Here is a 221,264-nt window from a genome sequence, read left to right on the forward strand (position 1 = left end):
CTTCTGTGTGTCTTGGTGTGTCACTGCAGATCTGTCTCCATTTTTGCTTCTGTCTCTCTTGGTGTGTCACTGCAGATCTGTCTCCCTTTCTGCTTCTGTATGTCTTGGTGTGTCACTGCAGCTCTGTCTGCCTTTCTGCTTCTGTGTGTCTTGGTGTGTCACTACAGGTCTGTCTCCCTTTCTGCTTCTAGGTGTCTTGGTGTATCACTGCAGGTCGGCCTGTCTCCCTTTCTGCTTCTGTGTGGCTTGGTGTGTCACTGCAGGCCTGTCTGCCGTTCTGCTTCTGTGTGTCTTAGTGTGCCACTGCAGATCTGTCTCCCTTTCTGCTTCTGTGTGTCTTGGTGTGTCACTGCAGGTCTGTCTCCCCTTCTGCTTCTGTTTCTTGGTGTGTCACTGCATGCCTGTCTCCCTTTCTGCTTCTGTGTGTCTTGGTGTGTCACTGCAGGCCTGTCTCCCTTTCTGCTTCTGTGTGTCTTGGTGTGTCACTGCAGACCTGTCTCCCTTTCTGCTTCTGTGTGTCTTGGTGTGTCACTGCAGGCCTGTCTCCCTTTCTGCTTCTGTGTGTCTTGGTGTGTCACTGCAGATCTGTCTCCCTTTTTGCTTCTGTGTCTCTTGGTGTGTCACTGCAGGCCTGTCTCCCTTTCTGCTTCTGTGTGTCTTGGTGTGTCACTGCAGGCCTGTCTCCACTTCTGCTTCTGTGTGTCTTGGTGTGTCACTGCAGATCTGTCTCCATTTTTGCTTCTGTGTCTCTTGGTGTGTCACTGCAGATCTGTCTCCCTTTCTGCTTCTGTCTGTCTTGGTGTTTCACTGCAGGCCTGTCTCCCCTTCTGATTCTGTGTGTCTTGATGTGTCACGACAGGACTGTCTCCCCTTCTGCTTCTGTGTGTCTTGGTGTGTCACTGCAGGCCTGTCTGTCTCCCTTTCTGCTTCTGCGTGTCTTGGTGTGTCACTGCAGGTCTGTCTCCCTCTCTGCTTCTCTGTGTCTTGGTGTGTCACTGCAAATCTGTCTCCCTTTCTGCTTCTATGTGTCTTGGTGTGTCACTGTAGATCTGTCTTCCTTTCTGCTTCTTTGTGTCTTTGTGTGTCACTGCAGGGCTGTCTTCCTTTCTGCTTCTGTGTGTCTTGGTGTGCCACTGCAGGTCTGTCTGACTTTCTGCTTCTGTGTGTCTTGGTGTGTCACTGCAGGTCTGCCTGTCTCCGATTCTGCTTCTGTGTGTTTTGGTGTGTCACTGCACGCATGTCTCCTCTTCTGCTTCTGTGTGTCTTGGTGTGTTAATGCAGGCCTGCCCGTCTCCCTTTCTGCTTCTGTGTGTCTTGGTGTGTCACTGCAGCTCTGTCTGACTTTCTGCTTCTCTGTGTCTTGGTGTGTCACTACAGGTCTGTCTCCTTTTCTGCTTCTAGGTGTCTTGGTGTGTCACTGCAGGTCGGCCTGTCTCCCTTTCTGCTTCTGTGTGTCTTGGTGTGTCACTGCAGGCCTGTCTCCCTTTCTGCTTCTGTGTGTCTTGGTGTGTCACTGCAGGCCTGTCTCCCATTCTGCTTCTGTGTGTCTTGGTGTGTCACTGCAGATCTGTCTCCCTTTTTGCTTCTGTGTCTCTAGGTGTGTCACTGCAGGCCTGTCTCCTTTTCTGTTTCTGTGTGTCTTGGTGTGTCACTGCAGGCTTGTCTCCACTTCTGCTTCTGTGTGTCTTGGTGTGTCACTGCAGATCTGTCTCCATTTTTGCTTCTGTGTCTCTTGGTGTGTCACTGCAGGCCTGTCTTCCTTTCTGCTTCTGTGTGTCTTGGTGTGTCACTGCAGATTTGTCTCCCTTTCTGCTTCTGTGTGTCTTGGTGTGTCACTGCAGATCTGTCTCCCTTTCTGCTTCTGTGTGTCTTGGTGTGTCACAGCAGGACTGTCTCCACTTCTGCTTCTGTGTGTCTTGGTGTGTCACTGCAGGCCTGTCTGTCTCCCTTTCTGCTTCTGCGTGTCTTGGTGTGTCACTGCAAGTCTGTCTCCCTTTCTGCTTCTGTGTGTCTTGATGTGTCACTGCAGGCCTGTCTGCCTTTCTGCTTCTGTGTGTCTTGGTGTGTCACTTCAGGCCTGTCCCCCTTTCTCTTTCTGTGTGTCTTGGTGTGTCATGGGAGGTCTGTCTCCCTTTCTGCTTCTGTCTGTCTTAGTGTGTCATTGCAGGCCTGTCTCCCTTTCTGCTTCCGTGTGTCTTGGTGTGTCACTGCAGGCATGTCTGACTTTCTGCTTCTGTGTGTCTTGGTGTGTCACTGCAGGCCTGTCTCCCTTTCTGCTTCTGTGTGTCTTGGTGTGTCACTGCAGGCCTGTCTCCACTTCTGCTTCTGTGTGTCTTGGTGTGTCACTGCAGATCTGTCTCCATTTTTGCTTCTGTCTCTCTTGGTGTGTCACTGCAGATCTGTCTCCCTTTCTGCTTCTGTATGTCTTGGTGTGTCACTGCAGCTCTGTCTGCCTTTCTGCTTCTGTGTGTCTTGGTGTGTCACTACAGGTCTGTCTCCCTTTCTGCTTCTAGGTGTCTTGGTGTATCACTGCAGGTCGGCCTGTCTCCCTTTCTGCTTCTGTGTGGCTTGGTGTGTCACTGCAGGCCTGTCTGCCGTTCTGCTTCTGTGTGTCTTAGTGTGCCACTGCAGATCTGTCTCCCTTTCTGCTTCTGTGTGTCTTGGTGTGTCACTGCAGGTCTGTCTCCCCTTCTGCTTCTGTTTCTTGGTGTGTCACTGCATGCCTGTCTCCCTTTCTGCTTCTGTGTGTCTTGGTGTGTCACTGCAGGCCTGTCTCCCTTTCTGCTTCTGTGTGTCTTGGTGTGTCACTGCAGACCTGTCTCCCTTTCTGCTTCTGTGTGTCTTGGTGTGTCACTGCAGGCCTGTCTCCCTTTCTGCTTCTGTGTGTCTTGGTGTGTCACTGCAGATCTGTCTCCCTTTTTGCTTCTGTGTCTCTTGGTGTGTCACTGCAGGCCTGTCTCCCTTTCTGCTTCTGTGTGTCTTGGTGTGTCACTGCAGGCCTGTCTCCACTTCTGCTTCTGTGTGTCTTGGTGTGTCACTGCAGATCTGTCTCCATTTTTGCTTCTGTGTCTCTTGGTGTGTCACTGCAGATCTGTCTCCCTTTCTGCTTCTGTCTGTCTTGGTGTTTCACTGCAGGCCTGTCTCCCCTTCTGATTCTGTGTGTCTTGATGTGTCACGACAGGACTGTCTCCCCTTCTGCTTCTGTGTGTCTTGGTGTGTCACTGCAGGCCTGTCTGTCTCCCTTTCTGCTTCTGCGTGTCTTGGTGTGTCACTGCAGGTCTGTCTCCCTCTCTGCTTCTCTGTGTCTTGGTGTGTCACTGCAAATCTGTCTCCCTTTCTGCTTCTATGTGTCTTGGTGTGTCACTGTAGATCTGTCTTCCTTTCTGCTTCTTTGTGTCTTTGTGTGTCACTGCAGGGCTGTCTTCCTTTCTGCTTCTGTGTGTCTTGGTGTGCCACTGCAGGTCTGTCTGACTTTCTGCTTCTGTGTGTCTTGGTGTGTCACTGCAGGTCTGCCTGTCTCCGATTCTGCTTCTGTGTGTTTTGGTGTGTCACTGCACGCATGTCTCCTCTTCTGCTTCTGTGTGTCTTGGTGTGTTAATGCAGGCCTGCCCGTCTCCCTTTCTGCTTCTGTGTGTCTTGGTGTGTCACTGCAGCTCTGTCTGACTTTCTGCTTCTCTGTGTCTTGGTGTGTCACTACAGGTCTGTCTCCTTTTCTGCTTCTAGGTGTCTTGGTGTGTCACTGCAGGTCGGCCTGTCTCCCTTTCTGCTTCTGTGTGTCTTGGTGTGTCACTGCAGGCCTGTCTCCCTTTCTGCTTCTGTGTGTCTTGGTGTGTCACTGCAGGCCTGTCTCCCATTCTGCTTCTGTGTGTCTTGGTGTGTCACTGCAGATCTGTCTCCCTTTTTGCTTCTGTGTCTCTAGGTGTGTCACTGCAGGCCTGTCTCCTTTTCTGTTTCTGTGTGTCTTGGTGTGTCACTGCAGGCTTGTCTCCACTTCTGCTTCTGTGTGTCTTGGTGTGTCACTGCAGATCTGTCTCCATTTTTGCTTCTGTGTCTCTTGGTGTGTCACTGCAGGCCTGTCTTCCTTTCTGCTTCTGTGTGTCTTGGTGTGTCACTGCAGATTTGTCTCCCTTTCTGCTTCTGTGTGTCTTGGTGTGTCACTGCAGATCTGTCTCCCTTTCTGCTTCTGTCTGTCTTGGTGTTTCACTGTAGGCCTGTCTCCCCTTCTAATTCTGTGTGTCTTGATGTGTCATGGCAGGACTGTCTCCCCTTCTACTTCTGTGTGTCTTGGTGTGTCACTGCAGGCCTGTCTGTCTCCCTTTCTGCTTCTGAGTGTCTTGGTGTGTCACTGCAGGTCTGTCTCCCGCTCTGCTTCTTTGTGTCTTGGTGTGTCACTGCAGATCTGTCTCCCTTTCTGCTTCTATGTTTTCTTGGTGTGTCACTGTAGATCTGTCTTCCTTTCTGCTTCTGTGTGTCTTTGTGTGTCACTGCAGGGCTGTCTGCCTTTCTGCTTCTGTGTGTCTTGGTGTGCCACTGCAGGTCTGTCTGACTTTCTGCTTCTGTGTGTCTTGGTGTGTCACTGCAGGTCTGCCTGTCTCCCATTCTGCTTCTGTGTGTCTTGGTGTGTCACTGCACGCATGTCTCCTCTTCTGCTTCTGTGTGTCTTGGTGTGTTAATGCAGGCCTGCCCGTCTCCCTTTCTGCTTCTGTGTGTCTTGGTGTGTCACTGCAGCTCTGTCTGACTTTCTGCTTCTGTGTGTCTTGGTGTGTCACTACAGGTCTGTCTCCTTTTCTGCTTCTAGGTGTCTTGGTGTGTCACTGCAGGTCGGCCTGTTACCCTTTCTGCTTCTGTGTGTCTTGGTGTGTCACTGCAGGCCTGTCTGCCTTTCTGCTTCTGTGTGTCTTGGTGTGTCACTGCAGATCTGTCTCCCTTTCTGCTTCTGTGTGTCTTGGTGTGTCACTGCAGGTCTGTCTCCCCTTCTGCTTCTGAGTGTCTTGGTGTGTCACTGCAGGCCTGTCTCCCTTTCTGCTTCTCTGTCTCTTGGTGTGTCACTGCATATCTGCCTGTCTCCCTTTCTGCTTCTGTGTGTCTGGATGTGTCACTGCAGGCCTGTCTGCCTTTCTGCTTCTGTGTGTCTTGGTGTGTCACTGCAGATCTGGCTCCCTTTTTCCTTCTGTGTCTCTTGGTGTGTCACTGCAGGCCTGTTTCCCTTTCTGCTTCTGTGTGTCTTGGTGTGTCACTGCAGCTCTGTCTCCCCTTCTGCTTCAGCGTGTCTTGGTGTGTCACTGCAGGCCTGTCTCCCTTTCTCCTTCTGTGTGTCTTGGTGTGTCACTGCAGATCTGTCTCCTTTTCTGCTTCTGTGTGTCTTGGTGTGTCATTGCAGGCCTGTCTCCCCTTCTGATTCTGTGTGTCTTGATGTGTCACTGCAGGCCTGTCTCCCCTTCTGCTTCTGTGTGGCTTGGTGTGTCACTGCAGGCCTGTCTCCCTTTCTGCTTCTGCGTGTCTTGGTGTTTCACTGCAGGCCTGTCTGTCTCCCTTTCTGCTTCTGCGTGTCTTGGTGTGTCTCTGAAGGTCTGTCTCCCTCTCTGCTTCTGTGTGTCTTGGTGTGTCACTGCAGATCTGTCTCCCTTTCTGCTTCTTTGTGTCTTGGTGTGTCACTGTAGATGTGTCTTCCTTTCTGCTTCTGTGTGTCTTTGTGTGTCACTGCAGGCCTGTCTGCCTTTCTGCTTCTGTGCGCCTTGGTGTGTCACTGCAGGCCTGTCCCCCTTTCTGCTTCTGTGTGTCTTGGTGTGTCACTGCAGGCCTGTCTCCGTTTCTGCTTCTGTGTGTCTTGGTGTGTCACTGCAGATCTGTCTCCCTTTCTGCTTCTATGTTTTCTTGGTGTGTCACTGTAGATCTGTCTTCCTTTCTGCTTCTGTGTGTCTTTGTGTGTCACTGCAGGGCTGTCTGCCTTTCTGCTTCTGTGTGTCTTGGTGTGCCACTGCAGGTCTGTCTGACTTTCTGCTTCTGTGTGTCTTGGTGTGTCACTGCAGGTCTGCCTGTCTCCCATTCTGCTTCTGTGTGTCTTGGTGTGTCACTGCACGCATGTCTCCTCTTCTGCTTCTGTGTGTCTTGGTGTGTTAATGGAGGCCTGCCCGTCTCCCTTTCTGCTTCTGTGTGTCTTGGTGTGTCACTGCAGCTCTGTCTGACTTTCTGCTTCTGTGTGTCTTGGTGTGTCACTACAGGTCTGTCTCCTTTTCTGCTTCTAGGTGTCTTGGTGTGTCACTGCAGGTCGGCCTGTTACCCTTTCTGCTTCTGTGTGTCTTGGTGTGTCACTGCAGGCCTGTCTGCCTTTCTGCTTCTGTGTGTCTTGGTGTGTCACTGCAGATCTGTCTCCCTTTCTGCTTCTGTGTGTCTTGGTGTGTCACTGCAGGTCTGTCTCCCCTTCTGCTTCTGAGTGTCTTGCTGTGTCACTGCAGGCCTGTCTCCCTTTCTGCTTCTCTGTCTCTTGGTGTGTCACTGCATATCTGCCTGTCTCCCTTTCTGCTTCTGTGTGTCTGGGTGTGTCACTGCAGGCCTGTCTGCCTTTCTGCTTCTGTGTGTCTTGGTGTGTCACTGCAGATCTGTCTCCCTTTTTCCTTCTGTGTCTCTTGGTATGTCACTGCAGGCCTGTTTCCCTTTCTGCTTCTGTGTGTCTTGGTGTGTCACTGCAGCTCTGTCTCCCCTTCTGCTTCAGCGTGTCTTGGTGTGTCACTGCAGGCCTGTCTCCCTTTCTCCTTCTGTGTGTCTTGGTGTGTCACTGCAGATCTGTCTCCCTTTCTGCTTCTGTGTGTCTTGGTGTGTCATTGCAGGCCTGTCTCCCCTTCTGATTCTGTGTGTCTTGATGGTTCACTGCAGGCCTGTCTCCCCTTCTGCTTCTGTGTTGCTTGGTGTGTCACTGCAGGCCTGTCTCCCTTTCTGCTTCTACGTGTCTTGGTGTTTCACTGCAGGCCTGTCTGTCTCCCTTTCTGCTTCTGCGTGTCTTGGTGTGTCTCTGCAGGTCTGTCTCCCTCTCTGCTTCTGTGTGTCTTGGTGTGTCACTGCAGATCTGTCTCCCTTTCTGCTTCTTTGTGTCTTGGTGTGTCACTGTAGATCTGTCTTCCTTTCTGCTTCTGTGTGTCTTTGTGTGTCACTGCAGGCCTGTCTGCCTTTCTGCTTCTGTGCGCCTTGGTGTGTCACTGCAGGCCTGTCCCCCTTTCTGCTTCTGTGTGTCTTGGTGTGTCACTGCACGCCTGTCTCCGTTTCTGCTTCTGTGTGTCTTGGTGTGTCAATGCAGGTCTGTTTGTCTTTCTGCTTCTGTGTGTCTTGGTGCGTCACTGCAGGTCTGCCTGTCTCCCCTTCTGCTTCTGTGTGTCTTGGTGTGTCACTGCACGCATGTCTCCTCTTCTGCTTCTGTGTGTCTTGATGTGTTACTGCAGGCCTGCCTGTCTCCCTTTCTGCTTCTGTGTGTCTTGGTGTGTCACTGCAGCTCTGTTTGCCTTTCTGCTTCTGTGTGTCTTGGTGTGTCACTACAGGTCTGTCTCCCTTTCTGCTTTTAGGTGTCTTGGTGTGTCACTGCAGGTCGGCCTGTCTCCCTTTCTGCTTCTGTGTGTCTTGGTGTGTCACTGCAGATCTGTCTCTCTTTCTGCTTCTGTGTGTCTTGGTGTGTCATTGCAGGCCTGTCTCCTCTTCTGCTTCTAGGTGTCTTGGTGTATCACTGCAGGTCGGCCTGTCTCCCTTTCTGCTTCTGTGTGGTTTGGTGTGTCACTGCAGGCCTGTCTGCCGTTCTGCTTCTGTGTGTCTTAGTGTGCCACTGCAGATCTGTCTCCCTTTCTGCTTCTGTGTGTCTTGGTGTGTCACTGCAGGTCTGTCTCCCCTTCTGCTTCTGTTTCTTGGTGTGTCACTGCATGCCTGTCTCCCTTTCTGCTTCTGTGTGTCTTGGTGTGTCACTGCAGGCCTGTCTCCCTTTCTGCTTCTGTGTGTCTTGTTGTGTCACTGCAGACCTGTCTCCCTTTCTGCTTCTGTGTGTCTTGGTGTGTCACTGCAGGCCTGTCTCCCTTTCTGCTTCTGTGTGCCTTGGTGTGTCACTGCAGATCTGTCTCCCTTTTTGCTTCTGTGTCTCTTGGTGTGTCACTGCAGGCCTGTCTCCCTTTCTGCTTCTGTGTGTCTTGGTGTGTCACTGCAGGCCTGTCTCCACTTATGCTTCTGTGTGTCTTGGTGTGTCACTGCAGATCTGTCTCTATTTTTGCTTCTGTGTCTCTTGGTGTGTCACTGCAGATCTGTCTCCCTTTCTGCTTCTGTCTGTCTTGGTGTTTCACTGCAGGCCTGTCTCCCCTTCTGATTCTGTGTGTCTTGATGTGTCACGGCAGGACTGTCTCCCCTTCTGCTTCTGTGTGTCTTGGTGTGTCACTGCAGGCCTGTCTGTCTCCCTTTCTGCTTCTGCGTGTCTTGGTGTGTCACTGCAGGTCTGTCTCCCTCTCTGCTTCTGTGTGTCTTGGTGTGTCACTGCAGATCTGTCTCCCTTTCTGCTTCTATGTGTCTTGGTGTGTCACTGTAGATCTGTCTTCCTTTCTGCTTCTGTGTGTCTTTGTGTGTCACTGCAGGGCTGTCTTCCTTTCTGCTTCTGTGTGTCTTGGTGTGCCACTGCAGGTCTGTCTGACTTTCTGCTTCTGTGTGTCTTGGTGTGTCACTGCAGGTCTGCCTGTCTCCCATTCTGCTTCTGTGTGTCTTGGTGTGTCACTGCACGCATGTCTCCTCTTCTGCTTCTGTGTGTCTTGGTGTGTTAATGCAGGCCTGCCCGTCTCCCTTTCTGCTTCTGTGTGTCTTGGTGTGTCACTGCAGCTCTGTCTGACTTTCTGCTTCTCTGTGTCTTGGTGTGTCACTGCAGGTCGGCCTGTCTCCCTTTCTGCTTCTGTGTGTCTTGGTGTGTCACTGCAGGCCTGTCTCCCTTTCTGCTTCTGTGTGTCTTGGTGTGTCACTGCAGGCCTGTCTCCCTTTCTGCTTCTGTGTGTCTTGGTGTGTCACTGCAGATCTGTCTCCCTTTTTGCTTCTGTGTCTCTTGGTGTGTCACTGCAGGCCTGTCTCCCTTTCTGCTTCTGTGTGTCTTGGTGTGTCACTGCAGGCTTGTCTCCACTTCTGCTTCTGTGTGTCTTGGTGTGTCACTGCAGATCTGTCTCCATTTTTGCTTCTGTGTCTCTTGGTGTGTCACTGCAGGCCTGTCTTCCTTTCTGCTTCTGTGTGTCTTGGTGTGTCACTGCAGATTTGTCTCTCTTTCTGCTTCTGTGTGTCTTGGTGTGTCACTGCAGATCTGTCTCCCTTTCTGCTTCTGTCTGTCTTGGTGTTTCACTGTAGGCCTGTCTCCCCTTCTGATTCTGTGTGTCTTGATGTGTCATGGCAGGACTGTCTCCCCTTCTACTTCTGTGTGTCTTGGTGTGTCACTGCAGGCCTGTCTGTCTCCCTTTCTGCTTCTGCGTGTCTTGGTGTGTCACTGCAGGTCTGTCTCCCTCTCTGCTTCTCTGTGTCTTGGTGTGTCACTGCAGATCTGTCTCCCTTTCTGCTTCTATGTTTTCTTGGTGTTTCACTGTAGATCTGTCTTCCTTTCTGCTTCTGTGTGTCTTTGTGTGTCTCTGCAGGGCTGTCTGCCTTTCTGCTTCTGTGTGTCTTGGTGTGCCACTGCAGGTCTGTCTGACTTTCTGCTTCTGTGTGTCTTGGTGTGTCACTGCAGGTCTGCCTGTCTCCCATTCTGCTTCTGTGTGTCTTAGTGTGTCACTGCACGCATGTCTCCTCTTCTGCTTCTGTGTGTCTTGGTGTGTTAATGCAGGCCTGCCCGTCTCCCTTTCTGCTTCTGTGTGTCTTGGTGTGTCACTGCAGCTCTGTCTGACTTTCTGCTTCTGTGTGTCTTGGTGTGTCACTACAGGTCTGTCTCCTTTTCTGCTTCTAGGTGTCTTGGTGTGTCACTGCAGGTCGGCCTGTTATCCTTTCTGCTTCTGTGTGTCTTGGTGTGTCACTGCAGGCCTGTCTGCCTTTCTGCTTCTGTGTGTCTTGGTGTGTCACTGCAGATCTGTCTCCCTTTCTGCTTCTGTGTGTCTTGGTGTGTCACTGCAGGTCTGTCTCCCTTTCTGCTTCTCTGTCTCTTGGTGTGTCACTGCACGTCTGCCTGTCTCCCTTTCTGCTTCTGTGTGTCTTGCTGTGTCACTGCAGGCCTGTCTCCTTTTCTGCTTCTGTGTGTCTTGGTGTGTCACTGCAGATCTGTCTCCCTTTTTGCTTGTGTCTCTTGGTGTGTCACTGCAGGCCTGTCTCCCTTTCTGCTTCTGTGCGTCTTGATGTGTCCCTGCAGATTTGTCTCCCTTTCTGCTTCTGTGTGTCTTGGTGTGTCACAGCAGGCCTGTCTCCCCTTCTGCTTCTGTGTGCCTTGATGTGTCACTGCAGGCCTGTATCCCTTTCTGCTTCTGTGTGCCTTGGTGTGTCACTGCAGCTTTGTCTCCCTTTCTGCCTCTGTGTGTCTTGGTGTGTTACTGCAGGCCTGTCTCCCCTTCTGCTTCTGTGTGTCTTGATGTGTCACTGCAGGCCTGTCTCCACTTCTGCTTCTGTGTGTCTTGGTGTGTCACTGCAGGCGTGTCTCCCTTTCTGCTTCTGTGTGTCTTGGTGTGTCACTGCAGGCCTGTGTGTCTCCCTTTCTGCTTCTGTGTGTCTTGGCGTGTCACTGTAGGTCTGTCTCCCTTTCTGCTTCTGTGTGTCTTGGTGTGTCACTGTAGGTCTGTCTCCCCTTCTGCTTCTGTGTGTCTTGGTGTGTCACTGCAGGCCTGTCTCCCTTTCTGCTTCTGTGTGTCTTTGCGTGTCACTATAGGTCTGTCTCCCTTTCTGCTTCTGTGTGTCTTGGTGTGTCACTGCAGACTGTCTCCTTTTCTGCTTCTGTGTGTCTTGGCGTGTCACTGTAGGTCTGTCTCCCTTTTTGCTTCTGTGTCTTGGCCTGTCACTGCAGGTCTGTCTCCCTTTCTGCTTCTGTGTGTCTTGGCGTGTCACTGCAGATCTGTCTCCCCTTCTGCTTCTGTGTGTCTTGGTGTGTCACTGCAGGCCTGTCTCCCTTTCTGCTTCTGTGTGTCTTTGCGTGTCACTATAGGTCTGTCTCCCTTTCTGCTTCTGTGTGTCTTGGTGTGTCACTGCAGGCCTGTCTCCCTTTCTGCTTCTGTGTGTCGTGGTGTGTCACTGCAGGCCTGTCTTTCTGCTTCTGTGTGTCTTGGTGTGTCACTGCAGATCTGTCTCCCCTTCTGCTTCTGTGTGTCTTGGTGTGTCACTGCATGTCTGTCTCCCTTTCCGCCTCCGCTCTGTTTATCTTCACATCCACACAGCATATGTGACGTGACCCACGTACACCAGGCAGTGCACACACTGGGATATGTAAGGACCTTAGGCTGGAGACTGAAAAGGCTTCATCATTAGGCCTTGTGGACAAACCTCGCTCACAGCATCCTAAATTGTGCCAGGGAACCGGGATCCTTCTGCCCAGTGGACTATATTCATGAGGCCACGAGAAGCTGCTACACGTATTTTCGGTGATTTCTTCCTGTATCTAAGTTCTAGACTCTGCTAGTCTGCGAGTCTGGCAGAGCAGACATTCACCACTAGGGGGCAGTCGCCTCTGGTCCCTCATGAGACCCATGTGCAGTGATAGTTACTGGTGGCTGTTAACTGAATGCAGCACTCTATAGGCCCTTGCGGTCAATGCTGATCATTCTCTCATATCAGGGACGCTTGTCTTACTTCTGACCTGAGGGGGAGTTAGAAGGTGGGTTGCAGTTATTTTGCAGTAAGACCAGACCTGGTGACCTTTTATAACTACAGAGTGACTGTGGTCCAAACTAGAGGTCCCTTTGAAGTAAGCAAGGTCCATTCCAACGTACCTTTCCTCTGGCTATAATGCCCCTTCCACTCACACCCTGTCATTCTCTATCTTGCATTTGCCTCCTAATGCCTATATACCAATGACTGCCCCTCAAGACTAAGGCAGAGAGAGCCAAGCATTGAGATGATGCTGTTGCCACTTGCAGCGGATGAGATCAGACCCAGAGAAATCTACCCAGAAGCAGGAACCATATTGGGTTTGTGGACCGAATTCAATAGCACACCATGTGGTGGTCCCCGATCTTCCACCTTCTTGTTTCCTGTGGGGAAAGCTTCAGAGAGTACCCTTTGGTTGGAGCAGGCATTCCCCTGAACTTCAACAGTAGCGGTCTCTGGTCCTGAGCACCAGTTTTGCCTCCAGTACCCATAACTTTGGATAAACACTGGCACCGCAGAGTGTGTGTTTTTAATGTCTTTTGATTCCGGAAGATGCTCTCTACATTTGCATTGAGAAAGTTGTGAAAAAGTTGCAAGGCCGTGTTTTGCTGTGGCCCTCAGTACCAGTACTGGGTGCACAACTGTAGCGGTAACAAGGTTACTCTGCCCTGCAAGAAAGAAAAGGAAGTCCACATCCCCGAGCAGCGAGGACACATGCCTCCCTCTGTGGGCCAGACCTGTGGCCACAGTGGATAGAAAGCTGTGAGGTTGTGCTTGAGAAGAAGGCCCCTGCCCAAGATCAGAAGAGTGTCTGTTCAGTGTGACTCAAATGGAGTAACAGTGGCCTATGCAAGAGTCTCCAATGACTGATTCCCCCTTGCTGAGCTAGCTCCCTCTTTTGTCCACTTGTCCACCCATTACTTGCAGTCTGTCATTGGGCAACCTGAGCTCATGTCTCAGTTGTGTTAAGATGTGATTGGGTGATACGGGGTTACCTCCTGAGCCTCCACCCGGTCTCCCCTACTGGAGAAGGAACACAGGCATCCATGGGTCCTCAAGCTTCTTGTTCATCTGCCCATAGGACTCGGAAGCCGCCAGTGGGCCCTTACCCCCAACACCAGTCATACACCAACCGACAAGACAATTTAGTTTGATGGAAGAAGTATTTATTTTTATATATATATATATTAACAGGCCCGTCCGTTCGGGCCGCCGCGCCAGGAAGAAGAAGGCCGAGCCTTCTGGGGGGGCACTTTTATGCCCCCCCCCACTGGCTCGCGGCAGCCCAAACCGGTCCGGCACTGCTGCCGACCCACAACGTTCCTAGCGCGCATTACAGCCGCAGGCCAGCCCACGCACAACTAGTGCGAGGGCCGGGCCCCGGCGTCCCCGACCCCTAAGGGGCCGCGCTCCCCCCATGTTGGGGGGGGGGCGCTTTTCCAAGAGGGGCGCTCGGGTAACCCCCTTTCACTCAAACCTCTCCAAGAGTGAGGCACATCTTAAGATACTGGCCCCAGAAGTTATTGAACATTGGCAAAAGCTATGTTTTGTTCTAACCTGTGAGTTGTAATTTTTTTCCCTTCAATCCTACTAGCGCCTTAGTAATCATGAACAAGGTGAGCCTTGAGGTTTCTTTGGGCAGTGGTTCACTTCTGTGATTTGTGCAAACAACACACTCTGCGGCACTGACCCTGTGTGCTGAGTCACTTTGTAATAATCAGGTCGGGAACTCGAAGTAACAATGCAGTTACAAATCTTCTTTGTAGTTATAGTTGGTAATAAAACTGATCTCCCTGTTACAAGGGATCACTAACAGAAATCAGAAACAAAAATATTATGTCGATGGAACATCGTGTCAAAAATACTGAGGACCCAAATATCGAGAAGGTACGTGCAAATAGGTAAGTAACTCTTTAAGTATTTAAGTAGTTCTTAACTCCGCATCTACGTACCTTAAAGGCACATATATATCGTCAAGGTACATATGTCTGGTGCTATATATAGTAAAACTTTGTTTACCTATAGAAACTTACTTACACAATATTTTTGTCCTCGATGTTCTTGACACGATAGTTTGTTCCACAATATATTTGTTTTCTATATTCTGTCTAAACACCTTTACAAAAGACTTGCACCTATTTGGGAGACTTCCTTTTGTCCATGGCGGAATTTGCTTTAGGCAGTGTTTCTCTAAACCTGAGTCCAGTTATGTACCCCTGGAGCACTACCATGAGAACACAGGCCCTTATGCATGTGCACATTCTGCCACAGACAGAGTGAGTAAGAACCTTTGATACTCATGGTTTCCTTCGTCTATCGCCCTTCTGCTGTTCTAGGAATCTCAGTGCTTAATTTGGAAAAAAATAAAATAAAAATAAGAGCCAGGGCCCTCGTCAGGAGGCCTCTGTAAATTGCATCACGCGTTGCCCCGCCAGACCTGCCAATGACTGCACCAACAGAACGACTGATTATCACACTCTTAAAAGTATGACAATTCCAGGCCACCAAAGCTATGAAAACGGGCTGGGTGGTAGGTATTAGAAGTTTTGCGCTCATCTCTGAATTCGACTGACAGCGCTAACATGTGGCAGTCCATCATAAGCGCCGGTGTTGATAATTAAGTGCCGGTGACGAGCACCGGAAACCACTGGCTCAAATTAAGCACTGAGTAATCTACAATGTGATTAAAGATCTGTGCTTTCTAACTATAGCTTTGTCTGGATGCTGACCGTCAAATTTTGAATGTGTCATACATTATCCGAGCTCCCCGTCTCTCTACCTCTCTCTGTTGGCCTTGCTTTGTCTGTCTACCTCTCTCTGTTGGCCTTGCTCTGTCTGTCTACCTCTCTCTGTTGGCCTTGCTCTGTCTGTCTACCTCTCTCTGTCTACCTCTCTCTGTTGGCCTTGCTCTGTCTGTCTACCTCTCTCTGTTGGGCTTAGTCTGTCTGTCTAACTGTCCCTGTTGGCCTTGCTCTGTCTGTCCACCTCTCTCTGTTGGCCTTGCTCTGTCTGTCCACCTCTCTCTGTTGGCCTTGCTCTGTCTGTCCACCTATCTCTGTTGGCCTTTCTCTGTCTGTCCACCTATCTCTGTTCGCCTTGCTCTGTCTGTCCACCTATCTCTGTTCGCCTTGCTCTGTCTGTCCACCTATCTCTGTTGGCCTTTCTCTGTCTGTCTACGTCTCTCTGTTGGGCTTGCTCTGTCTGTCTAACTGTCCCTGTTGGCCGTGCTCTATCTACCTCTCTTTTTGACTGTGTCCCCCTGCCTGGGAGTCTGTTTCTCTATCTCCGTCTGATGGCCATGAACTTTCTGTCTGTTACCCATGACAGTTTCTTGGTTTCTGTAACTTTTTCTGTCTCCCCACCTTGGTACTTGTCGGTCTGCTTATCTTTATTTGAATATCCTTCCCTACTAAGGATGTCAGTCTATCAGTCAGTCAATCAGTCTTAACTGTTTTCCCTGTGCCTTTATCCATCAGTCAGCCTGCCTCGCCTACCTGTCTGGCTCACTGCCTGTCTGTTTCTATCAGTCTCTTCTTGACTGCTCATTTCTTGCCTTTCTTACCCTGTCTGCCTCTGGGCTTCTCTGTCAAACTCAGTCTCTGCCTTTTTTTTATATACCCATGTCGTTATCTGTTTTTTTTCCGTCCGGGTTGCTATGACTGTCTCCGTTTGCCTATCCGTGTTTGTCAACGTGTTTGTGTGTGGCTGGTTCTGCATTTCGCCGACTGCATGCCTCATTCTCGCTATCTCTGGAACGGATTCTCGTTCCCTGTGTATCTTCCATTCTACAAGTGACTTTCTGCCTGTTTCGAGCTTTCCCTGTTTCACTAACTCCCTTTTCTGAGTGTCTGTCTATCCACCTGGGTCTGACGCTAGTTACCTCCTCTTTCTGTCTCGGTTTTCTCTCTATCTGCCTGACCCTCCGCGCCGTCTTTGTCTCCACCCTCCAGACTCCTTGGGATGCTTTTGCATTTCTCCCTCTGTCTGTCTATATCTAGTCTGCCTCAGCTCTCTGCAGCTCTCTGCTCGCCTGTCTCCCGGATGTAGTTCTTTATCCGTCTCTCTCCCTGGTTTGCCTTATCTCTCTCCGACCCTCTCTGCCTACAGCCCCCTGTCCCTCTCCCTCTCTCTGGGGTGCCTCCGAGCCTGCTCGCTTCACCTTTCTTTGTGCTGTTGCCTAGCAACGCGTGCATAAGAGAGAGGAGGGATGAGGGGAGGAGGGAGCAACTGGAGTGTGGCCTGAGCCATCCCTCAGGCAGACAGGGGAGGAAGGCGAAGGCGAGGAAGAGGAGGAGGGGGAAGGAAGGACGGGAGGGAGAGACTCAAGAGCAGGCACGGAGCGCAGGCAGGAGATGGAGGGGGGCTGGAGGGAATAGGGAGATGCGACTGCTCAGGAGAGGGGCTCGGTTTCAGCCCGCACCGCTCACTTTACTCACGTATAGTAAAAAAAAAAAAACATTGGCAAAGCCAATAGGTTTCACCTTTGTCTTTTTTTTCTATGTAATTGGCTTACAAATATTAGAGAAATGTTATAATAATGTTTGTTTTAGTAAATAAAAACAAACATTATTATAACATTTTTCTAATATTTGTAAGCCAGTTACACAGAAAAAAGAAGGGCGAAAAGTATTGGCATGCGTGTTACAAGTAAGAAGACAGAAGAAGACTGAAGGCGGAAGAAGACAGAAGACGTGAGAAGAGACAGACGTGAGAAGACAGAAGAAGGCATGTGGTAAAGAAGACAGTGAAGACAGAAGACTGAATGCAGAAACAAACAAGCATTAGCAATGCAATGGGTCTCACATTTCTCCGAGTTAGAGCTATTAGCAGTTGTAAACTCCCAACCGGACTTTTCTTGCCACATTAAATGAAAAAAAAATTGCGCTATTGCGCTGCTACAGTTCACTCGTAGTGAAACCTATCGGCAAAAGTGCAACTATCTACGTAACCGGCAAGAGTGCAATTAACTATGTAATAGGGTCGATGTCATGCGAAGCACTCGACTTCTGCCAAGCAAGATCACGCTGCGAAAAAAGATAAAAAGTAGTCCACAAACATGACCCGAAACAGCGAGCCTCACATGTTTTCAGTACTTGGTCGCTGCGATCGAGGAGGGCTAACCACCGGAAAAGGCCTGACGTATGCACGCCTTCCACTAATGAAAGCAAGCAGATTTTAAAAGGCAAGCCCACGAACCAATGAAAGACACTGACGTGACATGGGCGGGGCTCCAAGCCCTTTTCTAACTACTACAGAGTCTCGCAAGCAATACGTATGCTAGCGTAGGCTTGACCCTAAAAAGACGAGCGGCATAGAAGAAAGAAGATGTAAGCAAAGTAAGAAGACAGCATGCTGGAATTAAAAAGAAGACAGCAACAAAGAAAGAAGACAGAGAATACAGCAGCGAAGAAAGAAGACGTCAGCGAAGACAGAAGACAGTATGCAAGAAGGAAAAAGAAGTACCTTCAGCGTCGCAGCCAGAGGAAGTACACTGGCAAGTGTCCAATAGGAAGTGTCCCGAGGGAGTACTTGGTCCACAGGCAACTCAACAGGAAGATCGTCGAAGAAGAAGACGACGACGAAGTGACATGAAGACAACATGCTGTCCAATCCGAAGCAGGTAAACCAGGGATATATTGGAGTACGCCAATGGTAAGTTCAGGTAAGTAAGGGGCTGGTTTCAAGCCTCTTCTAAGTTTTTTTTGCTAAAAAAAGATTTCGCAAGCATGCGCCAAAGCGTACGTGCAGGCAAAACCTGAAAAATGCCGAATTTAATGAGGCGAAGGTATAAAAATATGAATTTCTCTCAATAAATCCCAAATGAGTACATTTTGAACTATGGTTACCTAGCCACAGCTCTCGCATTATAACTTTGACAGATTTGTAACTACGGGAGGAGAACAGAAAAGGAGGCAGACTAAAGAGAAGGCATGGAGGAGGCAAAGGCTGTGCTTGGGGGCTCGCGGGAGACATGTGAGAAAAGAGCAGAGAAGCTGGCAGCACCCTGAGGAAGAAGAGATGGAGAAGAAGGCAGGAGAGTGAAGCAGGGGAAGAGAAGATGGGGCATGGGAAAGGAAAATAAACACTAGGGATGCCACCAAGCAGGGTATCCCAAGCAGTGTTTCTTGTTTTCAGTCACAACCCTTTATTATTAGGTGTGCAACTCTAATTAGTTAAACTAAGACTGAAAAAAACAGAATTTGTTAGGTTGCCTGTTGCCATAAGCTCTACCTTCAAACTAGTGTGCATCATACACAAAACAATAAATGGAAACAAGCATTGGCATAGCCAATAGGTCTTGCCTTTGGGACCTTATAAGTGTTGAACCATGCAGCACAGTAACAATCCCTACCCCTAAGGCTCTTTAATTTCATCTTCAAAGTTTTTCTGGTGAAGCCACAGTGGTGCAGGCGCTCGTCAGTTGCACTGGAGCACAAAAACGTTGACGATTAAATTAAAAAGCCTTAGGTTTAGGGATCAGCACCCTCGTGTTACTGTGCTGCCCAGAGTCTCACACATTTGGCAATAAAATATCACTTATGCACAAACTGAAGCCATGGAAATGTCACTCATAAGCAATATGAAAACTTGGCACCTATGTAAGGTGCGCATGTGTTCTCCATAGCGCAAAGCTTAAAAGCTCACTGGCATCTTCACATGTAAAATCCAACACTATACCAAACCACTTAATAAAAGGCATGTACATCTTATTAGATAGCGGCAAGTTTAATTTATGTATATAAACACTTTAGACAATGCCGCAAACTACTTTGAATAAAACTCATCTTGCCTGTTCCTTAAGAAATTAAGTTCCAGAAAAGCAGGCGATCCATACTACTACATCTAACTGGCACACAGTATAATCCACAGCCCCACTCCCAAACAAGACACTGGAAAAGAGGCCCCCTGGCCTTGACGTCACTCACTGACCACTAGCCAACCAAGATGGCCACCAAATCTCCCCGAGCGGCATCAGGCACTTTGCATCCTTCCAAGATGGCCGTTCCTCTCCAAATCAATGTCTCCATTTTGTGGCTCTTGGCACTCCACAGAGAGAATGCCTCAAAAATGAAAAATTTCCTAGCTAACGCGAAGGAAACTTTTAGTTCTATTAAGGACATGGAGGCGAGGATTATGCACTTCTTTCTTCACTTTTATTACCAACAGCAAGTTCAAAGTTCAAACAAGATCGAGAACAAAATAAAACTTCAAGCCCCATGATGCCCACAAGTAACCATAGCAACCCATAACCAATCCAATGTCCATATAAGTATATAAGTAACTGACGGGCACAGTCCTTCCTCTTCTTCACTGAAGGAAGTTAAGGAACTCGCGACCTCATTCACCTTTGGAATCACCTCCTACAAAAATAGGGAAGAGATCAGACACAGGAATAGATTCACATCCTAAGCAACACTCCCACAAGAATACCCTATCATGTTGATAAACAGGGAGAAAAACATTAAGAAAACATAATGCATAACAAGGTCATCACAAAGTGAATCACCAATAGCATACATATAATCAACAAAACCTCCACAGATAAAAAAAAAAATACCACTGACCTGTAAAGAAGGATCTCTTATAAGCAACAGGCTAGGTAAATCAACATCGGGTGGGTAATACTGTCACAGTATGAGGGAGGGATAATCCTCGCCTCCGTGTCCTTAATAGAATTGAAAGTTTCCTTCACGTTAGCTATGAAAGTTTTCATTCTATATCAGGACCGGAGGCGAGGATTATGCAAGTTCAAAGCTTACTCAGTACCAAAGATGCTGCTTCATGGATCAGTTTAAAATAAAATCTCTTGAAAACCGACTCCGAGGACCAATCCGCTGCATCCATGATGTCCTCCAATCTACCACCAACTTGAATAGCTTTAGAAGACATCGCCCCTCCAGTGGAATGATCCCCAAAACGCCTAATATCAATCCCAGCTTCAGACATGGTCCAGCGAACCCACCTAGCTATAGTAGGGGAAGCCACGGCCTTAAACGGTTTCTTGATAGTAATCAAGAGTTGCCTTTCTCCTGGAGGTCTATCCTCCTCCGTGACAGTTTCATAGGTCTGTAAACATCTAACCATGCATAACTTAGGGTGAGAATCAAAACTGGGATAAGAAACCAACCTGGTACCCGTTTTAGTCCGTCTAGAAATGGTAAAAGTAACCCCTTCGGGGGTGAAAACCCGGGCTGAAACATCCAAAGTGCGCTCATCTGAGACTCGCTTACAAGAAATGAGACACAAAAGCATCACCAGTTTAGCGGAAATCTGTTTCCTGGATAAATATCGATTCTCCAGCCAGGAAGAAAAGAAATTAAGAACCTTGTTAACATCCCATAAACCAGAATACCTAGGTTCAGGGGGCCGAGATAAACAAACCCCTTTCAACAGCTTACTTACCCAGGGGTGTTCCCCAACCAGAAGATTATTGATCGTATTGTGTCCTGCCGAGATAGCAGAACGCAAAGAGTTAATGGTACAATACGCCAAACCTGAGGTAAAAAGTTCAGCCAGAAAATTGACTATAAACTCAAAAGGGGTCCCCACGGGATCCACTTCCCTCTCCAGACACCAACGAGCCCATCTGTTCCAAGCCGATCTATATCGTTTGATGGTACCTGGAGCCCAGGACTATCTGATAAGGGCTGTAGCGTCCTGTGAAAGGCAGATGTTCTCCCAACGTCCCCTGAAATCCTCCAAGCCATGAGTTTGAGGTGTCCTTGGAGTACCAATGGATGAGGGCGACACAACGGGTCCCAAAGGATTCCCAAGGAACACAGTAGTCTGAGAGGAGCCATCCACGACATCTCCAGAAGAGTGGGGAACCACGCATGTGCTTTCCAAATCGGAGATATCAGAATCAGGGACGCCCACTGACGTCGGACCTGCACCGCCATTATGGGAATCAGTAGAAACGGAGGGAAAGCATAACTCTGGTCGTTTGACCAATTCTGCAAGAATGTATCCACTGCGCTCGCTCCCGGATCGGGCTTCCAACTGAAGTAAGTTTGGAGTTGAGCATTCCAACGGGAGGTAAATAGATCCACCGAGCAAGGACCCCAATAATCCATCAGAGACCGAAAGATCTCTGGATCCAATCGCCAATCGCTGGTATCCCTGAGATAACGGGAATTCCAATCTGCCATCTGGTTCTGAATTCCCAGAAGATATTCCGCTGTAACAGAAATCCGTCTCTGGAGGCAATAATGCCAGAAATCCTTCATCAGGTCCATCAGGACTCTGGACCGAGTGCTCCCCAGTTTGTTTATGTACTGGACAGCCGAAATGTTGTCCATACGAAGAAGGACACAACAGGATACCTTGTCGCGAGTCAGGGACTGAATCGCAAACGAGCCCGCTAAGACCTCGAGGCAATTGATGTGAAGGTTCAACTCTTCCGAAGTACACTGACCCCCCATGGAAATCTGACCACACCTGGCCCCCCAACCCAGTCTGCTGGCATCCGATTCTATCACTAGGTTGGGGAGAGAGCCAAAGATGGCTTTCCCATTCCATGCATCCATATGGCTCAGCCACCACTGCATCTCCGAACGAGCCTCCAAAGAGAGCTCCACCAGAGTTGAATATGTATGCCCCTTCCGGAGATGCGACGCCTTCAAATGTTGCAGGGCCCTGTAATGCAAGGGGCCAGGTAAGATCGCCTGGATAGAGGACGACAGAAGACCCACAATCCTGGCAATCTGCCGTAGGGAGGTCCTGTCCCTGCAGAGTATCTTGGAAATCTCCTTCTTGATCTTGCAGCCCTTGTGCTCCGGGAGCTTCAACGTCGCCGACGTATTGTCCACCACAAACCCCAGGAACGTCGTGGACTGAGATGGGCGAAGAGAGGACTTCTCTACATTGATCACAAAACCCAGGTCCTGCAACAGAGCAATAGTCATGTTCACGTAACACAACAGTTGCGACCAGGACTGATCCATCAAAAGGATGTCGTCCAGATAAGTAATCAGTCTGACACCCTGAGTCCTCAGAAACTCGACCACCGGTTTCAGCAACTTCATGAAGCACCAAGGTGCTGAAGAAAGCCCGAAGGAAAGACACCTGAACTCGTAAATCTGGTTCCACCATTGAAACTGCAGAAAACGTCATTGAGGAGAGTAAATGGGGACCGTAAGGTAAGCGTCCTTGAGATCCAAGCAGATCATCCAGTCTCCTTGACACAGAAGATCCCGGAGAAGATGGATGCCCTCCATCTTGAAATGACAATAAACCACCCATTCGTTGAACACCTTGAGGTTTATCACCAGACGAAAACCCTTGTCCTTCTTTTCGACTAAGAAGATATTGCTCAAGAACCCCCTCGGATGAAGAGGTGCCGGGACAACAGCCCCTTTGCCAAGAAGAAGCTGATCCTCCGCATCTATTAACTGGGAATCTTGAACCCTGAACCGAATGGGATGAGGTCAGACTGGCTGAACTGGGGTCCCGTAGAACTCTATGTGGAAACCCAACACAGTCTCCAAGACCCAAGGGTCGGAAGTAAGTTGCGCCCAATTCTCTACGAAGAGAGCAATTCTGCCTCCTAGTTAGTGAGGGGAAAAAACGGGGGTGCTCACCTGTGCTTCCTCCCTGAGAATTGGAACCTCCTCTGTGGAAGCTGGAGGAACGTCCTGTACCAGAGCCTCTGTTGGGAAAGAAGGCCCCTTGACGGCCATCACTCCAGCCATTGTTGTGTCGCCCTTGAGCTCTGGAGGGGCCTGTCTGCAGAAAGCGGCCTGAAGATCGACCCCTTCCTCGTCCGGCCCCAGCGAAAACCTTTCCAGGAAAGATCTTGCACATGGAATACTGTGCTTTGTCCAAAGCGGGGAAGGTGAAAACTAATCTCCCTAGCTCCTTCACGAAGGGGTCACCAAAGAGATTGCCTTGGGCTACCGAACCTCCCTCAGACACTGCCAATTCCCCTAATTTGGGGTCAAACTTGATGAAGAGAGAGAGACGCCTCTCTGTAAATATAGCACAATTGGCATTGCCCAACAAACAAACCACCCTTTGAGCCCATCCAGCGACCAGATCCGGCTGTAACGGCTCCCCTGAGGTCTTGGCCGAATCAGCCAACTCGATGATCTTGGTCAAGGGCCCCAGAGCATCTAAAAGTTTATCCTGACATGACCGCCAGGAACGATCAATCCCCTTCTTAAGGATCGCGCCTGTACTTGGAGAAAAAAGTACATAATTTTGGGTCCAATGAAGGCGTCCCAAACGCAGGCTTGGGGCATTCCGCCCGCGGACGGGCCTGAACTTCCTTCTCCAAAGGATGGCGGATAGCCTGATGGCGGATAGCCTTAGCAACATAAGCCGCCACTTTGAGACTGGGGATCCATTTGGAGGACCGGGGATGGTAGATGTCCCCCGGGATCGAACATATCAGAGTCCCAACCTTCTTCCTCAACACTAGAGGTGTTCTCAGATGGCACCAAGGTCTACCCATAATACAACCCTCGTCCGATGAGCCCTCATCATTGGAGTCACCCCCCACCGAATGGGGTGATCCCACGAAGGGATCCAGTGCAAGGGCAGCAGAGCTGCCATGCTCTCCAGGCAAAACATCCTCCCAGCAGGGTACAGGATCAAGCATTTGCGCACTCTTGCAAAAGGCTTCTCTCAACCTGGCGAAGCCTTCCAGGTGCCCCACGTCACGCTTCCGGGAGGAAGAAGGTGTCTTTGAGGTACCAGCCCGTGGGTCCAAATCTCCCAAAACACCTGAGGAATTGGACACCTTGTCCATAAGCTTATCTACCCTATCCTGCAGGGGTGCAAGGGCTTTCGCCACCGCCTGCAAAAGTAATCTGTCCATGCCTTTAGAAAGATGGCATTGGGGAGGCCAGACTTCCTCCATCCCCAAAGAGGGAGCATAGGCATGGTCCAGAAAAGAGTCCATGGAAGGAGTGGAGGAGGACATCCTAGACTAAGGAAAAATATCACAATACACCAGAAAACACTACAACACAAATAAAGGGAGTAAGGTCCGAGGGCCAGACGAGTCAAATATGCCACTTACCCCCAGGAGGGGTGTCAATGAGCAAAGGGGTGAGAGCACAATAAAATCGCCCAACCTAAATCAACAGGACAGCCCCCTCGCCGTGCTCAAAGAGTTGAAAAAATTCCCAGCAAGCACAGACCATAAAGGTTCCCCTAAGGGAGAGTAGAATACAGGGATGGACCTGCTCGTACCACCATGCGGTGTTGGTGAGGGTTGGGAGCCACAAAATCAGGAATCCCTGACGGCGGGCTCCTGAAAGGCTCTAACGCGATTGTAAAAGACAGCGCGTGAAATGCTGAATCCAACGATCGCAGAGGAACACGTACACGCGCCCCTAGCTGTGACAATGTGTCACCGCACCACACGCTCGGGTAAAAGCCTACCGCGCAATGAAAAGAATGTCTGGTATGCGAGGAATGCCCCTTGCGGACCGACAACAAACAGGCAATAAAGAACTAAGGCAACAAGGCAAGCGCTCCCAGCAAAGGGAAATCCCCGAACCCCGTAGTAAAAAACGAGAATGAGCGAGGACTTAACTGACGGGCAGCAATGAAGAAAGAGGAAGGACTGTGCCTGTCAGTTACTTATATACTTCTCGTTATGGACATTGGATTGGTTATGGGTCGCAATTGGTAAATATGTATTTCTATATAATGTGCTATGCTGTAGATTTTACCAGTTGTATGAACTACAAATAATCAAAGAATTCAGACAACACTGTTTGGATTTGAGTCCGTATTAAAAAAAAGGAACACATAAACTCTTTGCCCCCATGTGAATGTAAAGTAGCCAACGTAACAGTTGCTGACAATTCACTTGTGGCTTTGTGCCTGACAGGCCAACATGTTTTTAAATTAGCTCTTAGAATGCAAGATACGGTAATGTACAGAGAAATATTACATTTCTATTACAAATTACCACTTCGCAAGATGCAATCCTGTGTACTGAGTGCAGGGGGCTAGCATACTGTGTAATGACAATGGGGGTCATTCTGACCCCGGCGGTCTAAGACCGCCGGGGCCAGGGTCGGCGGGAGCACCGCCGACAGGCCAGCGGTGCCCCGCAGGGCATTCTGACCGCGGCGGTTCGGCCGCGGTCAGAAGAGCCAAACCGGCGGTCTCCCGCCGGTTTACCGCTGCCCTTAGAATCCCCCATGGCGGCGCAGCTTGCTGCGCCGCCATGGGGGATTCTGACACCCCCTACCGCCATCCTGTTCCTGGCGGTTCGCCCGCCAGGAACAGGATGGCGGTAGGGGGTGCTGCGGGGCCCCGCAAAGTATTTCAGTGTCTGCTAAGCAGACACTGAAATATGCGACGGGTGCAACTGCACCCGTCGCACCCCTGCAACCCCGCCGGCTCAATTCTGAGCCGGCGTCCTCGTTGCAGGGGCATTTCCTCTGGGCCGGCGGGCGCTCTTTTGGAGAGCGCCCGCCGGCCCAGAGGAAATGTCTAAATGGCCGCCGCGGTCTTTTGACCGCGGTGCGGTCATTCAGCGGCGGTACCTTGGCGGACGGCCTCCACCGTCCGCCAGGGTCATAATCAGGCCCAATATGTATTAAGCTAGCTTGTTACCAATGCATTGCACTGAATTGTCTTAGACAGGATGTGGCATACCATTTAGAGCTTCAAACTTTGGAACTGGGTAGCCGGGATCAAGTCTCAGCATTGGCAGTTCAAACAAAACAATAACAGTTTCAATTCAAGGAGCGGGTAATTGATAAAAAACTTGAATAATATGTAACATAAAGCATGGTGCCGAGCTGCGTGCAGAAATGATTGTGGCTGGGATTAAAAGCAAAACCGAAACCAGATGGGAGGAGGGGCCATCATTCTCTGTAACAGCAGGAAGTGTGAACGTAATGTGATGTCCAACAATAATGTTCCCTTAGTGAAATCGCCTGGTAGGGAACTAAGTACACAGAGAGAGAGACATTTTGAACAATGCACCAATAAAAAGGAAGCATTTAAGATAAGCACAACAAAGAACAAATGACGTTAGTGGGCGTGGTTAAAAGCCCATAGATAGAATGCAGCATGTCTTGCAGGTTAAAGATGAAACTCAAGAGGTACCCTCTAAAAGGGATGCTATGCTCCGGAATTACCCCACAAATTGTTTGGCTATACAACAAGAAAAGTGCCTGTGGTACTTCCTTCGCCGTCCAAGTTGCCAAACTATGGAATTTGCCCCCAGCAAATATACGAGCTAACATAAATGAGCTGGAGTTATAAGGATGCTGAAGATGTGGCTGTTCCCCACTTGACCCTTGGAGTATAAAACAGAGTAGGGATATTGCGATCATTAGAAACGGGGCATTACAATGCCCCCAAACCAACAAAGGTAACAGATCATGGATGGTAGAACACCAGGTTACATCTTAAGCAAAGGATGATGTCCGGCTTATAATATGTTAATCTATAGAGACCAAAACAGCAGCAATGAAATTGCATCAAATGTTTATAATCACAGATTCCAAAATATACAACTTTTCCATCAAATTTCTATTCTCACAGATTCTGAAATATACAACTCTATTTTAAAAGGCAAACTCAATAAAAATGTCCACTTGTAATTGTGCCCCATTCCATGACACCACATGTGAGCCATTACCAAAGCGCGCATGGCTGGCATAACAGACTTCTTTCATACCTCTAGTACAGTGGTTCCCAACCTGTGGTCCGGGGATCCCTGGGGGTCCGCGAAGCCTCCTCTGGGGGTCCGCGAAGGCTTAGAAAATTAAACAATATTAACAGATTAGGTCCCCAGTTTATAGTAATGGCTTAGTGGGGGGTCCCTGGACTCCAATAATGAGACAGTGGGTTGTCCACAGAAATCAAAAGGTTGGGAACCACTGCTCTAGTAGATGAATCTATGTCAGTTCATGTCTTCTCCTGTCCTACACTGTTTGATCTTACAAACTAAAATCTACTGAGCTGTTACTACCAGACTATCTGACCCACCCTGTGTTAGCATGATCCAAAATTCTCTAGCAAAACTATTGCCATCCAATAACATAATGTACTAGGACAACCAAACAACAGAATAATAGATATTCACACCAGTCCCTTTAATCACAGAGGTATAATTAGGAATACAAATTGATACATAACTACAGCGCCTTGATCAATAACAACCATTAATGACAAACTTCACTCTAGGGCATGCAACTAATTGGAATACCAACTTTAATAAAGTTGCTTCACCTACAACTTCAACACTTATAAATAACACTACAAATTAACTATGGTTATCCATAAGGTGCTATAATGCCCTGTCAGGTTTAGTAAGTATCAGCACAAAACAAAAGTCCAGGGCTGGTGTACCAGGAGAAACACCACATATCAGTGGTTCCTCTGCATCCTCTACTTGTGAAGCAGCCAACAGGTTTATCACAGAAACACCTCCTCTGGCCACCCACCTGTCACAGAGATGTGGGTTTCAGAGCACTGGAAGGCCTTCCTTATACACAGTTGACCCTATAATGCTTTTTTCTTTTCTGTGACTGCATTGACAGGCACAGTTCTTAAAATAGAGCCAAAACAAAAGTCTCTGCGTGGAAGGTACATTGGTTATTGTGGTAGAAGGATAGTGGTTGTCTAGGCCCGACTGTGATAACTCACGCTATGAGGATTGATACACAAACACACACACGCACATACACAAACACACACACAGTTTAGCATGTGTAGATGCAATGCAAGTTCCCTCACATAAGGGTAACATACAAACTTGGGTGTGGAGTAGCAGTGTGCAGGAGCAGCACTGATGAGTAACAAGTGGGCTGCAAGAGCTTTTCTGTTCATCAGCCAAACCACAATGGAGGAACAGCAGATTTAAGAGAAGTGAATGTGATTCCACCATACGGAAAGAGTCACTGTTTGATTCCTTTCACAAGGGACTTGCATCCTTGGCATTGATGCCGGGTCAAATGGCGAAAGTTTGAAAGGGATGCTGCACAGAGCCCTAAGCTTATCCCAAAAATGGCTGCCACTTAAAGAGTTCTCATGAGTTAGCCTGTGCGCTGTCTCTGATATGACACCCGATTGTTAGAGCATGAGACGACTTTGATGATGAATGGTTTCAGGATAGGCATAAAACACGGTCTCCAATATGTAGCTTCTCAGCTTCCAGTAGGTAGCTCTTAGACATGGATCCCAGTCTAATACATATCTCAGAGCACCTGAAACAGCCATGCTGCTTCCTGCAGTATCTTACCTTTATTACACAGTAATTACTATACCACACATTTACCATGCAGTACAAATATGTAATAAACTTTTTTTTAACAAAAAATAATTTATTACTTTTAAAGATATGTTTTGCTGTATTAATTTTATTATTTTTATGTAGTACTGCAAAATTTGAAAAACAATAATGGTGTATATTTGACAATGTTTCAAAAAACTTATATTTAAAAAAAAAAGTGTAAATACTTTTTTAGGTGTTGGATGTAAGGGGTTCAGGAGCCCAAGGTAGAGAGTAATTTTCTTTTTGGTCGAAATTAAATTTGTAATACATGTTTTTTAAAAAAAATTTATTACATTTCTTTAAATATAGATTTTATATATATATATATATATATATATATATATATATATATATATACACACACACACACACGTATATATATTAAACAGAATGTTCCCGAAATATCGAGGCTCTGTGTGGCGGTCTTGGCACGGGATCGGGAATCCCATTAATTTGCATCCAATGATTCCTTATTCATTTAAAGGAAAGAAACCAAGACACCTTCGGTAGTTGTAAAAAATCTTTTCACAGAAGCACAGAAAGACTTCCTCCCAATGCGTTTCAGTCTTGTTCATGGTTAATAAACGGTTTCAATTTTTACATTATTTCAAATATAAATTAATAAAATAGTTTTAAGAATATATGATTAGTCCAGTCATTTACAAAAATATATTTGTGTTTTATTAAGTTGTATTTATACTTAAAAGTAACTTAATATGCCTTACATTTTGAAATTAAGTTATACCAGCTTAAAATCAAAATTGCAACACATGCAGGCATTTATAATAATAATTGAACAAATATGAAAAAGTAATAATTTATTTATTCAATAAATCATTTTAATCTATGTAGATATTAGTTTCATATTTCTAAATATCCTTACTATAGTAAAACATTTTTACTTGTATAAAAACTTTTAAAAACTGTTTTGAAAACATTTTCCAACACTTTCCCATTTGTTTCTATAGTAAAATTAGTACTTTTTCTATTTTTTTCACCTAATCATTGTGTCTTTGTTTATTTTCTTAGTTGGTGGAGTGTTGTGCTCAAGGTCAGACTGGGTGGTGCTGCTATACATTTTCAAATTTTATCAGTGCATCTAGTTAATGAAAACCATTGCACGTATGCACAATAAAAACAAATACAATCAAACCATTACTCTTATAAGAAACAGACTCATAATATAAGACCATTACACTTGTATCTAGTTCAATAGACAAGTGTCATTTGATACTGGAAGGTTATTGTTTTTGCTCCCTGGCAAAGGGCTTGTTACAGAGTCTTGTTGTCAGCTGAGATTGCATCATCCAGGGCGTTCTCCATACCCTCCAGATATCTCACCGTATAGGTGATCAGAATTTGGTTGGCAGAATCTAGACAGATTACTGTGGCGTGTCTGCATATACGGACCCCCAGGTGAACCCACAGTAGTCTCAGAAGTCTACGGCGCTCCTTCAGGGTCCTGGGGCACAGGCAGAACATGTGGGGCACCATTTTGAGTGTTGACCCGCAGAGCCGGCAACGTCCGTCTTTTGAGGGCCGTCGACATGGACTCTCATGTATTCTTACTGGAGGATCCCCAAGCGATAGAGCAAGTACTTCCTCTTGATACTGTAGGTTAAAATTTCACCCAGATATGGCCAGGGAGCTAGGGTCTTATAACTGTTAAAAACTAGCCAGGAATGGTGCTTTTCTCGAAGGCTGTCTTATCTTCAGTGAGGGACAAAAACGAGAGACTGTTTGAGTAAACCACACTCCAGCCTTATCTGCGCTGGTGATGTATGCCCTGGGAGCTTGAAAATTTGCCTGTAGATACTGGCTACTGTAACGTCCAAGACCTTTGAGTCTGTACCGCGAAGTGCGATGCTGCCGTAGGCTAACGTGGGAACCACCTTAGCTCTTGCTACTTCTAGCAATGGGCTGAGCATATGCTTGTTAAGTTTTGTTGACAATGCCCGTAACCCAATGGAGAGTGCAATCCCCTTCTGTCTTATTTCTTCTTTATGTTTGAGAAAGGAACCATGATAGTCAAACAGGAGGCATAGATATTTGTAAGTTGCTGTTTCTTCAAGCGTGCTCCCACTTAGCCCCCAGGTTGTAACCCCTTTCAGGGATCTCTTGCCTATTATCATGATTTTTGTTTTTTTATGGTTGGCAGTGCAGGGGCCCCCCTGGCCAGCACCCTTGTGATGTGCAGAGAGTGAACATCGCGAGGGTGCTGGTCACCCCGCATCCTACAGCATTGCCGCCGGCTCAATTACAAGCCGGAGACAATGCTGTAGGCTGTTTCCTGCTAGGCCAGTGGACGGAAACTCAGATTTCCACCCGCTGACCTAGCGGGAAACTCTTAATGGGCCCGGCTGGGAGGTAGCCACTATGGCGGCAACCTCCCTGTCGGAAGTTCAGTGGACGGCCTAAACTGTCTGCAGAATTCGTGATGATGCCCTATATGTTTTGCTGAGTGTTTCAGGAATGTCAAAATCACTAATTTATTTGGCTGGGAGATAAACTTTACTTGACTGTCTTTTTCTACTAATTAAAAGTTTTAAATTTGGAATGGCAGGTATATCTCCACCAACACGAATAGGGATGTTTTTAGACTTCTCTCTTAGTACTACACCACAGGGCTCATGGGATGTGCTTTCTAGATTTTTTTCATTTATTAAAGATTTTCCCTAATCTCTAATTCTGTTGCAAAATCCAAGAGGTAATGCTCAGAAGTATGTTCAGAATATACCTCCAAAGTAACTACTCCACATCTGCTACGAGTAGAGAAATAATTTATAGATTTCTTATGAGCCCTGGATTAATTATGCCTGTCCTTACAGTATAGGTAACTGTTAAACCTGGCATTCTTGGCGTGGTTTTCCTCCTAACTTTTTGCCTTCAACGCTTCTGTTTGCTGACTTTGGGCCTGATTACGATGCTGGAGATCTGAAGACCGCCAGCCTTGCAGTGACTGTAGGACCGCTGCGGCTGTGGCAGACCAACCACCACATAACGAGGTTGGCGGGCAGACCCACCAACCTACCCTCGCCCCCACCAGGATCTCAGATCCCCACCGGCTGACGACAGTGCAGGTTGTTCTCCGCCAGCCTTTTCCTGGCAGTTCAACCGCCATGAAATGGCCGGCAGAGAACAACTGCAGGGGTCCCCCTGACCAGCACCCTCGAAATGTGCACTGTCTGCAGTGTGCATTTTGAGGGTGCTGGTACCCCCTGCGTTTGGCAGCATTGCCGCCGGCTCTATTATGAGCCAGCCACAATGCTGCTGCACCTTTTCTACCGGGCTGACCGGCAGAAACCTTGATTTCAGCCAGTGAGCCCAGTGGGAAAGCTGTAATGGGGCCAGCGGGGAGGTCACTAGCACGGCGGCGAACACCCAGTCTGAAGTTCGGCAGACGGGTGTTTCCGTCTGCCAAACTCCTCATCAGCCCCTTCGTTTTTTCTGGCTTCAGGACTCTGCGACTTTACCACTGTTAACCTAAAGTTCTTCTGCTCACTCTTTAAAACATGGTAGAATTGGCTTATACCCAACTGCCATATTTAATTTACTTATAAGTCTCTAGTAAAGCGGCACTACCTGTGCCTTTGGCCTGTAAATGAAATGCTACTAGTGGGCCTGCAGCAATGATTGTGCCACCCTCTTAAGTAGCCCTTTAAAGATGTCTCATGTCTGCCCTTGCAGCCAGTGTATGAAGTTGTAAGCTGCCATGTTGACCTTGCAAATAAATCTTCTGACAGGCCCAAACCTTCCTTTTTAATACATGTAGGCCATCCCAGGGTAGGCCCTTGACAAACCAGAGGTGAGGGTTCCGTGTATTTAAAATGTTGGACATACACTTTTTAGTTTTACATGTCCTAGCAGTGAAAAACTCTTTAATTCGTTTTACACTACTGCAAGGCCTAGCTCTTCCATAGGCTAACATTGGAATTACCTTATTACCTATGATAAGTGATAATTTCCAAATGGGAACAGACCACCTGTTAATGTTTGGTATCTTTGGAACTGTAATGAAAAATCCTCTCTCTCATGGTGAAATCGTTTTTTAAAATTACAATTTAGCCAGCACCTGGCCTATGCCATCTGTGACTCCTACCCTGCTAAATGGTGACACCTAGTACTGGACCCTTAGAAGCTGGCCTGAAGGTGTTCTGCCAGCCCATCTGTGGACTCAGCAGAACCAACATATCTCCTCTGTGGCGGGGCACAATCTCAAGCGGAACGGACGCGTCACCTCTGCTGCTAAGGTTCTGCCGACGAAAGGACTCTGTATCGACCCGGCAGCCTGCCTCGCAACCTCTGCCCATGCAAAGCTTTCCCAATGCAAGCCCTCGCATTGCCAATCCCTCATTGATGGCTGCCTTGATGACGACAAAGGTTTTCTCATTATAGCCTTATAGCTCTTTGGAACTGACGCATCGCCTCGACTGCGTGACACATCCTTGACATCTGACTTCACATCACAAGTCCTTGTCAATGGGATCCTTGACCACAATGCAGGACTTTGCATCACAGCTTCACCAACCCTCTGAACTGATCCATCACCTCTGCTGTGTGATGCATCCTAAGTACAGGACCTCACAATGCTCCATAAGCCAGGATTTAAGGAACTCTTGTACATAGGGCCTAACTGGGGTCCTGTAGCTGGTCCATGCTCCATCATGGTGGGCCTGACCAGTGACTTTGACCTAATCCGGCGCGACCAGATGTCCACAGTTGACGCTTTGTGATTTTTTGGAGCTATATTTACTAAAATCTTTAATATTACATACTCTTGTTTTGTTCATTACAATTTACTCTATCTTTCTAAATTGGAGTGGGATTTTTCTTGTGTTGTGTTTTATAACTTTTTGGAATGCTGTGTAAATACTTAATAAACCTCTAAGTTAAGCCTGACTGCTCTGTTCCAAGCTACCAGAGGGTTGAGCACAGGTTAAGTTGGGATTTACTTCTAACTCACCCTGACAAGGATTGTAGTTGCTGCTTGAGTAGGGTGTCAACTCCCCCCAAACCAGTGACCCAATTTCTTACAGTAACCCTTGCATGTTAATCACTGGTTCCCAATTTTTGAAAGTACAAAAATTCTCCATTTTAGAAAATATTTACAATATATAGAGGAAGCAAAACATTGTTGACAATTTTATTTCAAATGTATTCTTTGAAATTTTTATTTGCATTTTATTTTTTTACCTTACTGCATACTGCTGTGTTTTCTTCAATCTGTTAAGGATTTTAATAGTGTTTCTTGTGATAAAAAAACAGTATTGGGTATTTCTTGTTTAGATGGGGTCCTTCAATACCTGCAAAGTAAAACTTATGTTAGATACCTGTGGAGTTTACAGGAAAACATCATTTTGTAAGTTAGCTGTTATGTTAGTGTTAATATTTAAAGCATTAGAAAATGAATGGCTTTGTAATTTGTTGGTGATTTTTTAGATTCCTCCTGGTTGCTATTTTTGAAAAACGTGTTCGGAAACCTGTTGGTTTATGTTTAATGATCTGTAATGTGAAGAATTATTTGATATATACTAAAAATATGAATGAACTCTTTTTTTCTTCAATATTCTAAAAAGGGAAATATTTAGTTAGTTTTCCCTTCCTGTTTGTATTACATTAAAAAACAATAATGTAATATAGCGACTTGTTTACCTAGTTTAAACAATTTACCTCTTAATGTTTTGGCTGATTGTTTACTGGAAATAATTATATAGAAATTATTTATAAAATGAGTCTTTGAATGATAATCATTAAAAAATGTCATAATCTGTTTATCATTTAATATTAGCATTGGGTGTTTACATTTACCCGACTTTAGAGGTAGATGGAGCTGTTGTGAGCTCCTGCTTCATCGCTGGACATCCTCTCTCCAGGATGGTCACCAGAAGAGTGGTGACAGAGTGGTGTTCAGTCGCTTTATATGTGGTTTGACATTTTGGTGAACTTAATTGAAAAAATATGTCTGGGGATGTATATTTTATTTATGATTTAACTATGGATGAAACCTATAGTTGTTGGGGATGTATTTTTTGGTATACATTTCATTTTTCAAATCAATCACAAAATGTGGGCCATCTTGTTTGGGTTTGAACATGCATTTATCTTTTCTTTAAAATGTTTTACTATTTTTAACAATACCTAGCTATTAAAATGTTTTTGTTTAAACATGTGGTTAGAAAAACATGTTGTAAATTACAGCATAGTAAAAGTAAGTTACATATATTTACATTGAAATGCATGGTAACGCAGGGGCGGCCCCTCCACGTGTGTGCAGGAGCGTTGTCCCGCCCAAAAAATGCCCCCTAAACTGAAAAATAAAATGGTAATAGACTCTGTATATTACAATTTTATTTTTCAGCACCCCGTCCTGACCGAGTGTCAGGACGGGGTGGGACAATTGCTGCCAAGTGGCAGCAGAGAGCTGTGCACTTGTTTAAAGTCCGCATTTCCTTTTGGTCGGCCATCTTGCGACGGCCAGCTTGACATCCGCACGTTAAACTTCTCTAACCCAGCTGTCCAAGACAGCTGAGTGTGAGAAATCACAGGCCTTAAGAGGCCGCTCCCACCAATACTGAAGCTGTTTTCATGCTGATTCCCAGCATGAAACCAGCATCAGGATTGGCTTATGCAGTTTCCTGGATCCCGAGTCCGCCATGCGTTGGAGCTGGGAGAGACGGCGAGAGAAAAGAAGATCCTCACCAGGTAAGTGCCTTTTTTAAAAATGTTATTCTTATTGGATCCCTCCCCTGCTCTCCATTGTAAATACGAGCGAGCCAGCCGCCACTGTGGTAACAACTATTTGGTTAAAAACAGCATTGTAAACTACCACGTTGTACTTGTTTGTGTGGTAATGAGTATTTCTCACTTTCTGCATTGTGCAGGAGTCAGCCTCACTAAGTCATGGACCGTAAAAGTGGCAGAAAGCATTCTCATTTCCAAAGTCCCATGCACAAACAATGTGATTGACAGGCGCTGTGAGTCACATGCAGTGTAAGCTCTGCTCTTGGAGGAAGGATTTGAAGTTGGAATGTGCCAACTTAAAAATAATATCTGATGACCATGTCTGATTTGGTAACTACTGTAACAACGAGTACATTAGTAGCTCAAGATTATTTCTATTGATCAAAATTAGCTCGCATTATAGAAGAGGTTGAGACTTCTGACCTTAAAGGATACCAGGCTGACAAATTTCAATTAAGTGGTTAAGTCCATGGAGATAATAGGAGCTACATGAATAACCCATAAAACCATGTGGGACTAGGGTACACTTTATATCAAATAACAGTTTCCCAGTGGGATACTGTTTTTTATATATTGTAATGCATTTATATAGCGCTTACTACCTCTGATGAGACATCAAAGCACTTTTTGGCGAGTAGCACACTATTCTGGAACCCAAAAAGGATTAGTGCAGGGAACTATGAGTTAATTTCAGCGGTGGACACGCATGTCTGTTAGTTGGATTGAGCAGGATAATGGAAGGATACAAGAGTGAAGAGTCTAGAAAGTGTTACATGGGAGATCATATCTATAGTTCACAGGTGCCCAATCTCTGCACTGCGGCACCCCAGTGCCCTGTCAAAACTAGCCAGGGGCGCCACACACCAAGCACAGTTTGGGGGCCACTGCAGGGATAGTTATAAAGGTATCTCTGCTCTCGCTTCCTGCCCCTGGAATGCCCTGCAGTACCTCCCTCTGGCTAACTGCAGCCTTAATGGGTGATACAGAACCATTAGATGTCAACTCCCAGGTTATGTAACAGGTGCTTATCCGAAGCTAAACCGTTCAGAAGTGCTGCTCAAGTGAATTTCAGAAATCCCTTCATGCAATTTAACGTAAAACATTTTGTGCAATATAATTAGAATATGCATGTCAATTCTTATATCATAGGTAAAAAAGCAGGGAAAACTGAGTTATAAAGGCTATTAAGAGTTAATAACATAAATTTTATACACATTCACAAAAAATCAAAACTTAACGGTAAAGACACATGTAGTATAGCGTTGTAAAGGGAATTTGTCCTGCTCAGCAAAAAAAGCACACTCAGGCCTTCATGGAAGACCTCCCGTCACGGACACCTAATTCTGCCCCTCAATGGAGAACATAAACCCTTCACTCGGAATAAGTAACCCTAAGACAAACAGAGTTTAAAAAGGTGTCCAGTAAAGATGGATTGTTTGTACATAAATAATTTTGTCTTGGGCTCTTTGTTTCTCTTGTTAACAGGACCCTGCAGATATGAAGTTTATTACACAGCTAACACCTGTCTATACGAGGAACACCATAGGATACCAAGGCTAGTGACTGCGGTCAGATCTTGGCTGGATGGTGGCTAATGCACCACAGCCCACCCTCCACTGCAAACTTCTACCACACATGATACGTTACAGAGACAGGTGTATCGGTAAACTATTGTACAGATAGAGATTGTACCTAAGCGAGCCAGTGAAACAGCAATAACTTTTATAAATGCCACGTAATGCATGTCTGCAGTGTCTGGTCACCATAAAAACATGTAAATATTACCAATTTCAGCTGCGTACATGTGATCTTCAACCAACTGAAGCATGTTACCAGAGTGCTTAATCGAAGGCCCTTACATTTCAGTGTGATCTGTGCATGAAACAGGAAGCACCTCAGGCTTTATTAACACGGATTCTTTCTTAGAAGTCAATGAAATGATTTGCTTCCTTATCATCATCTTTCTTCCATTTATTATTTAATTATTTAATTCTTACTTTCCTCACTTAATTCTACTAGAAACAAAGCTTCTGCTTACTCCTAATGATACTCCTTCTTGCGCTTGCTTCTGCTACATACTCCCACTCTTAATTCTACATTCTCCTCCTTACTCTTAATACTCCTATTCTTACTCCTAGTGAATCCTTCCCACCTGCAATCGGTTCCTGCTCTGACCTGCATTTCAGCAAAGACAGAGATGGGAGCCTCAACTGCTGCAGCTTTGCATGTGCAACAAATGCAGGAATGGGAGCGGGCGCAGGGATCAGATAGCCATCCTGAAAGGTGCTCAGAGGCTCTTGCTGCCCTTCTTCTCCTTTAAGGAAAACAGTGACCTGCCTGCTGCTGGAGGAGGGGTGGCTTCCTCAGAGTCAGGTGTGTCCTAGGGAATATCATCTCCTTAGTGTCCTGGCGCTGAGACAGACAGATCGAATAAGAAGTTAATCCCACTGCAGCTTGGCTATATGTAGCACTCGGATGGCACCTGGGACGGACTTTTCCACTAAAGGCTCTCCTGCAAATGTAGCCAACACCACCCTTTCCAGATTGTTGAAGTTAATGCTAGAATTCCCCAGGAAATAAATATTTAAATTGGATACACACACTCACTGGGTGTGTCATATTTGTTGCTAAGGATTGGCAGGGATTTGCATTTGATTTCATTCCGTGTTATGCAGAGTATGATGCAAACTGCTGTCACTGAAAAAGATGCTTTCATGGTGGAAACGCGTGGGTTAAGGCTTTAAGGCCTGGAGTAAAAAGTAGAGGAGGTAAAGTGAGTATTTGTTGCTGATAAAGGAAGTGCTTGGGTACGCCACCAATAATGAGATACGATAGTTTAAATCTATGATTATAATACCTTCATTGCAATTATTTGGGGGGATTAAAAATTGAAGTACTCCCGAGGCTGGGCTGACATCCTCCCACCCACCCAAAAAAAGTAACAAAATGGAGAGCCGCGGCAAACGGCCAATAGGTTAACGGAGCCGAGGGTCGAAAAAGTTTTGAAACCACTTATATAGTTCCATGGAGAAACAGTACATCAATGGGAGACTGCATATGTGAATATCCTTGCTGGAGAGGCCTGCAGAGATGCATTATAGATGGTTAAACAATAGGAGTGTTCTTTTGTTTGAAGATCAGAAATGGTATTAAAGTATACAGTGATGCATCTTGTCACTTCTGTGCTTCCCGTACCCTCTTCATACAGCACTGTGAAAAGCCCAAACATCCAGGGACTGCACCCCTCAACACTAAAAAATAAAAATGAAAAGAGAAGACAACCGGAGTGGGATATGAGTGTACACAGTGCCAGGACAAATTTAGGAAGAGTGAACAGACCAGGCATGTACGAAATAAGAGGAACTCTCGTCCTTTTGCTCCTCAGGCTCCATACCTGTTCCCCTCTGCCTCTTTTTGCCCTATCTTCAATTTTGCCCTCTAGTCTCCAAGAGGAGATTATAGAAGACAAAAATGATTACACATGGTTCTAAAGAAAAGACGAGGCAGAGGGGAATAGGCACTGAGCTTACAGAAAAAAGAAGCAGTGAAAAGAAGAGCAAGTATGTAATCTAAAGAGACAGACAGAAGGACTAAAAGCGGATAATGGCATTTGAAAAGATAAGTGAAAGGGAAGAGGAAGGTGAAGTAGCAATATTATTGGTGGAGAAGAAAAGAGTGCAAAGGAGCCTGGAAAGGCAATGCTAGAAGGTTTGTAGTTGTGCTTATATCCTTGTAAGACCCACAAATGTCATCAGCATACAAATGTTCTAGGATAACAGAATCAGAAGTTGTTGAAAATGTCACACATAGCATGGCGACACCTTCACATCTATGTCTATTCCTATAGTTGGAGTAAAGCCACTTCTCCACAGTCTGGGTGACTGAAGAACACTTAGGGCCTCATTATGAGGACTGCCATGGTAGAGATGGCGGTCCGACTGCCACAACTTTGGCGGTCGGACCGCCGGATTACGAGTTTGGCGGTCGGACAGCCAGAAGACATAGATAGGGATGCATGGCTGCCAGCAGCTCCATTATGTTGCCCCCGCCAGTCTGGCCAGCCCCGTGGGGAACTCATGACTCAGCAGTCTTGGGATCGTTGGCCTGGCGCCTTTCGGAAGACTGCCACCATGGAGGCCCGGCGGTCTGACCGACAAACTCATAATGAGTCCCTTAGGCAATCTTCGTGGCACGTATTACTGATAAACCTGTAAACACATGAATTAGATATTACTGCAAGCAATACCATGTACTTCTCTTTTGGCTTTGACATACAGATGGTAGTAAAAGTGAATAGTTAAGTCTGTCTCTCGGACAGTGGTGTGTGTAGAATATCTAGTTCTGTGAGCACATTTTTCACTCACAATAAATATAACGTCCAAGCAGTCTTACATTTTTAGAAAAAAATATATAACTTTTGTTATTATTATAAAGCTTGGTAACTTTAACAAGCTTAGAGTTGATCATGTAAGTTCCAGGGAAGGCAAAATCTTCTCTGTACATATGGCCCCAAGTCTCCAAGACTGCAAGAACCAAAGTGTTTTTTTTTGGTCAGAAACTGACAGATTTCTAAAGGTACAAAAGCACAAACTGCGATTCGATAACACGTTACCGAATCACAGTTTGAGATGGCGATTCGGTATTTGGAAGGAGTGTGTTTAGGACATCTCTTTCAAATACCGAATTGCAGGTCACAAAACATTCATTTTTTACCGACACCTCAAAGAAGGTGGTCATCATTTGCAAATGGGAGGGGTCCCCATTATGAGTGTAAAAAAATATTTTTTAAGAGCAAGCAGTGAGTCCACTGCCCAATCTTAAAAATTGAAAATTCAAAGTTTTCTTTTTTCTTTTTTAAATGTATTCTGTTTTCCTTTAGGGAAAATGGTCTACATTTTCAAAGACAAGGTTTGGTTTACTAAAAAGCAAACACAGACACGGTGGGCTGCTGACCTCAGGAGGCCACAATCACTGTGACGGCTGTAATTCCTAATGGGTCCGAAATTGAGACCTACCTAATTAATACTGATGAGGTAGAACAATTTGCGATCCACTAGGAATCACTATTTAAAAGATGTACCTGTAAATTCCTAATTTTGATTTGTAAGAATCTCAATTCTAGATTTTTGTACACCTGACCCTTGGTCCTCACGGTGTATGATGAACTTGCCAGATCAGATCAGGAGTGTGAAGTAGGTGCAGGGGCTCACAGCTAAGTTCAAGAGTCAAGCTTGCAGAACATCTAGTTGAGAGAGCATATAATATCACTTACAGTAAATATAGGGCCTGATTACGACCTTGGGGGATGGGATATCCCGCCCGTAGTTTTACAATTTCCATACAATATAATGTAACTTATAACAGAGCGGACGGAATATCCATCATGTTTCTGACTGAGTACCCCATCCGCCAAGGTCATAATCAGACCCATAATGTTCATGCAATTGTACTATTCTATGGAAAATAGATAGAACTTTCTTTTAAGTCAGACAACATTCAAAGAACTTTTAAAAGTCTGAATGTGTATCTTACTATTTTATTTGTGCTTGTCAAGAGTTACATACGATAGTCAAATCAAAGTTACTAGATGTATGTGACCATAGCCAGTTGCAGCACCAGATTTTTACAGGTACTCTTGTTGCACAGTTCAATGACCGAGTCACTCTTTGTCAACTACAAAGCGTCTACAGATGATGCACTGAGCTACTCAGCACTACTCTGGTAGGGCAACAAGTGCACGGTCTTTCAGCCGGTGACAGCACAGTTTGGGGGATTCAAGTGTGAGCAGCAGTGGCAAAGGTACAGAGATCTACATTAACTGGCAGCCTCCTGACATCGGGAAACTTCACAGCAGTAATACTAGATGTGTGGGGCTATAATCTCAGATTGACATCAAATGTCGCTTAGGGAAAAGGATATGTACTGCAATGCATGGGTGTAGGGACATGACCCTCATCCATCCTTTGGTATGGCTGAAAAAGTGCATGGCAATGCATAGGTGAAGGCACAGAGAGTTCACATAAACATCAAATTGGCAAAAGACAGGGTACAGTGCAATGCAGTGGTGCACATACATGGATATCACTGAAGATGAAGACATTACCCAGTCAGTCCAGTAGGACAAGAGAAAGGCTGCAGGTGATGGCCAAGTGACCTTTATCATACTTGTGTCCGAATGAATTGTTCATGTGTGGCTGTTATTAGGCCGTAGCCTGCTGTGACTGGCTTGATGTCCATGGAAGGTCCTCCCTAATCCGATCAACTGTATGTGACCTCAATCCAGAGGCATGCACTTGACTTTACAAAAGTTGTTCAGGGCAAATTTATGGAATCAATAAAGCTTTAAGGTGGAGTGGGGACATGCAGTGAGGAAGGGAGACAGCAGCACTGGACCTCTAAATCCTTTCAAGCATCCTGCAACCATAGGGGATATGTATATCCAGAAGGGACCCACTGCCCCGGTGCATATCAACTTGCCTATGTGCTAAATCGAGTGTGTGCACACATGAAATTTTGAACAAATTAACCAGGGAGCCATTAGACAGTCTCACAGTTGGACTGAAGGGACAAAGGCCACTTCTACAATCATCTACCACCAATCATGAGTATTTTCAAGGTCGGAAAATTGAAGAAGTAGCTATCCAGGTTAAATGGAGTACCACCCTGGATGGACACCTACTATCAAAAGAGTCTAGCATTGTGCTGATGAGCAATATACAAACATCATGTAGAGTATGCATGCCTTCAGCTAAAGAAAACATACCTAGTCTACTGGCAGGATAGATGGAATAACAGGTTGTCATATGGGTTTCAGTTATAAATATATGCAAATCAGTTAGCTATGTCGTGAAAGGGGCAATCTAGTCCAAACTGCTAATCGCCTCTGAATTAATGCAAAAGCAGCCATTATTTTGCCTGTGGGCCTCATTCTAGCTTTTGTTAGTATAGATGTGGTTTGTGTACTGATTTACCTTTTGCGACAAACAATTACTATTCTAGATTACCTTCTGTATCTGGTGGCTCGGTCTAGCCTCTTTTCAGCTCAAAAGGGCCTTATTTCAGTAGGTCTCCTCCTGTGGGTCTGTCTTCACAAGTATCTAAGTTGCCTAATGTCCAGTGTGCATAGGTATAATTCGTTTTTTTCTATGCATTCTAGCTTGTGTATGTTAGCATTTACAATTAAATTACATGACTCCAAGTAGCACGAAGCAACGGGTGGTACAAAGCCAGAGAAATATTAAATGTTTGCTTTCTCAGGAAACTTGGAGTTGAAAACTGCTAACAACTGCAACAGCCATGACTCCAACTAGACTTCTTTCTCTGTGACATAATTCCAGGCTTTTTTCTCAGTGAACGAGGGGGACGAAGTTTTAGAAGAAACCCTTCTTCTGTGGTTCAAGTCTATTCTGTTTTCTCTTTCTGAGGACCCCACTCAATTCTGTTTTCCATCATGATTGACTCCCATTTCAGACTGTCTCATTAGGTCTTCATCCCCTTTTCTAGTATGTGTCTTAACTTCTTTCTCTGTACATCCTAAAGGAAATCTGCCTTTTATATGTGTTCACTCAGTATTTTTTGCCTGTTGCTGGGCACTATATTTTTCGTGTTGTTAGAACTCTGCACACTTTAACCTGGCTAACGAGTGGTAAAGTGCCTGCGCTTCCCCTTTAAACATGGTTGAAATGGCATATTCCTAATTGGTATATTTACCTTACCTATAAGTCTCTAGTACATGTTATAAAATGTACCAATTTCCTGGAAGTTAAATACCATTGGTTGACTGCAGCACAGATAGTGCCATCCACTACAGTGACAGTGCAAATCATGGCATCAGGCCTAGCACTGTAGCCTGGCTGTGGCAGTTCACACACTCTAAATTCGATTTGTCAGAATAAACCCTTTTGACATGTCAAAATCTCTCTTTTAAATATTAATGTCATCCTTATATAGGCCTTGAAGTCCACGAGGCAGGGTGCATGGTATTTAAAAGCCGGCATTTAGAAATTTAATATTAACATGTCCTTACAGTGACAAGCTCTCCAAAGTTAATTTTCAGTCTGGCAGGTTTAGCTGCCCTATGTAGAAAACCAGAGTACAGATGAAAATCCTGCATCTCGGTAATGGGACTAGCTAGAAAAAAACTGAACAACTATTTTTATTACCTGTCGAAATTCTAAATACATATTAGGGAAAAGTAACTTAGTTCCTGGAGTGTAAATCTGCATTTGCTCTCCCACTTTTGCAAGTCAGTGATTAGCATTTGACTAGATGTTAAAATGTGTGAAATGCTTTCTAGGAGCAAAACACAGGCACACATGAATAGGCAGAGGTAACTCTTCAGAACTTCACCAAATATGCAGGGTGGAGGCTATGAGCGTTCTTTTTGACATTACAGTGTCAAATCCTGCTGGAATGTCAGATCCTACATAACAGGTCTGCTGGGATTACATACAACACTTTGGGCACATTTGAAAGGCAGAGCACAGGATGGCAAGACAATTCTGGTGTATCCACTGTCTGATTGCTGGTGAGCCCTGCTTGTGCTACTGGACTTCTGTTTCTGGGTTTTATATATATCATGGGCACAGTTTAAAAGAAGGGAAACAGAATGCTAAAACGTTTTTTCTGTATCCACTGTCTGGTTGCTGGAAAACCCTCCTTTTGTTCTACCCCACTTCTGTCTCTTGGTTTACTGTGGGAACCGTGGGTACCCAAACTGTAATTTAGTGTTAGATGTGAGAGGACAATAAGACTACCATAATACATTCCCCATACCCATCTCCAGCCCTCAAAGCCTAAATTTAATGTGGGTTAAGACTTTTGCCATTTTGAAAATGCCAAAGTGTATAGGGCTGGCCGCAGAAACTTTTACTACATTGGGTATGGCATTACCAAGAAGCATTCACACCCACTGGCCCATGTCAACAATAAATGTGGCATCTCAGGCACCCACTTAAGAACACTCTGGGATCTGAGGAAGATCAGAAGAGGACCGAACCTGACGTCTACGACCTGAGAAGAGACCTAATGGACTCAACTTGCTCTCTCTTATGCCCGGACAAAGAAGTGGATTCCAAGAGTCATAAGGTTAACCTTTTGTTCAAGCCACAGGGATAGCACAAGCTATGAGAGGCCTTTCTTGCAAGTGGCCGGATGATCAGCAACAACTGGCCTTGACTAGGCCATGCTGTTGGCATCTCCCTGACTCCCAGTGAGTCTCTAAATGCTCCCCCCAGAGTTTCTGGGGGGCTTTAGAAGAGACTTCCTGTGCTGGAATAGGACTTGAAGGACTAAAGTCAGAAGGTAAAATCTTTGACCTGGATGAACCTGGTTAGTGTATCCAACCTGCCCCCAATCATGTTCAGTGTCAAATTGAGCCTAGGTCTCGGTCTATCACAACGACTGACTGCCATTGGCCCTTTATACTTCTTGCCACTATTCCTACTTAAAAAAAAAAAAAATCATATATTTGGTTCTGCTGATTGCCATTTGGTGTCAGTTTGTTTATTAATTACAGTGTTTACAGTTCACATTTGTGTTTTTGTTTCTTTGCTTGGACTTTCCAGTTTCAGTTTGTCTTCATTCCTTTGGCTGTGATCTCCTACTCTAGGCTATCTTCAATGCCTCCTGATTTGAGTTTATTTTTACAAAGGGAATATAGGGAACTGATTGTGGAGGGACAGTGCTTATTCAATTTGGGGAGATAAGGTGTGCTGTCTTTAAAATAAGGTGTGCTACCTTTAAAATCTAAGATCCATACAGGGAGCTCCAGACACTTCCTCCTACAAATTTCCAGGCTGGAATGCATAGGGAATGCCTCAAATGATCAAAAAATGTGGACTGTAACAGAGACAATCCAAACTTCTTGAGCGAGGTTCCTCTCACCTTTCCAGTAGCTCCCAGTGCAGGACAATATGGTGGAAGAAAATCTATGCACACACCAATAAAGTTTCTATTACCAAAAGACAATATATATGTGATTCGGTATAGGTAGATACAGTGCTGCACTGAACTGTAAAAATAGGTGTGCAGTGAAAAGTAAGACAAGTGAAAATAATATATATATATATATATATATATATATATATATATATATATATATATATATATATATATATATGTATGTCTGTGTGTAAGAAACATACTGTCAATTAGGTGTGTGTGTGTGTGTGTATATATATATATATATATATATATATATATATATATATATATATTATATTATATATATAGAATAAACATACTGTCAATGCGGTCCATATGACCTGCTTAAAACAAAGGAGCATTGCAAGAAGAAGACATCTTGTGATCATGGCAATGGAAAAGGGATGCCAGTCTTCGACTGTAACAAAAACATTACTTTCTAGCTGAGTAAATAATACGTCTCTTTGCTTGAAAGTCAAGATGTGAAAGTGAGACTGTGTTTCTTCATAAATGAAGCCATTAGTAAGCAGCTATGGAAAGACAACAGCCTTTTTGATCACTATTTGGACTCGGGCAAGGTCTATTGCCTGAATGTATATTACAGCCAGAAAACTACTCTGGAATTGCTGAAATGAAGGCCCGGGCGTTTGCTCTTAATAAAAAGAATCCAGCATGACTGGGCTACGGGGATCCACCAATTCTGTACACATGTTCTCGCAAATAACGCCATTTAAAATGCAGAAGGGCTCTGTGTAGGCACACATGTAAGCACAATAACACAGTAAACATTCAGGGGAGAAAGGAAGTATCATAGTCATGGGAGACCTTAAAAGTGTTCTCCGAGAGAGTCGGAAGACCATACTGCCACAGTTACAGTAAAAAGACTATGCCCTAAATACCTGCCACCAATAGTCAGCATCCCCATAAGCGGCTGAAAGGCCAGTAGTTACTGTCGGTAATTAGGGGGGTACACTTTAGGTGTACAACCACCGCAGCTTACTCTAGAACTCTGCTAGGGTTACCACAAAAACAGATGTGGAGCATTCCCAATTGCTTTTAGATGTGAGGCTTCAAGGAGCAGCAATCTCGCAATCCATATCCAACAGGACTGATGTCTGCTTTCAGACTTCTTCAAACCCACTGCCAACCTTACGCTGACAATACACTGGCCAGCAGGACACCGGGGTAAAAGGGAATGTAACAAGAGAAACAGGGTCAACTGATATTATCACTCTGTGGGAAACACAGCTGGGCTTTATCTGCACTTCAGGACTGCTAATATCTAAAAACGAGGTGAGACTTTTCTCTAACTGTCCCTATCACCTAACAGACCCTGTTAGTATCTAAATTTCAAACTATTTGTAAATGAATAATATAGTGTCTTCCTAGACGAGAAACACACTTATTATTTATCTAACATATGCAAATAATACTTTGAGCTATGTAAAGTTACTTGCAAACAATAACATAAAAGTTATACACTAATGTGCTTTGGTTTACATTCCTGTTGGATTATCTAGGCTGTTGCTCACTGCAAGTGCTATGGAAGTGCTTCGGATTGTCATTCAGCTCATGTTTACATAAATGAACTGTCTCTATCTGCCATCCCTGAAATGTGCAGCAGCTGCCGGCAGCACCTAAAAATGAAGAGGATAACCTTTACCTCAATAGGATGTATGAACTATATGATGAAAGGCAGAATCAAGTATCTGTTGAGAAAAGCCATCCTTTTGAAAAGAGGTTTTCCTGGGCCTCACAAATTTAACTGGGATTATGTGTTCAGTCATTATCTAGAACCACGCCGAGGAAATCTGACGAGGGGGGCGACCAAGGACCACAGGGCTCAAATATAAAATTGGCACGTCCTCTTGTTCTTGCAGTACGAACGGGTGTACAATGAAGCCTGGGAATAAACTGTCAACTCACTTTCATGTTTTCAAAAATGTGCACCTTACGAAAAGGAGCTAGCTGCCTCTTTAGACTTCCATAATATCACCAGCTGTGCAAACTTGCAACACCTTCAAAAAAAATTTCCCCCCTCACTTTAACTGAGATGGTTTATTTAAAACAACTGGCTTCACTCGCCTTAAAGATACAAGCAATTGACAGATGAAGGGAAACATCATGTCATCAAGAACTACTGGTTGTTTAGCTGGCCGTAAAATTTAAAACAGGTAAAGCGTTATGTCCAATTGCTTTTACTATTTGTTGTTCGATGCCCTGCAGAAAAAGCACAACAAAAAAAAAACTGTAGCATCCCCTAGCTCCGTTGGGGCGTGTGGCATCAGTTTCTTGGAGGGGTCTTATTTATGTTGTTGCTATTGTTAAAATACAAAGCCTGCCTCCATGCTGCTTAGGGCCCGAGGGAACACGATTCAAAAGTGTTTCTTTTCCCCTGACTGAAGATCGCAGTTGGCATGTTCTATCTGGCTTTAAGATTTGATCTAACAGCGGTGTTTTGGAAACCAAGGCTTGAGCCTCATCATTCAGTGTTTACTTTGAATTGCTTAATTGGTTACTTTGTTTTCCTGCTGGTCTGTGACACACTGTGCGGGTGAACTGGTTCACGGGGTCACCGCTCGGGTCTGTCTTCTGTTTCTATTGAGCCCTTTCTAGTCTGTCTTCATGTTCTATGCGCATGCGCTGTGATTCGTCTTCTATTTCTACGCCTGGGCTCGCACTGTAGTCTGTCGTCTGTTTCCGTGACCCGTTGTGCCTGTCCTCAGCTCCCGTGATTTTAGGCCCTCGCCGGAGCCTGCCTTCCGTTTCTTGTTCGGTGACAACGGAAAAGCTAAAGTACAAGCCATAAACGTTTAAAGCTCGGTTAGCGAAAAACAAAGGGGAGAAATGGGAATTATTGAGCGGAGACACCCGACTGCGGCTACCGAATGCAGGAACGCAGGATTGGGTGTGTAGGAGCGGAAGCTGGGAAAGTGGGAGCGGATGTGACGTAGGGCCAGAGCTGCGATTTTGGAATGGGAGAACCAGGTTTAATCTCGGCGTCGGCTCGACATCTTGTGATTGTGGGCAAATCACTTACTCTCCCGCCTGCCTACAAAAAATGAAAGTGCCCTTGTGTGACGTAGCTGGTGCTCGTGTAAAGCGCTCCAATAAGTTCGGGTGTACGCTATATAAACGCGCAAAAAACAAAACAAAAAGTAATCTGTGGGGGAGGCACCTGGTAGAGTGGGTTTGTAACAAAGAGAGATTGGGTAAGAAAGTGAGGGAGCTGCAGGAAACAGTCAAGAAGCAGCGGTGGACGTGTCCGGCGGGGTTGGGGTATGATACCGTGAAAGGGAAAGACGAGTGGCGAAAAAAAAAAACACCAGAGGGAAAGACTTGGCAAGGAGCCGAGGGATATGGAGGAGAGAGATGGAGGTAGGAGTAAATAGAGGAGGGTGGGTGCTGAGGCCAAGGCGAGTCAGGGAAGAGCGCCTGGGAGAAGTGGGGAAATAACATCAAAGGTAATAATAAAAACACTAGGTTACTGGTCCGGAAAGTGAACAGGGAAGATAAGCCGAAAACTATTAAAAGAAGGGAACTGAGCAGGCCACGGTGTACCGATGGAAACTATCAGAAGGGAGAAAATGCAAGCGAAAAAAACAAAATGAGATTTTTGGGGGCGAAAAAACGACTTTCAGACGTGGGAGAAAAGAATCCCGATAATGGCTTTCATTACAGCGCCCACAAGCGAGATGGAGTGCTGTTTAAGATAGGCAACAGCTAATATTAAAGTGGCGCCTCAGAAGTCCCATAACAAAACCTTATACAATAAATCACACAATATCCTATCAAAACAAGGCTGCTGAACATTCAAATAATTTCAAAACACCACAAATTAATATCACAATGTAACCTCCCTCCTACAATATACTCTCATATTAGCCCCTCCCCCCGCCACACCGTTTTCAATTGGAATACCTCTCTTCCAACTGAAACCCTCTTCGAGTACCTCAGCGTGAGAACACACGGGTCCTTCAAGCAAGGACCCAGCCGAGGCATAACTGCGCCCTTCTAAATGACTACCCTCCGAATTATCAACAGGTAGATCTACTTCCTTGCATGAGCCATGTCATCTGCTACAGAAGACTCATCGACCTCCCCACCCCAATAGAATTATATCAGCCCCCTGGGGCTCCTCTTGGAAGAACTTAAAAGCACCCCTGCCTTCACCCACTCAAGATAATAGCCCATAAACGGATGAGAAAGGGACGCGGAGACGTGCACTGCAATGCGTTCGTTTTCTCGTAAGGAACATTATTTAAGGGAAAGACAGAAAATATCGCTCCAAGCTAACTACCCCCACTAGTGTGATTGAATCTTTATATGTTTATGTAAATATTTAGCATACAAGTATATATATCCGCCACTTCAGTAAGTTCCCAATACTCCCACCTCCGGATCCTCACAGAAATCCACGCCTGATTTTTCCTGCCGCAGTCTGTGCTCTCTGGCCTGCCAGCCACAGTCCTCCCTCCCTCTCGCACCCCCTCCTTTTCCCCTTTTGTGCTTGGATATTACAGGAACTAGTAGGGAGAGAGAGAAATAACATTGACAGAGGGGGAGACCATAAAAACCAAGCTAATCCAACAGTGGAGGGGGATGCTGGGAAAAAAAAGCTCTTACATTTCCCTGAAACAGTACCCAGAACCCTCACTTTAGGGCGGGGGCCGCCTAAAAGGAGGGGTATTTCAGACGTAGTGGAGCGAACAAACATTTTCTTGGATTTGTTTTAAAGGGGGAATGTGAGCACGTCCCTCCTCCCCTCTCCAAGGACCCTCCCCTGCACCCTTTGGGCCCCCTCCCTGACCAGGATAAGGGGGCAGGGAAAAGAAACGAAGGTGGAGGATGTAGGGGGAGAGAATTTGGAGCCAGGACAAATGAAAAGTCTTTCTCCCCCCTCCCCTGATGCATCAACGCACATACATACACATCTGTACATACATGTATGTTTTACAGAGTTGCAGCTACGTGCATCCTGCAAATATTGATTTTGTCGCTCCGGACATGAATGCAAGGATGAAGAGGAAAATGTGATTTTGGGGAGCCCTAGAGTCCCATCTCTGATGCCACTCCACCTTTATTCTGTGAGTAAACTAGGCGATCACAGACCTCCCTCCCCCAAAAGACAGAAGACCCACAAACTGAGGCTGACTTAAAGGTGCATCAGTCTTTTACCACGTGCCCCCCATCACTCACCCCTCTCCGACATTTTACCAGACCCTTTCTTGATGGAGGACCCAGCCCACTGGCGTTGCCCGTATCCTCGAATTGTGGGTGTTGGGGGGGCACGGTGCCATTTTTGGAGGGCGTGTTAAAGGGGCACCTTCCTTTCTTTTGATTCTTTGGCACCTCCCGGGCGCCGGCCATTTCTGGATCCTTCTCCAAGCGGCGACGGGAGGGGGAGTTTTGGAAGGGATCAGGCGTCATTTGGCGACTAGGATTGCGCCGCCACCCCCCTGTGAATATCCTGCCCCCACCCGGAAGGGAGAGGAAGGCCCCAGGATTATAGAATTCATTTTAAGTGACTTGCATCGAGCTCGATAGGAAGTCTGCCGCCGCCCCGTGAGATTCCAAATCCCCCAGGCCGCCGGTGGCGGATTGCAACGGTGGGGGCCACCCGGCCCCCATGGAGAGCCAATAAGCCCCCCTCCCTTGAGGAGCGCAAAGTGCCGCAGTACCTCCTCCCCCACCCGGAGTAAGGGAGAGGATGTCGGCGCAGGAGGTGTAGGACCAACCCCGGGGGCGGTGTTTTGCACCCCTACCCCCACACAATCTTCAGGTAAGTGATGGGGTATTTTAGACACGTTGGTCTGGAGGGTTGGCTGGGTCTAGGTACTTTATGTCACTGCCGTGGGTTGTTTTGGGGCAGTTTGTGTATGCATGACTGCGTTCGTGCACGTTGGTGTGTGCCAGGGAGTGGATGTATGCCACAGTACCAGTATTTTGCTGTGTGCATGCACACCACTGAATGTTGGCAAATTCAGTGATGCCAGAAATGTGTGCCATTGGGTGTGTGGCCCTCTGAAAAGGTGTGCACGACAGCTTGCTTTTAGTTTGAATCGCTGGTGCCTGTGGGTGTGTTAGTTTGCCTAGCAGTGTCTGTATGTTTGCATGGCATTGGGTTTGTTGGTCCCGAAAACCACTTTGCCTATTTGCATTTCACTTTCAACATGTGGGTGTACGTGTCTCTGAAGTGTGTGTTTGTGCAGTGTTGTCTGATCAGACACAAACCGTGCAGTGATTTACCACATGTTCTATGCATACATTGTTTTTCACCATTCTTGGAGTGCGTGCGTTCACTTTATGCAATGTATGTGTGCATACATATGAATGTGTGCCTCTGGTTGCGCGCACCCCCGGCCTTCCCTTCCCATGACACACACGTGCAATGTGTCTGTGCACGCGACAGTAGTGTGCCCTGCAAGAATAATGTTAACTGCTTGTTTGAGTGGCTGGTGAATGCACAGCTGTATCGAGTGTTATGCATGGATACATACGTGCACCCCTGACGTGTTGACACAGCACGGAGGAGTGTACACTGCTCTAGAGCTGTCTATAGCACGAATGCGTTTTACGACATCCCATGACGTTGTGTAGTTCACCTGTTTTGTGTGTGCACGTACGTCCTTATCTGAAGCAACGGACACTGTTGCAGACAGTGCCTGTACATCAGTGGCACTTCTATCTCGAGTGTACACTTGTGCACATTATGACTGGGTGTGCGTGGCATGGGTGACATCACTCCCGAGTGTGCATCGAATGCAGGGGTGCACATTGTTAGCACGGCGAACTGCTTGTTTAAGCCTGTACACCACTGGAATGCATACACTGCATGTAGAAGTTTGAACAACACCAGGGCACACGCAGACGTATGCAGTGTGGCGTGTACATCACTGCTGTATGTGTGCACTGTTCAGTAACATTAAAACAGATATGTTCATCATTGTGTGCATATTGTCTGGACCCTCCTTCGTGAGTGCATATGTGCAACTAATGGGTAACTATGCACTGCATAATAGCCAGACGCTTTTCATGCTTGTCATATCTACACATAAGTGACCACAATTGTCAACTTCACTTTATTGGTCAGAGTGCAGCCCAAAGAAAGTGCTTTAGATAGAAAAGTATGTAAATTATTGGTTAGTTTGCAGCATCATTAGCTTCTTACCACAGAATGCACGAGTACAGATTTTTAGTTAATGCCCAGTGTCCCAAAGATTGCATAATAGTGTCTTCAGGTCTGAAGGTTTGTTTATGAAGACACCCCTTGGTGTCACCCATTGCGACATACAGATAGTCTCTTCATCTTTGGAGAATGCTTGTTTACGTAATAGTAGGCTCCTTCCCTTTAGTGGCCTCCACTGTGACTAACTGCATCTTGAATCCTGGAAAAGGCTTCCTTATGGAGGATGGTTCTTTTCCCACTTGGTGTCACCCATGTGGATTTATCTATAATCTGTTCATCTTTGCAGAAGGCTTGTTTTTGTGTTGTTAAGCTTCTTCACTTTACTGGCCTCCATTGTGACCTATATATAGTCTGTTCATCTATGGAGAAGGCTTGTTCATGTAATGCTCGGCTCCTTCCAATTAGTGTCCTCTATTGTGACCTACAGCTTCCTGAAGCCTGGAGAAGGCTTGTTTATGGAAGAGGGTTCTCATGCCACTTGGTGTCACCCATTGTGACTTCGATATAGTCTGTTCATGCCTGGAGAAGGCTCGTTCATGCAGGTGTAAGCTCTTTCTCTTTATTGGCATCCATATTGACAATCCGAATCATGAAGTCTGGAGAAGGCTTGTTTCTGAAGAGGGTTCTCATACCACCTGGCGTCACCCATTGTGATCTATATATAGTCGGTTCATGCCTGGAGAAGGCTCGTTTATGATGTGGTAAGCTCCTTCCCTTTATTGGCAGCCAGTGTGACAGTCCGCATCTTGAAGTCTGGAGAAGGCTTGTTTCTGAAGAGGGTTCTCATGCCACCTGGTGTCACCCATTGTGATCTATATATAGTCTGTTCATGCCTAGAGAAGGCTTGTTTATGTAATGGTAGGCCCCTTCCCTTTAGTGACACGCATTGTGACCTTCAGTATCTTGGAAGTCTAGAGAAGACTGCTTTATGGAAGAAGTTGCACTGCCATTTAGTGTTACCCATTGTGACCTATAGACAGTCTGTCCATCTTTGGAGAAGGCTGGTTTATGTATAAATCTGCTGTCCCTTAATGTCCCTGTTGTGACCTGTTGCATGTTGAAGTCTGGAGAAGCTTTGTTTTGGTAAGGGGGATTCTGCCCCTTAGTGAGCCCATTGCTGCATATGTCTTTACTACTAAAGAGAACAATGGTTCCTTTTTTGGGTTGGGGTATCCTTACCTATAGCACACGGTAGCTGACCAATCATGTAATGGTTTCATGCAGTGCTGTGATTTCTATTGGCATATAGTGCAATATACACTTCAGGTGAGACACCACAATATGTTTGAATGCAGGTATATTCTCATAGTTTCAACCATACAAAGCACATTTTTTTGCACAGACAATTTACACATGGTGATTGGGGTATACATAGAACCTTGTGCTTTTCACTGTCACCAAATAATACAATAGCTACGTTTGTCTTCTTGGGTGAAGGGGGAACTGGGTTCAACCACCCCCACCTTGAAGGAGGCATACCACTATCCCCTTATACACTTAAAAGGTAACGCTCAGCACTCCAATACTCGTATCTAATCAAACATAAGTCTCCAAATATCAAGAATGATATATATTCACCAAATTGAATCCATTCAGGTAAACCATGAAATGGTCCATAGTTCCAACTCTAGGAAAACATCTTCTTTATTATTCTCAAATATTTTTGTAAATTGATTGTAGCTTGTAATGCACAATAAACTAGCAGCCATCACGTTTGATTCTCTTGGATTTTCTTCCTGACTGAGTTTAAAAATCAATGGTGTGGAATAACACAATTACTGGGGTGCAACATGGCTCTTTGTCTTACAATTAAGTTAAAACGACCAGTACAAGGTTTTGCAAATCAGTGAATACACTTGAAATGGCCTTAGATTTCTGCAGTAATACATACAGGGTACTATCCTGGAGATTTCAAATCCTGTGATGACTCTTTCCATGATTACAAAGTGATTTATTTTTTGATCTTGAGTCCTGAAGAAGTTCAGAGAGAACGAAACGCGTTGACTGCCAGTTGGTTTTGTAGTACAAGCTACAATCATTTGGTGAAAATGATTTGAGAATAAAAAAAGAAGATGGTTTTCTAAAGTTGGAACTGTGGATAGCCATGATTTGCCAGAATGGATTCAATTTGCTGATTATATTTTAATCTTGATTCTGATTACTTATGTTAGATTAGATATCAGTATTTGGGCACAGAGCATTATCTTTAGAGAATACACATATTTTAATCCAACATAACTAATAAGCCAAGGTGCTACAATGATTAACAAAGTTATCATCACAATGCTTAGTGTAGTGAGTAGTGTATAAAAATAGATAAACACGAGTAGAAAAAGGATGTCAAACACACAGAAGCAAGCATATATATTTTATACAACACTGTTGTGTACTAGATATGTCAGTAGAGAGGGGACAGTTCCATTTATTAAAACAATGATGCCAAAGTTTTAACCCTCGTGGCAGATTATGCCGGAGTCATCCTTAGGACAGTGTCAAAGACAATTGTAAAGTAGCAACTTCAGGTAAATGATGGAGAAATATATTTTATTTTTAGTGATAGAAACATTGGCATTCAATAGATTTGGATAAAGTGTAATTTAAATAAAAAACTGCTTAACTATTTTATTGGTGCAATGTTCATCATAACCACGTAAATTATCATGGCGTGAAGAGTCTTTTACACTTCTAAGACGAAGACCGAATGGCATGTGAGTTTAGAGGATCATTTCAGTTGATAAAGCTAAGCTCTTTGTTGCCAAAGAGTTGCAATTTATAATGGTATGTGGGTGGAATAAAGACCAGTTACCAAGGAAGCAAAGTAATTCAAGTCTTTGAGAGGCATAGTTTTAAACACATGCAAGAAATGACCTTATTTTGAGCATTATCAATAATGTTGTAAGAATTTGGATTATTGTTTGTGTATAAATGCCCCCTTCAAGGAATAATCACATCCCTGGTCAGGTTGAACCCTTTTTACTCTGTAAAATAACTTGAGCTCAACCTTCTAGTGGGTATGACAAGGCAGACAGGCTTAATGGAGGGCAATGTGTAAAGTATTTCTGAAGTATCAAAACAGTAATAAAGACGAATTGCAGAACAATACATATCCCAAAATGAATTAAAATGGAGTAAAATTTAATAAACAAAATTATATCAAAATGACAAAATCCAATAAGAGGAACAGGAGATATGGATTTTTAAAGTTTTAAGTAGAACTAATGCCAAAAAGCACAAAACATCAATGATACATGATACACTGGGACATAGGCATAATTTGAGGCTGAGGAAAAGGTTTCCTGCAGCTTGTTGTCTCCCTTTAGCCACAATTGAGGTAATCCAACTGACACCTGCCACCCTCTTCTTTGTCGTGGGCATAAGAGGGAGCTGGTTGAGTCCTTTAGGGCTCCTCTCAGGTACACAGAGGTCCAGTCCTCTTCTAATCTTCCAGAAAGTGTGCTAAACTGAGTGCCTGGAGGTGCCATATTTACGCCTGACACCAGCAAGTGGGTGGCAATGACTTCTGGGCACACCTTTACCAGTGAGGTAAAACATTCCATGGTGAACTCAAGCCCCTTTTGCAGCAGTTTCTCTTTGCCTTATTGCAAACATATCTCCCAACATTTTCTAGACGACAAAAGTCTTCAGCCACACTGAACATGGTATCTGAGGACTAGGGGTGTGTGTGGGGCATGGGTTGCCAACCTTTTCTGCAAATGGGGCTACTTATGTTCAATGAAAATCATCCCAAGTGTCTTAAAAGCGACCACATCAGAGAAGATTATATTAGTGGCCACGATTTGCAAGATTACCAGTAGTGATCACCTTTGTATAGGGTTGCCAGCAGTAATGTGAAAAAGAATGTCAGTTTGAAATTACTCTATGTAGAGAACACATAACAGCCATAACTGCAACACCAAAGGTACCACGGCAATGAAAAGGCTAATAAGTCTTCCCAAATGTTGCATGCTCTATTACTTTAAATATAATTTGTAAATTCAACCACTTTTCTACAAACATCATTTCATGAGTTTAGAAAATATACACATTTTTGTTTCAAATCCACTCTTTTCAATTGTGACATACCTATATTAATTCAAAAAGCAAAACTTTCTTATTTAGCAGCTCAGACTGCACTGAGGAGAAGTACTTAAAAGTAGCTGGGGAGCTTCTAGAAGCTCTCTGAATTTACTTGTTGGAGAAGGCTTGTGTAGGTAGTGTACTGTTGTAATCCTAGTGTCCTCACACATCTAAAACTAAATCCATTGTGGAGCAGATACTGTACCCGCGTCAAATCCAGAATCAGACTTCTTGTAGGACATAATCTCAGTCATTCAGAAACTAGACAGGGGATGCCCAAGGATTATCTTGCCATCCTGTCCATCTCCCTTTCAAGTGCTTCCCAAGTATTATATGTAAACCCAGAGATAGAAGCCTGGTAGGGGGAAAGTAGGGCCCTTTGGCAGCCAGACAGGGATCCACGAGAGATGACTTGGCAGCCTATTATTTCCCTTTCACTGCACCACAATTGTTACATGTGGCTCACCGGACCTGTCAAGAGAAAATTGACACGGTGCTGTCAAAATGAGGTACACAGACGGCACCCTGCATATGCTCCTGAGCTCAGAAAAGTCATCTCTACCCAATCAGGTCAGCCTGGCATTTCACACATTTTTCACATCTATTCAAAGCTAGTCATTTGGTGGGAAAAGCTGGAGAGCCAATGCAAATTAGCCTCCAGGAACGTCCGCAGGGAAAAGGTAGCTTTCTAAAAGTTACTTTCCTTCATATTTATAAAAAGTCCAACATCACTATTGAATTGGCTTTTTATTTACTTTTGAAAATAGTTGTTTTAATTATGTTTCTAGCTGATCCCATTCCCAACACATATGATTAGAATTTTGATATGCACTGTGGTCTTCTTCATGGTTTTGCTAGGACTGGCAAAGTGAAAATAGCTCCTAGGGCCTTGTCTCCGTAGGGGAACTGTAACATTACATTAATTTTCTACACATCCCACTTTTAAGGACTATGCACTCTACTTTGTGGGTTGCAAGGTGTTAGACCTGGCATCTTTTGGTGTGTTTCCCCAGTCTTTTTGCCTTCTGTCCTCCTGTTTTTAATGCATGCAGGACTTTGTTTTTGCTGGTTTATTGTCTCTGCGCACTGTGCCACTACTGATCAGTGCTAAAGTGCAAATGCTCTCTATGTAAATTGTACTGGTGATTGGTTTATCCATGATTGGCATATTTGATTTACTGGTAAGTACCTACTGTGTGTGCCCAGGGTCTGTAAATCAAATACTACTAGTGGGCCTGCATCACTGGTTGTGCCACTCACATGAGTAGCCCTGTAAACATGTCTCAGGCTGTAGTGTCTGTGTGTGCAGTCTTGCACTGCCAATTCGACCTGGCAAGGGTACCCGCTTGCCACACCCAAACCTTCCCTTTTAGTACATGTAAGGCACCCCTAAGGTAGGCCATAGGTAGTCCCAAGGGCAGGGTGCAGTGTATTTTAAAGGTGGGATATGAACTAATGTGGTTTACATGTCCTAACAGTGAAATACTGGCAAATTCATTTTTCACATTTGCAATGCCTATCTCTCTCATAGGTTAACATGGGGGCTGCCTTCAATTCCCTCAAAGTACAGTTTCCCTTTGAGAGCAGGTCGAGATAAAGAGTTTGGGGTCTCTGAACTCACAGTTTAAAAATACATCTTTTGGTAAAGTTGGTTTTTAGATTGTCAGTTTGAAAATGCCACTTTTAGAAAGTGGGCATTTTCTTGCTTTAAGGTTCTGTGTCTTTGCCTGCTTCTGTATGCCATTTCTGGGTCAGACTGACAGTTGGCCTGTTTGTGAATTCCCTCCAGACAGTGACACAAAGGGAGCTGGGGTGTAGCCTGCATATCCTGATGGGCCATCTGGGCTAGAGTGCAGGGAAACGTGGTCACTTACACCTGAAAGGGCTGTGCTTGCCCTCACACAATGCAGTCTCCAACCCCCTAGTGTGTGTCTGGGGCCAGGCCTGGGCAAGGCAGGATCTTGTCAACAACAGAACTTTCTTTTGAAGTTTGGCTGCTTCAAAGGCAGAACTGGGTATAAGTGGACCCAAAACACCAGATTTTTAGAACACTTCTGGATCAAGAAGAACCTCTGCCAAGGAGAAGAGCTGAAGGAGGAGTACTGCCCCTTTTCTGGGTGAGCTCTTCTGGGTTGGCCTGCATTTGCTGCTTCTCCCTTAAAGAGAGCAAAGACTGAACTTTGCTGTGTATCCTGCTTATGAAGTTTCTCCAAGAGCTTGCCTCCTGTTGGAAGTCTCAGGGATATCAAAGACTTCAGCTTCATCTGTCTACAGCACTGTGAACTGTGTGTTTTGTGATGCAACAGAAGAAAACCCCTGCCACGTCGTTAACAACCCCACTGCCTGCACCGTGACCCGACGCCGCCAGATTGAGCCGTGCCTCTCGTCGCGCCAGGTAACCCTGGTCTCACCACCGCCGCCACCTGATGCTGTCACTGAGCCGCTGCTTGCACTGTGACTTGTGGGCCCCACAGTCCGCATCACCTTGCTCGCACCGCAGCCTTGACATCCCTGATGCTGCTGCTCCACGCTGACACCTGTGCCGCAGCCTGCTCCGTGGCCTGTGGACACCGCTCGTGAGGTACACAATGCATTGTCCCGTCCTGCACTGCAGCCCTGGTCAACCGACGCCAGTGCCATCAAGTCCAGTGTCGTCAACAGATGCCCCTGTCTGCACCGCAACCCACTTTGGGCCTGCAGATGACAACGCTGCCTGCACCGTGACCTGGAGACAATGCACTTTGCACCCCTGCGCTTCACACCGCAGCCCTGGTCTCACTGACACTGCAGGACGCCGTCACCGAGCCACTGTCTGCACCATGACCTGTGGGCACCGCATATGGCATTGTCCCGCTTCGCACCTGACACCATCCACACCAGCGCTCCTGACTTCGTCATCATCTCGGAGTTCATTCTGCAATGTGTGTGACTTCAAGGGCCCGATGACCCCTGCACCGACCCTCAGAACCGACACCAGTGATGCCGCACTTCGGATCTCATCGCGAGGATCACGACACCCTGCATTTCCAAGTTACTGTTTGGAGGTCTTCCTGACACCATAGCGGTCCCGCGACGCCACGGACGGCCTGAACTGTTGGATTTGTTGGTCACGGTGTCGTGATAGGCCCAGATGGAGCTATCAACTTCAAGGATTTGTATTTTTAAGTAATTCTTGCAAAATTCATATCTTTATTACTATATGTTGAATTTTTCTCGTTTTGGTCTTGTATTACATAGATAAATATTGGCAATTTTGTTTTTATAAAATTGGTGTTGTGTCCTTTTGTAGTGTTTTCACTGTATTACTGTGTGTTATGTGCAAATGCTTTGCACATTGCTTCTGAGATAAGCCTGACTGCTGGGCCAAGCTACCAAGGGGGTGAGTCGGGGTTATCTGAGCGGGTATCTCCTTTATCCTGACTAGAGTGAGGGTTCCTACTTGGACAGGGTGCAAACCGACTGCCAACTAGAGACCCTATTTCTAACACAAGGCTTAAAAAAAGGGTGACTTAATATTTAAAAGTGAGATTTTACCTGCCAAACGGGATTATATTGACAGTTGGTGGTGTATGTATTGCACTGTTACAGTTAAGCTGCAGTGACAGGCCAGAAGCCATATTTGCACTACCACTGTAGTAAGTGGCACTATAGGTCATGCAGTCCACTAGTGGCATTTAACTTGAAGGTCACAGGTAGATATTGTAACATATGCTAGAGACTAATAAGCACGTTAACTATACCAGTTAGAAGCATGCCAATTCAGCCATGTTAAAAGGGAGCACAGACACTTTACAACTGGATAGAAAGGGTAAAGCGCAGAGTTCTACCACCAGTAAAAAACATAAAAGGTCGAGCAAAAGATGTAAATTCTGGGGTGACCACGCAGAAAGGGAGGATGTCCTACAATTATGACTTGTGTAATTGACTTACGTATGGTGTGTAATAGAACAAGGGACACAAGTAAGAATCCGGATGACCTCACTGGTCACGAAACGGCACATGAATTCGGACAGAGCAATATGGTAAAGCATTACTTATTGTGTGGCGCTAAAGCACAACAACTAACAGTTAGTTCCCACCTAACCTGTGTTTCTTCACACCCTGAATCAATCAAAAGATAATTATTGACCCAACATTATCCTAATCTATTTATTCAGTTTTCATATTTTTTTAAATATCTTTTTATAAAATTTCAGTCTAAAGTATAACGTGCATCATTACATAATACTACACAATCATTTCATTTTATACTCCTACCACAATCACAAACGGATCAAACCATTACTAAAGCATTACAAACCCCACTCACCTCATGCATTTCACGTACGTACCATTCGTTCAAACTCAAACACACTTAGCCACACGGTCCCCAAATAAAGTCCTTAATGCTCCAACACAGAGACAAGTACTTCTTTGTCTACAGCTGTTCCCTCACAGCTGGGAGACTCCGCAAACCACTCTGAGTCAATTTGAGTTTGAATAAATGATACTTAGTGTGTGAGGTGAGTGGGATTTGAAATGATCTAGCAATGTTTTTATCTTTTTTTTTTTTAATAAGATGAATGTTATATCATGTAATGATGCACTTTATACTGAAAGTTAATACAAAGTTATACAAATTATGCAGATTCAATAAATGTATTAAGAATAATGTTGGGGCAGTAATTTTCTCTTGACTAATTCAGGGTGTGAAAAAATACAGGTTCAACAAGAAATACTCTTTGTTAATTGTTATGCTATTTCCCCCATTTCCCAAACCTAAAAAATAATACGGGTGGCAGGGCTTTCTTCTTCATGTGGGTGATTTAACCACCATCTTGGAGAGGAGCTTTACAACACAGTCAGTCAGGTTGAGATTTAAAAGTGTCTGCATAACAGCAGCACAGCTTAGTTTCTCCAAGGTGAAGGTTAAACTAATCAGGAGGGAGAGAGAAGCTGGGAGCTTAATCAGCACAGGTAGGTCATAAGTTTGTTCCACCATCTGTCGATAGACAGGTTCATAAAGAACGCCTGATTACTACCAAAAACAAGACCAATTTGTTTCCAGACTACTGTAAAAACAGCTGCCGATACCCTGTATCTTAAAGCACAAAACTGAGTGACTTGCCATTGACAAATCCAAAAGGGAATTTGGTTGAGTTGTAAATTATTCAGGCCCTTTTGATAGAAACTACTGACTGTGTGCATCATACGCATAACGTAATCAAGTAGTGATGTGTCTGATAAATGCGTATCTGAGCAATAGCAGGGCTTGCATCTTAAGGTAGGTTACAGTCTCTAAAAACTATAATTCAGTACCATTTAATAGTTGTAATCACAACAGTGAGACAGTTGTGCACAGTCTAGCTTTTTGATCCAAAATAGAGAAAAATTATACACAAACATAAGGACCAAGTGCAAGGGAAAGTAGAGTAAAGGTTTGTAACATGATATTTTGTGCAAAATAATGCACCTCGTTGAGGCCTGATAGGCAGAGTCCAATTGGTCAATCCACTGACACTCACTAAACATTAAGGATTTTTGAGTTGCCTTTATGTGGGTTCAGGTATTTTTTTTTATTTTTTAGATAACTTGTCATTTTAAAGCTTACTTTGTGTGTTGATGCAGTTGGAAGTGGTGGACAAGGGGAGCATTTGGTGCTGTACATCTTATACTGCATTTATGCTGTGCAATCCGAACTCAGACTCGTTGTTTTGTTTTCCAACATATATATTGAGCTCGCACCAAACTACATATATGATATTCGCAGAATTCTAGTTCAAATGTGTCCGTAATAAAACATACATCCACGTGTGCCAAGACTTTGTGTTTAATGTGGTGTTGCAGGAAGAAACATGCCACATTTGTAGTGGCCACTTATTTTTGGTAGACCCCACAATTCAGTAATGGTTGTAGATGGTACATTTTTTACTTAGGATTTTTACAAATAAACTAGTTATGTTTTTGCCTCTTTTCATAACAAACATCTGGAGTTCTAATGATTTATCTAGCTATTTCACCCTTGGTCTGTGTTCGTTGACTATATTTTAAGTTCATTACTTGCTGGTTTGAATGTGATAACAAAAGTGAAACTGTTAGTATTGTCAGACTTTTTCTGGCCTCTAGCTAGATTACCTTGGGAAAGAACCACCCTTGATTTTGTGTTCTATGTAGGTGGTGTTTGGGGTAATCTCATGTGTGTAAGCGATGGGTCAGTTTGCCATATTCAGTAAAATAGACTTTTGTTCTGGTATAATGGCGATATACCCTTTAAAACAGATCAAAAAGAAGATAGTCACGGAGGGTAGAGGGATGAAAACCTGTATGTCAGTGTAGGGTTCCTTTTGGTTGATTTTCTGTGCAATATTGTACTCCGTTGCCCTTCAGATTGTAGTATTTGAAAATCTCGACGATTAGTGAATTTGATGTCAATTGACTTAGTGAATTGAATTAAGTTGCATTAAGTTGATAAAGCCAGTCATAAAAGGTATTCAATTCAGAGCGATGACCATTCCAAAACATTGTCCATATAGCGACCCAGAGGATTATGTTTTGCTTGAGGGGATTATTATGATTGAAAAGATTTTATTTCTTTAAATGGTTCATATAGAGCTTGGCTAAATTCGGACAAAACGTTGCACCTATTGCCACCCTTTTTATCTGGATCTAAAATTCATCTAGAAGTTTGAAAAAAAAGTTGTTGCAATTTCATGAAGATTTTTAATGAAGTTTGTAGTTACCTCAGCAGGGGTGGGTCTGGTATTAATGATTGTATATATGACTCATATAGCATCTGCTTGAGGTATATTGTGCCTGGATTTCAAGGGTCGGCAGGATTTGAGATTGGTCTTTAAATGGCAGGTCTTCAGTATATATGACAAAATAAGTGCAGTCCCTGAAATATGTCAGGATTTGAGATAGAAGTGGGTCGATGAGGGACAATGGTTCCAAGACACACGTTCCAGAACTCACATCCTGGTATGATCGGGCAACTTGATGTATTAGTATGGTCCTTATGAATCTTTGGAAGTGTGTGTGTATATGTATATATATATATATCAGATGTGCATGCAAAGGGTCAATTTAAAAATCAAACTCCTTGTCACAAAAGAAACCCATTTCTTTTGGATTGATTGTCAATGTGATGATCTCCAATCTTATCTTTGGACAGGGATATCCATTTACGTGGCGGTTATGGTCAGACCTAGATGGCTGTCTCAGTACGTCCTTACTGTAGATGCATGATTCTAAAATCACAATCACACCTCCATATCTGCAGATTTGTTGGTAATGTCAACGTACTTGCTCAGTATTTCTGGTGGAGTGAATACCATGGGGTTGTAGGTGGGTGTAAAACGTGGATGGTCTAAAAAAGAAGTGCAGTATGATTTTGCCAAAGAAGTTGTGTAGTTCTAGTGTCATATTAATAAACAATCAGATCTGTTAGTTAATATGGACTTTCAATTGCTATTTGTGTGGTGGTGAGATGAAATTTAGAAAGATTGAAGATAGATACTATGTTAGGGTGTATACTCTGGGAGAATTTGCACCTGATTCGGCTTTTCCCTGATCGGAACTGCCCCTTGCCTAAAAAGAGTTTATGGTGGCATAGTGTGTCCTAGTGAGGGGAATGTTGGTTTGGTGTTAGTGCTTGGTCCTGCATGTTGTTCAATCTCTAGATCTGAATGACTGCTAACTGAGGATTTAGAAAAGGTGACAAATCTAGATTATTGGAGTTTATTCTCATGAGAGGGCACACCTCGTGTCGAGGTGTGGTAGAAGTAAATTGCTAAGTACAGAAAGGTAATGTTTTTGTTGTAATTTGGAATGCTTTTATTCAATTTGGTGGTCTTGCTCCATAAATTGATGGCTTTGAACTCTGTTTGATTTTTCTAATTTGTTTAACGATTCTTGAGCATGAGATAACATTTCACCTCCAGTATCTTTGTCAAAGTCTGCAATTACCTTTGAAAGGCATTATACTTGCCTAAGTATGCTATCTGTGCCTAAAACCGTCCAGTGTCTTAAACATCTAGCTGTGGTCACTTTGTTAACTTTGTTAGCTAAGGTCATCTGTGGCCTCCTACAGGAGAAAATAGTATGTGGTTGTCTGAACAGATCCCTGCACAGAAATGCAACACACCTGCCCCATAATGAAAACTTAAGTCATGTTCATGTCGGCTGGAACAAGTGCCCCAAAAGTACCTTCACTGAGTTCAGATTATAGAAATCGAGATTCCAATACATTTATTGTGTAGGGATCATCAATATGTTTTTCTCTGATGAAACCTATGTTTAGTGAGATGTATACCCCTTTTTGGTCATTGACAAATATGTAGTCCAAGCTGGAGAAAGGTAAATTGTCAGGTCAAGCCTACTTCATTTGGGTCACCTTTGTGTTGAGTTCTAACAAAATCTGTGTTCAATTAAGAAAGGGAACTTTGTCAGAATGTTGTAAATGTTATGTAGTGGGTTCACCATTCATGGTGGTAACAGCTGCCACATGCAGAACTATGTTCCTCTAGGTTTGGGGAAAGTGTGGCTAAATCACAAAACATACAATCCTCTAAGGAGACCCATATTGTTTTCAGTTCTGGAAGAGTTCAGTTCAGAGAGAGTGAACACATTCCGAGAGGTTTTCACTGGCTTAGGAGGGGTTATAGGCCTTGCCTGCCTTAAATGACCAGGTTTTGTTCAAGAGTGGCGAAAGCTATTTTCATACCTTGGGAACGCATATGACAAAGCTCCATATATTGTTTTCGGATTCAAAGAAAGCTGTGTGGAGTGTGTGGAAGTACTTGTTGTTTTCAGTTCTGGTTAAATCTTTGTTCTGTGAAAGGGAACACCTACCCATTAGAGGTGTACCCTACACTGTGTGGAGAACGATTTGGAGGCAATCCAGAGACCTATTCTTAATGGAGAACTGGAGAAGGCTGTGTTTAAGAAAAAGGGACATGAAATACCAAGCTGTGAAACCCATAACATAAAAGGTCTTGCAAAAGCTGTGTTTAGTACAGTAGGGGTTTCTGACCTGCAGTAGGAGGGAACATCTGTCCATATAAAGGTAATAGGTTTCCAGATCTGTTGAATTCCTTGTAAAACAGTGGAAGTTGCTGGCTACAGGTCCCTTTGATGAAATACACTTACGCTGTGTTCTGAGTTCAGTATAATGTAGTTTATATGTATAGTAAATTAAAAACAGAACAGGCTTATTTTGTAGTTTTTGCAGGTTATTCCACAGACATAAATATTTTCAGTAGTCATATTTTGAAAATAAAGGTTCTAGCTCACACGTATTTCACCCTGGGTTGTACATCATGCTTAGGCCTTTCGCAAAGCCAAATAATAACAGAAGAAAACAAAAGATGCTATAAGATAAGAAATATAAATATGTGTAGCATGCTTGGAAGCACCGCAGACATGGAAACAATACTAGCCTGTATGCGTCTGTCACAATCATGCATGCTCTATTGTTATACTAAGAAGACTGAAGACTATGGAGTTCTTTTATTGATGTACACTCTATCATATGGTTAAATTGAAGGGCTTGAAAAAACTTTATTTAAATTTTGAATGTGGTCCTATAATAAACAAATGCTCTCTAACATGTAAAGTATATACCAGGTTTCTATATTCATTGACTTTGGAAGTGATACCTGTTATCACATGAATTGTTTAAGATTCAGAGTTGTGTGTTTTGTCCTTGCTATGAGGTGAAAGAGCCAGAGAGTTAGGATTAGGACAGAAGTTACAAGCCCCAATAGGTAACATGTCCTTCCAAATCTTTAGCTTATGTAGTTCTCCTAAGGTCGGTCATTAGATGGTAGATTTAAAGTTGGAACGGGATGGGGGGTGGGAGGACTGAAATTGATATGTATATCACTTCAGCATTAACCTAAATTGCACACTGTTTTAAAACACAGATTGAACACCGATATATTCTACACACTTCTGACCACTGAGTTGACCATCATAGATTTGGAAGTTTTCTACACCCTAACCTTCTGACTGACATTGCTTCTGTCAAATGTACTGCATTCAAACTCTAGAATTACCCTTCTCATTCAGATGAAACTAGTCCTCCCATCAGGCACTATTTACCAATTTAGCAGAGCAAATATAAAGGAAGAAATATCAAGGATGTGTACATAAACAAAGATTCTTACCAACAAGCATCACCATAAAAAAACATAGTGCTCAAAATCTGAAACAGAACTCTGCGATTAGTGTAGTCCACCTGCACACATCTTTCAGAAATTGTAATGACCTTAAAGTTGTTCAGTAATCCTGATCTAGAATATCAGCACACAACATACCAACCAATAAAGTGGTGATAGAGATATAGCCTCACTAACAATAACAACAGTAACAAAAACAAGACGTGGCCATGAGCCCTTGATATGACCCTCTGCACGTAAATGTGTTTATATTTGAAAATAGTACTATGACTTGACTTTTTCAAGCTACTCATCCTATCAAATTTAATGGAGGGTGCTGTATAGATGCCATTTTGATTTGGTACGGGACTACAACTCTCCTCAAAGAATAAATCAGTAAAAGACCAAGAGTGACTCTAATGTCCAACCTGTAGACCACAGACAGATTTATAGATCTGGAAATTAACATGAAAAGCAGTCCTTTCCTGTATGGGACAGAAAATCAGCAAAGCCCATAAATTCTGTTGTCCATCTAGAAATTTGCCATGCTAAATGCCAAATCGTAAAAATACCAAAAGATGGCTTTCTATGTGCCAAATTGACTGTTTCTGAAGAAAAAGTATCTGTTTCAATCAATAAGTTTCAAAAAGAGGAATACTCTACAATACACTGAGGACGTGTAATCCAAGGTTATATCACAGACCGAAAACTGTTTTGTAACAAAAACCTAATTCCTAAAGAAAACAGTGTCATCAGTCAGGTTCATTACCATGGTCTGCAAAGGATGCAATAACATTTGCAAATCAGCCTAGAAAAATTACCACTTCATTTAAGATAGTCTCAACCTGTCCGAGCTCCTACTAATCATTGCATTGTCACAACCAAATGAGATCTGAATATAAAGGATATCTTGTGACTTTATAAACCCCTGGACTAAACCAAAGCTGCACTTCACCAAACTATGAGGATTTTACGTGTGTCACAACTGCTTACTATGGAGGTTAGGTTTAAATAGATCATGAAATTCCCTTAGAGAGAGAGTGTTTTCCCATAAATAAATGTATTAATTGGTAGTAAATATGTGGTGTACATGGTTTTGCCCCTGCCGTCTAAATGTAAAGATGCAAGAAAACAGTGGTAACATTTACAAATGTGGCAGCACATTTTCTCTTGAGAAATAATAATTTGTAAATTACAATCTGCATAAAAAGCACTTCACCATCATTGTGGTAGAAAAATAGTCACAAAAACAGAGGTGAGGCCCACCAGCTTCAGCTGAGCAATTCAGTAATTCTGTTGCCAAAGGTACTACGTGGTTTGCACAAGGATGCAGAAATGCACTATTGGTTGCTTCAAGATCAGTATTGCGTCCAGCACATTTAATCAGGCGTTTTTTCCTATGGTTCCATCCTAAGAACCTTATCATATTCCTGTCCTCGTCATGCAGTTGCATATATGAGATTGTTTTTCTATTTGAGGCACCCGCCCACCACCACCACCCCAGTCCCTTCTCTGCCACTCCTGCGCCCCAGTTCCTGTTCTTTCTTCATATATCTGTTCTTGCAGTTTAATTTATAGACCCTAGCTGTTAACGCAGTGATCACCTGCTGTGCATACCCAATGCACAGCCACGAAGATCCACAATCGTATTCACTGCAACTATAACATATCTCCTAGACATGACCCAGGGTTCTTACTCTATGTTCCAGTCCGTGACTCTGCTCATCCTCAAACCTTTTTAACGTTTTGTGACAGTTGAATACACTCCGACTGAAGAGCCCACAGTAACCCCATGAGCCTTGAGCCTGTAGTCAGCCTAACTTCTCTGTGCTTTACCACCATGACTACTTCATTTTCTTCCTTTACCTAGGCCAGCTTTAACTTTCTGAAAGTTAACCTGAGCGGTCTCGATGATGGACAAATGCTGCATTTCATTTCCTGAAAGCGAACCATTCTCACACTGATACAATATCTTGACATTCATTTACTGAAGTATCTGCCTATTTATGGACTTGTTTTCACAAAGCATTCAACTTCCTGTTTGTTTGTTCCAGAGTCTGTGGAACCTTATTTAAACCTACTGTCCATCCCCTGTCCCCAAGAAAGCAGCCTTACTTTTCCGCCCCAACAGTAGTACTTATTTTTACATGCATACGATGTCTCCTGCTTGCACTTGAGCAACCAGACTAATTCCCCAATGAATACACTGCCCACAGCAGGACTACATCTTCTGACTAGTGCCCTTCTCAATTTTACCATTTTCAGTTCAGGTGAAGCTAGATATTACCTATGAAAATCCTAATATATTGTACCCTATCACCACAGAATTGACAAAGAGCAATTCTGAATATCAAGCGCTACCTCTAACAAAGACAATTCTGTACCATCAACTGACCTAGTTTTAAGTGTTGTTGTTTACTATAAGACTATGTCAAAAGTTTTAATAACCTTTTCTAAGTTTGTGGGAACTTTTTCAGGAGTCCCTAGCCAGTCATGGGTTACTGGCCTTAGATGGATAGATTTAGGGCTGGTTGCCCCTTCTGGGGTTAACATTACTATTGTTTCCATACTGAAGCCCTGTGGTGCCTCACTCTCTGTGGAGCCGCTGTGAGCAATCTATTGTTTACTCAGGAAGGTGGTGTGAGATTAGAGACTCAGAACACACCAAACAGCAATTAACAGTCAATAATTCTTTGGTCAGCCAGTACTTTGATTTACCAGAAGAAAAGTACTTAATTGCACTATCCGCACAACTATAATAACTACACAGAGTCATTATTTCCTTCCAAGCACCACTGGATCATTTGGGTCAGGTTGGTGCCTGCTGTATTGATGCTTGTTTGAGTGAATCTCATCAGGGTGGAACCTCACTGCATGGCCTGCCCTGCAGTGAGGCTCTGGCTCAGCTGCTGAAACCCGCGAGCAGTGCTGGTGCCCTCAGAATTCCAGTGACAATCAGCAGCGCACACACCAGCCTGTTCAGTGTGTGGTGGAGTTTGTGGTTAACGGGATTTTGATACTTGAGTTTTCCACAGGCCCATTTGCAAAAATCCCTTCACCCAAACAGGTTCCCACCTCTGGTCACTGCAGTGGCCTCCTCTGGCTGTTGTTTAGAGTTCATTCTGCCCTTCAGTTGCTTGTACCAGAGTTTACCATTGTTTTTGGGGACTGCCTTTCATTTTAGTTCCAAAACGTACATTCAGTCTTGTTTGTCACACTGGTACGTATTGTCCACTATGACTGTAATCAATCAGTCAGTGATTTGTAAAGCGTGACTAATCACCCGTAGGATCTCAAGGCGCTGTTAGTAGGCATGCTGCTCAGTTGAAGAGACAGGTCTTGAGGTCCTTCCAGAACTGTTTCGGTGATGTGGTCTACCTGAGCTTGAGAGGTAGCGTGTTCCAGGTCCAGGCAGCTAGGTAGGAGAAGGATCTTCCTCCTGCTGTGCTTTTCTAAACCTTGGTAACGGCTGCAAAGGCGAGCTGGGAGGAACGGAGATGTCTGTTGGGTACATACAGGGAGTGCAGAATTATTAGGCAAATTAGTATTTTGACCACATCATCCTCTTTATGCATGTTGTCTGACTCCAAGCTGTATAGGCTCGAAAGCCTACTACCAATTAAGCATATTAGGTGATGTGCATCTCTGTAATGAGAAGGGGTGTGGTCTAATGACATCAACACCCTATATCAGGTGTGCATAATTATTAGGCAACTTCCTTTCCTTTGGCAAAATGGGTCAAAAGAAGGACTTGACAGGCTCAGAAAAGTCAAAAATAGTGCAAGAGGGATGCAGCACTCTTAAAATTGCAAAGCTTCTGAAGCGTGATCATCGAACAATCAAGCGTTTCATTCAAAATAGTCAACAGGGTCGCAAGAAGCGTGTGGAAAAACCAAGGCGCAAAATAACTGCCCATGAACTGAGAAAAGTCAAGCGTGCAGCTGCCACGATGCCACTTGCCACCAGTTTGGCCATATTTCAGAGCTGCAACATCACTGGAGTGCCCAAAAGCACAAGGTGTGCAATACTCCGAGACATGGCCAAGGTAAGAAAGGCTGAAAGACGACCACCACTGAACAAGACACACAAGCTGAAATGTCAAGACTGGGCCAAGAAATATCTCAAGACTGATTTTTCTAAGGTTTTATGGACTGATGAAATGAGAGTGAGTCTTGATGGGCCAGATGGATGGGCCCGTGGCTGGATTGGTAAAGGGTAGAGAGCTCCAGTCCGACTCAGACGCCAGCAAGGTGGAGGTGGAGTACTGGTTTGGGCTGGTATCATCAAAGATGAGCTTGTGGGGCCTTTTCGGGTTGAGGATGGAGTCAAGCTCAACTCCCAGTCCTACTGCCAGTTCCTGGAAGACACCTTCTTCAAGCAGTGGTACAGGAAGAAGTCTGCATCCTTCAAGAAAAACATGATTTTCATGCAGGACAATGCTCCATCACACGCGTCCAAGTACTCCACAGCGTGGCTGGCAAGAAAGGGTATAAAAGAAGGAAATCTAATGACATGGCCTCCTTGTTCACCTGATCTGAACCCCATTGAGAACCTGTGGTCCATCATCAAATGTGAGATTTACAAGGAGGGAAAACAGTACACCTCTCTGAACAGTGTCTGGGAGGCTGTGGTTGCTGCTGCACGCAATGTTGATGGTGAACAGATCAAAACACTGACAGAATCCATGGATGGCAGGCTTTTGAGTGTCCTTGCAAAGAAAGGTGGCTATATTGGTCACTGATTTCTTTTTGTTTTGTTTTTGAATGTCAGAAATGTATATTTGTGAATGTTGAGATGTTATATTGGTTTCACTGGTAATAATAAATAATTGAAATGGGTATATATTTTTTTTTGTTAAGTTGCCTAATAATTATGCACAGTAATAGTCACCTGCTCACACAGATATCCCCCTAACATAGCTAAAACTAAAAACAAACTAAAAACTACTTCCAAAAATATTCAGCTTTGATATTAATGAGTTTTTTGGGTTCATTGAGAACATGGTTGTTGTTCAATAATAAAATTAATCCTCAAAAATACAACTTGCCTAATAATTCTGCACTCCCTGTAGTAGGCGAGGTGACGGTTGAGGTATGTCAGTCCTATGTTGTGCAGTGCCTTGTAGGTGTGGTTCAGGAGTTTGTATGTGATGCGCTTGTTGACTGGAAGCCAGTGTAGGTCTCTGAGGTGGTAGGAAATGTGGCTGTGTTAGAGAATGTCCAGGATGAGTCTGGCTGTTGTATTTTGGATTCTTTTTGTCTTGATCTTAGTTTCTTCGTGATGCCGGCATAGAGTGCATTGCTGTAGTCCAGTTTGCTAGTGATGAGTGCATGGGTGACTGTCTTCCTAGTGTTGGAGGGTATCCACTTGTAAATCTTTCGGAGGGTGAGGAAGCATGATGATGAAACGGCGTTGACTTGGCGAGGTCATAGATAGAGAGGGGTCCAGGATGATGCCCAGATTGTGTGTGTGTGGTCCGTGTGGGTGGGGGCATTGGCCACTGCTGTGGGCTACCAGGAGTCGTTCTAGGTGGAAGGGGTGGAGCCAATTACGAGGATCTCTGTCTTGTCTGAGTTTAGTTTGAGGCAGCAGGCTTCCATTTAGGTGGCGACTGCTCTCATACCTTTGTGGAAATTTCTCTTGCCCTTGGCACAGTCCTCGGACAGGGAGAGCAGCAGTTAAGTAATGTTGGCATAGGAGACTATGTTTAGCCCGTGTTTGAAGATCTTGGCAAGCGGGGCCATCTAGATGTTGAAAAGTGTAAGGCTGAGTGAAGTTCCTTGGGGCACTCTGCAGCATGTGTCTTTGGGTTCTGATGTGAACAGCAGTAGTCTGACGCTCTGTGTTCTTCTGTTGAGACAGGACCTGATCTAATCCAGTGCTATATTTCAGATGCCGGCGTTGTGTAGTCTAGCGCAGAGGGTGGAGTGGGAGACGGTGTCAAACGCAGCGGAGAGGTCAAGGAGGATGAGTGCGGCAGTGGCTCTGGTCTTGAAGCGTATGTCATCGATGGCTGCTAGGAGTGCTGTTTCAGTGCTATGGTTGCCTCTGAACCTGGATGTAATGGGGCGCATGAGAAAACAAGCAAACATTGTTAGGCACTGCTATCTCCCTAAAAGTGTATGTGTATATCACATGACAGGCTTTGACATTAGCCCTTCAGTACTAAAAAAAAAAAATCAATTTAGATAAACCCAGCTGGTATTATTTTGTTTTCACTATTTATCAATTCCAAAAAAATCAAAGGAATCAAAGAACTTGAACAACCAGTGGGCCTACAGTAAAAATTTTCTATCACATCATCTCAGGCAAGATTTTCAATCACAGGGTCTCAGGAAACTTTTTCGTTATGTGGTCGAAGGCACAATTTGCAACCAGAGGGTAACAGACAACTTAAGCAGCCACTGGATCTTGGGAAGTTTATTAATTCACAGGGTCTCAGGCTCGTTTGGCAATCAGATGTTCTCAGGCGAGTTCAGCAGCTATTCAGTATCTGGATAAAAGTGCTGGTCCCAGGGAAGTTAAAATATAACATGCTTGTTCTTTTTGATGTAGCAATTGAATTCGTTTTTTATTTTTACTCTAAAAACATAAGATCTTGAATCGTTGTATTATATTATTGCGGAGAAAGGGACAGCAAATTAGGACATGAAGGCAGTGGCAGTACTCTAGAAGTCAAACCTCATTCGAGATACTTGTATTACTCAGTAATCATGTCACGAGGAAACTCACTTCAATGGAGGGGGTTATACCCCAGAGTTTATCACTTCAAGATAGAAGAACTAACCATGTTGTAAACTAGCTAGTGGTTGTGTAGTAGAAGTAAAACTTTATCCGCTTTCCTTGTTTAACACTGTAGTTGAGAGACAAGGAAACTGACTGTAATGGGTGTTCCACCTTAGAGCTGCAGTGTCACCATTAGACACAAACCAACCATCTCATAATCTAGACGTCTAGCCACGTAGCCTCTACAGTGCAAGTGAAAACCTTGTTTGCGACCCTCTTTTCGCACAGTAACTTTGCAGCAAGGAAGGTAAGGTTAATTAGGATTCTACCTTAAAGTTTAAGCTTTATCTCAAGATGCAAAGCAACCCAGAAAGCCAACTGTATAGTAATAAACACCAATAAATGAGAATGCAGACTCAGAAGCTGAGGCAAGGGCATGAACTATGATATCCCAAGCAAACAAAACTCTCACAAGCTGTTTGGCTGGGGCCCAAGATAGTCCCAGAAGCAGTCACAGGTGTTGCCGCTAATCCGCAGGGTAAGATCACAGCACTGTAGGCGTAAGGGTAGAAGACCACCATGGATGTGATCCCTCATAAGCCAAGATTCACAATGTGCACTAGAGGGTCCAAGGATATTCCTTTAACTGTAAATCTAACCCTTACTCTATGGATAACAATGGATTACGTGCACTGCCAGTTAAAGGCAGCTGCTGCAAAACTAGAAAATGTGAACATGGAAAGGGACTTAATCTAAGGTGGGCAAAGCGGCCAAACATTATGCTGTCTTCAAAACTGTTAAAAAAAAATTCAGACTGACTTGTTTTTAGAAAATTTTAAAAATATGGGTTAAAATCATTCTAAACGTTATTTTTGTGGGAATAAACCCTGTCCACTGGTATCGTTTTGTGAAGTCCACAATACTGTCACAATTTTAATGTTTCACAGCTTTATTTGTGGTGCCTACAAAAGGCAAGTGAGAATTGCCATGCTTTGAGGGACTGTAGTAGGTTAGTATGATATGCTTCTAATGCCAGAACCTAGATGTGGCAATAACAGCATTAATGGTCAATATTTGTAATGACTATTAATTTATTGTCGATTTAAATAGGTTTTATAAGCTGCATTAAGGTTCAATGGCCCACTGTTTCTAAAGATCTGGTATCAACACTTTCATCAATCTCGATTTCCATTGATTTGAGGTGGAAACAAACATAGTCACACTGGGTGAGTTGAAACACAGCGGCAGGCAAGCATAGCAAAACTAAACAAAATAATGCTGCATGAAAGTAAGCTTACAGGCAAACTTGTAAACCTGGTTTCCAATATTGCGATACACTGAATGTATCCACAGAGGGAAGTAAGCACATGGGGGCTTTAAACAAGACCACACCTTGTCAATCTTAATAAAAAGAGCATTGAGGATGTCTGGTTGTAAACAAAAGCACATATTGTATAAATCTTAACTCCAAAGCATATTCATAAACAGAGATTTCAGAATGAAAATAAAGGCAGACTTCCTTAGACGCAGTGCCACTTGATTTTGGAAACATTATTTTGCGATTTAGGGTTCTCCTCGGCCTGTTGATGCTGTTGGTGGTATGCTAGTGCAGACTGTATCATGTGGGCTTTCTCATTCAAGGGGTATCCAAAATGGTTCAACGGGGAGCAGGATCTGAAAGCAGACTGACAAGTTTAAGTATAGCCGGTGTCATGCAACTGAGAACATTCTCTATTTTCATGAATCAAGGCAGACATGTAAACAAGAACTAAGGAATGCAAGTAAGGACACAAAGTGTGCCAATGTAAGAACAAACTGAGATTGAACTCACAAACATTGGTATGCCTATAAAACTAGAGACATGATTGTGTACACAGGAATATAAACAGGAGGATATACAAACAATGAGGCAAGGGATTAAATCAGTCTAGTCGTAAATGGATGAGATCAAACCTCCCCAACAAAATCTGGCAACGCTTTCTGGGTCCGGAGCAGTGTGCTTCTCTGAAGGCTTAAACTTGAGTGTGGTGGTTTTCTTTGCGGACAGCTCTATACTGGTTCCGCTCCACCCCATAAGCAGAACTTCATACACTTGCAGACTTGGTCATAGTTTTTTTTAATAGATCAAAGGCAAGGTCAACTCTTATTTTTTTATTCTCTTGTATATGTCTTGGTTCATTAGCATGATATTTGGAGTTCTTGATTATTACATTACAAAGTACAAGCAGTTATTCAAACGTCTACAAAAACATTGTCACTGGAAGCTGACTTCTCAGGACCTAGGTGTCAAAGAACCTTTTTTAATTTGGTGTTGTATATTTCAAATCATCTTCTCAGAATCAACGAGCAAGTTAAAGATTTCAAGCAAATATGAATATGTTTGTAAACTGGACTTGGTGATGTTCTGTTTTAAGTAGTATTGGTAAATGACAAATCTTTCCATGCAATACTTCTTTAAGCGTCAGTTTTGTGGTCTTTGCTGTACATCATTTTTTGTTGTGTGGATTACTACAGAAATCTTACATGGTAACAAACTGTGAATCTACCAATTTAACTGACGTTCTTAATTCCATTCCTGACACCAATACATATATATCTTCACTACTCCTCTCTTGAATTCAAGAAAGGACTCTGATACATTTATTTAATGAGTTGTATCTTATATGTAAATAACTACAGCAAAAATAAATGTGCACACTTAAAATCGCTATGCCAGACTTCACAAAAGTAACTTGTAGCTTTATTGAATGTTTGTTTTTCCAGATTTGAATAATAGTGCTTACGTGTTATATAAATGTTATAGGTGTAGTGTATGGATTTTTAAATTATTTTTTTTAACTAAAACATCTATTCAGTGAATGTGAAAACTAGTGCCTTATACTCCTCCCCCAAATTCAATAACTTGTGGCTCATATAAGCAGCCAATCCACAACAGTTTGACCATGAGTGCTCTGAATGATTGGTTTCCTGCTCTATATGCAGCCACCTATGTCAACTGCAAATTTCGCAAGAAACGTAAGCCACAGTTATCCTGTTGCCTGCTATAAATTTGGACCAAAAATTATTTGTCACTTTTCTCCCATTGGGTGGCTATTAAAAAATAGTTATATTAAGCAACAAGAAATAATTACATTTGGAATCCCCAGCATATATTGACATATCACCTACAGCAATGGTTTAGAGATTCAACTAATAACTGTACATAAGGCAATATTTTCTGTGACATGGTATCTTGCCTTCCATAAAACACAGCTTTTGGGCACAAACTATAAATATACAGCTATCAAACTGGGCAGAGGAAATCTGAATGCCACTTCATGCCACTGGCTATCAATATGATTTTCTGTTTTCAAAGGTGTATTATCAGCTTTTCTTACACATTTCCTGATCCTCCAGTCATTTCTGTGTATTATGAGTCCCTTGCAGCGCTAGATATGGTGTGTTAACGATCCTTCTCTGACATTGTCTTTCTGCCAACCTCATTTTCTCAAAATGTAGACCACAAAATAAAAAGTGTACTAGGGTACCAATGAGTAGATTTCTGTACCTTGCAAAAGGGGCTTTGGTGCCACAATAATAAAAAAACACTTTAGGTTGTACCTAAGGTTCTGTCTCAGTTAGTAATGTTCTTGATATCTTAATATAATGCCGTCAGCTCTTTTTCATACCTCTTGACCATATGGTTGAGGATCTTGTAGCCTAAGCCAGCTGTGACCGTGCCAATCCTGGCCTCATCTAGCACTACAGGGAGTGCAGAATTATTAGGCAAGTTGTATTTTTGAGGATTAATTTTATTATTGAACAACAACCATGTTCTCAATGAACCCAAAAAACTCATTAATATCAAAGCTGAATATTTTTGGAAGTAGTTTTTAGTTTGTTTTTAGTTTTAGCTATGTTAGGGGGATATCTGTGTGTGCAGGTGACTATTACTGTGCATAATTATTAGGCAACTTAACAAAAAAAAATATATACCCATTTCAATTATTTATTATTACCAGTGAAACCAATATAACATCTCAAAATTCACAAATATACATTTCTGACATTCAAAAACAAAACAAAAACAAATCAGTGACCAATATAGCCACCTTTCTTTGCAAGGACACTCAAAAGCCTGCCATCCATGGATTCTGTCAGTGTTTTGATCTGTTCACCATCAACATTGCGTGCAGCAGCAACCACAGCCTCCCAGACACTGTTCAGAGAGGTGTACTGTTTTCCCTCCTTGTAAATCTCACAATTGATGATGGACCACAGGTTCTCAATGGGGTTCAGATCAGGTGAACAAGGAGGCCATGTCATTAGATTTCCTTCTTTTATACCCTTTCTTGCCAGCCACGCTGTGGAGTACTTGGACGCGTGTGATGGAGCATTGTCTTGCATGAAAACCATGTTTTTCTTGAAGGATGCAGACTTCTTCCTGTACCACTGCTTGAAGAAGGTGTCTTCCAGGAACTGGCAGTAGGACTGGGAGTTGAGCTTGACTCCATCCTCAACCCGAAAAGGCCCCACAAGCTCATCTTTGATGATACCAGCCCAAACCAGTACTCCACCTCCACCTTGCTGGCATCTGAGTCGGACTGGAGCTCTCTGCCCTTTTCCAATCCAGCCACGGGCCCATCCATCTGGCCCATCAAGACTCACTCTCATTTCATCAGTCCATAAAACCTTAGAAAAATCAGTCTTGAGATATTTCTTGGCCCAGTCTTGACGTTTCAGCTTGTGTGTCTTGTTCAGTGGTGGTCGTCTTTCAGCCTTTCTTACCTTGGCCATGTCTCTGAGTATTGCACACCTTGTGCTTTTGGGCACTCCAGTGATGTTGCAGCTCTGAAATATGGCCAAACTGGTGGCAAGTGGCATCGTGGCAGCTGCACGCTTGACTTTTCTCAGTTCATGGGCAGTTATTTTGCGCCTTGGTTTTTCCACGCGCTTCTTGCGACCCTGTTGACTATTTTGAATGAAACGCTTGATTGTTTGATGATCACGCTTCAGAAGCTTTGCAATTTTAAGAGCGCTGCATCCCTCTGCAAGATATCTCACTATTTTTGACTTTTCTGAGCCTGTCAAGTCCTTCTTTTGACCCATTTTGCCAAAGGAAAGGAAGTTGCCTAATAATTATGCACACCTGATATAGGGTGTTGATGTCATTAGACCACACCCCTTCTCATTACAGAGATGCACATCACCTAATATGCTTAATTGGTAGTAGGCTTTCGAGCCTATACAGCTTGGAGTAAGACAACATGCATAAAGAGGATGATGTGGTCAAAATACTCATTTGCCTAATAATTCTGCACTCCCTGTAAGATTCCCTTTACATTTTCATGCAGCGTTGATGCTATAAGCTTCAGCCACTACTCAAGCAATATAATTTAATTTTTAAGGCAGCGATTCGGTGTGGCTGTTAATGCCCAATTTACATTTTAGTAAAATGATGGGAATGTGAACATCTACGCAGAACAGGAGCTTTAGGAATCTATTTTCTGGTTGAGCAAAATATCCAGTTGGCCAATCCCATAACTGCATCCTATATTGCTGTAATAGCGGCACTGTTCAAGTGTGCTTCAAGAGTTGCTGCCAACTTCTAGCGAATCTTCTGATGTTCTTTTTCTCCCCCTCCGTGACTAGTGTCATAGCCAGCTTATTCTTTTAAACTGAGCCCTTCTCATTACCATTATAGCATCACTATTTCTTACTATCACAGAACTGGGCAAATCTTGAAAGAGTTTGTGTAGGTAATGGTTAACAGGGACTTAGGCGTCAATCTGTGAAGAGCAGAATAGAAACTGGAACCACCCACCCCAGGGACCCAATATTGCATTTAAATATGCAGCAGCTAAGGTAAACAATACCAGTACACACACTTGGAGCACATCTTGTAAGTGGATTCTCTCGCCATTGCATATTTGATTACTGCAAAGTTACCTTACCTAAGGAGTGGACTTATTCTATTATAGCTGGACTCATCACTTGTTGTGTTACGGGCTTTCATAGGATGTTGAATCTTGGAACCAACCAGTGCCAGTGCCAGTTGCAGGGCTTGTTTCATGCCTGTGTCCTATTTAGTCTAAATATTATCTTTTGATGTTCACCCTTCCTCTGAAGAGCAAATATTGGACTGTGGAAATAATGTTTTTTTTAATCTGTTATACAATTCTGTGTTTGAGCCAGCAGGGTTTGCCAAATACACTCATTGTGGTATCACTAGGTAAACTGGAGCGTTGTGTATCAGTCACTTCTTAATTTCTCAAGAAAAGTAAGTTGCAGCGCCCTCTTCAGGGGGCCACTGCACCTCGCCCCGCCAGCTTTGCAAATGGTAATATCAACACAACTACTATCACACTCCTACAAGTGCTTTAATTCAGACTATTCCTTGACCCCAAAGTTATAAAAATGGCCTGTGCAGCAGGTATAATTATTTTGTAATGTTTATTGAATTAATAAACAGCCATTGTTGTGCTCATCTATAAATTGGACAAAGCTGCACCATGTCGCAGACTTTCATAAGTGCCGGTACTGACAAGTGCCAGTGCTAAGCACTGGAAAGCACCGGCACAAATAAAGCACTGGTATCAGGTAAGGCCTATCACCCTGTTCAGTAAAGGAAATACTTTATCACCAGTTCATAATGAAAGGTCAAAGTCAACAAAGCTAGCATAATAAAAACTGAGAGTGGATAAGGACCCAATAGTGAGTCAGAATTACAGACACAAAGAAGCACATGGTGTAGGCCATTGGCCTTAATTGTGGAATATTTAGGGCTCCTTCAATTTCCTACATATATGTATGTCAAACACATCAGGAAGAGCAATATCAACCTATAGAGCGAAGCACAGATTTTATGCTCTCAGGAAGGAATGTAAGTGGAGAAAGAGGAATGTAAACCCTGAGGGAGCACTGTCAACAGAGATACAGTGATAATAGTCACAGTAGGTGCAACACCGGCTTTGGAATGGAAGCACAAGAACAACCATGAAAGATGTAAACCCAGTACAAATATATGAACACAAGCACACATTGGATTGCACTATAGATTTATTTGGTGCTTACTACATCTGAAAAATCATTCAGTCGCTTTGCGGACACCCAGAGTTGTTTTGTAATGTTAGTTGTAAATGTTGTCATTAGTTGTGTATTAGGCACTTTTATTAGAGTTTGCATTCCAATCAGTTGCATGTACATTTATAGTCTAAAGGACAGTTAGTTGTTAATTGACCTTGACACAGACACTTTCGCTATATACAAATGTGTATTCTTAATTGTGTCTCTCATTAAAGGCACAGGAGGGAATGTGTATTATTCTGTTGTTTGTTGTCCTAGTACACTCTGATACTGGATGGCATTTATGTTGTTGGAGACTAGAGTTGCACATATTTGGGGTCGTGCTCAGAGTTTATTTTGAGCCAGTGATTGCAGGTGGGGCTCACTGGCACGCATTTCTGGGAACTGACACTCATTTTTCATCAACAAATTTTGATCCTGAGAAAGGGAGAGATGTAGAAATATGGAAAGAAGGGGGGAATAGAATGACAGTGGCAAAGAGAGAAAGCAGGGGTGAAAAGGGACCAGCAAGAGTGAGATAAAAGGGAGAGAGTGTCTGATGGTGAATTAAAGAGACATGAGGTGGAGTCAAAAGTGTGCAGCATTGGTAATTGGCACCCCGACCTCAAGAGTTCCTGCTGCGGGTTTCTAAACAAAATCTGGGCCCCATTACTTATTATTTCATAAATTTTGCTCTGGGCATGCACATGCAGCCCTGTTTTAGTGAGTCTGGTGTGAAGAGCTCAGTATGATTTTATTTTGGAAGTTCACATAGTAGGGATAGAAGATGTGGCCCGACATGGATTCAGTAACAAGTGATATGTGCTTACATTGATAGGGTATCTTTTGTACCCCCTCTGGAGGAACCCCCAATAACCTACAGCCTCTTTGTTGTACATAATGACAATGATTTTTATGTTGTGTGCTCACATGGCTTATATTCAGCCATTTCCAGGTAGAGAAATTTACATACTGTGTATGTATCTGTGGAGAAAGTAAAAATCATCATAGGTCAAGGGAGTCTGCTATGTAACTTTACATGAGTTTTGATAGTTGTTTCAAATTCTCCTTTCACTTTTACTTATGGCTACATTTTCATCACCACACCTAATTTTATCCTTTATTTTGTGCATTAGTGTGTGAAGCTGTGTGATATTACCATCCATATCTGTATTAGTCTTTTTGTTTCATTTAGTTCCTAATTTATAATTTCTTACTGCTTGCTCATCATTCCAGTTATCATGAATACTTCTTACACTTACAAAAAACGTAGCCAACTCTTTGTATTTCTCTCTCGATTCTTTTCTATTAGTTGATGGACTTTAATTTTAAAAGGCCTAGACCATACACCCCATTCATGTTTGCCATTTTTACATCTTAGTTGTGATGAGGTTTTCTCTAACAATGTTTTCAAACTCATTTGGTAAAACAAAGCGAAGAAACAAATAGTCAGTAGAAGTGTGCATTTGCTATAACCGGTAAAAGTTTCAACGGGTCCTACCTTAACCACAGATTAAAATATTTTATGGAAGATGTACAATTCTTTGAATTTTTTTTTTTTTTTACTATTTTGGGAAACAAAGAAAAAAAACTTGTTTTCGGAATTTCATCTTAATATCTGGTTTCTGGGATGACAAATAGGTAATATCGGAAATTCCAAGCTTCATTTTCTGTTGAAAGATACAAGAAAGGAGGCCACTGTTGTAGTTGTCTTAGAATCTGCACAGCGGCAGGCAGGGTAGGGGTGACGTTTTATTAAAGTGCAGTGTGAACAGAACTTCAGTAATAGGAAATGGTTCTGGGAGCGTCAGTGTGACGTATAGTAATTTAGCAAGAATATTGTATTGGGAAGATTGAGACTGACTGGGATACAAGTTATGCATCCTTGTTGCTCTTCAGCTTTTACTCCTTCCTGCATTCCTTAGTGGTACCAATGGCTCTACATACAGGGGCATGGAGAAACAATTATTGAACTCATACAGCTGTGTGTCTTTAGACAGAAAGAATTTGGGTTCACAGATCCTCAGTATTGGGTGATTCAATTTGGGGGCCGCATACACTATCTGATTAATACTATGAACCTCCCAGCAGTGTTGTGTCTCTGCCCCTCTCTTAATATCTCCCAGAATGTAATCAAGTGCTCCTCATCGGGCAGGGTGTATCACTGCTAGCAGGGCCCTCAGGTGATACAGGATTCAGAATTGTATTAGATCCAAATTAGGAAGGTGTTGTATTTTGCCGGTTCTATATATTAGGGATTGTGCTTCTAGTTATAAGCCATATTTCCAGTCCTTTGGGTACTTGTCTGGCACAACTATAGATGGAGACAGGATTTTTTTTACTGTGTCATTCTTACAAGTTTTAAGATTTACGCAGTGGTTCCATCATTCTTCACTGTTGGCTTTGGTTTGTATTCTTTGTTTTGTTTTGTATTGTTTGTTTTGTATTCTTTGTTGTGCATTCTTTGTTTTGTTTCCTATTCTTTCTTTTGTATTCTTAGTTTTGTTTCGTATTCTTTCTTTTGTGTTCCTTGTTTTATTTTGTATACTTTGTTTTGTATTCTTTGTTTTTCTACGGTGCTTATCTGCGTATTGCATGCACTTCACTGTCCACATTAAGGCTGTTTTCTTCCGTACATAGTTTGGTGATCCAGTAGCACCTCCAGATCCCTTAATGCTTTTGTGCGATCACCTCCTCTTCTGTTCTGCAGCACGTGATTTAGCCCAAACAGCTCCAGATTGTTTGTGTGTATTTACGGCATCCCATATATTATTTCAATAATGAACATTTTGTATCCTAATTGTCAGTTTTCTTCTTGAATGTGATTCTTCAGTGTCCGTGTTATGCTGCCACTGTAGATCATGGGCGCTGTAATATATTTACAGTCGGATTTGCATTTTTTGTTTTTTCATGATTGCTGTCAAATCAAAGTATTCCTTTTTGTTGACTCCACGTTTGCCGACCAAGCAATAAGCACAATACATTTTTCTTAACTTTATATGGAAAGGAAACCAATTTTTGTTGTATTACTGCTTTTTGCAATAACGTGGCTGAGCACAATATATTTCTAAAATTTCAGAATTTTCTCCCCATACTAGTCTAATAATAGTGTAGTTTATTAGTTGGGACCATATCTTATGCAACATTTTCCAGTTACTTTAACTTCTGGATTTGTAGTCTGTGATTAGGCTTACTGATTACTGTTGTGGTTAATTGTATTTGTAGCATTCGTTCTAGTGAATTTTAGTAGCAGCAAACTTCACCTTTCCACCGTATGTCATTGTTAAAATCCTTTCATCAGTACTCCATGGTTTATAGTCTCTTTCTTGGAATCTGTCTTCACAGTGGTTTGTTGTTCATTTTTGGTGGATGCCCTGCAATTTATTTTTGTCCTTAAGTGTTCCCTCACAGGAATCTTGTAAATTTTTGAATGTGGATGTAAAGTACAAGCTTTAATGCACACATTAACATTATTTTCTTGTCTGTTTGATATATAATTGTAATTGTTGCCATTTCTTGGTGAAGTCGAATGCTATGTCAGCAATTTGCTTTATTCGTTGCTTGGTGTCCATGTTTGAATATTTTTTTAATTTGCAAAAGTTGAAACAACATTGAGTATGCCCCTAGGACATTCCACATCATCAAATACCATAAGTTAAACACCATCTAAGTATGTCATTTATGAATGAGTGATCTGTGTCTGCCAGTGCCCATTCCCTCACTAATAAGCCTTTTAGGAGGTTGTTGTAAGAAGAAACCTTTGTTTCTCCCATGACCATGCTCAGTTCCTGTAGGTATGTAGAGGTGAACTCAAGCATCTGTTGCATCCTGTTGCTATGCTGCGTGAACCTGTATTTATTTCATTCTAGTTTTAGATCAAGGACCCAGCTTGTGAAACCGTTCCCCCACCTGGAGGGAGGGGGGGAGGTTCCCAGTTTGTGGACATTAGGCAAGGTGGAGTGGAGGGGGTTTACTTTTTGAGTTAAGAACTATGGTCAGGTAGTATCCAGTGGTATGTTATGATGTAACCAAATCATTCATCGCGGATCCTTCAGTTCTCCAAGAGGTCAGCATGTGCAGAATTTTACAGTTCTCCTATTTCAGTTGACAGGCTATATCTTAAAGATTCCCAACTCCTCCTTTTTTGGATGATATACAGGTTATAGTGCTGATGGTTTTCTTTTCCTTTGTCAGTGGTTCTTAATCTTTTTATTTCTGTGGCCCCCCACTTAATCGTTTCTGAAACCCGTGAACTGCCACTGGATCTTTGTTGGAATCCGGGGACCCACAGTGAGTTATTGCTAGAAGCCAGGGACCCCATCCTAAGCATATTCGAAGGTTTGTACCACAAACGAATGCACTACAAATACAGAAACAAGCATTCATCAAACAAATACACAAACATGCTGAAACATTATATTTAATTTACAAACAAATATAAAATAAATTACATGTTCATTTTGACTGGAAGGGTGGAGCTTTTGTAAAAATCAATTGAGGCCACTCATCAACCATACCGGGTGCAATGCAAGGGAGACTTGATCCAGATTCGAGTCCCACCCTTTATGCAATTCCTCGACTGTGAACTCCAATGAAGAGTTGATTGAAATCGACACAGATACATGAATGTAAACATAAAAGAAGTACTTTAAGAACAGGTGAATGTATGTACACTAGACTGAGAAAACGTACGAAGGGCCTGGACTGTAAACACGAAGTCTGAACGAAATCATTGTGGCTGGAAACTGGAGGGAACGTTAATGGAAACCTTGAGGAAGGGACAAACTGGCAACAAGTTTGTGTCTTTGTAACAAAACATAGCTGAAACCATGTAACCGAGATAGAATAAAGAATGCCCAGTTGGAGGAATATGAACCAAAGCATTGAGCTAGAAATGCAGATGACTCATGAATGTTTGGAAGGAATGGAAACACAGTGAAAGAAATGTAAACATGTATATGCAAATAAGGCCCAAGTGTAAATGCACTGCAGTTGTGCGCATACTGCTGAATACTATCAGAGACAAGAGATGGTTTGAAGCCTGTGGAATGTTAACAGGCAGGGATTGTACGCACTGAAGAAGAAATGTATAGATGTATGTGTAAACAAGGGCACGTGAATACACTACAGTCGTTCACACACTGCTGAACAGTGTGCTTGAGGTTGCTGGAAAGGTGACAGGCAGGGATTATATACAGTGATGACGGAATGTAAACATGGATATGTAAACAAAGTTTTCAGGTGTAAATACAATACAGTCGTACACAGACTGCTAAACACAACCAGGCACAGGAGTATGCAAGAAATCACTTGCTCCAGATGGTACACACTGATGGAGAAATGTAAACATGCATATGTAAACAAAGGTACGAGTGTAAATACAGTACAGTTGTACACAGAACCAGGCACAGGAGTATGCAAGAGATCACTGGCACAGGACTGTACACAGTGATGGACGAATGTAAACATGCATATGTAAATAAAGGTACACAGACTGCTAAACACAACCAGGCACAGGAGTTTGCAAGAAATCACTAGCTCTGGATGGTACACACTGATGGAGAAATGTAAACATGGATATGTAAACAAAGGTACGAGTGTAAATACAGTACAGTCGTACACGGACTGCTAAATACAACCAGGCACAGGAATGTGCACACTGATGGAGAAATGTAAACATGCATATGTAAATACAGTACAGTCGTACACGGACTGCTAAATACAACCAGGCACAGGAGTGTGCGAGAGAACACTGGCACATGACTGTAAACACTGATGGAGAAATGTAAACATGTATATGTAAACAGTGGTACGAGTGTAAATACAGTACAGTCGTACGCGGACTGCTAAACACCACCAGGCACTGGAGTGTGCAAGAGAACACTGGCTCTGGGTGGTACACACTGATGGAGAAATGTAAACATGCATATGTAAATACAGTACAGTCGTACACAGACTGCTAAATACAACCAGGCACAGGAGTGTGCGAGAGAACACTGGCACATGACTGTAAACACTGATGGAGAAATGTAAACATGTATATGTAAACAGTGGTACGAGTGTAAATACAGTACAGTCGTACGCGGACTGCTAAACACCACCAGGCACTGGAGTGTGCAAGAGAACACTGGCTCTGGGTGGTACACACTGATGGAGAAATGTAAACATGGATATGTAAACAAAGGTTCAAGTGTAAATGCACTACAGTTGTACGCAGACTGCTAAATACTACCAGGCACAGGAGTGTGTGAGAGATCACTGGCACAGGACTGGACTGACTGTACACACTGATGGAGAAATGTAAACATGCATATGTAAACAAAGGTACAAGTGTAAAAACAGTACAGTCGTACACAGACTGCTAAGGACAAACAGGAGTGTGCAGATGTCACTGGCACAGGATTGTACAGTTTGTAGGCACTGAACGGAGTGCAAACACAAAATGAAGAAAACAGCGGGAGTGTTATAAGTATGTCTTGGAAATGTTGCTACCTGTGACCTCAGATGAACTTACTCCAGCCTTGTATCTGCCAACCTTCTGTGTACCACCTGACCCTTTGCAGTTCCTGCTAGCCCAACCACTGGCCACGCCACACCAGATTCAGTAAACGTTCAACTCTCCTCCTTTACTGCATCCCTTCCTTCCGACTCCCCTTCTGCAATATCTCCCTTATCCCCTTCTCATGAATCACGGCCATTCACTGGCCCTGCAACCCAAGTCTGCTGGCCCCCTGTCTCCCTGCTGACTTTCCTCTCCAATCTTTGGCTGCCCCAACCTTTAAATGGACATCTCTCTGCCTAACTAACCCCCTCGGATCCTCTTTGCTCCTCTAAGGTGATGCAAACTCCTGACATCATCTTCATTACCTCTGCCGTCCTAAGTCTACTACTCTGTGAGCTACCATCTCCTCTTGAAGAATTGTGGGATTGAAACTTGACTGCTTTGTAGCATTTCCATCCTAGTGCAGCTTCGCTGTAATCGTACTCGTCCCACGTCCGCTCTTCCTTCAAGATGTCCCCCAAGACTTTGTCCTGGATCCCCTTGTCATCCCTCATAGCACCTCTTTGAATGGCAGTGGTACCCAGATCCCTCTAATTTCCTTTGTGGGTTGGCAACATATTTTTAGCACACACAAAACTCAGAAAGAGGAGGTAAAATTTGAAACCAAATCCACTCCCTCTGTTGGAAGACCCTTAAGTTTGTTTAAAATGTTACCTCTTCTTTCCTTTTTTGTATGTTAGGATCTTTGGGAGGACGAGGGAGGAGGGATACTGCTCCCCCTTTTCTTGTGTGAGTGCAGCCAACATATTTCAGCCCTGTCCTTCACTCTCACCCTAATTTGCTGCCTCATCCCTACTACTACAAACCTTGTAGTATCTATGGATAATAAGATGAAGCCGGTGTCCAGGAGCCATCTCCTCACTTCCAGCTTCGAGAGGCCTCAGAGCAGACCTCCTCCTCCTTCTGGATGTGTCATGACAATTAGCCTGGCCCAATTACTCCTCTTTGAGAACTTATATGTACTGCCTTTTTTAAATTCACGCCTGCCCTTGTTCGTTACTCACCAGCTACGCCCTCGATTCCTCCTCATACAAGCAATGACCGCACCTGTTGAGTACTTATTGTTAATCACCATGTACAGTTTTTGTTGTCTGGACATTGTGTGCAGTCTGACAGAGACGAGTGGTGAACGCAAGTGTGGAATGTACATACTAGGCACAGGGAGGTGTTTTAACCTGGAGGGTGATTCACACAAGGGGTGTGGAATGTACGCACCGAGAGAGGACGTAGAACTATGTGTGCTATGGACACAGACGTAGGAGCTGAGTTAGAGTTTGGTGCACGTGGTTACTCCGTCACAAACGGGACAGATATCCCATCCGTCGTATTACGATCCCATTATAGTCTACGGAACTTGTATGGAGGTGGACCGAATATCCATCACATATGTGACAGTGGAACTCCTCCACCAAACACTGAATCAGTCCCTAAATGATGCACACTTAGAGGCACGAGCATGCACAGTGAAATATCTGATGGGACATGAAGCTGAGAATGTAAACACACGTTGTTGTAAATACAGATCTTAGTGCAGAACTCCCAGACGGAGGCTGGTGGACAGAAACTGAAAGAAAGCAGTGGGACCAGTAGAAGGTACATGAACTGAGGGACCGGATTCCAAACACAGACAGTAACGTAGGCACAGGAGTGTAAACACAGTGCAAGAAATGTGAACAGAACCAATGAATGCAAACTGGCGCTACATCCATATATTTGAGTTAATGAGAGCTCAAATACATGTAAACAAAACTACAGATACAAACACACTTAAAATATACCTATAAACACAAGCACACGAATGTAAACATAGATACTCAAATGCAACACGAGCATGGGATGGAAGCAGAGTCACAGGACTGTGATCACAGACTCCAGGTCCAGGGTGAGCACAGTGTTGGTATTCAAATACAGGGAAAGGAGCATAGGTGAAGTCATGTAAGCATAAATGCAGAAGAGAAAACTCTACAAAGGAAAGATAATATACACAGAAAAGGTCATAGACGAGGAATAATAGGGATTGTGCCGCAAGAGATATAGAAAACCACATGCCCTGTCCCTATCTCCAGTTTCTCACTCTCCTCCACACTCCCAAGGTATCCTTAGTTTGTTCCCCCAACGTAAACCATATTCCTATCACCCCCTCTCTTACACTGTGCTGCTGCTCTGTCTCTCCCTCCCGTATCCCACTTCTCTTACTCTCCTGCCGCACTCCACTGAGAATATTCCAGGACAATAATGAAGCCAATAACGACGAGTGGCCTTCTTGTAACATTATTTTGTATATTTCCATGATGGCAGTCCAGCTGCATGGAGCCGCAAAGCAATGGCCATCTTGGAATTATACCTTTTAATAATCCAAGGCAGCTTTCATGTTATACCTAGGTGCATAACAATAGTATTTTGTTATACCATTCCAAGATGGCTGTCACATTGCATGCAAATGTGAAGGCTGTCTTGGACTTCAACCAAGTTCAACCAAGCTACGCTCCAAAATAGTTCCCCACCAAAAGTAGTTTTGGCAGTTCGTTGGTCGCAATTCTAGAGACGTTGTCAAAGCAAGAATGATTCACTGTGCCAGTGATTGTTTTTGTTGTAGGAGAATTGCTTAGTGTGTCAGCCCTGCAGTTGATCAAGGAATGGCTGGACAAAAACGGATTTAAAGCCTGAAAACACAGAGATACTTATCGTGAGTGAAAGCGGGGACCTTTGTCGAGGTGGGTAGTGGTTCCTGGAGATAGGTTCGGGTCCTTCTATCGGAAGTGCTTGAGTCTATTTTATTTATTTATTTAGGATTTATTCACAGCACAACTATCACTCCTCAATGGAGTCTCTTGGCTCTGGCACTTGAAAATAAGAGAGTTTTTAATATTGCTACCATAGTTATTGCTGGAACAGCCAGGTTTTAATGGCTTTTCTGAATTTTAGGACGTGAGGCTGAGTGTGAATTTCAATAGGGATTTTGTTCCATACAATGGCACCCTGGACCTTGCAAACTCTGCCACCCTATTGCTTCAATCTGGTTTTAGAATAGAGAAAGAGGCGCTGGAGTGCAGTGTTCTTGTATATTGTATCTGTTCTTTAATTTATTTGTTTAAGATGAGAGAGTTTACCATAGTATATTATGTGCATAATGCAACAACACTTGAATTCAGTGTGCTTCTGTACGAGGAGCTGGAGTTGTTTAAGCAATGATGCAATTAAGTCAAATCTTTTTAAACTGATAATAGTTAAAACAAGAGTATTTTTATTTTTTTGTAGACAACCAATGTCTTTTATTTAGGAAGACCCAGATAAACGGAGTATCCAAAGACCAGCCTCAACACAAGAAAAGCATGTGCTGCTATGATCTTCATGGAGAAAGGCAGGCAGAAAAAGCATGATTCATCTACGAGTTCTGATCTGATAGTGGCAAGATTGGATAATATTGGCAGGTTGGGTGTTCAGACTTAAATTTGAGTCAACACTGTTGAGACTTGCTTCGGGCACTCTGAGGGAGGGTAGCAAGGGTGAGTTCTCCCAGCCATTGATTTTATGGGAGACCTGGAGGATTTCTGATTTAGGCCAATTGAGTGATTAAATTGGATTTCATCCACTGTGTAATTGCATTCACAATTGCCTGAACTATGGTAGTTACGTTGTGAGGGCCTTTACTCAGGTTGATCTCCAATTGTGTATCATTGTCCTAAATATAGGCAAAGGGGCCCATGTCAAGTAGTAGTTCTCCCAAAGGTTAGACATATACGTTTAACTGAAGAGGAGACGGTGATAGTGAAACGTTGGGGGACTCTACATTGAACAGGGATTAAGCCAGATAAAAATGTGCCTATTTGGACTGCCCGACATCTCCCCAAGATAAAGGACTTGAGACATTCAAATGCCTTTCCTATGATCTTGAATTGATTCAGGCAGTACTGGAGAATAGAATGATGGATGGTGTCGGAGAGGGCAAAAGATTTAGAAGGGTAATCACACCAGACCTCCCACATCCATGATCATCCTGAAGTTATCTGCTGCAGTTGTGATGTTTGTTTCGGCAGAATGGCATGGATCGACGCCTGTTTAAGATGAAACCTGAATGTTATGGCAGCCAAAGAAAGGGGATAGTTGTTAAATTACATTTTTTTTTCTGTGAGCTTCGCCAGAAGGGCTAAGGGGGAACTGAGCCTGACGTTGAAAGGTTCTGAAGACTTGTGATTGGTCTTTTTCTGTATGGGACAAATAGTGACTCTCCTGAAGTCCCACAAGAATGTTCCAGTGGTGACGGAAGTGTTAATGACGACGGTGATGTAAGGAGCAAAAACACAAATTGAGCTTTTGTAACATGAGCAGGGCAGATATGGCAGTGGGCCTGAAGGCTTACTTGTACTTTATGTAAACCGCCTTCCTGTGTGAGGTGTGTAGCTAAGGTGGCATTTGAGAAGATTTGCATCAGTGACTTGTGTTACTAATTTGTGCTAATGGTTGTAAATGGTCGTAATGGTCGTAAAAAGACTCTAGGATGATCCTGATTCCATCACAGAAATATAAGGAGATAGAATTGTGTAGTTCTTGTGATGATTCAGATGGTTTGTGGTTTTTAAACTGGTGAAGAAGAGGTTCATTTGCTTAACCAGGATGCCTGGTTTGTTCCGTGGAGCCCTTGTTTGAACAGTGTTGTCTTTTGGCTTTTCTCGTCATAATGGTATATTTTCACATTTGCCTTAAATACTTATTTTTGACCTACTGATTGTTGAGCCTTCTCCATAGTATTTCTAGATTTTTCAGAAGTTTTTGGTTATGAGCTTTTCTTAACCCTTGGGTTTTTAGGGTTTTGTGGTTGATGTTATTAGTTTTCCCAGCAGAGATAGTGCTGAGCCTAACTTTCTCCAGGAAAGTCTTGTTGAATGCATCACCAAAATGTTTTTCTAATTACATATTGATATGTCTATAGGGTAGCTAGAAGTTTAAAACGTTGAATGAAGAAGAGTATTACATGATGGGCAGACAAAACTTGGGGATAAGGAGTCTACAAAGGAGATATCAGTGACTGAAGACCAGACCATATCAAGAGTATAGCCTTGTTTGAGGTTAGCTCCTTAAACTACAAATTAAAGTTCTAAGGTTCTGAAGCCCTCACAAGCTGTTCTTTCAGGGCCAGGGTGGTGAGAAATGTTTTCGCCCCATACATTGAAGTCGCATAAGCTGAGAATTTGCAGATAAATGGTACATGCATTAATGCTGAGCTCTTGTAGCCAACTGAAGTACTCTGTTGGGACATTAGATGGATAATAGCACAACTCGTAGCCTACACTTACTCAAGGACCCTATCTAACTCCAATAATAGTCTTTCGGTGCAGTGGAACTGCTTATACTGACAAGTTTTAATTTTAAGGTTATCTTATAATATCACACACCTCTCCCTCTCGAGTCCTTCCTCTAGGCTCTCTTTAGGTCGTAGGTTATCATTGACTGGAAAGGGGTCTTCTAGTATGGGGATACAGTTTGTACTTAGCCAGGTTTCTATAAGAACCATCACGTCTAAGTTATCGTCTCTTATCATTGCGTTGATAAAGACTATTTTGTACTGCAAAATGTACATTATGAATGGCCACTTTCAGCTGGGAAATCTGTTCTGTATTAGGGAAATTGGGTAGTGGAGTAGGTTCTTTATTTTCACAGAATATTCCTTCTTTGACTCATTTATTTTTGACATCTTCACTCAAGATATTCTTCAGCAAGATCATCTTGAGAATGTCCTTAGCTTTAGTTGGGAGACCGGACTCGAGTAGAATTTGCTGGGCGGTGCAAGTGGTTTCCATGTGGAACTGATGGAGCAGATTCAGCAGCTTGTAGCTGCGAAGACCTTTATTTTTGGATCATTTAAACTACAGCACCATTTAATATGAACATGACTCCCTTCTGATTTCGGAAAACAAAGCATATTGGAGGTACATAATAAATTGCCCCAGAGTAAGAGCAGTAACATAATGAGTAGATGCAAGAGCTTTATGTATTTTTAAAATATTTGGGTCGTGCCACCGCTTCTCTAGTATGGGTTGCTTAGAACATGTCTGTCCAAAGCATTTTCAGTGCAGGTTAGGTGGTACTGTTAACATTTATCAAAGATTGTAGAAGAGTATTACTTGCATACATGAGGGCATGGATGACAGGGCAGGAGGCACTAGACACCCATACTATTCCATCCGTTTAAAGGTTCATAAGATAGCAAGGTCATGGGGTAATTAATGTAAGTATGTAATATCATGTAGTATCATCAGCTGTGTAGTTGATCCAGCCGTATGTGATGTTACTGATCGAAGGTGCAATTGATTATAGCCTATGTGAGGCATACTTTATATCTGTGATCCTGTTTTGTGCGATGGTGTTGTGTTGGTGTTGAAGTTGGGGCATACGTTACACCATCTGCTCACTAACATTTTGTCTCATACTGCTGTAGCTCTCAATGTGGCTTTAGTGCCAGGGACAGAAGGCTTGCACAGACTAGCAATAGTAGGATCCTATCCGTTGATGATGTATGGCGCCATTGAGTGAACGTCATGGATGTTTGCCTTGTCCCACTTGGGGGTAAGGTTTCTGGCATAAAGATTGAGGTTCCTGCTCTCTTTTGATTAAGATCAACTATTTTCTTGTTCCAGAAGGAGTTGCAACAGACAGCTATATTCCAGTGCAGAGCAAGGGCTCGCACCCGCCCCTGCTGAAGAACACCCCCTTAGACTTGGACAGCCTCCAAGGCTGAGGGGTTGCTGGGTACTTTATGTTTTCGTCCATCCGGGCTGAGAATGGGGGCTTGGAACCCGGGAATATGAAAACGCGTCAAAACAAGGACTCAGTAAGTAAAATAGCATGAGTGCATTCAGTGTTTTGTGTCCATAAAGTGTGGTATGGGTATGTTTCTTTATTCAATATTAATTTTTATGTTTTTTTAAGTATGTGTGTTTGCTTTAATTTTTTTTGTGTTTCTCCCTGCATGCACATATATATTTTTTTTAATCTGTGTTGTGTTTTCTTATGTTGTTGTTTGAAAAGTGGGATGAGCAACTTGATATTTAATAATCCAGTTTAAACAGAACCAAAAGTGAAAAAAATAGACAAACCTATGAAGATGGGAATATGTTTTTGCTGAGTGTTGTAAGGTGTTTAGCTGTTTTTTTTTACTGCTTTGTGTTGGAGAGGGCCAATGCTTGAAGTCTTTACTTTGCTGAATCTGTGTGCAGTGCATTTTGTTTACGTGGGTGTCTTCTACTCTGTGTGTGTGCGTGGTGTGGTCCTGCTTCTGTGATGTCAAGTGTGTGTTTTTCTGTTTAGGGTGTGTGTTACGGAATTCTAGTTAGGTTTTTTTGTGTGTGGTACTGTGCCTCTGTTAGCAAGTCTGTATTTTTGTGAGTTTGTTTTGTGTGCCTATACTTTGTGTATCTGCGGTCTGTGTTTGTTTTGTTTATACTGTATGTATGCAAAAGAAATGAGTGTTAAGTAGATCATTGATCTTGCTATATGTTTCTTGTCTTTACTACATATACTCTTGTGGCTCGGTTTCTGGTCTGTTGTATAGCTCTGGTTTTAACTCCTGTTCAATCATCATTGTAAAAACTCAAATCTACAAAGAACAGAGACCAGCTTAAGAAAAAAAGAATTGTAAACAAACGGATATGAATGCATGCAGAGAAGCAAAAAGATGGATAAAGTATTAGAAAAATAAACTGTCAGAAAACAAATAAAAATACCTGGGAGATCCTAGGGGCGAGGGATTAGATGAGGCTGATACTATATAGATGGGGAGGAGCAGTTGAAACATCATTATTTCCAATCCATCAGTATATGTATTTATTACGTAGTGCTTGACATGTAGGAGTTAGGGACTGACAGTCTCATAACTTCGGGAGAGGAGGCCGGAGCGCTTAATCCAAATGTTAAAAAATGTAAATCTGCAGAGTTTCCACACCTATTGTTTGTTATGTTATTTAACAGAGTGTGTCTCTGCATTGCCGCTAGTATGTCCTAAAAGTGCTGTCAAGGCTTTCTACTCACCCACCCTGTCCTCAAGGATTCTGGCATGGACTGGAGCCTGTTTCCTGATGATTTACGTAACATCATCTTTCATATATATGTTAAGATGTAAACCTTTTGTAGTTGTTGGGGTTGTTTGGTGTGTTTGCTCACATACTAAATGGGAAAGCGGGTATGTGCATTGTTGTCTAGTATGTATTTTCAGGATTTGATAATATGGTGTGCAAGTGAAAGCCTAGGGTAGCCTACAAAAGGTTATAAACAATAACTATTACAGAAAACAAATCTCTAATGGAAAACAAAGACAAACTCAGTTTTCCTTCTCTACTCCCTCCAGTCCGTTTCCTCGTCCTCACATTTGCTCAGCTGTATATATAAGCATCTGAAAACAGCAGCTGAACTTCTTAAAGTATCTCCTCATGACAATCCTCTGGTCCGAATGCTCTGCACCCTCAAGTGTAAGCACATCTTTAAGATAACTGACCCCGCTATTTAGTATTCTAATAATCGCAGTGGACTTAGTGTGACTTTTAAGTATTTATCAGGGGGTTTCCACTACTACCAAAAGCATTTTTCTTCATGCTTTAGTACCAAACTAAAATGTTCCTGAGCTAGTATTTACCGCAGTCTGTAGAACCACTGAGTAAGGTTTTGGAGGTTCTGTCTTCTTCTAGTGTGTAGGTAATTTTGCCTTGGCTGCATCTGTGGATTGTCCCAGGAGAGCGCTGTTAATGATGTGCACTACGTCTGAGTTTTCATCGACAAAACCTAAAAGGATTAGCCCTTCATCTTCCGGCACTTGTTTCTCCAAGATCTCTTTAATGCAACCAAGTAACTTTTTCAAAAATATCTTTGGCTTGGCAGCTTCACCAGATGGGTATCATTGTACCTTTTAATGTCCCATATCTTCCACAATTAAAGTTTGCTTCTGGGTGTGTGTGTATACTGTGTAGCCTTTCTAGGATCATATACCATTGATAAAGGACCTCACAGGGTATTTCTCTGGAGAAAATATTTCTAAGGAGCTTCTGAATATCGTTCTAGACTTCTTCAACTCTTTTAGGGATTTCTGTGTTTAGGACTACATTCCTTTGTTTGTTCTTCTCCCAATATTTTGTACAATCCTGACACCATTCCTTTAGACCCGTAATGTGTCCTTACATTTTTTTCAAGTGAAGTCAACTCTGTTGTGGCCATTGTCTTGTTCATGAGGTGTAAGGCTCAGAGTTGCAGGTATTTCTGCCTTGCTGCCTCTATGAGGGCAAAGTTAATTTTAGATTGCTCAGATTAGAATGTTTAATTTGTCCCCGACTAAAACGGTCAGAAATTACTCTACATACGTCATCTTGCCATCTCTTAACGCTCTCTGCCAGGACCTGCATTGTGAACGCTGTTATTTATGGTTTCTTTCTAATAGTTTCTGCGAACGCTTCTGTGGTCAAAGCAAAGAGGAAGGGTGCCAGGGGCCATCTTTGTCCGATCCCTATGTGTAAGTTGACTTCTGCTGCCCATTAACTCTTAATTCTTTCTTGGGGTGCTCTATAGAGCAGTAGTTTTCATGTTAGGAGAAATTCGCAAATGCATAGGCCAGGCCCTAGGTAATCCAGACAATCCATAGAATGCTTTCCGCATTCAGACTCTAAGCGATGGGTATGCTTTCTTTGAGGCCTTTTCCACCAGGTGAGCAATTTGCAAGATATTGTCTAGCCCTTACAACCCTGAACAAATCCTACTTTTTTTCTGCATCTATTAGATATGTCTGTTTGTTAGTATTTTGTTGTAGATCTTAACATATAGACTTAGAGCTACTGGTCTGTATGAGGCACATTCTGCCTGGTCCTTTCCTGGTTTAAGGATGACTGTTACATCTGCCTCTCTCATTAACTGAGTTACTCCGCCCCCTTTTTCAAAACGATTAATTATATGTGTCAATAATTTTTCATCTGTTGGAGGAAGGTTATGTAAAATTGTTTGGAGATGCCATCTGGGCCCTAGGCTTGCATCTTTCATCGGAGTCCGAGCTTTTGAGATTTCTTTTGGGCTCCTAACTCATCAACTTCAATTTGCAGGATGCCCTGTAGATGACACCGCTTGAGGTATTCAGCTATTTTTACTTTACTTTTTTCCCTGCCAACAGAGGTGTTGGTAATAATCTCTTAAGGTAGCCCTATATCCAGCAGTGGTGGTCACCAAAGTATTTTATTTATTATTATAATATCATTCGCCTGCCTTCGCTTTCTGAAATCACAATCTTTTAGCTGGAAGAGCACCTACTTTGTTTCCCCTTTAATTAACAAGCTGCCATAATTTTAATAGTTTGAGCGACATCTTAATACATCTTTTCGGTTAATTTGTCCTTTTATCTCTGTAATCTTAATCTTGCCTGTTCTGAGAATTTTATCTTGAGCTTCCAATTTCTTCAGCTCATTTTATTTCCTTTTTTTTTTTTTTAAAGTCTAGCCTCTCTTTTGAGGGTCTAGCAGTCATTGAGATTGCTCTCACGCCTCTTTCCTCATGGAATCTGTTTGTCTCTGGAAGGGTGCCCTGATCTGATGTTTATATAAAATAGCCCCTCAATTGCTTTTGAGATCTTTGCTCTTTTAGCAGAATCTGGGCTCAAAGCAGGACCTGTTGTCCAGGGATGTCTTCTTTCTGCCTTCACACTAGTGGCAGCTGAAGTGTAACATGAGCATGTTCGGAGACTGAAATCTTCACAATCTTGACTGAGGGAAGGGAAGGTAGCAGTCCTTTAGAAATGAAAAGAAAATTAGTCCGGAAATAAATCCTATGTATGTTGGAATAGAACATGGAGGTGATATTGTCTGTGCCATGCATCCACTAGCAGCCACTCCCTGACCTTATTGTTCTGAGCTACTGAGACAGATCAAGCTACTCTTTCAGAACTACATATCTCTCTATATGTGAAGCCAACGCCAAATTGAATTCTCCACCCTGTATCTCTTGGTCTTCAACCACCTTGATAGTGTTTACTAATACAATTTCTAAGGAACCTATCTTGCCCTATATTTGAGGCATAGATGTGGATGAATGTTTTATTTTTAGATCCTGTTACCATTTGTACTCTAAGGAAGTGGCTTTCACCATCTTTAAGGATACTAGTGACATTTCTTGACAGTGAACTCTTAAGCAGTATCTAAACGCCTGTGTTCGTAGTAATGGCCTCAGCCCAGAAATGTACTGAGTATATCTTATGTCATCATCTAAATTTGATAGGAATCTGTCAAGACGTTACTATCAAGGCATTTCATGCTACTGCTGCTCTGAGTGTCCGAAGTGAGCATGCTATTTGGAGCCCTCTCCAAAACCTACCCTCTAGCATCATTAAACTTAGCCAAAATGGCCATTGGTCTAAAAAACTTTTCTTATGTGTTGGTCTCATCTCAGTGTAAGTTACCACACAACCTCCTGTTGTCATTTCAGTTACTTTAATCAGTTGATCGATCTTTGTGTCTGTACTATGGCATCACCAAGGCTGCATGGAAGGGCCAAAGGGAGGATGTTAGTCCCAAATCAACTTCTCCCTTTATCAGTGACTTCTTTCTTGAGGGCCCTCCCCCATGTTATTTTCTCCAGTGCTCCTCTGCTCTACCAGTGTGACTGGTTGTGCCTTGTGTTCCACACTTCATGCAGGGGTTTCAAATCCTCAGACCTTCTTCTAATTCACTGACTATTCTCTTTCCCGTTTCAGCACTTGCGTCAGAGTCTCTTCTTTGTAGTAACCTGGTTTCTGAAATATCATTGAATAATGGTGCCTTACTTTCTATAAATAAAACCTGTTCAGATTACTGCATCCTCACAAGATTGTTTCCTTCTGCCTAAAAACTCTCATTGTTTGCTACATTATCTCATGGTCTGGCACCATGCTTTTTTGATTGTTTTCCTATGTTCTGTCCTCTCACACTGCCTACACAACCTTCTGTGGAGGGATTTAAGAGTTTCTTAAACAGATCTGAAAGGCAAGCATATATGAAAAACCCCCTCCATAGGTTTAAGATTTCTGTTACTAATGTTATCCACCCGGATCTGTTTTTAAAGTCTTCACATTTTCTTGTATGTATTGCATTTTCAGTTCTAGAGTTGAGACAAAGGTATGAATGAGCTGTTTGACTGCTCTCTGGAGTCCGTGATTTCTCTAGGATTTCCAACCTTTGTTTAATTGACACACTGTCACTTTTTAACTCTGCAATATCTTTTTTAATTTTACTTTTTCGATTGGATATGCCTTCTGCCAATGACTTCTCCTGGCTTCCTCTCAGGGCTGTTTGGTAGTCCTTTAAATCATCTTTTTTGAGTCGGGCGGCCATGGTTCCTCACGTGTTGTTGAAGAATTGGTCTGGGGAGCCCTTCCCTATAGTTTTGTAGAATTTGGGCATTCAGATTTCAATGTTGACAGTCCACATATTTCTTGCTGTATCCCAGCTACTTTTGTCACGAGTGACTCTGGCAAACGTTGTACTTTAAGTCAGCATATTAATCTCAGTTTAAGGGATGTATTCATGCCACTATTTCTAACTGTGTGCTGGTACAACAATATCATGCTCAAGATCCAACTGTGTCCAGGATGAGATGTTTGTATGTGTCCTCTGCTCATACCTATATTGCAGGGGTCACCCAATGCCCGTTGTGTTCTCTGACAGAGCATCATATCAGTAATCCTGTTATGTTGTTGAAGTTCAATAAATGAGTGTGGGACCTCCCTCCACTTAGGAGATGACCTAATCATGGCTGTGTTGTGATTCAAACCATTGATGGAGGGATCAATTTTAGACACTTATATTGATTCCTGGTGTGATAGATGCATGTTAATGTTGCCCTGTAGGTGACTGCCCTGCACTTTACGTTTGGAGTCTCCGCCATGATTCTGCTTCTAGTAGCTACCCCCAGGATGGTGCAGAAGGCTCTGCAGCCACTTGGCCAAGAGTCAGCAACCCTGACCACCAATGACTAGACTCCCGTGCTTCAGTCCATCTTCAGTGGCCCATCCTGAGGTTCAGAGTAGACACACCATCTAGGTTCGTCCGCTGCCCTGTCTTTTTGGTTGGCCACTGGGCCCCAAACCCCACTCCCTAAGAATACTCCCACACCCCTTCAGCGCTCGCTAACCCTCCAAGAGGGCAGGTGAAGACTTGCCTCTCACCTGCAGCAAGGCCGATGTCTGGTCTTGTGAATAGATCCCTACTCAGCACAGCTCTTTACTGCCTAACCATTCGGGTGGCTGGGAAACCAAGGATACCTCCAACATCACTTGTGCCTTCCTCTTCGGCACTGAGGCACAGCTGTCACACTAGAAACGCTATCTTGATTGGACTCAGCCACCGATGGAGACTCTTTGGTGCCTGGATTTCTGCACCCAATCAATCATTCAAACATTTATAAAGAGAACCACACCTATATGAAAACAAGTTTTCTGAAGAATAGCCCCCTAAGATCTTTACTTTGGAATTCAAGTGAAGGCTTTAATTAAGCAAGGAAGGAAGGGAACATGTTTGATGGAATTCAGCAAAGCTTTGCACGGAGCGCAAATGAAAACTTCAGTTTTCTCATTATTAATTTGTAACCATTTCTTTCTTGGCCCAGGCCTCAATAATAATCCACCATCTTGGAAACAGACCATAGTCCTTCTCTGGATGGCCACATGTTTGCAGTATTTGTTTACCATTAACCTATTTTTGAAATTGTACTTTATAATATCTGACGGTGCCAGGCAAGGGTTTATTGTATATGCTGAAGAGGCAGTGATAAGAAGGTGAACTGAGGAAACATCCACTCCACCAAAGTGGATTTGGAACACAAGTCTGCCATTTAAAGATCATTTGCTTTACTAAGTGTGAAGTCTTAGCTTTGTGGGAATACCAGTTCACTTTTGTGTGGTGGTTTCTTAGGGTTATGTAGACTTTTTGACCGATTCCCACCCACCTGACTAAACGCCCTGGAGGCTTCTCCCACTACTTTTGAATGAGATTTTGCCTTTGGTCCTCATTTTCCGAAAATTATGAAAACTCAAGCATGAAGTTTATTTCTCTCTAATAGAAGACACGTTTGTAATGTCCTCTCTTTGTGCTTATTTCTCATTGCAATGGAGATCTTAGTTGAATGTTTCTCTTTATCGACTTCTTTTTATTTATCGCCTTAGAACCACTTTCTCAAACAAATCACATATTCACTGAAAACGGATGTAAATCCTCTTGTCAGTATGTGCATCTGGCTCTACCTCCAGACCCCAGCAATAGCCTTATCGCCAATACTAAAAAAAAGTATAATTAACTCCTCATTAATTTATGCTCACAGTTTGAATAAAAGAAAAAAAAACATTTTCCTCTGGATATCCAGTGCTTATCCAGTGTGCCAGCCAAGTGCAAACAAGAGCTAAATTAGACCTGGTTAATATTTTGGAAGTATTAACATGCCTCCTTGAAAAGTGTGAACTCTGCTTCTTGTGATAGAAAGAAGGCAATCCATCAAAATGATTGATCATTCATAAAATTCCTTGGGGAAGGACAATCTTGCAAGAGTGATATGAATGAGACTGGCAATAAACCAAAATCAGGGGCAGTTTTAACCTTCCTGATTCTGAATGTTACCACCAGGCTTCCTTCATTTAGTGAGTGACATGCTGATGTCCACACGAGACTTAGATGTTTGATCTACCATGTTTTACAATGGAAATGAGCCTTTTCTAAACCCATGCCACTGATCGCACGCCCAGTGATTAACCATGAAAAAATTGTGGCTCTCAGATTTGCCATAGGGTAAAAACCCTATTCTTAAATGCATTGGCCTGTATTAAAATCAGAAACTCCTGTTTCAAGCGCATGGCACTACTAAGTTCCTAATTCTGAGGTGAAATGTATGCTGAAAAAAATGTTCTTCCCTTCCAAAGTGCTGAACTTGGTAAAGGGACATCATGCACAGAACATCAATCACATTCACTCAAAAATAATCCTGAAAATCCCTAAATTTATGTCATCTGTAATGTATGGTGTAGTAGCTAGGCAGCTGTGGGGGAAGAGATGTATTAAATCTAATTAGGGAAATGTGAGAAATCTGCGATAAATGGGGAAAGATTTGTGAGACAACTTTGGATTGATATGTGGGGTAAATAACAACTGTTTGACATGAATGTAGTAAGCAATGACAGATGTTTTGACAAGCGTGTACCCAAGGATGGAATTCTGAGGGATGTGATTTAAGGAAAGAAAGTTAACAGCAGAAGCGTATGAAAGTAGGACTGCTAATTATGAATGAGCAGCGTGAGGTAAAAGGATAGGAAATCACTATTGTAATTTGGTTAATACGATCCTTATACATTAAGCATATTTTGATGTCGCTAAAATTGTATTTTAGTATCTTTTGTATCACAATGGAGATTATGAAAACACCAAAATTGAATACATGTTTGTTAAATTTATGAGCTAATTGAAATAACAAAAGAAGTTATGATCAAAGTGATCCAGTTGACAGTGTAAGTGTGAGGGAATTGAGATCTAGGGACAGACATCAAGAACATGTGGTAACTGGCATAATCTCTATGAGTAATTTTAATGAAAGGAGTGAGAAAGGCGAGTAGCTTTTATAACCCAATGTGAGGAAAACGAGTTAACCAATGATACAAATTGTGAGAAAAGAGGTAAGTGGTTGAGAAGGGGGTGAACAAAGGCAGGTGGCTAGTATGACTGGTATGAGGAAAGGGAGGTACCTATTGAGAAGTGTGAGGAAAGGGAGGTGACTGATGAGGATGAGCATAAAAGGAACCAAAGACCCAAGTATGAAAAGAGGGGGGTCACTAACAAACCATGCGTGGGGAATTGAGGGGAACTGGCGACACATATGTGAGAAAAGGGAGGTACTTAATTACACAAGAAGGTGAAAAAGTAAAGTAATGAGAAGTGTGAAAAAATGAGGGTAACTAATAAGACAGGAATGAATAGAGATAACTGATGAGACGAGGATGATCAAAGACAATAACTAATGAGACAAGTGTAAGAAAAAGGTGATAACTAGCAACAAATACCCAATGTCACAAGTGGACAAAAGATGGGAAGCCAGTTATGTAGGGAGGTGTCTAATAATTCAAACAGTGAGGAATGTTGTTTAATATCAAATTTCTTCCAATGTGAGATGTCGATGAGGAGCGGGAGGAAGAAGGAAAGCCCTGGACCGAGAGAGGAGCGGCGCTCAAGGGGGCGGGCCTCACCTGGAGCCATCAGCACTTCGAGCAGCGACAGCAAAGCCGAGAAGAACAGACAGAGCAACAAGGTACAGCTGCCGTAGGGAAGGGCTTAAGGACATTCTTACCTGCACTGTATAGGTCATATCAACCTTCACTTATACTGTTTTGATAAATATGTTATTCACAATTACACTATTTTGGTGAAACAAACATTTCCTTTCCAGTCTCTGGATTAAGTTATTGTTTACAGAGCAATGTATGCATCAAATGAGTGATTACTTTGGCAAAGTTTGGATAAAGTGACATTACCCTCTAGAGCCTGGTAATTACTAAAGATTTTCACAGCGTCTTTGGTGTGCTCAAGTGCTACATTGATTTCAGAATGGTGTGGGTCATGGGGTGATGTGGTCTCAGTAGCAGAGAAGCGTGCCCATGGTGTGGTCAGTGAGTCATGGAGTTATTTGAGGGTTTCATTCCATATGTTCCTTCCCTAAATGATGGCTCCAGTATCTGGAATAGAGAAATAGATTTGACAATACTCTGTTGTGGTGTATCAGAGTTCCTCCTCTACCAGCCCCTGGAGCCTTCGCTGCGTGCTCTCCCTACCTTTTGTGACTTAAGTGTACAAAGGACATAACTTGAATTGATTGAAACAGTAGTAACTGTCTTATCTGTAAACGTTAGCAGTGCTTAGAAACCGGTTCAGTTACGGAAGTGAGTAGCAATATATTAACAAAGTGCCCTAACAAGGACACCCAACAAGGTGGGCAGACGCAAACACCCAACCTCCGCCGCGAGATGTAGTCCAGTGGAACGCTTAACCATAGAATTAGGGGACTTCAGGTTGAATCCTTGCTTTGCCTCTTTACCGAAGTATGCTGGTTGTGCACTGTGTATTAAACAGCTGGGTGGATTCCCCATCATAGTGGCATTTCTTAGGTGAGAGTACTGCCTGTGTCTCAGCATCGGGGGGAAAAACCCCTCAAACTTCAGTTGCTCTGTAGTGAGCAAGACTGAAATTATTGAAGCAGAAGCCTTGGGGCCAGATTTACAGTTTGGCGGATGGGGTTGCTCCTTCACAAATGTGACGGATATCGCGTCCGCCGTGTTACGGTTCCATTATATCCTATGGGAATCAGGTCCCTGGTTTTTAATCCCAGCCTTCCCTTGAAACAACACCCAGTCTCCTACTCCACTCACTAAAATTCAGGGTACTGGGAAAATGATAGACCGTAATCCTGCTTTGCAGTCTTTGTACTCCTGCTCAATAAAATTACTTGGGCAGATCATGTTCTTCATATTCTCCTTCCCTTAATCTGCCATTGTCTGAGAACTTCTAAACAGGCACAAAGCAGGAAGTGAACACTTTGGTCAAAATAATACAAAAACATTCTTTGGAGAGCACTTGATAGTGTGCATTTATATATGACTGCGTTTAAAACACAGTTAATTAAGGCCTCCTATCCTTGAATATTTAAATGTCTTGACAACCCAATTAGTTCTAAACTCTGTCTTTTAAGAAAGGATGTTTTTATATTAGAATGATTAGCAAACCTCGCACATTTCTTTCTTGTGGACAAGGCTCTAGCAGTTACAAAATTGTATTTTCCATTTTTTCAATAAGTTCAGTGGCTTAAGTTATTTGTGTAACAAGCCCCTAACCCCCAGTTGACTCAGTTTGCCTAATTTTTAGGTTTTATGGTATCCCGCCTGTTGGAGTAGGGCACCTGCTGGTTCAGGTCACTTCCCTATAGGCGCTCAATGTGTACTTTCTTAGGGTGTCCAAACATGAACATGCTCCCTAAGGTGACTAGTGCAGGGCACATTCAGTGGTTCCTTTCCTTTTACTGCAGTTAAAGTGTAAGTAAGTGATAGACATTTGTTTGACCTCCTTTCTGTTCATGCTCAGTCCAGTAAACAGCAGTTCAGTGTTTGCTGTGCAACAGAGAGCCACAGATAAAGGTAAGCTGACTGCAGGCAGCCAGGGGGTCGTCCATTGAGCAATCCTGATCTAGTATGTGTTGATGAAAGCCAATATTTAGTTCTGAACTGTCTCACTTAAATTATCATTTAAATGCATTTTAACATTTATTTTGCATCAGGTTGTTAAAATTGAAAGTTACCTTAATGTAGAGCTCGAATCAGCAATTTCCTCAACAGAGCGGAAAACAAAATACAGTGTACTAGCACTGCTTTTAGATAAACTCAGAATTTACTTCTATTTGTAGGTTTAAAAATATGTAAGTGAGAATAATGGTTTCTTGGTGTAATTCTACAGTGCAGTTCAGTTTGCGACCACCTGCCAGTTGTTTTTTTCAACTGTGATTGTGGCCAGAATGTCTGTTTACCTCTTGCATACCTCCTGACCCAAAACTCCTTTTCTCTCTTCTACCTGTTTCTCCTTCCTGTTGTCTTTGGGTCCACTAACATGCTTTTCCTCTCACATCCTCCCCCCTTCTGCCCTTGCCCCCCACTTCTTCCTGTCCTTTTTCAATCTCTTTCAGAAAGGGAGACCCGAGGACCCCTCTGTCTGCAAGAACAACAAGCGTGACCGTCAGAAGGACACCTCAGAGAGCGAAGGGGAGGGGTCTAAACCCCCCAAGAAGAACAAGGCAGAGGTGGGTTTATAATGACTTTTACCATCTGTGCTTTTAATGCAGAAGCTGCCTCCCCCTGTCCCACGGCCACTCATTTGAGGCAGGACAAGCAAAAACAGCAGAAAAGGCAAGATGGTAGACAGCATCCAAAAATGTCTCAATCTCTCTCAGAGAGAGAGAGAGGAATCAGTTTATCTTCATGCTTAGATAGGCTAGACTGGTGGAAAGCACGAGTGTGCTCAAGTATTGAACATCTGCTTCTACGTAGGCAGGCCTAGCTAAAGTGTTGTTTTCTGTCCTCTAGTTTGTATCGAGTGGAAGCAACCGATCAGTGAGTTATCATTCTAATGGTCATTCAGAGTTTAATGGAGAGGGTATTCTGCCACTTTTCTGTCTGCCAAAGTGACTGTCTGCCCACTGTATGTAGAGTATGGCTTTGCAGCATAAACTCTCTTCTAAATTCACATGCTTTACATAATTCTGCCTTCTTTTGTTTTGCTCCGGAAGTGCCTTTGCTTTCCTAGACTTTGTTAGCTTTTGAGTGAGAGATCATATAGGTGGAACCCTTGTGCGTCTTCGTCCATAATCTCACAAAGCCCTTGTGCGTGCCACCATCTTAGATTATTGGGGCCCAAGTGACATCAGGGCTTCGGCCCAAGTACCGCACATGGACCACGATATTTGGGGTGTATGTTCTGATGTGCTTTTTGTCCTGTTCACAACCACCAAGATTCTCATAATGTCTTGAGCAGAAAAATAAGTGACTTGCGCAATGGGGGAGAACTAAGGTGTCAGTAATATTAGGTTTTTTTATTTGTTTTTAAAAAACAAACCCCAGCTTTGTTTTTTAGATTGGTAAAACCAAAAAGTATTGCTGAGTAGCCACCTGAAATATGAGGGCCTTTCAGTAAACTTAAAGTGCCCCCTGCGGAGCTACTTTTTAAAACACCTTTTGCTTGATCCCCTAGCTGGTCCGCTAGGTTGATGCTAAACAGCCCCTAACACCTTTTGTTCTTTTACAGCAGTAACTCTTTGCGTTCTGTGCAACAGGGCAGGTTTTTATGAGCCTATTTCTTTTGCAGACTTATACTACTTTTTGCACAGCCTTTCATTGAGTAACAAACAGTCGCGGCTCGCTTCAATCAAAAGGAGCTGGCGGGTGCGGCACGCAGGAGGGAAAAGTGGGGGTCTAAAATGTATTAAAATTAAATAATAAAAAACATAAACACTTACCTCTGCCACGTTGGTCCACGCTGTGCTCCTTTTCCCTGCTGGCTGCAAGCAGGCACAGGCTCCTAGCCTGCCCTGCGGCCCATCCTGACGCTGCTCAATGCTCAAAGCAGCATCAGGATTGGCAGGGCGCTCCCAGGCCGACTGGGGGTCTGTGGAGGCTCTCTCCAGCCCGGCAACTGTGTTGCTGGGCTGGAGAGACCCATTAGCACGTGTGTTTGGCCAGCCAAACATACATGTGCAGTAAGGAGGAGTGCTGAGCACTTCCCCCACCCCCTCCCCATTGCTTCTCACCCCTGTGGCCCCACCCCTTTGACAGCGAGGGGATGCAGCTTCTGCTGCTAACGGGGGGCGGCACTCCTCCGCCCTAAAGGAGGAGCTGCCCCTGGTAACAAAATCTTTACGTTTTCCTATTACTTCTGTTTTTTGCTTTACTGTCAATATACTAACTGTGTACTGACGAAAAGAAGACCAGTTACACCCCTTGTGACAGTATTACAAACTGCCTTGAAATGAATCTGGAACTGCATCTGCTTTTGCATTTGGAAGCGATAATCCAGTCTGCTGTCATGTAAGAGGGAGTCTGATTGGTCGCAAAATGTAACAACAGTTGCTTCTGCTTGGCGAATGATCAGGCTCTGCCTCCTAGTGGCAGGATTTTGAAGTACCCCTTGAGAAACCTGCCCTACTTTGGTTTGTGTAAACACAGAAGAGAGAACAAACTGAACTCTCTAATGGCAGAGACTGAAGTCACTATTTCTTCTTGCTCGTGCAAACAAAAGTAACAAGATCCTGCTTTCTAATGGCATAAAGTGAGTAAAACTGCTGTACGAACAAAGATATTTTTTTACTTGTCCACGCATATATGGGTCGGAGCGGGGAGTTGTCAAATTCTGGCCTAGAGTGGAACAAAAGATGTAGATGGAACTAGAAACAATTTTTGCTTGTCCATTTCCAGTATCTCCAGAGTATTGAGCCATCAAGACTCCCTTGCATGCAGGCTTCATCACCTAACATGTTTGTGACATCATTGAGGGCTTATGGGTTCTGCACATGCCCTGTGACTTGACCATTGTGGTATATGGCAAAGATGATGAGGATCATGGCAAGGTTTTGATTACAGTTTTAGCACATGTATCTGATAGTGAGATCCTTTTTGGGGTTGGCAGAATTTGATTGTAGGTTTGTCAATAATTTTTCCAGCTTTGTGTTACCTTTATGATATGTACCAAAGAGGAGCACCAAGTTTGTTTGGTCACTAGATTGTGAAACCACATTTAATATCGTCAAAAGATTGAAAAAATGCCTACTCTTGTTCACTTTAGTGTGCGGAGGAATATAATCTTAACCATGAATGTGCATTTAAGAGGCAACTCTAACAGGCATGGTTGAGTGGCACCCAGCAGTGTGAAACTCTAGATGTGAGGGTACTTGCACCAAAACGACTTGCATAGCAGCAGATGTTCGAGCTTAGATTGGATGAGGAATAGAGTGTGTGGAAATGTATTTGGAAGGTCTGTGATGTGGTGCGGGCTAAGAGGCCTGGGCATGTGTAAAAGAGAAGACCCAGGTCCATTGGTCCTTTTACTACTATTAAAGCTCAAAAAACTTCATTGTGGTGGACGTTGGTTCAACTTGGAGCATATCAAGATTTGTAAAAGTTCCAAAGCCATATACTCCAGTTGCTGAATTTAATCATTTTCCTGCCGCCTCTGCGGATGTTATTTATCCTCACACATTCCAAACCCATTCCAGGAGTAAAATGAAGTCGGTGTGTTGGAGGGGATATGGAGATGTGTTGTGACTTACCTTTCTAAACTACCCGACTAAAGTGACGTAATTGGAACCCGGTGAGGTCATGTGGAATAGGGAGAGCTGCGGATTCCAGATATGGCAGTTGGAGGGAACAATCTGTGCCTACAGGGGTTGGTGATGCTGACACCTGCATTATTGTGATTATTAAACTTCAGAATAATTCCCCAAGAGTTTTGCCTCTTCTGTGGGGCAGCATCACAACACTTTGTTTGTCTTGTGTCATTCTATTGTGGTTTGTTTGTGGCGGACCAGGGAATTGTTGGTTGCGGATGACCCATTTTGTGAGAAATGAAATAGTAAAATGCATGATTGATTCATGAGCAGAAGTGCTGTTCATGAGTACAATTCAGACTTCAGTATCAACTGTTGATGGACAAGAAAATGTCAGATTTTCTTCAATAAAAAGAAAAAAAGGCCCGAAAATGAACTCATGATATCTTACAGATAAATGGTGCACAAACCATTAACAAGTGTAAGTAAAAACAGGACAAGAAGTGCAGGGCAATTAGAACTGACCTTTTGAGGGCGCATTGTCCGAATGCTGTGGCAAATCAAATCAAATCAAATCATTAACATTTATAAAGCGCGCTACTCACCCGTGCGGGTCTCAAGGCGCTAAGTTGGCAGAGTTGGTGCTGCAATTTGTTGTGGCAAACAGTCGGGTTACTTGGGTGTGGGGGTACCATTCTGTGCTGTGACAGGACTCTGAAAACAGTCATGGTCCCACCAGGGTGTGGTCTATCTCACTGTGAAACAAGATGCCCAGGAACTCGTGATTCCTTGTTCTAAGATTTCTAATGGGGCCTTCTCGTATAGCCAGAAAACACTTTTTCTTTCTCCGGTCATGCATCTCTAGCATTATTAAACAATGTGCGTCCTGGAATGTTCTTTGATAATGGTTAGGTTTTTAGATATATTGTCATAATTTTTAGAATGTGGGAGAAGCATTGAGATAGTGACGTAGATGACTCCTCATTGCCCTCTGGTGGGAGCAGGCGGTACTGCATCAGAAGCTAACAGTTTGCAGTCCTGTCCTGCAGCAGAGCTCTTTCATAGCCTTCTCTCTGCTCTGCAACTTGGATAGATTTATTATGCATTCCACTTGCCATTCTCTGTCTACGAGGGCCTAACTTCTTTACCAATCCTTTTCTCTGTCATCTCTCCAGCAACAGCCACCAGAACTTCCTCGGCCCCCACCGCCATGCTCCCCCTCTGACGTTGACAGTCTGGATGGGCACAGCGTGAACGACGATGCCAGCAGTGACCCTCGGGACATTGACCAGGACAACCGCAGCACCTCGCCCAGCGTCCACAGCCCAGGCAGCGTCGAGAGTGACTCCGACTCCTCTGTGATCTCCCAGGGACCCTGCAAAGCCTACCCCCCCCTTTTCTCCCCTCCGAGCCCTCCAACAGCCTCATCCATTCCTTCTGTGTCATCATCGTCTTCTGCATCCTGTCCTACCCAGCACCTAGGTGCATCACCCTTGGCAGACCATGGCACCGTCCCAGGCTCTAAGCGGCAGGAGGGTGGGATCTTTGCATCTCTGGGGGAGCCTACGTTGCCTCAGGGTCAAATGGAGCCCCTGGCCCCTCGAATCTTTCAGACCCAGCCCTCACCTCTGCCTGCTTCCCACATCACTCCCACGGTGTCACTGCCCCAGTCACTCCCCCATTCGCAGATGTATGGGGCCAGTGTCCTTCCTGGAGGCCATACGAATGGCAAGACTATGTCCCAGGGGCGAGACCAGCATCCCCCTGTCAAGTATCCACCACCCACTACCCCCATCTCGCTGTCTAACACTTTGAATTCCCAGAAGCCCCATGGAAGCTCCCCTGTCCCTTACCCCCATGTAGCACCTAACCTTCCACCTCCCCCAGCCCTCCGTCCTCTCAATACGTCCCCAGGACTAAGCCAGCCCATTCCCTCCGTGCACCTTCCTCCCTCGCAGGCTGCTGGAGGGCCTTCACAGGGTCAAGGTGGGGCATCTTCAATGCCCAGCATGCCTGCTCTCCCCTCTTCTGCTGCAGGGCCAGAGAAGGGCATCCCAGTGGGGAACCAGGCACACCACCACCCACAGTCTACACCTGGAGTGGTAGCTGGTCCTTTGAGATATTCTTATCCTCCGAGTGGCTCTTCATCTCAGTACCCACCCGTTCAGGCCCCTCCAGGTCACACAGCGCCCTATGGTCATGCCTACCCTCCTTCCAACCTCTCAGTTTCCAACCAGCCACCAAAGTACACTCAGCCTTCAATCCCATCACATCCTGTCTGGAGCCAAGGCCCATCCTACAACAGACCACTACCCCCTAATGGCCACCCCAACTTCCCTTCTGTTTCACACGCCCAAGGCCCCCCACCCTCAGGTGGGCAGCCACCAACGCAGCAGCAGCCTCAGCAGCACCCACAGCCTCAGCAGCACCCACAGCCTCAGCAGCACCCTCAGCCACAGCAGCACCCTCAGCCACAGCAGCACCCTCAGCCACAGCAGCACCCTCAGCCACAGCAGCACCCTCAGCCACAGCAGCACCCTCAGCCGCACCCTCAGCACCCACAGCCTCAGCAGCAGCTTCAACAGGGCCCATCCCAGCCACACCACCCACACCATGCCTTCCCCACTGGACCTTCTCAGACCTCTGTGGGCTACTCCCATGCCATGGAAGGGCAGCATGGACATAGCAGCCAACAGCATTCTCATGCCATGTACAACAGCCAACCCCACCACAATCTGATGACCGCCTCTCCAAGCCCCTCCACCTACACTCTCTCACCATCACTGTCCTCCTTGCGGCCCTATCCCCCCCAATGTGGCAACCACAATCAGGCCTCCTATAGTCAAGCCACCCCACCCACTAATCAGACCATACCCAGCCAAGGCCACTACCCTGGCCCATCCCACTCCGGTGGGGTCCAGAATGGCACCTATCCTTTCGTCAACCAGCCTCCACCACCGCAGCCACATCCTCCATTGCCGCACTCTCATGCCACGGGGGGTTCTCTGGGCAACACCCATATCCCAGCCCCAGTAACAACAGCCCCTGCCACTCTTCCCTCAGTGATTGCCACTGCAACGTCTGCAGCGCCTATACCACCAGTAGCCTTCAAAACAGCATCCCCTCCTGTGGCTGTTATCTCTGGACCAAGCACCTTCAAGAGAGCGCTGTCCCCTAGCCCCACCCAGCAGGCTCTGCCAGCTTATAAGGTAGGCGCTCCTAACAACACCCTCGGGACTGTGGCAGGCGCTTCTGGATACCAAGGCATTAACCAGTCTGGTTTCAAGCCCACCACCCCACCATCAGCAATGCCTCCTTTCAGGGCAGTTACACCACCAACATATAATGGAGCCTCCCCACCCATGCTTCCCCTCGCGCCGCCTTATAAGCCTGTCACGCCGCCTTACAAGCCAACCACTCCCCCTTACAAGCCAACCACTCCCCCGTACAAGCCAACCACTCCCCCGTACAAGCCGGTCACGCCACCACACAAGCCGGCCTCGCCAGCAGCAGTCCACAGTGGGAATGCCCCACTAATTGCCCACAATGGAAGTGGACCTGCCCCTTCCCAGCGGCCCATCAGTCCTGTGGATGTACCTCCACCACTGCCCATGATGCCTGCAGCACAGATAAAGCAGGAGCCTGTGGAAGAGTATGAGCCAGTGGAGAGCCCAATGCCTCCTCACCGCAGCCCCTCCCCGCCACCAAAGGTGGTGGATATGGCCAGTCATGCGAGTCAATCGGCCAGGTAAGGAGACCTATACTTCTCTCTGTCGTATGGTGCCTGGTTATTTTAAGAATGGACCCAAGATGCACTCTCAACATCCACACACTACACTGACATTTGTTTAACTTACCTTTTTTTCTGCTTCCTTTTTTCTTTCTCCTTTGCTTCACTGTTTACTATAGTATTTGTTCTTTATTTTCTTCTGTCCTCCTCGCACTGTGTATTCTTTGCACATTTACCCTTTCTGTTTAGGCTCTGTCTTTTTACTCTTTACTTTTCTTTTCCCTATTTTTCTGCCTTTTCCCTCTTAATGATTCTTATACGTGTCTTTCACTTAGTTCGCAGCTCTGTCTTGCTGCAGTCCCGCATCTTTCACTTTCTGACTTTCCTCCGATCTTTCTTAGTCATCTTGAATTTGCTATTTCTATGTGCTTCTGTGTTACTCTATATTGTACCGTTCCATTGACATCTCTTTACTTGCTCATGTCTGTTTGTTGTTTTAAGGTTCAACAAGCACCTGGACCGAGGGTTCAACTCCTGCTCTCGGACCGATCTGTATTTTGTCCCTCTGGAAGGTTCAAAGCTGGCTAAAAAAAGGGCCGACCTGGTAGAGAAGGTACGGAGGGAGGCAGAGCAGAAGGTGCGGGAGGAGAAAGAACGTGAAAGAGAGCGCGAGCGGGAGAAGGAGCGAGAGCGCGAGAAGGAGCGCGAGCTGGAGAGGACGACGGTACAGTACACTCAGAACCATACAGTTGCAACAACTCTGTATAACTCACCCAACAATATAAAGTACTTTAAACTGTGAACAGGGGCAGGCATAGAGATGAACTAGGTTGTGAAATTTGCTTCTCCTAAGTTTCTTTAACAAGAAGTTAGGTGTCTTCATTTTGAGAAATAAAGATCTTGATAAAGTGTGCACACTTAGCTGGTGCATTTTCTATCTTTACATTTTGGGTCTTTTCTTGGGTGATCAAAGTACAAGTATCCTGCACGAAGCAACACTCCACAGTCAGCACAGGTGTATAAGTAGGATTAGGTCCAAATTCCTTCTGCTTTCTACACATAGCTAAAGCCAGCATAATGCAATGAAACTAACAAAGATGCTAGAAAAAAAGTAAAAATAACATATATGATGTAAGATGTGAGAGTTGGCAGCCACGTGAAGCATAGGGGAATAGTCTGTTATTGGGCAAAGTAGAGTTAAGCATCACCCAGTGTGATATACAGTGTTCATAGATTTTCCCTGTGCCATCTATCCAGAGGTGGTTCATTAGGAAAGTAGAGAATTCTTCAGCACCCACAAGCAATTTACTTTCGACATTGATAGAAATATAACTTAATTCAGTGGTGAACTATTAAAGACATATCAGATTGATTAGGGTCTGAGGGCTAAGAAAATGGAAACACAGAAGAACTGAGGAGCAAAACAAGTAGGCACAGAGGAAACCTGCTTCTCTGGCAACGAGAAAAGGGTAGAAACAGAGTAAGAGAGAGAGGGCCACAGAGCTAGAGAGTGCAAAAGGGAAGTAAGGACAGAGAAAGCAAGGACTAACCTGGTATGCTGGGTATAGTAGGCCAGAAGCCCACAGCCATCAAGGCCTATGGTGGTAATGGCTTACTCTGTTGATAGCCCAGCAGAAAAGAACACTGCATCACCATATCAGTGTGGTGGCAAGGAAAGTCGTTTGGAGGCTCATGGGTAAACACACTCATGTAGTTCTGGGATTGGCCAGACCCGTGCTGCCTATAGAAGAGATGGGCAGGTCACAGCTGCAGGCAGCTGCCTTGGGTGGAGGAAGTCAAGCAGCATGCCAGGAGGAGAAAAAGAGGGATTGCGTGATAAAAAGAAGAATAAGAATCAGGATAAGGAAGAGAAGGCAACATGCACTTAGGTCTTCATGAAAACAAGAAAGAGGGACATAGAGAAAAATAAATGGGTGAGAGGAAGCCACATGCAGTCCTGGCAAAGGAGAATGAAGAGAAAAGAGATTCCGAGATTCCGAGCGAGAGAAAAGAGTGAGAGGACACATTACCTACTATGTCAAGTGTAGGGAAGTTTCTCTTTTTGACACCCCCAGACACACACACACTTTTTGCCTGGTACATGATCTGATTTTGATTGAAATTGCTAACTAGCTCCCCAGTCCAGAGCTCTTTTCCAAAAATGTACAGTTGTTTCCCCAATTGTCAAAACCTTTAGCACCCTCTGTAAGTCCCTAGTAAATGGTACCACTGGTACCTAGGGCTCAGGGTACTAAAGGATGCCTTTAAGGACTGCAGCACAAACTGTGCCACCCTCAGGGACCCCCCTCACCACGCACATGATAGGCTGCCATTGCAGGCTGCATGTCTTGGTGCCGACAAAAATGAAAACACAACATGGCAAGCAGTCTGTGTGCCTTCTCCCCTAACACTGCATGCAACATATGTAAGTCTCCCCTCTAGCAGGCCTTACAACCCTAATGCAGGGTGCATTATATTACATGTGATATCTGCTCTGTCTTTGTCAGTTCTCGGATACATAGTAACTAGGGCAGGGTGCATTATATTACATGTAATATCTGCTCTGTCTTTGTCAGTTCTCGGATACATAGTAAGTAACTAGGGAACCCATTTTAAATGCATGTGCTGGGCACTGGTCAATACGAGTTGAAACCTTACCAGCCTCTGGTGTGCTCATGGACTGGTTTCTACGAGCCTGCCACCTGAGTCACCATTCTGGACTCCTAGAGAGAGAGCCTTCTGCTCTCAAGAGGCCCAGAACAAAAGCCCCTCCGGGAAGAGGGTGTAACATCCCCTCCCACAGGATGACCTGCTGATTAGCCTTCCTAAGGCGGAAAGCCTCAAAGGGCTGCCACCATTTGAAATGCGAACCTGTCTCCCGTCACTGGAGAGGAAGACACCCCTAAGTTGGGCAAGTGCATGGTGGACATGCTTTTTCAGAGAATTCTAGGACAGGGTTATACCCACTTCCCACTGGAAGCTGTCATGTAGGGGACATAGTGGTCCAAGGGTCAGTAGCCCATTGGCTGCTACCCTACACATCCCAAACACGCCTAAATTCAGTGTTCGATGGCATATGTTGCTGCAGATACACATGTTTAGCACAGTCCGCTGCCTGGTGTTGGGCTCGGAGTATTACAAGTTGTTTTTCTTCGAAGAAGTCTTTTTTGGTCACGGGACCGAAGGACTCCTCCCTCTTCGGCTCCATTGCGCATGGGCGTCGACTCCATCTTAGATTGTTTTTTTCCGCTGTCGGGTTCGGACGTATTCCTTTTCGCTCCGTGTTTCGGTTCGGAAAGTTAGTCAGAATCTCGGAAGAAAGCGTCGGTATTGTTCCGTTCGGTATCGGGATAGTTAGGTACATCGACACCGATCATCGGAAGACTTTGGGGTAGCTTCGATCCCCCATCGGGGCCTGGTCGGCCCGACCGCGTGCGACATCGAAGCCGATGGAACGGACCCCGTTCCGTTTCTGCCCAAAATGTCACAGTAAGTATCCTTATACAGATCAGCACTTGGTCTGTAACTTGTGCTTGTCCCCCGAGCACAAGGAGGATACCTGTGAGGCCTGTCGAGCCTTCCGGTCCAGAAAAACACTCCAGGACCGAAGAGCCAGGCATCTACAAATGGCGTCCACGCCGACAAAACAACGTTTCGACGACGAAGAGGAAACATTCTCGGTTCCGGAATCAGAATCCGGAGACTCCGACGTCGAACAACAACAACAAAGAGTGAGTAAGACGTCGAAAATAAAAAGCATCGAGAAGACAAAAGCCCAGGGGACGCCACTGCCAACAGGCCATGGCTCGACCCATAAAACCGGCGAGCCGTCGAAGGCACCGAAAAAGGGCACGCCCATAGCGAAGACACCCGACTCCGGTCGAGGGACCGCCATGGAGCAACCTCGGAGCCGAGATAGCGGCTCCGAGAGGCAAAAACAAGATGCCGGCACCGAAAAACATCTGTCGGTGCCGAAGCCGAAAAAAGATTCTCTCTTGGCGCCGAAAAGTTCCACACCTCCATCCTACACAGAGGAACAAGGAATAAGTGGCCAGATGCACAGATTTGGACAAGAGCTCCAAAGTGTAGAATCAGACTACACACAAAAGAGACTGTACATCCAGCAAGACACAGGGAAGATATCAACCCTTCCCCCAATAATGAGAAAAAGAAGGATCGGATTTCTCAAGGATGACGCACAACCACAAGCCAAAGTGGTTAAAAAAGTCACGCCTCCGCCCTCTCCACCACAACAGGCATCACCGGCACAAACACCGCCACAAATGCACTCACCAGCGCAAACTACCATAAGTCAAGATAATCAGGATCAAGACGCTTGGGACCTATATGACACCCCAGTGCCGGACAATGATCCCGATTCATACCCCACAAAGCCGTCACCGCCAGAGGACAGTACCTCATACTCGCAACTGGTGGCTAGGGCAGCAGAATTCCACAATGTCCAACTGCATTCCGATCCTATAGAGGATGATTTTTTATTTAACACCCTCTCGGCTACACATAGCCAATATCAATGTCTCCCAATGCTACCAGGGATGTTACGGCACGCAAAACAAATTTTTGAAGAGCCCGTAAAATCAAGAGCCATCACCCCAAGGGTGGATAAGAAATACAAACCACCACCCACAGACCCAATGTTTATTACTTCGCAGTTACCACCTGACTCCGTAGTAGTAGGGGCAGCTCGCAAAAGAGCAAATTCCCATATATCTGGCGACGCCCCACCTCCGGACAAAGAAAGCCGAAAATTTGATGCGGCAGGAAAAAGAGTAGCATCACAGGCAGCCAACCAGTGGCACATCGCAAATTCTCAAGCGCTGCTGGCCCGATATGACCGCGCACACTGGGATGAGATGCAACTTCTCATAGACCATCTTCCCCAGGAATACCAAAAAAGGGCGCAGCAAATAGTTGAAGAGGGACAAACGATCTCAAACAATCAAATCCGCTCTTCAATGGACGCAGCCGATACTGCAGCGAGAACAGTCAACACTGCTGTCACCATAAGGAGACACGCTTGGCTCCGCACTTCAGGCTTCAAACCTGAAATCCAGCAGGCTGTTCTTAATATGCCCTTCAACGAGAAACAACTTTTTGGCCCTGAAGTGGACACAGCCATTGAAAAACTTAAAAAGGACACAGACACGGCCAAAGCCATGGGCGCACTCTACTCCCCGCAGAGCAGAGGCTCTTTTAGAAAAACTCCATTTAGAGGGGGGTTTCGTGGCCAACCCACAGACACCACCAGCCAACAAACAAGAACCACACCATATCAGGGTTCATTCCAAAGGGGAGGTTTCAGGGGATATAGAGGGGGTCAATTCCCAAGGAGTAGGGGAAGATTCCAGACTCCAAAAACACCTCCACCTAAACAGTGACTTTCAAGTCACACAACCCCTTCACTCAACACCAGTGGGGGGAAGACTAAGCCAATTCTACCAATCTTGGCAGCAGATTACAACAGACAATTGGGTATTAGCAATAATCCAACATGGCTATTGCATAGAATTCCACAAATTCCCACCAAACATCCCTCCAAAAACACGCAAAATGTCACCACATCATTTAGAACTTTTAGGACTAGAAGTTCAAGCACTACTGCAAAAGGATGCAATAGAGTTAGTACCAGTACAACAAAAAAACACAGGAGTTTACTCCCTGTACTTTCTAATTCCAAAAAAAGACAAAACATTAAGACCAATATTAGATCTCAGGACACTAAATACCTACATCATATCGGACCACTTTCACATGGTCACACTACAAGACATCATTCCACTGCTCAAACAGCAAGATTACATGACCACATTAGACCAAAAAGATGCGTACTTTCATATACCGATACACCCTTCTCACAGAAAGTACCTAAGGTTCGTATTCAAAGGAATACATTACCAATTTAAGGTGTTGCCATTCGGAATAACAACTGCACCAAGAGTATTCACAAAATGTCTAGCAGTAGTAGCAGCACATATCAGGAGACAACAGATACATGTGTTTCCTTACCTAGACGATTGGCTAATCAAGACCAACACAGTAAAAAAGTGCACAAACGACACCACATATGTCATACAAACCCTTCACAAACTGGGTTTCTCCATCAACTATACAAAGTCACACCTCGAACCGTGTCAGACACAACAATATCTAGGGGCAACCATCAACACATCAAAAGGAATTGCCACTCCAAGTCCACAAAGAGTGCAAGCATTCCACAAGGTAATAAGTGCTATGTTTCCAAACCAAAAGATACAAGCAAAATTTGTGCTAAAACTTCTAGGCATGATGTCATCATGCATAGCCATTGTCCCAAACGCAAGACTACACATGCGACCCTTACAACAGTGCCTAGCATCACAATGGTCACAGGCACAGGGTCAACTTCAAGATCTGGTGTTGGTAGACCGCCAAACATACCTCTCGCTTCTATGGTGGAACAGCAACAATTTAAACAAAGGGCGGACATTTCAGGACCCAGTGCCTCAATACGTTATAACAACAGATGCTTCCATGACAGGGTGGGGAGCACACCTCAATCACCACAGCATTCAAGGACAATGGGATGTACACCAAACAAAATTTCATATAAATTACCTAGAACTGTTAGCAGTATTTCTAGCGTTAAAAGCCTTTCAACCCATAATAACACACAAATACATTCTTGTCAAAACAGACAACATGACAACAATGTATTATTTAAACAAACAAGGAGGAACACACTCAACACAATTGTGTCTCCTAACACAAAAAATATGGCAGTGGGCGATTCACAACCACATTCGCCTAATAGCACAATTTATTCCAGGGATCCAAAACCAACTAGCAGACAACCTTTCGCGAGACCACCAACAAGTCCACGAATGGGAAATTCACCCCCAAGTTCTGAACAAGTACTTTCAAATTTGGGGAACACCCCAGATAGATTTGTTCGCAACAAAAGAAAACGCAAAATGCCAAAACTTCGCATCCAGGTACCCACACCGCGAATCACAAGGCAATGCTCTATGGATGAGTTGGTCAGGGATATTTGCATACGCTTTTCCCCCTCTCCCTCTCCTTCCATATCTAGTAAACAAATTGAGTCAAAACCAACTCAAACTCATACTGATAGCACCCACATGGGCAAGACAACCTTGGTATACAACTCTACTAGACCTTTCACTAGTACCGCATGTCAAACTACCCAACAGACCAGATCTGTTAACACAACACAAACAACAGATCAGGCATCCAAACCCAGCATCATTGAATCTAGCAATTTGGCTCCTGAAATCCTAGAATTCGGACACTTAGACCTCACACAAGAATGTATGGAGGTCATAAAACAAGCTAGAAAAGCTTCCACTAGACACTGCTATGCATCTAAGTGGAAAAGATTTGTTTGCTACTGCCATACCAATCAAATCCAACCATTGCATGCCTCTACGAAGGACATAGTGGGATACTTACTACATTTGCAAAAAGCGAATCTCGCTTTTTCATCTATAAAAATACACCTCGCAGCAATATCTGCTTACCTACAAACTACTCATTCATCGTCTCTATTTAGAATACCAGTTATTAAAGCATTCATGGAAGGGCTAAAAAGAATTATACCACCAAGAACACCACCAGTTCCTTCATGGAACCTTAACATCGTCTTAACAAGACTCATGGGTCCACCTTTCGAACCCATGCATTCCTGTGAAATGCAATATCTAACGTGGAAAGTCGCATTTCTCATTGCAATCACATCCCTCAGAAGAGTAAGTGAAATACAGGCATTTACCATACAAGAACCATTTATTCAAATACACAAAAATAAAATAGTTCTAAGAACAAATCCAAAATTTCTACCAAAAGTAATCTCACCATTCCATTTAAATCAAACAGTAGAATTGCCAGTGTTCTTCCCACAACCAGATTCCGTGGCTGAAAGGGCACTACATACATTAGACATCAAAAGAGCACTAATGTACTACATTGACAGAACAAAGCTAATCAGGAAAACAAAACAACTGTTCATAGCTTTTCAAAAACCACACATAGGAAATCCAATCTCTAAACAAGGCATTGCTAGATGGATAGTCAGATGTATTCAAACATGCTATCTTAAAGCCAAGAGAGAATTGCCTATTACACCAAAGGCACACTCAACCAGAAAGAAAGGTGCTACAATGGCCTTTCTAGGAAACATTCCTATGAGCGAAATATGTAAGGCTGCAACCTGGTCTACGCCTCATACATTTACTAAACACTACTGTGTAGACGTACTAAATGCACAACAAGCTACAGTGGGCCAAGCTGTACTAAGAACATTATTCCAAACTACTTCAACTCCTACAGGCTAAACCACCGCTTTTAGGGGAGGTAACTGCTTTATAGTCTATGCTAAACATGTGTATCTGCAGCAACATATGCCATCGAACTGAAAATGTCACTTACCCAGTGTACATCTGTTCGTGGCATTAGTCGCTGCAGATTCACATGTGCCCTCCCGCCTCCCCGGGAAACGTGTAGCCGTTTAGAAGTAGATCTTAAATCTTAAACATTTGGACATTTGTAAATAATTATTTTAAACTTTTTATGTACATACGTATTCACTCCATTGCATGGGCACTATTTATAGCAAACAACTCCATCCTCACCCTCTGCGGGGAAAACAATCTAAGATGGAGTCGACGCCCATGCGCAATGGAGCCGAAGAGGGAGGAGTCCTTCGGTCCCGTGACCAAAAAAGACTTCTTCGAAGAAAAACAACTTGTAATACTCCGAGCCCAACACCAGGCAGCGGACTGTGCTAAACATGTGAATCTGCAGCGACTAATGCCACGAACAGATGTACACTGGGTAAGTGACATTTTCAATTTAGGGGTGCTCCTGGCACCAGAGAAGCAGATCCTGATGACCTGCGAAGACCAAGGACACAGAAGAGCCACACAAAGAGGAGAAAAGAAGCAGCCCACCTGGTACCAACCCCGCTGGCCTGTCTTCATCCCTCATCAAAAATCTGCACTAAAGTCCACTTGTTCTGGAACTGTGACTTCAGAAGCCTGGGAGGACTGCCTGCCTTCGAAAAAGCCTCAAGACCTCCCATGAACAGCGGACCTGTTCCCCAGCAAACTTCAAAAGAAGGGACTCTGAAGCCTCTAGAACCACCTAAACCCTGCACCTGAAGTCACCACTACACTGCCTGTGACCCAAGATGAAGTGTTCCACTGGTGCCAACAAGGTTTCCCAGTCCTCCAGAGTCTGAGTCCATTGTGGTTTCAGCCCTCATGGACTCCCCGACAATGCCTGCAGCCTCTGCACGCAGCCTCATTCTACCACAGCCGCTCAGGTTAGAAAAACCCGACACCTACGGACATCTCTCCACCTGTTGTCCCGGAGCTGCAAAGAAGAGGACCATAGGTGCCTACCTATGCCAGAGCATCATGAGGCCGAAGCCCCGCTGTTGGTTCAGCCCGACTGGCATCCTGGCCAAAGCCTGCAGCCTCTTTTCACAGTGACCGATCCCTATAGGAAGGTATTGGCCATCCAATGCTGTTTTGCACTCTGCACCCGGCCGCCCCCGTGCCGCTGAAGGTGTACTGTGGGTGCTAAATTGGACCTTGCCCACTACTCACCTTAACTCCTGGAGATTGATCCTGCAATTCGCTGTACTCTACCTGTTTGCAGAATTTGTATTTCCCCCCCTTAGGGTAACATTGAAAAAATCAAAAACTGTACTGTGTCCACTTTTTAAAGTGAAAAGAATTCCTATTTAAAAACGTACTTACTGGAACTATTTTTCTCTGATGCCTAAACATATAACGATACTCGCTATTTTTATAAATTGGTGTGGATCTCCTTTTTGAGTTGTGTCTCATTTATTGGCTATTGTGTGTATTTGTAAATGTCTTGCTCTTCTCTGTGTTAAGCCTAATACTGCTCGACCACACTACCCCTAAATAGGGCACTTTGGGATTGCATTGGAAGCCCTGTCCACTCACTGGGGGAACCCCTGGGTCCTTTACACAATATTCACATAACACATAAATAGCCAGCTTCCATCATCAAGCCTATAGATGGCAGGGCCGCAGAAACCATAGCAGGCAGGGGTGCAAGAGGGAGAGGGTTTAATTTAAAGTAAGGCATTAAAGTTCCTGGAGGATCGGGCATAGGGGCAAAATTTGTCCTGGATGGGGAAAGAAATGTCATTTAGCATCACTCCCGGGGTCACAACCATGTGGCCCTGGAAGCTAATTTAATACTCTGCATAGGCCATAGCTGCAGCACATCAAATACTTGCCTTTTTAGGAGCTTCACCCTCTTTGGGAAGTTCTGTGCCTTTGGCCAGCAGCAGTCACATTTGAGATAAAGCCACTTAAAAAATGTCTTTGAGACTGGGATTATTTTATGAGTTTTTTTATTTTATTTTTTTACTCACTTTAGGTTCCTAACAAGATTACTGCTGATTATTTGTATTGTCTCACACACACACACAGTTCCACACATTATATTGGGATTTTTTTCTAAAAGCAGAGATAATGTAGCAGAGAAGGTACCCAAAACCTGGGGGGTACTTGTACAGTGCATGGTGCTCGCAAAGTTGTGGCCGGCGAAGAGAACAGGAACCCCTTCACAGTGAACACAACTGAGAGCCCCTGTGCTAATCTGTGTCTGATGTTCCTCCTACAATGTAGAATGGAGGTTCACTGGGATTGACAAAGCATTGAATGTTCGGTGGTCCCACCTGCTGATCCCCAGATGTTACTAGTGTTCTACCATCTAATATTCTTGCTTATTTTAATATATCTTTTATTTTCTTCTTTCTTAATACTGCAGAAGATGTGCCAGGAGAGCAGGGTGGCAGAGTGCCAGCAGCTCAGCGTTGTATCGCATAGACCCACCTTTGAACAGGGCAGTGCTGTTGCTACAGTACCCCCTTATCTTGGACCGGACACTCCTGCACTTCGTACTCTCAGCGAGTATGCCCGTCCCCATGTCATGTCGCCCACCAACCGCAACCATCCCTTCTATGTACCACTGGGTGCTGTGGACCCCCTACTGGCCTACAACATGCCAGCCATCTACGGCAGCGACCCAGCTGCCCGGGAGCGTGAGCTGAGGGAACGGGAGGCTCGGGAGAGGGAACTGCGGGACCGGGACCTGCGGGAACGGTTGAAGCCTGGCTTTGAGGTCAAGCCTGGTGACCTGGACCAGATGCACCCTGTGCCCAGCAGCATTGAGCACTTCCAGCGCCACGGCACCCTTTCACTTCCTTCTGGACCTGGCTTGCATCCGTTTCCTTTCCACCCTGGGCTAGGGCCCCTGGAGCGCGAGAGGCTGGCGCTGGCAGCCGGGCCAGCTCTGCGGCCGGACATGTCTTATGGAGAGAGGCTAGCAGCAGAGCGGCAGCATGCCGAGAGGGTGGCGGCACTCAGCAATGACCCACTGGCGCGGCTCCAGATGCTTAATGTAACGCCTCATCACCACCAGCATTCGCATATCCACTCACACCTACATCTGCACCAGCAGGATGCGATCCACGCAGGTGAGATGTACTGCTGTGCTTGGCCACCATGCAGAGGGCTCACTGTTATGACCATTGTCCACAGCATCTCTTTTTTTTCAGTCTGCTTCTGTTTCCATCCATTTGAGTTTCTGTCTCCTTGCCCTGGTTGACTGCTCCGCATTCTTTTTTTGACCCTTGCCTGATGAACCGTAATTCTTTTTCCTTTTCTCTTTTCCTTCTGTCTTCATAACTGTTTAGGGTTTCTCCTAGTTTGTCTTTTTCAGGCAAATGGCTGGGGGTGGGAGTGTGGGTAGAGAGGTTACCCCTCTCTTGCCAGAGACTTTATCTGCTTACCATATCCTTTCAAGGGTTGGTTTTGGAATGCCTTTTGCTGCGGACAGAGGGCTGTTGTTAGGATAGCAGAACAGTTCTCTGTTCGGGTATCGTTGATAGCCACAGTCGTGGCAGAACATTTACCATGTTTGTGGAGATCTTGGGCACTGTAGCAAAATAATTTTTAAGAGGACTTAGTGCCACTAGGGGTAGCCTTATGGGATAGCATGACACCACTTCCTGCCATCACATAACTTGCCTCTGAAAATAAGTTGTTTTGCTATCCAGATCTCTTTATTAATAAACAAAGGTTCGATGGCATCTGTCGCTGTAGATACGCATGTTCTGCAATAGCTCGCCATCTGGTGTTGGGCCGGAGTGTTACAAGTTGTTTTTCTTCGAAGAAGTCTTTCGAGTCACGGGACCGAGTGACTCCTCCTTTTGTCTCCATTGCGCATGGGCGTCGACTCCATCTTCGATTGTTTTTTTTCCGCCATCAGGTTTGGACGTGTTCCTGTCGCTCCGAGTTTCGGAACGGAAAATTGGCTAATTTCGGAAGATTTTCGTCGGTATTGTTGCGTTCGGGATCGGCGTACTTTGATTCCACACCGCATCGAAGATCGAAGAGCTCCGGTGCCCTTCGGGGTAGTTTTTCGATCCTCCGTCGGGGCCTGGTCGGCCCGACCGCGTGCTGAAGAACGCCGATGGAACGGACCCCGTTCCGTTTCTGCCCCAAATGCCACAATAAGTACCCTTACACAGACCAACACTTGGTCTGCAACCTGTGCCTGTCACCTGAGCACAGCGAAGACACCTGCGAGGCCTGTCGTGCGTTCCGGTCCCGAAAAACACTCCGAGACCGTCGAGCCAGAAGACTTCAGATGGCGTCCGCACCGACAGCCCAACGGGAGTTCGAGGAACAGGAAGAAGAAGGTACCTTCTCGATCCAAGACTCAGACTCCGAAGGATTCGACGATACACAAACCGTGAGTAAGACGTCGAAATCCACTCAGAAGAACATTTACAAGGCCCAGGGGACGCCACTGCCACCAGGCCATGGCTCCACCCATAAATTCGGTGACCGCCCGTCGGCACCGAAAAAGGCCCAAACAGTGCCGAGATCGTCCGACTCCGGTCGAGACACCGGCACGCAGCCATCTCGGGACCGAGAAAGTGCTGGAGACAAGCCTCGACACCGAGATGCCGGTGCCGACACGGCTCGACGCCGAGACAGCGGCACCGAAACAGATCGACGCCGAGAGGTTTCGGCCCCGAAAAAGAAAAGAGTCACCTCGGAGCCGAAAAAACACGCAGACAGGGTTTCGATGCCGAAACAAACTGCAAGCGACCCAGCTTCAGGCTCTTATACAGAAGAGCACTCGATAACCTCCCAAATGCAGAAGCATAGGTTTGAGGAAGAGCTGCAAGCAACTGATGTGGACCATACGCAAAAGCGTATCTTCATACAGCAGGGGACAGGAAAAATAAGCACCCTTCCCCCCATTAGGAGAAAGAGAAGGTTGGAGTTCCAGACGGAACAGACACCACAACCAAAAGTGGTGAAAAGAGTTACCCCACCACCCTCTCCTCCGCCTGTGATTAACGTCTCACCAGCACAAACTCCATCACACTCCCCAGCTCACACCACCATGAGCCAGGGTGACCAAGATCAGGACGCATGGGACCTATACGACGCCCCAGTGTCAGATAACAGTCCGGAGGCATACCCTACAAAGCCATCTCCACCAGAAGACAGCACCGCGTATTCTCAAGTGGTGGCTAGAGCAGCACAATTTCACAACGTAAGCCTCCACTCAGAACAGGTCGAGGATGATTTCTTATTCAACACCCTCTCCTCCACCCACAGCTCCTACCAAAGCCTGCCTATGCTCCCTGGTATGCTCCGGCACGCAAAAGACATCTTTAAGGAGCCGGTCAAAAGTAGGGCAATCACACCAAGGGTGGAAAAAAAGTATAAGGCGCCTCCTACAGACCCGGCTTTCATCACTACACAGCTGCCACCAGACTCTGTCGTTGTAGGAGCAGCTAGGAAAAGGGCCAACTCTCACACATCTGGAGATGCACCACCCCCAGATAAAGAAAGCCGCAAGTTCGATGCAGCTGGTAAAAGAGTCGCAGCACAAGCTGCAAACCAGTGGCGCATCGCGAACTCCCAGGCACTACTTGCGCGCTATGACAGAGCCCACTGGGACGAGATGCAACATCTCATTGAACATCTGCCCAAGGACTTACAAAATAGGGCAAAACAAGTGGTTGAGGAGGGACAGACCATTTCCAACAACCAGATCCGCTCCTCCATGGACGCTGCAGATACAGCTGCACGGACAATTAATACATCTGTAACTATCAGAAGGCATGCATGGCTCCGAACGTCTGGATTTAAACCAGAGATTCAACAAGCAGTTCTCAATATGCCTTTTAATGAAAAAGAACTGTTCGGTCCAGAAGTGGACACAGCGATTGAGAAACTCAAAAAAGATACGGACACTGCCAAAGCCATGGGCGCACTCTACTCCCCGCAGAGCAGAGGGAATTACAGCACATTCCGTAAAACGCCCTTTCGAGGGGGGTTTCGAGGTCAAAGCACACAAGCCAGCACCTCACAAGCCACACCGTCCAGTTACCAGGGACAGTATAGAGGAGGTTTTCGGGGACAATATAGAGGAGGGCAATTCCCTAGAAATAGAGGAAGATTTCAAAGCCCCAAAGCCCCTACTACTAAACAGTGACTCACAGGTCACTCACCCCCTCCACACAACACCAGTGGGGGGAAGAATAGGCCATTATTACAAAGCATGGGAGGAAATCACTACAGACACTTGGGTTCTAGCACTTATCCAACATGGTTATTGCATAGAATTTCTACAATTCCCTCCAAACATACCACCAAAAGCACAGAATTTAACAACACACCATTCCAATCTCCTGGAGATAGAAGTGCAGGCACTATTGCAAAAGAATGCAATCGAATTAGTGCCAAACACACAAATAAACACAGGAGTTTACTCACTGTACTTTCTGATACCAAAGAAGGACAAAACACTGAGACCAATCCTAGACCTCAGAGTAGTGAACACTTTCATCAAATCAGACCACTTCCACATGGTCACACTACAAGAAGTATTGCCATTGCTAAAACTACACGACTACATGGCAACTTTAGACCTCAAGGATGCTTATTTCCATATACCAATACACCCATCGCACAGGAAATACCTAAGGTTTGTATTCAAAGGAATACATTACCAATTCAAGGTACTGCCTTTCGGATTAACAACCGCACCAAGAGTCTTTACCAAATGTCTAGCGGTAGTCGCTGCACACATAAGAAGGCAGCAAATACATGTGTTCCCATATTTGGACGACTGGCTAATCAAGGCCCATTCGTTCAAACAGTGCTCAAATCACACAAATCAGATCATACAAACCCTCTTCAAACTAGGGTTCACCGTCAATTTCACAAAATCCAAAATTCTGCCACGCAAGGTACAACAATACCTGGGAGCCATAATAAACACATCAAAAGGAGTAGCCACTCCAAGTCCACAAAGAATTCAAAATTTCAACACCATCATACAACGCATGTATCCAACACAAAAGATACAGGCAAAGATGGTATTACAACTCCTAGGCATGATGTCATCATGCATAGCCATTGTCCCAAACGCAAGACTGCACACGAGGCCCTTACAACAATGCCTAGCATCACAGTGGTCTCAAGCACAGGGTCACCTTTTAGATCTGGTGTTAATAGACCGCCAAACTTAACTCTCGCTTCTGTGGTGGAACAACATAAATTTAAACAAGGGGCGGCCTTTCCAAGACCCAGTGCCACAATACGTAATAACAACAGATGCTTCCATGACAGGGTGGGGAGCACACCTCGATCAACACAGCATACAAGGACAATGGAACGTACATCAAACAAAACTGCATATCAATCACCTAGAACTTCTAGCAGTTTTTCAAGCACTAAAGGCTTTCCAACCAATAATAGTTCACAAATACATTCTCGTCAAAACAGACAACATGACAACAATGTATTATCTAAACAAGCAGGGGGGGACGCACTCCACGCAGTTAAGCCTGCTAGCACAAAAAATTTGGCATTGGGCAATTCACAACCAAATTCGCCTAATTGCACAGTTTATACCAGGGATACAAAATCAACTCGCAGACAATCTCTCTCGAGATCACCAACAGGTCCACGAATGGGAAATTCACCCCCAAATTCTGAACACTTATTTCAAACTCTGGGGAACACCTCAGATAGACTTGTTTGCGACAAGGGAGAACGCAAAATGCCAAAACTTCGCATCCAGATACCCACACAAACAATCCCAAGGCAATGCCCTATGGATGAACTGGTCAGGGATATTTGCTTACGCTTTTCCTCCTCTCCCTCTCCTTCCTTACCTGGTAAACAAACTCAGTCAAAGCAAACTCAAACTCATATTGATAGCACCAACTTGGGCAAGGCAACCCTGGTACACAACGCTACTAGACCTATCAGTGGTACCCTGCATCAAATTGCCCAACAGGCCAGATCTGTTGACACAGCACAACCAAAAGATCAGACACCCAGATCCAGCATCGCTGAATCTAGCAATCTGGCTCCTGAAATCCTAGAATTCGGGCACTTACAACTTACCCAAGAATGTATGGAAGTCATAAAACAAGCAAGAAGGCCATCCACCAGGCACTGCTATGCAAGTAAATGGAAGAGGTTTGTTTGCTACTGCCATATTAATCAAATACAACCATTACACACAACTCCAGAACATGTAGTGGGTTACTTGCTTCACTTACAAAAATCTAACCTAGCTTTCTCTTCCATTAAGATTCACCTTGCAGCAATATCTGCATACCTGCAGACTACCTATTCAACTTCCCTATATAAAATACCAGTCATTAAAGCATTCATGGAGGGCCTTAGGAGAATTATACCACCAAGAACACTACCTGTTCCTTCATGGAACCTAAATGTTGTCCTAACTAGACTTATGGGTCCACCTTTTGAACCCATGCACTCCTGCGACATACAGTTCCTAACCTGGAAGGTGGCATTTCTCATCGCCATTACTTCCCTGAGAAGAGTAAGCGAGATTCAGGCGTTTACTATACAGGAACCTTTTATACAACTACACAAAAATAAAGTCGTCCTAAGGACCAATCCTAAATTTTTGCCAAAGGTTATTTCACCGTTCCATCTAAATCAAACAGTGGAACTTCCAGTGTTCTTTCCACAGCCAGATACCGTAGCTGAAAGGGCACTACATACATTAGATGTCAAAAGAGCATTGATGTATTACATTGACAGAACAAAAAACATCAGAAAGACTAAACAACTCTTTATTGCATTTCAAAAACCTCATGCAGGAAACCCAATTTCAAAACAAGGTATAGCCAGATGGATAGTTAAATGCATCCAAATCTGCTACCTTAAAGCTAAACGACAGCTGCCCATTACACCAAGGGCACACTCAACCAGAAAGAAAGGTGCTACCATGGCCTTTCTAGGAAACATCCCAATGCAAGAAATATGTAAGGCAGCCACATGGTCTACGCCTCACACATTCACCAAGCACTACTGTGTAGACGTGTTATCCGCACAACAAGCCACAGTAGGTCAAGCCGTATTAAGGACATTATTTCAGACTACTTCCACTCCTACAGGCTGATCCACCGCTTTTGGGGAAATAACTGCTTACTAGTCTATGCAGAACATGCGTATCTACAGCGACAGATGCCATCGAACTGAAAATGTCACTTACCCAGTGTACATCTGTTCGTGGCATCAGTCGCAGTAGATTCGCATGTGCCCACCCGCCTCCCCGGAAGCCTGTAGCAGTTTGGAAGTTACCTTCAATTATTTATATATGTATCATCTCAACCTTAAATAGGTGCATACTTAGTCACTCCATTGCATGGGCACTATTACTACAATTCAACTCCTACCTCACCCTCTGCGGGGAAAAACAATCGAAGATGGAGTCGACGCCCATGCGCAATGGAGACAAAAGGAGGAGTCACTCGGTCCCGTGACTCGAAAGACTTCTTCGAAGAAAAACAACTTGTAACACTCCGGCCCAACACCAGATGGCGAGCTATTGCAGAACATGCGAATCTACTGCGACTGATGCCACGAACAGATGTACACTGGGTAAGTGACATTTTCATTACTTGGCAACTTTCTAGACTGTATTGTCACAATGTTTTACCTCAACTACTGGTCCTGAATAAAGTTTCCATATTGTGCTCCATTTTAAACAGTGAACAAATATAGAAGCAAAACTGTGGCCCAGTGAAAGGTATCAAATGTAGTGAACCAGTGTTACAGGTTAATAACTTTTTCTGCACTGGAAAAAGATGACTGTCAATGCATCTACCCTGTCTGCTTCTCTGCACTCTCAACACTAAAGATCTTTGGTCTCAGATGTACCCTTTGTTTCATGTGTGTGTGACTTCTTCTTCTCCTTGTATGTTAGTGAAGAATAAAGGAGATTATCTGGAGGAGTTTAGCTACACTGTATTGTGGCAAAGTGCTTCATGTCCCTGAGAGGTAGCAAAACTAACCAATTTGTTTCGGGATCCTGAGGTCCCTTATTGGATTGCATGGTTGAAACAGGGTGCTAGTTGTAGAGTGATGTGTGGGAGACATTCTCTAAACATAATGTGGCATTGTCGCAGTGCCTAAGCGTGAAGTTGTGTGGAAAAGTGTGATACTACATGCTTTACTCATTTAGATAACTACACCTTTTTGTGTTAAGATGTGGGAGAAGCCTTGTTTTAAGTGGATTGTGAGCTGTTTGCAGGTGTGCAAAAAGGTTTTATCTTGTTATTTTTCTTGCCAGCGTCCGCTGCAGTGCACCCTTTGATTGACCCGCTGACTCCAGGATCCCACTTAAACCGCATTCCTTACCCTACTGGGACCATGCCGAACCCTCTTCTGCCTCACCAGTTACATGAGAATGAGGTGCTTCGCCACCAGCTTTTCGGTAAGGTGTTCTTGAGGTAAACTATGTTTTGAAGAGTAAGGTTTTGCAGCACAAATCTTTCCTAGATTTGCATTCTGTTCATTATTCCGCCATCTGTTTGTTTTTCTTCTTCTTCTTTTGGGGCGTCAACCACTAGGTGGGAATACCCCCCCCCCCCCAATTCTTGTCAGTCATACACCCACAGTGCCCTAGTGCGTAATTGCCGTCATCGGATTCTTTTTTCCACTGGAGATCTCCAAGGAAAGTGGAATGGTGCTGAAGAGCATTGAGGAAAATCATGAAGAGCAACAGCAGACATCGCGGAGAACCAAAAACACAGATAAAACAAGAAATCTCAGGTTTTTCTTTTGGGCTTTGGCCATGTTGGTCAGAGAATCTATGGCTCTGGGTAGGAGTCTTTGTGAGAAATGGAAAAAAAACACTTTAGGTTCCTGCCCAGCGTGCCACTACAAGCAAAAGGACAAACACAAGGTTGTAACCTCTGCCTACCCAAGGACCATAAGCATGAAGGGTATAAGACGTGAGGAAGTTAACCCCAGGACTCAACGTGAAGAAGAAACAGAGGTAGGCACAATAAGTTGTGATGCAGTCACATGCTAACTAACCCCCTCTGAAGATTTGGGACTGTTGAATGACAAGAAAGGGACAGAAGTGTCATAGGTTGAACTGTTGAACTTTGGAAAAAAAAATCCCACCAAGACACCTAAAGACCTCGAAAATAAAAAATGCATGTCCACAATTCTTAATCTTCTCAGAACGAGTAAGCCAATAGCTTTGGATTCTAAGCTCTGGAAAGCACCCTAGCGACTGAAAACCTTCGTTAGTCGAATGGAAACTGGCTCAGTCCCAAAAGAATATCGAAACCAGGTGAAGAAAAAGGCTTTGAAGAGGAAGGAGATTAGGATCCCGAAGAGGAAGTAACTCACCGCCGAACACCGGGCGCTTGTAGTAGAGAGAAAAAAGCACCAACTTGAGCCTCAAATGACAGTGATTATTCAAAAGACAAAGCAATTTGATGATGTTCGCAATTGGTTTACAACTCCAGCAAGAATAGGGGAGACTAGAGCAGGGTGTGTTTTAGGCTTCAGAGTCAACAGAGAGGCCTGGCAGGATCTTGCCACAAAATCACAAAGAAGGCATAGACTAATTTCCCTCAACACCATCATCTCTAGATGACATTTCTATCCATAAATGTAATTAAGAGAGCAACAGACACATATAGGTTAGTATTAAAAGAAGAAAAAACAGAGGCATGTTTCCTGCTAGAAATCTTACTGCCTTCACACAAAAAAGAACCGCTATCTGCCTATGTGGCCAAGCTTGCTGGACAAGGGAATGGACTGTCTTCCAAGGCCTTCATGCCATGGGTGGAGAAGAAATACAGGTACCCCAGAACAATGCTACTGCAGAATCCTACATAGCTTCTACAGCCAAAAAGAGAGCCAATGCCTCAACATATACCGGCCCACCGCCAGACGGTGAAAGTAAAAGAATAGACATGGTGGTGAGGAAAACTGAGATAGGAGTCGTTACGCAAAGGGGAATAGCTAACTTCGGAGGCCTGTTCAACCAGCATAGATTTCAGCAGTGGGAAGAGATAGAAGATCTAATGAACACCTTCTAGATCAATTGAAGAAAATAACAAAGGCTGGTATCCAACAGGGAAAGTCAGTTGTGGGTACATGCCTTTAATTCTGATGAATACTTCTTACAGCAGATTACCCACCATGTGAATACTCCCAGGTGCCATACTGATCCGAAGATTTTTCTCATTATTGCTTCCACACTTTGGTAGGTGGTGACAAGCAGTGATGTTGGAGCCACATATAGGCACCATCCACTTGCATTGACGTCAGTTCTTCTTTTCTGTTCGCCTTGAGAACGACTTTCTTCTCTACAGTGTGTAAGGACCATGTGCCCCCTGAAGACCGCTGGTTTTAATCCTTGCAGGGACTATCGCAAACGGATGTCTGAGACAGACCCCCACCAGATTTATCTCTGGTGCCTAGCATCTTTACATGACTCCAATGTTTTTTAAGACTGCACCCGGATGAAACGCAAAGGGATCCAGTACTCAAAGCCAAGCTCTGTGTAGCCAAATCCTGTCAGCTGGCACATAAGGGCTGGTTCTGATCAAAGTCCAGGATACAGACCTGTTCCCATTCTCAGGGTCCTTCCAGTGAAAGGTCCTCTTGCCATTCCAAGTCGTCAGGCAAGTCCAGATTGAAAGACAAGTCTTAGAAGTCGAAGCATGACTCTCACTCTGTTACTTTCATCAGGAGAAGCCACCTGGATGTCAAGGTGCCTCGCAGTCTTGGTCCTTGATTCCACAGCTTATACCGATTAAACCAGGGTTCCTGGGTATGTTGGCGACCTCGCAACAAGTTGAAGCCTTCAGGAAGGGCATGTTGCCAATTTTTGGCATCCTTCGAGCAGAGGAGGAGTAGGTGGATTCATCCTCAACTCAGTCTCTGCCATCTCACCACACTGGGAGGTCCACCCTGATTCTGGGGCCAACACCCAACCTCGAACCCAGCTCCACAATCTTAGCTGATTTCATGCACGTTTATGCCCACATAGATGTCACTGGAAGAACCATTACTTTATCGACCTTGTGAGCGAATTTGACACAGTCTTGACCAAAGTCACACCCACCACAACCTCAGATGCAGTTTGTTCATCCTCTGTTTCAGATGAACTCTGCCTTTGCCTAGAGCACTACACATTCCTTTTGTTTCTGATTCTGAGTACGGAGATGAAGCATCTCACTGTTACGATGAAGAAAATCTGTTCATGGGCCTTTATGATGCCAGTGGGTTGAACTTCCCCCTGGCATCTCCCCAGAGGAATTAGCTTTGTTTGCTGTTGCATTAAGGAGGGCTGCTGAAGTTTTAGACTCCGAACTTCCATATGTCTAAGTAAAGCCTAATGTCCTATTGAAAGTCCTGCAACCTGGACAAACTTTCACAGAACCACTTCTTCCTTTTAATAAATACCTGATGGTCACACTAATGGGCACTTGGGCCACTCCTGGCTCTTGCCCAGGAGCAAACAGACAGGTTGTCGGATGACCCAAACATGCTCATGGGACTCTCCCTCCCTTCTGCAACATCCTATGCCTGAAGGCCTGGTGGTCCGGGCGTCAACAAGCAGACTCAATCTTTCAACACTAACTCATTCCCTACTACGCCTCCTGATAGGGAATCCAAATGTGTAGTGATATTTGGAAAGAGAATGTTCTCTTCATCTAGCCTCTTCCTCCACTTAGTGAGGGCTAGTTTCCTCCTGGGGGGTTAGTCACATGAGTTGTGGAATATGGTCGGTGCGATCTTGCCAACGGACCCCAAAGAACTCTGTGCCAACCTTGAGCAGCAAATACAAGATGGACAAGTCACAGCGAAATATATCATCCACTCTGGGCTAGACAGCACTGGCGTCTTGGGAAGAGTAGTTGATACCAGCTTGGTGCTTTGGCACCACACGTGGATCCACATGCTTTTCATGTGATCTTCAAGTGTCATTGATGGACATGCCATTTTATGGCACCTGTATCTTCGGAGACAAGGTAGACTGAGCCCAGGAGCACTTCAGAGAAAGTAGGGCCACAGCACACTACATTGGCCTTTCCACGCTAGTGCCCCTGTCTTTCAAGCTGTTTTCAAACTGGAGAGGCTTTGGAAGAGGCTTAGCAGAAAGACAATGTGAAGATCCACCTCCAAAACAGGAGAGACTGCTAGCAAAGTCCAGCCCCCTTCCCTCTTGTCACGCCACCAAAATACTTTAGCTTGCCCTCGTTCGCTTATGGTCATTCTGTTGGGGCAGGATAAGTAATTAACTCCACTGGAGGCCGAGCATTACATCCAACAGATGGTACTTCAGATAGCCCAGCAAGGATATGTCCTACCATATATTTCCACCCGCCACATATTCCTCCTACACCAGAACGGCTCAGATGCACATTCCGGCTTTGCAGTGCCATTTCACATCTCAGTGGGCTCATCACCAAGTGCAGGTTCCATTCAGGTTCAGGGGGAGACTGTAAAAGGCCTGCAGTGGTGGCTGCACGACTGCAATTGGACCAGTGGCAGACCCTTCTCCTTACTCAACCAAGATGGTAAACCGCCTGGCAAAATCTTTAAACCCCAGGGCAGACAAACTCAGGTTTTTGAGGCATTGCAGGTCACAAATCGCAACAACTTGCAGAGGTGAGGCAGGGCATCTTCCTGCAATGAAGAGTGCCCAAGCTAGATTTCTTTGCCACCGCAGAGAACGTGCTGTGTCAACACATTTGCCCATTGGAGTTCCCAAGAAGTCTCTCTCTTGGAGACTCATTCCTCTAAGAGTGGAGCACTGAGATCCTGTATCCCTTCCTGCTGCTGCCACCTCTCCTGCCCAAGTTCTGAAGAAGATGAGGAACAACAGAGCCCATGACTTCCTAGTGACTACGGATTAGGTCACGTGAGTATGGTACCCTGAACTTCTGGGTCTGAGTGTAAGAAATTAGGGTGTTAATTGAGGGAATACCTACCTCAAGTAATAACCACAACCCTTCTCAGGGTGAACCCTTTAGGTCAGTGGTTCCTAACCTTTTGACTTCTGTGGACCCCCACTTTATCATTACTGGAGCCCGGGGACCCCCGCTGTATCTTTTTTGGAATCTGGATACCCCCCCACCACTGAGTCATTCTGAAAGGTGGGGACCTAATCTGTTAATATTATTTAATTTTCTAAGCAGTCGCGGACCCCCTGAGGAGGCTTCTCGGACACTCAGGCGTCCCGGGACCACAGGTTGGGAACCACTGCTTTAGGTCACTAAACTAACCAGAGCTCAGCCCTCTGGTAGCTATGGATAGAATAGCCAGTCTTAAATAAGAGGCAATTTTTAAAGTATTTAGGCAGTGCAAAAACAGAAATAAAGTTGCAATGCAAACCAATAAAGACCCTAAAACGTATTAGAAAAATAAGGGATGAAATTTAATAAACAAAATGACACCAAAATGACAAAAATCAAAAAAGGGTAAGTGGTGTATGAATTTTTAATTTGTTTTGTCGAAATAGCACTAGTCAGCACTAAGTATCAATGATAGTCAACTATAGCAGTAGAACAGGACCTAGCCACAATTTGATGCCGACTGTAATAGAGCACAGGCCAGACACACCAACTAGGTCCGTCCTGGGGAAAAGATGTTACATTCTGACATAGGGGGTGATTCTAACCCCGGCGGCAGGGTCGGCGGGAGCACTGCCGACAGACCGGCGGTGCCCCGCAGGGCATTCTGACCGTGGCGCTTTGGCCGCGGTCAGTGCAGGAAAACCGGCGGTCTCCCGCCGGTTTTCCGCTGCCCGTTGGAATCCTCCAAGGCGAGGGGATTCCGACCCCCCCTACCGCCATCCAGTTCCCGGCGGTCCGCCCGCCGGGAACCGGATGGCGGTAGGGGGGGTCGCGGGGCCCCTGCAGTGCCCATGCCACTGGCATGGGCACTGCAGGGGCCCCCGTAAGAGGGCCCCTAAATGTATTTCACTGTCTGCTGCGCAGACAGTGAAATACGCGACGGGTGCAACTGCACCCGTCGCACAGCTTCCACTCCGCCGGCTCGATTCCGAGCCGGCTTCATCGTGGAAGCCTCTTTCCCGCTGGGCTGGCGGGCGGCCTGAAGGCGGCCGCCCGCCAGCCCAGCGGGAATGTCAGAATTACCGCCGCGGTCTTTCGACCGCGGAACGGTAACCTGACGGCGGGACTTTGGCGGGCGGCCTCCGCCGCCCGCCAAGGTCAGGATGAGGGCCATAGTCCTTTAAGTCCTTATCAACCACAGAAGTACACTTCTGAACCCCCCGCCCTCCACACAGGATCTCAGGGGAGACATTTTGAACCAAGACTGTACTACTGCTATGAGGCTTATCATGGCCATCTGTTAATAAATCATACTCATTATTGCGAAGACATATAGAATTAGTCATCATTGTTTACTCTGTCAGTTCTTACAGGCACTTGCCCTGGTATTTGCTTGACCCGACTACTTCCATTCTCCATTGTTACATCATTCATATTAGCCTTGAGAAAGTCCAGAGGACAAAACACATGTCGGCTGCTGTTCTGTTGAAGATGGTGTCAAACTTTCATCTGAACAATAAATCAGCACTTCGATCAACCAGGAACAATTAACCGTTGGGCTTGTCTTAACACTTACTCAGTGTGTTCTGGTATGCGTGAACGTAGGCATTTAGAGGCTCCCAGGGTGGCAAGTAGAGGTCATCTGGAGAGTTCAGTTCAGGTCCAGTTGTCACTAACCAGTTGCAGGAAATTGTCTTTGTAGCTTGTTTTGTCCCTTTAGCTTTAACAGGAGGTCAGTCGTATAATCATTGGGAGTCCAAGGTTCTATAGGGAGAGTAGGTCTTCTGCGCTGTTCTCAGGTCTCAGACAAGTTCTGATTTTCCATAGGTCTGGGAGTGGTCTAAAATGAGAGCCTGGAGATGATATATCTATTCTTGGCATTAGCTAGTGGGTAGGAATGCCCGATGCGGATGCCATAACCAATGGGTTTGTGGTTCCATGCGCTAACCCTATATAATTTGGCCATGTTTAAGATAGCAAATGTCTTTAGCCTCACTAAAACTAGACTTGGAGGCCTGGGGATGTATATTAGGAGTGTACAATGGTAATTCTAGTACCCTCCGACATCTAAGACAAAACTCCATTTTGAGTTAGGATCCGTACCCACAATAACCTCAGGGACTGGAGTCTGGTAGAGCAAAAGTTGAGTTTTCAGCAACCGGACAGCAACCGGACAGTGCATACACGAGAATTGTTTTGTCATCCTGCTCTTGCCCATTGAAATGCACCCCATTTATGATTTGTAAAACCCCAGCAGATCTTTCAAGCAATGTTTGCCACTCCAGCAGGATGCTACACTATGATGTCAAGAAGAGGTCCACTGTGATTGGGGCCTGAGTCTGGCTGAGGTTGGAGGGGGGGGGGGGGAGACAAAAGAAGGGTGCAGGCCTGGGTGTTGGCTACATCTGCTTGGGACAGGGTAGGTAATTTTGAAGTTAATGAAGTTCCTTCACCTAGCCCTCATGCCATCCCATCAAGGGCACAACACCTCCTCCCCACACCCAATGCCTGTGTCCCTGTCCTGAGAGAAAGGTCACACCTCAGTCTCACTTATTCAATTGCTACTTGCTGGCTGGTAGAGCAAAATGCAGATTAACTTCTAGGGACTTCAGGTTGGGAAAATGTAACGTTCTAAAAGTGCCTATTCTTTAACAGATATGGGAAAATTGATTTTACCATTAAATTGGATTTTGAATACCTATTAAAAAGTATTGCTGAATTATTTTTATAGTTGCTTCCAAACTGAAATGATCATTAGATGTGGTAATGTAGCCCAGTGTTTTCCTATGGAACATTTAGCCTTGCTACTGTGAAAATAGCTTTTGGGCCATTCTCACTGTAAGGACATGTAAACAGTAAATCATAAACATTTACATGTATTACTTTAAAAAACAATACACCCTGTCTTACGAGCAAAAGGCCTACTTAGGGGGTGACTTTATTAATATTTTCTAAAGGGTTTATTCTGAAAGTTGAATTGGTAGTGCAAAACTGCACAGCTGGGCCACAATAGTAGGTCTGGACACAGGTTTGATGGGTCACTTCAGCCCACTAGTGACATTGAACTTACGGGCCATGGGTACACCCTGCTCCACATACTCGGGACTTGTAGGTAATTAAAGTATGCACCAGTACTTCTGGTTAGCAGGAGTAAAGTGTGCTGAGATCTGTGGACAACAAAACTAGTGTTCAGCAAAAAGGCAAAAATTCTAGAGTGACCCGGAGGAAAAGGCAAATTTCCAGCAATGAGCATCCCTCCTCCAATCAGGCTGCCGCTTCGGGAGGATCTTGTATCACAGCAGCAGGGTCTTTGCACAGAAATTGTGCGGCAACAGTTTGACTGCCTTAAGTCCCCCCTCCTAAATTACGGATGTTATTCTGGTGGTTAGACATCCAGCTACAAAATCTGTTTACACTTGATGCTGGGACAAGTTGGTGGCCCGGTCCAATTCCTGCCATACAGACCCATCATAGGGAAAGTTGGTATATGTTTTGCTTTTTGTGCTGTCAGTAACCCAGCAAAGACTTGCCATGGCACAGTTAAAGGTTACTTGACACTTTTGGCTTTTTCACATTTTCTGATCCAGCCACCCTTGTTTAAATCACCTGTTTTGCATTTCCTTTAAAGCTTGGTGTAAGGAAATGCCTCCTTGGCATGGTTGCCCCCTGACTTTTTGCCTTTGCTGATGCTATGTTTACAATTGAAAGTGTGCTGAGGCCTGCTAACCAGGCCCCAGCACCAGTGTTCTTTCCCTAACCTGTACTTTTGTATCCACAATTGGCAGACCCTGGCATCCAGATAAGTCCCTTGTAACTGGTACTTCTAGTACCAAGGGCCCTGATACCAAGGAAGGTCTCTAAGGGCTGCAGCATGTCTTATGCCACCCTGGAGACCTCTCACTCAGCACAGACACACTGCTTGCCAGCTTGTGTGTGCTAGTGAGGACAAAACGAGTAAGTCGACATGGCACTCCCCTCAGGGTGCCATGCCAGCCTCTCACTGCCTATGCAGTATAGGTAAGACACCCCTCTAGCAGGCCTTACAGCCCTAAGGCAGGGTGCACTATACCATAGGTGAGGGTACCAGTGCATGAGCATGGTACCCCTACAGTGTCTAAACAAAACCTTAGACATTGTAAGTGCAGGGTAGCCATAAGAGTATATGGTCTGGGAGTCTGTCAAACACGAACTCCACAGCACCATAATGGCTACACTGAAAACTGGGAAGTTTGGTATCAAACTTCTCAGCACAATAAATGCACACTGATGCCAGTGTACATTTTATTGTAAAATACACCACAGAGGGCACCTTAGAGGTGCCCCCTGAAACTTAACCGACTATCTGTGTAGGCTGACTAGTTTTAGCAGCCTGCCACAAACCGAGACATGTTGCTGGCCCCATGGGGAGAGTGCCTTTGTCACTCTGAGGCCAGTAACAAAGCCTGCACTGGGTGGAGATGCTAACACCTCCCCCAGGCAGGAATTGTCACACCTGGCGGTGAGCCTCAAAGGCTCACCTCCTTTGTGCCAACCCAGCAGGACACTCCAGCTAGTGGAGTTGCCCGCCCCCTCCGGCCAGGCCCCACTTTTGGCGGCAAGGCCGGAGAAAATAATGAGAAAAACAAGGAGGAGTCACTGGCCAGTCAGGACAGCCCCTAAGGTGTCCTGAGCTGAAGTGACTCTAACTTTTAGAAATCCTCCATCTTGCAGATGGAGGATTCCCCCAATAGGGTTAGGATTGTGACCCCCTCCCCTTGGGAGGAGGCACAAAGAGGGTGTACCCACCCTCAGGGCTAGTAGCCATTGGCTACTAACCCCCCAGACCTAAACACGCCCTTAAATTTAGTATTTAAGGGCTACCCTGAACCCTAGAAAATTAGATTCCTGCAACTACAAGAAGAAGGACTGCCCAGCTGAAAACCCCTGCAGCGGAAGACCAGAAGACGACAACTGCCTTGGCTCCAGAAACTCACCGGCCTGTCTCCTGCCTTCCAAAGATCCTGCTCCAGCGACGCCTTCCAAAGGGACCAGCGACCTCGACATCCTCTGAGGACTGCCCCTGCTTCGAAAAGACAAGAAACTCCCGAGGACAGTGGACCTGCTCCAAGAAAAGCTGCAACTTTGTTTCCAGCAACTTTAAAGAACCCTGCAAGCTCCCCGCAAGAAGCGTGAGACTTGCAACACTGCACCCGGCGACCCCGACTCGGCTGGTGGCGATCCAACACCTCAGGAGGGACCCCAGGACTACTCTGATACTGTGAGTACCAAAACCTGTCCCCCCTGAGCCCCCACAGCGCCGCCTGCAGAGGGAATCCCGAGGCTTCCCCTGACCGCGACTCTTTGAACCTAAAGTCCCGACGCCTGGGAGAGACCCTGCACCCGCAGCCCCCAGGACCTGAAGGACCGGACTTTCACTGGAGAAGTGACCCCCAGGAGTCCCTCTCCCTTGCCCAAGTGGAGGTTTCCCAGAGGAATCCCCCCCTTGCCTGCCTGCAGCGCTGAAGAGATCCCGAGATCTCTCATAGACTAACATTGCGAACCCGACGCTTGTTTCTACACTGCACCCGGCCGCCCCCGCGCTGCTGAGGGTGAAATTTCTGTGTGGACTTGTGTCCCCCCCGGTGCCCTACAAAACCCCCCTGGTCTGCCCTCCGAAGACGCGGGTACTTACCTGCAAGCAGACCGGAACCGGGGCACCCCCTTCTCTCCATTCTAGCCTATGTGTTTTGGGCACCACTTTGAACTCTGCACCTGACCGGCCCTGAGCTGCTGGTGTGGTGACTTTGGGGTTGCTCTGAACCCCCAACGGTGGGCTACCTTGGACCAAGAACTAAGCCCTGTAAGTGTCTTACTTACCTGGTTAACCTAACAAATACTTACCTCCCCTAGGAACTGTGAAAATTGCACTAAGTGTCCACTTTTAAAACAGCTATTTGTGAATAACTTGAAAAGTATACATGCAATTTTGATGATTTGAAGTTCCTAAAGTACTTACCTGCAATACCTTTCGAATGAGATATTACATGTAGAATTTGAACCTGTGGTTCTTAAAATAAACTAAGAAAAGATATTTTTCTATATAAAAACCTATTGGCTGGATTTGTCTCTGAGTGTGTGTACCTCATTTATTGTCTATGTGTATGTACAACAAATGCTTAACACTACTCCTTGGATAAGCCTACTGCTCGACCACACTACCACAAAATAGAGCATTAGTATTATCTATTTTTACCACTACTTTACCTCTAAGGGGAACCCTTGGACTCTGTGCATGCTATTCCTTACTTTGAAATAGCACATACAGAGCCAACTTCCTACATTGGTGGATCAGCGGTGGGGTACAAGACTTTGCATTTGCTGGACTACTCAGCCAATACCTGATCACACGACAAATTCCAAAATTGTCATTAGAAATTGATTTTTGCAATTTGAAAAGTTTTCTAAATTCTTAAAAGTCCTGCTAGGGCCTTGTGTGATAAGTCCCTGTTTAGCATTTCTTTTAGAGTTTAAAAGTTTGTAAAAGTTTGAATTAGATTCTAGAACCAGTTGTAGATTCTTAAAAAGTATTCCAACTTTTAGAAGCAAAATGTCTAGCACAGATGTGACTGTGGTGGAACTCGACACCACACCTTACCTCCATCTTAAAATGAGGGAGCTAAGGTCACTCTGTAAAATAAAGAAAATAACAATGGGCCCCAAACCTACCAAAATACAGCTCCAGGAGCTTTTGGCAGAGTTTGAAAAGGCCAACCCCTCTGAGGGTGGCAACTCAGAGGAAGAGGATAGTGACTTGGAGGAAAATTCCCCCCTACCAGTCCTATCTAGGGAGAACAGGGTCCCTCAAACCCTGACTCCTAAAATAATAGTCAGAGATGCTGGTTCCCTCACAGGAGAGACCAACACCTCTGAAATCACTGAGGATAGCCCCAGTGAAGAGGACATCCAGTTAGCCAGGATGGCCAAAAGATTGGCTTTGGAAAGACAGATCCTAGCCATAGAGAGGGAAAGACAAGAGATGGGCCTAGGACCCATCAATGGTGGCAGCAACATAAATAGGGTCAGAGATTCTCCTGACATGTTGAAAATCCCTAAAGGGATTGTAACTAAATATGAAGATGGTGATGACATCACCAAATGGTTCACAGCTTTTGAGAGGGCTTGTGTAACCAGAAAAGTGAACAGATCTCACTGGGGTGCTCTCCTTTGGGAAATGTTCACAGGAAAGTGTAGGGATAGACTCCTCACACTCTCTGGACAAGATGCAGAATCTTATGACCTCATGAAGGGTACCCTGATTGAGGGCTTTGGATTCTCCACTGAGGAGTACAGGATTAGGTTCAGGGGGGCTCAAAAATCCTCGAGCCAGACCTGGGTTGACTTTGTTGACTACTCAGTGAAAACACTAGATGGTTGGATTCAAGGCAGTGGTGTAAGTAATTATGATGGGCTGTACAATTTATTTGTGAAAGAACACCTGTTAAGTAATTGTTTCAATGATAAACTGCATCAGCATCTGGTAGACCTAGGACCAATTTCTCCCCAAGAATTGGGAAAGAAGGCGGACCATTGGGTCAAGACAAGGGTGTCCAAGACTTCAACAGGGGGTGACCAAAAGAAAGGGGTCACAAAGACTCCCCAGGGGAAGGGTGATGAGACAACCAAAACTAAAAATAGTAAAGAGTCTTCTACAGGCCCCCAAAAACCTGCACAGGAGGGTGGGCCCAGAGCCTCTTCACAAAACAATGGGTACAAGGGTAAAAACTTTGATCCCAAAAAGGCCTGGTGTCATAGCTGTAAACAGCATGGACACCAAACTGGAGACAAGGCCTGTCCCAAGAAAGGTTCCACTCCAAACTCCCATCCAGGTAACACTGGTATGGCTAGTCTCCAAGTGGGATCAACAGTGTGCCCAGAGCAAATCAGGGTCCACACTGAAGCTACTCTAGTTTCTGAGGGTGGGGTGGATTTAGCCACACTAGCTGTCTGGCCGCCTAACATGCAAAAATACAGACAGCAACTCTTAATTAATGGGACTAGAATAGAGGGCCTGAGGGATACAGGTGCCAGTGTCACCATGGTGACAGAGAAACTGGTTTCCCCTGGCCAATACCTGACTGGAAAAACTTACACAGTCACCAACGCTGACAATCAGAGAAAAGTACATCCCATGGCAATGGTTACTTTAGAATGGGGAGGGGTCAATGGCCTGAAACAGGTGGTGGTCTCCTCAAATATCCCAGTGGACTGTCTGCTTGGAAATGACCTGGAGTCCTCAGCATGGGCTGAGGTAGAACTAAAAACCCATGCAGCAATGCTGGGTATCCCTGAACTGGTGTGTGTGAAAACAAGAGCACAATGCAAGGCACAGGGTGAACAAGTAGAGCTGGAGTCTGGAAGAATGGCCCAGCCTACCAAGAGAACAGGAAAGTCAGTTGGGAAACCAACTGCAACACAGCAAAAGAAAAGGAACCTCTCTTCTCAGGAAGAAGTTCTGCCCTCTGAGGGAACTGAGCCTTTGGAGCTTGAACCTTATCAGGTTGAGCTCTTAGGCCCAGGGGGACCCTCAAGGGAGGAGCTGTGTAAGGGACAAGAAACCTGTCCCTCTCTTGAAGGCCTTAGGCAGCAAGCTGCTGAAGAGTCCAAGGGCAAGAAAAATGGAACACATAGGGTCTATTGGGAAGATGGACTCCTGTACACTGAGGCCAGAGACCCTAAACCTGGTGCCACTAGGAGAGTGGTAGTGCCTCAGCTGTTCAGAGAGTTCATCCTAACATTGGCCCATGACATTCCCCTTGCTGGACATTTGGGACAAACCAAGACGTGGGAGAGGTTAGTCAACCACTTCTACTGGCCCAATATGTCCAACATGGTTAAGGAGTTTTGCCTCTCCTGCCCCACCTGTCAAGCCAGTGGTAAGACAGGTGGGCACCCAAAGGCCCCCCTCATTCCACTTCCAGTGGTGGGGGTCCCCTTTGAAAGAGTGGGTGTGGACATAGTTGGTCCACTAGAACCTCCCACAGCCTCAGGAAATATGTATATCCTGGTAGTAGTGGATCATGCTACCAGGTATCCTGAAGCTATTCCCCTTAGGTCGACTACTGCCCCTGCAGTAGCCAAGGCCCTCATTGGTATCTTTACCAGAGTGGGTTTCCCTAAGGAGGTGGTGTCTGACAGAGGTACCAACTTCATGTCAGCATACCTGAAACATATGTGGAATGAGTGTGGAGTGACTTATAAATTCACTACACCTTACCATCCACAAACTAATGGCTTGGTTGAGAGATTCAACAAGACATTAAAGGGCATGATCATGGGGCTCCCAGAAAAACTCAAAAGGAGATGGGATGTCCTCCTGCCATGTCTGCTTTTCGCTTACAGGGAGGTGCCACAGAAGGGAGTAGGATTCTCACCCTTTGAACTTCTGTTTGGTCATCCTGTAAGGGGACCACTTGCCCTTGTTAAAGAAGGCTGGGAGAGACCTCTCCATGAGCCTAAACAGGACATAGTGGACTATGTACTGGGCCTTCGCTCTAGAATGGCAGAGTACATGGAAAAGGCAACCAAAAACCTTGAGGCCAGCCAACAGCTCCAGAAGTTTTGGTATGACCAAAAGGCTGCACTGGTTGAGTTCCAACCAGGGCAGAAAGTCTGGGTTCTGGAGCCTGTGGCTCCCAGGGCACTCCAGGACAAATGGAGTGGCCCTTACCCAGTACTAGAGAGGAAGAGTCAGGTCACCTACTTGGTGGACCTGGGCACAAGCAGGAGCCCCAAGAGGGTGATCCATGTAAACCGCCTTAAGCTCTTCCACGACAGGGCTGATGTCAATCTGTTGATGGTAACAGATGAGGATCAGGAGGCAGAGAGTGAACCTCTCCCTGATCTTCTGTCATCAGACCCAAAAGATGGTACAGTAGATGGAGTGATCTACTCAGACACCCTCTCTGGCCAACAGCAAGCTGATTGTAGGAGAGTCCTACAACAGTTTCCTGAACTCTTCTCCTTAACCCCTGGTCAGACACACCTGTGTACCCATGATGTGGACACAGGAGACAGCATGCCTGTCAAGAACAAAATCTTTAGACAATCTGACCATGTTAAAGAAAGCATCAAGGTGGAAGTCCACAAGATGCTGGAATTGGGAGTAATTGAGCGCTCTGACAGCCCCTGGGCTAGCCCAGTGGTCTTAGTCCCCAAACCTCACACCAAAGATGGAAAGAAAGAGATGAGGTTTTGTGTGGACTACAGAGGGCTCAATTCTGTCACCAAGACAGATGCTCATCCAATTCCAAGAGCTGATGAGCTCATTGATAAATTAGGTGCTGCCAAATTTCTAAGTACCTTTGACTTGACAGCAGGGTACTGGCAAATAAAAATGGCACCTGGAGCAAAAGAAAAGACAGCATTCTCCACACCTGATGGGCATTATCAGTTTACTGTTATGCCCTTTGGTTTAAAGAATGCCCCTGCCACCTTCCAAAGGTTGGTGAATCAAGTCCTTGCTGGCTTGGAGTCCTTTAGCACAGCTTATCTTGATGATATTGCTGTCTTTAGCTCCACCTGGCAGGATCACCTGGTCCACCTGAGGAAGGTTTTGAAGGCTCTGCAATCTGCAGGCCTCTCTATCAAGGCATCCAAATGCCAGATAGGGCAGGGAACTGTGGTTTACTTGGGACACCTTGTAGGTGGAGGCCAAGTTCAGCCACTCCAACCCAAGATCCAGACTATTCTGGACTGGGTAGCTCCAAAAACCCAGACTCAAGTCAGGGCATTCCTTGGCTTGACTGGGTATTACAGGAGGTTTGTGAAGGGATATGGATCCATTGTGACAGCCCTCACTGAACTCACCTCCAAGAAAATGCCCAAGAAAGTAAACTGGACTGTGGAATGCCAACAGGCCTTTGACACCCTGAAACAGGCAATGTGCTCAGCACCAGTTCTAAAAGCTCCAGATTATTCTAAGCAGTTCATTGTGCAGACTGATGCCTCTGAACATGGGATAGGGGCAGTTTTGTCGCAAACAAATGATGATGGCCTTGACCAGCCTGTTGCTTTCATTAGCAGGAGGTTACTCCCCAGGGAGCAGCGTTGGAGTGCCATTGAGAGGGAGGCCTTTGCTGTGGTTTGGTCCCTGAAGAAGCTGAGACCATACCTCTTTGGGACTCACTTCCTAGTTCAAACTGACCACAGACCTCTCAAATGGCTGATGCAAATGAAAGGTGAAAATCCTAAACTGTTGAGGTGGTCCATCTCCCTACAGGGAATGGACTTTATAGTGGAACACAGACCTGGGACTGCCCATGCCAATGCAGATGGCCTTTCCAGGTTCTTCCACTTAGAAAATGAAGACTCTCTTGGGAAAGGTTAGTCTCATCCTCTTTCGTTTGGGGGGGGGGTTGTGTAAGGAAATGCCTCCTTGGCATGGTTGCCCCCTGACTTTTTGCCTTTGCTGATGCTATGTTTACAATTGAAAGTGTGCTGAGGCCTGCTAACCAGGCCCCAGCACCAGTGTTCTTTCCCTAACCTGTACTTTTGTATCCACAATTGGCAGACCCTGGCATCCAGATAAGTCCCTTGTAACTGGTACTTCTAGTACCAAGGGCCCTGATACCAAGGAAGGTCTCTAAGGGCTGCAGCATGTCTTATGCCACCCTGGAGACCTCTCACTCAGCACAGACACACTGCTTGCCAGCTTGTGTGTGCTAGTGAGGACAAAACGAGTAAGTCGACATGGCACTCCCCTCAGGGTGCCATGCCAGCCTCTCACTGCCTATGCAGTATAGGTAAGACACCCCTCTAGCAGGCCTTACAGCCCTAAGGCAGGGTGCACTATACCATAGGTGAGGGTACCAGTGCATGAGCATGGTACCCCTACAGTGTCTAAACAAAACCTTAGACATTGTAAGTGCAGGGTAGCCATAAGAGTATATGGTCTGGGAGTCTGTCAAACACGAACTCCACAGCACCATAATGGCTACACTGAAAACTGGGAAGTTTGGTATCAAACTTCTCAGCACAATAAATGCACACTGATGCCAGTGTACATTTTATTGTAAAATACACCACAGAGGGCACCTTAGAGGTGCCCCCTGAAACTTAACCGACTATCTGTGTAGGCTGACTAGTTTTAGCAGCCTGCCACAAACCGAGACATGTTGCTGGCCCCATGGGGAGAGTGCCTTTGTCACTCTGAGGCCAGTAACAAAGCCTGCACTGGGTGGAGATGCTAACACCTCCCCCAGGCAGGAATTGTCACACCTGGCGGTGAGCCTCAAAGGCTCACCTCCTTTGTGCCAACCCAGCAGGACACTCCAGCTAGTGGAGTTGCCCGCCCCCTCCGGCCAGGCCCCACTTTTGGCGGCAAGGCCGGAGAAAATAATGAGAAAAACAAGGAGGAGTCACTGGCCAGTCAGGACAGCCCCTAAGGTGTCCTGAGCTGAAGTGACTCTAACTTTTAGAAATCCTCCATCTTGCAGATGGAGGATTCCCCCAATAGGGTTAGGATTGTGACCCCCTCCCCTTGGGAGGAGGCACAAAGAGGGTGTACCCACCCTCAGGGCTAGTAGCCATTGGCTACTAACCCCCCAGACCTAAACACGCCCTTAAATTTAGTATTTAAGGGCTACCCTGAACCCTAGAAAATTAGATTCCTGCAACTACAAGAAGAAGGACTGCCCAGCTGAAAACCCCTGCAGCGGAAGACCAGAAGACGACAACTGCCTTGGCTCCAGAAACTCACCGGCCTGTCTCCTGCCTTCCAAAGATCCTGCTCCAGCGACGCCTTCCAAAGGGACCAGCGACCTCGACATCCTCTGAGGACTGCCCCTGCTTCGAAAAGACAAGAAACTCCCGAGGACAGCGGACCTGCTCCAAGAAAAGCTGCAACTTTGTTTCCAGCAACTTTAAAGAACCCTGCAAGCTCCCCGCAAGAAGCGTGAGACTTGCAACACTGCACCCGGCGACCCCGACTCGGCTGGTGGCGATCCAACACCTCAGGAGGGACCCCAGGACTACTCTGATACTGTGAGTACCAAAACCTGTCCCCCCTGAGCCCCCACAGCGCCGCCTGCAGAGGGAATCCCGAGGCTTCCCCTGACCGCGACTCTTTGAACCTAAAGTCCCGACGCCTGGGAGAGACCCTGCACCCGCAGCCCCCAGGACCTGAAGGACCGGACTTTCACTGGAGAAGTGACCCCCAGGAGTCCCTCTCCCTTGCCCAAGTGGAGGTTTCCCCGAGGAATCCCCCCCTTGCCTGCCTGCAGCGCTGAAGAGATCCCGAGATCTCTCATAGACTAACATTGCGAACCCGACGCTTGTTTCTACACTGCACCCGGCCGCCCCCGCGCTGCTGAGGGTGAAATTTCTGTGTGGACTTGTGTCCCTCCCGGTGCCCTACAAAACCCCCCTGGTCTGCCCTCCGAAGACGCGGGTACTTACCTGCAAGCAGACCGGAACCGGGGCACCCCCTTCTCTCCATTCTAGCCTATGTGTTTTGGGCACCACTTTGAACTCTGCACCTGACCGGCCCTGAGCTGCTGGTGTGGTGACTTTGGGGTTGCTCTGAACCCCCAACGGTGGGCTACCTTGGACCAAGAACTAAGCCCTGTAAGTGTCTTACTTACCTGGTTAACCTAACAAATACTTACCTCCCCTAGGAACTGTGAAAATTGCACTAAGTGTCCACTTTTAAAACAGCTATTTGTGAATAACTTGAAAAGTATACATGCAATTTTGATGATTTGAAGTTCCTAAAGTACTTACCTGCAATACCTTTCGAATGAGATATTACATGTAGAATTTGAACCTGTGGTTCTTAAAATAAACTAAGAAAAGATATTTTTCTATATAAAAACCTATTGGCTGGATTTGTCTCTGAGTGTGTGTACCTCATTTATTGTCTATGTGTATGTACAACAAATGCTTAACACTACTCCTTGGATAAGCCTACTGCTCGACCACACTACCACAAAATAGAGCATTAGTATTATCTATTTTTACCACTACTTTACCTCTAAGGGGAACCCTTGGACTCTGTGCATGCTATTCCTTACTTTGAAATAGCACATACAGAGCCAACTTCCTACACTTGGTCCATGCCTTTCTCTCTAAGTCTTTTGTAATGCTGCAGTTGGAGCATAATTTGATCCTCATGTTCCTGATGTGTACTCTGTTTGAGCCGATGCACAGTTGTCCTTTACGTCTTCTGACTCTCAAAACAGTCTTCCTCATAGCGATAACCTCAGCTTGTTGCATGAGTGAGCTACAGGCACTGTTTATCCACCATGCACCACCTTTTTCTGGACAAACTGATGTTGCAGACTAGAGCTGCGTTTTTGTCAAACCTTGTGACCCCTGTTCTTGTCTGACAATACATGATTCTTCCGGCATTCTTTGCTACGCCTCACCTCTTAAAAGAAGAGGAAAGACTCCACCGCTTGAATCCGAAAAAAGCTTTGAACGTTTACATTGATTGTACCAAAGACCATCGGATGGACCATCAGCTGTTTGTGGGGTTCACTGGAGTAAAAAAGCATGAGAGTGAAGAAAATAGATATATCAAGATTGGATAGTCCTCTGTTTGTAGATCTGCTACTCAATGGCCAAGAAGCAGCCTCCAGAAAGTCTGAGAGCTCATTCGGCTAGAGCCAAGGCTGCAACCATTATGCCTGCATGCAGGGTACCTCTTCTGGACATCTTCTAGGCTGCGAATTGGGCATTGTTGCACATGTTCCCAAAACACTACAGCCTTGACAGCAAAGTCTTGCAGGAAGAACATTTTGCCCGTTAGGTCCTGCAAGATTATTTTTGTTCCAGTTTGAGTGGGGATTTTTTTAAATTTATTTTATTTTTTGCAGGTTCACCCCCACGTTTTGCCCCCACTTTTCGATGATTTTTAGATGCTGGTGTAATGGATCTGCACACTTGGGTGCCCAGTGTATGTGCTATGAACCCTAAATCTGTTTACCAGTGGGTACCAATTGGCTTATCTCTGAATGATAAAGGTTACTTACATGTAGATCCCTAGTAAAGGTACTCTGTGTAAGTAGGCCTGTAGCTTAAGGTGTATTTAGTAAACTGCAGCACTAATTTTGCCTCCACTAAAATGTCAAGTAAAGATTTGCTTCTAGGCCTGTTCTGCATCCTAGATGCCAAGTAAAAACCTATCCCAATTGAAAATCCTAATTTGATTTCTTTGTTCCTAGTATATGATACTCGGCGTACATAGGGCCTGTAAGCTATGGTGCCTTTAGTGGATTGCAGCACTGTTTTTGCCACCACTAAAATGGCAAGCAAAATTTGAAGCACTGTCAAGTGAAATCATTTTCACAAGCTCAAGCCTCCCTATTACCTTTAAGTTACTCCTAAAGTCTACCACAAGTGCCCAGAGAGCATAGGGTGCATGGATCTAAATAGCAGGCCATGTATATTCTTGTGTTTTACATGCCCTGGGAGTGTAAAATCTCCAAAGTTGATATTCCCTATTGAAAAGCTGGTAGCCTCATCCGGTATCAATGGCTGACGTTTATTAAAAGTGTAACTTCCCAATGGGAGTGGCCAGAAGGAGGTTTCAAATAAATAGTTACATTAAATCTACATTATTTCAAAAGTCGGACGTCACTGGTAGCCTTCTGTGACTGGCCCAGCAGCTTGTAGCTGCCAAGCCTGCTCTGTGATTAGGTGTCATGTGTTCTCAGGAACTAAGAACAAAGGAGCCATCTGCTTGGTGGAGTTTTCCTCTCTTGTAGCATAATGGCTGCGGAATGCCTAGTGGGCTAATTACACTTCAAATACAATTTGCCCCTGGAAGAGCAGATGTCACCCAGCCAGTGCCTGTCCAGTTTCTTTTGCAGGCCAGAGAGCCTGGTTGCAGGTTAAGTAAATTAGGTGTTATCCTGAAAAGGAGGTGAAGTCCCCAGGTAGCCACCCCTCTGGGGTGGGCTAGGGAACTCCACATGGGGAAGGAAGGATCGATCTGGCCATGTAGGTAGTGGGCAGAATAGTGCATTCTAAGATAGTTTCACCCCTTTTTTTTTTTTAAATGAACCCTGCTGGTGCATCCTGTGGGAGTGATTCCTGACTCCTAAGTGGTGTCCCTGATGTCCTGGATCCCTAGAGGCAAGTCAGAGTCGACTCCTCCCTCCGCCTAACCCTTAAAGCTGGGTCTTAGAAAATTGTTCAAGGATTTTAGCTGGGCGAACTGAGAAAAGACCAGGACCAACCTGAAACCCGCCTAAGGTGCATCGCTAGTCAGATTCAACTATCCAGTTTGCCCCGCTGGGAGCAGTTCGACAACCAGAAAAATTTCGAAGTCCCCTCGTAGAGGATTTCAGCAGGACCCACGCTGGGTAGCAAACAACTGACGACAAGCCTTGCTTCGGATCCTGCAAGCCAGCCTATCTATTGACGAGAAAAATCCTACAATACAAAGACAAAATCTGGAACCATCAAGAAGTGAAACACATAAATGTGCTAGACCTCAAGACACTCTTTCTGTGGCATTGAACACCTTCCACATGCATATTGGTGTGATGACAGTTTAGATCAAAACAAACAACACAATAGTGATGTTCTCCCTACAAATAAGCAAAGGGGGACAAGGTTGCCTGACCTGTCCAAACTTGCACAGGAAATATGGAAATGTTTAATGCAAAGCTACATGACATTAGTAGCCATACACTTGCCAGGCCTAGAAAACGTAGAAGCCAACAAGTAGGTACCTCACATGAGTGGGAACTCAAACAGGAGGTAGTGCAAGAAATATTCATGAGAAAGGGAATATACTTGTTTCCAAAATATACAAGAGCAGGATGCCAAAATCTAGGATCCGGATATCTGCACCATGTATCCTAAGAGAGTGACCTATTGATACACTGTTTAGGGAATTTGCATACACTTTCCTACGATTCCAAAGATAGCGTTAGTCATAAGTGCAAACAGAGAACCATGACACAGATAACCCCACTGTGGTCCAGACAAACATAGTTTCCATACCTAGCAGAGATAGCACTTGGCAGAATAATAAAGTTAGCTGCCCTGAGGAACTTGCAAACGATACAGTAAAGACAGGTAAGTCATCTGGAGCCAGACAGCCTCAGCCTAGCAGTACGGCTTCCGAGGACTTGGAATTTAGACACCCAGGACTTTCCCAAGGATGCAGTGAAGTTCTGAGAAAGGCTAGGAGACAAATAACATATGTAATACAGACAAATGTAATAGATTCATCCACTGATACACGAAACAGAGAGATGGACTCATAACCTACTCAGGGATACTACAATAATTAGGTACCTAATGCACCTTTTAATGAAACACTTTCATATAGTCCATAAAGTTACATCTGTCAGCTGTAGTAGCGCGCACCAGAGGCATTATAGGAAAGAGTTTCTTTACCACACCACCTTTAAACGTTTCCTAAAATGGTGGCAAAGTCAAGCTCAACACCCACACCCAAGACGCAACAACACAGCTAATGAAAGCACCATTTCACGTCTTGCACAAAGCAGGACTCAAATTTCTGATACTGAAGGCAGCATTCCTGATTGCCTTCACATTGTTACACGGAGTCAGTGAGTTACAAGCACTCACAATAGAAGTATCATACTTAAAAATACACAAGTGTAGGAAAGTACCATCTTTCTAGCACAACTACCCCCACTTTTTGCCTGATGTCATTATGTTTAGACTGCAATTCACTGGGATCCTGCTAACCAGGACCCAGTGGCTATGCTGTCTCCTCTAATTTGGTTGCTTGGTAACTTTCTTGCCCCACAATTGGCATACTGGTGCACCCATGTAGGTCCCTCGTATATGGTACTTAGGCACCCGGGGCATTGGTACTTCAGGGGTCTCCAATGGGCTGCAGCATGTATTGTGCCACCCATAGGAGCCCAGGCAAACTGTATCTGCAGGCCTGCCTTTGCAGCCTGTGTTAAATGGTGAATACACCCGTGCACCCCGATGTAAGGCTTGCCTTACATCGCGGTCGCTGCACTTATGCACTGTAAGTCACTCCTCTGGTAGGCCCTTCAGCCCAAGAGCATGGTGCATGTTCCTAAGTGTGAAGGTACTCCTGCATAAGCAGAGTACCCCTACAAACACCAGACTCCATTCTCTGGGCTTTGTAAGTGTGGGTAAGCCATTTTAAGACATGTAGTGGACACTGGTCAGTATGAGTAGTACAGCTACATAACGGTTTCTCAGAACCTAGGCATGTTTGGTATCAAACGAGTTTGAATCATGCAACAACACCAATTCCAGTGTTATTTGCGTGATACCATTTACTCTGCAGGTTCCTTAGAGGATCCCCCAGATCTGCCTGTACAGCGTTCCAGGGTCTGTCTGGAAGCCCACACTGCTGAAGACACTGTTCTGCCCTCCTGCTGCTCATCCAGCTTGAGCAGGGGGAAGGCAGAACAAAGGGTTACCTGTAGGAAGGAGGTGTGACCTCTTCTCCTTTAGAACTAGGTGTTTCTGGTCTGGGGTTGCCTGGCCTCTGAGCGCCTCTAGATGGCTTTAAAGGGCATATTTGGTGCCCTCCTTGCATAACCCGGCTTGCACCAGTTCAAGAGCCCCCGGTTCCACTCTGGCACGAAACCACACAAAGGACAGTGAGTGACCTTCCCCATCCACCTACTCCCATAAGGAGTTGCACAGAGCTCTGCTAGGTGGCCAGGGGGGTTCTGCCATCTTGGAAACAAGGTAGGCAGAGGCCCCTGAGAGCATCTGACTGATTAGGCCAGATAGATGATGTCCCTGACTCCCTCTGATAAGTGGGTAACTTCAAAAGAGTGACCAACCCCCTTTTAGGGATACTTAAGGGCTCCCAGAAGGTGGGTCCTCAGTTTTGTCGAGCAAGACCCTACAAGGAACTCTATGCAAGACATCTGCTCCTGGCCTCTGGAATTGCTGCTGGTCTGCGTTGGAGCGAAACAAGTCTGCTTCTGGTGGGAAGGCTCCCATTGCAACATTGTTTCTCCAGATCTTTCAAGAATTCTGCAATATCCAAGGCTGTGCATCCTCCAGGGTCACAAGTACTTTGTTTCCAACTGGAAGCACTGCAAGTAGACCTCCCCCATATGTAGTAGTGGTGTAACCAACTGAACTTCTTGTAAGTGTCAGATTGTAGAAAGAACAATTCATAGATTTAGTGCTGTTTGGAAAAATGTGCTCTACTATCTCAGGGCAACAAAACGTGTGCTACTCAAAGGAGCACATACATCTAAGGCACAAACCAGAAGAGTCCACAACACTCAATGATTCGATATAAGTCCAAAGAAGAAACAATCATGTAGATCTCAGTCCTTATGTTGACTTTATTTCCCGATGAATAAGTGAATCTTCTTTACCAAATCCTTCAGTCAGTCATTACAGTAGATAGATCAATCCTTGCTTGTCAGATTGTACAAAAACCAATCAAATCATCAATGAACAGGCAACACATGTTTCGTCACACCATGTGACTTTTTCAAGACTGTAAAGTATAAGATATATGTACAAATAAATTACATTAGTATCTTGTAAAAACATGACATACTTTTAGGACAGCCATATTCCAACACCGCAAAAGATAGTGTGCCAGAGGATACGAATGGGTTTAATTATCACGAAGATCACCATCCACAGTGCACCACAAAATGTGTAAAAGAACCCAATCAGAAAGTCTTAAATGTGTTTTCAAAGAAAAGAGGAAACCTAGAAGCACAAAGGAATCTTTCTTGGAGTGAATGAGTTACTCCCCTGCATCTGCAGGCACCTCAAGACAACGTCAACTGGCTGGTAAGGTCTGCTGTCCCACGGACATCGAAAGGCTCTGCATAACAGGTGGTAGTTCTGTGGCCTCCTCTGGGTCTTGCCTACCTTCTGACCAACTTAGGAGACGGTGGACCCCTGCTTCTGTCACTTGACTGGAACCCTTGTGCACTGCGACTGTTGTTCTTGCCAAGGCTTGTTAGCTCTTCCTCCTAGAGATCTTCGAGCACTGAGAAGCCCCAGCCTTCAGCACTGTGCAGTCTGAAGATCAGCCTCCGTTTTGCAACTCCTGCAACATGGGATTTTGTTTTGTTGTGCTGCTGTGGCCTCCTTCTGACTCCTTGCGTTGAACACCTGTGGGTCACTCTTGGGGCACCGTCGACGTCTGCAGACCTCCCTGTGTACTGAGGGCCAGCCCTGACTCCCCCTCAAGGGTAGAGTCTCCTGGACCTTGCTGGTCCCCAAAACTTGCAAATCCATCTTCAGCACCTGCTTGCATTTGCCTGTGCTTGTTGGTGGCCTTGCTGGTCACTGACCCTCCTGCAATCCAGTGACCGACGTGGGACAACTCGTAGGCAACTTTAGGATCTTCTGCAGCTCCTGGACACTGCAGCTGGACTTCTTCCTTCACCAACCTGCAGGAACTTCACCTCTAGAAGGGTGGGCATTGCCACTTGCTGCACCTGGGCACCTCCAAGGGTGCTGGACTCTGTCTCCTTCTTTTTCAGGTCTTCTACTTCCAGAATCTGTCATTGGGTTCCACCGGCCTGGTCCACGGGTCGCGACAGCAGCTAGACAACCGAGGCCTCCAATGACTTTAGCAAGGTTTTCCAACGTCCTTTCACCTCTATGCATCCGGGTCCCCTGGTGTAGGTACTCCTGTCTTCTGAATTTCCTTGGGTGGAGACACTCTCCAACCTTCCTCCTGTCTTGGGGATTCCTTGGGGTCCACTGGGAAGGGTCGTGAAACTCACTAATTCTAACTGCAACTTCCTTGTGTTAGTCTATGGTACGACCGGGTAGATAACCACTCTGCACCCGGTCGCTGGGGACACTTGCTGTACTTCCCTTTGTTTTTTTGTTCTTCCCCAGCCTCTAGCTAACCACAACACTTACCTTGGTTGGGTTCACTATTTCACATTCCACATACTTAGTATATGGTTTTGCCACCCCATATGGCCCTGTACATTTTATGTTATTTTGTCTTGCTAATTGGTGTATATATTGTGTGAGGATGTCTCCACAAGGGGATATACCAATTCTAATTTAGTAGTTAGTGCTGTAGTAAAGGATCCTTTACTTTTGCAACCCTTGTGTGGGAGTTACTGTCTGACTACTGTGGTATTGCAGGTGCTATCTGGACACCTAACACTATCACTAAGGGTTGCCTGGACTCAGTATAGGGGGCCACACCATAGGTGTACACCATATACTGAGCCAGCCTCCTACAACAAGAACAAGGGTAATCATGAGGACAAACCAATGGTTCCTGCCTAATATCCCTTTTCCACATTAAGCAGTGCAGTTATCAGCATGTTTTCAAAAACTGAAAACACTGGCAGAAAAATCCCTTCAAACACTAAATGTCAGGAGAAAATAATGTATTACCTGTAAGAAGCAGCCCGGTGCAAGGAACGAGAATCAAATCTTTGTCTCACTTGCACCAGCAAAGTAGGGTTTCCCAGTCATAAAAGGAACCATCACCAAATGGATAGTGCACATCATACCAATATGCTACGAGGTAGAAGAGCTAGGGCTGCAGTATACATACATGTCAAAAAGGGTTTTGCAAGTTAAAGAATGTTCTGGATTCACACATGATCCTCCAATTTCCAGATGTGAGAGTTTGAGCAAGAGGTGAGATGTCAGTACATAAGAATATAATAAAATGAGAAACCAAGAACAGCACAAGTCATGAAAAAAGATTCTGGAGATGACATGCACTGAGGATTAGTGGTCTTGCGTCTGACATTACAGAATGGCTACACCCAGCTACAGGTCAGCCCCCCAAAAACGAAATAGGGACAATTCCGGACACAACCACTAGATGGTAGAATAATGCTAATCATGTGAATTCATGAAGTTCTTCAAGCTGCAAACTTAAAACATTTCTATTATCATTTTCATCTACAATCTACCTCTCCATCGGTTTAGTGATCCATGGAGAACAGTGTCTACTGAATTTTGGAGAGAGCTCAGTTACTATGTTCATTCATTCCTTAGCATGATATAAGTGATTCTGCTTTTGTGTTAAACAATTGTTAAATGTTTTTTTTAATGTATATTTCTATCCTTACCCATTTTTCTTTCTTGTTTGTATCTTCTGTTTCTTTCTCTCTTTGCCCCGTTAGTGTCTGTCCCTATCCATGTGATTCCTTTCCTCTTCTTTTTTCTTCTGTTCTTTTTTCTCCATCTTCTTTTTTTTCACTACCTCTGTCTCTCTGTACTTCGTCCTTCCTCAAATCTGTCTCTCATCTTGTCCCTTTCACTAATACATTCCATCTCTGTATCTTTCTCCTTCATCTTGCGTCTCTCTGAAGACTGACTCCTTCCACCTTACACACCTCATCGAACTAGACTTCCTTCACTTTTTTCATTATTCTCTTCTTTCCCTTTCAATCCTGTTTTCAACCCTCCCCATATTTTTTTAATTCCCTCCATTCTGTGCCTCGATTGCTTATTGTCCCATTAGTACCACTGCTCATGTTGCCTCCTCTGACTCTGTTTAATTCTTTCTCCTGCAGCAACTCCATATCGTGATCTCCCGGGCTCGCTCGCAGCCCCAATGTCGGCAGCACACCAGCTGCAGGCCATGCACGCGCAGTCGGCTGAGCTCCAGCGCCTTGCTCTGGAGCAGCAGCAGCAGTGGTTGCATGCCCACCACCCTCTGCATGGTGTGCCTCTCTCTGGGCAGGAGGACTACTACAGGTAACACCGCTTCTCCCAAATCTTTGTGTGCACCTTCTACCATCTATCTTTGTCTCATCCACCTGAGTATGTAGCTCCTACTGCCATGGTGATCCCTCCTCCTTCCTACTCCTCGGCATGGTGATTGGGTGAAATTGAGGCAGAGTGTCTGATGGAATTAGGAATTCTGATATGATACAGCATGCCACACCAATAGACTGCCTAACACTGTGGACATTGCCCACCCCAAACCCCCGACCAACACGGTCTTTGCATCCTTCCTCCAAAGAGCCATACTTCCCATCGCTATATTCTTCCCAACCATCCTCCAAGCCTCTTGGTCCCTCTTCTCAGCCTTCTTCTTTCTGTGTCCCTCTTTACACACTTCCCAGTCCAGCCCTTTTTGTCTTACTCCAACCCCACTTCCATTCCCTCTTTCTGTGTGTCTTTCCTTCACTTTGCTCTGTGCTAATTTCTTCTCTTTCTGCCTTGAGGGAACACGTGGAAGTGGGTAAAGAAAGAGATCAGGACGATAAACATGCATGGATGTGGTGCTGGCACTTTGGTGGCACCCAGTAGGTGGAGGATGTCCAGTAGCAGAAGGGCTGTTTTACAGCATGAGATCTCTTCAAGATTGACATGCTGTGCATAATTTTGCCATCTAGCGGTTGGATCTGGAAGTATTCTAGTATAAAACCTATTTCTGTGTATGATGGGTGTCGACATAGGCGTGAGTATGACATTTGTCAGATTCCCCCACTCCCCTCCCCACCAAAACAAGGTAATTCCCTGCAGTCTCCCTCACGGTGGAACATGTCTCTGCCAAGGCTTGACCACCATCCGTGTCCTGAGTCTCCTGACTGTGAGTGTACTAAACACATATGGGTTTTCTATGGGTCTGTGCTCTCCACAATTGATGAACTAGATGCAGTGCATTTTAAAATGTGCAGTCCAGCTGAAAGTGAAAAGGTGGTTTAGGGTACTTTTCTTTTGGACGCAAGAAACTCTGTAAACTGCAAAGATAAAGATTTGTAAGTTCTAGGACCCTTCGCAGTGGACCCCGATGAAACCCCAAGACAGGAGGAAGTTTGGATAACACAACCATATGTTTTCCACATATCCCCAGGTTCCTATTACTCTGTGCCAAAAGTGGCTGTCCCTGTTCATTTGGCTGGTAGAACACACTGAAATACTATTGTCGGATTTTTTAAAGTTGTTTTTAAACATTCCCTATAGACTCTCCCGCTCAAGAACACATCACTCCAGAGGCTTTACCCCAATCTATGTTACTCTGTGTCACCGGAGCACTTAAAGTACCAACCATGTTTGGACTTTTATTGAGTTTACAGTGTCCACTGTCGATGAACTGCGTGCAATCAATTTGGGAAATAGGGAAAGCAACTGGAATTTAAATGCCCACTTAAGGTATCTGCCATTTGGTTGGAAGTATCACCAATGGGGCTGTATGGAAACTTGTCACAATTGTAGAATTTGAAGTTCTACACATCCTAAGATTTAAATTGCGGTGTGTTAGTGATCCCTTGCCCTTAATGACTGAACAGCAGGACACAGAATTGATTTTTGTCAGTAAATATGGAAATCCATTTCAGTGTTCCTCAGGCCAAGAAATATACCCATTCAGGATTTAACTTACTTCTGTATTCTCCTGGGTCTCTGAAGTTTTGGGGGTACCATACATGCGTTGGGTTTCAGTTAGTTTGAGTAGGGTCAGTCAGTCCTGGAGAGCCGTGTCCATGCCAGATTTGTAGCATATCCACATTTCGAAAAGAGATGTTTCAGAAATCTACATTTTTCTAAATGTGGATATGCTAAAAATCTGGTATGGACCCGGCTTTCCAGGGCTGACTTTGCAGAACCCTGCCCTAGACACAAGGCAGTGTTTTTGAGGAGGGATCTTCTGTAGATGATGGCTGCACTATGTGTGCCTGGGTCGGACCCAGGAAACCCTACCAATGCCAGAGTTGTCTGAAAAGTAGAGGCATATGGAGAATTGAGGTGATGAAGCTTGAATGTATTGCAGCACATTCAATTACCCGGATTGCCCACAAATGTCAAAATATTGGTAAAGAACATCACAGTTTCTTCCTTGTTCTGTGACGGAAAACTCCTAAATGTCCAGCGAATGGCAAAAGTCCCACCATCCCACATTCCCACACATCTATTGCTAAAACCAGTACCCCACATCTGTTGGTGGACCTATTCCACAAGGTAGGAATGACCCAAAAATATGAGTGTATAAAGACCATTTTAATACTACCCTGGCTTCATAGGGTCAGTCTTGTCCTAATCATCTCCGTTATGATACACCCGCACACGAGAAATACTACTTTTGTGAGACCCTTGGAAATGTAACTTATTCTATTACCTACAAATTCAGAGCTTTAAGCCAAAGTAAGGTGCTTGTGGGCATTCTAGATAGGAAACAATGATGGCGTCCATCCAGGTCTTGCTACCCAGGACTCCCCCAGATGTGTAGTTATCAAAAACGTCTTGGTTTGGTAGGTTTCCCCAGGTTCTGGCTGTCGCCTGCCCACATACTGCCATTGCCCACATACTGCCATTGCCCACATTCCAAAAAGCAACTAATTTAAAGCTCCTTTCTAGCACTTTCCATGGTCTCCTTTGTGGGGCATTTCTTTCCCCAGAAAGTAGGCCTACTCGAGACATGTGATCCATCGTTTTAATCAGAAATTTTGGAACTCATGGTGTTTAGATGCTTGTTAATATTTATTGAGTTTCCCTCTAGTTTTAGCATCCTTTCATAAATCAATGTCACAAAAACCATATTGTAAAAAACGTATCACCTAAATCGATCGCTGATTGAATACTGGGTGATTGACTGTTTATTCACATTGTCACTTCACATACCTTGGGAGCAGACCTACTATTCAGACCTGTTACGAGAGAGATGTATTTCCCTGGGCTTTTCAGGCAAGTTAGCCCAGAGCTAGGTGATAACCATTCCAAAGTTGTTAATTTTGGCCTCTGAAATAAATTAAGGAAAAAAAGACAACCTATGTTTGTCTCTAACCTGGGACATAGAGCTGCGTGTCTGTGCCTCAGAAAGAAAAGGAGCCTGGTTGAAGATTTTGTTGTCCTTGTCAAGGGCTGGAAGCAAAGGATGTCTTTTAAGGCCTCTTTTTGATTGTCCGAGGAAATGCCGACGCCTCCCAGTAGGCATGTCGCTCCTCTGTGCAGGACAGTGAACATGAAAGTTGTCATGTGTCTTCCTCAGATTATCTCATTTGAGAGGGGGAAAAACATAAGGGTTAAAAAATAACCTCCTAAAGACAATCTTATAGCTCTTGATTGTAAATGAAGCTTAATACTGAAGAGGCTAGCCGGGATTCAAGTTCCATTGCATCAGGGAAGAGAAAAGAGTCACCCGGCACACCAAGAACTAAAATCCAATTGAAGTTCCAACTGCTAGAGGCAAAGGTCTGGGACAAAAATACTGGCAAGCTGTAAAAAAATGCAACAGAGGATGAGGGAACAATTGTTTTGCGACCGATCAATCGTTTCAAACCGATATCATACAAAAATACTCTGTTTCACCTTGGATTGGGAACCACATACAATATCCCATGAACAGAACACCATTTTGGATAGGGCAGATTATCACACTCGTACACCTTCCTTTTCCCAATCTTTTGGTGTTTGTTTGGCAGCACTGACTTCTGCAGGCCCACCACCACCCTGTGTGGCTGAAGCTCCTGGCTGTTTGTGGTGAACCCCTCAGGGTGACTGAGCACAGAGACGCAAGAACAGACAAGGCAGCGAGGATGCCCACCCATGCACTGAGCATGGCTTTCACCAATGCTTTTGTCCCACAGACTGTCAAGCACTTCTTCCTCTCCTAAATAACTGCAGTTTCTGGTATAATGTTAGTGCTCTGCACAGATGTAAACCTCTTTCTTGGTGCTGAAGTTTGTGTGCCTGTACCCCAACAAACAACGCCATGACTCCTGCCATTTTTCTTAGCCTTTGGAAATATCGAAACAGGTTCAAACTCCTTGCTGTGGTACAGACCGACTTCTCCTTTCTCTCACAATACGTCTCTCTCAGTGGGACGCATTGTGGGAGAAGGAGGTTTGTGTTTGTACCTCAGCAAGGAGCCAGGCGATGTTTGGGTTTTTTCTTCAGGCAAGAAAATAATCAGTGTCTGACTCCTTGCTGGGTATCAGAACTGTGAACCCTGCCAGCCTCCTGCCTTTCAGTGTAAAAATATTTAGAAAGCAGTCTGTATTAAAGAGGAACTGACCATCAAGAGCAGATAAATACAGGACTACTACTCTCAGAAATCCTGCACACCTGACCCTCTCAGAAATCCTGCACACCTGACCCTCTCAGAAATCCTGCACACCTGACCCTCTCAGAAATCCTGCACACCTGACCCTCTCAGAAATCCTGCACACCTGACCCCCTCAGAAATCCTGCACACCTGACCCCTCAGAAATCCTGCACACCTGACCCTCTCAAACATCCTACACACCTCCATCCAGTTTATGTTCTTCTGACCAGCTTCATGTTCATACTTGGTTCCCAGTTTCAGTGCCCCATCAACATGCATTTTACAACTCATTCCTCCTTAGTCAATTAGTCAAGGCATAAAAGACCCATCATTAATATATGTCACATCACATTCCACCTCATTGATCTCTTCCACACCACTGAGTCCTGGTGCTGGTACCAAAACATGCAATCAGCATGAACATTGATTTTCCCCGGTACTTTTTACATTTTGTAATCAAATGACTAGTTTTTCAACCAGTCTGTCTAGCCTTGCAGTCAGCACTCTCCCCAGGACACAACATATCAAAGTTCTGTAGTCCATTAATGTGATCCTTGTTCCCACAAAAATGTCCATTGATGCTCAGCTGCCTAACCCACAAATGTGCAAGAACTTCCTTTTACATCACTGAATAATTTCTTTCAGTTTTCTGCTGCGTCTTTGGTCCATGGGACACTGCCCATGCTGTACTTGTATCACGCTGAAGTACAGCACCCGCACCACAGTCAGTGGCATCTACCACAGCTGTAAACCCCATCCCACTTCAAATTATTTCAAACCTGGCACTTGTGTAGTATTATGTTTGAGAGATACAAATGTCTCCCTCCATCTGGGCAGGAGTCCATTCAGTTTTTTAATTCTTTTTTTAAATTATTCTCAAATGGGCCCCTGGCTAGCATAATTTGCTAAGAATTTGGTGTAAAATTCTTGAGACCAAGGAATGACACAAGTTGATCTTTAGACGAAGGCACAGGAGCATCCAAAATGTTTTTGTATCTGATCCCACTTTTTGAGATACAGCCGAATTTACATATCCTAAATTACATACTAAGTGCTTTTTCCTCTAACAACTTCAAAACAGTCCTCAAGTTTACATCATATTCCTTTTGAGGCCTTCCTTTAACCTGATTGCAACCTTGGAATGTGAGGGCCCCAGACACTTCTTCCAGTGTATCCCTCATGAGGCTTTGAAAAACGAAGGCAGTGGTAATCAGCCCACATGACATTCTTCCGAACTGAAGTAGATATGCCCTCTCTTGTGATAAAAGGCATTGAGGGCTTAGAGATTTCCTTGAGAATCACTTGGTGATAATTCTGTGCCATGTTGATCCACCATGGACAAAAACCATGATGATGGTTCCACTGACTCAATAATAAGTTTGTTACACAATTATTTCAAGATATCCTTCAAATTCCCCCCAATATGTCAGATGAACCTTTCTCATTGTGTCATAGTTTGGACTCTTGCTCTAGGCAAGACTGCTGGTTCGAGGATGACAGTACTTATGTTTGTAGGTTACTATGCCTATCCTACAACAAGTTGCAACTGTAGTCCCACCCTTCCGGGTCACTAGCAGTACCTCACCAATAACCCAAACAGTTAAAGGTGATTTGTGGCAGCCTTTACGCATGGACTCGGCAGTATGATATCTCAGTGAGTGTCGTGGTTATGCGGAGATTACCCCTTTCTCACAGATATCTCATGTCTCAACCATACGCAGGCAATGACGAAGACTCAATAATGTTTCAATAGTTTTTATTTGATACAATGCGGTAAATCGCATTGGCTGCAATGATTAAGACAATGAACAGTGCCTGAAATAGAATTGTAAAGACAAGAGTCATAATTATGAAGACTCCCACCATCTTACGTTAGCATAAGTATGGAGTATGTCCTAGTACCCTATCATGATAGGTCTAACCTTCTACCTAGAGGAGAGCTGGGTGTGTTAAACCTAATCTGCCAACGCCGTATCCCTGGAAGGAGCCCCCAACCCTGGTTACCTTGAATGAGGTCTCGTGCTCAGACTTCGGAAGAACACGAAGTCCGGGTCAGCGTCAAGGCGACGTGCAGCATCGATAGCAGCGATGGTATCCGGTCGGAATCCCTCTCACTATCTCTCTAAAGTGTGATGTTTTTATACAGATCTACTTGGACCCCTGACGTAGGTTGTTCCAAAACAATAGATAACACCGCATGCTTGGGATGGTAATTTCTAATGTGAGCACCTACAGTTTGTTTGTGTTAGTTGCATGAGTGGACTCCTTAGTGCGGTGACACTGATAACATAACTCTAAACAAAAAGGCCTAACGATAAACAAGGCAGCCATCTTAGAAGAGTTAATTAAATAAATGGTCTAAGATAGAGCAAGCTAAGTAGGCTGAAAGTCACTAGGTGATGGGGGCACGAGTCTGCAAGCCAAAGGCTAAGCTAACTCCTGTACTACAATCGGTTGCCTAAACGGAATGCATCATCGTTCTGTATAATACAATGGATGATCCTTTCATGATTACCAAAGCTACTACTGAACACAGTACTAAACTCCTTCCTCTCTGACACAACCTCACAGCATCATCCGTGTAATAAACCACCTTCGCATCGATTCATTACCAGCACCATGCAGCTGATCAGTCCTCAACGAACCACACACCACAGTGATTTTGGATGCCTTTCCAGACTCGAAATGGATTAATGATCCTGGTTCTCTATGAACATTTGGATGTTATATCACACACTTTGAACTATTACGGACAGTGAATACAAGCCTTCAGAAAGCCCCAGCCTTACAGGCACTGTAACGAGGCGAAATACGTGTTGGCCGTATCAACCTGATGTGAATGGAATATAGGATAATGCATACTAATTATGAGAAACACAATAATAAAGTACATTTGAACATACAAACATCTACATTGCCAACTGCTTAATCTTCTAAGATATAACATATTTCTGACAATCTCACTTACCCAGTGTAGAATTTACATATGATTTAAAAGACCAGACAGTCAGCTGAAAAAGTAAAGCCCTTCTTGAATCACCACATAACCCGGAGTATTCACTCTGGGATCTAACCTAATACCCAACCACCCTTTGTGAAGCCAACCCAAAATGGAGTCCCCTTTCTCTGGAACACCTTCTCTCTCATGCTTTTCCCTTGAAAATCCCAAAATATCATAGAATGTTTATCTTATCTCCTGTTCCTACTCGGTCTTGTGCTACTGCTCGAATGATTTATTTTCCCTCTATAGTTAGCGTACCACATTTTTGCTCAAAATGGTGTGATGCACGCATGAGTCCACCATTACTGCAATGTCAAGCATATCCATGTAAATATTACACTGAAGTAGGCCCTTGCACCTACCTCCTTAAATCGTCAGACAGACGTACTTCAGCACTGAAAACACAGGCCGCCCGATACGTTTCATCCATTACTGCATTTTCCTTTCTTCCTGTAACACACTGGCACACTCTGGCATAATGTCACCTTTTGGTACACTTGTTGCCAAGTTTAGCAACAATAACACACAACTTTGAGTTACCCAAAGTCCCTGAATTGCCACACCTATAACTAATAAATTTGGTTGTTTTTCTTTTTTAAATTAACTTTTTTCGTAGCATGTGTTGTTGTAAATACACATGCTCTTATTAGACGACATGCGTAGCCACATATCTCTGGCTTCAAGCCAGAAGCTCAACAAAATCTGCTTAACTTGCCATTTGATGGCAAACATCACTTCGGAACCTCAAGTTGACCAAAGGTTGGAGAAGTTAAAAAGATACAGACACAGCAAAAGCCATGGGTACGCTTCAAATAGCAACCCCAAGGGACACCTTTCAGAGACTTCAGTATTGAGGAAGTGTTGAACCACCCCTACGGGTACCCCTTCATCCTACCACAAGCAGCAACAAAGCCAAACCAATTCCATCAAAGGCATGTTCCAGAGGGGGGCATAAAGAAACACCACAGCAGGGGCAGAAGTAAATGAGGCACTGAGAAAGGAGCCTCTGCTAACAAACAGTGGCTCCCCCTCTCCCTCCCCAGACCATCTAACACCTGTCAGTGGCAGGCTTCAAGATTTCCAACCTGGTGGCAGGAAATCACAACAGATAGTCGAGTACTAGGCATGCTTCAACACGGATATTTCTTAGAACTCATTTCAGAACCGCCAAATATATATACGCCAATGCAAACATAAACTAAGCAGTGAGCACCAACATCTGCTACAGGAAGAGGTTCAAGCACGACTTTAAAAGGGCACTGCCGAGCTGGTACCCCAGAATCAGCAGGCTTCTTACTACACTTCCTCATACCAAAAAAGGACACTTCGCTCAGAGTCGTCCTGGACCTCAGGCCACTCAACTGATACATCCTGTCAGAACACTTTCACATGTTAACACCACAGGATGTTATACCTCTACTTCAAAAAGGCGAATACATGGCTGTGTTAGATCTCAGAGACGCCAACCTCCACATTCCTTTTCAGCCCGTCCACCAATATTACCTGGGTTCGTGGTAAACATTGCCAGTTCAAGGTATTTCTATGTAGTGTCACCACTGCCCCAAGGGTATTCACCAACTGTCTGACCATGGTCGTGGTACAGGGAATTTATACATTTCCCCGTCTGCAAGACTGTATGATCAAGAGCCTCCAACAATTCCTAAACCACACAGCCGGCCATTTCATTTCTCCACCATGTGGGCTTTACCATAAATGCGGTCAACCACCCCAGATACATCCCTTTCCTGGAGCATTCCTAACTCAGTCCGAGGCAGAGCTTGCCCAAGCCCACAAAGAATTAGAGCCTTTGGAGAGCTTGTACTTCTCTTTTAGGCACAAGGTCACCTCACTGTCAAGACAATAATGCACCTACTGGGAATGATTGCTTCTGGTATAGCAGTTGCTCCTCAAGCTCTGTTCACTTGCATCCCCTACAATAGTGCCTAGCAGCATAATGGTCACAAGCGGAGGGTCAGATGCAAGATCTGGTGTTGCTAATGGCCAGCACCTATCACCCTCTGCATTGGTGGAACAGTAACAATCTAGTTCGATGGCATCTGTCGCTGTAGATACGCATGTTTTGCATAGCTCGCCATCTGGTGTTGGGCCGGAGTGTTACAAGTTGTTTTTCTTCGAAGAAGTCTTTCGAGTCACGGGACCGAGTGACTCCTCCTTTTGTCTCCCATTGCGCATGGGCGTCGACTTCATCTTCGATTGTTTTTTTTCCGCCATCGGGTTCGGACGTGTTCCTGTCGCTCCGAGTTTCGGAACGGAAAGATAGCTAATTTCGGAAGATTTTCGTCGGTATTGTTGTATGTTCGGGATCGGCGTAGTTAGATTCAACACCGCGTCTAAGATCGAAGAGCTCCGGTGCCCTTCGGGGTAATTTTTTCGATCCCCCGTCGGGGCCTGGTCGGCCCGACCGCGTGCAGAAGAACGCCGATGGAACGGACCCCGTTCCGTTTCTGTCCCAAATGCCACAATAAATACCCCTATACAGACCAACACTTGGTCTGCAACCTGTGCCTGTCACCTGAGCACAGTGAAGACACCTGCGAGGCCTGTCGTGCGTTCCGGTCCCGAAAAACACTCCGAGACCGTCGAGCCAGAAGACTTCAGATGGCGTCCGCGCCGACAGCCCACCGGGAGTTCGAGGAACAAGAAGAGGAGGGAACCTTTTCGATCCAAGAATCGGACTCCGAAGGATTCGACGATACACAAACCGTGAGTAAGACGTCGAAAACCACTCAGAAGAAGATTTACAAGGCCCAGGGGACGCCACTGCCACCAGGCCATGGCTCGACCCATAAATTCGGTGACCGACCGTCGGCACCGAAAAAGGCCCAAACAGTGCCGAGATCGTCCGACTCCGGTCGAGACACCGGCACGCAGCCTTCTCGGGACCGAGAAAGTGCTGGAGACAAGCATCGACACCGATATACCGGTGTAGACACGGCTCGACGCCGAGACAGCGGCACCGAAGAAGATCGACGCCGAGAGGTTTCGGCCCCGAAAAACAAAAAAGGCACCTCGGAGCCGAAAAGAGATGCAGACAGGGTTTTGGTGCCAAAACAAACTGCAACCGACCCAGTTTCAGGCTCTTATACAGAAGAGCACTCGCTAACCTCCCAAATGCAAAAGCATAGGTTTGAGGAAGAGCTACACTCAACTGATGTAGACCATACGCAAAAGCGTATTTTCATACAGCAGGGGACAGGAAAAATAAGCACCCTTCCCCCTATTAGAAGAAAGAGAAGATTGGAGTTCCAAACTGAACAAACACCACAAACAAAAGTGGTGAAAAAAGTTACCCCACCACCCTCTCCTCCACCTGTGATTAACGTCTCACCAGCACAAACTCCATCACATTCCCCAGCTCACACCACCATGAGCCAGGGTGACCAAGATCAAGACGCATGGGACTTATACGACGCCCCAGTGTCAGATAACAGTCCGGAGGCATACCCTACGAAGCCATCTCCACCAGAGGACAGCACTGCGTATTCTCAAGTGGTGGCTAGAGCAGCACAATTTCACAATGTAAGCCTCCACTCAGAACAGGTCGAGGATGACTTTTTATTCAACACACTCTCCTCCACCCACAGCTCCTACCAAAGCCTGCCTATGCTCCCTGGTATGCTCCGGCACGCAAAAGAAATCTTTAAGGAGCCGGTCAAAAGTAGGGCAATCACACCAAGGGTGGAAAAAAAGTATAAGGCGCCTCCTACAGACCCGGCTTTCATCACTACACAGCTGCCACCAGACTCTGTCGTTGTAGGAGCAGCTAGGAAAAGGGCCAACTCCCACACATCTGGAGATGCACCACCCCCAGATAAAAAAAGCCGCAAGTTCGATGCAGCTGGTTAGAGAGTTGCAGCACAAGCTGCAAACCAGTGGCGCATCGCTAACTCCCAGGCACTACTTGTGCGCTATGACAGAGCCCATTGGGATGAGATGCAACATCTCATTGACCATCTGCCCAAGGACCTACAAAATAGGGCAAAACAAGTGGTTGAGGAGGGACAGACCATTTCCAACAACCAAATCCGCTCCTCCATGGACGCTGCAGATACAGCTGCACGGACAATTAATACATCTGTAACTATCAGAAGGCATGCATGGCTCCGAACGTCTGGATTTAAACCGGAGATTCAGCAAGCAGTTCTCAATATGCCTTTTAACGAAAAAGAACTGTTCGGTCCAGAAGTGGACACAGCGATTGAGAAACTCAAAAAAGACACGGACACTGCTAAAGCCATGGGCGCACTCTACTCCCCGCAGAGCAGAGGGAATTACAGCACATTCCGTAAAACACCCTTTAGAGGGGGGTTTCGGGGTCAGAGCACACAAGCCAGCACCTCACAGGCAACACCGTCCAGTTACCAGGGACAGTACAGAGGAGGTTTTCGGGGACAATATAGAGGAGGGCAATTCCCTAGGAATAGAGGAAAATTTCAAAGCCCCAAAACCCCTACTACTAAGCAGTGACTCACATGTCACTCATCCCCTCCACACAACACCAGTGGGGGGAAGACTAAGTCATTATTGCAAAGCATGGGAGGAAATCACTACAGACACTTGGGTTCTAGCAATTATCCAACATGGTTATTGCATAGAATTTCTACAATTCCCTCCAAACATACCACCAAAAGCACAAAATTTGACAAAACATCATTCCAGTCTCCTGGAGATAGAAGTGCAGGCACTATTGCAAAAGAATGCAATTGAATTAGTGCCAAACACACAAATAAACACAGGAGTTTACTCACTGTACTTTCTGATACCAAAGAAGGACAAAACGCTGAGACCAATCCTAGACCTCAGAATAGTGAACACATTCATCAAATCAGACCATTTTCACATGGTCACACTACAAGAAGTATTACCATTGCTAAAACTACACGACTACATGTCAACTTTAGACCTCAAGGACGCGGATTTCCATATACCAATACACCCATCGCACAGGAAATACCTAAGGTTTGTATTCAAAGGAATACATTACCAATTCAAGGTACTGCCTTTCGGATTAACAACCGCACCAAGAGTCTTTACCAAATGTCTAGCGGTAGTCGCTGCACACATCAGAAGGCAGCAAATACATGTGTTCCCATATCTAGACAACTGGCTAATCAAGGCCCATTCGTTAATAGAGTGCTCAAATCACACAAATCAGATCATACAAACCCTCTTCAAACTAGGGTTCACCGTCAACTTCACAAAATCCAACATTCTGCCGTGCAAGGTACAACAATACCTAGGAGCCATAATAGACACAACAAAAGGAGTAGCCACTCCAAGTCCCCAAAGAATTCAAAATTTCAACACCATCATACAACGCGTGTATCCAACACAAAAGATACAAGCAAAGATGGTATTACAACTCCTAGGCATGATGTCTTCATGCATAGCCATTGTCCCAAACGCAAGACTGCACATGAGGCCCTTACAACAGTGCCTAGCATCACAGTGGTCTCAAGCACAGGGTCATCTTCTAGATCTGTTGTTAATAGACCGCCAAACTTACCTCTCGCTTCTGTGGTGGAACAACATAAATTTAAACAAAGGGCGGCCTTTCCAAGACCCAGTGCCACAATACGTAATAACAACAGATGCTTCCATGACAGGGTGGGGAGCACACCTCGATCAACACAGCATACAAGGACAATGGAACGTACATCAAACAAAACTGCATATAAATCACCTAGAACTTCTAGCAGTTTTTCAAGCACTAAAAGCTTTCCAACCAATAATAGTTCACAAATACATTCTCGTCAAGACAGACAACATGACAACAATGTATTATCTAAACAAGCAAGGGGGGACGCACTCCACGCAGTTAAGCCTGCTAGCACAAAAAATTTGGCGTTGGGCAATTCACAACCAAATTCGCCTAATAGCACAATTTATACCAGGGATCCAAAATCAACTCGCAGACAATCTCTCTCGAGATCACCAACAGGTCCACGAATGGGAAATTCACCCCCAAATTCTGAACACCTATTTCAAACTCTGGGGAACACCTCAGATAGACTTGTTTGCGACGAAGGAGAACGCAAAATGCCAAAACTTCGCATCCAGATACCCACACAAACAGTCCCAAGGCAATGCCCTATGGATGAACTGGTCAGGGATATTTGCTTACGCTTTTCCTCCTCTCCCTCTCCTTCCTTACCTGGTAAACAAACTCAGTCAAAACAAACTCAAACTCATATTAATAGCACCAACTTGGGCGAGGCAACCCTGGTACACAACGCTGCTAGACCTATCAGTTGTACCCTGCATCAAATTGCCCAACAGGCCAGATCTGTTGACACAACACAACCAAAAGATCAGACACCCAGATCCAGCATCGCTGAATCTAGCAATCTGGCTCCTGAAATCCTAGAATTCGGGCACTTACAACTTACCCAAGAATGTATGGAAGTCATAAAGCAAGCCAGAAGGCCATCCACCAGGCACTGCTATGCAAGTAAATGGAAGAGGTTTGTTTGCTACTGCCATATTAATCAAATACAACCATTACACACAACTCCAGAACATGTAGTGGGTTACTTGCTTCACTTACAAAAATCTAACCTGGCTTTCTCTTCCATTAAAATACACCTTGCAGCAATATCTGCATACCTGCAGACTACCTATTCAACTTCCCTATATAAGATACCAGTCATTAAAGCATTCATGGAGGGCCTTAGGAGAATTATACCACCAAGAACACCACCTGTTCCTTCATGGAACCTAAATGTTGTCCTAACTAGACTTATGGGTCCACCTTTTGAACCCATGCACTCCTGCGAAATACAGTTCCTAACCTGGAAGGTTGCATTTCTCATCGCCATTACTTCCCTAAGAAGAGTAAGCGAGATTCAGGCGTTTACAATACAAGAACCTTTTATACAACTACACAAGAATAAGGTCGTCCTAAGGACTAATCCTAAATTTTTGCCAAAGGTTATTTCACCGTTCCATCTAAATCAAACAGTGGAACTTCCAGTGTTCTTTCCACAGCCAGATACCGTAGCTGAAAGGGCACTACATACATTAGATGTCAAAAGAGCATTAATGTATTACATTGACAGAACAAAGAACATCAGAAAGACTAAACAACTATTTATTGCATTTCAAAAACCTCATGCAGGAAACCCAATATCAAAACAAGGTATAGCCAGATGGATAGTTAAATGCATTCAAATCTGCTACCTTAAAGCTAAACGACAGCTGCCCATTACACCAAGGGCACACTCAACCAGAAAGAAAAGTGCTACCATGGCCTTTCTAGGAAACATCCCAATGCAAGAAATATGTAAGGCAGCCACATGGTCTACGCCTCACACATTCACCAAGCACTACTGTGTAGACGTGTTATCCGCACAACAAGCCACAGTAGGTCAAGCCGTATTAAGAACATTATTTCAAACTACTTCAACTCCTACAGGCTGAGCCACCGCTTTTGGGGAGATAACTGCTTACTAGTCTATGCAAAACATGCGTATCTACAGCGACAGATGCCATCGAACTGAAAATGTCACTTACCCAGTGTACATCTGTTCGTGGCATCAGTCGCTGTAGATTCGCATGTGCCCACCCGCCTCCCCGGGAGCCTGTAGCAGTTTGGAAGTTACCTTCAACTATTTGTATATGTATCATCTCAACCTTAAATAGGTACATACTTAGTCACTCCATTGCATGGGCACTATTACTACAATTCAACTCCTACCTCACCCTCTGCGGGGAAAAACAATCGAAGATGGAGTCGACGCCCATGCGCAATGGAGACAAAAGGAGGAGTCACTCGGTCCCGTGACTCGAAAGACTTCTTCGAAGAAAAACAACTTGTAACACTCCGGCCCAACACCAGATGGCGAGCTATGCAAAACATGCGAATCTACAGCGACTGATGCCACGAACAGATGTACACTGGGTAAGTGACATTTTCATTGCATAGCAGGGCTTTTCAAGTTTTCTACAAATACCTGACAGGCCAGGTGGAGAGTTCACCTCAGTCACAACACAGTTCAGGGTTTATGTACTTTAACCCAGCAAGCTTACTACATCAACTATTTGGAGCTTTTGGTGGTCCACCATGCTCTTAAAGCATTCCTGATGCTTATTGTCAACAAAGTGGTCCTCATCGGGCCCGAGAACATGGCTGCCATGCACTACCTACAAAACACGAGGTTACACAATCCGTCTCTGTCTCCTAACACTGTCAATTTTGCATTGGTCCATTCACCACCATATTTACCTGATGGAAAAATACTTAGGGTCCACAATGACTTTGCGGACCTGTTCAGCAGGACGCAATAACAAGTCCACGACTGGAATGGCACCCACATATCTTACTAGTGTATTTGAACTGTGGGGAACAACCAACATGGATCTGTTTGCCCCCATTGAGAACGCAAAATGTTCAAACTTTTCCTTCAAGTACTCGCAGCCATGTTCCCTGGGCAATGCTCTACAGATCAATTGGTCAGGGACATTTGCTTATGCTTTTCCACCTCTCCCTCTCCTTCCAAAGGCGATATAGAAGATGCAGCAAACTTCACAAACCTCATACAGTGCCCCCCATCTGGGCAAGACAGCCATGATACTCTGCCCTATTAGAAATGTCCTACATAGGAAGCTCCGCAACCTTTTTACCCGAGCCCAAGAACCAAACAGACACCCAGATCCTGAACAACTGAATCTTGCAATTTGGCACCTGATATCTTATAATTTGGCTACTTAGTCTTTCCTCAATAATGTATGGACATCCTGAAGGAGCATCGTAGACCCACTGCATATGCTTGTTATCCTGCCACATTTGTCCACTACTGCACTGCATATAAGAGATCCTCTTACGTCTGCTGTTCTGGACATCATTACCCACTTACCTCATTTACAGAAGGCAGAAATATTGCATTCAGCAGCTAAAGTGGCATACATGCAGGACAGGCAACATTCCTCCCTTTTCCACATACTAGTTGTTAAATCTTTCATAAAGGGCCTTAAAAAGTTCCCCTCCAAGAGTACCAAGAGCTATGCTATAGAATCTTAATGTTGTACTCAACCAGACTCATGGTTCCCCTATTTGATCCAATACATTCCTGTGACCTACACTTTCTTTCCTGTAAGGTAATTTGTTTGAAGACCATAACTTCTTTACGGAACCTTTCATACAGGTTCATAAAGACCATTAGTTCCTCAGGACAAACACCAAATTCCTTCCCAAGATAGTTTCCCAGTTCCACATCAGTCAGACCATAGAACACTCAGTTTATTTTAAACACCCAGACTCTGTAGCAGAGAGGGCCCTGCATACTCTGGATGTAAAACATGCTCTCATGCTGCACTGATAGAACAAACCTTTTTTTTTAAAGTATAAGCTATTTTAAGCTCTTGTAAAACCTCACAAGGGACAAGGTGGATAGGTAAATGTATCCAGACTTGCTATCCCAAGGAAACACAAATCTCCCTGTAACACATAGAGCCCATTCTGCCAGAAAGAAAGCACTGTCTGTGGCCTTCTTAGTAAAATGTCATTAGCCAACATTTGTAAAGCAGCTACTTGGTCAACTCTCAAACATTTACTAAACATTATTGTGTGGCTGAACTTGCTAGACAACAAGTAACGGTAGTCCAAACGGTACAGAGGACATAACTCCAGACATCTACATCTTCCACATGCAAGCCACCACTTATGAGGAGGTACTGTTTTGCAGTCTATGCAGAGATAAAAGAAACTTGGGTCCACCAGGCCTCATTCCACTTGGAAAAAAGGAGCCACTATGACTTTCCTTTGAAATATATCCATAGTTGACATTTGAAAGGCAGCTACCTGGTCCACTTCACACATGTTCACAAAGCCCTACTGCATGAATGTCTTCGCTCGCCAAAAAGTTGGCCAAGCTGTTCTAAGACCTCTGTTTCAGAGTTCTGCAACATCCACTGACCAATCATCACTTAGAGTACTGCTTTACAGTCCATGCAGATACACAAGCACACATAATTTAAACTCCTTATCCACACCAACAAAGCTTTCTGCAACACTGGCCATTCCTACCTGAAAAGCTGCATTCTCTTTCACCAGCCTTCTAGACTCCTCCATTCTATTGTTCTCTCATTTGCACACACCCCACGCACACACGAAAGCAGTGCAGGCATCCTCACCTTCTAATACCTGGCACCTAAAGCCTGGAATGACCTCCTGCATCACATTAGAGCCCTCACTCTTCTTGACTTTCACAAGAACCTGAAGACCTGGCTTTTTGAGTAAGCCTCCAGTGCTGGCATCATGCACCCACTTCAGAGTGCCTGAATACCCTCACTGGTGATTAGTGCACTAAAAAAATGCAGATAACATAATGTAACATAACTCTTCCAGTTCTAGTGCTGCAATTGATAATTGTGTTACCAAGCAACCAGTTGTGTGTAAATGTGCTGCAGCAGGATGGCCATCCCTCAGGGACATGCTTGATGGTGCACAGTGCTCTTGACATTGATGTTTAAACCATGCATAAACTTGGTGTGCCAGTTTACATAGGCACGAGGTAAATCATGTTGCACCACGGTTGCATGCTGAACTCGTACAAGCATTTTGTTCATACCAGTAACTGCTATCTATCTGGCTTGCTAGACAAAAGGATGACCACAAAGCCCCTTGAATATTGCTTGTTATACTTGGTCAGACAAACTGCGTGCTCCTGTTCCAATAGACTCCTCAAATCTCGGAAAAATGCTTTCTCCTTCCCCTTTCCTTCGTTCCCATTGCCCACTTGTCACCAGTATAGCAAACAGGGACACAGTATACGATGCTTGAAAGAAGTAAGTTTATTCAACAAAGAGAAAATAGTCTGAACAGGAACAGGAGGTGTGGCACCACTAAATCACAAAACTCTCTTCTGATTCACTTCCATGCACTGCACATTCCGCCTACACTAACTGCACGTTTGTCAGCCCACACATGCCAATGTCCCACTGCATCTACACATACTCAACTCCAACAAATGTCATCGTTCACTGTGCCGCAAACAGTGCAGACTTTGGTCCTCTCACATAAGCAGATGGAAGGCCCTGCTCAGCCACCTCCGTGGCACCACCCTCACTGGTAAGATAGACAGTCTTCACAGTGTGGCATGTATCATCAGAGGCTTGAAGAAGTTGAATCACATCACTCCCCACACTGAAGAAACTATATTGCTTCCCCACCCAAGCTTGTATCCTCTCTGTATCATACAAAATATAATTTTACTCTAGATGCTATTTACAAAGCCTTACGCTCATTATGGAAACTATTTGAAGATCAGCCCCATTGCTCCAGTACGAGCTATAAATATGTCTAGTGAGGATCCTCCTTGAGGTTAATAGTTGACTCCCTTGATCTGGTATGTGTTGCAGCACAGAAAAGAGGGTGCTGTGCAAGCAGTTCTACTTAATAGATAGGTGTATATAGTGCTATACACTAATTGATTTTGGATCTGTAAAATGTATCTGCTTGTGAGAGGAAGCCACTTGCACATATATATTTGGGTAAGGTGGCAAACATTTTACCTTTCGGTCCAACATAGTGTGATTGCGAAATAGCTAAAAAGAAATGCGAGGAAATACTTACAGTTCAAGTAGTACCAAGAATAAATTCTTAAGCATGTTAATCAAATCAAAATGTAGGTAATTTTGTAATTCATGTTAGAATAGGTTGTTAACAGATTCTACCAATAGAAGGAGTGGATTGGTAGCTAAGGTGACCAAACATAGGTGTCATGTGTAAAAATGATCTGTAGTGTGTGTGTGTGTGTGTGTGTGTGTGTGTGTGTGTGTGTATATATATATATATATATATATATGCTCAATGGCATGTGTAGCTGCAGATACACATGCTGTGCACTGTTCCTGCCATCTAGTGTTGGGCTCGGAGTGTTACAAGTTGTTTTTCTTTGAAGAAGTCTTTTCGAGTCACGGGACCGAGTGACTCCTCCCTTTCGGCTCCATTGCGCATGGGCGTCGACTCCATCTTCGATTGTTTTCTTTCCGCCATTGGGTTCGGACGTGTTCCTCTTCGCTCCGTAATTCGAATCGGGAAAACTCAGAAAATCATCAAAATCCGTCGGTATTGTTTGCGTTCGGGACGGGGTTATTACAAACACATCGGCACTGACAACAAGACCGCTTACAAATAGAGGTCCAAGCATTACTAGCAAAACAAGCCATAGAACTAGTGCCTTATCACCAGAAAGGAACAGGGGTTTACTCCCTATATTTCATTATTCCAAAAAAAGACAAAACGTTAAGGCCTATCCTAGATCTCAGAACGTTAAATCTCTTCATCAAATCAGATCATTTCCACATGGTAACACTACAGGACGTCGTTCCCTTACTAAAACAAGGGGAATACATGGCAACACTGGATCTAAAAGATGCGTATTTTCACATACCCATTCATCCATTTCACAGGAAATACCTCAGGTTTGTAATACAAGGCAAACATTACCAATTCAAAGTGTTGCCCTTCGGGATAACAACAGCACCCAGGGTATTTACAAAATGCCTAGCCGTAGTAGCAGCTCATATAAGGAGACATCACATGCACGTATTTCCGTATCTAGACGATTGGCTAATAAAAGCCAACACTCAACACCAATTTCAAATTCACACGCAATATGTAATACATACTCTACACAAACTAGGGTTTTCTATAAATTACCAAAAATCTCATTTACAACCATCCCAAATACAGCAATTCTTGGGAGCCACACTCAACACACAAAAAGCAATTGCCACTCCAAGTCCACAGAGAGTTCAATCGTTTCAAAATATAAGATCAAGCATACAGCCAAAACAACACACGGTCAGGTTTGTGATGAAACTACTAGTCATGATGTCCTCATGCATAGCTATTGTCCCAAACGCAAGATTACACATGCGGCCCTTACAACAGTGCCTAGCAAGACAATGGACGCAGGCACAGGGTCATCTCCAAGATGTAGTGTTGATAGACCGCCAAACACACTTTTCGCTTCAATGGTGGAACCCTGTAAATTTAAACAAAGGGCAGCCTTTTCAAGACCCAGTGCCTCATGCCATTATCACAACAGACGCCTCCATGATTGGGTGGGGAGCACACCTCAACAATCACAGCATACAAGGTCAGTGGGACAGTCAACAAAAACAACTTCACATAAATCTCTTAGAACTGCTAGCAGTCTTTCTAGCACTAAAAGCTTTTCAACCCCTTCTAGTCCACAAACACATTCTTGTGAAAACAGACAATATGACAACAATGTACTATCTAAACAAACGGGGGGACACACTCGTCACAACTGTGCCTCCTGGCACAAAAATTTTGGCATTGGGCAATTCACAACAACATTTGCCTCATACTGCAATATATACCAGGCATTCACAATCAGCTAGCCGACAATCTCAGTCGAGATCACCATCAAGCTCATGAGTGGGAAATAAAATCCCAGATACTACAAAAATACTTTCACCACTGGGGGACACCAGACATAGATCTATTCGCAATAAAATGCCAAATGCCAAAACTTTGCATCCAGATACCCACACCCTCAGTCCAAGGGCAATGCTCTGTGGATCGATTGGTCAGGGATATTTGCTTACTCTTTTCCTCCTCTCCCACTCATTCCTTTTCTAGTCAAGAAACTGAGTCAAAACAAACTCAAACTAATACTTATAGCACCAACGTGGGCTCGCCAACCGTGGTACACCACACTGTTGGACCTCTCACTAGTACCTCACATCAAACTCCCAAACAGACCAGATCTGTTAACACAACACAAACAACAGATCAGACACCCCAATCCAGCATTGCTCGACCTAGCATTCTGGCTCCTGAATTCTTAGAATTTGGCTATCTAAACCTTTCAAATGAGTGTATGGAAGTCATTAAACAGGCAAGGAAACCAACAACAAGGCATTATTATGCTAATAAATGGAAAAGGTTTGTTTTCTACTGCCAAGCAAACCAAATCACACCGTTAGATGCCTCCATACAAAACATTGTGAGTTATTTACTACACCTACAAAAAGCAAATCTCGCTTTTTCCTCCATCAAAATTCATCTCACTGCAGTCTCTGCTTACCTGCAGATTAAACATACAAAGTCACTTTTTAGAATACCAGTTATTAAAGCCTTTATGGAAGGACTGAAAAGGATCATAGCTCCAAGAACCCCACCAGTGCCCTCGCGGAATCTTAATATTAATATACTTACACGACTCTTGGGCCCATCTCTTGAACCCATGCATTCTTGCCAAATCCAATTCTTAACCTGGAAGGTAGCATTTCTAATAGCCATCACTTCACTACGAAGAGTTAGTGAAATACAGGCGTTCACTATCGAAGAACCATTTATACAAGTACACAAACATAAAGTGGTTCTCCGCACTAATCCAAAATTTCTACCAAAAGTAATTTCACTGTTTCATTTAAACCAAACCGTGGAACTCCCAGTCTTCTTCCCACAGCCAGACTGAGTAGCAGAAAGAGCACTGCATACATTAGATATAAAAAGAGCACTAATGTACTATATAGACAGAACAAAACCATTTCGTAAAACTAAGCAATTGTTCGTTGCTTTCCAAAAACCCCATGCTGGTAACCCCATATCCAAACAGGGCATAGCCAGATGGATAGTCAAATGCATACAAACCTGTTACCTGAAAGCTAAAGGAGAGTTACTCATTACACCAAAAGGCACACTCCACTAGAAAGAAAGGAGCAACAATGGCCTTTCTAGGTAACATACCAATTACAGAGATTTGTAAGGCAGCCACTCGGTCTACACCTCATACGTTTACCAAACACTACTGTGTAGATGTGTTAGCAACATAACAAGCCACAATAGGACAGGCTGTACTAAGAACATTATTTCAAACAACTTCAACTACTACAGGCTGACCACCGCTTTGGGGAGGGTTACTGCTTTGTAGTCTTTGCACAGCATGTGTATCTGCAGCTACACATGCCATCGTACGGAAAATGTCACTTACCCAGTGTACATCTGTTCGTGGCATGTACCGTTGCAGATTCACATGTGCCCTCCCACCTCACCGGGATCCTGTAGCCGTTTAAGTCGCAATTGTAGATTGTATATATGTAAATAAAGATTCCTTTTGCACAAACTATGTACATACATATCTATTCTATTGCATGGACATCTTTAGTATTCTTATTCTACCACTCCTACCTCACCCTATGCGGAAAAACAATCTAAGATGGAGTCGATGCCCATGTGCAATGGAGCCGAAAGGGAGGAGTCACTCGGTCCCGTGACTCGAAAATACTTCTTTGAAGAAAAACAAATTGTAACACTCCGAGCCTAACACTAGATGGCAGGAACAGTGCACAACATGTGAATCTGCAGCGGTACATGCCACAAACAGATGTACACTGGGCAAGTGACATTTTCCATATATATATATACTGCATTGATAAAGTATGGGCAAAGGTATTTGCAACCACTGTTTCTAAATCATTTGAATGTAGTGTCTGTTTAAATATGTATGTTCTCTGATTGCTCAATAGCAAATACATTTTTCACAGACATTATTATTTCATCTGTGTTTTGGTGATTGATGCTTTGTAATCATGTTTTTCTCAGGATGCATTAAATGTATAGTCATACTGCCGAAAGGTGCTAGAATTGTTTAATGAAAGTAACTGGAGCTATGATTTGAAGTACAGTCGTTGACCTATTCAGATTATAGCAGCCCAGTTTAGGGTGTCTTCTTTTAAACTGCATCATCCCTACTGAGAAGTATGAGTACTGGTCTGTTGCTTGCTGCTTCTCACTCTCTCATTGCATTATACATCTTCAAGTAGGAAGTTCAGACTCAACTGCAGTTCAGTCATTTCCCACCTACAAATGCCACTATTGTCTATGTATGTGAGCACATGCTTTTGAAACTCTTTCATTCACACACGCGCACACACACATTCATTCTCCCACAGGCAGTAAACAGTATACAAAATTAATCTTCATAATCACCTTTCAATTATTTTACCATTTCTGATCCATTTGCTTTGTTAGTGCTTGTTTAGTGTGCAATCTTTTTTTCTGTGTTCCTACTTCTGGTTTATGGACTTTGTTCTCCTTTCCCACTTCTCCTTTGTCTCACCCACTCCCCATTTGTAGAGAATCACAGGCTCTCTAGGTGGCCTCTTTGAATTCTCTCTCTTTGTTCCTTCTCTTCTTGCTCAAATTCTCGTTTTCTTTTCTTTTTCAGTCACCTGAAGAAAGAGAGTGATAAACCATTGTAAGAAGAACACCAATCATAGAGGAAAATGAGCTCACTGGGTCCAGCATCTCACTGAGGGCAGGGAAAGAAAGGACACCGACTGAGTGGATGAACATACCTGCACTCACGTTGAGGGGCAGCAGGCAGATCAGCGCAAGTGGATGGATGTTCAGATGTGGGTGCAGAATCACCCCATCCATGCAGAATTCAGGGAAGAGGAAAGGAAAACAGTGACATGGGGGAGAGTTTCTGAGTCTTTGGGTCCTTCTCTTCCGATCGTAGTGCCCGTTCCACTGTGGATTGTATCTTTCTCCTGTCCAATTCCTAAATGTTGCAGTTAGTTGTGTGATGATATAACCGTGCTTCATGAAGATTTGCAGCCTCCACACAAAACCTGCCCCTCCCCATATCTGCATATGTCCTTTAAAAGCAAAAGAACACTAAATATGAAGGTGCAACTTTTATTATTACTCGTTCTATATAAATATAAATATGAGATGGTAAGGCAGTGCTTCTCAGTGGCACATCAGTATTTCTGTCAAGCAGTTGAAAAAGGGTGAAGATGTGTGGAGGAGGCCCTGTGTTACTTCCTGATGATTCCTGGAGTATGTCTTGGAGAGTGGAGGGAGAAAGGAAGAAAGACAGGGTTAGCACTTAACTTCCATTAAATGTGGAAGTCTAAAAAACATTGGAAAAATAAGCTTGATGGTGGGACACAGCTGTAGAGCAGATGTCTTCTCCTGGCCAAATGGACATTTACTAAACAGACTTGCCACCCTTGAAGGCTTGCAGTAAACTTGTGTAACCTAAGTTATTAGCAGACTCTGTGCTGTGATCTGAATTTCCTGGCACAAATAAGGAAGGTTACTGTTGGCATAGTTCGATAGTGGTATGTCTACAGTTTGGGCATTCATCCTCTCATTGCCCTTTGGTTGATAGTGATGAAGGAAGGACAGGTGCATCTGTATCTTGACTGTTACCTGACAATCTGTTTCTTCTGGTATTGCTTTTGCCGACCTGAAAGAGCAACTACCCGTGCTGCCAACCAAGGAATGTACTGGCACAAGCTCCTATACTGTGCTGAAGAAGCTGTTACTCCTGTGGTGTTAGAAGAAACATCATAACGCAAGCTTCTTTCTCCAAACTGAGATTGTTGCTGCTGAACTGAAAGACCATCCACTCATGCTGTGTTTGGAGAATTCCATTACAAAACAAGAACACTTGCAGTCACCTGCAATAGAATAATCTCCGTACTGCTACCCATAAATTCTGTGACTCTGCTGAAAAAGCAGCACCTCACACTACATTAGGTGGAGAGTTCTGCTGCATTCTTTAGACTGACAAGCGTTGCTGTGGGAATGAAGCAGCTCACTGCCTCTGGTTCCAGGTGGAGATTCGTAATCCATTTCTCAGACTACTAGCCAAGAAGTCGATCGCTGAGCTGGAAGAGCAGCATGATGTTCTGTGCGAAGAGGACAGTCTTGCTACATTCTTCAAACCACTGCCCAAGCACTAGACCTCTTAGGTGAATGTGGTAGCTACCTTGCGAGGAGAGAGTCCTGTTTACCTCCATGGTGTCAGAAAAGACTATCACAGAGCATAGGTACCTCCCCCTGGACTTTGGTGGCAGAATCCTTAGCCTCTGGCCTGGGAAGTCCTGCCCTGTCTTCTCCTTGCTGTTCCCCGGTAGCACTTGCAAGTTGTTTTTTGTTTCTTCCCTGTGCACAGCCTCCCCTATAATCCTCCCCCCTCCTGCCCCCGTTCTTCATCTCCACGCTGTTAAAATAAATAAACTGGCCATTCTGACTGTTTTGACATCAGCCAGGTACTTGGGGCAGGGAAGTTGTAAATGGGAATCTAATGGAACCTTGATGTGAGTGCTTTACCAGTGCCTATACAGTCATGTGGGGTATGGCATGGGTGGGTGTGATGGCAGGAATAGCAGTGCATCACAGAGGTATAGTCCAGATCCCACAAATGTAGAAGCAGCTGCTGATACAAGGTAAGACCTGTCTTACAAACACTAACTTCTGCTCTTTTGAAGGATTTTCTGCTCTGACAGGTAGAAGAACTGTAAGTGCACAACAAGCCACTGTGGTCATGTTACTTCTTCTCTACACTTGGGTTTTGGCCGTGTTCCCCTAAAAAAGGAATTCTTGCTGGGGTCCTTAACTTGTACCTGTGCATATGCCTTCAGTGTCAAAGAGGTGGTCCTCAGCATCAAAATGTCATCATGGTTGATTAGAGCTTTTACAACCCCAAAGCTTCTACCTGCTTTAACTCTCAATGTTCCCCATTGGAAGTGAGAACCTCCATAACAAAACAATCCAACCCCTGTCACTCCTTGTAAAATGAAAGCCTATGAAGAAAGAATATTTTTGTTGTCTCACATATTTTGCACCACACTGAAATCTCCCTTTTGAGTACAGAATCAACCTCTTGATGTTTCCCCAAAGAACAGCCATTTGGGTATCAATTTGGGGTCCTTTCTGTGATCCCATCCCCTTCTGCAGTTGATGGTGACTTCACAATGCTTCTCTGCTCGACCTTCAGATTTCTTTTTTCTGTCTATTCTTTTGGTTAAGGAATCAAGAAAGTCCAAGAATTGAAAATAAAGAACTATGGATTGTCCTGTGTGCCAAAGATGACAGTGGTCTCAAACAGTCCTCATGATCGATGACAAGTCGTATTGGGAAAAGTGCCTGGTTTTGTTTGTTTTATAATTACCCTGCCACACAGAGAAATTGAGTGGTTTACATCACTATTTCGAAATGCCTGGTTTCTGTTGAAAGTAGTTTCTTTTGTGCTGGTTGGTTGCTTGGAATGATGAGCACAAGCCGATCAACAATTCCTGCAGATAACAATGACCGAATGCACCAAGTGTGGAAGAGGGTTCTTCTGAATACTTTCCAAGTCCAGAAACCTTTGGGAAGAAGGGCTATACTTGGAGAAGTTTCAACATCAGTTTAGTCAGGATAATGACATGCAGTGGGGGAGTATTTTGAGGTCGTAATAACAGTTTGGAGTGTACTTATTCTCTGGGTATCGCGCATTTATAGCTCTGAGAAGTGTGACAAGGTGAATGGTCCAAAAACACTATATACCAGACTTACAGTGAAATTAATCATCCCTCCAAAACACATTAAACCTCAGAAACTGACAAAAAACTGTAGTACAGCATCTGCCACGAAAGCAGCTAATAGATCAACTAAGAAAACTTGAGGTTCGAGGCAAAGGAGCAATATATAGTACACTCAGAAAAGGATGCTTTGGGGACCAGTGTTTTTCTGTCAGAAATCCCAGAGCTAGGAGAAACCAAGAAGATAGCTGTTTGTGAAGACACAGTGATGTGCCCCGTTCCCCCCAAAACCATTTCCTATACACGCCACTTTATCCAACGCACTGCAATGAAATTATTGCTAATGTGTATGCCGCTACTTGTAATACGGCACATTTAGGCGCTACCATCAGCATGGTCAGGGATACAGAATTACTTTAATTTATTTAGGATGGGGTCAGCATTAGACTTGTTAAACCTACTTTTTAAACTTAAGTTGCTATTAGCATAGGTTTAGTTTAAAATAATTTATGAAATTTCATATAACTAAGAGCTGGAGTTAGGATTACGGTTACATTAAGTTTGCTTAATTTAATAGAATTTGTTTGTTATAATTTAAGTAATTTAAAGTTGAGTTGAGTTAAGATATGAGTTAGTTTGCAAAAGGTTTTTAGATCAAAATTACTATGTTATTCCAGTTTATTTACCTCTAGGGTTAACAGTAGGGTAAACGTATTGTTTTATTTAATTTGTAATAGTAAATATATTTAAACGTAATTAAATTGAAGGTTAGCTTTGGAATTAAGATTACCTTTTTAATAACATTTGATTTAGAGTCATGGGCAGTATTAGGATGCGTACTTGTAGATCAGGTGGGGGACTTTCAGGTCATACCATAGAACCATCGCCACAGTAGTTGAGAAGAGGGTCTCTCCGTGGAAATAATTCTAGTGCATTTTTGGGACAAAAGGACACGCAGTATGATCCTCTGATTCTTCGCAAGCGCAAGAAGAGATACTGAAAGTAAAATGAATTTTGACAATAAGATGTATGAGTGTTTCTTTTGCTTTACTGCTCATATTTTTACTTCTTCTGGTGCAAGTAAAAAAACAAAAATAAAACCAACATGCTTTGAAGTATGCAATGCAATTGGCAGAAGATACAAAGCAAGATTCCGTCCCTTTCATCTCAGAAGGAGAGCTTGCCTGATGGGAATACATTTTTGGCATTAATTAAAAATTTAATGTAGCTCGTGGGCTTTCCAACTACAATGAAAAGGTTCAAAGGAAATAGAGTAGCTAGGACTGTTACCTGTCAATAATGTTGATCATAATAACTTTACCTGAGAGCAAATGTGCCAAAATCATGGTATTAAATGTGGTGGGTACACCTAGGGTGGCTTCAGACTAGCCAAGTTGCAGTGCTGACGAGACGTGGAGCTAGAGTTGGCAACAGACATGGAAGTAAAGCTGCTTACGAACCAGAAGATGTATGTCTTCAGCAGTAAGCAGAGCAGACAAAACTGAAAATATTTGGCTGATGTAGGCCTTTGAAACAATTAAAATTGTTGATAGGATGGCGAATTTGATGCTTTCTGTTTTGTGTGATAAGTGACATTTAAAGATCAATTAACTGCTGGAAAGCAATTCTAGACAACCAAAAAACACCTAGATCACAGTCATGGCTGGCAACTTTGCAAAGTGGCGGGATGGGGGCGGGGGAAACCAAAATAAAATATATATATATTTTTTTTTTACTTTCCTTCGCCGCACTTCCGCTCTCGGCCACGCTGCAGGCACATGCTCTTAGCCTGCCCTGTGGCCAATCATGACGCCTAGGCCAGGTGCTCCAACGTAAACTGGAAGGCTGGGCTTGCTCTCTCCAACCCTGCAACACAGTGCCGGGCTGTATAGAACACAGTGCGCATGTGTGTTTCGACAGCCCAAGACAGCCGGTCAAACATACATGCGCACTAAGGGAAGTGCTCTGTGCACTCCCCTCAGTGCTCGTCACCCCCATGATCCCACCCCATTAAAAAGAAAACTATAAACATAGTTTATTGTCGTTTTATTTTTAAAAGTTTGGAGCTGCTGCTGCTGGCGGGGGTGACGCTCCTGCTAGATTAATGAACATAGACCAGCGGGACATTAAGGAACTACACAGGCTCATAAGTAAAGGTAAAGCAGATTTTATGGCAATCAGGAGCCAAAAAATAAAAAGATCAGGAGAGTATGAAGATAAGACTTGTTGTCCAAAAAGTCCAAATTAATTTGAAAAGCTTAAGTACTATCTCTGTTTTTCCTACTGGGGCACATTAAAGCTCATTTAATAAGAAATCAAACCTGATTTAAAAAAAAAAAACATTTATGACAACCGTGTTTCTGGCCTCCTAAAGGTTATATACAAAGCTGTGAATTCACAAGAGGCACTCAGACTGTTATATTAGGGCTTTATTGTGCCATCATAGATCTGTTGCTTCAGTGAAGGGTGTTTAATTTTTAATAGTCTTCTGATAAGTCATTTTATGTACATAGTTTATACAGTGGCAGTCGCCACGGTTTAGTTAAAGTTAGGTCAGAGTTTCCTTTGAAAGAGCTTTTTTGGTTTTCTTAATAAATTTGGTGCCGTTTGTTGAATTTTTCACAAAAATTTCACCTACCTTAGCTCCTTCCAGTAAAGTATCAGGCTCATCTGCCAAGCACGGACTGTGGAAAAGAGATGCTTGGGGAGGGAGAATGGGGAGGGGTCTCATTTTGATTCCTGCAAGAAATTTTGGGAAGCGATACAGAAAAAACGACTGAACAGAATTACACCAAATTTGACAGACCGTTAGAACTTTACTCAAAAGTGTGCTTTTATTTATTTGTGTAAATCTGTTCAACTGTTTTCAAGAATTTTGTGTTTAAATTATAGTGATAGACATTTGTGTGGCAGTAAGAAAAAAAAGACTTGCCCAGACAGCATTGTACATGATTTTTAAAATCTATTTTTTTGTCTAACAAATGAGACCCAATGTTAAAAAAAAAAAAAAAAAACTCATTTTGCCCTTATAATTAAGACTGGTGAAACACCTACATAATAGAGAATCACACATATACTGCTTTTGACAACTGATGTAAAACAGAATGAAAATTCTAATGTCTATACCCTTCTAAACTTTGCTAAATGACTGTAGGAGACAATACTTTTTACGCTGAAGGTATCGCATTAACTATCTCGAGCAGCAAGGCTTCACTCTGAAACGTGTGTGCAATGCATGCGTGACAGTTGACTGAAACAGCAATGCAGTTCACAAAATAGAGTATCAGAAATGGACTCTAGTTTAAAGCAAAAGGTAGTCTGTGGAAGTAAAAATTAAAATGTGTGCTGAATGTGGTTGTCAAAAACTACAGCTCGGGCAGAATGGAATTACACCAAATTTAGAATTGTAAGAAATTTTCCTATGCAGTATTATGTTTAGATCTTTTTCAAAAACTTTTGCAGGAGTCCAACAGTACTGAAAATTTTAAACAAAACATTGACAAAGCCAACGTGCCTTGCCTAAGCAAGAGCTGTTGGCTTTGCCAATGTCTATTAGCCATGATGTACAGCAGCAGGGCTACTGTGCAACATGGCTAAAAGATGAAAAAAAAAAAAGCGCTGTTGCATGACTCTGCTTTGTTTGTCATATCGCTTTTTTTTTTTTCCTAGCTGCCTGTACCGGGGCAAGCAACAATGCCTTCGGGTGTGCGGGTTATGCCGGGCAAGCAACAATACAGGAGAGGGAAAGGCAGAGGGGTAGGCAAACAGCGCTGGAGGGACTGGAGGTCGGGGGCAAGCAACACAGGATAGGCAGGGCAAATTACAACACAGGAGGGACAGGGCAAGCAGCAGTACAGGAGGGGGCGGGAGTGGCGTGGCAAGCAACAATGTTCAAGGGATTTGGCAAGCAACAACCCAGCAGGGATAAGGCAAGCAACAACGCAGGGGGGAAGCAAAGATGGAGCAGGCAGTGACGGTAGGGCAAGCATCAATGCAGATGGGGTAGAAGGAGACACTTGGTAAGCAACAGCGCAGGAGAGAAGGAGCAAGCGACAACACAGGAGGGATGGGTGCAAGCAACAATCTGGGAAGGGTCAAGCAGCAATGCAGAGTGAGTGTGGTGGTAGATGGCCTGTGAACACATGCACTCTTATGGAGTGATGCAACCAAACAAAAAAAAGTAGCTCTGAAAGTGTGACCGTGCAAGGACACTGAGCAAGGAAGGAGTACTTGAGCCATGCTCCAGTGGTGGGACAAACGTACAAAGAGGAAGTGAAGCCAGCATGCATTGAATAAAGAGAAACAAGAAAATAAGTGACAATGAAGCCAATGTATGGTAAGCACTGAGTGGGTTAGCCTTTTTCTAAGTATACAGAAATACTTGCAAATTACAGTGCATGAGCTTTCTAAGGCGAGACCTAACAGTAGCTATTTCAGAACCATGGGACTGGTTCTAGTATGATGGTACTGAGCTATCTGATTGACTACCTACAGCTCTAGAAAATGTCATCACCTCCATTAAGGGACTCAGTCCCTATATCTTCAGTTTGTTTCTAAAAAGTAATATAAAGGGGCAGGGTAGGGTTACTCTGTCGCCTGGTGCTTATAGGTAGGGGGACCACCCTCACCATGGGCCCAAAAAATAAAAAAAATTGTTCCGTAGTTCATCACTGATACCCAGCTCAGCCCTCCTGTACTAGGAACCACAGCTCAAGCTTTACTCCATGATATTGCAGAACTGTGCAAGCTTCTCTGGGGGAAGCTTGCACAATACCATAAAAGTGAATTTTAAGCCTCAGTACTAGGGCGGTACGGTGCTATTCGTAAACAATTAAAATAAATTTTATTTGGGAATCTGCAGTGGGATGGGCCCATGCGGAGGAAGGGATGCAGGGCCTAGCGGTGGCCCATGACCTGTGCATGTGCAGGGAGTGGCTGCTCAAAGCAGGGCCATAGGGTTGGCTACCGATGGCGGGTTGGGCACATGGCCTGACCGGAGGTCTTAATTGGTCTTGTATCTGTTAAGGTCCTATATCTTAATAGGCTCTCTCATAATGGTAGCCTCCTGTCATTCCGACTCTGTTGCGGTGTTTAAATTTATAACCTGGAGGGCTAGCTAAATATATATCGGAATGAGAACAGTCCGTTAACCAAGTTTCGCAGAGAAATACATTTTTTTAGTTAGTTATGTTGTAGAAGGGTCATACTGTCCCACCTGTAAGTCAGGGGTGACCAGGCATACATTAAGGCTGCTTTTTTCTTGAGTCTTTAATATTTGTATTCCCACATCTCTGAAGACTTTAACTCTGTAAATGCAGAGTAATAAAGCCTTCCCTTTTTATTTATCCAAAGGAGGTTTTCTTTAGATTACTGTAAGCGGACAGCATCTCCTGGCAGCCGCGCGGCCATAGTGCAGACGGGCACTGATGCTAGTATCTTAAGTATACCTTCAGGGTGCCAGCGGCATACCTGCTGCTTGCAGCGTCGTCCATCATGTAGAGGCTAAAAGCTTAACACATGCTGAGAATCCTTTGCAAAAGTGATTAGACCACTGAACCCAATATTGCCTATGTGTACGGGCCCTTGTAGGAAGAGAACGTCCACTAATGACTGGTTTGGTAATTAACAATCCTATTAGGGAAAGCTGCAGAAGCCAAGGATCAGCCCTCAAACCCTCTATAAAACACCAGCTGACTTAATGTGCATAGTCCAGGGGTTGCAGTGGACTCAACACCACTCCTATCAACTTCTAACTTTTATTGCACTTATAGCCTTTTGGAATATCTTAAAAAATACGTTTGCCCTATTCTACCTGAAGAGGTGTTTGGCCAATTGGTTGCAGCATGGCTAGTAAAACCCTTGGGGAAGTTGAAGTGCCCTCAAAAATATGGCAGTTAGAATCTTTACCAGACTGAGCAAAATGTGATCACATCTCAGCTGCCATAAACAGATAAGGACACTTGGCTGTAAACTTGAGAATACGCTTCCAAGAAGCCTGTTTGGTCCATAGAGCATGTTGTAAACCTGGACCTTTGTTTACAAGAGAGTTGACAAGTCCCTCTTGTTCTGCACCTCTCACTGGCTGAAAGTACCTCTCAGTAGTTAACTGGTTTCTGCGTCATATGTCCTAGAATCTTAAATGAACTTTTACTGAATTCCGAACCATCTACAGGTTTGTGACTTTTAAGAACTCTATGAGCTTGTTACTTCAGCTCCGGAACTAGTCATATCTTCCTGCTTGGACAATCCTATGTATTGTCTGTCTTGCAGATTTTCTTCTTCACATATTTACACTTTTTGTGTGCTTTTTGTATTGCTTCTTAGCGCCAAGATTCATCTTTGGATGTGTGCTCAATAAATATAATTTAGAAACCGTGTCATACAGACGATCATTGCCACATGTTCTTTTGATAGACCAGTCATGAATTACTGCTGGCACCTTTACATTTTTACAATCATACCCCTTGGGGTATTCTCTACATAGGTGATGCAGGGAGTGCACAGGCCCTCTTTGCTTCCCTGTAGTTAAGTTGTTCCTCACAGTTGATTCTGGTGCTGGGAAGCCCAAGTACAGAGGGCACAACAGCTGCTTGTGTATCCTCAGAACCAGATTCCAATTACTAATACCAACAAGAAACATTCTTACTGACCTATTTTAACATCACAACCATTTCCCACCTTGTAGGACAAAGGTGACCATCAAAAGTTTCCTTTTAAAATGTCCGTTGACTATATATTTGGGGTGCACCAAATAAAAAGAGAAGATATGGCGCAGTGTAGGTGAATTTTGACAAATCTGATACTAATCAGTGAAGTGTCAACTCGAGTTCATAAACACTTAGCTGCTTTGAGTATTAGTAGAGATAATGGTGTGGATCCTAATTGGTCGTCAGTGTATACAAATCAAATGTTTATTGTCCAAATTTCATAATTCGTCGAGCTTTCAAAACAAAAGCAGGTTATATTTTTATCTGGGTCTTCATCAGGACAGAAAGCAATGGATGCACGCTCCAGCATGTGAAAATGGATGCCGGTTTGACTAGAAAAAGAGAAAATAGCCATCACCAGTGTGCTATGTGCGTGCAGGCTGTATGTATAGGAGCCGCCATGACCATGAGTTGTTTACCAAAGGATTAACAGGTGCAGTTCCAGACAAGTTAAGAACCTGGCAGGATGAAGGTATTTGTGTAGGGATTCTACTACTGGATCTCTCTCAGACACAGTTGTACCTTGTTAATCAAACGGGCGGCGTCTCCTGGCAACTCTATGTAATAATTCAACTCAGATTGTAGAAATTAAGTCAGGGGACAAAGAAGCCCCAAAACGACTGCAGTTTTTTTTTTTTTATGTATGTCCATTGGCTAAAACAAATAGGCATATTTCTAAAAAGTAAATATGATTCGAATATGTTGCTTGGTTGTAAATTTGCAATAAGGGTGACCATGTTTTATCTGAAATAATGAGAATGTATAGAAGCCCTCTATTGGCAAAAATGCAAGCATAACTATTAAACATATTAATGCGCATACATACTCACTACACAATAGAAAGCGGTAAAGCGATTCCCAAAGAAAGAATATGGAATAAATCAAATGAATAGCAAATCGGACCAAAAATGGTCTGAAAAAGGCCATCCAAAGGACGGATAATGAACCTACTTCGTGCCCGAGCTAACGTGATATGGAGCGAGCTGCACAAAGCGTGTGCAGTTCATTTATACAGACTGAGGCAGGTGAGCGCGTCGGTATGCACACTCACTCACTGTACCTATGCCAAAAAGAGAAAAAGAAAATGTTGAAAAAGAAAATAGAAAGAAATGGGGCAGGCCTCTCTGATGTCTGTGTTAAATTCAATACAAATTGTAGATATGAAACTTAAGATATATGTGATTTACCTAAAAGAAAATAGATATGGCTAAAATACTTCCCCAAGGTTGGGAAGAAATTGATTAAATGCTGACTATACAACATATATAACGTTTGAATAAACTACTGCAAAAGATACAGAATATTTGTCTGTAGAGGCACAGCAATTTGATCATGGTACAGAAAACAGATCCACAAGGAGTGATGGGCATTAGAACGCCTTACTATCATATTAAATCATTTTTTTATGTAGTCCATTAGATTGCGGAGATATTACTACTGAATGGATTGTATTTGTCTTTGTCAATGACAAGCCACATCAAGTTCTCTGGTACACAATTTGACTTGAAGTGGTCCACAAGATTTGACTTGAAGTGTCCCACAAGCGTATTCCAATCATTTCGCATTTAATGCTGCTCTACAAGGCTGCAGTATTTTTGCCATCACTTATGTTTGGTTTGACATATATAAACAAGTCGGCAAGAGTAAATGATGAGATACACAGCACTCATGCTGTTACAATTAATTTGATCTTTTAGCTCACATTTCTTGTCTCTATATTGAAAGCATTTTGATTGAATGCATACATCTCATGACTTACAGTTACCACAGTCATAGTGTCCTCTTTAGCAGGAAGATTCCACATAGTGAATCAAGGGTTGTTCATGTATAGGTGACGTGAATCTGACCACGCAATCCCTGGTGCTTCTGCCTCCTTAACGCAAAAAGGGGTTTGTTATAACTTTAAGTTTACCCTGTACTAAATTCAAGTGACTATTGGTTACTTTTTTTATTGAAGTACTCTTGGTACAAAATGTGGTTACAAATACTACCTGGTTATCATTTCCTTTATGTTCTCTGAGGTACAACTATAGCTCCCTTTGGCAGTATCAAATCATCTTCTTTGCTATTCTGAGCAAGCTCATAGAGTAGCCGCATTCAAACAATCTTGAAATCCAAAAGTTCAGGATTCCCTTAAATTATCTGTTTTATATGCATAGATTGACCCAACTCTTAAAAAACTGCCCAGATGGTAAGTTATCTCAATAACTGCAGGGATAATGGCTTGAGTAATGTAACAGGGTATTACGCTCTGTAGGCTTGGGGTAAATGATGTTGTGCTGTTTATCCTTATCTACCTGTATAGTTCCATCCAAAAAATAATTTCCAAATTGCTCTGTGATATGTTCAGCGGTCTCCATACAGTTATGCAATGATGTTGTAACATTCCCTGTCAGGTGAATAAGAGGGTGTGAGGAAAGATTGAAGAATAACAGGGAAATCAAGGATCACTCCAGTACTCTATAGAAAAAAGGGTTTACTTAAGAAGTAAACAATCCCAGTTGGACTGCTTGGGTTCTGGCATCTAAAAAGAAGTTAGCAAATCCAAAGCAATTCCACTTGTGTTGGACTTTAAATTAGTACTGCATGGGTGACTGTGTGGAATACTGAAGGAGAAATCTAACAGAATCACTGCATCAGCGCTAACACCATCCACAATTGTTCAGAGATCATCAATTACTTGAAATGACTACAGATTCAGTACCCACCCCATGTCTAAATCCTACTTGTCAATAATCTAAGAGTTGTTATTTTCAACACAATGTTGAAGGTGGGATTTGACAGCCTCCTGCAACAGATTGGTGAAATAGGGAATGAGGAAGATGGGTCTGAAATTCATCTGACCGTCTAATTTGAATCTTTGTTTAAAGACGTGGTCAAATCATGGCAGTTTTCAGCTCAGTTATATCAATGTGTGAACTCGGACACCATCCTAAATATTATGTCTGTATTGGATGGGGCAAAGTCATTTTTTTTAAAGATATTAGAATTGTTCTTGGACAAATATCTAGTCTAGAATGTTACCGTTTGATTCTGTAAGTAAATTAAATACTGTAAGCGCCCCCTATAGATATGGTAGAAAGTTTCCGTTTTTGGCACTGATTGTTTTTTCATTATTTGAATTTGGGTGAGGAAACATTTGTTTCCTACACGTCTGCAGCTGGGCAAACACGGTTACCACTTAGTGGGTGATGAAAAGTTTTTATAAGGAATGAAAAGAAGCATTAAGGTGCTCAGGACATATTTTCTTATTGATACAGTTTTCACTTGAATGCAAGACAAGATGCCCATGTGGGACAGGCAAACGATAGGATGTCTACTACTTCTAACTGCCTGTAAACTCCATCCTTAAAATGGAACAACTACTGACTTTGTACAAAGTAAGAGGTATATATTATACAAGCATGCAGCCCTGAGGTAATCTACGATAGTTCAACAGCACATCCTGGTTCGTCAAAATTAGGCACTCTTGTTTTTGGTTTAAACTTAAACTAACGGATAAAAGCACAGCGAAAGGGAAATAGCTCCTATCAGTGTAAACACATAAACCCTGATAAACATGTGACGTCTGCAAACTGTCTATGTGGGAAATTAAGAATCTGTGTTTGCTGAGGCTAGAAATAATGAATTTATTTGCACTGTGGAATCACCAAAGGATTTTTCTGGAAAACGCCTAAAAGCTAACGCTATATCCTCAAGTACTCAGCAGAACAGCTGTACAAGCAGCTGAGTAGCATTGCTCAAAGCCCTTCTGTATGAAACATGGTATGATACTTATAGGGAGATTTAACATGCAGTATATGAGGATTTGTTAGTATTGGAAGTGTTGTCAGGGAGGGGTCGTATGCTAACTGAACATCCATACTTCCCAGTGTTGTGTCCTATTGCATCCATTTAACATGCGAGCATCTAGTCTTGTGTGCACTGGTTTTGGTGGATACTTCTGGGATTGGGTTTGGTGATGGTAAAACAATATTTTCTGATAGAGACTTAACTACAGATTCCTCACCGGTGTCAGATTGGACCCACAAACCTTTCAGCGTTACTGCTGCGTGCCGGTAGCTGTGCGGCTCCGTACTGTCGCTGTTCCACTCTGGAAATGATGTGCCAAACTGAAATCAGCACTCCACGTTCTTTCATTCCATTCTACCAGATGGGGATCCAAGGCTACTTTGTGTTTCTTTAAGACCCTTTACCTCATCGAATTTAACAGTCTGCATGAAAAAGGTCACCTCCCAAGACTATAGGTTTTAGCTCTCTAAGGACTGTTGCAAGCAAATGTCTCTGAAAAGATTTTCATCAGGTTTGCCTGTGGTGCCTAGGGTCAAGTCGGAACTCCAGGGCCTGCAGTGACAGCGCATCAATAAAAATGAAGGCCATACATGATCGTGAGGGGAAACCCATGCCAAGCACTGGTAGACTTTTTGCTGTGACTGCTCCCTCGATCCCGAAGTCACAGGAGTTGCATTGGGGCCGATTGTTTTTGCGCTCCAAATCTCCTAGGAAGTCAAAGAACTAAACAAAAATATCCAATAGGGACTCTGCCGCTTTCTGCCACTCTCCCACTCCTGAGAAGGCACAATGGCTTTGCAATGTCTCCACATCTCACTCCTAAAGCTGCTTGACCTGGGAGCGCCCCCGCAACTTGTCCTGGCACAACCTGATGTCCCAGGGCCATCGTTGACACTGAAGCAGATCCAAGAGTGATGCTAAGCTCGGTCTCTTCGGATACCTTCCAACTCCCTTTGGTGTGCCTTTGGTCCTCAGGCAGCCTAGACATCCTCCACCTGGGATACCACTGGCTGGTTCACCCTCTTTGCTAGTTAGACCCTCTGAGCCGCACGAGATTGCTTCGGCTCCATGATCCACGCCAGTTCCCAGAGCAACAACACCAATGCAGACTTCACCGAAGCAAGAGGAAGAAAGCACCCATTGTGCTTTCAGACTTTAAGTCGGAGCCATCCTGACCTTGACTGATGAGGCCGCTGTTGGTTTCTGTTGACCCACAGCCTTTCACTTTTCACCTACTTGTTGTTCCACCTCCAGCGGGCAGAACTTACATGCTCCATTCATTGCTCTGAAGGATTCTGACAATGACTGATGCAGAGGATAAAATTGTGCAACCTTACCATGAAGACAACTGGTATGATGATCTCAGATATGGTAGTGGGTAAGACTCAGGCCTGGTTTAACTCCCCTGGTCCTGCCACTAAAGAGAGTACATCTTTTTTCTGTGGTCAAGTGGAGGGCAGCCAAAGTTCTCGACCTCCAGCTCCCCACCTGAGAGATCTAAGCCAATGTCCTTACTGAAGTGCTCCAGCTGGAGCAAACCAGTAATGAGCCCATACTACCTTATACTGAGACACTCACTGATACCCGCCTAGAGGCCTCGGCCAAATCTTGCTCTAACTCCCAGTGAGTCCCAAGATTGTGAGGCATCACTGACCTGCCCCTGGCTATTCCGTCATCTTATCTCAGCACCCTTCTCCATAAAAGCCTAGTGGTGCGCGCTTCCCCTATTAGGATGCCTTTTTCTGACTACCCCTCAGACAGGGAATCCATGAAAGTGGAGACTTCTTGGAAGAGGGTATTCTCTTCATCCAGCTTAGCCCTCAGGTCAGTCTCACGCAGGCCAATCAGGATGGCAGCGACACTGCCGAGTTCATTATCCCTCGTAGCCTGTACACCACAGACTTCAATGTGAGAGCCATCAGCACTAGTATTGCCATCTGCCGCCATGCTTGGCTTTGGTTTACAAGCTTTTATGACATCCGCTTTGACAGAAGTTGTCTTTTTGGGGCCCAGGCAGACTACACCCTGAAGTGCTTTAAAGAAAGCAGGGCCACAGCTTATCTGTCCCTTCTCGCCAGCCGCACCAATCCTACTGCTTCTTTTTGCAGTTTCGGCAGGGGCACTCCATGTCGACAGCCATTTCAGCTTTAGCAAGGGTCCCAACAGTTTCAAAGCAGAGGCCGTGGCAAACACTGACTCCACGGTAAAGGACAGCGTTCAAGACAGCCGAGTACCACCCCAACTCCTGCCGAACCTCTTTAGCGTGCCTCTAGTGGGCACAGCCGCTCTGTTGGAGGCATGAGCCAACAATACTTACCGGGTTGGCAAGCCATAACATCAAACAGGTGAGTCTTGCAGATCATTTAGAATGGATATACCTTGCCCTTCATTTCCATACCATGACATCATCCACCATCCCAAGAACGATTGACGTATGCCCCTCTGTCTGGTTTACGGTAAGAAGTGCAAGCCCTTTTGACCAAAGGGGCTATGGGGAGAGTCTCTGCACCAGAAGTGTGTCGCTGTTGTTATTACTGCTACTTTCTCGTGCCAAAGCAGGATGGAGGCCTGCATCCTATTTTAGTTGTGCCCTCTCAAAGCCTTCCTCCAAAAGGACATATTCAAAACACGTATCAAGGTTTTGTCTGCTTGTGACCCGGTAGACTGGATGGTGATGTTACACCTGTAGGACACCTATTTCCATGTACATGTCCTCTGGGGACATCAGTGGTTTGTGGTTGGACAGGAGCATTTTCAGTTCGCTGTGTTCCACTTTGGTCTCACCAGTGCCCCTCAGGAGTTCTCAAAAGTGATGGCAGTGATAGCAGCACATCTTCGGTGATGAGGGGTGCCAGTTTCCCATTACCTCAGCAACTGCCTGTTGGAAGCGGGTTCATCCTAGGCAGCTATCAACCACCTCCAGATCATGGTGAACCTCCTGTCGTCTTTGGGTTTCACTATCAAGTGCCATAATCCTACATGACTCCTTGTCAGATGCTCCCCTTCATCAGAGCCATTTTGGACACAATTCTGTTTCATGTCTTCCCTGGGAAAGGACAGTGCAGGACATTCAGGCTATGGTCCTGATTTAGCCTCTGTCCTGAATTTCAGTGAGGTCGAGTCTGAGGTGGCTGGTACTGATGGCCTGCTACATCCTGCTGTACAAAAATGCGAAGTGGCATTTGCAGGCTCTGCAATTGAGATCCGAAGACTGAGGAGGCCCAACATCAACAGGACCTCTCTGACTATTTCCGGATTTCGAGGGAGTCTGCAAAAGGTTTGCAGTGGTGGTTGCTGGAGTGTGAGTGGGTCAGCATCAGACCCCTCTTCCTACTTCACCTATAGCTGACTGGTGACTGATAGGTCACTTCTGGGTTGGGGCGACCATCTGGGTGAGGTGGAGATCAGAGGTCCGGCTTCATATCATCCTTCTGGAGCTGAGGGCCATCCTTACTTCCGCTCATCAAAGAGAGGCTGGTGTAAATGCTTATGAACCACACCACCTCCATGTGGTATTGAAACAAACAGGCTGGGGGTCATAGACCCTGTGCTCTGGAAATGGCTGGACCATCAAGGAATGTTTCTATTGGTGAACCACCTGGCAGGAACTTTCAATGCCAGGGAAGAACAACTCAATTGTTGTCCCCTAGTGGATAAAGAGTGGCAGTTGTACCCGGAGGTGGTGTAAACTGTCCCCCGCAAATGTGGAGAAACTTGGCCTGATCTATTTGCCACTGCCGAGAACGAGCAATGTCAACAGTTCTTCACTTTGGAAGTTTCCCAGATGTATTTTGCCAGCCGTGCCACAGTGGGACCTTAACGTGGTCCTCACATATTTGATGTTGCTTCTTTTGAGTTGCTTCACTACTGATCCTTGAGACTCCTCATATTCATGATGGTGTTCCTCATCGTCATCCATGTTGAAAGAATCATAGACCTACGCCCCACGGTTACAGAGCGAACAGCATTATTTTCACCAGATTTACAAGCTGTTCGGTTTTGTGACTCAATAGCAATAATTTGTAAGAAAAAAATTGCCATATCAATTGTGCTTTTATACTTTTTGCACATGACTTGTGTGCTTAAATGTATACTGATCTCAGTTGACAGCTTTACTGTCTGTCAAATAATTATTGTCTACATTACAGTATACAGAGTGGCTTTGTGTCCGCCCCTTTCTCTTGATTGGATAGCTTCTTATCCTTTACAGTTCCCGACTTCTTATTTAGTGTCTTTCCTTGCCTAGCCCCTAGAAAATGTCTCCTTTACATTGCTTCTAACTGGTAGACTTGTATCCAAGTAGTGAGTGGATTAATTTTCACCTCTTAGTTGCTTTTCTTGATGAGAGTGCATCGCTTTCCTTCTCCTTTCCTGTGGTTGCTTGACCTCCCGTCTCTGCCCAGGGCCTGCTTCATTATTCCCCTTCTATTTATTTTTTCCTTTGTTGCGTGTGTGAGGGCCTGGCAGCTGCACACTGCTGCTGGGCCCCTCGCTTCTCCATACCTGGCTTCCCGCCGCTTGCATTTTTAAATTAGTTTATTATCCTGCAACAACCTGGCAGCTGCCCACTGCTGCCAGGTTGCTGTCTCCCCGTCCATTGCTATTAATCCCTCCCCGTCTAGCAGTTTTATTTTTTAATTATTTTTCTGCAAGGGCCTGACACCGTTAATTTTTTATGCTCCTGGAGTATGTATCATTTATTTATAATTTACCCTTCTTACTTTCAGAACATCCATGTTGGAACAATAAATTAAAAATGCCAAAACTTCTCTTTCTATGTCACGATGCATCTACAGACATCAAAGCTATTGTGGAATGTTTTTTCTTTATTCGAAAACCCAACCCAGTACGTTGATTCTTGAATGCGCCTCATCAACATGCATTATAATCAGTATTAACAAGTACCTTATGAAAAAAATGGTCAAAAAATGTATATTAATATTGATTCCAGTTAATCAATTGTAGGTAGGACTATTGGAATTAAGCAGCAATGGAGTATGAAATTATGGAGCAATGTGAACTAAATCATGCTTGGAAAGACAAACTATGAATTTAAAGAATGCAAAATATACCACACGTTCTGCATCGTTGGATCCTCACCGATAGTCATAAATGTAGAATGTTCCAGTGCATTTGCAAGCATCACACTGTTGCGTAGGCTCTCAATATTCTAATGAGACTACTCGATTTGAGCGGCAGAATCACCTGCGCTGTGGGGGACTGAGTCTGAACCCACTACAGGTGACACCTGTTGTCCTAATCCGGGTTTTGCTCTGGCTAACTAGCAGTGCCTCATCTCCACCCAAGAGCAGGGATGATTAGGCAGTCAAGCGCATGACACAGTTGACTCCTCAGGGAAATCGTGGTCACTCAGATTGCATCCGTTTCTCTCAGTTACATTAGTCTCACATATATGAAGGCAATCAGGGGCAGTATATGTTTTAATACGGTTTTAATGAAGTAACTGCATCTTAGATAATAAAGCATGTACTGCAATAACCAGGACGATGAAGCATGACACGATTAAAATTGTGACAAGGAGAGTAAAGCACAAAAATAACACTACCATGTTGTCACTAGAGTCACTAAAATAATTCCTACCTAGGCTATATTAGAGCACAGCATGTTAAGCTCTAGTTCTGCCCTTCAGGTGCCCTCTGGGAAGACATCATCCCTCAGACCTGAGCAAGAGGCTATAGTCTACAGAAGCAGCTGCAGTGAAGCAATCAGCATACGGTCGTGGTCATCTGGCTGGAACCTCCCTCTAACGTGTATGGGACAGGGAAGTGTTTTTATAATAAACCAGCTGATGTTCTGAGAATATCTCCCTACGTAAGGACGTGTATGTTTCAATGAACACCAGACACAGCGTTGCCACGTTTACCGGCAACCTATATTACTGCAGCCTTGAGAGAAGCGCAGAGTGAACGAAATGTCTTGTTTAAGAACAGAGTGCTGGCCTAGGCAAAGAACAGCTAGACCGAGAGAAATACAACAGGACCACAAATGCAGCTATTGTTAGAATAATAAACAAAGCCGAATAAAATATATCTAGGGTAAAGTGCACAATGGCAGGCCTAGTGTGCTAAAATAACATATATGGAGCTATAACTAAAATAGCTACACCCTTTGGCTTCAAACATTCAAAGTCAATCTACATACAATGAGAGAAGGGAGGTAAAGAAGGCTCTTAGGCCCAGCCTGCAGATGCTGAAAAGAAATACACTGGTACTTTAAGAAGCCTGCAGCTTCCCTTCCCAGTGTATTAGCAGTGTGCCGCTAAGCCTCGGTTCTTTTTTTCCAGCTGATCCTGATAGGATTTCAGAGAGCTCTCTGGACTTCCTTACTCAATCTCCTTTTAGCTTTTACCACAAAAGTTCGTATTTTTTTTTTTGTACTTCACTCAACATCTTTGAAGACTATTTTCTTCACTTACTTTTACCACCAAATAGGTTATTTCTTGCCTCGAAAATGCCTTCACTATTTGTGAAATGCCCTTCAAATGGGTAAAAAAGAAGAAATCATCAGACCCACATTCTGTGTGTGTTGTATTCCTTCTTCCCTCACACACGGTTAAAGCATACACATTTTTTCAAAAGATGCCAGAAAGGGCCCTAAAGGACAGTGGGGGCATTCGCCTCAATGGAAAACTTGAAAACCTGGGTCAGGAAGAAAAGAGGAAGAAGCAGAGAAAAACTGACAAAGGCTGGTCCCACTTCTTAAACCAGAATTCCTCCTGAAAAAGTCTCCTGCGGAGGGAGATCTGAAAGAGAAGGTGGAAAAAACATTGCCACTATCATTCTCGTCATTCACAATTCCCAGAAACACCGGCCAGTGTATGGGCAGGTATTGGCCATGACATGCTTGTTAAGGAGTACTAAAACAGCACCACCGACGTTGATCACAGCACTGCAGGTGCTGTTGAACCCTACGTCTTCCCATTGACTTCAATAGCAGTTCCAATTCGGCAGCCGCCTGAGGCGAGAACCTTGGCGTCGGAACATTCAACACCATAACACCATTGGTCCATTTCGAGAAGATTGGCTTCAATACTGTGGCTTTCAACATGGCAGTCAAGACATTCTATGCCAAAGAATTTGACATTGATGCATCCAGAAGGCTATTTTTGCAGATTCTTCCAATTGTCAAAATGCATACCAGGAAAAAAACGCTTCTCTACCTCAACCAAGGCTAATAATACCAGAAGACGACCTAGTTTAGGAACCTCTTTCACCTCTAGATTTATGTCCTAGGCCTAGTTCACCAGTAAGTTTTTCTATAACGCTGGCTTGTACAGAACCACTTGTGCCACGATTAAGACCAAGAGCTACAGTTTCACCAGAAACTGACAGACCACCATAGTCCACTTCTCCAAGAAGTTCTACACTGAGAAAACTTAAAAGAAGATCTCCTCTATCTTCTTAACCAACTAGATCTTATACCTCTGACTCCTAGTCCACATATATTTCTACCTGTCCAGTTGTGTCACCTCATAGATCATCTCCTGTTGATGACATTCTTACGTTTCAGGATGTAGTAGTCAGAGGAGAGACTAAATTTAACGTACAGATACAGAGACCATGGGCAGCAGTTTTGGTAATAATGCGACTTTTCAATCAAGGGCCTCTCCAAGACCTACCGTCCTTTACATTTGGTGCCTGGGTTTGTGGAACCTGCAGAGAAGAAGTAACTTAACCAATCAAATGTTCAAGCTGCAGTCCTCGGCTTCTTAAAAATAATAGTCCCTGCTGTAAGAAAAAGACATGCTTCGGTTCGAGAGACCTCAGTCCCTCCTGAAAAAGAAAGTAAAAGACGCAGTAGGAAGAAATGTCTGCAGCTGTGTCCTTTAAGAACTGTTGTGCCTCCATCCAAGTTATGATAGAGGATTATGGGAATCTCTCTGCATTTGCAGATGACCTTCCAAAAGATAGATGGCAATGGGAAATGGTGCAATAAGATCAAACTGTCTTTAATAAGTCAATTAGTGCTGCTATTGATGCTGAGGATCTTGCTATAACACAGTTTGGCAATGGTATCTCACTTCGAAGGTTATCCTTCCTTAGGTTAACTTCTCTAAAACTAGATGCTCAGTTAAATCGTGCTTTCACTGGGACAGTTTTATTTGGGTCTCACACCGGCAAAGAAATGAAGCAGATGAATTAGGAGGAATAACCCCTGAAAGCGGTAGAGATAGAAGTTCTACTGCTCTCAGTACTGTCGCAGGGACTATAGATATCAGTCCAGCCAGACCGTTCTGTTCCCTCAATGGTCCCCCTGCCCTCAATAGGATATGATACAGCAGGTATCGAGGGCTAGTAAGTTAAATGTCACTAGTGGACTGCAGCACTTAGTTGTGCCACCACTTCAGTGGCAAAGTAAAAACGTGACTCCAGGCCTGCCACTGCACCCGAGTCGGGCAGCTTTTCAACTTGAGACAGCAAAATAAACCCTCTTGCTAGATCAAAACTTTACTTTTTAGTATTAGTAAGCCACCTCTAGGGAAGGTTTCTTAGCCCCCCAGCAGGCAGGGTGCCTAATATTAAATAGAAAGACATGTTCCCGTTTGTGTTCAACATGCCCCAGAAATGAAAACACAAAATTGCAGTTTTCTCCGTAGCAAGGCTGGTGGTTCCATTGGCTGGTGGTTCCATTGGTGGTTACATGAAGTTTCACTAGCTGCTGCACTAAGTGCAAACTTCATTTGGGACCACCAAAGATATTATTCCAGGGTACTAAATACATTGTTACGTTAAACCCGACTCATTAATGAGATTGAATTTAAGGTACCCTTTAATAAGAAGATGACTTGTGAAAGTTACCACTTTGTTGCCCAAACCTTTGGTAGCCTTTCCTGTCTGTCAGTAGCAGAAGTCACTGAAAGCAGCATGCTGTCCCCCTGCTAGGAAGTGTGAAGCTGTCCCAGAAATAGGAACAAAAAGAAATGCTGAAGGGAGGAGGTGTGACTTTTTCCAAAAGGATGACTATCGGGCGGTGGCCACCCGTGGCCCGGTTTCAGAGGCTACTGCCTCAGTGAAGCAAGTGGTGATTACACCTTCACCTGCCCACTCCTCTGTGTAGGGAGACAGGCTTGAATTTCCTCCACAAGTGGAAAACCTGTTGTAGAACTTTTTCCAGGAGCAGTGTTACTTGCTCGGCACAGTCCAGGGGTGTGCCCAGGGCTCTTTAAAAAAAGGGAACAAGGTTTGCACCATCTTAGTTTAGGTTAGAGAGGGGCATCCTGGGATTGGGTGAGGCCACACCCCCAGGAAGTGATGTAAAGTGGGAAGGGTAGCCTTGTGAAGACTATTGCCCTCACTGGTTAGTGAGTCCTCCCCCCTCGCAAACAAGGAAATGGCAAATATGTGGCAAAAAAGGAGCGCTCACCTACAAGTAACCACTGAAGACTGCTGGAACCGGCAGACCAGTTGACCAGTGGCTCTTTATTAAAGAATCCTTACTGGGCCTGATAAAGATGATGACTTTGTTACATGCTGAGGTCTCACAACCACACCATGTACTAATCCGCTGCCCTACAATAGGCAATCATTAATGACAAACTAAACAATTCAGTCAATTCATTGTTATTAAACATTTTCCAAGACAGGGTTTTTCGGACATTGATTTATGTGCCACAGGAGAAAACACAAAATGCCCAAACTTCGCATCAACAATGTGTGAAATAACACTTGTTGGCAATGCCCTTTTGAGAGACTGGTTAAATGGATTTCTCTATTTGTTTGCACTGATCCCAATTGATTGTGACAGTACTAAAACTCAAGGCATCGAATGCATTAATGATTCTAATAGCACCAGAGTGGCACAGACAATAGTGGTAATCAGAGCTACTTCACCTTTCCGGGAGAACCCACAAGACGTTGGTGTGCTAATACAACCTTCCATCGAGAATGCAAAGCAACATTTATCTCCTCAACGTACAATTCTTGAGTTTGGGGGCATGGATTCTGAAGTCATTCAATACCCACGGTTAAATCTTCCTCCAGACTGTATGACTGTTCTGAAGAAATCTAAAAACCTTACCACAAGAGCTTCTTATGCATTCAAGGGGAAAAGACTTATCATCTGGTCCCTTAAAAACAATAACAATACAATAAATTGTGAAGAGGATGTAGTTTTTCCTTATCTACTTCATGCGCCACAATAATATAATAAAATCTACGAACTTTATTAAACTTTATTAAAGCTCATCTAGCTTCCTTAACAGCATTTAGAAAAGGACAACACAAAGATCATTCTTCACTATGCCAGTTATAAAGGTTTCTTGGAAGGATTGAAAAAGACTTTTCATCCTATTAGAGAAACCTCCTCCATGTGAATTAAATCTAGCTTCATCTAAATTCATGGCTCACTCTTTCGAGCCCACAGAAGACCTCAATGCAGCAGCTTTCTTGCACCTTAGCTTTTTTTTTGTAGCAATTACATCAGCAAGATGAGTCTGTGAACTCCAAGCTCTCTCCTCAGTAGAACCATACACAGTATTTCAAAGGAGTGTTAAGAACACATTATTGTTTTTTTTTAGTTTTCTATATTAGTCTTTGGTATCAATTGGCTAACAAGGCCCTTCCTGAGAAACCTGGAGCTCACTCTACGCGCAGTAAAGCAGCACCTGTTGCAGAGATAAACATTTTTGCAATAATGGAAGCACATAAAGCAGCTGCATGGAAATCTGTTCCTACTTCTTCCAAGCCCCATTGCTTGGACGAGGATTCAGGAGCTGAGGTTATTAGGTCAGGCAACATTAAAGAACCTGTTTAACTAGGAAGAGGATTACTTGGCTTACTTCTTTTTGAAATAACTCTGTAATTCTTCTTAACCTATAGTTTGTATTGACGCCCGCGAGTTAGGGATATGTTGATATTCTTTACGTGCCCAAGACTATCCGTGAGGATCCTGCGGTGCAGAAGGACATTTTACCTATTTGTAATCCTTGTTCTTCATCGTAGGTGTCTTCTGTAATGCCACAGACAACCCCGCCTCCTACCCGGCTGCCAATACAATTGCTCTCTTTCATCTCATATCACCATTCAAAAAGACAGAGGCTGTGAGACAAACTGCCAGTGCAATGCATGCTGGGATAGGAAACCTCTGGCTCCTTAAAGGAACAGTGTATTTTTCTTTGCAGCATTGGCCCTCCTGACCTGGCAGGCTCATGTCTCTCACTGTATCTAGGTAGCGGGTTATTTAGGATTGAATACAACTTTGCCTTCAGCCAGGTGCTGAAGCGTGATCGTATTCTATTAAAGAATGGAAAGCCATTTTATGTTTCAGGAAAATTTGGTAACAGCAGGCCTTGTTTGTTATTAAAAGAGGTCCCACCAATTTTACAGACATTGTTGTGCCTACCGCAGTCTAAATATTCAGTTTGAATGTTTGAAGAGAAAGTGTTCTGTGTCCCTGCAAATGCATGGGGATATTCTGTTGGTGACTTCAGTGAGGATACCTCTGATGCTGAAATAGTGACATTTCATTCTGTGAAATCGTTTTAAGAAAGGGTTTCAGGCTAAAGCAACATGAACCTTTGCATTCTTTTTTTTACCTGTGCAAAGCGTGATGCTGCAAAATAAAAATAATTCTGCAGCAGTGACAACCATTCCTGCTATGGTGATGTTCGGTGGGTGACACCTGCTGGGGGCTGTGGACTACAGCAGAGACACTGCCTGAAATATGTTTCCTAATCAGGTTCTGAGTCCAGTGCTGTGCACCTTCTCCACTGTCTGTTACTACCGAGCGGAGTCACTTGATGCGACCCCACCATAGACATTGCTCCCAGAGTCACCCCCGTGTCCACCCTTTAACTGCAAACTCTCCTGCCGTGGAAAGCCAAAGGCTGGATATCCTGTTGCTGCAAACAGTCCAATGTACAAACTTCAGGTGGCTAAAACGTTGCCTTGGTGAAGCTGGAAAGCATCTGTACCTACAGAGAGGGCAAGGTCTCCCGACTGTGTGGGTGAAGGGTCAATCTTCACCTGCCTCTATTTTCAACATAGAAGTATGGATACAAACTACATCCCATTCATTTAGAAAATTATTTACCTTCTCACTCGTCAATTACCAAGCACTTTTTTTTATTCAAAAGACAGACTTTTTGATTTTACCAATGCTTGCAATTAATACTGCACCTTGGCTTTCAAAAGGAAAAAAGTCTGTCTAAATCATATGTATGTACATGTTTCTATAGGGGTGTGAGAAATGTGTGTAATTATAGAAACGTACAGGAAACAGAGTGTAATAACGTGAAATGCAATCCATCATGTTGCGCTATTAATAGTATTAAATGTGTCCTCTTGTCAGTTTTCGGCGCAGAGGCCCATTTAAACAGCCGCTAATGTTCTGTTCTTCCTGTGCATTTCCGGTAATTTTTTTGCATGAATTGCACGTTCACTTGTGCGTAATTAGGTAAAGTGGTGTAATGGCATAATTTTGTTTAGTACAGGTAATGCAAAGTTATATGAAGTACACCTATGAAATTTACATTTTCTCCAGGCCTAGTATATATATGTGGTGTTTGTATAGCACAAACCTGGACAAAAGGCAGTGGATGGCTGAACAAGATTAAGGGCAAGAATACAGTCAAAAGACTGTGTTGGAATGAAAGCAGTAGAGGTGGACTATTATCGTCATGATGTAGGGTCCGTAAAGGGGTGTGTCCTCAGCTTTCGCCTAAATTGATGTTTGGTTGGTGTGGTCCTCGTAGCTCTAGGGACGTCATTCCAAGTACTGGGTGAATAAATGTAGCAGGCCGTGGCATTGGACTTTTTTTTCCTTTTTTGACACTACCCTATCTCAAGTCTTACTGGAGGTGTGTACGGAGCCTTTGGTGGTGGTAAACATGTCGGCCAGATCAGGGTGTTTGATTTGAAGATGAATCCGCTGACTTTGAAGACGGTACAAGCTAAGAAAGGGAACCAATGAGTACTGTCATGGAAGGAGGTGATGTGGTCAGATTTCTTGAGGCATCCTGAAGCATAGAGATGCCTTGATGGGTCGGCCATGTTGGAAACAGTGTGAAGTGTGGCAGGTTAAGTAGGGCCATCTGGGTGTGAGAGTACAAGGGTTGGGATAGCAATTCTGAAGTCACTAATCTGGGAGGAATGGTTTCACTTTCTTCAGTAGAGACACATGATACTAAAACATCTTGGTTTTCTTGGCAATGAGTTGCGTCGGATTGAGGTCAGTGTCCAGAATGAATAAGAATGATTCAGCATGGGTAAATGATGGAGTTAAAATACGTCCATGTCACTGTGCCAGATCTGCACTACTTGCTACTTGTTCTTCTTGAGCATGGATACTCACACACATTTATCCAGGTACCAAAATATTTGGTCTGTAGTATGACCTGGGGCCACATTGATGTCAATAGAGTGGCATTCAGGGGGTGGCGGGGAGAGGGGATTGGTGGTAAGGTGGGTGTAAGGGAAGCAAAGCATATACATCTAGCGGCTGAATTTCACAATCTGATACCAGAAAACCTGGGATTAAACCTGGCTTCTCCACTTAACCAAATTGTGTGATCCTAGGCAACTGTTTTATTTAACTTTCCGTTCTTTTTCTTCATTATCACATATAAGAGGACCTCAAAATACATGACTTCAGGATGTGTACTGTACAAAACCACCTCCTGCGTTTCATTTAATAAACTATAATGTTGTTCATGTATAATAGGAACCAGGCCACCCAGAGGGTGCACATTACAACTTTTTAACCTCTTAGTTCCCTGTTGGCATTGTTGTTAAGGTGGGAGGGGTGAATGTTTCTAAATTCATGTTTGAAAACTATCACTTTAAAAAAATACTTCTCAATGCACTGATATAATCGACTGTACTAAGGTGAAACGGTTCAGCATGTTAATGAAATACGCATTATGATACTTTTACACTTTTACGGGAAGATGGCTTTAAGAATGAAAGTGTTTCTAACGTTAAGTGATGCAGGACATCCTACATATTTCCTTTCTTTAATTTCAAATAACCTTTAAATAAATGCTTGCTTTTTATTGAACATCTTTTTAATGTTAATGTTCAGTCGAGTGAATAGCAGTCGAGTGCTTCTGTCGGACAGGGGGCTGTAAGTAAAGATCAGGAGTAGTGAACTTTGAGTATCACTGTTCTTGACAAATAGTGGAAATTCTCTCTTGGTGGGTTGAGCTTCAGGTACGTGTTGGCCATCCAGATCTGGTTGAGGTGAAGGCAGTTTTTGTGGTGTTTGATATCTGCAGGGGCCACTGGAATTATGCAACTGTGCGGCTGATGCATTTTTCGTATAATTATGGATTTGCCTCATTCGGCACTTAATCCATCATTGGCTGCATGATTTGCAGATTTGAAAAAAAAAATTGTTTCTAGCTCAAATAGTTCAAAAGTAAAAAAAAATGCATCAGTACGCATATCCACAGTGTAAGGCCCTTTGCAAAGGTTAACTGTTCACCTTTCTATAGCTTATTGCTATATTCGGGTGTTAAACTGGTACTGATGAGGTGCAACATGTCCCTGGACCATGCTAACAAGCGTAAAAATGACAAAACAATAAAGTAATGCCGTCATAAAATATGCTGCATTACTCTGCATAGTTTCCCTTTTCCTGCTGCATAAGTTAGTCCACCCTGCTACATACTTTGGCCCCCTCCTGCCGGATAATTCCAATGGCCCTGGATATCTGGAGCACAGGAGACTTTCAAGTACATTTGGATGTCATCGTCCTATTCCAAGAATTTCAATGTTACCTGTCTGCAGCATGCCCAAAGGACTCTAGATGGAGGTTAAAATGACTGTGGGCAAAATGGAGCCCTTGGGGTTCTCTGCAGGTGATCCAATCTTCTAGAAACAGACACTCTTTCATTCCACAGAAAAGAAATCTACATGTAAAAACTTCTGTGAAATATTTTCTTTGGCTTTGGGGGGAAGTGGGCGTTTACAACACACTACCTGTATGTGTTGTGATTTATTACTAGTGTCCCAGGCCCACAAGTGGTGTTGCTTTCCGGTTGGATAACCAAGTTACACCCAATGGGAACCCCACTTTCCAGCAAGTAAAGCTTTCAATGCTTACTACAGGAGGTGGCAGCGGATTAGGAACTAAGATGGAGCACTAGAGATTAAATAACATTTTGATCTCTATTACTACAATTTATGATGATAAACATTTCTGTTCAAATTTTCACTGACCAAGAGGTTGGCCCTAAGGTAAACACTGTTAATGTATGATGAAGAAAATCAGGTGTCTGCTCATTGCGTGACCTCTGCAGCCACCCCTACGAGGTGGAGATCATTCCTGGGTCCTACTGATACATCGTTCAGCCCCTTACAGAGGTTCTCCAAGATATTCCAACATGCAAACCAAGGGAAAAACTCAGTTGTGTGGGGATTAAGCAAGGTAGTCTAGGAATAGAAAGAAACCATTGTACATAAGCACGTGCCACGCTACACTATAGAACACGAGTGGATGTAGTGAGTGAGCTGAATACTGTCCCATGAGGTTTGAGGAGTTGTACAGTAGTGCATTTGCAAGCCTCTCTTTAAAATATATTGGTTAAAGAGCTATAGATTGTACATAAACATATCAAGTGGAGTTAAGGCAGTATTGTGATAGGTTTGCTGAGGTTGGGTCAATATCTCACCTGCCACGGTCTCAGACTCCAACCCTAGCTCGATAGCTGAAGTACATTGATTTGTGTGTAATCTGCATGTTCTAAGCTTCAAACATCATGAAGCGGTGGGATGGTGACCAACAGAAATCTATACTGTCAGAAATGTGAGTTTGTGTAAATGCAGAGGTATTGCTCTTCCCCTCCATATACCCTTGAACAGCAAAGTCATTAAGTCTACAAACTGACAATGTACAGTGCAGGATTCTACCACACACACAGCAGATACAGCATGGAGTCAGCAGTGTAAGACCCCCACCGATGAGGAGGGCAGCACTTCCTCTCGCACGGAAGAGGTACACTAGCTAGAGGCATTGCAAGCTTGCCTGGCACAGAGATCAGGTACCAAATAAGAATGAATCGAATACCATGGGTGTCACTCGATGCATGGTAGTCAAAGAAAGGCCTGTGCATACATGCCAACTTTTTTAGAAGAGAAAAAGTGGGAGATTTCTAGAAAAAAATCGGGAGAATGTATTTCCCCCCATTGACTTCTTTTGGGGCCTGAATCGGTTTACCGTTATGGATGGCGTTTGCAAGTCTGCTGGTGCAGGATCAGATATTAGTTACGCAAAAGTACGTTTTTTTTTCTTACCTATCAGGAGCACAGAGAAAGTGCTATGGCAGGCAGAGGGAGCCTGATGCAAGTGCCGTGCACTGGCCTTCAGGAGCAGGTTATTGGCAGTGCATACTCCGAATTACACAAGACCAGGCCCTGTCAGCTGAAGCCCGATGAGGAACTGGGTTTTTACATGTAGGAATCAGGAGGTGGGAGACTATCCTTGAAATCAATAGTCTCCAGCCTGAATCGGGAGGGTTAGCATGTGTGCGTGCGGCCCGCCAGCAGCCGTCAGACCTTGCATGGCAGCCCGCAGACTTTTTAGTTGCCCCTTTTTACTTGGCAAGCACAACACAGGTGCTGTGAACCAAGCCGCCTGAGGGTTTATGTAAATACAAAAGCGATCCCCTGGAGCATGCCCAATAACAACATCACTGTGCATGACCCAGCGGCCCTCTTTTGCATTTGCAGAAAGCCTCTAGTTGCGGCACACACCAGGCTCTGGCGGGAAGCAAAGGTCCATTAAAAGTCAGCTGTTGCACATTCACAGCTAACTTAAGGTTTTTAACAAATTATTTTTTTCTTGCATTTTGAAACTGTAACACAATTGCGACATCATGTAGAATCACATCACTGATGCACTAGATACACGAGAACCCCATTACAATCCTGTTCCCTTCTCTCTCGCCTTAGCCTAGCACTTGTCCCACTCTATGCAACAGCATGGAATAATATATCATAAGCATGCAGAATTTGTACTGCTATTTATGGTAGTATAGCATTGTCCCCTGCCACCAGTTTTTCAACATACACATCCCATATTAGACCCAAGGGGCTCGACCACTCCGCATTCTAAGCGGTGTCAATGTGCGTGTCTCCGCCCTAGCACGTTTCAGTAGGTCTCTGATCTAGAGGGCAATCGTTGGAGGTATTGGCAATTTCCAGCCCATTACGATCTGCCTCTTAAACAGCATGTAGGGTAGAATGGTGGGACGGGGTCACACATCATTTGTGACTCCTGAGGGGCATACAGATAAGCCTGCACGCTATTTGGTCTGGCATCTGCAGTATTCCAAAGATTGATGAACATATTGAAAACCAAAAAGGGGGGTCAGATATTTTCAGGATGACATTTTGATATTTGGGGAAAATGAAGGGGTACACAACTAAAGAGTGAAGGAGATATTGGAGATTATAAAAAAAAGGTGGGTTAACATTGAAGAACGACAAGTGTACATTTTTGCACAAAGGTGTGGATCACTTGGGACATCATGTGTCAGAAAAGGGCGTTGAACCCAAAATGAAAATTTTTGATTCTATCCAAAATGCACCTAAACCAAATGATAAAGACCAACTACGGTCATTTCTTGGTTTGGTGAATATTACTCAAAGTTTGTCCATAAATTTTCAGACAAGACAGCATGCCTACGTAATCTTCTGAAGAATTTTTTTTAATATGTGTGGAAAGTGTACTGGGTGCTTTGAAATAATCAAAAAGGACATTGCAGAGGCGCATCTCCTCAAATCTTTTGATATCAATGATCTATGTATCATTTCAACTGACGCAAGTAACACAGGTTTAGGTGCTGTGCTTATGCAGCAAAGAGGTAATGGAAAAGAAGAAACCATAGTATTTGCATCAAGACCTTTGAGGGGAACTGAAAGTACATATTCCACAATTGAAAACGAAGCCAAAGCCTTGTGGTGGGGTCAAAAACTTTCTGTGGTGAAAGGAGTTCATTTTGAGAACAGATCACAAGCCTTTGGTGGAACTATTCACCAGGAAGGGAGGAGGTAGAGCTATCCCTCGCATTGCAAAGTGGCAATATAGGTTATAAGAATTCTTTTAAAAGGTAGTATATGTGCCTTTCTAGGTAACTTTTGTCTGGATGTGGTGGATAAATTAGAGATGGTGTGTACGGTGAATTCTGTGGGTGAGGTATCGAAGGGGGTCTTGACAGATATGGGGTGGTTAGATGCGTTAACCAATTATGAAGAACTACAGAGAGTTATGAATTTTGTAACAAAGGGATGGCCTAATGTAAAAAAACACCCCAAAATTATTAATTTCCTACAAGAGAGTTGAGGAAGAATTGTCTGTTGTCGGAAACATCATGCGCATGAGTAACCAATTGATAGTTCTGAGCTGTTTACTGAAAAGAGTATTAGCTCACGAAGGGCATCCTGGAATGCGTGCTATGAAACGTAGAGTGAGAAAGGATTTCTGGTGGCCAGGGGTGGACAAATGTATAGAACATTATGTGTGGGAATGCAGCATGTGTGTGTTAAGTTATAAAACTCAAGTAACATATCCCTCACCTGTGACCCCAATTGAACTTAAGAATGTCCTGCAGTAGCATTTGATATTTCTGGACTTTTTGGTGTAATTGGAAGTTCACCAAAGTATGCCTTAATCATGGTGGACTACATGACCATGTGGCCAGAGGTAAAGTTTGTGGATAATGTGGATTCTGATTCAGTTATTAAATTCTTCAAGGAAGTGTTTCTGGGGGAAGGTTTTCCTGAAGAAATAGTAACTGATAAAGGTACACAACTAGTGTAGAGAAATGGAGGATTTTCTATCATGCTCAGACATTAGGCACATCTTGTTATCACTATACCATCCCCGCAGCAATGGCCTGGTGGAGAGAGTGAAACGTGTTATAAAAGATAATCTGCAGCTTGCTCTTATCAAAGGTTTACAACGGAAAGAAGCAATTGAAGAATTATTGTGGGGAACAAGAACTACTCCCAACATAAGTACAGGTGTATCCCCTTTCACTCTACTGAGAGGAAGTGTAGCAGGTTCAAAATTAAACAAACAATGGATAGCCAAGATGGTGTTGACATGGAAACAATGGGAATTGTGGTGGGCGTGCGATGTGCAGTACAATAGAAGAACAATTACAAGTATAATCTGCACAGGAGTTTAGATGTTCAGGAAGGAAATCGGGTTGGAATCAAGAAGGCAGGATATATCCGCAAGGGGTTATCTCACTTTTCTTCTCCCGCAAGGATGAAAGAGGTCAAGAATCATGTTGTGGTGTTGGATAATGGGAAAACATGGAAGAAGTCGCTCCTTTCCATTGTGCCAGAAACAAAAACTGAGCATGTGGCAGAGAGATGGGAGTGCAAATGAAAGATTGTTGCAGAGACGGTGATGGAGATAGAAGAATTTTGAACAGGACACAGTCAAGTCCTGCAAAGTTCAAAGATTGCAGAGTGTATTAGTTGCATAAACTCAACTTGAATAGTTAACAGTTCTAAAGTTCTTGTAACGTCTGGTATTACATATGTGCTGCTGCATATATACTAACCTGCCTTTCCAACTTTTAGGTTATTATTATTTTCCATGTTTAGTTATCACCTTTTGTTGTCATTATAAAGCAGGGGGTTGTGTAGGGTAGAATGATGGGACAGGGAGGTTCGAGTTCACTACATGGAATCGAGAATTCTGAGGGTTGGAAGTTGCTGTCTGGATGATGCTGGAGAAGGAATAAAAGTCATTGGTTCCCTACCTTTGTGTGCACTTCTTTTCACAGCACCAGTGCCAGATCAACAATTCTGCATTGCAGGCGGTTGACCCTTGTGCGTGATGTGAGTCCCAGCAACACAGTACAGGGGTGCACGGGTCCGGGCAGCCTCTGTCTCTGAGACAACCGACATTACCTGTGACCACGGCTGCTGCAGCTCCGAGCAGTCCCATACCATATGATAGAACCCATTTAGGCATTCCCTATTAACACCTCCAAACATGCGGTGTATGTGGTGTGGAGAGGGGTATCATTCACAGCTGACTCTTAAGGAGCCTTTCCCCAAGCTTCCTGCCAGGCCATCTTTATTGAGAATGTAACCGCTGGTCCCTTTACACCGCCATCCTGCCGCAGCGCTACACACCAAAACAAGTGCAAAAGCATCATGGGGCCTCCCGTGGATGGGGTCAGCCTGCTCTCCTCTCTGCCGGCCAGCTTGTTTTCCTACTATGCCCCCTGTGAGGCTCTTCCCCTCGCCACGCCTCCAGTACACCTACCCTCCTTGCCAGGCTTGTGATCTTTAGCCGGCCAGCAGATGGCCAGAGGCAGCAGGCTTCCCCTCACATCGGGGTGACCTGTCCTCCTTGTCACACACCAGCCAACTCATCTTGCCACCCGACGACAGCAGCAGGACTTTGCAGGTAAATGGTGACCCCTTTTTAAGTCAAGTGCTCGGACGTGTTGTAATCTATCTGTGGGCTTTTAACCACGCCCATCACTATCACTCGTTCACGGGCTTGCCTTTCAAAAATCCTTTGCTATCATTGGTAAATACTTTACGTTTGTCCCTCCTTGGGGCAGTTTTGTTACCGCCTTGGCCATCAACCCTGTTACATGGATAATTGCACGTTTGCTGATACATTTGACTCTGAGTAAACTTCTTTTTCCTTTTGTGTCTCCTTCGTGCTCATGGCGGCTGTGGCACTTTGAATTGGCTTGTTTTAAAATGTTTTCTAGTGTGGCCTTACTGAATGTTGAGTACACTTTTTCAGGTCCGTGTGTGGACTCTTGTTTGGTTGTTTGTGGGCCTGTTTTATGGTCTGCTGTGTCGGATTTTATCGTTTTCCCTGATAATAAAACAAACATTGCCTGTACCAAGCTCAAATCCCTGCAGAGGCAACACACATATACAGCATGTCTTTATAAGTAAAAACGGCCCTAATTTGCATAGATATGCTACTTTTTAAATCTTTTCTAATTCATTTTGGTGCTTTGGCCTATTTTCCGTCCCAGTCGGACACTGCTAATAAAAATTGCTTGCCGGAAATAATGAAGGTGACTTAATTACTTTGTCTGAGCCTCTGCAGAACCTTAAACTAGTGGTGCCGCCCCGGAGAGTGGCGCATCCTTGTGGGGCACTACCGGTAATTGCCTTGAGGCCCACCACCTCCCTCACCACCAGTTGCAGCCAATAAATAAATAAACAAGCATTTGCAGTGCAATACGTTTCACATTTGCGAGTGTTAGAGCTATTGGCGTTGTGAATGCATAATTGGACTTTTCTTGTCACATTTACTGGTCAACCTGCCTTATAATTTTGTCTTTTCCTGACATATAATTCAGTGACCCTGCATATAACTAAAGCACTTCGATTTATCTTCTTCCTTAATGTGCAGCTAAAAATGAAAATGTTTCCAATTAGCATCCTAATTTTAATAATACCATGCTAATTACAATAGAATACCACTTTCACTGTTCCACCATTAGTGTTGCCGGGTGGCTAACACAATTCCCCCCCCCCAAAAAAAAGACACAAGACAGCCACGAAGGAGTAACAAGTGTAATAACAGAGGACACAACTTTTTTTTTTTTTTTTTTTTTAAGTGTCATTATTTAAAATGTAAAACTGTGTGTATACCAGACTACATCTCCAATAAACCCAGCTTGGTGTTAAAGAGCACCCCTCTCGAGGGTTACTAGAGTGTAAGCTGCCTCAAACTGAAGATGAAGTGCTATTGTTATCTAACGTCGAAGCTGGAATATGCCTCGCGGGAGGAGAAAGTTCAATTTCTAAAAGTAAATTAAATTGTTCCACAGCACACATTTCTCATCAGAAGAAATGATGAAAGACTGTGACTCAGTGACAAACTATAACTCTTTGAGTGCCCTTTTTCAATATAGAGACATATGTTATTTGGAGCAGCCAAATATTATTACCACCTTAAAACACTTCCATACATTAAACATATGTTAGTAGGATTGGAGTAAACATAACGAGTCATTTAGCCTAAATATCACTAAGTAAAATTGAAGACAAACAAATACAAAATATTGATATAGAATAAGAATATTGATATAGAATTGATATAACTTCGACCCACCTCGTTCGCCAGCTTGTGGTGCAGGCTCTCCCAGTAGAGCTAGGGGATCCCCGCAGCATGCAGTGCCGGTGCATGCAGCCCCACAAAGTCCCTGAGTGAGGAAGCACAGGGCCGTGTTTGCAAACAAGGAAAGAGGTGGGGCGGCACAGTTAGTGGAAATAGAAAAGAGACTACTGAGGCGCAGTCATACGTCAATGCTTTAATTGCATGGGCAATCCTCGGCTCACGGATCTATGGGCAGGAAAGCCATGTCACCCCCAAGGAGGCACCTAAAGAAAAGGGTGCTGGGGGCAGGTATGTTTACCCTTGGAATCAGCACGGGAGAAATACCAAGCCAGCGGTAGCATTTCAAGTCCCCCAGCAGTAGACTGAGCATGTGTTTAACAGGGGTTAAGTGGGGCAGCGCGAGTAAACATGAGCCAAGTGAGCCTGCTGGAGGTGAGCTCAATTGTGGCATTAAGAGGTGGTAGGAGAGAAGAATCCTATGTAAAAATGTAAGCAGCTAAGGCATCAAAGCTGAACACTGTCAACAGTAGCAGGAACTGGAAACCATTAAAAAGTAGTCCCCTGAAGACCAGATAAACAGACAAAGTGGAATGATACCGTATTTGGTCCCTGCTCCGTGGGAGGAAGGAGGAGGGACAAAGAGGCTGGACTGACCACTAGCAAGCAAGGATTTTTAAATGACACTGAAACGAACAAATGTAATTCCTTCAAGCCCACTGTAGAAGTACACTTAAAAGTATACAAGAGGTCGAACACTTACACTCAACTTAAAAAGGACATTCGCTTGTTCTTTTTTCACACTTTATTTACTTTTAAATTCCATGTGTTTTTTTTTTTTTCAGGATGTTGTATTTCTGTTGTTATATTCATGCACTATATTATTCTTGTATAGGGTGTATCGTAAAATGAGCAACCTCCATATCAGTGTGAACTCAGGTTGAGAAGACATGTTTATAATAAGGCTCAATTGAGAACTGTGCAGTTTAGCCCCAAGGCAAAGCACATTTCTCACAATACCCATTAGTAGGTCATAAATGGGTTAAGAATTCATGCTCATCTAACCCTTGGACTCTCTCTGCAGACCGCACAGACAGCAATAATCAGGTGTGCCAAAACAAATGTGCTTGTATGTGAAAGTGTGTGGATGAGTATTACAACTGTTGAAATAATGCTATGACAAAAGATAGAGAAATGTGTGCCCATTGTAGGTTTTATCTGTGCCCCTCTGCTTCTACAAATCACTTCTAGAAGTGAGCAGATGTCTGGCGTTTTTATCTGGGAGAGGTGGCAACACTGCTTTTGGTGCATTTTAAAAGGTAAAAATGCCTGTCTTTAATCACCCTTAAAATATTCTGTGGTCCTGTATTAGTTTAGTTTTCTGGCATTATTTTCTTCCACAGCTGGTTTTCATTTTGTGACCTTCCTTTTTAGGGTAAGCTTAGCAGTGTGCAAGTGCTATTCTTCGACAAGTTGTACCCTACTCTGTGGGCTTTAACCACGCCCTTCACTTTAATTTGTTCCTGGGCCTGCCTTTCAAAATTCCATTGATTTCATAGGTTATTGCTTTCCGTTTGTCCCACCTTGAGGCTGCTTTGTTTCACCTTGCAGATTGACCCTGTAATATGGATTATTGCACAATCGGCCATATACCTTAGCGTGGGTGCACTATTTTTTTCGTTTTCCTCGCTGCTTCGCGCTGCGTGGCTGTATGTTGTTTCTTCCTTTTCCTTGTTTTTGGCATGCAGCTGTTTCTTTCTGGTGTCTGCAGCCAAAGGCTGCAAGCTGGAGGGGGTCTTTTTTATTTATTTATTTTTTAAAAGATTCATATAGCGTAAACTCAATCGGAGGAGTGCTTTACATGACTACGTGAAGTTTCATATAGTGCGACCTCGATCAGAGAAGCGCTTTACATGAGGGCCAGTTTTCTAATTTAGCAGCTGAAAAATATACAAACTGAAGTATTTAAAACAGAAATAAACAAAGACATTCTCAAAGTGGCTTGCCCAGCACAGCGGGAGAGCCGATACTACAATATTCATTGCACTCGAGAAACTCGCCTTATGATGCTTTGCAGGACATTTCTTTTTCAAAACATTTTTGTCCATAACTCTGCCTGTGTTGGTCCTGCGACAATGGGACCACCACCAAACCGTTTAGCGCGACCAGCTCTTTCTGTCTATGTCATCTCTGGGTCCCCACCCCAAGTTGGGGGTGAGGGGTAATAGCAACATCTCCCAACATTCAGTGTCTTTTTAGGCTCTTTCATGGCTGGAACTTTTGTTTACAGGTGGGAGTAGTTTGTGTTTTATGGGCCTTGTTTGTAATAGTATTGTAGTAGGCCTGCTAGGCCTGAAAATGTGTAAGGCAAAAAAATAGGTTCAAGCATTTATCAAACACATACATAAATGATAACCCATTGTATTTAATTTGCAAATAAATAAAATACAAAATAAAAATTTAATAGGCAGGTTGGAACTTTTCTAAATTAAATTTACCCCACTCATCCACCATACTATATTCTGCTTGATGCACCTGCACTACTCCCACAAATCAATTTGAGAATGCTAATTTAATTTTTAGCCTCCAATTTCAATTTCCTTGGCATTTACAGTATGATTAAAAAATGTAAATTGTACATTTAAGCACTTTATTTATATGCACTTTATTAATTTGTTGATATTAGTTAATTTTCTAAGCACTCACTGACTATCTGAGGAGGCTTCGCCGACCTCCAGGGGTCCCAAACCACAGGTTGGGAACCACTCGTCTAGAACATCTCTGTGTCCCCACACTAGGTGCAGAGACCCCAAAATAGTAACTTCTTCCGCCAGTTAATGTCTTATTAAGCTCTCTCATGGCTGGAACGTTTGTTTTACAGCTGGGAGTAATTTGTATTTTAAGGGCCTTGTTTGTAATAGTATTGCAGTAAGCTTGCTAGGCCTGAAAATGTGTAAAGCACTACGCCCTCAAGGGGCTACATTTATGGTTACATTGCATTTTTTTCTGCCATTCTGTTTTCATGTCGTTATGCCCCCTAGGGCTGACTGTATGGTTACATGACCTTGTTTCTTACAAATGTTATTTTTGTAGTGGTGCCCTGTAGGGGCTGTTCTGAGAATTACAGTCATGATACTACAATATTCGCTGCACTCGGAAACTGACCACATAATGCTTTGCGGGGCATTCCTTTTACAAAACATTTTTGCCCATAACTTACTGCATGACCTACTCTTTCTGTCTAGGTCATCGATGGGTCCCCACACTAGGCTGGGAGGGAGCCCAAAAGAGCAATCTAACAAAATAAAATAAATAATGACAATATTTTCAATTTTTGCTGCAGATAGAAGTAGAAGGTAAATGGAAGTGCTTTTACTTATATACAGGGCCACTGGAATTATGTGGCAGAGAGGACCAAGTTATGTGGCAAGAAAAGTCCAGTAATGCATTTACAACTTCAATAGCTCTAAAGCAAGCAAAGGCGAGACCTATCGCATTGCAAATTATTCTTTTTCTTGGAAACCTTTATATGGAAAATGACTTCTAAAAGTTGTGAATATACCTGGGAACTATCTCTAGTCATGCTGGCTTATATAGTCTCGGTTCTGCTGAGCTGCTAAGGCAGGACAGCTGTGCTTCTCTAGACAGGATTGTCATGTGCCCGAATGCAGCCATACAGGACTTGTTTAGTCTGTGCTTGCTCAGTGTCCCAACATGATCAGTGCAGACACCACGTACTTCTTTAACAAGTATTAGCAATTTCGCTGCATACTGGAGTGAGAATTGACTGCTCGCTATTGCAATGTTTGAAAGGTAGTTAAAAAAATTTACAACTCTGATACCCAAATTGAATGAAATAGTATTTTTTCCACAATAGTGGTACATTTTTGCTGTTCGTGCATACCGTCTAGTAACCGCCTACCGCCAAAGGATCCATAGAAAAGTTGTAAGTGTTATAGAAATGTTCCA

At 44.2% G+C, this 221,264-nt stretch overlaps 1 protein-coding gene and 1 long non-coding RNA gene across 5 annotated transcripts; one reads left to right on the forward strand and one right to left on the reverse strand.

The window, feature by feature from the left end:
• Window positions 1-18,904: 18,904 nt before the first annotated feature.
• On the reverse strand, window positions 18,905-50,022 carry LOC138303720 (uncharacterized). 2 transcript variants are annotated; one of them, XR_011205438.1, is made up of 3 exons: window positions 49,886-50,022; window positions 33,215-33,324; window positions 18,905-19,133 (listed from the first exon to the last, which is right to left on the reverse strand). It is a non-coding gene; the product is annotated as an uncharacterized lncRNA (long non-coding RNA). The 2 variants fall into 2 exon arrangements; XR_011205439.1 differs by lacking the exon at window positions 49,886-50,022 and adding an exon at window positions 49,082-49,183.
• Window positions 47,409-184,288, forward strand: ATN1 (atrophin 1). Of its 3 annotated transcripts, none has more exons than XM_069243071.1 (10): window positions 47,409-48,064; window positions 93,056-93,249; window positions 102,564-102,701; window positions 105,120-105,233; window positions 109,424-111,996; window positions 112,480-112,702; window positions 122,806-123,514; window positions 130,684-130,827; window positions 157,930-158,113; window positions 181,632-184,288. In XM_069243071.1, the coding sequence occupies exons 2-10, from the start codon at window positions 93,175-93,177 to the stop codon at window positions 181,663-181,665; spliced, it is 4,194 nt and encodes a 1,397-aa protein (XP_069099172.1). In that variant the 5' UTR covers window positions 47,409-48,064; window positions 93,056-93,174; the 3' UTR covers window positions 181,666-184,288. The 3 variants fall into 3 exon arrangements, with proteins under 3 accessions (XP_069099172.1, XP_069099171.1, XP_069099170.1); XM_069243070.1 differs by lacking the exon at window positions 47,409-48,064 and adding an exon at window positions 50,289-50,468; XM_069243069.1 differs by lacking the exon at window positions 47,409-48,064 and adding an exon at window positions 50,289-50,468 and having other exon boundaries at window positions 93,059-93,249.
• Window positions 184,289-221,264: the final 36,976 nt, after the last annotated feature.

This window comes from Pleurodeles waltl, chromosome 7, assembly GCF_031143425.1.
Source record: "Pleurodeles waltl isolate 20211129_DDA chromosome 7, aPleWal1.hap1.20221129, whole genome shotgun sequence".
Taxonomy (NCBI): Eukaryota; Metazoa; Chordata; class Amphibia; order Caudata; family Salamandridae; genus Pleurodeles; species Pleurodeles waltl.

Coding starts and splice junctions, on each gene's coding strand:
- ATN1 (XM_069243071.1), top strand. CDS start 93,175: ATGTTTTCGTCCATCCGGGCTGAGAATGGGGGCTTGGAACCCGGGAAT. Junction 105,234..109,423: donor CCAAGAAGAACAAGGCAGAG/GTGGGTTTATAA, acceptor TCATCTCTCCAG/CAACAGCCACCAGAACTTCC. Junction 130,828..157,929: donor GCTTCGCCACCAGCTTTTCG/GTAAGGTGTTCT, acceptor TTTCTCCTGCAG/CAACTCCATATCGTGATCTC.